This window comes from Callithrix jacchus, chromosome 18, assembly GCF_049354715.1.
Source record: "Callithrix jacchus isolate 240 chromosome 18, calJac240_pri, whole genome shotgun sequence".
Taxonomy (NCBI): domain Eukaryota; kingdom Metazoa; phylum Chordata; class Mammalia; order Primates; family Cebidae; genus Callithrix; species Callithrix jacchus.
In genome coordinates, this window is record NC_133519.1 from 2,293,318 (window position 1) to 2,581,019 (window position 287,702).

The following is a 287,702-nucleotide window of genomic DNA, read 5'->3' on the forward strand; positions in this document are numbered from 1 at the left end:
TTCTATGAAAGTCAATTCCTGGCCAGGCAATTCCAGGAAAAATAACTCCAGACAACTTTATACTAGGCAATTCCAGGCAGTTTCTGAAAAGGCAATTCCAGGCATGGCATTTTAGGCAATTCCAGGTAATAAAATACCAGGCACAGCAATTCCAGGAAAGACAATTAGTCCAGGAAGGAAAAGCCAGGCAATTATTTCAGGCAAGGCAATGCAAAACAACTCCAAGCAAAGCAAGGCAAGGCATGGCAAGACACCGCAATTCCAGGCAAGGGAATTTCAAGCAAAGCAATTCCACGCAATTCCAGGCGAGGCAATTTCTGGCAACGCAATTTCAGACAATTCCAGGCTCGCCAATTCCAGGCAAGAAAATTCCTGGCAATTCTATGCAAAGCAATACCAGGCAAAACAATTCCAGCCAAGGCAATTACTGGCAAAACAATTTCAGGCAATTCCAGGCAAGGCAATTAAAGGCAAGGCAACTCCAGGCAAATTCAGGTCAGACAAATCCAGGCCAGGCAATTCCAGGAAAAAAAAAATTTATGCAAGGCAACTTTAGGCAATTTCAAACATGGAAATTCCAGGCAAGGCAATTCCAGGCACGGGAATTAAAGGCAATTCCAGACAAGGCAATTTCAGGCATGGCAATAATAAAAAGTAATTCCAGAAAAGGCAATTCCTGGCAAGGTAATTCTATGCAAGGAAATTCAAGGCAAAACAGTTCCATGAAATTCCAGTCAAGGTAATTCTCAGCAAGACAATTACAGGCAAATACAGGCATGGCAGTGTCAAGCAAGGCAATTCCAAGAAATTTTAGGCAAGTCAATTCCAGGCAATTTCATGCAAGGCAATTCCAGGAAAGAAAATTCCAGCAATTCCAGACAAGGCAATTCCAGGCAAGGAAAATGCACACATTTCTAGGCAAGGCAATTACTGGCAACGCAATTTCAGGCAATTCCAAAAAAGGCAATTCTTGGAAAGGCAATTTAAGGCAAGACAACACCAGGCAAGGCAAATCCAAAACAGTTTAGGTAAGGCAATTTCAAGAAAGGCAATTTCCATGAAGTCAAGGCAAGGTAATCCAAACAAGGCAATTTTAGGCAATTCCAGGGAAGGCAATTCCTGTCAAGAAAATTAAAAACAGTTTCAGGAAAGGCAATTCCAGGCAAGCAATTTTAATCAAGGGAATTCCAGGCATTTCCAGGCTTGGCAATTACAGGTGAGCTAATTTCTTAAAATTCCAGGCAATTCAATTCCAAGCAATAAAATTCCAGGAAATTCCATAAAAGGCAATACCTGGCCAGGCAATTCCTGACAAGGCCATTCCAGGCAATTTTAGACAAGGCAATTTAAGGCAGTTCCTGGCAAGGCAATCAAAGGCCTGGAAATTTTATGAAATTTCAGGTAAGAAAATTCCAGGCAAGGCAATTCCAGTCATGGCAATTCCAGAAAATTCAGCTTAGAGTAATTCAAGGCAATTCCAGATAATTCCAATCAAGGCAATTCCAGGCAAGCTATTTATTCCAGAAAAGAAAAAGCAAGGCAATTATTCCAGGCAAGGCAATGCAAAACATTTCCAGGCAAAGCACGGCAAGGCATGGCAGGGCACCGCAATTCCAGGAACAAAAATTTTATTCAAGGCAATTCCAGGCAAGGCAATTCCATGCAATTTCAGGCAAGGAAACTCTTGGCAACAAAATTTCAAGCACTTTCAGGCAAGCAAATTCCAGGCAAGTCAATTCCCAGCAATTCCATGCCAACCAATTCCAGGCAAAAAATTCTCCAGGCAATTCCAGGCAAGGCAATTTCAGGCAAGGCAATTTTATGCAATTCCGGGCAAGGCAATTACTGGCAAAGAATTCCAAGCAATTCCGGGCAAGGGCATTCAAGGCAATGCAAATCCAGGCAATTCCAGGCCAGGGAATTCCAGGAATGGCAATTCCAGGCAAGAGAATTCCAGGCAATTACATAGAAGGCAATCTCAGAAAAGGAAATTCCAAGCAATCCCAGGAAAGGTAATTCCTGACAAGGCAATTTTATGCAAGGAATTTCCAGGCAATTCCAGGCAAGGAAATTCCAGGCAATGAAACCACACTATTCCAGGCAAGGCAATTCCAGGCAAGGCAATTCCAGGAAATTCCAGGGAACTCAATTTTAGGAAAGGAAATTTCAGGCAATTCCAGGCAAGGCAATTCCAGGAAAGCCAATTCCAGGCCATTCCACCCAAGGCAATTACAGGCAACGAAACTCTAGGCATGTTTAGGCAATAAAATTCTAGGCATGCAAATTTCACAAAATTCCAGGCAAGGCAATTCCTTGCAGTGCAATTTCAGGCAATTTTAGGCAAGGCAATTTCAGGCAAGGCATTTTCTAGCAATTCCAGGCAACATATTACAGGCAATGAAATTTCAAGCATTTTCAGGAAAGGCAATTCCAGGCAAGAAAATTCTAGGCAATTGCAGGTAAGGCAATTCCTGGCAAGGCAATTCCAGGCAAGGCCATTCCAGGCAAGGAAATTCAAGGCAATTCCAGGCCAGGTAACTCCAGGGAAGGCAATTCTAGGAAATTCTAGTTAAGGCAATATTAGGCAAGGCAACACCAGGCAATTCCAGGCAAGGTAATTTTAGGCAATTCCAGACAATGTAATTTTAGGCAAATTTAGGCAAGGCAAATCCAGGGAAGTCAAGGCAAGGCAATTTCAGGCAAGGCGATTTCAGGCAATTTCAGGCAAGGCGATTTCAGGCAATTCCAGAAAAAACAATTCGATGCATGGCAATACCAGGCATTTCCAGGCAAGGTCATTCCAGGAAATTCTAGACAATGCAATTCCAGGCAAATCCAGGCAAGGCAATACCAGGCAATTTCAGGTAAGGTAATGCCGGCAATTCCAGACAATGCAAATCCAGGCAAATGCAGTCAAAGCAATTCCAGGCAAGTCCAGGCAAGAGAATTCCAGGCAAGTAATTTCAGGCACTTCCAGGCAAGGAAATTCAATGTATGGCAATTCCAGGAAATTCAGAACAATGCAATTTCAGGCAAGGCAATTTCAGTCAATTCCAGCAAGGCACTTCCAGGCAATGCCAGGCAAGGAAATTCCGAGCAATGCAATTCCAGGCGATTCCAGGCAAGGCAATTTCAAAACTCTCCAGGCAGCGAAATTCTAAGCAAGGCAATTCCAGGCAATGCATTTTCAGGCAGTTCCAGGCAACGCAATTTCACACAAGGCCAATCCAGGGAATTCCAGGCAAGGCAATTCCAGGCAATGGCAGGCTATGCAATTACAGGTGGAGCAACTACAAGACAATTCCAGTCAATAAAATTTCAGGCAAAGCAATTCCAGGCAATTCCAATCAAGGCAATTCCAGTCAAGACAATTCCAGGCAAGGCAACTCCAAGCAATCTCTAACAAGGCAATTTAGGCAAGGCAATTCTAGGAAATGCAATTCAAACAAGTCCACACAAGGCAATTACAGGCAAATTTAGGCAAAACAATTCCATGGAAGGAAATTCCTCGCAATGCAATTTCAGGTGATTCCAGGCAAGGCAACACTTGGCAAGTCGATCCAGAAAATTTCAGGCACGGAAATTCCAAGCAAGGCAATTTCAGGCAATTCTAGGCAAGGCAATTCCAAGAAAAAAGCAACTCCAGGCAATTCCAAGCAAGGTAATTATATTTAAGGCAATTCTAAAAAATTGCAGGAAAGGCTTTCCAGGCAAGTCAATTTTTGGAAAGGGAATTTAAGGCAATTCAAGGCAATGCAACTGAAGGCAAAAAATTTTAGACAAGGCAATTTCAGGCTATTCCAGACAAGAAAATTCCAGGCAAGGTAATTCCAAGAAAAGCAAGGCAAAAAGAGGCAATTCCAGGTTATGCAAATCCAGGCCACGCAATTCCACGCAATGCAATTCAAGGCAAGGAATGTCTAGAAAAGGCGATTCAAGTCAAGGCAATCCCAGGCGAGGCAATTCCAAAAGAGGCAACTGCAGGCAAGGCAATTGCAGGCAAGGCAATTTCTGGCATTTCAAGGCAAGGCAATTTTAGGCAAATGAATTACAGTATATTTTAACTAAGGCAATTCCAGGCAAGCCAATACCAGGCAATTCCAGGCAAGCCAGTACCAGGCAATTCCAGGCAAGGTAATACCAGCAATTCCAGACATAGCAAATCCAGGCAAATCCAGTCAAGGCAATTACAAACAAGCAATTTCAGGCAATTACAGGCAAGGCAATTAGATGTATGACAATTCCAGGCAATTCAGGGCAATGCAATTCCAGACAAGGCAATTTCAGTCAATTCCAGGCAAGGTACTTCCAGGCAATTCCAGGCAAGGAAATTTCAAGCACTGCAATTCCAGGCAATTCCAGGCAAAACGATTCCATAAATTTCCAGGCAGAGCAATTCTAAGCAAGGCAATTCCAGGCAATTTTAGGCAATACATTTTCAGGCAATTCCAGGCAAGGCAATTCCAGGCAGAAAAATTCAAGGCACCCAGGGAAGGCAATTCAAGGCAATTCCAGGCAATGCATTTTCAGGCAATTCCAGGAAAGGCAATTTTAGGCAATTCTAGGCAAGGCAATCTCAGACAAGGGTATCCCAGGAAATTCCAGGCAAGGCAATTCCAGGCAAGGAAACTCCAGGCAAAAAAATTACAGGCAAGGAAATTCCAGGCTGTTTCAGGAAAGGCAATTCCAGGCAATGTAATTCCAGGCAAAGCATAACATTAAAAGGCAGTTTCAGGTTATGCAATTCCAGGCCAAGCAATTCCAGGCAATGCAATTCCAGGCAAGGCAAGGCTAGGCAAGGCAATTCCGGGAAACTCCAGTCAAGAAAAATTTAAAGAATTCAAAGCAGGAAAATTCCAGGCAATTCCAACAAGTCAATTCCAGCAAAAACAATTCCTGGCAATTTCAGCTAAGGCAATTCCAGGCAAGGCAATACCGGGGAATCCCAGCAAGGCAATTTCAGGCACGGAATTCCAGGAATTTCCAAACAAGGCAATTCCAGGCAAAACAATTCCATCAAATTTAGGCAAGGCAATCTCAGGCAATTTTAGGAAAGCCATTCAATGCAGGGCAATTCCAGCCAATCCCAGGCAAGGCAATTACAGTCAAGGAAATTTCAGACAAGGAATTCCTCACAATGCAATTCCAGGCAATTCCAGGCAAGGCAATTCCAAAATATTCTAGGCAGGGAAATTTCAGGCAAGGCAACTCCAGGCAATTCCAAGCAAGGCAATTTCAGGCAACTTCAGGTAAGGCAATTTCAGACAATTTCAAGCAAGGCAAATCCAGGCATGGCAATTCCAAGAAATTTCAGGCATGGCAATTCCAGGCAAGGTATTCTCAGGCAATTCCAGGCATAACAATACCAGGCAAGGCAATTCCTGGAATTTCGAGGAACGGCAGTTTCAACCAAGGCAATTCCAGGCAATTCCAAACGAGGCAATTTCAGGCAATTCCAGGCAAGGCAATTCCAGAAAGGCCAATTCCAGGCCATTTTATTCCAGGCGATTTCAGGAAAGAAAACTTTAGGCAATTTCAGGCAAGGCAATTTTAGGCAATCGTATTTCAGGCAATTCCATGCAAGGCAATTACTTGCAGCACAACTCCAGGCCATTCCAGGCAACGCAATTCCACGGAATTTCAGAAATGGGTATTCCAAGCAAGGCATTTCCAGAAAACTTTAGGCAAGGCAATTCCAGGCAACAAAATACCACACAATTCCAGGCAAGGCAATTCCAGGTAAGGCAATTCCAGGAAATTCCAGACAAGGCAATTCCAGGCAATGAAATTCCAGAAAATTTTAAGGAAGACTAATCCAGGCAAGGCAATTTCAAACAATTTCAGCCATGGCAATTTCAGGCAAGGTATTTTCAAAAAATTCCAGGCAAAGCAATTTCAGGCAAGGCAATTCCTGGAATTTCGAGGGGAAACAGTTTCAACCAAGGCAGTTTCAGTCAATTACAGGCAAGACAATTCCAGGAAAGCAATTCCAGGCCATTCCACACCAGACAATTTCAGGAAAGAAAAGTGTAGGCAATTAAAGGCAAGGCAATTCTAGACAATAATATTCCAGACAATTTCAGGCAAGGCAATTACTTGCACAACTCCAGGCGATTCCAGGCAATGCAATTCCATAAACAGCAATTCCATGCACAGCATTTCCAGGAAATTTTATACAAGGCAATTCCAGTCAATAAAATACCACACAATTCCAGGCAAGGCAATTTTAGGCAGAAAAATTCCAGGCAATTCCAGGCAATGCAATTCTAGAAAACGAAATTCCAGGAAATTCCAGCTAAGGCAATTCCAGTTAAGGAAATACCATGCAATTCCATGCAAAATAATTCCAGGCAATTTCAGACATGTCAATTCAAGGCAATTTCAGTTAAGTCCAGGAAAAACAATCTCAGGCAAAACCATTTTAGGCAATTTCAGGCAAGAAAATTTGATGCATGGCAATTCCAGGCAATTTCGAACATGGCAATTCCAGCCAAGGGAATTCAAGGCAATTCTAGGATAGGCAATTCCAGGCAATACCAAGCAAGGCAATTTCAGGTCAGGCAATTTTAGGTAATTCTAAGCAAAACAATTCCAGGCAAAAAATTTCTCGCAATGCAATTCCAGGCGATTCCAGGCGAGGCAATTACTGGCAAGATAATTCCAGAAAATTCTAGGCAGGGAAATTTCAGGCACAGTAATTCCAGGGAATTTCAAAGAAGGCAATTCCAGGCAAGGCACTTCAGGAAAATTCCAGGCGAGGAAATATCAGGCAAGGCAATTCCAGGCAATTTCAGGAAAGGAAATTCTATTGAAGGCAAGTGCAATTAGTTTCAGGCAAGGCTTTTTCAGGCAAGGCTATTTTTGGAAAGAAAATTTCAGGCAATTCCAAGCAGGGCAATTCCTGGCTATTCCAGGCAAGGCAAATCCAGGCAAGGTAATTTCAGGCAAAGCAAGGCAAGAAAAAACAATTCCATTTTCACAATTTTAGGCAAGGCAATTTTAGGCAATGCAATTCCAGGCAAAGCAAGCCCAGGCAAGGCAATTCCACTCAAGTTAATTCCTGGCACGGCAATTCCAGGAGAGGCAACTGCAGGAAAGGCAATAGTAGTCAAGGCAATTCCAGGCAATTAAAAACAAGGCAATTTCAGGCAAGGCCATTCCAGAAAATTCCAGCCAATGCAATTCCATGCAGGGAAATTCCATGCACCCAGGCAAGGCAATTTCAGCAATTCCAGATAAAACAATTTCAAACAATTCCAAGAAAGGCAATTCCAAGCAAGATAATTCCAGCCAATTCCAGGCAAGGCAATTCCATGCAAGACAATTCCAGGCAATTCCAGGCAAGAAATTTCTTTTAATAAAATTCGAGGCGATTCCAGGCAAGGCAATACCAAACAAGGCGATTTTATAAAATTCCAGGCAGGCAAATTTCAGGCAAAACAATTCCAGGAAATTTCATGCATGGCAATTTCAGGCAATGCCAGGGAAGGCAATTTCAGGCAATTCCAAGCAAGGCAGTTTCAGGCAAGGCAATTCCAGAAAATTTCAGGCATGGCAATTCCAGGCAAAGCATTTTCAGGCCATTCCAGGAAAGGCAATTCCTGGAAAGGATATTCTAGGCAATTCCAGAAAAGGAAATTTCAGGCACAGGCAATTTCAGAAAATTCCAGCTAAGGCAATTCTAGGCAGGCAATACCACGCAATTCCAGGCAAGGTAATTCCAGGAAATTTCAGACATGATCATTCCAGGAAAGGCAATTCCAGGCACGTCCAGGCAAGTTAATTTAGGCAATTTTAGGCAAGGCGATTCAATGCATGGCGATTCAATGCATGGCATTTCAAGGCAATTCCAAGCAAGGCAATTCAAGGCAATTCCAGGCAAGGCACTTCGATGCATGGCAATTCCAGGCAAAACAATTCCAGGCAATTCCAGGCAAGGAAATTTCCTGCAATGCAATTTAGGCGATTCTAGGAAAGGCAATACCTGGCAACGCAATTTCAAAAAATTCCAGGCAGGAAAACTTTAAGCAATGCAATTCCAGGCAATTTCAGGCAAGGCCATTTTAGGCAATTCCAGACAAGGCAATTCCACGGAAGGTAACTTCGGAGAATTTTAGGAAACACAATTTCAGGCAAGGTACTCCAAGGCAATTCCAGACAAGGCAATTTCAGGAAAGGCAATTACACACAGGGCAACCTTAAGGCAATTCCAGTCCAAGCAATTCCAGGCAAGGCAATTTTAGGCAAGGCAACTCCAGGCAATTCAAGGCAAGGTAATTTCATGCAAGGAAAATCAATTTAAGAAAATTACAAGCAATTCCAGGCAAGGATTTTCCAGGCAAAACAATTTTGGAAACGGAATTCCAGGCAATTTTAGGCAAGGCAACTCCAGGCAAGAAAATTTCAGGCAAAACAATTTGATTTTATTTCAGGGAAGACAATTTCAGGCAAGGTAATTCCAGGCAAAGTAAGGCAAGGAAAGGCAATTCCAGGTTACACAAATCCAGGCCAGGCAATTCCAGGCAATGCAATTCCTGGCAATGCAATTCCAGTCAAGGCAAGTCTAGGCAAAGCAATTTCAGTAAAGGCAATTCCAGCCACGGAAATTCCAAAAGAGGAAACTGCAGGCAAGGCAACTGCATGCAGGGCAATTCGAGGTAATTTAAGGGAAGGATATTTCAGGCAAAGCAATTTCAGAAAATTTCAGCCAAGGTAATTTTACAAAGGATAATTCCTGGCACCCAGGCAAGGCAATTCCAGGCAATTCCAGGCAAGGCAATTTTAAACAATTCCAGGCAAGGCAATTTTAGGCAAGATAATTCCAGGAATCTCTAGGCAAGCAATTCCAGCAAAAAAAAAAATCTAGGCAAGACAGCACCAGGCAATCCCAGGTAAGGCAATTCAAGGCTAGGCAATTCCAGGCAAGGTAATTCCAGACAAAGCCGGGCAAAGAAATGCAATTACAGGTTATGCAATTCCAGGCCAGGAAATTTCATTCAATGCAAATCCAGGCAAGGCAAGACTAGGCAAGGTAATTTCAGCCAAAGCTATTCCAGGCAAGGCAATTGCAGGCAAGGCAATTCAAGGCAGGGCAATTGCAGGCAAGGAAATTCCAGAAAATTTCAGCCAAAACAACTATAGGCAGGGAAATTCCAGGAAACCAGGCAAGAAAATTTCTGGCAATTCCAGGCAAAAAATTTCAAACGATTATAGGCAAGGCAATTCAAGGCAACAAAATTCCAGGCAATTCCAAGGAAGGCAATTCCATGCAAGGCAATTCCTGGCAATTCCAGCTAAGGCAATTCCAGGGAACGCAATACCAGGCAATTTTCTGCATGGCAATTTTAGGCACTTCCAAGCAAGGCAATTTCAGGCCATACAATTCCAGGCAAGGCAATTTCAGGCAATTCCAGGCAAAGCAATTTGATGCATGGCAATTCCAGCCAGTTCCAGGCAAGACAATTTCAGGCAAGGCAATTCCAGGCAATTCCAGTCAAGGCAATTCCAGGCAAGGAATTCCTCGCAATGCAATTCCAGGAGATTTCAGGCAAAAAAATAAGAGTCAAGGCAATTCCAGAAAATTCCAGGCAGGGAAATTCCAGGAAACGTAATTCCATGGAATTCCAGGCAAGGCAATTCCATGACAGGAATTTTTGGCAAGGCAATTACAGGCAAGAAAATTCAAGGCAAGGTAATTCCAAATAACTTCAGGCATGGCAATTCCAGGCAAGGCATTTTCATTCAATTCCAGGCCATTTCTGGCAAGGCAATTCCAGGAAATTCAAGCCAAGGCAATTCCAGGAAGGGAAATTCCAGGCAACCAGGGAAGTCAATTCCATGCAATTCCAGGCAACGTAATTACAAACAATTCCAGGCAAGAAAATTGCAGGCAATTCCAGGCAAGGCAATTCCAAAATATTTCAGCTAAGGCAATTTCAGGCAAAACAATACAACGTATTTCAGGCAAGGAAATTCCAGGCATTTCAAGACAAGGCAATTTCAATCAATTCCAGACAAGGTGATTCTAGGCAAGGCAATTTCAGGCAATTCCAGGCAAGGCAATTCGATGCATGACAACTAAAAGAAATTCCAGGCAAGGCAATTCCAGGCAAGGCAATTCCAGGCAATTTCTGTCAAAGCAATTTCTTTCAAGAAAATTCCTCGCAATGGAATTTAGGCAATTCATGGCAAGGCAATACCTGGCAAGGCAATTCAAAAAAATTCCAGGCCGGGAAACGCCAAGCAGGGCAATTCCAGGCAATTTCAGGCAAGGCGATTTTAGGCAATTCCAGTCAAAACAATTTTACACATGGCAATTCCAGGGAATTCCAGGCAATGCAGTACCATACAAGGCACTTGAAGGGAACTGCAGGCAAGGCAATTTCAGAAAAGACAATTACACGCAAGGCAACTCCAAGGAAATTTCAGTCAATGCAATTCCCGGCAATGCAATTCCATGCAATTCCAGGCAAGGCAACTCCAGGCAATATCAGGCAAGGCAATTCCATTTAAGGCAATTTCAAGAAATTATAGGCAAGGCTTTTCCAGGCAAGTCAATTTTTGTAAAGGGAATTCCAGGCAATTCCAGGAAAGGCAACTCCAGGCAAGGAAATTCCAGGCAAGGCATTTCGAGGCTATTTCAGGCAAGGCAATTTCAGGCAAGGCAATTTCAGGCAAGGTAATTCCAGGCAAAGCAAGGCAAGAAAATGTAATTCCAGTTTACACAATTCCAGGCAATGAAATTCCAGGCAATGCAATTCCAGGCAAGGCAAAACTAGACAAGGCAATCCAAGTCAAGGATATTTCAGGTAAGGCATTTCCAGGAGAGGCAAATGCAGGCATGGCAATTGCAGACAGAGCAATGGGAGGTAATTCAAGGCCAGGCAATTCCAGGTAAGGCAATTTCAGGAAATTCCAGCCAATGCAATTCCAGGCAGGTAAATTTTAAAAACTTAGTCAAGGCAATTCCAGGCAATTCCAGGCAAGGCAATTTCAAATTCCAGGCAAGATAATTTCAGGAAATTTAATGCAAGGCAATTCCTGGCAATTCCAGCTAAAACAATTCTAGACAAGACAATACTAGGCAATCCCAGGCAAGGCAATTCCAGGCAAGGCAATTCCAACCAAGGCAATTTTAGGCAAAACAGCTCCAGGCAATTCCAGGCAAGGCAATTTCAGGCAATTCCAGGCAAGGCAATTTCAGGCAATTCCAGGCAAGGCAATTCAATGCATGGCAATTCCAGCCAATTTCAGGCAAGGCAAATTCAGGCAATTCCAGTCATAACAATTCAAGGCAAGAAATTTTTTGCAATGCAATTCCAGGCGATTCCAGGCAAGGCAATACCAGGCAAGGCAATTTCAGAAAATTTTAAGAAAGGCAATTCCAGGCAAGGCAATTCCAAGAAATTTCAGGCATGGCAATTCCAGGCAAGGCATTTTCAGGCAACTTTAGGCAGGGCAATTCCAGAAAATGCAATTCCAAAATATTCCAGTTAAGGCAATTTCGGGCACAGGCAATTCCAGGCAAGGCAATACCACGCAATTACAGGCAAGGTAATTACAGGCAATTCCAGACAAGGCAATTTTAGGCAATTGCAAACAATGCAATTCCTGGCATGTCCAGGGAAGGCAATGCCTGGCAAGGCAAATTCAGGCAATTCCAGGCAAGGCATTTCGACGCATGGCGAATCAAGGAAATTCCAGGCAAGGCAATTCAATGCATGGCAATTCCAGGCAAGGCAATGCCAGGCAAGGAAATTCTTCGCAATGCAATCCAGGCGATTCTAGGCAAGGCAATACCTGACAAGGCAATTCCAGAAAATTTCAAGCAGGGAAACTCCAAGCTTGGCAATCCTAGGCAATTCCAGGCAAGGGAATTTCAGGCAAGGCAATTCCATGCAAGGCAATTCCAGGGAATTCCAGGCAATGGTATTCCAGGCAAAGCACTCCAAGGCAATTCCAGGCAAGGCAATTACATGCAAGGACAATCCAAGGAAATTCCAGACAAGGCAATTTCAGGCAATTTTAGGAAAGACAATTTCAGTCAAGGCAACTCCAGGCAATTCCAGACAAGGCAATTCCAAAGAATTCCAGCCAAGGCAATTCCAGGCAAGGTAATACCACGCAATTCCAGGCAATTCCTGACAAGGCAATTCCAGGCAATTTTAGACAAGAAAATTTCACGCACATCCAGAAAAAGCAATTTTTGGCAAGTCCAGGAAAGGCAATTTTAGGCAATTCCAGGCAAGGCAATTTGATGCATGACAATTCAACAAATTTCAGGCAATGTAATTCTATGCATGGCAATTCAAGGCAATTCCAGGTAAGGCAATTCCAGGCAATTACTGGCAAGGAAATTTCTGGCCAGGAAATTCCTCACAATGGAATCCAGGAGATTCTAGGCAAGGCAATACCTTTCAAGACAATTCCAGAAAATTCCAGGCAAAGAAACTTTAAGCAGGGCAACTTCAGGCAAGGCAATTTCAGGCAATTTTAGGCAAGGCAATTACACACAAGGCAATTCCAAGGAATTCCAGGCAAGGCAATTCCAGGCAAGGCATCCAAGGCAATTCCAGGCAAGGCAATTCCAGGCAAGGCCATTCCAGGCAAGACAACTACACGCAAGGCAACTCCAAGGCAGTTCCAGTCAATGCAATTCCAGACAATTTCAGGCATGGCAATTTCAAGCAAGGCAACTCCAGGCAATTCCAGGCAAGGCAATTTTTGGAAAGGAAATTCCAGCCAATTCGAGGCAAGGCAACTTTTGGCCAGGAAATTCCAGGCAAGGCAATTCGAGGCTATTCCAGGGAAGGCAATTTCTGGCAAGGTAATTCCAGGAGGGCTAGGCAAAAAAAAAAAACAACAATTTCAGGTTACACAATTCCAGGCAAGGGAATACTAGGCAATGCAATTCCAGGCAAGGCAAGGCCATGCAAGGCAATTCCAGGAGATGCAAGTGCAGGCAAAACGGTTGCAGGCAGGGCAATTAGAGGTAATTCAAGGTAATGCAATTCCAGGCAATGCAATTTTAGGAAATTCCAGCCAAGGCAATTCCAGGCAGGGAAATTCCAGAAACTCAGTCAAGGCAATACCAGGCAATTCCAGGCAAGTCAATTTCAGGCAAGATAATTCCAGGCAATCCCAGGCACGGCAATTCCAGGCATGGCAATTCCAGGCAATTCCAAGCAAGGCAATTCCAGGCAAAACAGTTTCAGGCAATTCTAGGCAAGGCAATTTCAGGCAATTCCAGGCAAGGCCATTTGATGAATGGCATTTCCAGACAATTCCAGGCAAGACAATCTCAGGCAAGGCAATTCTAGGGAAGTCAATTTCAGAAAATTCCAGAAAGGCAATTCCAGGCACAGGCAATTCCAAAAAAATACCAGCCAAGGCAATTCCAGGCAAGGCAATACCATGCAATTTTAGGCAAGGTAATTCCAAGCAAGTGCATACAAGACAATTTTAGCAATTACAGGCAAGGCAATTCCTGGCCAGTCCAGGCAAAGAAATGCCAGGCAAGGCAATTTCAGGCAATTCCAGGCAAGGCAATTCGATTTTTGGAAATTCAAGGCAATTCAAGCCAATTCCAGGCAAGGCAATTCGATGCATGGCAATTTCAGGCAATTATTTTAGGCAAGGAAATTCCTGGCAAGAAAATTCCTCACAATGCAATCCAAGCTATTTTTGGCAAGGCAGTACCTGGCAAGGCAATTCGAGAAAATCCCAGGCAGGGAAACTCCAAGCAAGGCAATTCCAGGCAAGACAATTTTAGTCAAGGTAACTCCAGGCAATCCCAGGGAAGGGAATTTCATTTAAGGCAATTCCAAGCAATTCCAGGCAAGGTAATTCCATAGAAAGCAAGGCAAAAAAGGGCAATTCCAGGTTATGCAATTCTAGGCCACACAATTCCAGGCAATGCAATTCCATGCAAGGCAAGGCTAGGCAAGGCAACTCCATGCAAGGCAATTCCAGGAGAGGCAACTGCAGGCAAGGCAATAGCAGGCAGGGAAATTCGAGGTAATTCAAGGTAAGGCAATTCCAGGCAAGGCAATTCCAGGAAATTTAAGCCAAGGCAATTTCAGGCAGGGCAATTCCAGGCACCCTAGCAAGGCAATTACAGGCAAGACAATTATAGGCGAGGAAAGGCAAGGCAAGACATGTCAATAGAAGGCAACTCCAGTCAAGGTAAGGCAAGACAAGTCAATTCAGTGCAAGGATATTCCAGAGGAGGCAAGGCAGGGCAATTTCAGACAAGGCAAAACAATACAATGCAAGGCAATTTCAAGCCAGAAAATTTCAGGCAAGCCAAGGCAAGGTAATTTCAGGCAAGGAAGTTCTAGGCTAGGCAAGGCAAGGCAAGGGAATGCAGCATAATTCTAGGCAAGGCAATTCCAGGCAAGGCAGGGAATGGCAATCGCATCCTAAGCAATTCCAGGCAATGCAAGACAATGAAAGGCAAGGCAAGGCAAGGCAATTTCAGGGAAGGCAAGACAAGACAAGGCAAGGCAATACCAGACAAGGAAATTCCAGGCAAGGCAAGGAAAGGCAATTCCAGGCAAGACAAGGTAAGGCAAGTCAATGCAATTCTAGGCAAGGAAGTTTTAGGCAAGCCAAGGCAATGCAAGGCCAGGCAATTTTAGGCAAGACAATTTCTGGCAATGCAAGGCAAGGCAATTGCTGCAAAGGCAACTTTAGTCAAGGCAAGGCAGGGAAATATATTTCCAGGCAACGCAATTCCAGCTAATGCAAGGCAAGACAATTCCAGGCAAGGCAATTCAAGTCAAGTCAAGGCAGGGCAAAGCATGCCAAGGCAATTCTAGGCAAGGAAATTCCAGGCGAGGAAAAGCAAGAGAAGGCAATTTAAAGCAAGAAAATTTCAGTCAAGGCAGTTCCAGGTAAGGAAAGGCAAAACAACTCCAGACAACGCAATTTCAGGCAAGGCAATTCTAGGCAATTCAAGGCAAGACAAGGCATTTCCTGGCAAGAAAATTCCTGGCAAAGCAAGTCAATGCAAGGCAATTCCATGAAAGACAAATGCTGGAAAGGCAATTTCAGGCAAGGCAAGGAAAGACAAGGCAGGGAAAGGTATTTACAGGCAAGGCAATTCAAGGTAAAAAAAAAAGGCAAAATAATCCCAGGCAAGGCAAGGCAAGTCATGGCAACTCCACGCAAGGTTATTTCAGGGAAAACAAAGTAGGGCAATTCTAGGCAAGGAAAAGCAAGGCAATGCAAGGCAATTCGAGGCAAGACAGTTCCAGGTAAGGAAAGGCAAAACAATTCCAGGCCAGGCAATTCTAGGCAATTCAAGGCAAGGCAAGGCAAGGCATTTTCTGGAAAGAAAATTTCTGGCAATGCAAGTCAATTCCAGGCAAGTAAATTTCTGGCAGGCTAGGCAAGGAAATTTCAGGCAAGGCAAATCCAGGCAAGGCAAGGGAAGGCAAGGCAATTGCAGGCAAGGCAGGCAAGGCAGGGCAATTGCATGCAGGAAAATTTTATGCAATGAAAGGCAAGGCAGGGCAATTCCAGTCTGGGCAATTCCAGACAATTCAAGGCCAGGCAAGACAATTTTAGGCAATGCAAATCCAGGTAAGACAAGGAAAGCCAAAGCAAGGCAATTCCAGACACAGCAATTCCGGGCTAGGCAAAAAAGGCATTGCAAGAAAATTCCCAGCAAGGCAAAAAAATTACAGGCAAGAAAATTGAAGGCAAGGCAAAACAAGGCAAGGCAGGCTAATTCCAGGCAAGACAATTCGAGGTTAGGAAAGGCAAGGCTAAGGAGGGCAATTTCAGGCAAGGCAAATCGAGACAAGGTAAGGCAGGGAAATTCCAAGCAAGGAAATTCGAGGCAAGGCAAGGCAAGGCAAAAATGGGCAACTCCAGAAAAGGAGATTTCAGGCAAGACAAGACAGGACAAGGCAAGGCAATTGCAGACAAGGAATTTCCAGGCACGGCAAGGAAACGCAATTCCAGGCAAGAACATTTTAGGAAAGGCAAGAGAAGAAAAGGCAATGCAATTCTAGGAAAAACAATTGCAGGCAAGGCAAGGCAATGCAAGGCAAGGCAATTCCAGGCAAGGTAACTGTCAGAAAGTCAATTCCAGGCAAGGCAAGGCAAGGCAAGGCAAGGCAAGGCAAGGCAATGCAACGCAAGGCAATTCTAGGCAAGGCAATTCGAGGTGAGAATAAGCAAGGCAATGCAATTTGAAGCAAGGCAACTTCAGTCAAGTCAAGGGAAAACAAGAGAATTTCACGCAAGGCTATTCCAGGGAAGGCAAGGAAAAACAAGGCAGCACAAGCCAATTCCAAGCAATGCAATTCCAGGTAGGGCAAGGCAAGAAAATTCCATTTAAGGCAATTCCAGGCAAGGCAAAGCAAGGGAAGTCAATTCTGGGAAAGAAAATTTCTGGAAAGAAAAGCCAATGCAAGTCAATTCCAGGCAAGTAAATTCCGGGCAAGGCTAGGCAAGGAAATTACACGCAAGGCAAATCCAGGCAAGGCAAGGGAAGGCAAGGCAATTCTAGGCAAGGCAAGGCAAGCCAAAGCAAGGCAATTCCAGACAGGGCAATTCCAGGCTAGGCAAGGCAAGTCAAGGCAATGCAAAAAATTTCCAACAAGACAGGGCAATTCCAGACAAGGTATTTCCAGGCAAGGCAGGAAAAGGCAATTCGAGGCAAGGCAACTCCACTCAAGGCAAGGTAAGGCAAGGAAATGCAATTCTCGGCAAAGCAATTCCAGGCAAAGCAAGGCAATATAAGGCAAGGCAATACCAGGTAAGGTAGTTTTTGGCATTGCAAGGCAGGGCAATTCCAGGCAAGGCAATTCCAGCTAAGGCAAAGCAAGGCAACGCAAGGCAAGGCAATTCCAGTCAAGGCAAGGTAAGGCAACCCAAGGCAAGGCAATTCTAGGCAAGGCAATTCCAGGCAAGAAAGAGAAGGCAAGGCAATTCGATGCAAGGCAACTCCAGTCAAGGAAAGGGAAGAAAAAGCAATTCCACGCAAGGCTATTTCAGGGAAGGCAAGGCAGAGTAATTACAGGCAAGGAAAAGCAAGGCAATGCAATTCGTGGCAATTCCAAGCAAAGCAATTCCAGGCAAGGCAAGGCAAGACAAGGCAAGGCAACTCCAGACAAGGTAATTCCAGGCAAAATAAAGAAAAGCAATTCGAGGCAAGGCAATCCCTGGGAAGGCAAGGCAGTGTAAGGCAAGGCAATTCCAGTAAAGGCAAGGTAAGGAAAGGCAAGGCAAGGCTATTTTAGGCAAGGCAATTCCAGGCTAGGAAAGGCAAGGAAAGGCCATTCGAAACAAGGCACCTCCAGTCAGCGCAAGGTAAGACAAAGCAATTCCACAGAAGGCTATTCCAGGGAAGGCAAGGCAGGGAAATTCCAGGCAAGTCTCTTTTAGTCAAGGCAAGGCATGGCAAGGTAATTTCAGAAAAGTCAATTTAAGGCACGGCAAGGCAAAACAAGGCAGGCAAGGAGAGTCAATTTCAGGCAAGGCAAGGCAATTTCAGGCTAGGCAATTCCAGGAAACGCAAGGAAACGCAAGGCAAGGCATTTCCAAGCAAGACAATTCCAGGCAAGGGGATCCCATGCAAGGAAAGGCAAGGAAATGCAAGGAAATTTTAGGAAAGTAAATTCCAAGCAAGGAGAGGCAAGACAATTCTAGGCAATGCAAGGCAAGGCAGTGATATTCGAGGCAGGGAAATTTTAGGCAAGATAATGCAAGGCAGGGCAGTTCTGGGCAAGACAAGGCAAAGCAATTATAGGGAAGGCAACTCCAGGCAAGACAGGGCAGGCAAGGCAAAACAATTCCAGGCAGAGCAATTCCAGGCTGAAAAAAGCAAGGCAATGCAAAAAAATTGCACACAAGGAAAGGCAATGCCAGCCAAGTCAAGGAAATGCAAGGCAAAGAAAGTCAAATCAAGGAAAGGCAAGGAAAAGAAAGTCAAGGCGATTCCAGGCATGGAAATTTCTGGCAAGGCTAGCAAGGAAACTGCAGGCAAGGCAAATCCAGGCAATGCAAGGGCAAATTGAGGCTAGTCAAGACAAGGCAATGAAAGAACACTCCCTGGATGGCAAGAAAATTTTAAACACAGGAATTTTAGGCGAGGCAAGGCTAGGCAATACCAGCAAGGTCATTCCAGGCAAGGCAAAACAAGACGAGGCAGGCCAATTCCAGGCAAGGCAATTCGAGGTAAAAAAAAAAAAAGCAAGACAAGGCAGGGAAACTCCAGAAAAGGCAATTCGAGCCAAAACAAAATTTCAAACAAGGCAACTCAAGGCAAGGCAAGGCAAGGCAAAAACGGGCAATTTCAGTCAAGGCTATTTGAGGCAAGGCAAGCAAGGCAATTCCAGGCAAGGCAAGGAAAGAAAAGACAAGGCAATTCCAGACAAGTTAATTCCAGGCAAGGCAAGCAAAGGCAATTAGAAGCAAGGGAATTTCAGGCAAGGCAAAATAAGGTAAGGCAATGCAACTCTAGGCAAGGCAATTCCAGGCATGTCAAGGCAATATAAGGCAAGGAAATTCCTGGCAATGAAAGACAAGGCAATTCCAGGCAAGGTAATTGCCAGAAAGGCAATTCCAGGAAAAACAATTCCAGGCAAGGCAATTCCAGCTAAGGAAAGGCAAGGCAATTCCAGGCAAGGCAATTCCAGGTAGGGCAAGGCAAGGCCACGCAAGGCAAGGCAATTACAGGCAAGGCAATTTTAGGCGAGGAAAGGCAAACAGGGCAATTCAAAGCAAGGCAATTCCAGCCAAGGCAAGGCAATACAGGGCAATTCCAGGCAAGACTATTTCAAGGAATGCAAGGCAGATCAATTCCAGGCAAGACAAAGCAAGGAAAGGTAAGGCAATGCAATGGAAGGCAATTCAAAGCAAGGAAATTCAAGGCCAGGCAAGGCAAAGATATTTTAGGCAAGGCAATTCTAGACTAGGCAAGGCAAGGGAAGGCAGCGATATTCTAGGCAAGGCATTCCAGGCAAGACAGGGCAAGGCAATGTAGGGCAATTCAAGGCAAGACTCTTTTAGGCAAAACAAGGCAACACAAGGCAATTTCAGGAATGTCAATTTTACACACAGCAAGGTAAGGTAAGGCAAGGCAAGGGGAGACAATTCCAGACAAGGAAATTCCAGGCAAAACAAAGCAACGCAATTTCAAGCTAGGCAATTACAGACAACGCAAGGCAAGGCAATACAATTCTAGGCAAAGCAATTCCTGGCAAGGCAAGGCAAGGCAATTCCAGGCAGGGCAATTGATGGAAAGGTGATTCCAGGCAAGGCAAGAAAAGACAAGGAAAGGAAAGGTTTTTCCAGGCAGGGCAATTCCAGCTAAGGCAAGACAAGACAATTCCAGGCAAGGCAATTCCAGTCAAGGAAAGCAAGGTAATGTAAGGCACAGCAATTCTAGGCAAGGAAATTCCAGGCGAGGAAAGGCAAGTCAAGGTAATTCGACGCAAGGCAATTCCAGTCAAGGAAAGGCAAGACAAGACAATTCCACACAAGGCTATTCCAGAGAAGGCAAGGCAGGGCAATTTCAGGCAAGAAAAAGCAAGACAATGAAAGTAAATTCCAGGCAAGGCAATTCCAGGTAAAGCATGTCAAGATAATCGCAGGAAAGGAAATTCCAGGCAAGGCAACGCAATTCTTGGCAAGGCAAGGCAAGGCAAGGCAAGGCAATTCCTGGCAATGCAAGGCAAAGCAATTCCAGGCAAGGCAATTGTCGGAAAGGAAATTTCAGGCAAAAGAAGGCAAGACAAGGCAGAAAAACGTATTTCCAGGCAAGGCAATTCCAGCTAAGTCAAGGGAAGACAATTCCAGGCAAGGCAATTTCAGTCAAGGCAAGGCAATTTCAGTCAAGGCAAGGCAAGGCAAGGCAAAGCAAGGCAAGGCAATCCCAGGCAAAGTAATTCCAGGAGGAAAGGAAATGCAAGGCAATTCGAAGCAAGGCAATTTCAGTCAAGGCAAGGCAAGACAAGGCAATTCTATGCAAGGCTATTTCAGGAAAGGTAAGACAGGTCAATTCCAGGCAAGGAAAAGCAAGGCAATGCAAGGCAATTTTAGGCAAGGCAATTCCAGGTAAGAGAAGGCAAGACAATTGCAGACGAGGAAATTTCATCCAAGGCAATTCTAGGCAAAGCAAGTCAAGGCAAGGCGAGATAAGGCAATGCCAGGCAAGGCAATTACAGGCAAGGCAATGCAAGGGAAGCAAGGCCAGGCAACACAATTCTAGGCAAGGAAATTGCAGGAAAGGCAATTCCAGGCACAGTAAGGCAAGGCAAGGCAGAGAAAGGCAATTTCAGGCAAGGCAATTTTAGGTAAAGCAAGGCAAAGCAATTCTATGAAAGCCAACTCCAGGCACTGCAATGCAGGGCAATTTCAGGAAGGGCAATTTACGCAAAGGCAATTCCAGAAAAATTAAGGCAAGAGAAGGCAAGGAAAGGCAATCACAGGCAAGGCAATTTTAGGAAAGGCAAAACAAGGTAATTCCAGGGAAAACAACTACAAGCAATGCAAGGCAAGATAATTCCAAGCAACTCAATTGCAGGAAAAAAATTCCAGGCAAGGCAAAGCAAGACAAGGCAATTCCAGGCAAGGATATTCCACGTAAGGCAAGGTAAGGCAATTCCAGGAAAAGCAAATCCAGGCCAGGCAAGGCAATTCAAGTCCAGGCAATTCCAGGCAAGGGAAGGCAAGAGATGGCAATTTCAGAAAAGGCAATTTTAGGCAATGCCAGGAAAGTCAAGGCGATTCCAGACAAAGACAAGGCAAGGCAAGGTAATCCCAGGCAACAAAATTCCTGGCAAGGCAAGTGAATGCAAGGGAACACCAGGCAAGTAAATTCCAGGCAAAGCAAGGCAAAGAAACTGCAGGCAAGGCAAGGCAAGGCAGGACAATTGCAGGCAAGGAAATCTCAGGCAAGGCAATGAAGGCAGTGCAATTGCAGGCAGGGAAATTTCAGTCAATGCAAGGCAAGGCAGGGAAATTTCATAGAATGCAAGGCAAAACAAGACAATTCTAGGCAAGGCAATTCCAGGCAAGGCAAGGCAAGCCAAAGCAAGTCAATTCCAGACAGGGCAATTTCAGGCTAGGCAAGGAAAGGCAATGTAGGAAAATTCCCAGAAAGGCAATAAAACTCCAGCCAAGGGAATTCAAGGTAAGGCAAAACAAGGCAAGGCAGGCCAATTCCAGGCAAGACAATTCAAGGTAAGCAAAGGCAAGGCAAAGCAGGGCAATTCCAGGCAATGAAATTCAAGGCAAGGCAAGATAGGAAAATTGCAGGCAAGGCTATTCAAGACAAGGCAAAAGAAGGCAAAAACGGGCTATTCCAGGCAAGGCGATTTCAGGCAACGCAAAGCAAGGCAATTCCAGGAAGGCAAGGAAATGCAAGGCAAGGCAATTTCAGGTAAGGTAATTTCTGGCAATGCAAGGCAAACCAAATCCAGGTTAGGAAAAGCAAGGTAACGCAAAAAAATTCCAGGAAAGATAAGGCAATTCCAGGCAAGGCAAGAAAAGGCAAGGCAAAGAAAATCAAAGCAAGAAAAAACAAGGCAATTCCAGGCAAAGAAATTCTAGGCTAGGCAAGACAAGGCAACGGAAGGCAAGATAAGACAAGGCAAAACAAGTCAAATCCATGCAAGGCAGTTTCTGGCAAGACAAGGCAAGGCAAGGCAAGGCAAGGCAATTCCAGGCTAGGAAATTGCAGGAAAGGCAATTTCAGGGAAGGCAAGGCACGGCAATTTCAAGCAACGCAACTTCAGAAAAGGCAAGGCAACTCCAGGCAAGGCAAATCAAGGCAATTCCAGGATAGGCAATTTCAGCCAAGGCAAGGGAAGGCAAGGAAATTCCAAAAAAGACAATTCCAGGCTAGGCCAGGAAAGTCAAGGAAATTCCAGACAAGACAAGACAAGGCAAGGCAAAGCATTTCCAGGCAAGAAAATTCCTGGCGAAGCAAGACAATGCAAAAAAATTTCAGGAAAGTAAATTCCAGGCAAGGCTAGGCAAAGAAATTGCAGGGAATGCAAGGCAAACCAGGGCAAATGCAGGCAGGGCAATTACAGACAAAGCAAGGCAAGGAAAGGCAAGACAATTCTAGACAAGGCAATTCCAGGCAAGTCAAGGCAAGGCAAAGCAAAGCAATTCCAGACAGGGCAATTCCAGGCTAGGCAAGAAAGGCAATGCAAAAACATTCCTAGCAAGGCAAAAAAATTCCAGGCAAGGGAATTCGAAGCAAGTCAAAACAAGGCAAGTCAGGCCCATTCCTGGCAAGGAAATTCGAGGTAAGGCAAGGCAAGTCAAAGCAGGGTCATTCCAAGCAAGGAAATTTGAGACAAGTCAAGGCAGGGACATTTCAAGCAAGGCAATTCACAGGAAGGCAAGGCAAGGCATAAAAGAGCAATTTCAGGCTAGGAGATTTCAGGCACGCCAAGGCAAGGGAATTCCAGGCAAGGCAAGACAAGACAAGGCATGGCAATTCCAGACCAGGAAATTCCAGGCAAGGCAAAAAAAAAAAAAAAGCAGGGCCATTCCAGACAGGGCAATTTCAGGCAAGGCAAAGCAATGCAGGGCAATAATAGGCAGGGCATTTTCAGACCATGAAAGGCAAGGCAATACTAGGCAAGGCAATTCCAGGCTAGGCAAGGCAATGCAATGCCAGAAATCTCCCAGCAAGACAAGATAATTTCCGGTGCGGCAATTTCAGGCAAGGCAAGGCATGGCAATTCCAACCAGAAGCATTGCAGGAAGAGCCAAACAAGCCAAGGCAGGCCAATTCCAGGCATGGCAATTCGAGGTAAGGAAAAGTAAGGCAAAGCAAAAACATTCCAGGCAAGGCAAGGCAAGGCAAGGCAAGAAAAGGCAAGGCAAAGAAAGATAAGGCAAGGCAAGGCAAGGCAAATACAGGCCAGGGAGTTTCAGGCAAGGCAAGGCAATTTCAAACTAGGCCATTGCAGAAAAGGCAATTACAGGAACGACAAGGCAAGACAAGGCAATTCCACGTAAGACAACGCAGGGCAATCCTAGGAAAGGTAAATACAGGCAAGGCAATTTGAGGCAAGGCAACTCCAGGCAAGGCAAGGCAATTCCAGGCTAGGCAATTCCAGGCAACAAAAGGTAAGCCAAGGCAGTTCCAGGAAAGGCAATTTCAGACAAGGTCAGGAAAGACAAGGCCGTTCCAGACAAGGGAAGACAAGGCGAGGCAAGGCAAGGCAAGGCAATTTCAGGAAAGAAAATTCGTGGCAAGGGAAGTCAATGCAAGGCAATTCCCAGCAAGTAAATTCCAGGCAAGGCTAGGCAACGAAATTCCAGGCAAGGCAAATCCAGACAAGACAAGTCAAGAAAAAGATATTCCAAGCATGGCAAGGCAAGACAGGGAAATTGCAGGCATGGCAATTTCAGGCAAGATAAGGCAAGGCAGGGCAATTGTAGGCAGAGAAGTTAAAGACAATGCAAGGCAAGGCAAGACAATTCTAGGCAAGGCAATTCCAGGCAAAGAGAGGCAAGCAAAAACAAGGAGATTTCAGACAGGGCAATTCCAGGCTAAGAGAGGCAAGCAAAAGCAAGGAGATTTCAGACAGGGCTATTCCAGGCTAGACAAGGAAAGGCAATGCAAGAAAATTACCAGCGAGGCAAAAAAATTTCAGGCCAGTGAATTCAAGGCAAGGCAAAACAAGGCAAGGCAGGCCAATTCCAGGCAAGGCAATTCGAGGTAAGGAAAGGCACGGCAAAGCAGGGCAATTAGAGGCAAGGCAATTGGAGACAAGTCAAGGCAGGAAAATTCCAAGCAAGGCAATTCTTGGCAAGGGAAGGCAAAACAAAAAAGTATTACTTTAGGTAAGGCCATTTCAGGAAAGTCAAGGCAAGGCAATTCAAGGCAATTCAATGCAAGGCAAGGCAATTACAGGCAAGAAAATTTCAGGCAAGGCAAAAGAGGAAAATCCCAGGCAAAAAAATTTCAGGCAAGGCAATGCAATTCTAGGTAAGGCAATTCCAGGCAAGGCAAGGCAATTTCAGGCAAGGCAATTTCAGTCAAGACAATTTCAGGCATTGCCAGTCAAAGCAATTCCATGTATTGCTATAGCCAGAAAGGAAATTCCATGTAAGGCAAGGCAAGACAGGGCAGGGAAAGGTATTTGCAGGCAAGGCCTTTCCAGCTAATGCAAGGCAAGACAATTCCAGGCAAGGCAATTCCAGTCAAGGCAAGGCAAGGCAATGCAAGTAAAGGCAATCCTATGCAAGTCAATTCCCGGCGAGGAAAGGCAAGGCAAGCAATTCAAAGCAAGGAAATTCCAGTCAAGGCAAGGCAAGACAAAGCAATTCCACTCAGAAATATTTCAGGGAAGGTAAGACAGGGAAATTCCAGTCAAGGAAAACCGAAGCAATGCAAGGAAATTTCAGAGAAGGTAATTCCAGGTAAAGTAATTCCAGGTAAGGCAAGGCAAGACAATTCCAGCAAGGAAATTCCAGGCAAGGCAATTTTAGGCAAGGCAAGGCATGACAAGGCAATTCCAAACAAGGAAATTCCAGGCAAGGCAAGGCAAGGCAAGGGAAAGCAAGGCAAGGCAACGGAATTTTAGGCAAGGAAATTGCAGGAAAGGTAATTCCAGGCAAGGAAAGGCAAGACAAGGCAGAGAAAGGCAAATCCAGGTAGGGCAATTTTAGGTAAAGCAAGACAAGGCAATTACAAGGAAGGCAACCCAGGCACTGCAAGGCAGGTCAATTCCAGGCAGGGAAATTGCCAGAAAGACAATTCCACGAAAATTAAGGCAACAGAAGGCAGGGAAATGCAATCCCAGACAAGGTAATTTTAGGCAAGGCAAGGAAAGCAATTCCAGGAGAGGTAAGGTAAGGTAAGGTAAGGTAAGGTAAGGTAAGGTAAGGTAAGGTAAGTTAAGGTAAGGTAAGGTAAGGCAATGCAATTCTAGGCAAGGCAAAACAAGGCAATTCCACGCTTGGCAAGGCAAGGAAATGCCAGAAAACTCCTGGCAAGGCAAGAAAATTTCAGGCATGACAATTTCAGGCAAGGCAAGTCATGGCAATTGCAGGCAAGGACATTTCAGGCAAGGCAAAACAAGGCAAGGAAATTAGAAGTAAGGAAAGGGAAGGAAAAGCAGGGGAACTCCAGGCAAGGCAAATGGAGGCAAAGCAAAGAAAGGAAATTACAAACAATGCAATACGAGGCAAGGCAAGGCAAAAAAGGGCAATTCCAGGCAAGGCTATTTCAGGCAAGGCATGGCAAGGCAATTCCAGGCAAGGCAAGGAAAGACAAGGCAAGGCAGGGAAATTTCAAGCAAGAAAATTCAAGCCAAGGGAATGCCAGACAGAAAAGGGCAACTTCAGGAAAAGTGATTTCAGGCAAGGCAAAGCAGGGCAATTCCAGTCAAGGCAAGATAAAGCAAGGCAATGAAATTCTAGGCAAAGCAATTCCAGGCAAGGCAAGGCAAGTAAGGCAAGGCAATTCCAGGTAAGTCAATTTTTGGCAATACAAGGCAGGGCAAATCCAGGCAAGGCAATTGCAGAAAAGGCAATTCCAGGCAAGTAAAGACAACACAAGGCAAGGAAAGGCAATTCCAGGTAAGTCAATTTCAGCTAAGGCAAGGCAAGGCAACTCCAGGCAAGGCAATTTCAGTCAAGGAAATCCAAGGCATTGCAAGTGCAAGGCAATTTTAGGCAAGGCAATTCCAGGCGAGGCAAGGCAAGACAAGGCAATACAAAACAAGGTAATTCAAGTAAAGGAAAGGCAAGACAAAGCAATTCCAGGAAAGACTAGTCCAGGTAAGTCAAGGCAGGGCAAATTTAAGCAAGGAAAAGCAAGTCAAGGCAATGCAATACAATGCAAGGCAATTCCTAGCAAGGAAATTCCTGGCAAGGCAAGGCAATTCCAGGCTTGGCAATTTTAGGCTAGGCAACGCATGGCAAGGGAAGGCAGCACAATTCTAGGCAAGGAAATTCCAGGCAAGGATGGGCAAGGCAATGTAGGGAAATTCTAGGCAAGGCTCTTTTAGGCAAGGCAAGGCAATGCCACCAATTTCAGGAAAGTCAATTTTAGGCATGGAGAGGCAATGCAAGGCAAGGTATAAATGGCAATTCCAGGCAAGGAAAGGCAAGCCAAGGCAAAACAATTCCAGGCAGGGCAACTCCAGGCTACGCAAGACAAAACAATGTAAAAAATTCCAGGCAAGGCAAGGCAATTCCAGACAGGGCAAGGAAAGGCAAGGAAAAAAAGGCAAGGCAAGGAACAAAAGGCAATTCCAGGCAAGGCAATTCCAGGCAAGGCAACTCCGGGCAAGGCACTTCTAGGTAAGGCAAGGCAAGGCAAGACAAGGTAAGACAAGGCAAATCCAGGCCAGGCAGTTCCAGGGAAGAAAGGCAAGGCAATTCCAAGCTAGCCAATTGCAGGAAAGGCAATTTCAGGCAAAGAAAGTCCAGACAAGGCAATTCCAGACAAGCTGATTCCTCATAAGGCAAGACAGAGTAATCTAGAAAAGGGAAATTAAGGCAAGGTACAGCAAGGCAATTCCAGGCAAGGCAACTCCAGGTAAGGCAAGACAAGGCAATTCCAGGAAAGGCAATTTCAGGCAAGTCCAGAAAAGTCAAGGCAATTTCTGGAAAGGCAAGGCAAGGCAATTCCAGACAAGAAAATTTCTGGCAAGTCAAGTCAAGGCAAGACAATTCCATGCAAGTAAATTCCAGTCAAGGCTAGGCAAGGAAATTGCAGGCAAGGCAAATCCAGGCAAGGCAAGGCAAGGCAATTCCAGGCAAGGCAATTCCAGGCAGGGCAATTCCAGGCAGGTCAATTTCAGACAATTCTACAGACAAGGCAAGGAAATACAATTTTAGGCAAGGCAATTCCAGGCAAGGCAAGGCAAGACAAGCGAAAGCAAGGCAATTGCAGACAGGGGAATTCCAGGCTAGTCAAGGAAAGGCAATGTAAGAAAATTCCCAGCAAGGCAAAAATATTTCAAGCAAGAGAATTCAAGGCAAGGCAAAACCAGGCAAGGCAGGCCAAAGGCAATTCCAGGCAAGGCAAGGCAATACATGGCAGAGAAAGGCAATTCCAGGCAAGGTAATTTGAGGTAAGGCAAGGCAAGGCAATTCCAGGGAAGGCAACTCCAGGCAATGCAAGGCAGGTTAATTACAGAAAAGGCAATTTCTGGAAAGGCAATTCTAAAAAAATTAAGGCAAGAGAAGGCAAGATACAGCAACCCCAGGCAAGGCAATTCCAGGTAAGGCAAAGCAAGAAAATTCCAGGGAAGGCAACTTCAGACAAGGCAAGGCAAAATAACACAATGCAAGGCAATTGTGTACTAGGCTATGCAAGGCAAGGCAAAGGAAGGCAGCGCAATTCTAGGGAAGGCAATTAGAGGCAAGACAGGGCAAGGTAATGTAGGGAAATTCGAGGCAAGGCTCTTTTAGGCAAGGCAAGGCAAGACAATTCCAGTTAAGGCAAGTCAAGGCAATGTAACGCAAGGCAAGGAAATTCTATGCAAGACAATTCCAGGCGAGTTAAGGCAAGGCAAGCCAATTCCTGTCAATGCAAGGCAAGACAAGGGAATTCCACGCAAAGGCTGTACAGGAAAGGCAAGACAGGGCAATTCCAGGCAAAAAAAACGCAAGGCAATGCAAGGCAATTCCAGGCAAGGCAATTCCAGGTAAGGCAAGCCAAGGCAAAAAAAAGGCAATGTCAGGCAAGGCAAGGCAAAGTAAGGCAAGGCAAGGCAAGGCAAGTCAGAGCAATTCTAAGCAAGGCAATTCCAGGAAAGGCAATTCGACACTAGGCAAGGAAAGGCAATTACAGGCAAGGCAGGGCAATGCAATGTAGAACAATTCTAGGCAAGGCTCTTTTAGGCAAGGCAAGACAACAAAACGCAATTTCAGGAAAGTCAATTTTAGGCACGGCAAGGAAACGCAAGGCAAGACAAGGCAAGGCAAGACAAAAAGAGGCAATTCCAGTCAAGGCAATTCCAGGCACGGCAAGGCAAGACCATTCCAGGATAGGCAATTTCAGGCAAGGTACAGCAAGACAACTCAAGGCTAGGCAAGACAATTCCAAGCAAGACAGTGCCAAGCAAGGCAATTCCATGTAAGAGAATACAAGGAAATGCAAGGCAAATGCAGGAAAGTCAATTCCAGGCAAGACAAGGCAAGGTAAGGCAAGACAATTCCAGGAAAGGCAATTTCAGCAAAGGCAATTCCAGGCAAGGCGATTTCAGACAAGGCAAGGCAAGGCAAGTCAAGGCAATTCCAGGCAAGGCAAGGTCATTCCAGACAAGGTAATTCTAGGCCAGGCAAGGAAAGGCAGTTCGAGGGAAGGCATTTCCAGGGAAGGCAAGGTAAGGCAAGGCAGTGCAATTCTAGACAAGGCAATTCCAGGATAGACAAGGCAATGCAAGGCAAGCTAATTCCAGTCAAGGCAAGGTAAGGCAACGCAAGGCAAGGCAATTCTAGGCAAGGCTGCTATGAACTGAGCACGAGCCCGGGAATTTCATCCAGCAAGAGGGTCCCAAACCTGGAAGAGAGTGTGCACCGGAATAAAGGAGAAAGAAAAAGAGCAAGGTCTGGAGGGCCACATGAGCAATGCCCATGCAGCAATTTTATTTATGCAATAGGTTCCATTATACAGTTTTCTGCTTAATGTTGTTTACATAAGATTAAAATACTTAAGTTACATCACAAGGTAAGCAAGTTAAGCCCACTAAGTAAGTTATGCCCAGTAAGTAAGTTACACCCAGTAAGTAAGTTATGCCCAGTAAGTAGGTTACGCCCAGTAATTCAAGGTAAGTAAGTTACACCCAGTAAGTCAAGGTAAGTAAGTTACACCCAGTAAGTCAAGGTAAGTAAGTTATGCCCAGTATATGTTTAGTTAACATTTTAATGTAACAAGGGTCCAAAATGAACACAATGAAACAATAAACCATAAGGAATCGAAAGTGAACACAATGCCTCCCAAGTCCTCATATCCATAAAGTAATGTCTGTTAATTATTTTGAATAACATAGTCCCTCTCTCGGTTCCTACTTTCCCTCAGCTCGACTCCCTCAACCGGGGATCAGTGTCCAGGCTCAAGCTCACTGTATGGCGAGGCCCATTTCTCAGGGGCTTCACACGGGAGTGATCCCCACAGATCTCTCAATTCTCCCTTTTGTTTTTAAATGCAACTCAAAAAGCTTGAGCCACAATTGTTGAAGGGAGAAGAAAACAAGGCGAAAGAGTACCGGGAGAAGGACTATAAGAAGGAGTAAAACCACCCCAATACTAATTTAAGAGAAAAAAAAACGGGAGCTGAACTTCACGTACCCAGGAATACAAAGTATCCACAATATCACGGGAGATTGTGTCATCCTCAGGCAGGTTTTGACAAGAAAAATCAATGGCAAGAATTAAGTATTTTGATCTGATGTAAACAACATTAAGCAGAAAACTATATAATGGAACCTATTGCAAAAATAAAATTGCTGCATTGGCATAGCTCATGTGGCCCTCCAGACCTCGCTCATCTTTTTCTCCTTTTTTTCTGGCACACGCTGTCTTCCAGGTTTTGGACCCTCTCACTGGACAAGATTCCCGGGCTCGCGTTCAGTTCACAACACAAGGCAATTCCAGGTGAGGAAAGGCAAGGCAAGGCAATTTGAAACAAGGCAACTCCAGTCAAGGCAACGCAGGAAAATGCAATTCCAGGCAAAGTTATTCCAGGAAAGGCAAGGCAGGTCAATTCCAGACAAGGAAAAGCAAGGAAATGCAAGGCAATGCAATGCAAGGCAATTCCAAGCAACGATATTCCAGGCAAGGGAAAGCAAGGCAATTCCAGGCAAAGCAATTCAAGGCTAGGCAAGGCAAGGCAAGGGAAGGCAGCCCAATTCTAGACAAGGTAATCCCAGGCAACGCAGGGCAAAACAATGCAGGGCAATTCTAGTCAAGGCTCCTATAAGCAAGGCAAGGCAATGCAATGCTATTTCAGGAAAGTCAATTTAAGGCACGGCAAGGCAACGGAAGGCAAGGCAAGGCAAAAAGTGGCAATTCTAGGCAAGACAATTTTAGGTGAGGCAAGGAAAGGCAATTCCAGGGAAGGCAACTTTAGTCAATAAAAGGCAGGGCAATTTCAGCCAAGGCAATTGCTGGATAGGCAATTCCAGGAAAATTAAGGCAAGAGAAGGCAGGGAAAGGCAAACCAAGGCAATAGATTTCCAGGTAAGGCAAGGCAAGGCAATTCCAGGGAAGGCAGCTCCAGACATGACAAGGCAAGGCAATTCTAGAAAAGGCAATTCCAGGCAAGGGAAGACAACACAAGGCAAGGCAATTCCAGGCAATGTAAGACAAGGCAGGCCAAAAAATTTCCATGTAAGAAATTTCCAGGCAAGTCAAGGCAAGGCAGAGGCATTCCATGCAAGGCAATTTCAGGCAAGGCAAGGCAATGAAAGGCAATTTCAGGAAAGTCAATTTAAGGTACGGCAAGACAAAATAATGCAAGACAATTCCAGGAAAAGCAAGGCAAAACAGGGCAATCCCAGGCAGGGTAATTTCAGGCCAGGCAAGGTAAGACAGGGCAATTCCAGACAAGGCAAGGAAAGGCAAGGGAATTTTAGGCAAGGCAATTCCAGGCAAGGCAATTCCAAGTAAGGCAAGGAAAGCCAAACAAGGCTATTACAGACAGAGCAATTACAGGCTACTAAAGGCAAGGCAACGCAAGAAAATTTAGAACAAGACATGGAAGTTCCATGCAAGGGACTATCAGGCAAGGCAAGCCAAGGCAATTCCAGACAAGATATTTCCAGGCAAGTCAAGGAAAGGCAATTGGAGGCAAGGCAATTCCAGTCAAGGCAAGGCAAGGCAAGGCAGATAAATTCTAAGCAAGGCAATTTTAAGCAATGCTTTTTATGGCAAGACAAGGCACACAAGGCAATTTCATGAAAGTCAATTTTAGGCACGGCAAGGCAAGGCAAGGCAAAGCTATTCCAAAAAAGGCAAGGCAAGGCAATTCCAGGAAAGGCAAGGCAGGGAAATTCCAGGCAGGGCAGTTTCAGGCAAGGCAAGGCAAAACAGGGCCATTCCAGGCAGGACAATTCGAGACAAGGCAAAGCAAGGCAATTCTAGGCAAGGCAATCCCAGGCAAGGCAAGGCAAGCCAAGCCCAGCAAAAACACTTCAGACAGAACAATTCCTAGTTAGGCAAGGTAAGGCAAGAATATTTCCAACAAGGCATGGAAATTGGAAGCAAGGCAACCTCAGGCAAGGCAATTCCAGAGAAAATATTTCTAGGAAAGGCAAATCAAGGAAGGCAATTCAATTCAAGGCAAGATAAGGCAAGGCAAGGCAATTTTAGGAAAAGGAATTCCAGCAAGGCAATGCAATTCTTGGCAAAGCAATTCCAGGCAAGGCAAGGTAATGTAAGGCAAGGCAATTTCAGGCAAAGCAGTTTTTGGCAATGCAAGGCAGGGCAATTCCAGGCAAGGCAAGGCAAGACAAGGCAGGGAAGGGCAATTCCAGGCAAGGCAATTACAGCTAAGGCAAGGCAAGGCAATTCCAGTCAAGGGAAGCATGGCAATGCAAGGCAAGGCAATTCTAGGCAAGGCAAGTGAGAAAAGGCAAGGCAAGGCAATTCGAAACAAGGCAACTCCAGTCAAGACAAGGCAATTCCAGGCAAGGATATTCCAGGGAAGGCAAGGCATGACAATTGCAATAAGGAAAAGCAAGGCAATGCAATGCAAGGCATGGCAAGGCAATTCCAAGCAAAAAAATTTGAGGCAAGACAAGGGAAGGCAATTCCAGGCAAGGCAATTCTAGGCCAGGCAAGGCAAGGCAAGGCAATTTCAGGCAAGACAGGGTAATGCAATGTAGGGCAATTCTAGGCAAGGCTCTATTAGTCAAGGCAAGGCAATGCAAGTCAGTTTCAGGAAAGTCAATTTTAGGCACAGCAAGGCAACGCATAGCAAGGCAAAACAGGCAAGGAAAAATGAGGCCATTCCAAGCTAGGCAATTCCAGGCTAAGCAAGGCAAGGTAACCCAAGTCAAGGCAAGGCAATTTCAGGCAAGACATTTCCAGGCTAGGCAATCCATGCAAGAAAAGGTAAGGCAATGCAAGGCAATTGCCGGAAAGTCAATTCCAGGAAAGGCAAGGCAAGGTAAGGAAATTCCAGGCAAAGCAACTGCAGGAAAGGCAATTCCAAGCAAGGCGATTTCAGGCAAAGCAAGGCAAGTCAAGGCAATTCCAGGCAAGGCAAGGCAAGACAAGGCAAAGAAATTCCTGGCTAGGCAAGGAAAGGCAACTCGAAAATATGCAATGCAAGGGAAGGCAAGGCAATGCAATTCTAGGCAATGCATTTCTAGGCAAGACAGGGGAATGTAAGGCAAGGCAATTCCAGTCAAGGCAAGGTAAGGCAATGCAAGGCAAGGCTATTCTAGGCAAAACATTTCCAGGTGAGGAAAGGGAAGGTAAGGCAATTTAAAACAAGGCAACTCCAGTCAAGGCAAGGCAAGACAAGGCAATTCAAAGCAAGGCTATTCCAGGGAAGGCAAGGCAGGGCAATTCCAGGCAAGGTAAAGCAATGCAATGCAAGTCAATTCCAAACAAGAAAATTCCAGGCAAGCAAGAAAAGGCAATTTCAGGCAAGGCAATTCTAGGATAGGTAAGGCAAAGGAAGAGAAGGCAGCGCAATTCTAGGCAAGGCCATTCCAGGCAAGACAGGTCAAGGCAATGTCGGGCAATTCAAGGCAAAACCCCTTTAGACAAGGCAAGGCAACCCAAGTCAATTTCAGGAAAGTCAATTTTAGGCACGACAAGGCAAGGCATGGCAAGGCAAGGAGAGTCAATTACAGGCAAGGCAATTTTAGGCAAGTCAAGGCAAGACGATTTCAGGCTAGGCGACTCCAGACAATGCAAAATAATGCAAGGCAAGGCAAGGCAATTCCAAGCAAGACAATTCCAGGTGAGGCAATCCCATGCAAGGAAAGAAAAGGCAATGCAAGGCAATTCTAGAAAAGTCAATTTCAGGGAAGGAAAGGAAAGGTGATCTCAGGAAAGGCAAAGCAAGGCAGTGCAATTTCAAGCATGAAAATTTCAGGCAAAGTAATACAAGGCAGGTCAATTCCTGGCAAGACAAGGCAAGGCAAGGCAATTCTAGGATAGGTAAGGCAAAGGAAGAGAAGGCAGCGCAATTCTAGGCAAGGCAATTCCAGGCAAGACAAGACAAGACAAGTCAAGGCAATTCCAGACAAGGAAATCCCAGTCAAAGCAAGGAAACGTAATTCCAGGCAAGGCAAATTTAGGCAAGGCAACGTATGGCAAGGTAATGCAATTCCAGGCAAGGCAAGACAATGCAAAGCAAGGCAATTTCAAAAAAGGCAATTCCTGTCAATGCAATGCAAGGCAATTTCAGGCAAGGGAATTCGAGTAAGAAAACGCAACGCAAAGCAGGGCAATTTCAGGCAAGGCAATTCGACACAAGGGAAGGCGGGGAAATTCCAAACGATGCAATTCGAGGCAAGGTAAGGCAAGGCATAAAAGGGCGATTCCAGGCAAGGGGATTTCAGGCAAAGCAAGGCAAGGCAATTACAGGCAAGGCAAGGCAAGACAAGACAAGGCAATTCCAGACTAGGTAATTACAGCCAAGGCAAAAAAAGGTAATTTGAGGCAAGGGAATTCGAAGCAAGGCAAAATAAGGCAAGGCAATGCAATTCTGGGCAAAGCAATTTCAGGCAAGGCAATTCCTGGCAATGCAAGGCAGAACAATTACAGGCAAGGCAAGGCAAGGCAAGACAAGGCAGGGAATGGCAATTCGAGACAAGGCAATTCTAGCTAAGGCAAGGCAAGAGAATTCTAAGCAAGGCAATTCCAGGCGAAAAAAGGCAAGGCAAGGCAATTCGACACAAGGCAATTCCAGTCAAGAAATGGCCAGACAAGGAAATTCCATGCAAGGCTATTCCATGGAAGGCAAGGCAGGGAAAATCCATGCAAGGCAATGCCAGGCAATTCCAAGCAAGGAAATTCCAGGCAAGGCTATGCAAGGCAATTCTAGGCAGACAAGGCAAGAACAGGCAGCACAAATCTAGGCGTGGCAATTCCAGGCAAGGCTCTTTTAGGCAAGGCGAGGTAATGAAAGACAATTTCAGGAAAGTCAATTTTAGGCATGGCAAGGCAAGGCAACGCAAGGAGAGGCAATTCAAGGCAAGTCAATTCGAGGCAAGGGAAGGCAAGCCAATTACAGGCTAGGCAATTCCAGGAAATGCAAGGCAAGGCAAGGTAATTGCAGGCAACACAACTCCAAACAAGAAAATCCCATGTAAACAAAGGCAAGGAAATTCAAGAATTCCTGGAAAGTCAATTCCAGGTAAGGAAAGGCAAGAAATTCCAGGCAAGGCAGTGCAATTCCAGGCAGGGTAATTTCAGGGAAGGCAATGCAAAGCAGGTCAGTTCTGATCAAAACAAGGCAAGGCAATTTTAGGCAAGGCAATTTCAGGCGAGGCAAAGCAAGCCAAGGCAAAACAATTTCAGGCAGGACAACTACAGGCTAAGAAAAGCAAGACAATGGAAAATAATTCCAGGCAAGGCAAGGCAATTCCAGGCAAGACTAGGAAAGGCAAGGCAAATAAAACCAAGGCAAGGAAAAACAAAGCAAAGAAATTCAAGACAAGGGAAGGCAAAGCAATTCCAGGCAAGGCAATTTCAAGCAAGGCAATTATAGTCAAGACAAGGAAAGGAAAGGAAAGGAAACACAAGGCAAATCCAGGCGTGGCAGTTCCAAGCAAGGCAAGGCAAGGCAAGGCAAGGCAATTTTAGGCTAGGCAATTTCAGGAAAGGCAATTCCAGGCAAGGCAGGGCTAGCCAAGGCAATTCCAAGCAAGGCAATTTCAAGCAAGGCTAGGCAGGGCAATTGAAGGAAAGACAAATTCAGGAAAGGCAAGGCAAGGCAAATCCAGGCAAGTCAATACAAGGCAATTTCAGTGAAGCCAACTCCAGCTAAGTCAAGGGAAGGAAATTCCAGGCAAGACAATTCCATTCAAGGCAATGCAAAGCAAAGCAAGTGAAGACAATTCAAGGCAACGTGATTCCAGGAGAAAAAAGGCAAGGCATGGCAATTTGAAACAAGGTAATTCCGGTCAAGGCAAAGCAAGACAAGAAAATTCTAAGCAAGACTATTTCAGAAAAGGCAAAGTAGGGCAATTCCAGGCAAGGTAAACAAGGCAAGGCAAGGCAAGGCAAGGCAAGGCAATACCAAGAAAGGAAATTCCAGGCAAGGCAATGCAAGGCAATTCCAGGCAAGGCAATTCTAGGCAAGGCAAGACAAGGGAAGGCAGTGTAATTCTAGGCAAGGCAATTCCAAGCAAGGTAGGGAAGTCAATGTAGGGCAATTTCAGGGAAGAATCTTTCAGGTGAGGCAAGGCAATGCAAGGCAATTTCAGGAAAGTCAGTATTAAGCATGGCAAGGCAAAGCAAGGCAAGGAGAGGCAATTTCAGGCAAGGCAGTTCCAGGCAAGGCAAGGCAATTCCAGGATAAGCAATTCCAGGCAAAGCAAGGCGAGGAAAGGAAAGGCAAGTCCAGGCAACACAACCACAGGCAAGGCAATCCCATCAAGGAAAGGGAAGGCAATGCAAGGCAATTCTGGGAAAGTCAATTCCAGGTAAGGGAACGCAAGACAATTTCAGGCAAGGCAGCATAATTCTAGGGAGGAAAATTTTAGGGAAGGCAATGCAAGGCAGGTTAGTTCCTGTCAAGACCAGGCAAGGCAATTATAGGCCAGGCAATTCCAGGCAAAGCAATTTAATGCAAGGCAATTCTGGGCAAGGCAAGGCGTGGAAATGCAAAGCAAGAGAAGACAAATTCAAGCAAGGCAGTTCCAGGCAAGGTAATGCAAGGCAAAGCAATTTCAGGCTAGGCAACTGCAGAAAAGGCAATTCCAGGCAAGGAAAGGCAAGACAAGGAAATTCCAGGTAAGGCGATTCCACATAAGGCAAAGAAGGGGAATTCCAGGAAAGGCAAATTCAGGCAAGGCAAGGCAAATCCAGGCACGTCAAGACAAGACAATTTTATGCAAGGCAATTTTACATAAGGCAAGGCAGGGAAATTACAGAAAAGGCAAATCCAGGCAAGGCAAAGCAAAGGAATTTCAGGCAAGAAAATTCCAGGCTAAATAATTTCAGGCAAGGCAAGGCAAGGGAACGCAAGGAAATTTCAGGAAAGGCAATTCCAGGCAAAACCAGGAAAGTCAAGGAAATCTCAGGCAAGGCAAGACAAGGCAATTCCAGCCAGGAAAATTTCTGGCGAGGCAAGTCAATGCAAGGCAATTCCAGGCAAGTAATTTCCAGGCAAGGCTAGGCAAGGCAAATCCAGGCAAGGCAGTTCCAGGCAAGGTAAGGCAAGGCAATTCCAGGCTAGGCAATTTCACATAAGACAAGGCAGGGCAATTCCAGGGAAGGTAAATCCAGGCAAGGTAAGGCAAGGCAAGGCAATTACAGGGCAATTCCAGGGAAGGTAAATCCAGGCAAGGTAAGGCAAGGCAAGGCAGTTACAGACAAGACAACTCCAGGAAAGGCAAGGCAAGGCAATTCCAGGCTTGGCAATCCCAGGCAAGGCAAGGAAATTCCAAATAATGCAATTCCAGGCCAGGCCGCGAATGTGGAGGCAACTCGAGGCAAGGCAAGACAAGGAAAAGCAAAGCAAGGAACTCCAGGCAAGAAAATTTCTGGCAAGGCAATTTAATGCCAGGCAATTCCAGGCAAGCAAACTCCAGGAAAGGCTACGCAAGAAAATTGCAGGCAAGGTAAATGCAGGCAAGGCACGACAAGACAATGAAATTCCAGGCAATGCAAAGCAAATCAGAGCAATTCCAGGCAAGGCAATTCGAGGCAAGACAAGGGAAAGCATAAAAGGGCAATTATAGGCAAGGTGATTTCAAACAAGGGAAGGCAAGGCAATTCCAGGCAATACAAGACAAGACAAGAAAAGGCAATTCCAGACAAGGATATTCCAGGCAAGGCAAGGGAAGGCAATCCCACGCGAGGCAAGGTAAGGCAATGCAAGGCAATTCTAGGCAAGGCAATTCCAAGCAAGACAATTTCAGGCAAGGCAATTTCTGGGAAGGCAAGGCAATTCCAGGCCAGACAATTGCCAGAAAGGTAATTCCAGGAAAGGCATGGCAAGAAAAGGCAGGGAAAGATATTTCTAGGCAAGGAAATTTCAGCTAAGGCAAGGCAAGACAATTCCAGGCAAGGCAATTCCAGTCAAGGCAAGGCAAGACAACGTAAGGCAAGACAACGCAAGGCAATGAAATTCTAGGCAAGCCAATTTCATACGAGTAATGGTAAGGCAAGGCAATTCCAGTCAAGACAAGGGAAGACAAGGCAATTCCATGCAAGGCTATTCCAGGGAAGGCAATGCAGACCAATTCCAGGCAAGGAAAACAAGGCAACGCAAGGCAATTCCTGGTAAGGCGATTTCAGGTAAGGCAAGGCAAAACAATTCCAGGCAAGGCAAGGCAAGACAAGGTAAGGCAAGTAAATGCAATTCTAGGCAAGGCTATTGCAGGAAAGGCAATTTCAGGCAAGGAAAGGAAAACAAGGCAGCGAAAGTTATTTCAAAGCAAGGCAATTTCCGCTAAGGCAAGGCAAGACAATTCCAGGCAAAGCAATTCCAGTCAAGGCAAGGCAACGCAACGCAACGTAAGGCAATTCTAGGCAAGGTAATTCCATGTGAGGGAAGGCAAAGAAAGGAAATTCGAAGCAAAGCAATTCTAGGCAAGGCAATTCCAGGCGAGGAAACGCAAAGAAATAAAATTCGAATAAAGGCAATTCCAGTCAAGGCAAGGCAAGACAAGGTAATTTCAGGCAAGGCTATCCCAGGCCAGCAAGACAAGACAATTCCCAGCTAGGGAATTCCAGACAATGCAAAGCAAGGCAATTCCAGGCAAGGCAATTCCAGGTGAGACAAGGTAAAACAATTCCAGGCACGGAAATACTAGGCAAAGCAAGGCAAGTCAAGGCAATTCCAGTCAAGAAAATTCCTGGCAAGACAAGTAATGCAAGGCAATTCCAGGCAAGTTAATTTCAGGAAAATCTAGACAAGGCGAATCCAGGAAAGCAAGAAAAAGGAAGGCAAATCCAGGCAAAGTAGTTTCAGGAAAGGCAAGACAGGGCAATTCCAGGCTAGGCAATTCTCATAAGGCAAGTTAGGGCAATTCCAGGAAAGGCAAATACAGGCAAGGCAAGGCAAGGCAAGGCAATTCCAGCAAGGCAAAGCAAGGCAAGTAAATTCCAGAACAGGCCATTCCAGGGAAGATCAGGAACGTCAAGGCAATTCCAGACAAGATAAGACAAGACAAGGCAAGACAAGGCAAGGCAAGACAATTCCAGGCAAAAAATTTCTAGCAAGGCAAGTCAATGCAATGCAATTCGAGGCAAGTAAATTTCAGGCAAGGCTATGCAAGGAAATTGCTGGCAAGCCAAATCCAGGTAAGGCAAGACAAGGCAAAGAAATTCCAGGCAAGACAAGGGAATTTCAGGTGAGGCAAGTCATGGCAATTTCAGGCAGGGCAATTTCAGACAACACAAGGCAAGGCAAGACAATTCTAGGCAAGGCAATTCCAGGAAAGGAAAGGCAAATCAAAGCAAAGCAATTTCAGACAAAGCAATTCCAGGTAAGGCAAGCAAAGGCAAGGCAAGAAAATTCCCAGGAAGGCAAAAAAAAAAATCCAGGCAAGGGAATTCAAGGCAAGACAAAAAAAGGCAAGGCAGGCCAATTCCAGGCAAGGCAATTCGAGGTGAGGAAAGGCAAGGCAAAGCAGGGCAATTCCAGACAATGCAATTCGAGGCTAGGCTAGGCAGGGAAATTCCAAGCAAGGGAATTAAATTCAAGGCAAGGCAAGAAAAAAAGGGCAATTCCCAGAAAGGCTATTTCAGGCAAGGCAATTCCATGCAAGACAAGACAAGGTAAGGCAATTCCAGACAAGGAAATTTCAGGCAAGGCAAGAAAAGATAATTTCATGCAAGGCAAATCTAGGCAAGGCAAGGTAAGGAAAGGCAATGCAATTCTAGGCAAGGCAATTCTGGGCAAGGCAAGGCAATTTTGGCAAGGCAATAACTGTCAATTCAAGGCAAGGCAATTCCAGGCAAAGCAATTGCCAGAAAGGCAATTCCAGGCAAGACAAGGCAGGTAAAGGTATTTCCAGGCAAGGTACTTCCAGCTAATGCAAAGCAAGACAATTTCAGGCAGAGCAATTCCAGTCAAGGCAAGTCAAGGCAATGCAATGCAAGGCAAATCAATTCTATGCATGGAAAATCCAGGCGAGTAAAGGCAAGGCAAGGAAATTCAAAGCAAGGAAATTCTGGCCAAGACAAGGTAAGGCAAGGCAATTACATGCAAAGCTATTCCAGGGAAGGCAAGTCAGGGCAATTCCAGGCATGAAAAAACAAGGCAATGCAAGGTAATTTCAGGTAAGGCAAGACAAGAGAATTCCAGGCAAGGAAATTTTAGGCAAGGCTATTCTAGGCAAGGCACGGCAAATTAAGGCAAGGCAAGGCAATTTCAGGCAATGCAAGGCAAGGCAATGCAAGGCATGGCAATTCTAAGCAAGGCAATTCCAGGAAAGGCAATTGAATGCTAGGCAAGTCAAGGAAAGGGAAGTCATTGAAATTCTAGGCAAGGCAATTTTAGAAAAGACAGGGCAATGCAATGTAGGGCAATTCTAGACATGGCTCTTTTTGGCAAGTCAAGACAGCAAAAGGCAATTTTCAGAAAGTCAATTTTAGGCATTGAAAGAGGAAACAAGGTAAGTCAAAAAGAGGCAATTCCAGGCAAGGCAGTTCCAGGCAAGGCAAAGCAAAACAATTTCACGCAAAACAATTCCAGGGAAGGCAATCCCATGCAAGAAAAGGCAAGACACACCCAGTCAAGAGAAAGCAAGGCAATTCCAGGCAAGGAAATTGCAGTAAAGGCAATTTCAGGCAAGAAAAGGAAGGCAAATCCAGGCAAGGCAAGGCAAGGCAATTACAGGCAAGGAAATTTCAGCAATGGCAATTCCAGATAAAACGATTTCAGGAAAGGCAAGGCAAGGCAAAGCAAGGCAATTCCAGGAAAGACAAAGCATGGCAAGACAAGACAAGGCAATTCCAGGAAAGGAAAGGCAATACGAGGCAAGGCAATTTCAGGGAAGGCAACCGAAGGCAAGGCATTGCAATTTTAGGCAAGACAATGTAAGGCAAGGCAACTCCAGTCAAGGCATGGTAAGGCAATGCAAGGCAATTTTAGGCGAATAAAGGCAAGGCAAGGTAATTCAAAACAAGGCAACTCTAGTCAAGGCAAGGCAAGACAAGGCAATTCCAGGCAATTCTATTCCAGGAAAGGCAAGGCAGAGCAATTCCAGGCAAGGAAAACAAGGAAAGGCAATGCAATGCAATGCAATGCAAGACAATTCCAAGCAAGAAAATTCCAGCAAGAAAAGGAAAGAAAATTTTATTCAAGGCAATTCTAGGCTAGGCAAGGCAAGGCAAGGGAAGGCATCGCAATTCTAGGCAAGGAAGTTCCAGGCAAGGCAGGGCAAGGCAATGTAGGGCACTTCTAGGTAAGGTTCTTTCAGGCAAGGCAAGGCAACACAATGCAATTTTAGGAAAGTCAATTTTAGGCATGGCATGGCAAGACAAGGCAAGGGACGGAGAGTCAATTCCACACAAAGCCATTGCAGGCAAGGCAAGGCAAAGCAATTTCAGGCTAGGCAATTACAGATAATGCAAGGCAATGCGACGCAAGGCAAGGCAATTCCAGGCAAAACAATTCCAGGCAGGACAATTCCAGGCAAGAAAATCCCATGCAGGGAATGGGAAGGCAATGCAAGGCAATTTCAGGAAAGTCAATTTCAGGGAAGGAAAGGAAAGGCAATTCCGGAAAAGGCAAGGCAAGACAGTGCAATTCCAGCCTAGGAAATTTTGGGCAAGGTAGTGTAAGGCAGGTCAGTTCCGGGATAACAAGGCAAGGCCATTCTAGGAAAGGCAATTCCAGGCGAGGAAAGGTAAGGCAAGGCAATTCGAAGTAAGGCGAGTCCAGTCAAGGCAAGGAAAGACAGACAAGACACTTCCAGGCAAGGCTATTCAAGGGAAGGCGAAGCAGGGCAATTTCAGGGAAGGCAATTGCCAGAAAGGAAATTACAGGAACATTAACACAAGAGAATGCAGAAAAGGGCAATCCCAGGCAAGGCAATTCCAGATAAGGAAAGGCCAGGCAACTAGAGGGAAGGCAACTCCAGATAAGGCAAGACAAGACAATTCAGGCAAGGCAATTCTAGGCAAGGCAAAGAAACGCAGGGCCAGGCAATTCCAGTCAAGTCAGGGCAAGGCAAGGCTATTCCATGCAAGGCAACTCCAGGAAATGCAAGGCAAGGCAAGGCAAAAAAAATTCCAGGTAAGGAAATTCCAGGCAAGGCAAGAAAAGGCTAAGGCAAGGCAAGGACATACCAGCCAAAGCAATTTCAGGCAAGGCAAGGCAATTCAAGGCATGGCAATTCCACGAAAGGAAATTCCAGGCAAGGCAATGTAAGGGAAGGCAAGCCAAGGCAAGGCAAGGCAAGGCAAGGCAGGGCAAATTCTAAGCAAGGTAATTACCGGCAAGTCAGGGCAGGAGTATGTAGGGCAATTCGAGGCAAGGCTGTTTTAGGCCCAGCAAGGCAAGGTAAGGCAAGGCAATTCCAGGAAATGTAAGGCAAGGCAGGAAAATTTCAGGCAAGGCAGTTTCATGCAAGGCAAGGCAATAAAGGGCCATTCCAGGCAGGGCAATTAGAGAAAAGACAAGGCAAAACAACGCAAGGCAAGGGAATTCATGGTAATTCCAGACAAGGTATTTCCACACAAGGCAAGGAAGGCAATTGGAGTCAAGGCAATGCCTGTCAAGGCAAGGCAAGGCAAGGCAAGGCAATGCAATTTTAGGCAAAGCAATTTCAGGCAAGATAAGGTAAGTCAAGGCAATGCAATTTTAGGCAAAGCAATTACAGGAAAGCCAAGGTAATGTAAGGCAAGGAAATTCCAGTCAAGGCAAGGCAAGGCAATTCTAGGAAAACAAAATCCAGGTGAAAAAATGTAAGCCAAGGCAATTCAAAACAAGGCAACACCAGTCAAGGCAAGGCAAGAAAAGGCAATTTCTGGCAAGGCTACTCCAGGGAAGGAAATGCAGGCCAATTCCAGGCAAGAAAAAGCAAGTCAAGGTAAGGCAATGCAATGCAAGGCAATTGTAAGCAAGGCAATTCCAGGCAAGGCAAGGCAAGACAATTCCAGGCAAGGCAATTCTAGGCTAGGCAAGGCAAGGCAAGGGAAGGCAGTGTAATTCTAGGTAAAGCCATTTCAGGTAAGGCCGGGAAATGCAATGTAGGGCAATTCCAGGCAAAGCTCTTTTATACAAGGCAACGCAAAGCAAGGCAATTTAAGGAAAGTTAATTTTAGGCATGACGAGGCAATGCAAGGCAAGGCAATGGAATTCCAGTCTAGGCAATTCGAGGCAAGGCGAGGCAAGGCAATCCCAGGCAAGGCAAGGCAATTCCAGGCAAGAGAAATCCAGGCAGGGTAATCCCGTGAAAAAAGAGGCAAGGCAACCCGAGGCAATTGCAGGAATGTCAATTCCAGGCAAGGAAAAATAAGGCAATTGCAGGAAAGGTAACGATTGACTAGAGAGGCAAGTCAATTTCAGGCAAGGCAAGAAAAGGCAATTCCAGGAAAGGCAAGGCAAGACAAGACAACGCAAGGCAATATCAGACAAGGTAATTCCAGGCAAGGCAAGAAAAGGCAATTCCAGGCAAGGCAATTTGAGGGAAGGCAAGGCAATGAAAGGCAAGGCCATTCTAGTAGAGGGAAACTAAGGCAACAAAAGGCAAAGCAATTCTAGTCAAGGCAATTCCAGGCGAAGAATGGCAAGGCAAGGCAATTCAATACAAGGCATCTTTAGTCAAGGCAAGGCAACACAAGGCAATTCCAGGAACGGCTATTTGAGGGAAGGCAAGGCAGGGCGATTTCAGGTAAGGAAAAGCAAGAAAAGGCAAGGCAATGCAATGCAAAACAATTCTAAGCAGGAAAATTCCAGGCAAGGCAAGGCAAGACAATTCCAGGCAAGACAAATTTGGGCTAGGCAAGGCAAGGCAAGGGAAGGCAGCACAATTCTAGGCAAGGCAATTCCAGGCACAGTAAGGCAAGGCAATGTAGGGCAATTCTAGGCAAGGCACATTTAGGCAAGGCAAATCAATGCAAGACAATTTCAGAAAAGTCAATCTGACACATGGCAAGGCAAGGCAAGGCAAGGAGAATCAATTTCAGGGAAGGCAATTCCAGGCAAGGCAAGGCAAGGCAATTTCAGGATAGGCAATTCCATGCAACACAAGGCAACGCAAGGCAAGGTAAGGCTATTCCAGGCAAGGCAAGGTTATTCCAGGCAAGGCAAGGCAAAGCAGTGCAATTCCAAGCAGGGAAATTTCAGGCAAGGTAATGCAAGGCAGGTAAGTTCCGTGCAAGACAAGGCAAGGCAATCATAGGCAAGGCAATTCCAGGAAAAACAAGGCAAGGCAAGGCAATTTCAGGCTAGGCAAAGCAAAAAATTTTGAGGCAATGCAAGGCAATACCGGGCAAGGCAAAGAAAGGGAAGTGAAGGAAAAGCACAGCAATTCCAAGCAAGGCAATTCTAGGAAAATACAAGGCAAGGCATTGCAAGGCAAGACATGGCAAGACAAGAAAAATTCAGGCAAGGCAAGGCAAGACAAATCAAAACAATTCCAGGCGAGGTAATTGCAGGGAAGGCAATTCCAGGCAAAGCAAGGCAAAACAAGGCAATTCCAGGCAAGGGAATTCCATGTAAGGCCAGAAGGGCAGTTCCACGAAATGCAAATCCAGGCAAGGGAAGGCAAGGAAATTCCAGGTAAGGCAACTCCAGGCAAGAAAAGGCAATGTAAGGCAAGACAAATCCAGGCAAGGCAATTTCTGGTAATGCAAGGCAGAGCAATTCCAGACAAGGTAAGGCAAGACAAGGCAGGAAAAGGCAACTCCAGACAAGGCAATTCCAGCTATGCTATGCCAAGGCAAGGCAATTCCAGCTAAGCCAAGGCAAGGCAATTCCAGGTAAGGTGAGGCAGGGCAATTCCAGGAAAGGAAAAGCAAGGCAATGAAAAACAATTCCAGGAAAGACAATTTCATGTAAGGCAAGACAAGGCAATTCCAGGCAAAACGACTTTGGGAAAGGCAGTTCTAGGCAAGGAAGGCAAGGTAAGTCAAGGCAAGGCAAAACAAGACAATTCTAGGCAAGACATTTTCAGGCCACGCAAGCGAGAAAAGGCAAAGCAAGGCAATGCAATTCTAGGCAAGGCAATTGCAGAAAAGGCAATTCCAGGCAAGGCAAGGCAAGACAAGACAGAGAAAGGTAATTCCAGGCAAGGTAATTTTAGGTAAGGCAAGGCAAGGCAATTCCAGGGAAGTCAACAATTTCAGAAAAAATAAGACAAGAGAAGGCAGGGAAAGGCAATCTCATGCAAGGCAATTCCAGGTAAGGCAAGGCAAAGCAATTCAAGGGAAGGCAACTCCAGACAACGCAAGGCAAGGCAAGACAATTCTATGCAAGGCAATTCCAGGAAAGGCAAGACAACACAGGGCAAGGCAATTCCAGTCAAGGCAAGGCAAGGCAAGGAAAGGCAAAAAAATTCCAGGGAAGGAAATTCCAGGCAAGGCAAGAAAAAACAAGGCAAGGCAGGAACATTCCACGCAAGGCAATTTTAGGCAATGCAAAGCAATGAAATGAAAGGCAATTCCAAGCAAGGCAATTCCAGGCAAGGCAAGGCAATTACAGACGGGGCCATTCAAGGCTAGGCAAGGAATGGCAATGCAAAAAAATTTCCAGCAAGGCAAAAAATTTTCAGGCAAGGTAATTCAAGGCAAGGCAAAACAAGACAAGGCAGGTTAATTCCAGGCAAGGCAATTAGAGGTAAGGAAAAGAAAGGCAAAGCAGAGCAATTTCAGGCAAAATATTCGAAGCAAAGCAAGGAAGGGAAATTCCAAGCAAGGCAATTTAAGGCAAGGCAAGGCAAATCAATTCCAGGCAAGGCAATTCTAGGTAAAGCAATTCTAGGCAAGGCAAGGCAAGTCAAGTCAAGGCAGTTCCAGGCAAGAAAATTTCTGGCAAGGCAAGCCAATGCAAGGCAATTAAAGGCAAGGCAATTCCAGGCAAGGCTAGACAAGAAAAGTGCGGGCAAGGCAAATCCAGGCAAGGCAAGGCAAGATAAGGCAAGAACATTCCAGGCAAAATAAAGGCAAGTCATGGCAATTGCAGGCAGGACAATTTCAGGTAAGGCAAGGCAACGCAGGGCAATTCCAGGCATGGCAATTCCAGACAATGCAAGGCAAGGCAAGACAATTGTAGGCAAGGCAATTCCAGGCAAGGCATGGCAAGCCAAAGCAAGGCAAGCCAAAGCAAGGCAATTCCAGACAGGGCAATTTCAGGCTAGGCAAGGAAAAGCAATGCAAGAAAATTCCAAGCAAGGCTGAAAAACTCCAGGTAAGGCGAATTGCAGAACAGGCGTTTTCAGGCAAGGCAAGGCAAATCTAGGCAAGGCAATTCCAGGAAATTCAAGGCAAGCCTTGGTATCTCAATTCCACACAAGGTCTTTCCAGGCTAGGCAAGGCAAGGCAATCCAAGAAAATTTCCAACAAGGCATGGAAATTCCAAGCAAGGCAATTTTAGGCAAGGCAAGGCAAGGCAAGGGAATTCCAAAGAAGGTATTTCCAGAGAAGGCAAGGAAAGACAATTCGAGGCAAGGCAATTCCAGTCAAGGCAAGACAATTCCAATCAAGGCAATACAAGGCAAGGTAATTCTAGGCAAGGCTAGTCAAGGCAAGACAAGGCAATACCAGGCAAGGCAATTCCAGGAAAGGCAAGGTAAGGCAATTCCAGGTAAGGAAAGGCAAAAAATTCCAGGGAAGGCAATTTCAGGAAAGGCAATTCTAGGCAAAGCGATTCTAGGCAAGGCAAGGCAGTCCCAGGCAAGAAAATTCCTTGCAAGGCAAGTCAATGCAAGGCAATTCCAGGCAAGTAAATTCCAGGCAAAACTAACCAAGAAAATTGCCGGCAAGGCAAATTCAGGCAAGGCAAAGACATTCCAGGCAAAATGAAACAAGTCACGGCAATTGCAGGCAGTGCAATTTCAGGCAAGAAAAGGCAAGGCAGGGTAATTCTAGGCAGGGAAATTCCAGACAATGCAAGGCAAGGCAAGACAATTGTAGGCAAGGCAATTTCAGGGAAAGCAAGGGAAGCCAAAGCAAGGCAATTCCAGACAAGGCAATTTCAGGCAAGGCAGAGCAAGGCAATTCCTGGCTAGGCAAGACAAGACAATGCAAGGCAATTCCAGAAGAGAAAATTCCAGGCAAGGAAAGGCAGTTCCAGACAAGGCACGGTAAGGTAAGGCAAGGCAAGGCAAGGCAAGGCAATGCAATTCTAGGCAAGGTAATTCCAGTCAAGGCAAGGCAATCCCAGGCAAGACAACTCCAGGCAAGGCAATCTCATGCAAGGCAATGCAAGGAAATTCCAAGAAAGTAAATTCCAATGCAAGGAAAGGCAAGGCAATTCCAGGCAAGGTAAGGCAAGGCAGTGCAATTATGGCAGGGAAATTTCAGGCAAGGTAATGCAAGGCAGATTAGTTTTGATCAAGACAAGACAAGGCAATTATAGGCAATGCAATTCCAGGCAAGCCAAGGCAAAACAATTCCAGGCAGGGCAACTCCAGGCTAGGCAAAGCAAGACAACGCAAAAAATTCCAGGCAATGCAAGGCAATTCCAGGCCAGGAAAAGCAAGTCAAGGCAATGCCAGGCAAGGCAATTCTACGAAAGGCAAGGCAAGGAAAAGCAATAAAAGGCAAGACAAGTCAGAGAAAGAAAATACAAATCCAGGCAAGGCAGTTCCAGGCGAGGCGAGGCAAGGCAAGGCAAATTCAGGCAAAGCAACTTTACGTAAGGCACCACAGGGCAATTTCAGGAAAGGCAAATCCAGGCAAGGCAAGGCAAGGCAAGGCAATTCCAGACAAGGCAAAGAAAGGAAAGGAAAGGAAATTCCAGGAAAGGCAATTCCAGGCAAGGCCAGAAAAGACAAGGCAAAACAAGGCAAGGCAAGGCAAGTCCAGGTAAGAAAATTCCTGGCATGGCAAGTCAATTGAAGGCAATTACAGGCAAGTAAATTCTAGGCAAGGCTAGGCAAGGAAATCGCAGGCAAGACAAACGCTGGCAAGACAAGGCAATTTCAGGTAAGGCCACTTCAGGAAATGCAAGGAAAAGCAATTCCAGGTAAGTCAATTGCTGCAACGGCAATTCCAGGAAAATTAAGGCAAGAGAAAACAGGGAAAGGCAATCTCAGGCAAGGCAATTCCAGGTAAGGCAAGCAAGGCAAATCCAGAAAAGGCAACTTCAGACAAGGCAAAGCAAGGCAATTTCAGGTGAGGCAAGGCAAAACAATTCCAGGCAAGGAAATTCAAGGCAAGGCAATTCTAGGCAAGGCAAGGTAAGGAAAGTCAATGCAAGGAAATTTCAGGCAAGTAAATTCCAGGCAAGGTTAGGTAAGGAAATTTCAGTCAAGGCAAATTCAGGCCAGGCAAGGCAAGGCAAATCTAGGCAAGTCAAGACAAGGCAATTCCAGGCAAGGCAATTCGATGTAAGGCAAGGCAGGGAAATTCCAGGAAAGGCAAATCCAGGCAAGGCTAGGCAACTCCAGGCAAACCAAGGCAAGGGAATTTCAGGCTAGGCAATTCCAGGCAAGGCAAGGCAAGAAAATTCCAGGAAAGGCAATTCCAGGCAAAGCCAGGAAAGTCAAGGCAATCTTAGGAGAGGAAAAAAAGGCAATTCCAGAGTAGAAAATTCCTGGCAAGTCAAGTCAATTCAAAGCAATTCCAGGCAAGGAAATTCTAGGCCAGGTTAGGCAAGGCAAATCCAGAAAAGGCAAGGCAAGGGAAGACAAATTCATGCAAGGCAGTCCCAGACAAGGCAAGGCAAAACAAGGCAAGGCAATTCCACGTAAGGCAAGGCAGGGCAATTCCAGGCAAGGCAATTACTGCAAAGGCAATTCCAGAAATATTAAGGGAAGAGAGAACAGGGAAAGGCAATCTCAGGCAAGGCAATTCCAGTTAAGGCAAGCAAGGCAAATCCAGAAAAGGCAATTTCAGACAAGGCAAAGCAAGGCAATTCCAGGTAAGGCAAACCAAACAATTTCAGGCAAGGAAATTCCAGGCAAGGCCATTCTAGGCAAGGCAAGGCCAGAAAAGGTAAGGTAAGGCAAAGCAATTTCAGGCAAGAAAAGTCCTGGAAAGGCAAGGCAATGCAAGGCAATTCCAGGCAAAAAAGAAAATTCCAGGAAACGCTAGGCAAGGAAACTGCAGGCAAGGCAAATTCAGGCAAAAGGCAAGGCAAGGCAAGGCAAGGCAAGGCAAGGCAAGGCAAGGCAAGGCAAGGCAAGGCAAGGCAAGGCAAGGCAAGGCAAGGCAAGGCAAGGCAAGGCAAGGCAAGGCAAGGCAAGGCAAGGCAAGGCAAGGCAAGGCAAGGCAAGGCAAGGCAAGGCAAGGCAAGGCAAGGCAAGGCAAGGCAAGGCAAGGCAAGGCAAGGCAAGGCAAGGCAAGGCAAGGCAAGGCAAGGCAAGGCAAGGCAAGGCAAGGCAAGGCAAGGCAAGGCAAGGCAAGGCAAGGCAAGGCAAGGCAAGGCAAGGCAAGGCAAGGCAAGGCAAGGCAAGGCAAGGCAAGGCAAGGCAAGGCAAGGCAAGGCAAGGCAATTACAGACAAGGTAAATAAAAGCAAGGCAAGGCAATTCCAGGAAAGGAAATTCCAGGCAAGGCCAGGAAAGTCAAGGCAATTTCAGACAAAGCAAGAGAAGGCAAGGCAAGGAAAGTTTAGAGAAAAATTCCTGGCAAAGCTATGCAAGGAAATTGTAGGCAAGACAAATGAAGGCAAGGCAAGGTAAGGCAAGGAAATTCCAGGCAAGGCAAGTCAGAAAATTCCAGGCAGGGAAATTACAGGCAAGGAAAAGCAATGCAGGGCAATTGCAGGCAGGGCAAATCCAGACAATGCAAGGCAATGCAAGACAATTCTATGCAAGTCAATTCCAGGCAAGGCAAGGCAAGACAAAGCAAGGCAATGCCAGACAGGGCAATTCCAGGCAACTCAAAAAAAGGCAATGCAAGAAAATGCCAAGCAAGACAAAAATATTTCAGGCAAAGGAATTCAAGGCAAGGAAAAACAAGGCAAAGTAGGCCAATTCCCGACAAGGCAGTTTGAGTTAAGGAAAGGCAAGGCAAAGCAGGGCAATTCCAGACAAGGCAAGTAAAGGCAAAAAGGGCAATTCCAGGCAAGGCAAGTAAAGGCAAAAAGGGCAATTCCAGGCAAGGCGATTTTAGGCAAGGAAAGGCAATCCAAGACAAGGCAAGGGAATTCAAACAAGGAAATTTTAGGCAAAGTAGGAAAGACAATTTCAGACAAGGGAATTCCAGGCAAGCAAGGTGAGACAAGGCAATGCAATTCTAGGCAAGGCAATTCCAGGCAAGACAATGCATTGAAGGCAAGGCAACTTCAGGCAAGGCAATTTTTGTCAATGAAAGCCAAGGCAATTTTTGTCAATGCAAGCCATAGCAATTTCAAGAAAGGCAATTGCAGGCAAGGTAAAGCAAGACAAGGCAGGGAACGGTATTTCCGTACAAGGCAATTGCAGCTAAGGCAAGGAAAGACAATTCCAGGCGAGGCAATTCCAGTCAAAGCAAGGCAAGGCAACACAAGTGAAGGCAATTCTAGGCAAGGCAATTCCAGGAGAGGAAAGGAAAAGAAAGGAAAGGAAAGGAAAGGAAAGGAAAGGAAAGGAAAGGAAAGGAAAGGAAAGGAAAGGAAAGGAAAGGAAAGGAAAGGAAAGGCAATTCGAAGCAAGGCAATTCCAGTCAAGTCAAGGCAAAACAAGGCAATTCCACACTAGGCTATACCAGAGAAGGAAACGCAGGGCAAGTCCAAGCAAGGAAATGCAAGGCAATGCAACGCAATTCCAAGCAAGGCAATACCAGGTAAGACAAGGCAAGAAAATTGCAAGCAAGGTAATTCCAGGCAAGACAAGACATGGCAATGCCAGGAAAGGCAATTCCAGACAAGGCAAGGCAAGGGAAAGCAAGGCATGGCAAGGCAATGCAATTCTAGGCAAGGCAATTGCAGAAAAGGCAATTCTAGGCAAGATAAAACAAAACAAGGCAGAGAAAGGCAATTCCAGGCAATGCAATTTTAGGTGAGAAAAGGCAAGGCAATTCCAGTTAAGGCAACTCCAGGAAATGCAAGGCATGGAAATTCCAGGCAAGGCAATTGTTGGAAAGGCAATTCCAGGAAAATTAAGGCAAGAGAAGGCAGGGAAAGGCAATCCCAGGCAAGACAATTCCAGTCGAGGCAAGGCAAGGCAACGCAAGCTAAGGCAATTCCAGGTGAGGAAAGGAAAAGAAAGGCAATTCGTAGCAAGGCAATTCCAGTCAAGTCAAGGCAAGACAAGTCAATTCCAGGTAAGTCTATACCAGGGAAGGCAATGCAGGGCAATTCCAGGAAAGGAAAAACAAAGCAATGCCACGCAAATCCAGGCAAGGCAATTCCAGGTAAGGCAAGGCAAGACAATTGCAGAAAAGGCAAATCCAGGCAAGGCAAGGCTAAGCCAGTAAAATCCAAGCAAGGCAAGGTAAATCAGGGCATTTGCAGGAAGGGCAATTTCAGGCAAGGCAATGCAATTCTAACCAAGGCAAGACAATGCAATACAAGGCAATTTCAGGCAGGGCAATTCCTGTCAATACAAGGCAATGCAATGGCAGGCAAAACAAGGCAAGCCAGGGCAAGGCAATTCCAGACAGGGCAATTCCACGCTAGGCAAGACAGGGCAAGGCAAGGCAAGACGATGCAAGAGAGTATTCAGGAAAAAATGGAAATTCTAAGCAAGGCAAATTCATGGCAAAAGAAGGCTAGGCAATTCCAAAAGGGGAAATTCCAGGCAAGGCAAAGCCAGGGAAAGAAGAGCAATTCTAGGCAAGGCAACTCCAAGCAAGGCAAAGCCTGGCAATTCCAGGCAAGGCAACTCCAGGCAAGGCAAAACAAGACAATGCAGGCCAATTTCAGGCAAGGTAATTCGAGGTAAGGAAAGGCAAGGCAAAGGGCAATTCCAGGCAAAGCAATTCGAGGCGAGGCAAGGCAGGGAAATTCTAAGCAAGGGAATTCGAGGCAAGGCAAAAAAGGCAAAGAAAAACCCCAATTACAGGAAAGGCGATTTCAGGTAAAGCAAGTCAAGGCAATTAAAGGCAAGATAACTCCAGAAAAGGTAATTCCAGGCAAGACAAGGAAAGAATTCCAGCAAGGCAATTCCAGTCTATACAATTCCAGGCAACGCAAGGCAAGCCAAGGCAAGGAAAGGCAATTCCAGGCAAGACAACTCCAGGCAAGGCAATCCCATGCAAGGAAAGGCAAGGCAATGCAAGGCAATTACGGGAAAGTCAATTCCAGGCAAGGAAAGCAAAGAATTCCAGCAAGGCAGTCCAATTCCAGGCGGGAAAATTTTAGGCAAAATAATGCAAGGCAGGTCAGTTCTGATCAAGACAAGGCAAGGCAATTATAGGCAACGAAATTCCTGGCAAGGCAAGGTAAGCCAAGGCAAAACAATTCCACGCAGGGCAACTCCAGGTTAGGCAAAGCAAGGCAACGCAAAAAATTCCAGTCAAGACAAGGCAATTCCAGCCAAGGCAAAGAAAGTCAAGGCAATTCCAGGCAAGGCAATTCTATTCAAGGCAAGGAAAGACAAGACAAGACAAGACAAGGCAAGGCAAGGCAAGGCAAGGCAAGGCAAGGCAAGGCAAGGCAAGGCAAGGCAAGGCAAGGCAAGGCAAGGCAAGGCAAGGCAAGGCAAGGCAAGGCAAGGCAAGGCAAGGCAAGGCAAGGCAAGGCAAGGCAAGGCAAGGCAAGGCAAGGCAAGGCAAGGCAAGGCAAGGCAAGGCAAGGCAAGGCAAGACGACAAGACAAGACAAGGCAAGACAAGACAAGACAAAAAATCCAGACAAGGAAGTTCCAGCCGAGGGAAGGCAAAGCAATGCAATTCCAGGCGAGGCAACGCAGGAAAATACCAGGAAAGGCAGATCCAGACAAGGCAAGGCCAGGCAATTCCAGGCAAGGCAAAGCAAGGCAAGGCAAAGCAAGGCAAGGCAAAACAATTCCAGAAAAGGCAGTCCCAAGCAAGCCCAGGAACGTCAAGGCAATTTCAGATGAGGAAAGAAGGTAAGACAAGGCAAGGCAAGTCCAGGCAAGAAAATTCCTGGCAAGTCAAGTCAAATCAATGCAAGGCAATTCCAGGCAAGTAAATTCTAGGCAAGGCTAGGCAAGAAAATTGCTGGCAAGACAAATGCAGGAAAGGCAAGGCAAAGCAAGGAAATTCCAGGCAAGGCAAGGTAAGTCAGAGCAATTTCAGGCAGGGAAATTTAAGGCAAGGCAAGGAAGAGCAAATGCAGGCAGGGCAAATCCAGACCAAACAAGGAAAGGCAAGACAATTCTAGGCAAGGCAAGGTAAGTCAGAGCAATTGCAGGCAGGGAAACTTAAGGCAAGGCAAGGCAAGGCAAGGAAGAGCAAATGCAGGCAGGGCAAATCCAGACCAAACAAGGCAAGGCAAGACAATTCTAGGCAAGGCATTTCCAGGCAAGGAATGGCAAGCCAAATCAAGGCAATGCCAGACAGGGCAATCCCAGGCTAGGCAAAATAAAGGCAATGTAAGAGAATGCCCAGCATGGCAAAAAAATTCCAGGCAAATGAATTCAAGGCAAGGCAAAACCAGAAAAGGCAGGCCAATTCCAGGCAAGGCAATTCGATGTAAGAAAAGGCAAGTCAAAGCAGGGCAATTCCAGGCAAGGAAATCCGAGGCAAGGCAAGGCAAAGCAAAACAGGGCAATTCCAAGCAAGGCGATTTCACGCAAGGCAAGGCAAGGCAATTCAAAGCAAGACAAGACAAGGCAAGGCAAGGCGATGTAAACAAGAAAATTCCAGGCAAGGCAAGGAAAGACAATTTTAGGCAAGGCAATTCTGGGCAAGGCAAAGTGAGGCAAGGCAATGCAATGCAATTCTAGGCAAGGCAATTCCAGGCAAAGCAAGTCAACGCAAAGCAAGGCAATTTAAGGGAAGTCAATTCCTGACAATGCAAGCCAAGGCAATTCCAGGCAAAACAATGGCCAGAAAGGCAATTCCAGGCAAGGCAAGGCAAGATAAGTCTTGGAAAGGTGTTTCCAGGCAAGGCAATTCCACCTAAGGCAAGGAAAGACAATTCCAGGCAAGGGAATTTCTGTCAAGGCAAGGCAAGGCAATGCAAGGCAAGGCAATTCTAGGCAAGGCAATTCCAGGCAAGTAAAGGAAAGGCAAGCTAATTCGAAGCAAGGCAAATCCAGTTAAGTCAAGGCAAGACAAGGCAATTCCACGCAAGGCTATACCAGGGAAGGCAATGCAGGGCAATTTCAGGCAAGGAAAAGCAAGGAAATGCAACGCAATTCCAGGCAAGGCAATTCCAGGTAAGGCAAGGCAAGACAATGGCAGGCAAGATAATTCCAGGCAAGGCAATCCTATGCAAGGCAAGGGAAGGCAATGCAATTCTAGGCAAGGCAATTGCAGGAAAGGCAATTCCAAGCAAGATAAAAAAAAACAAGTCCAAGAAGGCAATTCCAGTCAAGGCAATTTCAGGTAAGGCAAGGCAAGGCAATTCTAGTTATGGGAATTCCAGGAAATGCAAGAAAGGGCAATTCCAGGGAAGACAATTGCTGGAAATGCAATTCCAGGAAAATTAAGGCAAGAGAAATCAGGTAAAGGCAATCCCAGGTAAGGCAAGGCAAGGCAAATCCAGGGAAGGCACATTCAAACAAGGCAAGGCAAGGAAATTCCAGGCAAGGAAATTCCAGGTAAGGCAAGGCAACACAGTTCCAGGCAAGGAAATTCCACGCAAGACAATTCTAGGCAAGGAAATGCAAGGCAAGGCAATTCCAGGCAAGAAAAGTCCTGGCGTGTCACGTCAATGCAAGGCAATTTCAGGCAAGTAAATTCCAGGCAGGGCTAGGCAAGGAAATTGCAGGCAAGGCAAATCCAGGCAAGGAAAGGCTAGGCAAGGAAATTCCGGGAAAGGCAAGGCAAGTCAGGGAAATTGCAGGCAGGGCAATTGCAGAAACGGCAATGCAATTCTAGGCAAGGCAAGGCAATGCAAGGCAAGGCAAAACAATTTCAGGCAGAACAATTTCTGGCAATGAAAGACAAGGCAATTGCAGGCAAGTCAATTGCTGGAAAGGCAATTCCAGGCAAAGGAAGTCAAGCCAAGGCAAGGCAATACCAGACAGGGACATTCCAGGCTAGGCACGGCAAGGCAATTCAAGAAAATTTCCAACAAGTCATGGAAATTCTAAGCAAGAAAATTTTAGGCAAAACAAGGCCAGGAAATTACAGTCAAGGCAATTCCAGGAAAGGCAAAGCCAGGCAAGGAAAGGCAATTCTAGGCAAGGCAATTTCAGGTAAGGCAAGGCATGGCAATTCCAGGCAAAGCAATTCCAGGGAAGGCAGGTTAATTCTAGGCAAGGTAATTCTAAGTAAGGAAACGCAAGGCAAAGCAGGGCAATTCCAGGCAAAGCAATTTGAGGAAAGGCAAGGCAGGGAAATTCCAAGCAAGGCAATTCAACGCAAGGCAAGCAAAGGCAAAAAAGGGCAATTCCAGGCAAGGCGACTTCCTGCAAGGCAAGTCAAGGCAATTAAAGGCAATACAACTCCAGACCAGGTAATTCTAGGCAAGGCAAGGAAAAGCAATTCAAGGCAACGCAAGATAAGGTAAGGTAACGCAATTCTAGGCAAGGAAATTCCAGACAAAGCAAGGGAAGGCAAGGCAAAACAAGGCAATTCCAGGCAACACAAGGCAAGACAGGGCAATTCCATTCAGGGCAATTTCAGGCATGGCAAGTGAAGGCAAGGCAATTCCAGAGAGTGTAATTCCAGGCTAAGCAATGCAATGCAATGCAAGAAAACTCCCAAAAAGGCAAGAAAATTACAGGCACGGCAATTTTATTCAAGAAAAGGTAAGGCAATGTCATTGAAGGGCATTCCAGTCAAAGCAAAACACGGCAAGTCAGGCCAATTCCGGGCAAGGCAATTTGAGGTAAGGAAAGGCAAGGCAAAGCAGGGAAACTCCAGACACGGCCATTTGAGGCAAGGAGAGGCAGGAAAATTCCACACAAAGTAATTCGAGGCAATGCAAGGCAAGGCAAGGCAAAAGGGGGCAATTCTAGGCAATGCTATTTCAGGCAAGGCAAGTCAAGGCAATTCCAGTCAAGGCAAGGCAAGATATAACAAGACAATTCTAGATAAGGTAATTCCAGGCAAAACAAGGAAAGGCACTTCGAAGCAATGAAATTCCAGGGAAGCAATTTCTGGCAATGCAAAGCAGGGCAACTTCAGACAAGTGAAAACAAAATAAGGCAGTGAAAAACAATTCCAGACAAGGCAATTTCAGCTAAGGCAAGGCAAGATAATTTCAGGCAAGAGAATTTCCCTAAAGGCAAGGCAAGGCAATGCAATTCAAGGCAATTCTATGCAAGATAATTCCAGGCAAGAAAAGGCAATTCAAAACAAGGCAACTCTAGTCAAGGCAAGGCAAGAGAAGGCAATTACAGGCAAGGATATTCGACAGAAGGCAAGCCAGGGCAATTCTATGCAAAGAAGAGCAAGGCAAGGCCAGGAAGTTCAATGCAAGGCAATTCCATGAAAGGAAATTCCAGGCAAGGCAATGCAAGGCAATTCCAGGCAAGGCAATTATAGGCAAGGCATTTCCAGACAAGGCAGTGCAAGGCAATGTAGGGCAGTTCGAGGCAACGCTCTTTTATGCAAGGCAAGGCAATGCAAGGCAATTTCAGGAAAGTCAATTTTAGGCATGGAAAGGAAAGGCAAGGCAAGGAGACGCAGTTCCAATCAAGGCAATTACAGGCAAGGCAAGGCAAGACAATTCCAGGCAACGCAAAGCAAGGAAAGGCAATTCCAGGAAAGACAACTCCAGGCAAGGAAATCCTATGCAAGGAAAGGCAAGGCAAGGCAATTGAAGGCAATTCCGGGAAAGTCCATTTCAGGCAAGGAAAGGCAAGGCAATTCCAGCAAGGCAAGGCAAGGCAGTGCAATTCTGGGAAGGGAAATTTCAGGCAAGGTAATGCAAGGCAGGTCAGTTCCCAACAAGACAAAACTAGGCAATTATGGGTAAGGCAATTCCAGGAAGGCAAGGCAAGCCTAGGCAAAACAACTCCAGGCAGGGCAATTCCAGGCTAGGCAAAGCAAGACAATGCAAAAAATTCCAGGCAAGTAAGGCAATTCCAGGCAAGGTAAGGAAAGGCAAGGCAAAGAAATTCAAGGTAATTCCAGGCAAGGCAATTCTAGGCAAGGCAAGGAAAGGTAAGGCAAGACAAGACAAAACAAGGCAAATCCAGGCAAGGCAGTTCCAGGCAAGTCAAGTCAAGGAAATTCCTGGAAAGGCAACTCCAGGCAAGGCAAGGCAAGGCAGTTCCAGGTTAGGAAATTTTAGGCAAGGCAAGGTAAGGCATTTCCAGGAAAGGCAATTCCAAGCAAGGCCAGGAATGTCAACGCAATTCCAGACAATGCAAGACAAGCAAGGCAAGGCAACGCAATTCCAGGAAAGAAAATTTCTGACAAGGGAAGTCAATGCAAGGCAATTCCAGGCAAGTAAATTCCAGGGAAGGCTAGGCAAGGAAATTGCAGGCAAGACAAATGCAGGCAAGGCAAGGCGAGGAAATTTCAGGTAAGACAAAGCAAGTTAGGGCAATTACAGGCAGGAAAATTTAAGGCAAGTCATGACAAGGAAGGGCAATCAGAGTCAGGGCAAATCCAGACAATGCACGGCAAAAAAACGATAATTCTAGGCAAGGCAGTTCCATGCAAGGGAAAACAAACCAAAGCAAGGCAATTCCAGAAAGGGCAATTGCAGGCTTGGCAAAAAAAGGCAATGCATGAAAATGCCCAGCCAAAAAAATTCCAGGCAAAGGATTTCAAGGCAAGGCAAAACAAGACAAGGCGATTCGAGGTAAGGAAAGGCAAGGAAAAGCAGGGCAATTTTAGGCAAGGTAATTTGAGGCAAGAAAAGGCAGGGAAATTTCAAGCAAGGCAATTCGAGGCAAGGCAGGGCAGGGCAAAAAAGGGCAACTTCAAGCAATGCGATTTCAGGCAAGGCAATGCAAGACAAGACAAGGCAAGGCAAGGCAATTCCAGACAAGCAAAAACCAAGCAAGTCAATGAAAGGCAATTCCAGGAACGGCAATTCCATGCAAGACAAGGAAAGGAAAGGCAATACAATTCTAGGTAATTCAATTCCTGGCAAAGCAATGAAATGCAAGGCATGGCAATTTCAGGCAAGACAATTTCTGACAATTCCAGGCAAGGAAATTTCTGTAAAGGCAACTCCAGGCAAGACAAGGCATGACAAGGCAGAGAAAGGTGTTTCCAAGTAAGGCAATGCCAGCTAAGGCAAGGCAAGACACTTCCAGGCAATTCCAGTCAAGGCAAGGCAACAGAAGGCAAGCCAATACTAGCCAGGGCAATTTCAGGCGAGGAAAGGCAAGGAAATTTGAAGCAAGGCAATTCCAGTCAAGGCAAGGCAAGACAAGGAAATTCCATGCAAGGCTATTCCAGGGAAGGCGATGCAGGGCAATTTCAGGCAAGGGAAAGCAAGGCAATGCAACACAATTCCACGGAAGAAATTCCAGGCAAGGCAAGGCAAGACAAGGCAATGCCAGGAAAGGCAATTCCAGGCAAGGTAAGGCAAGGGAAAGCAAGGGAAGACAAGGCAATTCTAGGAAGGCAATTGCAGGAAAGGCAATTCCAGGCGAGGCAAGGCTAGAGAAAGTAGAGAAAGGCAATTTCAGGCAAGGCAATTTTAGATAAGGCAAGGCAAAACAATTCCAGGAAAGACAACTCCAGGTAATGCAAGGCAGGGCAATTGCAGGAAAAACAATTGCCAAAAGGACATTTTCAGGAAAATTTAGACAAGAGGAGACAGGGAAAGGCAATCCCAGGCAATGCAATTTCTGGTAAAGCAAGGCAAGGCAATTCCAGGGAAGGCAAATAAGGACAAGGCAAAGAAAGGCAATTCCAGGCAAAACAATTTCAGGTAGGCAATCCAAAACAATCCCAGGCAATGCAATTCCAGGCAAGGCAATTTTAGACAAGGCAATTTTAGGCAAGGCAAGGCAATACAAGGCAAGGCAAGACAATTCCAGGCAAGAAAATTTCTGGCAAGGCAAGTCAATGCAAGGAAATTCCAGGCAAATAAATTCCAGCCAAGGTATTCGAGGAAATTGCAGAAAAGGCAAATCCAGACAAGGCAAGGCAATTCCAGGCAAGGCAAGGCAAGGCAGAGCAATTGCAGGCAGGCTTTTCAGGCAAAGCAAGGCAAGGCAGGGCAATTCCAGCCAGGGCAATTCCAGACAACGCAAGGAAATGCAGCACAACTCTAGGCAAGGCAATCCCACGCAAGGCAAGGCAAGCCAAAGCAAGGCAATTCCAGACAGGGCAATTCCAGGCTAGGCAAGGAAAGGCAATGCAAGAGAATTCATGGCAAGGAAAAAAATCCAGGGAATGGAATTCAAGGCAAGGCAAGGCAAAACAAGGCAAGGCAAGCCAATTCCAGGCAATGCAATTCGTGGTAAGGAAAGGCAAGGACAAGCAGGTAAATTCCAGGCAAGGAAATTCAAGGCAAGGCAAGGCAGGAAAATTCCAAGTAAGGCAATTTGAGACAAGGCAATGCAAGGTAAAAAAGGGCAACTGACGCCAAGGCTATTTCAAATCCAGGTTAGGCAAAGCAAGGCAAGACAAGACAAGGCAACACCAGGAAAGGCAATTCCAGCGAAGGCAAGGCAAGGGAAGGCAAGGCAACGCAATGCCATTCTAGGCAAGGCAATTGCAAGAAAGGCAATTCCAGGCAAGGTTAGGCAAGACAAGGCAGAGAAAGGCAATTCCAGGCAAGGCAATTTTCGGTAAGGCAAGGCAAGGCAATACCAGGGAAGGCAACTCTAGGAAATAAAAGGCAGGGCCATTTCAGGCAAGGCAATTGCCAGAAAGGCAATTTCAGGAAAATTAAAACAAGAGAAGGCAGGGAAAGACTATCCCAGGCAAGGCAATTCCAGGAAAGGCAACCCCAGACAAGGCAAGGCAAGGCAATTCCAGGTAAGACAAGGCAAAACAATTTCACCAAGGCAATTCTAGGCAAGGCAAGGCAAGACAATGCAAGGCAAGGCAATTCCAGGCACGAAAATTCCCAGCAATGCAGTCAATGCAAAACAATTCCAGGCAAGTAAATATCAGGAAAAGCTAGGCAAGGAAATTGCAGGCAAGGCAAATCCACGAAAAGTCAAGTCAAGGCAAGGAAATTCCAGGCAAGGCAAGGCAGGGCAATTGCAGGTAGGGCAATACCAGGCAAGGCAAAACAAGACAGGGCAATTGCAGGCATGGCAATTACAGACAACACAGGGCAAGGCAATTCCAGGCAAGGCAAGGCAAGGCAAGCAAAAGCAAGGCTATTCCGGACAGGGCAATTCCAGGCTAGGCAAGAAAAGACAATGCAAAAAAAATCAAGGCAAGGTGAAACAAGGCAAAGCAGACCAATTTCAGGCAAGGCAACTCGAGGTAAGGAAAGGCAAGGGAAAGCAGGGCAATTTCAGGCAATGCAATTCAAGGCAAGGCAAATCAGGGAAATTCCAAGCAAAACAATTCGAGGCAAGGCAAAGCAGGGAAATTCCAAGCAAAACAATTCGAGGCGAGGCAAGGTAAGGCAAAAAACGGCAATTCCAGGCAAGATGATTTCAGGCAAGGCAAGACAAGACAAGGAAAGCAAGTCCAGACAAGAAAATTCCAGGCAAAGCAAGGTAAGGCAAGGCAATGAAATTCTAGGCAAGGCAATTCCAATCTAGGCAATTATGGGCAAGGGAAGGCAGGAAAATTTCAAGCAAGGCAATTCTAGGTAAGGCAAGGCAAGGCAAAAAAGGGCAATTCCAAGCAAGGCGATTTTAGGCTAGGCAAGGCAAGGCAAGGCAATTCCAAGCAATGCAAGACAAGACAAGGCAAGGCAATTTCAGGCAAGGCAAATGCTCACAACGCAAGTCAAGGCAATTCCAGGCAAGGCAATTAATGGAATGTCAATTCCAGGCAAGACAAGGAAAGTAAAGGCTGAGGAAGTTATTTCCAGGCAAGACAATTCCTGCTAAGGTAAGGCAAGGCAATTCCAGTCAAGGCAAGGCAAGGCAAGGCAACGCAAGGCAAGGCAATTCTAGCAAGGCAATTCCAGGCGAGGAATGGCAAGGCAATTCCAGTCAAGGCAAGGCAAGGCAAGGCAACGCAAGGCAAGGCAATTCGAAGCAAGGCAATTCCAGTCAAGGCAAGGCAAGAAAAGGCAATTTCAAGCAAGGCTATTCCAGGGAAGGCAATGCAGGGCAATTCTAGGCAAGTAAAAGCAAGGCAATGCAAAACAATTCCAGGCAAGACAAATCCAGGTAAGGCAAGGCAAGGCAAGACAATTGCAGGCAAGGCAATTCTTGGCAAGGCAAGGCAAGTCAAGGCAAGACAAGGCAAGGTAATTCCAGGCAAATCAAGGTAAGGGAAAGCAAGGCAAGACAATGCAATTCTACACAAGGCAATTGCAGGGAAGGCAATTCCAGGCAAGGCTAGGCAAGAAAAGGCAGAGAAAGGCAATTCCAGGCAAGGCAATTTTAGGTAAGGCAAGGCAAGGCAACTTCAGGGAAGGCAACTCCAAGAAATGCAAGGCAGGGCCATTTCAGGAAAGGCAATTGCCAGAAAGGCAATTCCAGGAAAAGTAAAACAAGAGAAGACAGGGAAAGGCAATCCCCGGCATGGCAGTTCCAGGTAAGGCAAGGCAAGGCAGTTCCAGGGAAGGCAACCAAAGACGAGGCAAGGCAAGCAATTCCAGATAAGGCAGTTCCATGTAAGCAATGGCAAAGGATTTCAAGCAAGGCAATTCTAGGCAAAGCAAGGCAAGGCAATGCAAAGCAAGGCAAGGCAATTCCAGGCAAAAAAATTTCTGGCAAGACAAGTCAATGAAAGTAAATTCCAGGCAAATAAATTCCAGGCAAGACAGGACAAAAAAATTGCTGGCAAGGCAAATTCAGGCAATGCAAGGCAAGGAAAGGCAAGGCCAGAAAATTCTAGGCAAGGCAAGGCAAGGCATGTTAGGGAAAGTCCAGGCAGGAAAATTTAAGGCAAAGCAAGGCAAGGCAGGGCAATTCCAGGCAGGGCAATACCAGAAAACGCAAAGCAAGCAAGACGATTCTAGGCAAGGCAAGCCAACGCAAGGGAATTTCAGACAGTTCAATTCCAGGCTAGGCAAGGAAAGGCAATGCAAGAAAATTTCCAACAAGGCAAAAATCTTCCAGAAAAGGGAATTCAAGGAAGGCAAAACAAGCCAAGACAGGCCAATTCCAGGTAAGGCAATTCGAGGTAATAAAAGGCAAAAAAAAAGCAGGGCAATTTCAGGCAAGGCAATTTGAGGCAAGGTGAGGCAAGGTTAGGCAGGAAATTCCAAGCAAAACAATTCAAGTTAAAACAAGGCAAGACAAAAAAGGGCAACTCCAGGCAAAACGATTTCAGAAAAAACAAGGCAAGGCAATTCCAGGCAAGGCAAGACAAGACAAGGCAAGGCAATTCCAGACAAGGCAATTCCAGGCAATGAAGGGAAAGTCAATTCCAGGCAAGACAAGGTAAGGTAAGGCAATGCAATTCTAGGCAAGACCATTCCTGACAAGGAAATTCCAGGCAAGGCAAGGAAAGGCAATTCCAGGCAAGGCAATGCAATTCCAGGCAAGGCAATTTCAGGCAAGGCAATTTCTGGCAATGCATGGCAAAACAATTCCAGGCAAGGCCAGGCCAGGCAAAGCAAGGCAATACCTAACAGGGCAATTCCAGGCTAGGCAAGGCAAGGCAATGCAAGAGAAATTTCAGCAAGGCATTGAAATTCTAAGCAAGATAATTTCAGGAAAGGCAAACCCAGGAAAGACATGGAAATTCAGGGAAAGGCAATTTCAGACAAGGCAAATAATTGAAATTCCACACAAGGCAAAACAAGGCAAGGCAGGCTAATTCCAGGCAAGGTAATTCGAGGTAAGGAAAGGCAAGGCAAAGCAGGGCAATTTCAGGCAAAGCAATTTGAGGCAAGGCAAGGCAGGGAAATTCCAAGCAAGGAAATTTGAGGCAAGGCAAGGAAAGGAAAGGAAAGGCCAAAAAGGGCAATTCCAGGCAAGGCGACTTCAGACAAGCAAGTCAAGGCAATTAAAGGAAAGACAACTCCAGACAAGGTAAATCCAGGCAAGTCAAGAAAAGGCAATTACAGGCAAGACAAGCTAAGGTAAGGCAATCCAATTCTAGGCATGGCAATTCCAGGCAAGGCAAGTCAAGGCAAAACAAGGCAAATCCAGGGAAGGCATGGCAATGCAGGGCAATTCCAGGCAGGGCAATTTCAGGCAAGGCAATGCAAAACAGGGCAATTCCAGACAAGGCAATTCGAGGTAAGGAAAAGCAAGGCAAAGCAGGGCAACTCAAGAAAAGGCAATTCAAGGCAAGGCAAGGCAGGGAAATTTCAAACAAGGCAATTCAAGGCAAGGGAAGGCAAGACAAAAAAGGGCAATTTCAGCGAAGGCGATTTCAGGCATGGCAAGGCAAGGCAAGGCAAGGCAAGGCAAGGAAATTCCAGGCAAGGCAAGGCAAGGCAAGGAAATTCCAGGCAAGGCAAGGCAATTCCAGACAAGGCGATTCCAGACAAAGTAATTTCAGCCAAGGCACGGAAAAGCAATTCGTGGCAAGGGAATTCTAAGGAAGGCAAGGTAAGGCAAGGCAAGGCAATTCTAGGCAAGGCAACTCCAGGCAAGGCAAGGGAATTACAGGCAAGGCAATTACTGGCAATGCAAGGGAGGGCAATTCCAGGCAAGGTAGGGCAAGACAATACAGGGAAAGGGAATTGAATATGAGGCAATTACAGCTAAGGCAAGGCAAGGCAAGTAAAGGTAGGAAAAACAATTCTAGACAAGACAATTCCAGGTAAGGTAAGACAAGGCAACGCAAAGCAAGGCAATTTTTGGCAAGGCAATTCCAGGCAAGGCAGGGCAAGGCAATATAGGGCAATTCCAGGCAAGGCTCTTTTAGGCAAGGCAAGACAACGCAAGCAACTTCAGGAAAGTCAATTTTAAGAACGGCAAGGAAAGGCAAGTTACGTAGATGCAGTTCCAGGCAAGGCAAGGCAAGGCAATTCCAGGCAAGGCGATTCCAGACAACGCAAGGCAAGGCAAGGCAAGGCAAGGCTAGCCAAGCCAAGGCAAAACAATTCCAGGCCAGACAAAGCAAGGCAACACAAAATGAAATCCAGTCAATGTAAGGCAATTTCAGGCAAGGCAAGGAAAGGCAAGCCAAGACAAGACAAAACAATTCCAGGCTAGGAAAAGCAAAATAACACAAAAAGAAATACAGGCAAAACAAAGCAATTCCAGGCAAAGCAAGGAAAGGCAAAACTAAAAAAATTAAGTTAAGGCAATTCCAGGCAAGGCAAATCCAGGAAAGGCAATTCTAGGCAAGGCAAGGCAAGGTAAGGCAAGGCAAGGCAAGGCAATTCCAGGCTAGGCAATTGCAGAAAAGGCAAATCCAGGCAAGGCAAGGCAAGGCAATTCCAGGCAAGGCAACTCCAAGGAGCCAAGGCAAGGCAATTCCAGGCAAAGCAGGGCAAGGCATGAAAATTCCAGGCAAGGCAACTCCAGGCAAGGCCAGGAAAGTCAAGGCAATTCCAGGCAAGGCAAGAAAAAGCAAGGCAAGGCAATGCAATTCCAGGCAAGAAAATTCCTGGCAAAACAAGTCAATGCAAGGCAATTCCAGGCAAGTAAATTCAGGCAAGGCTAGGCAAGAAAATTGCAGGCAAGACAAATGCAGCAAGGCAAGGCAAGACAAGGCAGGGAAAGGTATTTTCAGGCAAGGTAATTCCAGCTAAGACAACGAAAAAAATTCCAGGCAAGGCAATTCCAGTAAAGGCAGGGCAAGGCAATGCAAGGCAGGGAAATTCTAGGCAAGCTAATGCCAGGCGAGGAAAGGCAAGGCAAGGCAATTCGAAGCAAGGCAATTCCAGTCAAGGAAATGTAAGGCAAGGCAATTCCATGCAAGGCTATTCCAGGGAAGGCAAGGCAGGGAAATTCCAGGCAAGGAAAAGCAAAACAATGCAAGGCCATTCCAGGCAAGGCAATTCTAAGTAAGGAAAAGCAAAACAATTCCAGACAAGGAAATTACAGTCAAGGAAATTCTATGCGAGGCAAGGCAAAGCAAGGCAAAGCAAATCCTGACAAGAAAATTCCTGACAAGGCAAGTCAATGCAAGGAAATTCCAGGTAAGTAAACCCCAGGCAAGACTAGACAAGAAAATTACAGGCAAGGCATGTTTAGCCAAGGCAAGGGAAGGCAAGGCAATTCCAGGCAAGGCAAGGCAAGGCAGGGAAATTTCAGGCAGGGCAATTTCAGGCAAGGCAATGCAAGGGAGGGCAATTTCAGGCAGGGCAATTACAGACAATGCAAGGAAAGGCAAGACAATTCTAGGCGAGGCAATTCCAGGCAAGGCAAGGGAAATGAAATCAAGGCAATTCCAGACAGTGCAATTCCAGGCTAGGCAATGAAAGTGCAAGAAAATTCCCAGCAAGGCAAAGAAATTCCAGGCAAGGGAATTCAAGGCAAGTCAGGCCAATTCTAGGCAAGGCAAATCGAGGTAAGGAAAGGCAAAACAAAGCAGGAGAGTTCCAGGCAAGGCAATTAGAGGCAAGGCAAGGCAAGGCAAGGCAATAATATTCCAAGCAAGGCAATTCATGGCAAGCCAAGGCAAGGCAATAAAGGGCAATTCCAGGCAAGGCGATTTCAGGCATGGCAAGGCAAGGCAATTCCAGTCAAGGCAAAGCAAGACAATGCAATTCCATGCAAGGCTATTCAAGGAAAGGCAATGAAGGGAAATTACAGGAAAGGAAAAGCAAGGCAATGCAAGGAAATTTCAGGCAAGACCATTCCAGGTAAGGTCAGGCAAGGCAATTCTAGGCACGCAAGGCAAGTCATGGCAAGGCAAGACAAGGCAATGAGAAGCAAGGTAATTCCAGGCAAGGCAATTTTAGGTAAGGCAAGGCAAGGCAATTCCAGGGAAGACAACTCCAGAAATGCACGGCAGTGACATTTTAGGCAAGGCAATTGCCAGAAAGCCAATTCCAGGAAAATTAAAACAAGAGAAGGCAGGTAAAGGCACTCCCAGGCAAGGCAATTTCATGTAAGGCAAGGCAAGGCAATTCCAGGGAATGCAGCCCCAGCCAAGGCAAGGCAAGGCAATTCCTGGGAAGGCAATTCCAGGTAAGGCAAGGCAATTCTAGGCAAGGCAAGGCAAATCAATGCAAGGCAATGCAAAGCAGGACACTTTCAGGCAAGAAAATTCCTGGCAATGCAAGACGATACAAGGCAATTCCAGGGAAAGATATTCCAGGCAAGGCTAGGCAAGGAAATTGCAGGCAAGGCAAATCCATGCAAGGCAAGGCAATTCCAGGCAAGGAAAGGCAAGGCAGGACAATTGAAGGCCGGGCAATTTCAGGCAAGGCAAGGCAAGGCAAAGCAATTCCAGGCAGGGCAATTCCAGACAATGCAAGGCAAGGCAAGACAATTCTAGGCCAGGCAATTTCAGGCAAGGCAAGGCAAAGCAAGCCAAAGCAAGGCAACTCCACACAGGGCAATTTCATGCTAGGCAAGGAAAGGTAATAAAAAAAATTCCCATGAAGGCAAAAAAATTTCAGGCAAGGGAATTCAAGGCAAGGTAGGCCAATTCCAGGCAAGGCAATTTAAGGTAAAAAAGGCAAGGAAATGTAAAAGAAAAGGCAAGCAAAGCAGGGCAATTACAGGCAATGCAAATTCAGGCAAGATAAGGCAAGACAAGACAAGACAAGACAAGACAAGACGAGGCATGGAAATTCCAGACAAGGAAATATCAGGCAAGGCAAGGCAAGGCAATTCCAGGCAAGGCAATTCCAGGCAAGGGAAGGTATGTCAAGGCAATGCAATTGTAGGCAAGGCAAGGCAAGGCAAGGCAAGGCAAGGCAAGGCCAGGCAAGACCAGGCCAGGCCAGGCCAGGCCAGGCCAGGCCAGGCCAGGCCAGGCCAGGCAAGGCAAGGCAAGGCAAGGCAAGGCAAGGCAAGGCAAGGCAAGGCAAGGCAAGGCAAGACAAGACAAGACAAGACAGGGTAAGGTATTTTTAGTCAACACAATTCCAGCTAAGTCAATAAAAGACAATTCCAGGCAAGGCAATTCCAGTCAAGGCAAGCCAAAGTAATGCAAGTCAAGACAATTCTAGGAAACGCAGTTCCAGGTGAGGAAAGGAAAAGCAAGGCAATTCGAAGCAAGACAATTCCAGTCAAGGTAAGACAAGACAAGGCAATTCCACACAAAGCTATTCCAAAGAAGGGCAATTCCAAAGAAGGAAAAACAAGGCAAGGCAAAGCAAGGCAATGCAAGGCAATTCCAGGCAAGGCAATTCCAGCTAAGAAAAGTAAAGAAAATTCCTGGCAAGGCACTTCGAGGCAATAGAAAGCAAGGCAAGTAGAGGCAATGCAAGACAACACAATGTCAGGCAAGGGAATTGCAGGCAAGGCAAGGCAAAAAAAAGGCAAAGCAAGGCAATTAAATTCTAGGCAAGGACATTGCAGAAAAGGCAATTCCAGGCAAGGCAAGGCAAGACAAGGCAGAAAAATGGTATTCCAGGCAAGGCTATTTTAGGAAAGGCAAGGCAAAGCAATTCTAGAAATGGCAACTCCAGAAAATGCAGGGCAAGGAAATTCCAGGCTAGGCAATTGCCAGGAAGGCATGTCAAGGAAAATTAAGGTAAGAGAAGGCAAGGAAAGGCAACCCCAGGCAAGGCAATTTCAGGTAAGGCAAGGCAAAGCAATTCCAGGGAAGGAAACTCCAGACAAAGCAAGGCAAGGCAATTTCTGGCAAGGCAGTTCCAGGTAAGGCAAGACAATGCAGGGCAAGGCAATTCCAATCAAGGCAAGGCAAGGCAAGGCAATTCCAGGCAATGCAAGGCAAGGCGAGGTAAGGTGAGGCAAAAAAATTTCAGGTAAGGAAATTCCAGGCAAGGCAAGGAAAGGAAAAAGAGGAAAGGTAGGCCAATTCTAAGCAAGGCAACTCTAGGCAAGTCAGGGCAAGGGCGTGTAGGGCAATTCCAGGCAATGCTCCTTTATTCAAGGCAAGGCAATGCAAGGTAATATCAGGAAAGCCAATTTTAGGCACGACAGGGCAAGGCAAGGCAATTCGAGGAAAGTAAAGAGAAGGCAGGGCAATTCTAGGGAGGGCAATTTCAGGCACAGCAAGGCAAGGTAGGGAAATCCCAGGCAGCGTATTTGATACAAGGCAAGGCAAGGCAATTCTAGCAAAAGCAATTGCAGGCAAGTCAAGGCAATCCAAGGCAAGGCAATTCCAGACAGGGCCATTCCAGGCTAGGCAAGGCAAAACAATGCAAAAAATTTTCAACAGGTAATGGGAATTCCAAGCAATGCAATTCCAGGCAAGGCAGAACAAGGCAATTCCAGAAAAGGTATTTCCAGGTAAAACAAGAAAAATCAATTGGAGGCAAGGCAATTCCAGTCACGCCAAAACTCGGCAATTCAATGTAATTCTGAGCAAAGCAATTCCAGGCAAGGCAAGGCAATGTAAGTCAAGGCAATGTAAGGCAAGGCATTTTTTCACAATGCAAAGCAGGGAAATTCCAGGCAAGGCAATTGCTGGAAAGGCAATTCCAGCTAAGACAAGGCAAGACAAGGCGAAAAAGGCAATTCCAGGCAAGGCAATTCCAGTCGAGGCAATTCCAGTAGAGGAAAGGCAAGACAAGGCAATTCGAAACAAGGCAACCACAGTAAAGGCAAGGCAAGAGAAGGCAATTTAAGGCAAGGCTATTTTAGGGAAGGCAAGGCAGGGAAATTCCAGGCAAGAATAATCAAGGCAAGGCAAGGCAATGCAATGCAAGACAATTTCAAGAGAGGGAATTCCAGAAGAGGCAAGGCACGGCAATTACAGGTAAGGCAATTGTAGGAAAGGCAATTCCAGGCAAGGCGATTTTAGGCAATGCAAGGCAAGGCAATTTCAGACAAGGTAACTCCACCTGAGGCAAGCAAAGACAATTCGAGGCAAGGCAGTTCCATGGAGGGAAGGTAAAACAATTCAACGCAATTCTATAAAAGACAGTTCCAGGCAAGTCAAGGCAGTGCAAGACAAGGCAATTCCAGTCAAAGCAACGTAAGGGAAAACAAGGCAAAGTTATTCTAGGCAAGGTAATTCCAGGAGAGGGAAGGCAAAGCACTGCAATTCGAAACAAGACTACTCAAGTCAAAGCAAGGCAAAACAAGGCAATTCCAGACAAGAGTATTCCAGGGAAGGCAACGTAGGGCATTTCCAGCAAGGAAAATCAAGGCAAGGCAAGGAAATTTCAAGCAAAGAAATTTCAGGCAAGGCAAGGCATGGCAAGGCAATTCCAGGCAATGCAAATCTAGGCTAGGCAAGGTAAGGCAAAGCAGCGCAATTCTATGCAAGTCAATTTCAGGCAAGGCAGGCCAAGGCAGTGTAGGGCAATTAAATGCAAGGCTCGATTCCGACTCAAGATGGCGCGGTGAGAAAAACCCAGGATTGAAGCTCTTGGTGAACGTGTGGAGAGTCAGGGCCACATTTCCAGACGGATCTTTGTTACCCACAGAACGGGGAAAATCCCAGGTCTAAAAACGAGGCAGGACAACGCTGCAGTGGTTTTGGCTGGTGCAGCCGGCGGTCAGTGCAGCCAGCCGCCGGCGCTACAGCACAGTGGCCCTCCACAGTGCTCCGCACAACGCGCACGTGTCAGGGCGCCCTGTTGAACCGGCAATCTGAGACTTGAGAGGGCAGATTGGCATGTCCATCTGATTGAACGGGACTTGGACAGCGAGCCAGGCCAGGATATTTCAGGGAGATTGCGTTTGGGCCAGGGCAGTGAGAGAAACAAAACGGCAATTCCAAACGCTGTGGTTGGAGAGTTTCACTGCTGGCACAGCTGAACCCAGGACAGTGCAGCTCAGTGGAAGAGGGGCGTCTGCCATTACTGAGACAATCCGCCCATACTGAGGTTACTCTCCCATTGCTGATGCAGCCTGCCATTGCCAAGGCAACCCGCCACAACACAGAGACTCCACCACAGGGCATAGCCCATGGCAGCAGGGTGGAGACTGCAGCAGCAGGGCACAGCCTGTAGCAACAGGGCGGACCTCACACCAGCAGGGCGGAGCCTCAGCAGGCAAATAGAGACTAGACTACCTCCTAGCTGGGCAGGACAGCGCAATGGACACTCATAAATCCCCAACCCCCCGAGACAGAGCATCTGAGAAAAAAAGGGTTTTTTTTAATGAGTTCTGCTGCAGCAGAATTAAACATAGCACCCTAACAGTCCTGAATGAACAACAGAGCTCAAAGCTCAGCACTTGAGCTCCTATAAGGTACAGACTGTCTCCTCAAGCAGCTCCCTGACCCCTCTATATCCAGAAGACTGACATTAGGCAGGCATCATTCTGGGACAAAAATAGCAGAAAAAGAAACTGGTAGCATCCCTCACTGTTCCGCAGCTGCTATAGGTGCACCCCAGACAAGCAGGGCCTGGAGTGGACCTCAGCAGTTGTACAGTGCAGGGGCTAGACTGGTAGAAGGAAAACCAAGCAACAGAAATACTTCATCATCAACAATCTGGGCGCCCACTCAGAGACCCAATCTAAAAGTCAGCAACTACTCAGATGACAGGTGGATAAATCCACAAAGGTGAAAAGAAACCAAAGCAAAAAGGAGAAAAACACCCGAAACCAGAACACCTCGCCTCCTGAAAAGGACAAAATCTCCTCACCAGTAACGGAACAAAGCTGGACGGAGAATGACTGTGACGAAATGACGGAATTAGACTTCAGAAGGTGGATAATGAGAAACTTTTGTAGCTAAAAGAACATGATTTAAATCAATGCAAAGAAACTAAGAACCTTGACAAAAGATTTGAAAAAAGATTCGAGGGAATGATAACAAGAATGAATAACTTAGAGAGGAGTATGAATGAATAGAAAGAGCTGAAAAACACAATACGAGAACATCCCGAAGCATGCACAAGTTTCAATAGACGAATTGACCAAGCAGAAGAAAGAATATCAGAAGTCGAACATCAACTCAATGAAATAAAACGAGAAACCAAGATTAGAAAAAAAGCACAAAAAGGAATGAACAAAGTCTCCAAGAAATGTGGGACTATGTGAAGAGACCTAACCTACGTTTGATAGGTGTACCAGAATGTGACGAAGAGAATGAATCCAAGCTGTAAAATACTCTTCAGGATATTATCCAGGAAAATTTCCCCCACCTAGCAATGCAGGCCAACACTCAAATGCAGGAAATACAGAGAACACCACAAAGATATTCCGCAAGAAGAGCAACCACAAGGCACATGATTGTTGGATTCACCAGGGTTGAAATTAAGAAGAAAATACTAAGGGCAGCCAGAGAGAAAGGTCGGGTCACCCACAAACGGAAGCCCATCAGACTCACAGCAGATCTCTTGACAGAAGCTCTACAAGCCAGAATAGAGTGGGGGCCAATATTCAACATTCTTAAAGAAAAGAACTTTCAACCCAGAATTTCATATCCAGCCAAACTGAGCTTCAGAAGTGAAAAAAAATAAAATCCTTTGCGAACAAGCAAGTACTCAGAGATTTTGTCACCACCAGGCCTGCTTTACAAGAGCTCCTGAAAGAGGCACTACACATAGAAAGGAACAACCAGTACCAGCCATTCCAAAATCACACTAAATGCTAAACAGCATCAACATAATGAAGAATCTACAACAACTAACGGGCAAAACTGACAGCTAGCATCAAAATGGCAGTATGAAATTCACACATAACAATATTAACCCTAAATGTAAATGGACTAAATGCACCAATCAAAAGACACAGACTGGCAAATTGGATAAAAAACCAAAACCCATCAGTGTGCTGTATCCAGGAAACCCACCTCACATGTAAGAATCCAAAAAGGCTCAAAATAAAGGAATGGACGAAGATTTACCAAGAAAATGGAGAGCAAAAAAAGCAGGAGTTGCAATTTTCATCTCTGATAAAATAGACTTTAAAGCAACAAAGTTCGAAAGAGACAAAGAAGGCCATTACATAATGGTAAAAGGATTGATACAACAAGAAAAGCTAACGATCCTAAACATATATGGACCCAATACAAGAGCACCCAGATATATAAGGCAAGTTCTTATTGACTTACAAAGAGACTTAGACTCCCACACAATAATAGTGGGAGACTTTAACACTCCACTGTCAATATTAGACAGATCAACCAGACAGAAAATCAACAAGGGTATCCAGGGCTTGAACTCAGACCTGGAACAAGCAAAATCCTGATAGACATTTAAAGAACTCTCCACCCCAAACCCACAGAATATACATTCTTCTCAGCACCACATCACAACTACTCTAAAATTGATCACATAATTGGAAGTAAAGCACTCCTCAGCAAATGCAAAACAACTGAAATCATAACAAACAGTCTCTCAGACCATAGTGCAATCAAGTTAGAACTAAGAATTCAGAAGCCAACCCAGAACCGCACAGCTTCATGGAAACTGAACAACTGGCTCTTTAATGTTGACTGGATAAACAATGAAATGAAGGCAGAAATAAAAAAGTTCTTCGAAACCAATGAGAACGAAGACACAACATGCCAGAATCTCTGGGAAACATTTAAAGCAGTCTCTAGAGGAAAATATATAGCAATAAGTGCCCATATGAGGAGAATGGAGAGATCAAAAATTGACACCCTATCGTCACAATTGAAAGAGCTAGAGGTGCAAGATCAAAAAAACTTAAAACCTAGCAGAAGACAAGAAATAACTAAGATCAGAGCTGAACTGAAGGAGATTGAGACACAAAAAACCCTTCAAAAAATCAATAAATCCAAGAGCTGGTTTTTCGAAAAGATCAACAAAATAGACACACCACTAGGCAGATTGATAAAAAAAAAAGACAGAACAACGAAGTAGATGCAATAAAAAATGACAAAGGGAAATCACCACAGATTCCACAGAAATTGAAACCATCATCAGAGAATATTACAAACAACTCTATGCACATAAACTAGTAAACATGGAAGAAATGGATAAATTCCTGGACTCCTGTGTCCTCCCAAGCCTAAACCAAGAGGAAGCTGAAAGTATAAATAGACCAATAACAAGGTCAGAAGTCGGGGCAGCAATTAAGAGTCTACCACACAAAAGAAGCCCAGGTCCAGATGGGTTCATAGCCGAATTCTACCAGACACACGAAGAGGAGCTGGTACCATTCCTTCTGAAATTATTCCAAACAATCCAAAATCAGGGAATCCTTCCCTAACCATTTTATGAGACCAACATCATCCTGATACCAAATCCCGGCAGAGACCCAACAAGAAAAGAAAACTTCAGGCCAATATCCATGATGAACATAGATGCAAAAATCTTCAATAAAATATTGGCAAGCTGATTGCAACAGCAAATCAAAAAACTTATTCATCATGATCAAGTAGGATTCATACCGGGGATGCAAACCTGGTTCAACATACGCAAGTCTATAAACGTAATTCACCACATAAACAGAACCAAAAACAAAAACCACATAATTATCTCAATTGACGCAGAGAAGGCATCTGAGAAAATTCAACAGCCCCTTATGCTAAAAACCCTCAATAAACTCGGAATCGATGGAACGTATCTCAAAGTAATAAAAGCTATTTATGACAAACCAACAGCCAATATCATACTGATTGGGCAAAAACTGGAAGCATTCCCTTTGAAATCCGGCACTAGACAAGGATGCCCTCTTTCACCACTCCTGTTCAATATAGTACTGGAAGTTCTAGCCAGAGCAATCAGGCAAGAAGAAGAAATAAAGGGTATTCAAATAGGAAAGGTGGAAGCCAAATTGTCTCTATTTGTAGACGACATGATAGTATACCTAGAAGACCCCATTGTCTCAGCCCCAAAACTCCTGAAACTGATAAGCAACTTCAGCAAAGTCTCAGGATATAAAATCAATATGCAAAAATCACAAGCATTCCTCTACACCAATAACAGACTAATAAAAAGCCAAATCAAGAACGAACTGCCATTCACAATTGCTACAAAAAGAATAAAATACCTAGGAATACAACTCACACAAAACATAAGGGACCTCTTCAAGGAAAACTACAAACCACTGCTCAACGAAATCAGAGAGGACACAAACAGATGGAGAAACATTCCATGTTCATGGTTAGGAAGAATCAAGATCGTGAAAATGGCTATACTGCCCAAAGTAATTTACAGAATCAGCGCTATCCCCATCAAGCTATCATTGACTTTCTTCACAGAACTGGAAAAAAACACCATGAACTTCATATGGAACCAAAAGAGAGCCCGCATAGCCACGTCAATTCTCAGCAAAAAGTACACAGCGGGGGGCATCACACTACCGGATTTCAAACTATACTACAAGGCTACAGTAATCAAAACAGCATGGAACTGGTACCAAAACAGAAATATAGACCAATGGAACAGAACAGAGGCATCGGAGTCAACACAACATATTTCCAACAATACAATCTTTGATAAACCTGACATGAACAAGCAATGGGGAAAGGATTCCCTGTTTACTAAATGGTGTTGGGAAATCTGGCTAGCCATGTGCAGAAAGCAGAAACTGGACCCCTTCCTGACACCTTACACTAAAATTAACTCCAGATGGATTAAAGACTTAAACATAAGACTTGGCACCATAAAAAGCCTAGAAGAAAGTCTAGGCAAAACCATCCAGGACATAGGAGTAGGCAAGGACTTCATGAACAAAACACCAAAAGCACTAGCAACAAAAGCCAAAATAGACAAATGCGACCTAATCAAACTCCACAGCTTCTGTCCAGCAAAAGAAACTGTCACTAGAATGAATCGACAACCAAAAGAATGGGAAAATATTTTTGCAGTTTACCCATCTGACAAAGGGCTGATATCCAGAATTTACAAAGAAGTCAAACAGATTTACAGGAAAAAAAACAAAACCTCATTCACAAATGGGCAAAGGATATGAACAGACGCTTTACAGAAGAAGACATATATGAGGCCAACAATCATATGAAAAAATGCTCATCGTCACTGGTCATCAGAGAGATGCAAATGAAAACCACAGTGAGATACCATCTCACGCGAGTTAGAATGGCGATCATTAAAAAATCTGGAGACAACAGATGCTGGAGAGGATGTGGAGAAAAAGGAACACTTTTACACTGTTGGTGGGAGTGTAAATAAGTTCAACCATTGTGGAAGACAGTGTGGTGATTCCTCTAGGACTTAGAAATAGAAATTCCATTTGACCCAGCAATCCCATTACTGGGTATATATCCAAAGGACTATAAATCGTTCTACTATAAGGACACATGCACACGAATGTTCATTGCAGCACTGTTTACAATAGCGAAGACCTGGAATCAACCCTAATGCCCATCGATGATATACTGCACTGGGAAAATGTGGCACATATACACCATGGAATATTATGCAGCAATCAGAAATGATGAGTTCGTGTTGTTTGTAGGGACATGGATGAATCTGGAGAACATCATTCTCAGCAAACTGACACAAGAACAGAAAATGAAATACCGCATATTCTCACTCATAGGCGGGTGATGAAAAATGAGAACACATGGACACAGGGAAGGGAGTAGTAATCACTGGGGTCTATTGGGGGGAACAGGGGAGGGCCAGCAGCGGGATCTGTGGAGGGATAGCCTGGGGAGAAATACCAAATGTGGGTGAAGGGGAGAAAGGAAGCAAAACGCACTGCCATGTCAGTACCTATGCAACTGTCTTGCATGTTCTGCACATGTACCCCAAAACCTAAAATGCAATAAAAAATTTAAAAAGAAACACACACTATTAAAAAAATAAATAAATAAAAAATAAAAGCAAGGCGGTTTTAGGGAAGGCAAGGGAAAGTAATGTAATTTCAGGAAAGTCAATTTTAGGCATGACAAAGCAAGGTAAGGCAAGCAGAGTCAATTCCAGGTAAAGCAATTCCAGACAAGGCAAGGCAAGGCAATTTCAGGCTAGGAAATTCCAGGCAATGTAAGGCAACGAAAGGCAAGGGAAGGCAAGACAATTCCATGTGAGACAATTCCTGGCAATACAATTCCAGGAAAGTCAATCCCATGCAAGGAAAGGCAAGGCAATGCAAGGCAATTCTGGGAACGTCAATTCCAGGCAAGGAAAGGCAAGGCAATTCCAGGCAAGGAAAGGCAAGATAGTGCAATTCCAGGCAGGGAAATTTCAGGCAAGGTAATGCAAGGCAGGTCACCTCCGGGCCAGACAAGACAAGGCTATTATAGGCAAGGCAATTCCAGGCAAGGCAAGTCAAGCCAAGGCAAGACAATTCCAGACAGGGCAATTACAGGCTAGCCAAAGCAAGGCAACGCAAAAATATTCCAGGCAAGCCAAGGCAATACCATGCAAGGCAAGGGAAGGCAAGGTAAAAAAAAGTCAAGAAAAGAAAAGGCAAAGCAATTTCCGGCCAGGCAATTTCAGGGAAGGCAAGGAAAGGCAAGGCAAAAACAGGCAAGGCAAGGCAAGGCAAGGCAGTTCCAATCCAGGCCAGGCAAGGCAAATACAGACAAGGCAGTTACAGGCGAGACAAGGTAAAACAAGGCAAGGCATCTCGAGGCTTGGCAATTGCAGCAAAGCCAATTCCAGGCAAGGCAAGGCAAGACAAGGCAATTCCAAGCAAGAAAATTTTAGGTATCATAAGGCAGGGCAATTCCAGGAAAGTCAAATTCTGGCGAGGCAAGGCAAGGCAATTCCAGGCAAGGCAACTCTAGGCAAGGCAAGGCAAGGCAAGGCAATTCCAAACTAAGCAATTACAGGGACGGCAAGGCAAGGCAATTCCAGGAAACTCAGTTCCAGGCAAAACCAGGATATTTAAGGCAATTACAGGCAAGGCAAGGCAAAACAAGACAAGACAAGGGAAGACAATTCCAGGCAAGAAAATTTCTGGCAAGGCAAGTCAATACAAGGCAATTCCAGGCAAGGCTAGGAAAGAAAATGCAGGCAAGGAAAATCCAGGGTAGGCAAGGGAAGGCAAGACAATTCCAGGCAAGGCAAGGGAAGGCAAGGCAATTGCAGTCAGAGCAATTTCAGGCAAGGCAAGGCAAGGCATTTCCAGGCAGGGAAATTCAAGACAACGCAAAGCAAGGCAAGACAAATCTATGCAAGACAATTCCAGGCAAGGCAAGGCAAAAGAAAGCAAGGCAATTTCAGTCAGGGCAATTGCAGACTAGGCAAAAATAGGCAACGCAAGAAAATTTCCATCAAGACAATAAAATTCCAGGCAACGGGACTCAAGGCAAGGCAGGACAATTCCAGGCAAGGCAATTCGATGCAAGCAAGGCAGGGAAATTCCAAGCAAGGCAATTCGAGGCAAGGCAAGGCAAGGCAAAAAAGGGCAATTAAAGGCAAGGCGACTTCAGTCAAGGCAAGGCAAGGAAAGGAAAGGAAAGGCAATGTAATTCTAAGCAAGGCAATTCCAGGCAAGGCTCTTTTAGGAAAGGAAAGGCAATGCAAGGCAATATCAGGAAAATTAATGTAAGGCACCCCAAGGCAAGGCAAGGCAAGGAAAGGCAATTTCAGGCAAGGAAAGGCAAGGCAAGGCAGTGCAATTCCAGGGAGGGCAATTTTAGACAAGGAAAGAAAAGGCAAGGAAATTGCAGGCAGGGCAATTACAGGCTAGGCAAGGCAATGCAAAGCAATGCAAACAAAATTTCAACAAAACATGAAATTTTTAAGCAAGGCAATTTTAGATAAAGCAGGAAAAGGCAATTCCAGGAAAGTCAATTCCAGGCAAGGCAAAGCCAGGCAAGGCAGGGCAATTCTAGACAAGGCAATTTCAGGAAAGGGAAGGCATGGAAATTCCAGGCAAGGCAAAACAAGGAAAGGCAGGCCAATTCCAGGCAAGGTAGTTCGAGGTAAGGAAAGGCAAGGCAAAGCAATTTGAGGCAAGGCAAGGCAGAAAAATTAGAAGCGAATCAATTGGAGGCAAGGTTTGGAAAGGCAAAAAGGGCAATTGCTGGTAAGGCTATTTCAGGCAAGTTAAGTCAAGGCAATTAAAGACAAGATAACTCCAGACAACGTAATTACAGGTAAGGCAAGGAATGGCAATTCCAGGCAAGGCAAGGTAAGGTAAGGCTATGCAATTCTAGGCAAGGCAATTCCAGGCAAGGCAAAGCAAGTCGAGGCGAGGCGAGGCGAGGTGAAGCGAGTCTAGGGGAGGCAAGGCAAGGCAAAACAAGGCAATTTCAGGCAAGGCAAGGCAAGGCAGGGCAATTTCAGGCAGGGCTATGTCAGGGAAGGCAAGGCAAAGCAAGGAAATTCCAGGCAGGGCAATTTTAGACATGGAACAGCAAGGGAATTCCAGGCAAGGCAAGGCAAGCCAAGGCAAGGCAATTCCAGTCTAGGCAAGACGAGGCATGCCAGAAAAATCCCAGAAAGGCATGAAAATTTCAGGCATGGCAATTTCAGCGAAGGCAAAACGTGGCACTTCCAGGCAAGCGCATTCCAGGAAAGGCAAAATAATGAAAGGCAGGACAATTCCAGGCAAGGTAATTCGAGGTAAGGAAAGGCAAGGAAAAGCAGGGCAATTCCAGACAATGCAATTCGAGGCTAGGCTAGGCAGGAAAATTTAAAACAAGGCAATTCGAGGCAAGGCAAGACAAGGCAGAAATGGGCAATTCCAGGCAAGACTATTTCAGGCAAGGCAAGGTAAGGCAATTCCAGGCAAGGAAAGGCAAGCCAAGGCAATTTCATACAAGGTACTTCCAGGCAAAGCCAAAAAAGGCAATTCGAGGCAAGGGAATTCAAGGCAAGGCAAATAAGGCAAGGCAATGCAATTCTAGGCAATGCAATTCCAGGCAAAATTAGGCAATGCAAGGCAACGCAGTTTCAGGCAAGAAATTCCTGGCAATGCAAGGCAAGGCAATTGATGGTAATGCAATTTTGGACAAGGCAAGGAAAGACAAGGTAGGTAAAACATTTCCAGGCAAGGCAATTTCAGCTACAGCAAGGCAAAACAATTCCAGGAGAGGCAATTCCACGCAAGAAAATTTCAGTCAAGGCCAGGCATGGCAACTCAAGGCAAGGAAATTCTAGTGAAGGCAATTCCAGGTGAGGAAAGGCAAGGCAAGGCAATTCAAGGCAAGGCAACTTCAGTCAAGGCAAGGCAAGACAAGGAAATTCCATGCAAGGCTATACCAGGTAAGGCAAGGCAGGGAAATTCTAGGCAAGGCAGGGAAATTCTAGGCAAGGAAAAGTAAGGCAATGCCAGGCAATTCTAGGCAAGGCAATGCAAGGTAAGGGAAGGCAAGACAATTCTAGGCAAGGCAAGGGAAGGCAAGGCAAGGGAAGGCAAGGCAAGGAAAGGCAAGATAAGGCAATGCCAGACAAGGCTATTCCAGGAAAATCAAGGCAAGGCAAGGGAAGGCAAGGCAAGGCAATGTAATGCAATTCTAGGCAAGAAAATTGCAGGAAAGAAATTTTAAGGCAAGGCAAATCAAGACAAGGAAGAACAAGGCAATACCAGTGAAGGCAATATCAAGTAAAACAAGGCGAGGCAATTCCAGAGAAGGCAACTCCAGGAAATGATGCAAGTCTGGGTAATTCCAGGCACAAAAAATGGCAGAAAGGAAATTCCAGAAAAATTAAGGTAAGAGAAGGCAGGGAAATGCTATCCCAGGCAAGGCAATTCCAGGTAAGGCAAGGCAAGGCAATTCCAGGGAAGGCAAATCCAGACAAGGAAAAACGAGGCAATTCCATGAAAGTCAATTCCAGGCAAGGCAAGACAATCCAGGGCAATTTCAGGGAAATCCATTTTTGGCACAGTAAGGCAAGGCAAGGCAATTTTAGGAAGGCAAGGCAAGGCAGGGCAATTCCAGGCAGGGCTATTTCAGGCAAGGCAAGACAAGGCAGGGCAATTCCTGACAGGGCAATTCCAGACAAGGCAAGGCAAGGCAATTCTAGGCAAGACAATTCCAGGCAAGGCAAGGCAAGGCAACCCCAGGCAAGGAAATTCCAGACATGGCAGTTCCAGGCTATTCCAGGCAAGGCAATGCAAAAAAAAATTCCAGCAATGCATGAAAATTCCAAGCAAGGCAATTTCAGGCAAAAGAAGGCAAGGGAATTTCAGGGAAGGCAATTTTAGGTAAGGCAAGGCAAGACAATTCCAGGAAAGGCAATTCTAGGCAAAAAAAGGCAAGGCAAGTCAAGGCAAGGAAAGACAAGGCAATGCCAGGAAAGGCAATGCCATGCAAGAAAAAAATAAAAGAAGGCGAGGCAAGGCAAGGCAATTCCAGGCAAGGAAATTGGAGGAAAGGCAATTCCAGGCAAGACAAAACAAGACAAGGCAGAGAAAGGCAATTGTAGTTAAGGCAAGGCAAGGCAATTCCAGATAAGACAACTTCAGGCAATGCAACGTAGTGCAATTCCAGGCAAAGCAATTTCTGAAAAGGCAATTTCAGAAATATTAAGTCAAAAGAAGGCAGGGAAAGGACAGGTAAGGCAAGGCAAAGCAATTCCAGGGAAGGAAATTCCAGACAAAGGAAGGCTAGGCAATTTCTGGCAAGGCAATTCCAGGCAAGGCAATTCCAGGGAAGGCAAGTCAACGCCAGGCAAGGCAATTCCAATCAAGGCAAGGCAAGGCAAGGCTATTCCAAGCAAGGCAATTCCAGGCAATGCAATGCAAGGCACGACAAAAAAATTCCAGGTAAGAAAATTTCAGGCAATGCAAAGAAAGGCAAGGCAAGTCAAGTCAAGTCCATTCCAGGCAAGGCAAGGCAATGCAATGCAAGGCAAATCCAAGCAAGGAAATTCCTGGCAAAACAAGGCAAGGCAAGGCAAGGGAAGGCAAGGCAAGTCAAGGGTATGGAGGGAAATTTCAGGCAAGGCTCTTTTAGGCAACGCAAGGCAATGCAATGCAATTTTGGGAAACTCAATTTTAGGCACATCAAGTAAGGCAAGGAAGGGAAACTTCAGGCAAGACAAGGCAAGGAAGAACAATTCCAGGCAGGGCAATTCCAGAAAATGCATGGCAAGGCAAGGCAAGAAAATTTCCAGCAAGGCATGAAAATTCCAAGCAAGGCAATTTCAGGCAAGGCAAGGCAAGGCAATTTCAGGATAGGCAATTTCAGGCAAGGTATAGCCAGGCAAGGCAGAGGAATTGTAGGCAAGAAAATTTCAGGCAAGGCAAGTCACAGCAATTCCAGGCAAGGCAAAGCAAGGCAAGGCAGGCCAATTCCAGCCAAGTCGATTGAGGTAAAGAAAGGCAAGGCAAAGCAGGGCAATTCCAGATAAAGCAATTTGAGGCAAGGCAAGGCAGGAAAATATCAAGCGAGGCAATTAGAGGCAAGGTAGGGAAAGGCAAAAAAGGGCAATTCCAGGCAAGGCTATTTCAGGCAAGGCAAGGCAAGGCAAGGCAATTTCAGCCAAGGAAATGCAAGACAAGGCAAGAGAATTTTAGACAAGGTAAGTACAGGCAAAGCAAAAAAAGGCAATTTGGGGCAAGGCAATTCCAGGCAAAACAAGGCAAGACAAGACACGGCAATTTCAGGTAAGGAATTCCTGGCAATGCAAGTCAAGGCAATTTCAGGCAAGGCAATGGCCAGAAATGCAATTCCAGGCAAGGCAAGGCAAGACAAGGCAAAGCAATTCTAGGCAAGGCAATTCCAGGCGAGGGAAGGCAATTCGAAGCATGGCAATTCCAGTCAACGAAAGGCAAGACAAAGCAATTCCATGCAAGGCTATGCCAGGGAAGGCAATGGAAGGCTATTCCAGGAAAGAAAAAAAAAGGCAATGCAAGGCAATTACAGGCAAGGCAACTACAGGTAAGGCAAGACAATTCCAAGCAAGGCAATTCCAGGCAAGGCAAATTCCAGACAAGGCAAAACAAGGCAAGGCAAGGAAATTTCATGAAAGGCAAAGCAAGCCAAGACAAGGCAATTTCAGACAGGGCTATTCAAGGCTAGAGAAGTCACGGTAATGCAAGAAAATTCCCAGCAAGGCATGGAAATTTCAAGCAAAACAATTTCAGTCAAGGCAAAACAGGGCAATTCCAGGCAAGGCAAAGCCAGGAAAGGGAAGGCACTTCTAGACAAAGCAATTTCAGACAAGGCAATGCCTGGCAATTCCAGGCAAGGCATTTCCAGGCAAGACAAAATAAGGCAAGACAGGCCAATTCCAGGTAAGGTAATTAAAGGTAAAGAAAGGCAAGGCCTAGCAGGGCAGTTTTATGTAAAGAAATTTGAGAAAAGCCAAGGCAGGAAAATTCCAAGCCAGGCAATATGAGGAAAGGCAAAAAAAAAAAAAAAGGCAATTCCACGCAAGGCGATTTCAGGCAAGGCAAGTCAAGGCAATTAAAGGAAAGACAACTCCAGAAAAGGTAATTCCAGGCAAGGCAAGGAAAGGCAATTCCAGGCAAGGCTATTCCAGGCAAGGCAAGGTAAGGTAAGGCAATGCAATTCTAGGCAAGGCAATTTCAGGCAAGGCAAGGCAAGGCAAAACAAGGCAATTCCAGGAAAGGCAAGTCAAGGCAATTCCAGGCAGGGCAATTTCAGACAAGGAAAGGCAAGGCAATTCTAGGCAAGGCAATTCCAGGCAAGGCAAGGCAAGCCAAGCCAAGGCAAGGTAATTCCAAACAGGGCAATTCCAGGCTAGGCAAGGCAAGGCAATGAAAGAAAACTCCCAGGAAGGCAAGAAAATTATAGGCATGGCAATTTCAGGCAAGGAATTGCATGGCAATTCCAGGCAAGTGCATTCCAGGCAAGGCAAAACGAGGCAAGGCAGGCCAATTCCAGGCAAGCTAAGTCTAGGTAAGAAAAGGCAAGGCAAAGCAGGGCAAATCCAGGCAAGGCAACTCTAGGCAAGGCAAAAAAGGACAATGCCAGGCAAAGGGATTTCAGGCAAGGCAAGGCAAGACAAGACAAGACAAGACAAGACAAGACAAGACAAGACAAGGCAATTTTATTAGAGGTAATTCCAGGCAAGGCAAGTAAAGGCAATTCCAGGCAAGGCAATTATAGGCACAGCAAATTATGGCAAGCCAATGCAATTCTAGGCAAGGCAATGGGAGGCAAGGCAATGCAAGGCAAGGCAGGTTCTGGCAATGCAATGCAAGGCAATTCCAGGCAAGGCAATTGCTGGAAAAACAATTCCAGGCAAGGAAAGGCAAGTCAAGGCAGGGAAAGGTATTTTCAGGAAAGGCAATTCCAGCTAAGGCAAGCCAAGAATATTTCAGGCAATGCAATTCCAGTCAAGGCAAGGCAAGACAACGCAAGGCAATTCAATTCCAGGCAAGGGAAGGCAAGACACGGCAATACAAAGCAAGGCTTTTCCAGTAAAGGCAAGGTAAGACAAGGCAATTTCATGCAAGGCTATATCAGAGAAGGTAAAACAGCGCAATTTCAGGCAGGGAATAGAAGGCAATTCAAGGAAATTTCAGGCAAGGCAATTCCACGTAAGGCAAGGTAAGGCAATTCCAGGTAAGGCAAGGTAAGGCAATTCCAGGCAAGGCAATCCGCGGAAAGGCAATTGTAGGCTAGGCAAGGCAAGGTACGGTAAGACAAGGCAAGGCAAAGCAAGACAAGGCAAGGCAAAGCAAGGCAAGGCAAGGCCAGGTTAGAAAAGGCAATGACAGAAAAAGCAATTTCAGGCAATGCCAGGCAAGGCAAGACAAAAAACGTAGGGCAATTTTAAGAAAGGAAATTCCAGGCAAGACAGGGCAAGTGTATATATGGCACTTCCAGGGAAGGCTCTCTTAAGCAATGCAAGGCAATGCAAGGAAATTTCAAAAATTTAAATTTTAGGCACTGCAAGGCAAGGCAAGGCAAAGAGAGTCAATTCCAGGCAAGGCAATTCCACGCAATACAAGGGACATCAATTTCAAACTAGGCAATATCAGGCAAAGAAATGCAACACAAAGCAAAGCAAGGCAATTTCAGGCAAGACAATTCCAGGCAAGGAAATCTCATGCAAGAAAAAGCAAGGCAATGCAAGGCAATTCTGAGGAAGTCAATTCTAGGCAAGGAAAGGCAAGGCAATTCGAGGAAAGGCAAGACAAAGATCAAAAGGAAATTCCAGGCAAGGCGATTTCAGGCAAGGCATCTCCAGGCAAGGCAAGACAAAACAAGGCAAAACAATTCCAGAGAAGGAAATTCCAGGCAAATCAATTTTAGGCAAGGCAACGCAATTCTAGGCAAGTCAATTCTAGGCAAGACAAGGCAATGCAAGGCAAGGCAATTTCAGGCAAGCCAATTGCCAAAAAGGCAATTCCCAGCAAGGCAGGGAAAGCTATTTCCCAGCAATGCAATTCCAGCTAAGGTAAGGCAATTTCAAGGCAATTTCCGAAAAGTCAATCTGAAGTAGACTCTTGATTATTTCCCAGGGGAGTATTATTCACTGAGGTCCTGAACGAGTGACCATATGAAATAAACTCACTGAATGATACACACCTGAGGAATAGTCAGAGTCCATGCCATATGGCCACTCAATCAGAGCATTACTGAATGATGCACACTTGGGAAATTGTCAGGATTATATTTCATATGACCACTGATTAAGAGCCTCATTGAATAATGCACACCCGGACATTAATCAGGAGGCCATCTCATATGAACACTCCTTCAGAGCCTCAGTGAATAATACACACCTAGGGAATAATCAGGAGTCTATTACATAGGCCCTCTCATTCAAAGCCTCACTGAACAATGCACACATGTTGGGTACTCAGGAGTCTATTTCATATGGCCACACTTTCAGCACCTCACTGAATGATACACACGCGGGGAATAGTCAGGATTCTATTTAATGTGAACACACATTATGATCCTCGCTGAATTATGTATGCCTTGGAATCCTGAGGACTCTATTTCCTATCGACCGCCTTTCTCAGTCTAACAGAAAAATTATCACATGCGGAATTGTAAGGAGTAAATTTCGTATGACCCCCCCTTCAGAGCCTCAATGAATAATGTATACCTGTGGAAAAATTTGGAGTCTCTTTCATATGGCCATTCATTCAGATCATCAGTGAAAAATGCACACTTGTGGAGTGGCCAGGTGTCTATTTGCTTTGGCCACACATTCAGAACATCAGTAAATAATACACACTTGTGGTATAGTCAGGAGTCTATTTCATAAGGCCCTGCATTCAGAGGCTCAGTGAATAATACACACCTGGGGAATAGTCAATGGGCTATTTCATATGGCCACTCATTCAGAGCCTCAGTGAATGACACACACTTGGGGAATAATCAGGATTCTATTGCATATGACCAGTATTGAGAGCCAAACTGAATAATGCACACTTTGGGAATAGAGGGGATTCTGATAGAAACACTATTTCAGTGCCTTAGTGAATTATACACACCAGGAGAATACTGAGGAGTCTTTTAAATATTGCCCCTCATTCACAGCATCTCGAAGTAGTGCAAGTTTGGGGAATTCTCAGGAGTTTATGTAGAATGGCCTCTCATTCAGAGACTCAGTGAAAAATACATACCTAAGGAATAGTGAGGATTCTATTTCTAATGGCCACACATTCAGAGCTTCCGTGAATAATGCCCACCTGAGGAATAGTCAGGAGTTTATTTCATATGCCCACTCTTTCAGAGTCTCACTGAGTAACTCACCCCTGTGGTGTACTGAGAGGTCTATTTCATATGGCCACTCATTTTGAGCCTCACTGAATAATACACACCTGGGTAATAGGAGTTAATTTCTTCAGGCCAATCATTGAGAGGCTCAGTGAATTATACACACCTGGGACATAGTCAGGAGTCTATTTCATATTGCTTCTCATTCAAAGCTTAAGTGAACAATGAACAGTTGTTGAGTCCTCAGGAATATATGTTATATCCCATTCATTCAGCACCTCACTGAATGACACACATGTGGGGAAAAGTCGGGATTCTATTTAATATGGACACCCATTTTGAGACTCACTGAATAAACTATACCTGTAGAATAGTGAGGAGTCTATTTTATAACGCCCCTCCTTCCGAGTCTCACTGAGTAATACACACCTGGCGAATTGTCAGGAGTCTATTTCGTATAACCTGCATTCAGAGCCTCATTGAATAATGCATAACCGGAGAGAAATTTGGAGTCTCTTTCATATGGCCATTCATTCAGATCGTTGGTGAATAATGTACACATGTGGAGTAGCCAGGTGTCTATTTCCTTTGGCCACACATTGAAAACCTCAGCGAATCATACACACCTGTGGAATAGACTGGAGTCTATTTCACACAGCCCCTCATTCTGTGCCCATGTGAATAAAACTCACCTGGAAATTAATCAGGAGTCAATTTCACATTGCCTTCGATTCACAGCCTCAGTGAATAATACACACCTGGGGAATAATCAGCAATCCATTTCTTAGGGATAATTTTTCAGAACCTCCCTTAATAATGCACACATGGAAGATATTCAGGAGTCTATTTGACATGACCACTGATTCACAGCCTCCGTGAATAATGGATACCTGGGGAGTACTCAGCAATCTATTTCATATGACCACTCATTCAGCACCTCAGGGAGTAATGCACACCTGGGGGATAGTAAGGATTCTATTTGTTATAGTCACTTATTTAGACCTTCACTGAATAATGCACACATTTGGGATGGTCAGGATTCTTTTTCATATGGCCACTCATTCAGAGCCTCACTGAATGGTACACACCTGTGGAATAGTCAGGAGTCTATTTCATATTTCCACTCATTCAGAGCCACAGTGAGTAATTCATGCCTGGGGAGTACTGAGGATTCTATTTCAAATGACCCCTCATTCAGAGCCTCAGTGAATAATACACACATAGGGAATATTCAAGGCTCTATGTCATATGGTCACTTATTCAAAGCCTCAGTGAATGATACATGCCTGCACAATAATCAGTATCTTATTCCATATGACCTGTGATTCAAAGCCAAACTGAATAATGCACACCTTGGTAATAGACAGGTTTCTCTTTCATATGGACACTCTTTTAGAGCCTCAGTGAACAATACACACCAGGGGAATATTGATTAAGTTATTTCATATTGCCACTCATTTAGAGCCCTCTAAAAAGTGCATGTTTGGGGAATTGTCAGAAATTTATTTACAGTGTACTCTCATTAAGAGCCTCATTGATTAATGCATACCTGAAAAAATCTTTGAGTCACTTTCACATGGCCATTCACTCAGAGCATCAGTGAAGAATGCACACTTGTGGAGGAGCCATGTGTCTATTTTCTTTGGCGACGCATTCAGAACATCAGTGAATAATCCATACCTGTGGAATAGTCAGGAGTCTATTTCATAGGGCCCCTCATGCAGAGCCCATGTGAATAAAACACACCTGGAGAATAGTCAGGAGTGTATTTTATATTGAAACTCATTCAGAGCCTCAGTGAATAATGCACACCTGGGGAATAGACAGCAGTGTATTTCATATGGACACTCTTTCAGATCCTCTCTGAATAATACACACATGGGGTAGAGTCAGGAGTCTACTTCATATGACCATTCAGTGAGAGCCTCAGGGAGTAGTGCACACCTGGGGAATTGTCAGGAGTCTATTTCATATGGCAACTCATACATAACCTCAGTGAATAACACATACCTGGGGAATAGTCAAGAGTGTATTTCAATTGGCCACACATTCAGAAGCTCAGTGAATAATACACAGCAGGGGAATTGTTAGGATACAATTTCTTCTGGCCTCTCATGAAGAGCTTCACTAAATAATGCACTCCTGTGGAGTAGACAGCAACCTAATTGACATAGCCATTCATTCAGAGCCTCTGTGAAAAACGTTCTTTTGAAAATTCAGGAATATATTTAATATGGCCACTCATAGCCTCACTGAATGGTACACACCTTTGGAATATTCATATGGCCACTAATTCAGAATCTCATGGAATAATGCACACCGGTGGACAAGTAAGGATTCTGTTTCATATGGTACCTCATTCAGAGCCTCATTGAATAATACACACCTGTGGAATTGTCAAGTCTATTTCATATTGCCACTCATTCAGAGTCTCAGTGAATAATGCACACCTGGGAATTACTGAGGATTCTATTTTAAATAATAGAAACTCGGGGTATAGTCAGTGGTCTATTTTATATGGTCACTCATTCAGAGCCCCACTGAATGATACACACCTTTGGAATAGTCAAGATTGTATTTCATATGACCAGTCATTGAGAGCCAAGCTAAATAATGCACATCTTGGGATTGTCAGGTGTCTCTTTCATAGGGACACTGTTTCAGAGCCTTAGTGAATAATGCACACCTGGGGAGTAACCAGGAATCTGTTTAACATGACCACTCATTACGAGCCTCAGTTAATAATGCAAATCTGTGGAGTACTGAGGAGACTAATTCAAATCACCCCAGATTCTGAGACTCCCCGAATAATGCACACATGGGGAACAATCAGAAGTCTAGTTCATATGGTCACTCAGTAGGACCCCCCTGGAATAATTCACAACTGCGGAATAGTCAGGAGTCTGTTTTATATGGCCACTCAGAGAATCAGTGAATCATGCAGACTTGGGGAATACTCAGGAGTCTATTTCACATGGCCAATAATTCAGAGCCACAGTGAATAAGGCACACCAGGGTAATAGTCAGGAGCCTCTTTCATATGGCCATTCATTCAGTGCCTCACTGAATGATACACACCTGGGGAATCGTCAGGATTCTATTCCATACTACCACTCATTCAGAGCCTTATTGAATAATTCAAAACGGGGCAATAGTCAGGAGTCTATTTTCTATGGCCTGTCGTTTAGAGTTTCAGTGAATAATGAACCAATATGCAGTAGTCAGGACTCTGTTTAAGATAGCCACGAATTAAGTGCCTCCCTGAATGATACACATGAGGGTGATAGTCAGGAGCCTCTTTCATATGGCCACTCATTCAGTGCCTCACTGAATGATACACACCTGGGGAATCGTCAGGATTCTATTCCATACTACCACTCATTCAGAGCCTTATTGAATAATTCACACCTCTTTGAATAATGTACACATGGAGAATAATTAGGAGACTATGTCATATGGCTACTAATTCAGACAATCAGTGAATAACGCACAGATGTGGAGTAATGAGGAGTCTGTTTCATGTGACCACTCTTTACCAGCCTCACTGAATATTACACGCTTGTGATATAGTCTAGAGTCTATTTCTTATGGCCACTCATTCAGAGCCTCACTGAATAATGCACACCAAGTGAAAGGAGACTATTTCATATGGAATCTCATTCAGAACCTCACTGAATATTACATACCTGGGGAATTTTCAGGAGTCTCTTCCATATGGCCACTTTTCCACAGCCTCATGGAATAATGCGCACCTGCGGAATAGTCAGAACTCTTTCATATGGCCACTCATTGAGAGCCTTACTAAATGTACACACCTGACGAAATAGTCAGGATTCTGTTTTATCCCCTCATTCAGAGTCTCACTGAATAATGCACATCTGTGGAATAGTCAGGAGTCTTTTACATGTGGCCACTCATTCGGAGTGTCACTGAATAATGTGGAGTTTTCAGGAGTCTATTTCATGTAGCCACATATTCAGAGCCTCAGTGAATAATACACACCTGTGGGATAGTAAGAAATCTAATTAATATAGACAATTTTTCTGAGCCTCTCTGAATAATACACACCTGGAGAATAATTTGGAGTCTATTTCCGATGGACATACATTCAGAGCCTCAGTGAATAATACGCACCTCTGGAGTAGCCAGGAGTTTATTTCATTTGGACACTCATTTATAGCCTCAGTGGATAATATGCACCTGTGGAATAGTCAGGAGTCTAGTTCATATGGCCACTCATTCAGAGCCTCAGTGAATAATACACACTTGGGGAATAGTCAAGTGTCTATTTTATGTGGCCACTCTTTCAGTGCCTCACTGTGTGATACACACCTGGGAAATAGTCTGGATAGTTTCATATGAACACTCATTGAGAGCCCCACTGAATAATGCACACCTGTGGAATAGTCAGAAATCTATCTCATTTGGTCACTCTTTCAGAGCCTCAGTGAATAACACACACCTTGGGAACAGTGAGGAGTCTATTTCATGTGGCCATTCATTCAGAGCCTCAAGGAATAGTGCACACCTGAAGAATTCTCAAGAGTCTATTTGAAATGCCACTGCATTCAGAGACTGTGAATAACACACACCTAGGGAATAGTGAGGAATCTATTCCAGATGGTCACATATTCAGAGACTCAATCAATAATGCACACCTGGGGAATAATGAGGAGTCTATTGCATATACCCACGTATTCAGTCCCTCAGTCAAGTACTGAGGGGCCTGTTTCAAATGGCCACTCATTTCGAGCCTCACTGAATAGTACACACCTGGGAAAACGTCAGGAGTGTATTTCACATGGCCACTCATTCAGAGGCTCAGTGAATAATTCGCACCTGTTGAGTACTCAGGAGTCTTTTTCATATGGCAAATCATTCAGAGACTCACTGAATGATACACACCTTGGGAATAGTCGAGATTCTGTTTAATATGGCCACTCATTATAAGCCTCTGGGAATAACGCATGTCTGTTGAATACTGAGGAGACTAATTCACATTGCCCCCCATTGTGAGATTCCCTGAATAATACACATCTGTGGAATAATCAGAAGTCTATTTCATATGGCCACTCATTAGGACCCCCTAAAAATAATACACAACTGGGGAATAGTCAGGAGTATTTCATATTTCATATGGCCACTCAGAGAATCAGTGAATAATACACACCACGGTAATAGTCAGGAGCCTCTTTCATATTACCACTGATTCAGTATTTCACTGAATGATACACACCTGGGGAATCATCAGGATTCTATTCCATATGACCACTCATTCAGAGACTTACTGAATAATGCACAATGGGGCAATAGTCAGGTGTCTGTTTCACATGGCCTCTTGTTCAGAGCTCAGTGAATAATGAACACCTGTGGAGTAGTCAGGACCCTATTTAAGATAGACACAAATTAAGCACCGCCTTGAATGATACACACCTGGGTGATAGAAGTCTAGTTGATATGGACACTCATACAGATTCTCTTTGAATAATGCACATGTGAAGAATAATCACTAGTCTACTTCATATGGTGATTCATATAGGGAATCAACGAATAATGCACACCTGTGGAGTAAAATGAAGTATATTTCATACGGCCACTCTTTCGGTGTTTCAGTGAATAATATATATATCTTGAATAGTAAAGAATCTCTTTCATATGGCCACTCGTCCAGGGTCTCAGTGAATAATACACCCCTGGGAAATAGTCAAGAGTTTACTTCAAATGGCTACATATTCAGAATCTCTGTCAATAATACACAACTGGTTAATAGTCAGAAGTCTCTTTCTTATTCCCACTTATTCATAGTCTTACTCAATAATACACATCTGGGGAAGAGTTAAGAGTCTACTTCATATAGCCACTCATTTACAGCCTCAGTAAATAATGCACACCTGGGGAGTAGACACTAGTCTATTTTTCATGGCCACAAAATCAAAGCCTGAGTGAGTAATGCACAGCTTTGGAATAGTGAGGAGTCTATTCCATATGCCCACTTAATCAGAGTCTCTGTCAATAATATACACCTGAGGAATAGTCAGGAATCTATTTCATATGGTCACTAACTCAAAGCCTCATTAAATAATACACACCTGTGGAACAGTCAGGAGGCTATTTCATATGGCCAAACATTCAGAGCCTCAGTGAATAATGCATACCTGGGAATACTCAGGACACTATTACATATGGCCTCTCATTCAGAGCTTCACTGAATAATGAACATCTGTAGAGTAGTCAGAAATCTATTTTATGTAGCTACACACTCAGAGCCTCACTGAATAATACACAACTGTGGGAAAGTCAAAATTCTGTTTCATAAGGCCACTCTTCCACAGCCCAACCTTAAAATGCACTCATGGAAATATTCAGGAGTCGCTTTCCTATGGCCACTCATTCAGAGCCTCATTGAATAATACACATCTATGGAAAAGTCAGGAGTGTATTTCACATGGCCACTCATTCAGAGCCTCAGTGAATCATACATACCTGGGGAATACTCAGGAGTCTATTTCGTATAGCCACTCATTCAGAGACTCATGGAATAATGCACACCTGCGAAATAGTCTTGCGTCTATTTGATATGATGGTTCATTCAGTGCCTCAGTGGAAAATGCACACGTGAGGAATAGTCAAAAGGCTATGTTATGCAGCCACTCATCCATACCCATAGCAAGTAATAAACAACTGTGGAATAGTCAGGAGTCTATTTCATGTGCCCACTTATTTAGAAACTCACTGAATGATACACTCCTATGGAATAGTCAGAGTCTATGTCATATGGCCACTCAAACAGAGCATTACTAAATGATGCACACCTGGGAAATAGTCAGGATTATATTTCAGATGACCATTGATTAAGAGCCTCATTGAATAATGCACACTTGGACAAAAAACAGAAGGCTATGTCATGTGAACACTCATTCAGAGCCTCAGTGAATACTGCACACCTCCGGAGTAGCCAGGAGTGTATTTCATACAGCCACTCATTCAGAGCCTCAGTGAATAATACACACCTGTGGAATAGTCAGGATTCCATTTCACATGGCTACTCACTCATAGCCTAAGTGAATAATGCACGAATGTACAGTACGCAGCTGTCTATTTCATATAGCCACTCATTCACAGATTCACTAATACAAACATGGGGGATAGGCAGCATCCTATTTCATATGGCCACTCATGCAGAGCCTCACTGAGCAATACACTCCTGGGGAAGAGTTAGGAGTCTTCATAGCCACTCATTTACAGCCTCAGTGAATAATGCTCAACTGGGGAATAGACACTAGTTTATTTTATATGGCCACAAAATCAAAGCCTGAGTGAGTAATGCACAACTTTGCAATAGTCAGTAGTCTATTCCATATGCCCACTGATTCAGAGTCAGAGTCACAGTCAGTAGTACACACCTGGGGAATATTCAGGAGACTATTTCATATGGTCACTAAGTAAAAGCATCATTAAATAATACGCACCAGTGGACTGCTCAGGAGACTATTACATATGGCCAAACTTTCAGAGCCTCAGTGAATAATGCATAACTGGGGAATACTCCAGACACTATTACATATGGTTTCTCATTCAGAGCTTCACCTATAGAATAGTCAGAAGTCCATTTCGTATAGCCACACATTCAGTCTCACTGAATAATATACACCTGGGGGAAAGTCAGGATTCTATTTCGTATGGCCACTCATTTAGAGCCAAACCAAAAACGCATTCCGGGGGAGTATTCAGGAGTCTCTTTCCTATGGCCACTCATTCAGAGCCTCACTGAGCAATACACACCTATGGAAAAGTCAGGAGTGTATTTCACATGGCCACTTATTCCGGGCCTCAGTGAAGAATCATATATACCTGGGGAATACTCAGGAGGCTATTTCATATAGCCACTTATTCAGAGATTCCCTGAATAATGCACACCTGGGGAATAGTCTGGAGTATATTTGATATGGCCATTAACCCAGTGCACCAGGGGAAAATGCACACCTAAGGAACTGTCAAGAGGCTATAGTCCGGAGTCTATTTCATATGGTCACTCATTCAGAAACTCACTGAATGATACACACCTGGGGAATAGTCAGAGTCCATGCCATATGGCCAATCAATCAGAGCATTACTGAATGATGCACACCTGGGAAATTGTCAGGATTATATTTCATATGACCACTGATTGAGAGCCTCATTGAATAATGCACACCCGAATATTAATCAGGAGGCTATGTGGTATGAATACTCCTTCAGAGCCCCAGTGAATAATACACACCTGGGGAATACTCAGGAGTCCATTACATAGGCCCTCTCATTGAAAGCCTCACTGAACAATGGATATCTTTAGGGTACTCAGGAGTCTATGTCATATGGCCACTCATTCAGCACCTCACTGAATGATACACACGTGGGGAATAGTCAGGATTCTATTTAATATGAACACCCATTATGAGCCTCGCTGAATTATGTATCCCTTGGAATGTGAGGAGTCTGTTTCTTATCAAGCCCCATTCCGAGACTAACTGAAAAATTAACACATGCGGAATTGTAAGGAGTAAATTTCATATGGCTCCTCCTTCAAAGCCTCATTGAGTAATGTATACTTGGAGAGAAATTTGGAGTCTGTTTCATTTGGCCATTCATTCAGAGTATCAGTAAAGAATGCACACCTGTGGAGTGGCCAGGTGTCTGTTTGCTTTGGACACAAATTCAGAACATCAGTGAATAATACACACTTGTGGTATAGTCAGCAATCAATTTCATAAGGCCCCTCATACAGAGGCTGAATGAATAATACACAGTTGAGGAGTAGTCAGGAATCTATTATCTATTGCCACTTATTCAAAGCCTCAGTGAATAATGCACACCTGGGCAATAGTTAGGAGTCTATTTCATATGGACACTCCAGAGCCTCCCTGAATAATACACACATTGGGGAGAGTCAGGAATGTGTTTCTTATGACCAGTCACTGAGACTCCCAGGGAATAGTTCACACTTGGGGAATCTTCAGGAGTCTATTTTATATGATAACTCATACAGAACCTCAGTGAATAAGACACACCTGGGAAATAGGCAGGAGTGTTTTTCAATTAAGCACACACTAAGATGCTCAGTGAATTATAGACAACTGGGGAAGAATCAGGAGTCAATTTCATCTGGACTCTCACTCAGAGCTTCATTGAATAATGCAATCCTGTGGAACAGTCAGGAGCCTAATTGATATAGCTACTCATTCATAGCCTCTCTGAATAATGTTCATCTCGGGGATATTTAGGTGTCTATTTCATATTACCACTGATTCAACGTTCAACGCCTTAGTAAATAATGCATAGCATACCTGAGAGTATTCAGCAATCTATTTCATATGGCCGGTCATTCCTAACCTCAGCGAATAATGCACACCAGGGAATAGTCAGGATTCTATTTCTTGTGGACACTCATTCAGACCTTGACTGAATAATGCACACATTTGGAATACTAAGGATTCTATTTCATATGACCACTCATTCAGAGCCTCACTGAATGGTACACACCTGGGGAATAGTCAATGGGCTATTTCATATGGCCTCTCATTCAGAGCCTCAGTAAATAATACACACCTGGGGAATAGTCAATGGGCTATTTCATATGGCTTCTCATTCAGAGCCTCAGTAAATGACACACACTTGGGGAGTAATCAGGATTCTATTTCATACTACCAGTATTGAGATACAAGCTGAATAATGCACACCTTGGGAATAGTGAGGAGTCCGATGGGAACACTCTTTCAGTGCCTCAGTGAATAATACACACCAGTGGAATACTCAGGAGTCTTTTTAATATTGCCCCTCATTCACAGCCTCTCGAAGTAGTGTAAGTTTGTGGAATTGTCAGGAGTTTATTCAGACTGGCCACTCATTCAGAGACTCAGTGAAAAATACACACTTAGGGAATAGTGAGGATTCTATTTTCAATGGCCACACATTCAGAGGCTCAGTGAATAATGCACACCTGAGGAATAGTCAGGAGTCTATTTCATATGCCCATTCTTTCAGAGTCCCAGTGAATTATACAGTCATTCAGCACCTCACTGAATGATACCCATGTGGGGAGTATTCGGGATTCTATTTAATATGGGCACCCATTTTTAGACTCTGAATAACCCAAACCTGTAGAATAGTGGGGAGTCTATTTTATATCACCCCTCCTTCTGAGTCTCACTGAGTAATACACACCTGGGGAATTGTCAGGAGTCTATTTCGTATGACCTGCATTCAGAGCCTCATTGAATAATGCATACCTGGAAAGAAATTTGGAGTCTCTTTCACATGGCCATTCATTCACAGCGTCAGTGAATAATATACACATGTGGAGTAGCCAGGTGTCTATTTCCTTTGGCCACACAGTGAGAACCTCAGCAAATCATGGACACCTGGGGAATAGATAGAAATCTATTTCTCATGGTCCCTTATTCAGTGCTCATGTGAATAAAACCCACCTGGAAAATAATCAGGAGTCTCTTTCACATTGCCTTCCGTTCAAAGCCTCAGTGAATAATCCACACCTGAGAAATAGTCAGCAATCTATTTCATACAGATACTTTCTCAGAACCTCCCTTAATAATGCACACATGGAAGATATTCAGAAGTCTATTTGACATGGTCACTGATTCACAGCCTCCGTGAATAATGGATACCTGGGGAGTACTCAGCAATCTATTTCATATGGCCATTCATTCAGCACCTCAGTGAATAATGAACACCTGGGGAATAGTCAGGATTCTATTTCTTAAGGTCACTCATTTAGACCTTTACCGAATAATGTACATGGTTGGAATAGTTCGGATTCTCTTTTATATGGCCACTCATTCAGAGCCTCACTGAATGGTACACACCTGTGGAATAGTCAGGAGTCTATTTCATATTTCCACTCATTCAGAGCCACAGTGAGTAATTCATGCCTGGGGAGTACTGAGGATTCTATTTCAAATGACCCCTCATTTAGAGCCTCAGTGGATAATACACACGTGTGGAATATTCAAAGCTCTATATCATATGGCCACTCATTCAAAGCCTCAGTGAATGATACATGCTTGCAGAATAATCAGTATCTTATTCCATATGACCTGTGATTCAGAGCGAAACTTCATAATGCACACCTTGGTAATAGACAGGTTTCTTTTCATATGGACAGTCTTTTAATGGTTCAGTGAATAATACACACCAGGGGAATATTGACTAGGTTATTTCATATTGCTGATCATTCAGAGACCTTTGAATAGTGCAAGTTTGGGGAATTATCAGGAGTTTACTTACAGTGTTTTCTCATTCAGAGCCTCATTGAATAATGCATACGTGGAAAAATCTTTGAGTCTCTTTCACATGGCCATTCATTCAGAGCATCAGTGAAGAATGCACACTTGTGGAGTAGCCATGGGTCTATTTTCTTTGGCGACACATTCAGAACATTAGAGAATAATACATACCTGTGGAATAGTCAGGAGTCTATTTCATAGGGCCCCTCATTCAGAGCCTCAGTGATTAATGCACACCTGGGGAATAGACAGCAGCGTATTTCATATGGACACTCCTTCAGAGCCTCTCTGAATAATACACACATGGGGTAGAGTCAGGAGTCTACTTCATATGGCCACTCAGTGAGAACCTCGGGGAGTAGTGCACACCTGGGGAACTGTCAGGAGTCTATTTCATATGGCAACTCATACATAACCTCAGTGAATAACACACACCTGGGGAATAGTCAAGAGTGTATTTCAATTGGCCACACATTCAGAAGCTCAGTGAATAATACACACCAGGAGAATTGTTAGGAGACAATTTCTTCTGGCCTCTTATGCAGAGCTTCACTGAATTATGCACTGCTGTGGAGTAGACAGCAACCTAATTGACATAGCCATTCATTCAGAGCCTCTCTCTGTAATAAGCTCTTTCAGATATTCAGGAATATCTTTAATATGGCCACTCATAGCCTCACTGAATGGTACACATCTTTGGAATATTCATATGGCCACTAATTTAGAATCTCATGGAATAATGCACACCGGTGGATTGGTGAGGATTCTCTTTCATATGGTTACTTATTCAGAGCCTCACTGAATGATACAGGCAAGACAACGCAAGGAAATTCCAGGCTAGGCAATACCAGGCAAGGCAAGGCAGTCAACCCAAGGCTAGGCAAGGCAATTCCAGGCTAGACAGTTCCAGGCAAGGCAATTACATTCACGAAAAGGCCAGACAATGCAGGCAATTGCAGGAAAGTCAATTCCAGGCAAGGCAAGGGAAGGCAAATCCAGGCAAGGCAAGCCAAGGCAATTGCAGGAAAGGCAATTCCAGGCAAGGCGATTTCAGGCAATGCGATTTCAGGCAAGGCAAGGCAAGGCAATTCCAAGCAAGACAAGGCAAGACAAAGCAAGGCAATTCCAGACAAGGCAATGAAAGGCATTTTGAGGCAAGGCAATTTCAGGTAAGGCAAGGCAAGGCAATTCCACTCAAAGCAAGGTAAGGCAACACAAAGCCAGCCAATTCCAGGCAAGAGAAATCCAGGCGAGGAAAATCAAGGCAAGGCAATTCAAAACAAGGCAAGGCAAGACAAGGCCATTCCAGGCGAGGCTATTTCACGGAAAGCAATGCAGGGCAATTCCAGGCAAGAAAAAGCAAGACAAGGCAATGCAATGCAATGCAAGGCAATTCCAAGCAATAAATTCAAGGCAAGGTAAGGCAAGGCAATTCTAGGCGAGGGAAGACAAGGCAAGGAAAGGCTGTGCAATTCTAGGCAAGGCAATTTCAGGCAAGGCAGGGCATGGCAATGTAGGGCAATTCCAGGCAAGGCTCTTTTAGGCAAGGCAGGGCAACGCAAGTCAATTCTAGGCACGGCAATTCCAGGCAAGGCAAGGCAAGAAAAGACAAAAGGTATTTCCATGCAAGTCAATTCCAGCTAAGGCAACGCAAGAACATTTCAGGCATGGAAATTCCAGTAAATGCAAGGGAAGGCAATTCTAGGCAAGAGAATTCCAGGCGAGGAAAGACACGGCACCGCAAATTGAAGTAAGGAAATTCCAGTCAAAGCAAGGAAATAGAAGGCAATTCCATGCAAGGCTATTCCAGGGAAGGCAAGGTAGGGCAATTCCAGGCAAGGGAAAGCAAGGCAATGCAAGGCAATTCCAGGTAAGGCAAGGCAAGACAATTTCAGGCAAGGCAATTCCAGGCAATGTAATTTTAGGCAAGGCAAGGAAAGGAAAAGCAAGACAATGCCAGGCAAGTAAATTCGAGGCAGGGCAAGGGAAGGCAAGGCAAGGCAAATCAAGGCAATGCAATTCTAAGCACCCCAATTGCAGGAAAGGCAATTCCAGGCAAGGCAATTTTAGGTATGGCAAGGCAAGGCAATTTTAGGGAAGGCAACTTCAGGCAATGCAAGGCAGCGCAGGCTAAGGCAAATCAATTCCAGACAAGAAAATTTCAGGCAAGGCAATTACAGGCAAGGCAATGCAAGGCACTCCAATTCCAGGCAGGGAAATTTCAGGCAAGGTAATGCAAGGCACGTCAGTTCCAGGCAAGACAAGGCAAGACAATTATACGCCAGGCAATTCCTGGCAAGGCAAGGGAAGCCAAGGCAAAACAATTCGAGGCAGGGCAATTCCAGGCTAGGCAAAGAAAGGCAATGGAAAAAAAATTCCAGGAAATGCAAGGATATTCTAGTCAAGGCAAGGAAAGGCAAGGAAATTCTAGGCAAGGCAAGGGAAGGCAAGGCAAGGCAAGCCCAGCCAGACAAGGCAAATTCAGGCACATCAGTTCCAGACAAGGAAAGGCAAGGCAAGGCAATTCAAGGCTACACAATTGCAGGAAAGGTAATTCCAGGCAAGGCAAGGCAAAATAAGGCTATTCCAAGCAAGGCAATTCCACGTAAGGGAAGGCAGGACAATTCCAGGAAAGGCATACCGAGGCAAGGCAAGGCAAAGGAATTCAAGGCTAGGCAATTCCAGGTCAGGAAATTCAAGGCAATTCCAGGCAAGGAAAGATAAGACAAGGCAAGTCATGGAAATTTCAGAAGAGGCAAATTCTAGCAAGGCAAGGCAGGGAAATTTTAGGCAAGGCAAGGCAAGGTAGGCCAATTACAGGCAGGGCAATTTCAGACAATGCAAGACAAGACAAGAAAATTTGATGCAAGACAGTTCCAGGCAATGCAAGGCAAGTCAAAGCAAAACAATTCAAGACAGGGCAATTCCAGGCTAGGCAAGAAAATGCAATACAAAAAATTTTCCAGCAAGGCAAAAATATACCAGGAAAGGGAATTTAAGGCAAGGCAAAACAAGGTAAGTCAGGTCAATTCCAGGCAAGGCAATTAAAGGTAAGAAAAGGCAAGGCAAAGCCGGGCAATTCTCGGCAATGCAATTCGAGGCAAGGCAAGGCAGAGAAATTCCAAGCAAGGCAATTTGAAGCAAGGCAAGAGAAATAAGGTCAATTTCAGGAAAGGCAAGGCAAGACAATTCCAGGTAAGGCAAGACAAGACAGGTCATGACAATTCCAGACAAGAACATTCCAGGCAAAGCAAGGAAAGACAATTTCAGGCAGGGAAATTCCAGAAAAGCCAAGGAAAGGTAAGGCAATGCAATTCTAGACAAGGCAATTCCAGGCAAGGCAAGGCAATGCAAGACTAGGCAATTTCAGGCAAGGCAATTAATGTCAATGCAAGGCAAGGCAATAGCTGGAAAGGCAATTCCAGGCAAGGCAAGAAAAAACAAGGCAGGGAAAGATATTTCCAGCAACGCAATTCCAGCTAAGGCAAGGCCAGACAATTCTAAGCAAAGCAATTTCAGTCAAGACAGGGCAAGGCAACGCAAGGCAAGGCAATTCTAGCCAAGGCAATTCCAAGCGAGGAGAGGCAAAACAAGGCAGTTTGAAACAAGGCAATTGCAGTCAAGGCAAGGAAAGACAAGGCAATTCCACACAAGCGTATTCCAGAGAAGGTAAGGCATGGCAATTCCAGGCAAGGAAGAGCAAGGCAATTTCAGGCAAGGCAATTCTAGTCAAGGCAAGGAAAGGCAATGCAAGTCAAGGCAATTCCAGGCAAGGCAATTCCAGGCGAGGAAAGGCAAGGCAAGGCAATTCGAAGCAAGGCAATTCCAGGCAAGGCAAGGCAATTCTAGGCAAGACAATTGCAGGAAAGGCAATTCCAGGCAAGAGAACGCAAGACAAGGCAAAAAAAGGCAATTCTTGGCAAGGCAATTTTAGGTAAGGCAAAGCGAGGCTATTCCTCGGGAGGAAACTACAGGAAATGAAAGGCAGAGCAATTGCAGGCCATGCAATTGCCAAAAGGCAATTTCAGTAAAATTAAGGCAAGAGAAGGCAGGGAAAGGCAATCCCAGGGAAGGCAACTCCAGACAAGGAAAGGGAAGGCAATTCCAGGCAAGGCAAATGCAGGCAAGGGAAGAAAACGCAGGGCAAGGCAATTCCAATCAAGGAAAGGCAAAACAATGCTATTTCAGGCAAGACAATTCCAGTCAAAGCAAGGCAAGGCACAATAATTCCGGGTAAAAAAATCTTAGGCAAGTCAAAGAAAGGCAAGGCAAGGTAAGCCGAAACATTCCCGGCCAAACAATTTCATGCAAGACAAGGATATGCAATGCAAAGCAATTACAGCCATGAAAATTCCAGGCAATGCAAGGCAAAGCAAGACAAGGAAAAGCAATTCTAAGCAAGGGAATCCCAGACAAGTCAGGGCAAGGTTATTTAGGGTAATTCCAGGCAAGTCCCTTTTAAACAAGGAAAGCCAATGCAAGGCAATTTCAGGAAAGTCAATTTTAGGCACGGTAAGCCATGGCAATTTTGGGAAAGGCAAGGCAATTCAGGGCAATTCCAGGCAGGACAATTCCAGGTAGGGCAATTTTTAGTAAGGCAAGGCAAGGCAGGGAAATTCCAGAAAAAGCAAGGTACAACAGGGCAAAGGAATTCTAGGCAAGCAATTCCAGGCAAGGCAAGGCAAGGCTAGTCAAGGCAATTCCAGACAGGGCAAATCCAGGCTAGGCCAGACAAGTCAATACAAAAAAATTTCCAGCAAGGCATGTAAATTCCAAGAAAGGCAGTTTTAGGCAAGGAAAGGCAAGGCAATTCCAGGCAAGACAATTTTAGGTAAGACAAGGGGAGGCAAATCCAGGGAAAGCAAGTCTATGAAATGCAAGGCAGGGAAATTCCAGGCAAGGCAATTCGAGGCAAGGGAAGGCAGAAAAATTCCAAGCAAGACAATTCTATACAAGGCAATGCAAGGTAAAAAAGGGCAATTCTAGGCAAAGCGATTGCAAGCCAGGCAATGCAAGGCAAGACAAGGCAATGCAAGGCAAGACAAGACAATGCAAGGAAATTCCAGACAAGGAAATTCCAGGCAAGGCAAGGCAAGGCAAAGTAAGGCAAGGCAATGCAATTCTAGGCAAGGTAATTTCAGGCAAGGGAATTCCTGGCAATACAAGGCAGGCAATTCTAGGCAAGGCAATTGGCAGAAAGGCAATTCCAGGCAAGGCAAGGCAAGACAAGGCAGGGAAAGGTATTTCCAGGCAATGCAATTATGGCAAAGGCAAGGCAAGACAATTCCAGACAAGGAAATTCTAGTCAAGGCGTAGAAAGGCAATGCAAGTCAAGACAATTTTAGGCAAGACAATTCCAGACGAGGAAAGGCAAGGCAAGGCAATTCCAGTCAAGGCAAGGCAAGACAAGACAATTCTATGCAAGGCTATTCCAGGGAACTTAAGGCAGGGCATTCCTGGCAAGGAAAAGCAAGGCAATGCAAGGCAATTCCAGGCAAGGCAATTTTAGGTAAGGCAAGGCAATTCCAGGGAAGGCAATTCCATGCAATGCAAGGCAGCACAATTTCAGGCAAGGAAATTGCCCGAACAGCAATACCAGAAAAATTATAGCAAGAGAAGGCAGGGATACGCAATCACAGGCAAGGCAAGTCCAGGAAAAGCAAGGCAAGGCACATCCAGGGAAGAAAAATCCAGATAAGGGAAGGGAAGAAAATTCCAGGCAAGGCGATTTCAGGCAAGGCAAGAAAACGCCGGATAAGGCAATTCCAATCAAGGCAAGGTAAGAAAAGGCTCTTTCAGGCAAGGTAATTCCAGGCAATGCAAGGCAAGACAAAGCAAAAAAAATTTAGGTAAGGAAATTCCAGGCAAGGCAAGGAAAGGTAAGGGAAGTCAAGGACATTCCAGGCAAGGCAACTTCAGGCAAGTCAAGGCAATGCAATGCAAGGCAATTCCAAGCAAGGAAATTCCAGGCAAAAAAGGCAAGGCAAGGCAAGGCAAGGCTGGGCAATTCTAAGCAAGGCAGGGCAAAACTATGTAGGGCAATTCCAGGCAAGGCTCTTTTACGCAAGGCAAGGGAATGCAAGGCAATTTTGGGAAAGTCAATTTTGGGCACATCAAGCAAGAAAAGGCAAGGCAATTCCAGGAAAGGCAAGGCAAGGCAGGGCAATTTCAGGCAGAACAATTCCAAACAAGGCAACGCAAGGCAAGGAAATTCTAGGCAACACAATTACAGACAAGGCAAGACAAGTCAAGGCAAGGCAAGGCAATTCCAGACAGGGCAATTCCAGGCTAGGCAAGGCAAGCCAATTCCGGGCAAGACCATTCCGGGCAAGACCGTTCCAGGCAAGACATAGCCAGGGAAGGCAGAGAAATTGTAGGCAAGGCAATTCCAGGCAAGGCAAAACAAGGCAAGGCAGGCCAATTCCAGACAAGGTAATTGGATGTAAAGAAAGGAAAGGCAAAGCAGGGCAATTCCAGGTAAGGCAAATTCCAGATAAGAAAAGGCATGGCAAGGCAAGGCAAGGCAATTCTAGGCAAGGGAATTCTATGCAAAGCAAGGCCAGGCAAGGCAATCCCAGACAGGGCAATTCCAGGCTAGGAAAGGCAAGGCAATGCAAGAAAATTTTCAGCAAGGCATGGAAAGTCCAAGCAAGGAAATGTCAGGCAAAGCAAGGCAAGGCAAGGCAATTCCAGGCAAGGCAATGCAAGTCAAGACAAAGCCAGGCAAGGCAGGGCAATTCTAGGCAAGGCAATTCCAGGCAAGGCAACGCAGGGCAATTCCAGGCATGGAAATTCCAGGCAAGGGAAAATAAGGCAAGGGAGGCCAATTCCAGGAAAGGGAATTTTAGGTAAGGAAAGCAAGGCCTAGCAGGGAAATTCCAGGTGAAGAAATTCGAGGTAAGGAAAGGCAGGGAAATTCCAAGCCAGGCAATTTGAAGCAAAGCCAAAAAAGGTAAAAAAATGGCAATCTTAGGCAAGGCGATTTTAGGCAAGGCAAGGCAAGGCAATGAAAGGCTAGACAACTCCAGACAAAATTATTTCAGGTGAGGCAAGAAAAGGCAATTCCAGGCAAGGCAAGGTAAGGGAAAGCAATGCAATTAGGCAATTCCACATAAGTCTATTCCAGGGAAGGCCATGCAGAGAAATTCCAGGCAAGGCAATTCGAGGCAATTCCAGGCAAGGCAATTCCAGACAAGGCAAGGTAGAGTAAAACAATGCAATTCTAGGCAAGGGAATTTCAGGCAAGGCAAGGCAAGGCAATTCCAGGCAGGGCAATTTCAGACAATTAAAAATAAGGCAATTCTTAGCAAGACAATTCCAGGCAAGTCAAGGCAAGCAAAGGTAAGGTAATTCCAAACACGGAAATTCCAGGATAGGCAAGTCAAGGCAATGAAAAAAAACTCCTGGCAAGGCAAGAAAATTTTAGGCACGGCAATTTCAGGTAAGGCAAGGCATGGAAATTCCAGGCAAGGGCATTCCAGGGAAGAAAAAACGAGGCAAGACAGGCCAATTCCAAGCAAGGTAATTTGAGGTGAGAAAAGGCAAGGCAAAGCAGGGCAATTCCAGGCAAGGCAATTCGAGGCAAATCAAGGCTGGAAAATTTTAAACAAGACAATTTGAGGCAAGGCAAGTCAGAAAAGGGCAATTCCAGGCAAGGTGATTTCAGGCAAGGCAAGGCAAGGCAATTCCAGGCAAGGCAAGACAAGACAAGGTAAGGCAATTATGGACAAGGTAATTCCAGGCAAGGCAAGGCAAGACAAGGCAGGTAAAGTTGTTTTCAGGCAACGCAATTCAAGCTAAGGCAATACAAGACAATTCCAGGCAATGCAATTCCAGTCAAGAAAAAGCAAGTCAACGCAAGGCAAGGCAATTTTAGGCAAAACAATTCCAGGCGAGGAAAGCAAGGCAAGGCAATTCCTGTCAAGGCAAAGCAAGACCAGGCAATTCCATGCAAGGCTATTCCAAAGAAGGCAAGGCAGGGCAATTCCAGGCAAGGAAAAGCAAGACAATGCAAGGAAATTCCAGGCAAGGCAATTCCAGGTAAGGCAAGGCAAGACAATTCCAGTCGAGGCAATTCCAGGCAAGGCAATTGTAGGCAAGCCAAGCCAAGGTAAGACAAGGCAATGACAGGCAAGGCAATTCAAGGCAAGGCAAGGCAAGGCAAGGCAAAGAAAGGCAAGGAAAGGCAAGACAAGGCAATGACAGGCTAGACGATTCCAGGCAAGGCAGGGTAAGTGTATATAGGGCAATTCCAGGCAAGGCTCTTCTGGGAAAGGCAATGCAACGCAAGGTAATTTTAGCAATTTCAATTTTAGGCAAGGCAAAGCAAGGAGAGTCAATTCAAGGCATGGCAAGACAAGGAAATTTCAGGCTAGGCAATTTCAGGCAGAGCAAGGCAACACAATGCAAAGCAAGACAATTCCAGGCTAGAAAATTTCAGGCTAGACAATTCCAGGCAAGACCATTCCAGGCAAGACACTCTTATGCAAGGAAAGGCAAGGCAATACAAGGCAATGCTGGTAAAGTCAATTCCAGTCAAAGAAAGGCAAGGTGTTGGAATTCCACGCAGGGAAATCTCAGGGAAGATAATGCAAGGCAGGTCAGCTTTGGGCAAGACAAGTCAAGGCAATTATAAGAAAGGAAATTCCAAGCAAGGCAAAGCAAGCCAAAACAAAACAATTCCAGGCAGGGCAATTCCAGACTATGCAAACAAAGGAAACAATTTTCAGGCAAGAAAAGGCAATTCCAGGAAAGGAAAAAAAAAAGGAAAGGAAAGGAAAGGCAAAAAGTCAAGACAAGGAAAGGAAAGGCAATTCCAGGAAAGGCAACTCTATGCAAGGCAATTCTAGGAAAGGCAAGGCTAGGAAAGACAAGGCAAGGCAAGAAAAGGCAAGACAAGGCAGTTATTGGGAAGGCAAGAAAATTCCAGACTTGGCAATTGCTGGACAGGCAATTCCATGCAACACAAGGCAAGACAGGACAATTCCAGGCAAGGCAATTCCACCTAAGGCAAGGAAGGGCTATTCCAGGAAAGGGAAATCCAAGGAAGGCAATGTAAGGCAATTCCAGGCAAGGCAACTCCAGGCAAGGCAAGACAAGGCAATTACAGGCTAGGCAATTACAGGCAAGGAAAGGTAAAACAAGGAAATTCCAGGAAAGGCAATTCCAGGCAAGGCAAGGAAAGGAAAGAAAAAGAAAGTCAAGACAAGTCAATACAAGGAAAATCCATGCAAGGCAGTTCCAGGCAAGGCAAGGCAATTTAAGGCTAGAAAATTGCAGGAAAGGCAATCCCAGGCAAGACAAGTCAAGAAAAGGCAGAGAAAGGCAATTCCAAGAAAGGTAATTATAGCTTAGGTAAGATAAGGCAATTCCAGAAAGACAACTCCAAGAAAGGCAAGGCAGGGCAAATCCAGGCAAGGCAATTGCTGGAAAGGCAACTTCAGGAAGATTAAGGCAGGAGAAGGTAGGGAAAGGCAATCCCAGACAAGGCCATTCCAGATAAGCCAAGGCCATGCAATTCCAGGCAAGGGAAGAAAACTCAGGGCCAGGCAATTCCAATCAAGGCAAGGCAATATAATTCTATTTTAGGCAAGGCAATGTTAGGCAATGCAAGGCAAGGCAAGGCAAAAAAATTTCAGGTAAGGAAATTCCAGGCAAGGCAAGCAAAGGAAAGGCAAGGGAAGGATATTCCAGGCAAGGTCGTTTCAGGCAGGGAAAAGGAATGAAATGCAAGGCAATTCCAAGCAAGGCAAGGCAAGGCAGGGCAATTCTAAGCAAGGTAATTCCAGACAAGGCAGGGCAAATGTATGTAGGGAAATTCCAGGCATGGCTCTTTTAGGCAAGGCAAGGCAAAGCAAGGCAATTTCAGGAAAGTCAACTTTAGGCACAGCAAGGCAAGGCAAGGCAATGTAAGTTCAGGCTAGGCAATTCTAGTCAAGACAATTCCAGGCAAGGCAATCCCATGCAAGGAAATGCAAGGCAATGCAAAGCAATTCTGGGAAAGTCAATTCCAGTCAAGGAAAGGCAAGGCTATTCCAGGCAAGGAAAGGCAAGGCAGGGCAATTCCAGGCACGGAAATTTCAGACAAGGTAATACAAGGCAGGTCAGTTCTGGGCAAGACAAGGCAAAGCATTTATAGGCAAGGCAATTCCAGGCAACGCAAGGCAAGCCAAGGCAAAACCATTCCAGGCAGGGCAATTCCAGGCTAGGCAAAGAAAGGCAAAGCAAAAAGAATTTCTAGCAAGTCAAGGCAACACCAGGCAAAACAAGAAAACGCAAGGCAAAGAAAGTCAAGTCAAAGAAAGACAAGGTAATTCCAGGCAAGGCAATTCTAGGCAAAGCAATGCAAGGAAAGGCAAGAGAAGGCAAGACAAGGAAAGAAAAGGCAAATGAAGACAAGGCAGTTCCAGACAAGGCAATTCTAGGCAAAGCAATGCAAGGAAAGGCAAGAGAAGGCAAGACAAGGAAAGAAAAGGCAAACGAAGACAAGGCAGTTCCAGGCAAGGCAAGTCAAGGCAAAAACAGGCAAGAAAATTCCAGGCTAGGCAATTGCAGGAAAGGCAATTTCAGGCAAAGTAAAGCAAGACAAGGCAATTACAGGCAAGGCAATTGAAAGTAAGGCAAGGCAGGTCAATTCCAGCAAAGGCAAATCCAGAAAAGACAAGGCAAGGCAAGGCAAGGAAATTCCAGGAAATGCAATTCTAGGCAATGCAAGGAAAGGCAAGGCAAGTGAAGACAAGGTAAGGCAAGGAAAGGCAATTCCAGTCAAGAAAATTTATGGCAAGGCAAGTCGATGAAAGGCAATTCCAGTCAAGAAAATTTATGGCAAGGCAAGTCAATGCAAGGCAATACCAGGCAAGTAAATTCCAGGCAATGCTAGGCAACGAAATTGCAGGCAAGGCAAATCCACGCAAGGAAAAGCAAGACAAGGAAATTGCAGGCAAGGTAGGGCAATTCCAGGCAAGGAAAGCAAGGCAAGGCAAGGCAATGCAATGCAATGCAAGGCAATTCCAAGCAACTTAATTTCAGGCAAGGCAAAGCAAGGCAAACCAGGCAAAGCAATTCTAGGCTAGGCAAGGCAAGGCATGGGAATGCAGCGCAATTCTAGGCAAGGTAATCCCAGGCAAGGCAGGGCAAGGCAATGTAGGGCAATTCTAGGCAAGGCTTTCTTAGGAAAGGCAAGGCAACGCAAGGCAATTTCAGGACAGTCAATTTTAGGCACGGCAAAACAACGCAAGGCAAGGCAAGGCAAAAAGATACAATTCCAGGCAAGGCAATTCTAATCAAGGCAAGGCAAGGCAATTCCAGGCTAGGCAATGCCAGGTAAGGCAAGGCAAACCAACCCAAGGCAAGGCAAGGCAATTCCAAGCAAAATAAGACAAGGCAATGGAAGGCAATGGTGGGAAAGTCAATTCCAGACAACAAAAGGTAAGGCAAACCCAGGCAAGGCAAGGCAAAGATATTCCAGGCAAGGAAATTGCAGGATAGGCAATTCCAGGCAAGGCGATTAATGGCAATGAAAGGCAAGGCTATACCAGGCAAGGCAAGGGAAGACAAGGCAAGGCAATTCCAGACACGGGAATTACAGGCAAGGCAAGGAAAGGCAATTCGAGGCAAAGCAATTCTAGGGAAGGCAAGTTAAAACAAGGGAATGCCATCTAGGCAAGGAAATTTCAGACAAGGCAAGGCAATGTAAAGCAAGAAAATTCCAGTCAAGGCAATTCCAGGCAAGGCAAATCTAGGCGAGGCAAGGCAAGGCAAGGCAAGACAAGGCAAGGCAAGGCAAGGCAAGATAAGGCAAGGCAAGGCAAGGCAACTCCAATCAATGCAAGGCAAGACAAGGCAATTCCAGGCAAGGCTATCCCAGGGAAGCCAAGGCAGGGCGATTTCAGGCAAGGAAAAGCAATGCAAGGCAAAACAATGCTATGCAAGGCAATTCCAAGCAAGGAAATTTCAGGAAAAGCAAGGCAAGACAATTCCAGGAAAGGCAATTTTAGGCTAGGAAAGGCAAGGCAATGTAGAACAAATTCAGGTAAGGCTCTTTTAGGCAAGGCAAGGCAACCCAAGGCAATTTCAGAAAAGTCATTTCTAGTCACTGCAAGGCAAGGCAAGGAGAGTCAATACCAGGCAAGGCAAGGAAAGGCCAGGCAATTTCAGACTAGGCAATTCCAGGCAATGCAAGTAAGGCAAGGCAATTCTAGACAAGGCAATTCCAGGCAAGACAACTCTAGGCATAACAGGGCAAGGTAAGGTAAGGCAAGGCAAGGCAAGGCAATGACAGGCAAGGCAATTTCAGGGAAGGCAACGTAAGGGGAAGAAAGGCAAGGCAATGCAATTCTAGAAAATGCAATTACAGGAAAGGGAATTTCAGGCAAAGCAAGGCAAGACAAGGCAAAGAAAGGCAATTCCAGGAAGGGCAATTTTAGGTTAGGAAAGACAAGGCAATTCCAGGGAAGGAAACTCCAGGCAATGCAAAGCAGGGCAATTCCAGGCAAGGTAATTGCCGGAAAGGCAATTCTAGGAAAATTAAGGCAAGAGAAGGCAGGGAAAGGGAATTCCAGTCAAAATTTCCCGGTAAGCCAAGGGAAGGCATTTTCAGGGAAGGCAACGGCAGGCAAGGCAAGGCAAGGCAATTCCAGACAAGGCAATACAATGCAGGGCAAGGCAATTCCCATCAAGGCAAGGAAAGGCAAGTCTATTCCAGGCAAGGCAATTCCAGGCAATGCAAGGCAAGGCAAAACAAAAAAATTTTAGGTAAGGAAATCCCAGGCAAGGCAAAGAAAGGTAAGGCAAGGGAAAGACATTCCAGGCAAGACAATTTAAGGCAAAGCAAGACAAGGAAAGGCAAGTCAAGGCAGGGCAATGCTAAGCAAGGCAATTCCAGGCAAGGCAGGTGAAGTGTATGTAGAGAAATTCCAGGCAAGACTCTTTTAGTCAAGGCAAGGCAAAGCAAGGCAATTTCAGGGAAGTCAGTTTTAGGCACAGCACGGCAAGGCAAGGCAACGAAATTCCAGGAAAGGCAAGGCAAGGCAGGGAAATTCCAGGCAGAGCAATTTCAGGCAAGGAAAGGCAAAACAGAACCATTCCAGGCAAAGCATTTTCTGACAAGGCAAGGCAAGGTAATTCGAGGCAAGACAAGGCAAAGCAATTCCAGACAAGGCAGTTCCAGGCTGGGAAAGGCAAGGCAATTCCAGACAAGGTATTTCCAGGCAAGGCAATGAATGGCAATTCGAGGCAATGAAATTCAAATCAAGGCAAGGTAATGCAATTCGAGGCAAGGCAAGGCAAGGTAAGACAAGGCAGGGGAAAACAATTCCAGGCAAGGCAATACCAGCTAAGGCAAGGCAAGGCAATTCCAGCCAAGGCAATTCCAGTTGAGGCAAGTTAAGGAAACGCAAGTCAAGGCAATTCTAGGCCAGGTAAATCCAGTCGAGGAAATGCAAGGCAAGGCAATTCGAAACAAGGCAACTCCATTATAGGCAAGGCAAGACAAGGCAAGTACAGGCAAGGCTATTTTGGGGAAGACAAGGCAGGGCAATTCCAGGCAAGGAAAAGCAAGGCAAGGCAAGGCAATGCAATGCAAGGCAATTCCAAGCATAAAAATTTCAGGCAAGGCAAGGCACAACAAACCAGGCAAGGCAATTACAGAGAAGGCAAGGCAAGGCAAAGCAAGTTCAGCCTAGGCAACTCCAGGCAACGCAAAGCAACGCAAGGCAAGGCAAGGCAAGGCAATTCAAGGCAAGGCAATACCAAGCAAGAAAAAAAGGCAATGCCAGGAAATTCCAAGCAAGACAATTCCAGGCAAGGCAATAACATCCAAAAAAAGAAAAGCAAATGCCAGGCAGTTGTGGAAAAGTCCATTCCAGGCAAGAAAAGGCAAGGCAATTCCAACTAAGGAAAGGCGAGGCAAGGCAATTCCAGTCAAGAAAATTTTTGGCAAGGCAAGTCAATGCAAGGCAATACCAGGCAAGTAAATTCCAGGCTATGCTAGGCAAGGAAATAGTAGGCAAGGCAAATCCAGGCAAGGCAAGGCAAAGTAACGCAGGGCAATTCCAGGCAAAGAAAAGCAAGGCAAGGCAAGGCAATGCAATGCAATGCAATTCCAAGCAACCAAATTCCAGGCAAGGCAAGGCACAACAAACCAGGCACAGCAATTCTAGACTAGGCAAGGTAAGGCAAGAGAATGTAGTGCAATTCTAGGCAAAGCAATTCCAGGCAAGGCAGGGCAAGGCAATGAAGGGCAATGCTAGGCAAAAGTTTTTTAGGCAAGGTAAGGCAACCCAAGACAATTTCAGAAAAGTTAACTTTAGGCACAGCAAGGCAATGCAAGGCAAGACACGGTAAGGCAAAGCAAAAAGATGCAATTCCAGGCAAGGCAAGGCAAGGCAATTCCAGGCTAGGCAGTACCAAGCAAGGCAACCCAAGGCAAGTCAAGGCAAGTCCAGGTAAGACAATTCCAGGCAAGGCAATACCATGCAAAAAAGGCAAGGCAATGCAAGGCAATTGCGGGAGTCAATTCCAGGCAAGGAAAGGCAAGGTAAATCCAGGAAAGACTAGAAAAGGCAAGGCAAGGCAATTCCAGACAAGGTAATTCCAGGCAAGGCAAGAAAAGGAAACTCGAGGCAAGGCAATTCCAGGGAAGGCAAGGTAAGGCAAAGCAATGCAATTCTAGGCAAGGCAATTCCAGGCAAGGCAAGACAATGTAAGGCAAGGCAATCCAGTCAAGGCAATTTTTGGCAATTCCAGGCAGGGCAATTCCAGACAATGCAATTATAGGCTAGGCAAGGAAAGGCAAGAAAAGGCAACTCCAGCCAACGCACGGCAAGACAAGAAAACTCCAGGCAAGGCTATTCCAGGGAAGGCAAGGCAGGGCAATTCCATGCAAGGAAAGGCAAGGCAAGGCAACGCAATGCAATGCAAGGCAATTCCAAGCAGGAAAATTCCAGGCAAAGCAAGGCAAGGCTATTCCAGGCAAGACAATTCTAGGCTAGGCAAAGCAAGACAGTGTAAAGCAAACCCAGGCAAGACTCTTTTAGGCAAGGTAAGGCAAAGCAAGGCAATTTCAGGAAAGTCAATTTTAGTCACGACATGGCAAGGCATGGCAAAGTAAGGAGAGTCAATTCCAGGCAAGTTAATTCCAGGCAAGACAAGGCAAGGGAAGGCAATTTCAGGCAAGGCAATTCCAGGCAATGCAAGGCAATTCTAGGCAAGGCAAGGCAAGGCGGTGCCATTTCAGACAGGGAAATTTCAGGCAAGGTAATGCAAGGCAGGTCAGATTTGGGCAAGACGAGGCAAAACAATTATAGCAAAGGCAATTCCAGGCAAGGCAAGCCAAGGTAAAACACTCCCAGGCAGGGCAACTCCAGGCTTGGCAAATAAAGGCAATGCAAAAAAATTAGGCAAGGCGAGGCAATACCAGGCAAGTCAAGGAAGGGCAAGGCAAAGAAAGGCAAAACAAGGAAAGGCAAGGCTAATTTTGGCAAGGCAATTCCAGGCAAGGAATTCTAGGGAAGGCAAGGACAGGCAAGGAAAGGCAAGGCAAGACAAGGGAGGACAAAGCAAATCCACACAAGGCAGTTCCTGGCAAGGCAAGGCAAGCCAAGGCAAGGAAATTTCAGACAGGGCAATTCCAGGGTAGGCAAGGCAATGAAATCCAAGAAAATTTCCAGCAAGGCATGAACATTTCAAACAAGGCAATTTCAGGAAAAGCAATGCAAAGCAATTTCCGGCAAGGCAAAGCCAGGCAAGGTAGGGCAATTTTAGGCAAGACAATTCCAGGCAAAGCAAGGCATGGCAATTACAGGCAAGGCAAAACAAAACAAGGCAGGCCAATTACAGTCAAGGTAATTCGAGGTAACAAAAGGCAAGGCAAAGCAAGACAATTCCAGGCAAAGCAATTCGAGGCAAGGCAAGGCAGAGAAATTGCAAGCAAGGCAATTCGAAGCAAGGCAAGGAAAGGAAAAAAACAATTCCTGACAAGGTGATTTCAGACAAGGCAAGTCAAGGCATTTAAAGGCGAGACAACTCAAGACAAGGCAAGGAAAGTCAATTTCAGGGAAGGCAAGGTAAGGTAAAGCAATGCAATTCTAGGCAAGGCAATTCCAGGCAAGGAAAGGCATGGCAAGGCAAAACAAGGCAATCCAAGGCAAGACAGGGCAATTTCAGGCAGGGCAATTTTAGGCAAGAAAAGGCAATGCCAGGCAATTCCAGGCAGGGCATTTTTCAAATGAGAAAAGAAAAGGCAGTTCTAGGCAAGGCAATTCCAGGCAAGACAATTGCCAGAAAGGCATTTCCAGCAAAGGCAAGGAAAGACAAGGCAGAAAAAGATTTATCCAGGCAAGTCAATTCCAGGCGAGGAAAGGCAATGTAAGCCAACTTGAAGAAAGGCAATTCCAGTCAAGGTAAGACAAGATGAGGTATTCCATGCAGGGCTATTCCTGGCAAGGCAAGGCAGTGCAATTCCAGGCATGGAAAAGCAAGGCAATGCAAGGCAATTTCAGGCAAAGCAATTCCAGGTAAGACAAGGCAAGACAATTCCAGGCAAGGCAATTCCAGGCCAGGCAATTCTAGGCAAAGCAAGGCAAGGCAAGGCGAGTCAATGCAAGGCAAAACAAGGCAAGACAAGGCAATGTCAGGCAAGGTAATTCCAGGCAAGGCAAGGCAAGGGAAGGCAAGGCAAGGCAATGCAATGCAATTCTTGGCAAGGCAATTGCAGGACAGTAAATTCCAGGCAACGCAAGGCACAACAAGGCAGAGAAAGGCAGTTCCAGGAAAGTCAATTTTAGGTAAGGCAAGGCAAGGCAATTCCAGGGAAGGCAACTCCAGGAAATGTAAGGAAGGGCAATTCCAGACAAGCCATTTGCCATAAAAGGAATTCTAGAAAAATAAAGGCAACAGAAGTCTGCGAAAGGCAATCCCAGGCAACGCAATTTCAGTTATGTCAAGCCAAGGCAAATACAGAAAAGGCAACTCCAGACAAGGTAAGGCAAGTCAGTTTCAGGCAATGCAATTCCAGGTAATGCAAGACCATGCAAGGCAAGGCAATTCCAACCAATGAAAGGCTATTCCAGGAAAGGCAATTCCAGGCAATGTAAGGGAAGGCAAGGCAAGGCAAAACAATTTCAGGTACGGAAATTCCAGGCAAGGGATGGCAAGTCAAGGATCGGCAATTCTAAGCAACACAATTCCAGGCAAGGCACGGCAAGGGCATATAGGGCAATTCCAGGCACAGCTCATTTAGGCAAGGCAAGGCAGTGCAAAGCAATTTCAGGAAAGTCAATTTTTGGCACTGGAAGGCAAGGCAAGGCAAGTCAATTCCAGGAAAGGCAAAACAAGGCATGGCAAGTTCAGGCAGGGAAACTTCAGGTAAAGCAAGGCAGGGCAGGGCAATTCCAGGCAGGGTAATTCCAGACAAGGCAAGGAAAGCCAAGGCATTTATATGCACGGCAATTTCAGGCAAGGCAAGGCAAGCCAAGGCAAGCCAATTCCAAATAGGACAATTCCAGGCTAGCCAAGACAAGGCAATGCAAGAAAATTTCAAACAAGGCGTGGAAATACAAAGCAAGGAAATTTCAGGCAAGGCAAGGCAATTTCAGGCAAGGCAAGGTTAGGCAATTGAGGTAAGGTAATTCAAGTCAAGGCAAGGTAAGGCAAGGCAATGCAATTCTAGGCGAAGCAATTCCAGGCAAGGCAATTTTTGGCAATGCAAGGTAGGGCAATTGCAGGCAAGAAAATTGCCAGAAAGAAAATTCCAGGCAAGGAAAGGGAAAACAAGGCAAGAAAAGTCAATTTGAGACAACGCAATTCTAGCTAAGGCAAGGCAAAGCAACTCCAGGCAAGGCAATTCCAGTCAAGGCAAACTAAGGCAACACAAAGCAAGACAATTCAAGGCAAGGCAATTCCAGACGAGGAAAGGCAAAGCAAAAAAATTCGAAACAAGAAAACTACAGTCAAGGCAAAGCAAGACAAGGCAATTCCACGCAAGACTATTCCAGCAAAGACAAGGCAGGGCAATTACAGGCAAGAAAAAGCAAGGCAAGGCAAGGCAGTGCAACGCAAGGCAATTTAAAGCAAGGAAATTTCAGGCAAGGCAAGGCAAACCAGGCAAGGCAATTCTAGGCTAGGAAAAACAAGGCAAGAGAAGGCAGCGCAATTCTAGGCAAGGCTGGGAAGGGCAATGTAGGGCAATTATAGGCAAGGCTCTATTAGGCAAAAGAAGGCAATACAAGGCAATTTCAGGAAAGACAATATTAGGCATGGCAAGGCAAAGAAAGGCAAGGCAAGGCAAGGCAAAAAGTGACAATTCCAGGAAAGGCAATTCCAGGGTAGGCAATACCAGGCAAGGCCAAAAAAGACAGCCCAAGGCTAGGCAAAACAATTCCAGGCAAGACAATTTCAGGCAAGGCAATCCCATGCAAGAAAAGTCAAGGCAATGCAAGGCAATTGCGGGAAAGCCATTCCCAGGCAAGAAAAGAAAAGGCAAATCTAGGCAAGGCAGAGAAAGGCAATTTCAAGCAAGGTAATTGCAGGAAAGGCAATTCCAGGCAAGGCGACTTCAGGCAAGGCAATACAAGGCAATTCCAGGCAAGATAAGGCACGGCAATTCCTGACAAGGTAATTCCAGGCCAGGCAAAGAGAGGCAATTCGAGGCAAGGCAATTCCAGGGAAGGCAAGCTAAGGCAAGGCAATGTATTTCTAGGCAAGGCAACTTTAGGCAAGGCAATTCCAGTCAAGGCAATTCCAGGCGAGGAAAGCCAACGCAAGGCCATTCGAAACAAGGCAACTCCATTCAAGGCAAAGCAAACAAGGCAAGTACAGGCAAGACTATGACGTGGAAGGCAAGGCAGTGCAATTACAGGCAAGGAAAAGCAAGGCAAGGAAAGGAAATGCAATGCAAGGCAATTCCAGGCAAGTAGATGAAAGGCAATTCCAAGCAAGGAAATTCCAGGCACGTAAATGAAAGGCAATTCCAGGTAGGGCAATTCTAGTCTATGCACGGCAAGACATGGGAAGGCAGTGCAATTCTAGGCAAGGCAATTCCAGGCAAGACAGGGCAAGGCAATTTAGGGCAATTCCAGGCAAGGCTCTTTTAGGCAGGGCAAGGCAAGGCAATTTCAGAAAAGTCAATTTTAGGCACTGCAAGGCAAGGCAAGGTAAGGAGAGTCAATTTCAGGCTAGGCAACTTTGGGAAAGGCAATGCAAGTCAATTTAAGGCGAGGCAATTGCAGGCAACACAAGGCAATGCAAGGCAAGCTAAGGCAATTCTAGGCAAGACAATTCCAGGCAAGGCAATCCCATGAAAGGAAAGGAAAGGCAACGCAAGGCAATTCAGGGAAAGTCAATTCCAGGCAAGGCAAGAAAAGATAATCCTAGGCTAGGCAAGGGAAGGCAGTGCAATTCCAGGCAGGGAAATTTCAGGCAAGGTAATGCAGGGCAGGTCAGTTCCAAGCAAATCAAGGCAAGGCAATTATAGGCAAGGCAATCCCAGGAAAGGAAAGGCAAGCCAAGGCAAAACAAATCCAGGCAGAGTAATTACAGGCTAGGAACAGCAAGGCAATCTAACAAAATTTCAGGCAAGGCAAGGCAATACCAGGCAAGGCATTGAAAGTCAAGGCCAGGAAAGGCAAGGCAATTCCAGGCAAGACAATTCCAGGCAAGGCAGTTCTAGGCAAGGGAAGGCAAATAAAGGCAAGGAAAGGCAAGACAAGGCAAGACGAGGCATATTTCGCCAAGGCAGTTCCAGACAAGGCATGGCAAGGCAAGGCAAGGGAATTCCAGGCTAGGCAATTGCAGAAAATGCAATTCCAGGCAATGCAAGGCAAGGCAAGACAAGGCAATTCCATGTAAGGCAAGGCACGACAATTCAAGGAAGGGCAAATCCATTCAAGGCAAGTCAAGGAAAGGCAATTCCAGGCAAGGCAAGTCAAGGCAATTCCAGGCAAGGCAAGGCAAAGCAATTCCAAAAAGGCAATTCCAGGCAAGGCCGGGAATGTCAAGGCAATTCCAGGTGAGGCAAGACAAAGCAAGGCAAAGAAAGGCAAGGCAATTCCAGGCAAGAAAATTCCTGGCAAGGCAAGACAATGCAAGGCAACTTCAGGCAATTAAATTCCAGGCACGGCTAGGCAAGGAAATTGCAGGCAAGAAAAACGCAAGCAAGGAAAGGGAAGGTATGGCAATTCCATGCATGGCAAGGCAGCGCAGAGCAATTGCAGGCAGGGCAATTTCAGGCAAGGCAAGGCAAAGCAGGGTAATTACAGGCAGGGCAATTAAGGACAATGCAAAAGAAGGCAAGACAATTTTAGGCAAGGCAATTGCAGGCCAGGCAAGGCAAGCCAAAGCAAGGCAATTTCAGACAGGGCAATTTCAGGCTATGCAAGGAAAGACGATGCAAGAAAATTTCCAGCCAGGCAAAAAAATTTCATGCAAGGGAATTCAAGGCAAGGCAAAACAAAGCAAGGCAGGATAATTTCAGGAAAGGCAATTCGAGGTAAGAAAAGTCCAGGCAAAGCAGGGTAATTCCAGGCAAGGCAATTCTAGACAAGGCAAGGCAGGAAAATTCCAAGTAAGGCAATTCGAGACAAGGCAAGGACAGGAAAAAAAAAGCAATTCCAGGCAAGGCGATTTCAGGAAAGGCAAGACAAGGTAATTTCAGGCAAGAAAAGACAAGTCAAGGCAAGGCAATTCCAGATAAGGAAATTCCAGGCAAGGCAAGAAAAAGCAATTTGAAGAAAGGCAAATGCAGGCAAGGCAAGGTAAGGCAAGGCAAAGCAATTCTAGGCAAGGATATTCAAGGCTACACAAGGCAATTTCAGGCAAAGTAGTTCCTGGCAATGCAAGGCAAGGCAATTCCAGGCAAGGCAATTGCCGGAAAGGCAATTCCAGGCAATGCAAGGCAATACAAGGCAGGGAAAAGTATTTCCAGGCAAGGCAATACCAGCTAAGATCAGGCAATTTCAGGAAAATCGATTTGAAGTTGACTCTTGATTATTTCCCAGGAGTGTATTATTCACTGAGGCCCTGAACGAGTGACCATATGAAATAAACTCACTGAATGATACACACCTGGGGAATAGTCAGAGTCTATGTCATATGGCCACTCAATCAGAGAATTACTGAATTATGCACACCTGGGAAATAGTAAGGATTCTATTTCATATGACCACTGATTGAGAGCCTCATTGAATAATGCACACCCGGACATTAATCAGGAGGCTTTGCTATGAATACTCCTTCACAGCCTCCATGATTAATCCACACCTAGGGAATAATCAGGAGTCTATTACATAGGCCCTCTCATTCAAATCCTCACTGAACAATGCACATCTGTTGGGTACTCAGGAGTCTATTTCTTATGGCCACCCATTCAGCACATCACTGAATGATACACACGTGGGGAATAGGATTCTCTTTAATATGAACACCCATTATGAGCCTCGCTGAATTATGTATGCCTTGAAATCCTGAAGAGTCTATTTCCCATCAAGCCCCTTTCCGATTCTAACAGAAAACTTAACACATGCGGAATTGTAAAGAGTAAATTTCGTAAAGTCCCTTCTTCAGAGCCTCATTCAATAATGTATACCTGGAGAAAAATTTGGATTCTCTTTCATATGACCATTCATTCAGAGCATCAATAAAGAATGCACACCAGTGGAGTGGCCAGGTGTCTGCTTGCTTTGGACACAAATTCAGAACATCAGTGAATAATACACACCTCTGGTATAGTCAGGAGTCTATTTCATAAGGCCTCTCATTCAGAGGCTGAGTGAATAATACACACCTGGGGAATAGTCAGGAATCTGTTATATATTGCCACTTATCGAAAATGCATTTCCAGAGCCAAATCCAAGAATTTAAGAAATAGCGGTAAATCTCCGCCTGAAACACAAAAGAAACGTATCTGGCAAACTGCACCGTTGTGTGTTCGTTCAACTAAGAGAGTTGAATCTGTGTTTAGATTAGAGTTTGAAGGACGCTCCTTCTATTAGCAGCGTTTTGATATTCCCGAGTGAATTGGAACAAACGCGGTATTGAGAAATATCTGCTTCTAAAACCAAAACGGAGCTACCTAACAGAACAGTCTTCAATGTGTGCATTCAACATACAGAGATAAACTGATGTGTGCTCGCAGAAGTTCGTAAACCCTTTCTGTGAAGAAGCCGAAAACGCATTTCCAGAGCCAAATCCAATCATTTAAGAAATAGCGGTAAATCTCCGTCTGAAACACATAACTAACGTATCTCTCAAAATGCTCCGTTGTGTGTTCGTTCAACTAACAGAGTTGAATCTGTGTTTAGATTCAGAAAGGTTGAAGCACGTTCCTTCTAGGAGCTGCGTTTTGATATTCCCGAGTGAATGGCAGTAAACCCTGCATTGGGAAATATCTGCTTCTAAAACCAAAACGGAGCTACCTAACAGAACGGTCTTCAATGTGTGCATTCAACTTACAGAATTAAACTGATGTGTGTTTGCAGAAGTTTGTAAACCCTTTCTGTGAAGAAGCCGAAAACACGTTTCCAGAGCAAAATCCAAGCATTTAAGCAATAGCGGTAAATCTCCGCCTGAAACACAAAACAAACGAATATAAAAACAGCTCCGTTTTCTGTTCGTTCAGCTAAGAGAGCTGAATCTGCGTTTAGATTCAGAGAGTTTGAAGCACGTTCCTTCTAGGAGCTAAATTTTGATATTCCCAAGTGAATGGCAGTAAACGCTGTATTGAGAAATATCTGCATCTAGAATGAAAATGGAGCTACCTAACAGAGCGGTCTTCAATGTGTGCATTCAACTTACAGAGTAAAACTGATATGTCTTTGCAGAAGTTTGTAAACCCTTTCTGTGAAGAAGCAGAAAACGCAATTCTAGAGCCAAATCCAAGCATTTAAGAAATACCGGTAAATCTCCTTCTGAAACACAAAGGAAATGTATCTGGCAAACTGCTCCATTGTGTGTTCGTTCAACTAAGAGAGTTGAATCTGTGTTTAGATTCAGAGAGTTTGAAGCACGTTCCTTATAGGAGCTGCGTTTTGATATTCCCGAGTGAATGGCAGTAAACTCTGTATTGAGATATATCTGCTTCTAAAACCAAAACCGAGCTACCTAACAGAAAGGACTTCTATGTGCGCATTCAACCTACAGAGTTAAACTGATGTGTGTTTTCAGAAGTTTGTAAACCCTTTCTGTGAAGAAGCCAAATACGCATTTCCCGAGCAAAATCCAAGCATTTAAGAAATAGCGGTAAATCTCCATCTAAAACAGAAAAGAAACGGATCTGGCAAACTGCTCCGTTGTGTGATCGTTCATCTAAGAGGGTTCAATCTGTGTTTAGATTCAGAAAGTTTGAAGCACGTTCCTTCTATTAGCTGCGTTTTGATATTCCTGAGTGAATGGGAGTAAACGCTATATTGAGAAATATCTGCTTCTAAAACCAAAACGGAGCTACCTAACAGAACGGTCTTCAATGTGTGCATTCAACTTACAGAGATAAACTGATGTCTGTTTGCAGAAGTTTGTAAACCCTTTCTGCGGAGAAGCCAAAAACGCATTTCCAGAGCCAAATCCAATCATTAAAGAAATAGCGGTAAATCTCCGTCTGAAACAAAATACTGACGTGTCTCTCAAACTGCTCCGTTGCGTGGTCGTTCAACTAAGAGAGTTGAATCTGTGTTTAGATTCACAGAGATTGAAGCGTGTTCCTACTAGGAGCTGCGTTTTGATATTCTTGAGTGAATGGCAGTAAACGCAGCATTGAGAAATATCTGCTTCTAAAACCGATATGGAGCTACATAACAGAACGGTCCTCAATGTGTTCATTCAATTTACAGAGTTAAACTGATGTGTGTTTGCAGAAGTTTGTAAACTTTTTCTGTGAAGAAGCCGAAAACGCATTTCCAGAGCCAAATCCAAGCATTTAATGAATAGCGGTATATGTCCGTCTTAAATACATAACTAACGAATCTCTCAAACTGCTCCGTTGTGTGTTCGTTCAACTAAGAGAGTTGAATATGTGTTTAGATTCAGAGAGTTTAAAGCAGCTTCCATCTAGGAGCTGCGTTTTGATATTCCTGAGTGAAAGGCAGTAAACGCTGCATTGAGAAATATCTGCTTCTAAAACCAAAACGGAGCTACCAAACAGAACTGTCTTCTATGTGTGCATTCAACTTACAAAGCTAAACTGATGTGTGTTTGCAGAAGTTTGTAAACCTTTTCTGGAAAGAAGCCGAAAACGCATATCCAGAGCCAAATCCAAGAGTATAACACATAGCGGTAAATCTCAGTCTGAAATGCAAAACAAACGTATCTGGCAAACTGGTTTGTTCTGTGTTGGTTCAACTAAGAGAGTTGAATCTGTGTTTAGATTCAGAGTTTGAAGCACGTTCCTTCTAGGAGCTGCGTTTTGATATTGCCAAGTGAATGGCAGGAAACGCTGCATTGAGAAGTATCTGCTTCTAAAACCAAAATGGAGCAACTTAACAGAACGGTCTTCTATGTGTGTGTTCAACTTACAGAGTTAAACGGATGTGTGTTTGCAGGAGTTTGTAAACCCTTTCTGTGAAAAAGCATTTTTCCGGCCAAATCCAAGCATTTCAGAAATAGCTGTAAATCTCCGTCTAAAACACAAAACGAATGTATCCTTCATACTGCTCTGCTGTGTGTTCGCTAATCTAAGGGAGTTGAATCTGCCTTGAGATTCAGAGAGTGGGAAACGCGTTTCTTCTAGGAGCTGCGTTTTGATATTCCAGAGTGAATGCGGGTAAACGCTGTACTGAGAAATATCTGCTTCTGAAACCAACACGGAGCAACCTAACAGAACGGCTTTCAATGCATGTGTTCAACTTACAGAGTTAAACTGATGTGTGTTGGCAGGAGTTTATAAACCCTCTCTGTGAAGAAGCGGAAAACGCATTTTTCCAGGCAAATGCAAGCATTTCAGAAATTGCTGTAAATCTCTGTCCAAAACACAAAACGAACGTATCCTTCAGACTGCTCTGCTGTGTGTTCGCTTACCTAAGGGAGTTGAATCTGCCTTGAGATTCAGAGATGAGAAGCGCGTTTCTTCTAGGAGATGCGTTTGGATATTACAGAGTGAGTGAATGGGAGTAAAAGCTGTATTGAGAAATATCTGCTTCTAAAAACAAAAAAGTGCAATCTAACAGAACGGCCTTCAATGTGTGCGTACAAAATACAGAGATAAACTGATGTGTGTTTGCAGGAGTTTGTAAACCCTTTCTGTGAAGAAGCAAAAAAAACATTTTTCCAGCAAAATCCAAGCATTTCAGAAATAGCTGTAAATCTCCGTCTAAAACACAAAACGAAGGTATCCTTCAGACTGCTCTGCTGTGTGTTTGCTTACCTAAGGGGGTTGAATCTGCCCTGAGATTCAGAGAGTCAGAATCGCGTTTGTTCTAGGAGCTGCGTTTTGATATTCCAGAGTGAATGGGAGTAAACTCTCTATTGAGCAATATCCGCTCCTAAAACCAAAACAAAGTAACCTAACACAACAGCCTTCAATGTGTGCCTTCAACTTACAGAGTAGAACTGATGTGTGTTTGCAGGGGTTTTTAAACCCTCTCTGTGAAGAAGCGGAAAACGCATTTTTCCAGCCAAATCCAAGCATTTCAGAATTAGCTGTAAATCTCCGTCTAAAGCAAAAAACGAACGTATCCTTCAAATTGCTCTACTATGTGTTCGCTTACCTGAGGGAGTTGAATCAGCATTTAGATTCAGAGAGTGAGAAGCTCGTTTCTTCAAGGAGCTGCGTTTTGAGATTCCAGAGAGAATGGAAGTAAACGCTGTATTGAGAAATATCTACTTCTAAAACCAAAATGAAGCAACATAACAGAACGGACTTAAGTGTGTGCGTTCAACGTACAGAGTTAAAGTGATGTGTGTTTGCAAAGGTTTGTAAACCCTTTCTGTGAAGAAGTGGAAAACTCATTTTTCCAGACAAATCCAAGCATTTCAGAAGGAGATGTAAATCTCCGTCCAAAACACAAAACGAACGTATCCTTCAGACTGCTATGCTGCGTGTTCACTTACCTGAGGGAGTTGAAACTGCATTGAGATTCAGAGAGTGAGAAGAGCGTTTCTTCTAGGAGCTGCGTTTGGATATTCCAGAGTGAAAGGGAGTAAATGCTGTATTGAGAAATATCTGCTTTAAAACCAAAACGGAGCAACCTAACAGAACGGCGTTCAATGTGAGCGTTACACTTACAGAGTTAAAGTGATGTGTGTTTGCAGGAGTTTGTAAACACTTTCTCTGAAGAAGTGGAAAACGCATTTTTCCAGCCAAATCCAAGCATTTCAGAAATAGCTGTAAATCTCCATCTAAAACACAAAACGAACGTATCTTTCAGACTGCTCTGCTGTGTGTTCGCTTACCTAAGGGAGTTGAATCTGCCTTGAGATTCAGAGAGTGAGAAGCGCATTTCTTCTAGGTGCTGCGTTTCGTTATTCCAGAGTGAATGGCAGTAAACGCTGTATTGAGAAATATCTGCTTCTAAAACAAAAACGGAGCAACCTAACAGAACGGCCTTCAGTGTGTGCGTTCAACTTACACAGTTAAACAGATGTGTGTTTGCAGGGGTTTGTAAACCCTTTCTGTGAAGAAGTGGAAAACGCATTTTTCCAGCCAAATCCAAGCATTTCAGAAATAGCTGTAAATCTCCGGCTGAAACGCAAAACGAACGTATCCTTAAGACTGCTCTGCTGTGTGTTCGCTTACCTAAGGGAGTTGAATCTGCATTGAAATTCGGAGAGTGAGAAGCGTGTTTCTTCTAGGAGCTGCGTTTTGATATTCCAGAGTGAATGGGAGTAAACGCTGTATTGAGAAATATCTGCTTCTAAAACCAACACGGAGCAACCTAACAGAATGGTCTTCAGTGTTTGCGTTCAACGTACAGATCTAAAGAGATGTGTGTTTGCAGGAGTTTGTAAACCCTTTCTGTGAAGAAGTGGAAAACGCATTTTTCCAGCCACATCCAAGCATTTCAGAAACAGCTTTAAATCTCCGTCCCAAACACAAAACGAATGTATCCTTCAGACTGCTCTGTTGTGTGTTCGCTTACGTAAGGGAGTTGAATCTGCATTGAGATTCAGAGAGTGAGAAGCGCGTTTATTCTAGGAGCTGCGTTTTGATATTCCAGAGTGAATGGGAGTAAACGCTTTATTGAGAGATATCTGCTACTAAAACCAAAATGGAGCAACCTACCAGAACGGCCTTCAATGTGTGCGTTCAACTTACAGAGTTACACTGATGTGTGTTTCCAGGGCTTTGTAAACCGTTTCTGTGAAGAAGCAGAAAACATATTTTTCCAGACAAATCCAAGCATTTCAGAAATAGCTGTAAATCTCCGTCCAAAACACAAAACGAACGTATCCTTCAGACTGCTCTGCTGCGGGTTCACTTACCTAAGGGGGTTGAATCTGCATTGAGATTCAGAGAGTGAGAAGCACGTGTCTTCTAGGACTGCGTTTTGATATTCCAGAGTGAATGGGAGTAAACACTGTATTGAGAAATATCTGCTTCTAAAACCCAAACGGAGCAACCTATCAGAACGGCCTTCAGAGAAGCAGCTTCTCTGCTCCTTCTGGAATCTCTCCCTAGTTCAGCCTGCCTGCCTCCACTCCTGCCTCCACCATGTCCACCAGGGTGACCCATACGTCCTACATGGTGTCCACCTCTGGCCTTGGGGCCTTCAGCAGCTGCTCCTTAATGAGTGGGCCCAGAGCCCGCTTGAGCTTCTCCCGAGTGAGCAGTAGTGGCTTCTGGTGTGGCCTGGGTGCAGGCTATTTTGGGGCCAGCGGCATAGGCATGGGAGACATCACCGCCGTCACCATCAACCAGAGCCTGCTGAACCCCATTTAGGTGGATGTGGACCCCAACATCCAGGCCGTGCGTACCCAGGAGAAGGAACAGATCAAGACCCTCAACAACAAGTTTGCTTCCTTCATCGACAAGGTGCGGTTCTTGGAGCAGCAGAAAAAGATGCTGGAGACCAAGTGGAGCCTCCTGCAGCAGCAGAAAACGGCTAGGAGCAACATGGACAACATGTTTGAGAACTACATCAACAACCTGAGGTGGCAGCTGGATACTCTGGGCCAGGAGAAGCTGAAGCTGGAGGCGGAGCTTGGCAACATGTGGGGGCTGGTGGAGGACTTCAAGAACAAGTATGAGGAAGAGATCAATAAGCGTACAGAGATGGAGAATGAATTTGTCCTCATCAAGAAGGATGTGGATGAAGCTTACATGTACAAGGTAGAGCTGGAGTCTCGCCTGGAAGGACTGACTGACGAGATCAACTTCCTCAGGCAGCTGTATGAAGAGGAGATCCGGGAGCTGCAGTCCCAGATCTCTGACACGTCTGTGGTGCTGTCCATGGACAACAGCCGCTCTCTGGACATGGATGGCATCATTGCCGAGGTCAAGGCACAGTAAGAGGAGATCGCCAACCGCAGCCAGGCTGAGGCGGAGAGCATATACCAGATCAAGTATGAGGAGTTGCAGATGCTGGCTGGGAAGCACGGGGATGACCTGCGGCGTACGAAGACTGAGATCTCCGAGATGAACTGGAACATCAGCCGGCTCCAGGCTGAGATCGAGGGCCTCAAAGGCCAGAGGGCTTCCCTGGAGGCTGCCATTAGAGATGCTGAGGATTGCGGGAAGCGGGCACTCAAGGATGCTCATGACAAGCAGAAGGAGCTGGAGGCTGCCCTGCAGCGGGCCAAGCAGGACATGGCAAAGCAGCTGCGTGAGTACCAGGAGCTGATGAATGTCAAACTGGCCCTGGACATCGAGGTCGCCACCTACTGCAAGCTACTGGAGGGCGAGGAGAGCCGGCTGGAGTCCGGGATGCAGAACATGAGTATCCACACGAAGACCACCAGGGGCTATGCAGGTGGTCTGAGCTCTGCCTATGGGGGCCTCACAAGCCCCGGCCTCAGCTATGGCCTGGGCTCCAGCTTTGGCTCTGTCGCGGGCACCAGCTCCATCAGCCACACCAGCTCCACCAAGGCTGTGGTTGTGAAGAAGATTGAGACCCGCGATGGGAGGCTGGTGTCTGAGTCCTCTGACAACCTGCCCAAGTGAACAGCCACAACAGCCCCAACCAGCCTGCACCTCCCAGCCTGCCCCTACTGAGGCTGCCCCAGAGCCAACAAGGGAGGTTGCTGTGCAGGGGAGCACAGGGAACAGGAGACCCACCTGATGCTCAGCCCTAGCCATCAGCCCACCGGCGCTCAGCCCTAGCCCTCAGCCCACTGGCAGGGAGTTTACTGCCTGTGGGCCCCCCTTGCCCATGCATCCAGTTGCAAATAAATTAAATTGATTTTTTTTTTGGTCCAAAATGAAATCTCAGCTAGCTCGGAAAAAAAAAAAAGAACGGCCTTCAATGTGTGCGTTAAACTTAAAGAGTTAAACTGATGTGTGTTTGCCGGGGTTTGTAAACCCTTTCTGTGAAGAAGGGGAAAACGCATTTTTCCAGCCAAATCCAAGCATTTCAGAAATAGCTGTAAATCTCCCTCTAAAACACAAAACGAACGTATCCCTCAGACTGCTGTGCTGCGTGTTCACTTACCTAAGGGAGTTGAATCTGCATTGAGATTCAGAGAGTGAGAAGCACGTGTCTTCTAGGAGTTGCGTTTGGATATTCCAGAGTGAATGGGAGTAAACGCTGTATTGAGAAGTATCTGCTTCTAAAACCAAAACGGAGCAACCTAACAGAACGGCCTTCAATGTGTGCGTTCAACTTACAGAGTTACACTGATGTGTGTTTGCAGCAGTTTGTAAACCCTTTCTGTGAAGAAGGGGAAAACGCATTTTTCCAGCCGAATCCAAGCATTTCAGAAATAGCTGTAAATTTCCGTCTAAAACTCAAAACGAACGTATCCTTCAGACTTCTCTGCTGTGTGTTCGCTTACCTAAGGGAGTTGAATCTGCCTTGAGATTCAGAGAGTGAGAAGCGCATTTCTTCTAGGAGCTGCGTTTTGATATTCCAGAGTGAATGGGAATAAACGCTATATTGAGAAATATCTGCTTCGAAAACGAAAACGGAGCAACCTAACAGAACGGCTTTCAATGTTTGCGTTTAAGTTACAGAGATAAACTGATGTCTGTTTGCAGGAGTTTGTAAACCCTTACTGTGAAGAAGTGGAAAACGCATTTGTTCCAGCCAAATCCAAGCATTTCAGAAATAGCTGTAAATCTCGGACAAAAACACAAAACGAAAGTATATTTCAGACTGCCTGCTGTGTGTTCGCTTACCTAAGGGAGTTGAATCTGCCTTGAGATTCAGGGAGTGAGAAGGGCGTTTCTTCTAGGAGCTGCGTTTTGATATTCCACAGTGAATGGTAGTAAACGCTCTATTGAGAAATATCTACTTCTATAACCAAAACTGAGCAAATTAACAGAATGGCCTTCAATGTGTGCGTTAAACGTACAAAGTTATATTGATGTCTGTTTGCAGGGGTTTGTAAACCATTTCTGTGAAGAAGCGGAAAACGCAATTTTCCAGCCAAATCCAAGCATTTCAGGAATAGCTGTAAATCTCCGTCTAAAACACAAAACGAACGTATCTGGCAGACTGCTCTGCTGGGTGTTCGCTAAACTAAGGGAGTTGAATCCGCCTTCAGTATCAGAGAGTGAGAAGCACGTTTATTCCAGGAGCTGCCTTTCAATATACCCGGGTAAATCAGAGCAAACGCCTTATTGAGAAATATCTGCTTCTAAAACCAAAACGGAGCTAACTAACACAACGGTCTTGAATGTGTGCATTGAACATACAGAGTTAAACAGATGTGTGTTTGCAGGAGTTTCTAAACCCTTTCTGTGAAGAAGTGGAAAACGCATTTTCCCAGCCAAATCCAGGCATTCAAGAAATAGCTGGAAATCTCCGTCTAAAACACAAAACGAACGAATCGGGCAAAATGCTCCGCTGGGTGTTCGCTCACCTAAGGGAGTTGAATCCGCCTTCAGAATCAGAGAGTGAGAAGCACGTTTCTTCCAGGATCTGCGTTTCGATATACGCGGCTGAATGAAAGCAAACGCTGTATTGAGAAATATCTGCTTCTAAAACCAAAACGGAATTACCTAACAGAACAATCTTCAATGTGTGCATTCGACGTACAGAGTTAAGCGGATGTGTGTTTGCAGGAGTTTCTAAACCCTTTCTGTGAAGAAGTGGAAAACGCATTTTATTAGCCAAATTCAGGCATTCAAGAAATAGCTGGAAATCTCCGTCTATAACACAAAACGAATGTATCTGGAAAACTGCTCTGCTGGGTGTTCGCTCAACTCAGGGAGTTGAAACCGCCTTCAGAATCAGAGAGTGAGAAGCACGTTTCTTCCAGGAGCTGCGTTTTGATATACCCGGGTGAATGAGAGCAAACGCGGTATTGAGAAATATCTGCTTCTAAAACCAAAACGGAGCTACCTAACACAACGGTCTTCAATGTGTGCATTAAACTTACAGAGTTCAACAAATGTGTGTTTGCAGGAGTTTCTAAACATTATCTGTGAAGAAGTGGAAAACGCATTTTCCCAGCCAAATACAGGCATTCAAGAAATAGAGGGAAATCTCCGTCTAAAACACAAAACGAACGTATCTGACAAACTGCTCTGCTGGGTGTTCGCTCAGCTAAGGGAGTTGAATCCGACTTCAGAATCAGAGAGTGAGAAGCACGTTTCTTCAAGGAGCTGCGTTTCGATATACCCTTGTGAATGGGAGCAAACGCGGTATTGAGAAATATCTGCTTCTAAACAAAAACCGAGCACCTAACAGAAAGGTCTTCAATGTGTGCATTCAACTTACAGAGTTAAACGGATGTCTGTTTTCAGAAGTCTCTAAACCCGTTCTGTGAAGAAGTGGAAAACGCATTTTCCCAGCCAAATCCAGGCATTCAAGAAATAGCTGGAAATCTCCGTCTAAAACACAAAACGAACGTATCTTGCAAACTGCTCTGCTGGGTGTTCGCTCAACTCAGGAAGTTGAATCCGCTTTCAAAATCAGAGAGTGAAAAGCACGTTTCTTCCAGGAGCTGCGTTTCGATATACCAGGGTAAATGGGAGCAACCGCGGTATTGAGAAATATGTGCTTCGAAAACCAAAACGGAGCTACCTAACAGAACGGTCTTCAATGTGTGCATTCAACTTACAGACTTAAACGGATGTGTGTTTGCAGGAGTTTCTAAACCCTTTCTGTTAAGAAGTGGAAAACGCATTTTCCCAGCCAAATCCAGGCATTCGAGAAATAGCTGGAAATCACCGTCTAAAACACAAAAAGAACGTATCTGGCAACCTACTCTGCTGGGTGTTCACTCAGCTAAGGAAGTTGAATCCGCCTTCAGAATCAGAGAGTGAGACGCAGGGTTCTTCCAGGAGCTGCGTTTCGTTATACCCGGGTAAATGGGAGCAAACGCGGTATTGAGAAATATTTGCTTCTAAAACCAAAACGGAGCAACCTAACAAAACAATCTTCAATGTGTACATTCAACTTATGGAGTTAAACTGATGTGCGTTTGCAGGAGTTTCTAAACCGTTTCTGTGAAGAAGTGGAAAACGCATTTTCCAAGCCAAATCCAGGCATTCGAGAAATAGCTGGAAATCACCGTCTAAAACACAAAAAGAACGTATCTGGCAACCTACTCTGCTGGGTGTTCACTCAGCTAAGGAAGTTGAATCCGCCTTCAGAATCAGAGAGTGAGAAGCACGGTTCTTCCATGAGCTGCGTTTCGTTATACCCGGGAGAATGGGAGCAAACGCGGTATTGAGAAATATCTGCTTCTAAAACCAAAACGGAGATCCCTAACAGAACGGTCTTCAATGTGTGCATTCAACTTACGCAGTTAAACTGATGTGTGTTTGCAGGAGTTTCTAAACCCTTTCTTTGAAGAAGTGGAAAACGCATTTTCCCAGCCAAATCCAGGCATTCAAGAAATAGCTGGAAATCTCCGTCTAAAACACAAAAAGACGTATCTTGCAAACTGCTCTGCTGGGTGTTCCCTCAGCTAAGACAGTTGAATCCGCCTTCAAAATCAGAGAGTGAGAAGCACGGTTCTTCCAGGAGCTGCGTTTTGTTATACCCGGGTGAATGGGAGTAAACGCGCTATTGAGAAATATCTGCTTCTAAAACCAAAACGGAGCTACCTAACAGAACGGTCTTCAATATGTGCATTCAACCTACGGAGTTAAACTGATGTGTGTTTGCAGGAGTTTCTAAACACTTTCTGTTAAGAAGTGGAAAACGCATTTTCCCAGCCAAATCCAGGCATTCAAGAAACAGCTGGATATCTTTGTCTAAAACACAAAAAGAACGCATCTTCAAACTGCTCTTCTGTGTGTTCGCTCAGCTAAGGGTGTTGAATCCGCCTTCAGAATCAGAAAGTAAGTAGCATGGTTCTTCCAGGACCTGTGTTTCGTTTTACCCGGGTGAATGGGAGAAAACGCGGTATTGAGAAATATCTGCTTCTAAAACCAAAACGGAGCTATCTAACAGAACGGTTGGTCTTCAATGTGTGCATTCAAAGTACGGAGTTAAACTGATGTGTGTTTGCAGGAGTTTCTAAAACCTTTCTGTGAACAAGTGGAAAACGCATTTCCCCAGCCAAATCCAAGCCTTCAAGAAATAGCTGGAAATGTTCGTCTAAAACAGAAAAAGAACATATCTTGCAAACTGCTCTTCTGCGTGTTCGCTCAGCTAAGAAAGTTGAATCCGCCTTCAGAATCAGAGAGTGAGAAGCACGGTTCTTCCAGGAGCTGCGTTTCCTTATTCCAGGCTGAATGGGAGCAAACGCGGTATTGAGAAATATCTGTTCTAAAACCAAAACAGAGCTAACTAAAAGAACGGTCTGCAAGGTGTGCATTCAACTTACAATGTTAAACTGATGTGTGTTTGCAGGAGTTTCTAAACCCTTCCTGTGAAGAAGTGGAAAACGCATTTTCCCAGCCAAATCCAGGCATTCAAGAAATAGCTGGAAATCTCCGTCTAAAACACAAAAAGAACGTATCTTGCAAACTGCTCTGCTGGGTCTTCACTCAGCTAAGCAAGTTGAATTTGCCTTCAGAATCAGAGAGTGAGAACCACGGTTCTTCCAGGAGCTGCGTTTCGTTATACCCGGGTGAATGAGAGCAAACGCGGTATTGAGAAATATCTGCTTCTAAAACCAAAACGGAGCTCCCTAACAGAACGGTCTGCAATGTATGCATTCAACTTACGGAGTTAAACTGTTGTGTGTTTGCAGGAGTTTCTAAACACTTTCTGTGAAGAAGTGGAAAACGCATTTTCCCAGCCAAATCCAGGCATTCAAGAAATAGCAGGAAATCTCCGTCTAAAACATAAAAAAAACTATCTTGCAAACTGCTCTGCTGGGTGTTCGCTCAGCTAAGGGAGTTGAATCCGCCTTCAGAATCAGAGAGTGAGAAGCACCTTTCTATCAGGAGCTGCGTTCCGTTATACCTGGGTGAATTGGAACAAACGCTTTACTGAAAAATAACTGCTTCTAAAACCAAAACGGAGCTACCTAACAGAACGGTGTGCAATGTGTGCATTCAACATACGGAGTTAAACTGATGTGTGTTTACAGGAGTTTCTAAACCCTTTCTGTTAAGAAGTGGAAACCGCATTTTCCCAGCCAAATCCAGGCATTCAAGAAACAGCTGGATATCTTTGTCTAAAACACAAAAAGAACGTATTTTGGAAACTGCTCTGCTGGGTGTTCGCTCAGCTAAGGGAGTTGAATACGCCTTCAGAATCAAAGAGTGAGAAGCACGGTTCTTCCAGGAGCTGCGTTTCGTTATATCCGGGTGAATGGGAGCAAACGCTGTATTGAGAAATATCTGCTTCTAAAAGCAAAACGGAGCTCCCTAACAGAACGGTCTTCAATGTGTGCATTCATCTTACGGAGTTAAACTGATGTGTGTTTCCAGGAGTTTCTAAACCCTTTCTGTGAAGAAGTGGAAAACGCATTTTTTCAGCCAAATCCAGGCATTCAAGAAATAGCTGGAAATCTCCGTCTAAAACACAAAAAGAATGTATCTTGCAAACTGCTCTGCTGGGTGTTCGCTCAGCTAAGGGAGTTGAATCCGCCTTGAGAATCAGAGAGTGAGAAGCACGGTTCTTCCAGGAGCTGCGTTTCGTTATACCCGGGTGAATGGGAGCTAACGCGATATTGAGAAATATCTGCTTTTAAAACCAAAAGGGAGCTACCTAACACAACGGTCTTCAATGTGTGCATTCAACTTACGCAGTAAAACTGATGCGTGTTTGCAGGAGTTTCTAAACCCTTTCTGTGAAGAAGTGGAAAACGCATTTTCCCAGCCAAATCCTGGCATTCAAGAGATAGCTGGAAATCTCCGTCTAAAACACAAAAAGAACGTATCTTGCAAACTGCACTGCTGGGTGTTCGCTCAGCAAAGGGAGTTGAATCCGCCTTCAGAATCAGACAGTGAGAAGCACATTTCTTCCAGGAGCTGCGTTTCGCTATACCCGGGTGAATTGGAACAAACACGGTATTGAGAAATATCTGCTTCTAAAACCAAAACGGAGCTACCTAACAGGACGGCCTTCAATGTGTGCATTCAACTTACGGAGTTAAACTGATGTGTGTTTGCAGGAGTCTCTAAACCCTTTCTGTGAAGAAGTGGAAAACGCATTTTCCCAGCCAAATCCATGCATAATAGAAATAGCTGGAAATCTCCGTCTAAAACACAAAAAAAACGTATCTTGCAAACTGCTCTGCTGGGTTCTGGCTCAGCTAAGGAGTTGAATTAGCGTTCAGAATCAGAGCGTGAGAAGCACGTTTCTTCCAGGAGCTGCGTTTCATTATAACCGGGTGAATGGGAGCAAACGCGGTATTGAGAAATATCTGCTTCTAAAACCAAAACAAAGATACATAAGAAAACGGTCTTCAATTTGTGCATTCAACTTACTGAGTTAAACTGACATGTGTTTGCAGGAGTTTCTAAACTCTTTAAGGGAGTCGAATCCGCCTTCAGAATAAGAGAGTGAGAAACAACTTGCTTCCAGGAGCTGCGTTTCATTATACCCGGGTGAATGGGAGCAAACGCGGTATTGAGAAATATCTGCTTCTAAAACCAAAACAAAGCTACCTAAAAGAACGGTCTTCAATGTGTGCATTCAACTTACGGAGTTAAACTGATGTGTGTTTGCAGGAGTTTCTAAACCCTTTCTGTGAAGAAGTGGAAAACGCATTTTCCCAGCCAAATCCAGGCATTCAAGAAATCGCAGGAAATCTCCGACTAAAACACAAAAAGAACGTATCTTGCAAACTGTTCTGCTGGGTGTTCGCTCAGCTAAGGGAGTTGAATCCGCATTCAGAATCAGAGAGTGAGAAGTACGGTTCTGCCAGGAGCTGGGTTTCGTTATACCCGGGTGAATTGGAACAAACGCGGTATTGAGAAATATTTGCTTCTTAAACCAAAACGGAGCTACCTAACACAACGGTCTTCAATGTGTGCATTCAAATTACGTAGTTAAACTGATGTGTGTTTGCAGGAGTTTCCAAACCCTTTCTGTGAAGAAGTGGAAAACGCATTTTCTAGCCAAATCAAGTCATTCAAGAAATAGCGGGAAATCTCCGTCTAAAACACAAAAAGAACGTATATTGAAAACTGCTCTTCTCGGTGTTCGCTCAGCTAAGTGAGTTGGATCCGCCTTCAGAATCAGAGAGTGAGAAGCACGGTTTTTCCATGAGCTGTGTTTGGTTATACCCGGGTGAATGGTACAAACGCGATATTGAGAAATATCTGCTTATAAAACCAAAACGGAGCTACCTAACAGAACGGTCTTCAATGTGTTCATTCAACGTACGGAGTTAAACTGACGTGCGTTTGCAGGAGTTTCTAAACCCTTTCTGTGAAGGAGTGGAAAACCCATTTTCCCAGCCAAATCAAATCATTCAAGAAATAGCTGGAAATCTCCGTCTAAAACACAAAAAGAACGTATCTTGCAAACTGCTCTGCTGGGTGTTCGCTCAGCTAAGGGAGGTAGATCCGCCTTCAGAATCAGAGAGTGAGAAGCACGGTTCTTCCAGGAGCTGGGTTTCGTTATACCCGGGTGAATTGGAAAAAACGCGGTATTGAGAAATATCTGCTTCTAAAACCGAAACGGAGCTACCAACAGAACGGTCTTCAATATGTGCATTCAACTTACGGAGTTAAACTGATGTGTGTTTGCAGGAGTTTCTAAACCCTTTCTGTGAAGAAGTGCAAAACGCATTTTCCCAGCCAAATCAAGTCATTCAAGAAATAGCAGGAAATCTCCGTCGAAAACACAAAAAGAACGTATCTTGCAAACCGCTCGCTGGGTGTTCGCTCAGCTAAGGGAGTTGAATCCGCCTTCAGAATCAGAGAGTGAGAAGCACGGTTCTTCCAGGAGCTGCGTTTAGTTATACCCGGGTTAATTGGAACAAACATGGTATTGAGAAATATCTGCTTCTAAAACCAAAACGGAGCTACCTCACAGAACGGTCTTCAATGTTTGCATTCAATTTACGGAGTTAAAATGATGTGTTTTTGCAGGAGTTTTTAAACCCTTTCTGTGAAGAAGTGGAAAACGCATTTTCCCAGCCAAATCAAGTCATTGAAGAAATAGCTGGAAATCTCCGTCTAAAACACAAAAAGAACGTATGTTGCAAACTGCTCTGCTGGGTGTTTGCTCAGCTAATGTAGTTGAATCCGCCTTCAGAATCAGAGAGTGAGAAGCATGTTTCTTCCAAAAGCTGCGTTTCATTATAACAAGGTGAATGGGAGCAAATGGGGTATTGAGAAATATCTGCTTCTAACACCAAAACGGAGCTACCTAACCGAACGCTCTTCAATGTTTGCATTCAATTTACGGAGTTAAACTGATGTGTGTTTGCAGAAGTTTCTAAACCCTTTCTGTGAATAAGTGGAAAACGCTTTTTCCCAGCCAAATCAAGTCATTCAAGAAATAGCTAAAATCTCCGCATAAAACACAAAAAGAACGTATCTTGCAAACTGCTCTGCTGGGTGTTCGCTCAGCTAAGTGAGTTGAATCCGCCTTCAGAATCAGAGAGTGAGAAGCACCGTTCTTCCATGAGCTGTGTTTGGTTATACCCGGGTGAATAGGACAAACACGATATTGAGAAATATCTGCTTCTAAAACCAATACAGAGCTACCTAACAGAACTGTCTTCAATGTGTGCATTCAACTTACGGAGTTAAACTGATGTGTGTTTGCAGGAGTTTCTAAACCCTTTCTGTGAAGAAGTGGAAAACGCATTTTCCCAGCCAAATTTAGGCATTCAAGAAATAGCTGGAAATCTCCGTCTAAAACACAAAAAGAACGTATCTTGCAAACTGCTCTGCTGGGTGTTCGCTCAGCTAAGGGAGTTGAATCCGCCTTCAGAATCAGAGAGTTAGAAGCACTTTACTTAAAGGAGCTGGGTTTCGTTATACCCGGGTGAATTGAAACAAACGCGGTATTGAGAAATATCTGCTTCTAAAACCAAAACGGAGCTACCTAACAGAACGGTCTTCAATGTGTGCATTCAACTTACGGAGTTAAACTGATGTGTGTTTGCAGGAGCTTCTAAACCCTTTCTGTGAAGAAGTGGAAAACGCAATTTCCCAGCCAAATCCAGGCATTCAAGAAATAGCTGGAAATCTCCGTCTAAAACACAAACAGAACGTATCTTGCAAACTGCTCTGCTGGGTTTTGGCTCAGCTAAGGGAGTTGAATCCGCCTTCAGAATCAGAGATTGAGAAGCACGATTTTTCCAGGAGCTGCGTTTCGTTATAACCGGGTGAATGGGAGCAAACGCGGTATTGAGAAATATCTGCTTCTAAAACCAAAACTGAGCTACCTAACAGAACGGTCTTCAATGTGTGCATTTAACTTACAGAGTTAAACTGATGTGTGTTTGCAGGAGTTTCTAAACCCTTTCTGTGAAGACGTGGAAAACGCATTTTCCCAACCAAATCCAGGCATTCATGAAATAGCTGGAAACCTCCGTCTAAAATACAAAAAGAACGTATCTTGAAAACTGCTCTACTGGGTGTTCGCTCAGCTAAGAAAGTTGAATCCGCCTTCAGAATCAGAGTGAAAAGCACTTGTCTTCCAGGAGCTGCGTTTCGCTATACCCGGGTGAATGGGAGCAAACGCGGTATTGAGAAATATCTGCTTCTAAAACCAAAACGGAGCTACGTAACAAAACGGTCTTCAATGTGTGCAATCAACTTACCGAGTTAAACTGATGTGTGTTTGCAGGAGTTTCTAAACCCTTTCTGTGAAGAAGTGGAAAACGCATTTTCCCAGCCAAATCCAGGCATTCAAGAAATAGCTTCGAATCTCCGTCTTAAACACAAAATGAACGTGTCTTGCAAACTGCTCTGTTGGGTGTTCGCTCCGCTAATGGAGTTGAATCCGCCTTCAGAATCAGAGAATGAGAAGCACGTTTCTTCCAGGAGCTGCGTTTTGATATACCCGGGTGAATTGGAACAAACGAGGTATTGAGAAATATCTGTTTCTATAACCAAAACGGAGCTACCTAACAGAACGGTCTTCAATCTGTGCATTCAACTTATGGAGTTAAACTGATGTGTGTTTGCAGGAGTTTCTAAACCCTTTCTGTGAAGAAGTGGAAATCGCAATTTCCCAGCCAAATCCAGGCATTCAAGAAATAGCACGAAATCTCCGTCTATAAAACAAAAAAAACGTATCTTGCAAACTGCTCTGCTGGGTGTTCGCTCAGCTAATGGAGTTGAATCCGCATTCAGAATCAGAGAGTCAGAAGCAGGTTTCTTCCAGGAGCTGCGTTTACTTATACCCGGGTGAATGGGAGCAAACGCTGTATTGAGAATTATCTGCTTCAAAACCAAAACGGACCTACCTAACAGAACGGACTTCAATGTGTGCATTAAACTTACGGAGTAAAACTGATGTGTTTTTGCAGGAGTTTCTAAACCCTTTCTGTGAAGAAGTTGAAAACGCATTTTCCCAGCCAAATCAAGTCATTCAAGAAATAGCTGGAAATCTCCGTCTAAAACACAAAAAGAACGTATCTTGCAAACTGCTCTGCTGGGTGTTCGCTCAGCTAAAAGAGTTGAATCCGCCTTCAGAATCAGAGAGTGAGAAGCATGGTTCTTCCAGGAGCTGGGTTTGATTATACCCGGGTGAATGGAACAAACGCGATATTGAAAAAATCTGCTTATAAAACCAAAACGGAGCTACCTAACAGAACGGTCTTCAACGTGTGCATTCAACTTACGGAGTAAAACTGATGTGTGTTTGCAGGAGTTTCTAAACCCTTTCAGTGAAAAAGTGGAAAACGCATTTCCCAGCGAAATCCAGGCATTCAAGAAATAGCTGGAAATCTCCGTCTTAAACACAAAAGAAACGTATCTTGCAAACTGATCTGCTGGGTGTTCGCTCAGCTAAGGCAGTTGAACCCGCCTTCAGAATCAGAGAGTGAGATGCACGGTTCGTCCACGAGCTGGGTTTCGTTATACTCGGGTGAATTGGAACAAACTCAGTATTGAGAAATATCTGCTTCTAAAACTAAAACGGAGCTACCAAACACAACGGTCTTCAATGTGTGCATTCAGCTTACGGATTTAAACTGATGTGTGTTTGCAGGAGTTTCTAAACCCTTTCTGTGAAGAAGTGAATAACGCATTTTCCCAGCCAAATCCAGGCATTCAAGAAATAGCTGGAAATCTCCGTCTAAAACACAAAAAGAACGTATCTTGCAAACTGCTCTGCTGGGTGTTCGCTCAGCTAATGGAGTTGAATCCGCCTTCAGAATCAGAGAGTGAGAAGCACGGTTCTTCCAGGAGCTGGGTTTCGTTACACCCGGGTGAATTGGAACAGACGCGGTATTGAGAAATATATGCTTCTAAAACCAAAGCGGAGCTACCTAACAGAACGGTCTTCAATGTGTGCATTCAACTTACGGAGATAAACTGATGTGTGTTTCCAGGAGTTTCTAAACCCTTCCTGTGAAGTAGTGGAAAACGCATTTTCCTAGCCAAATCCAGGCATTCAAGAAATAGCTGGAAATCTCCGTCTAAAACACAGAAAGAACGTATCTTGCAAACTGCTCTGCTGGGTGTTCGCTCACCTAAGGGAGTTGAATCCGACTTCAGAATCAGAGAGTGAGAAGCACGGTTCTTCCAGGAGCTGGGTTTAATTATACCCGGGAGAATGGGACAAACGCGGTATTGAGAAATATCTGCTTGTAAAACAAAAACGGAGCTACCTAACAGAACAGTCTTCAATGTGTCAATTCAAGGTACAAAGTTAAAATGATGTGTGTTTGCAGGAGTTTCTAAACCCTTTCTGTGAAGAACTGAAAAACGCATTTTCCCAGCCAAATCAAGTCATTCAAGAAATAGCTGGAAATCTCCGTCTAAAACACAAAAAGAACGTATCTTGCAAACTGCTCTGCTGGGTGTTCGCTCAGCTAAGGGAGTCGAATCCGCCTTCAGAATCAGAGAGTGAGAAGCACGGTTCTTCCATGAGCTGTGTTTGATTATACCCGGATGAATGGAACAAACGCGATATTGAGAAAATCTGCTTATAAAACCAAAACGGAGCTACCTAACAGAACGGTCTTAAACGTGTGCATTCAACTTACGGGGTTAAACTGATGTGTGTTTGCAGGGGTTTCTAAACCCTTTCTGTGAAGAAGTGGAAAACGCATTTTCCCAGCCAAATCAAGTCATTCAAGAAATAGCTGGAAATCTCCCTCTAAAACACAAAAATTACGTATCTAGCAAACTGCTCTGCTGGGTGTTCGCTCAGCTAAGGGTGTTGAATCCGCCTTCAGAATCAGAGAGTGAGAAGCACGCTTCTTCCAGGAGCTGGGTTTCGTTATACTCGGGTGAATTGGAACAAACGCAGTATTGAGAAATATCTGCTTCTAAAACTAAAACGGAGCTACCTAACAGAACGGTTTTCAATGTGTGCATTCAGCTTACGGATTTAAACTGATGTGTGTTTGCAGGAGTTTCTAAACCCTTTCTGTGAAGAAGTGGAAGACGCATTTTTCCAGCCAAATCCAGGCATTCAAGAAATAGCTGGAAATCTCCGTCTAAAACACAAAAAGAACGTATCTTGCAAACTGCTCTGCTGGGTTTTCGCTCAGCTAATGGAGTTGAATCCGCCTTCAGAATCAGAGAGTGAGAAGCACGGTTCTTCCAGGAGCTGGGTTTCGTTATACCCGGGTGAATTGGAACAGACGCGGTATTGAGAAATATCTGCTTCTAAAACCAAAACGGAGCTACCTAACAGAACGGTCTTCAATGTGTGCATTCAACTTACGGAGTTAAACAGATGTGTGTTTCCAGGAGTTTCTAAACCCTTTCTGTGAAGAAGTGGAAAACGCATTTTCCCAGCCAAATCCAGGCATTCAAGAAAAAGCTGGAAATCTCCGTCTAGAACACAAAAAGAACGTATCTTGCAAACTGCTCTGCTGGGTGTTCGCTCTCCTAAGGGAGTTGAATCCGCCTTCAGAATCAGAGAGTGAGAACACGGTTCTTCCAGGAGCTGGGTTTAATTATACCCGGGAGAATGGGACAAACGCGGTATTGAGAAATATCTGCTTCTAAAACCAAAACGGAGCTACCTAACAGAACAGTCTTCAATGTGTGCATTCAAGGTACAAAGTTAAAATGATGTGTGTTTGCAGGAGTTTCTAAACCCTTTCTGTGAAGAAGTGGAAAACGCATTTTCCCAGCCAAATCAAGTCATTTAAGAAATAGCTGAAAATCTCCGTCTAAAACACAAAAAGAACGTATCTTGCAAACTGCTCTGCTGGGTGTTCGCTCAGCTAAGGGAGTTGAATCCCTCTTCAGAATCAGAGAGTGAGAAGCACGGTACTTCCATGAGCTGTGTTTGGTTATACCCGGGTGAATGGAACAAACGCGGTATTGAGAAATATCTGCTTCTAAAACCAAAACGGAGCTACCTAACAGACCGGTATTCAACGTGTGCATTCAACTTAGGGAGTTAAACTGATGTGTGTTTGCAGGGGTTTCTAAACCCTTTCTGTGAAGCAGTGGAAAACGCATTTTACCAGCCAAATCAAGTCATTCAAGAAATAGCTGGAAATCTCCGTCTAAAACACAGAAATAACGTATCTTGCAAACTGCTCTGCTGGGTGTTCGCTCAGCTAAGGGTGTTGAATCCGCCTTCAGAATCAGAGAGTGAGAAGCACGGTTCTTCCAGGAGCTGGGTTTCGTTATACTCGGGTGAATTGGAACAAACGCAGAATTGAGAAATATCTGCTTCAAAAACTAAAACGGAGCTACCTAACAGAACGGTTATCAATGTGTGCATTCAGCTTACGGATTTAAACTGATGTGTGTTTGCAGGAGTTTCTAAACCCTTTCTGTGAAGAAATGGAAAACGCATATTCCCAGCCAAATCAAGTCATTCAAGAAATAGCTGGAAATCTCCGTCTAAAACACTAAAAGAACGTATCTTGCAAACTGCTCTGCTGGGTGTTCGCTCAGCTAAGGGAGTTGAATCTGCCATCAGAATCAGAGAGTGAGAAGCACGGTTCTTCCAGGAGCAGGGTTTCGTTATACACGGGTGAATTGGAACAAACGCGGTATTGAGAAATATCTGCTTCTAAAACCAAAACGGAGCTACCTAACAGAACGGTCTTCAATGTGTGCATTCAACTTACGTAGTTAACTAATGTGTGTTTGCAGGAGTTATTAAACCCTTTCTGTGAAGAAGTGGAAAACGCATTTTCCCAGCCAAATCAAGTCATTCAAGAAATAGCTGGAAATTTCCGTCTAAAACACAAAAAGAACGTGTCTTGCAAACTGCTCTGCTGGGTGTTCGTTCAGCGAAGGGAATTGAATCCGCCTTCAGAATCAGAGAGTGAGAAGCACGGTTCTTCCAGAACCTGGGTTTCGTTATACCCGGGTGAATTGGAACAAACGCGGTATTGAGAAATATCTGCTTCTAAAATCAAAACGGAGCTACCTAACAGAACGGTCTTCAATGTGTGCATTCAACTTACGGAGTTAAACTGATGTCTGTTTGCAGGAGTTTCTAAACCCTTTCTGTGAAGAAGTGGAAAACGCATTTTCCCAGCCAAATATAGGCATTCAAGAAATAGCTGGAAATCTCCGTCTAGAACACAAAAAGAACGTATCTTGCAAACTGCTCTGCTGGGTGTTCGCTTAGCTAAGGGAGTTGAATCCGCCTTCATAATCAGAGTGTGAGAAGCACGGTACTTCCAGGAGCTGGGTTTCTTTATACCCGGGTGAATTGGAACAAACGCGGTATTGAGAAATATCTGCTTCTAAAACCAAAACGGAGCTACCTAACAGAACGGTCTTCAAAGTGTGCATTCAACTTACGGAGTTAAACTGATGTGTGTTTGCAGGAGTTTCTAAACCATTTCTGTGAAGAAGTGGAAAACGCATTAACCCAGCCAAATAATGGCCTTCAAGAAATAGCTGGAAATCTCCGTCTTAAACACAAAAAGAAAGTTTCTTGCAAACTTCTCTGCTGGGCATTCGCTCAGCTAAGGCAGTTGAATCCGCCTTCAGAATTAGAGAGTGAGAAACACAGTTATTCCATGAGCTGGGTTTGGTTATACCCGGGAGAATGGGAGAAACGCGATATCGAGAAATATCTGCTTATAAAACTAAAACGGAGCTACCTAACAGAACGGTTATCAATGTGTGCATTCAGCTTAGGGATTTAAACTGATGTGTGTTTGCAGGAGTTTCTAAAACCTTTCTGTGAAGAAATGGAAAACGCATTTTCCCAGCCAAATCAAGTCATTCAAGAAATAGCTGGAAATCTCCGTCTAAAACACTAAAAGAACGTATATTGCCAACTGCTCTGCTGGGTGTTCGCTCAGCTAAGGGAGTTGAATCTGCCATCAGAATCAGAGAGTGAGAAGCACGGTTCTTCCAGGAGCTGGGTTTCCTTATACTCGGGTGAATTGGAACAAACGCGGTATTGAGAAATATATGCTTCTAAAACCAAAACGGAGCTACCTAACAGAACGGTCTTAAATGTGTGCATTCAACTTACGTAGTTAAACTGATGTGTGTTTGCAGGAGTTATTAAACCCTTTCTGTGAAGAAGTGGAAAACGCATTTTCCCAGCCAAATCAAGTCATTCAAGAAATAGCTGGAAATTTCCGTCTAAAACACAAAAAGAACGTGTCTTGCAAACTGCTCTGCTGGGTGTTCGTTCAGCGAAGGGAGTTGAATCCGCCTTCAGAATCAGAGAGTGAGAAGCACGGTTCTTCCAGAACCTGGGTTTCGTTATACCCGGGTGAATTGGAACAAACGCGGTATTGAGAAATATTCGCTTCTAAAATCAAAACGGAGCTACCTAACAGAACGGCCTTCAATGTGTGCATTCAACTTACGGAGTTAAACTGATATCTGTTTGCAGGAGTTTCTAAACCCTTTCTGTGAAGAAGTGGAAAACACATTTTCCCAGCCAAATATAGGCATTCAAGAAATAGCTGGAAATCTCCGTCTAGAACACAAAAAGAACGTATCTTGCAAACTGCTCTGCTGGGTGTTCGCTCAGCTAAGGGAGTTGAATCCGCCTTCATAATCAGAGTGTGAGAAGCACGGTACTTCCAGGAGCTGGGTTTCGTTATACCCGGGTGAATTGGAACAAACGCTGTATTGAGAAATATCTGCTTCTAAAACCAAAACGGAGCTACCTAACAGAACGGTCTTCAATGTGTGCATTCAACTTACGGAGTTAAACTGATGTGTGTTTGCAGGAGTTTCTAAACCATTTCTGTGAAGAAGTGGAAAACGCATTAACCCAGCCAAATCATGGCCTTCAACAAGTAGCTGGAAATCTCCGTCTTAAACACAAAAAGAACGTATCTTGCAAACTTCTCTGCTGGGCGTTCGCTCAGCTAAGGCAGTTGAATCCGCCTTCAGAATTAGAGAGTGAGAAACACAGTTATTCCATGAGCCGGGTTTGGTTATACCCGGGAGAATGGGAGAAACGCGATATCGAGAAATATCTGCTTATAAAACTAAAACGGAGCTACCTAACAGAACGGTTATCAATGTGTGCATTCAGCTTACGGATTTAAACTGATGTGTGTTTGCAGGAGTGTCTAAACCCTTTCTGTACAGAAATGGAAAACGCATTTTCCCAGCCAAATCAAGTCATTCAAGAAATAGCTGGAAATCTCCGTCTAAAACACTAAAAGAACGTATCTTGCAAACTGCTCTGCTGGGTGTTCGCTCAGCTAAGGGAGTTGAATCTGCCATCAGAATCAGAGAGTGAGAAGCACGGTTCTTCCAGGAGCTGGGTTTCGTTATACCCGGGTGAATTGGAACAAACGCGGTATTGAGAAATATATGCTTCTAAAACCAAAACGGAGCTACCTAACAGAACGGTCTTCAATGTGTGCATTCAACTTACGGAGTTAAACTGATGTGTGTTTGCAGGAGTTATTAAACCCTTTCTGTGAAGAAGTGGAAAACGCATTTTCCCAGCCAAATCAAATCATTCAAGAAATAGCTGGAAATTTCCGTCTAAAACACAAAAAGAACGTGTCTTGCAAACTGCTCTGCTGGGTGTTCGTTCAGCGAAGGGAGTTGAATCCGCCTTCAGAATCAGAGAGTGAGAAGCACGGTTCTTCCAGAACCTGGGTTTCGTTATACCCGGGAGAATTGGAACAAACGCGGTATTGAGAAATATCTGCTTCTAAAATCAAAACGGAGCTACCTAACAGAACGGTCTTCAATGTGTGCATTCAACTTATGGAGTTAAACTGATGTCTGTTTGCAGGAGTTTCTAAACTTTTTCTGTGAAGAAGTGGAAAACGTATTTTCCCAGCCAAATATAGGCATTCAAGAAATAGCTGGAAATCTCCGTCTAGAACACAAAAAGAACGTATCTTGCAAACTGCTCTGCTGGGTGTTCGCTCAGCTAAGGGAGTTGAATCCGCCTTCATAATCAGAGTGTGAGAAGCACGGTACTTCCAGGAGCTGGGTTTCGTTATACCCGGGTGAATTGGAACAATCGCGGTATTGAGAAATATCTGCTTCTAAAACCAAAACGGAGCTACCTAACAGAACGGTCTTCAAAGTGTGCATTCAACTTACGGAGTTAAACTGATGTGTGTTTGCAGGAGATTCTAAACCATTTCTGTGAAGAAGTAGAAAACGCATTAACCCAGCCAAATCATGGCCTTCAAGAAATAGCTGGAAATCTCCGTCTTAAACACAAAAAGAACGTATCTTGCAAACTTCTCTGCTGGGCGTTCGCTCAGCTAAGGCAGTTGAATCCGACTTCAGAATTAGAGAGTGAGAAACACAGTTATTCCATGAGCTGGGTTTGGTTATACCCGGGAGAATGGGAGAAACGCGATATCGAGAAATATCTGCTTATAAAACCAAAACGGAGCTACCTAACAGAACGGTCTTCAACGTGTGCATTCAATGTACGGAGTTAAACTGATGTGTGTTTGCAGGAGTTTCTAAACCCTTTCTCTGAATAAGTGGAAAACGCATTTTCCCAGCCAAATCAATTCATTCAAGAAATAGCTGGAAATCTCCGTCTAAAACACAAAACGAACGTATCTTGCAAACTGCTCTGCTGGGTGTTCGCTCAGCTAAGGGAGTTGAATCCGCCTTCAGAATCAGAGAGTGAGAATCACGGTTGTTCCAGGAGCTGTGTTTGCTTATACCCGGGTTAATGGGACAAATGCGATATTTAGAATTATCTGCTTATAAAACCAAAACGGAGCTACCTAACAGAACGGTCTTCAACGTGTGCATTCAATGTACGGAGTTAAACTGATGTGTGTTTGCAGGAGTTTCTAAACCCTTTCCGTGAAGAAGTGGAAAACGCATTTTCCCAGCCAAATCAAGTCATTCAAATAAAGCTGGAAATCTCCGTCTAAAACACAAAAAAACGTATCTTGCAAACTGCTCTGCTGGGTGTTCGCTCAGCTAAGGGAGTTGAATCCGCCTTCAGAATCAGAGAGTGAGAAGCACGGTTCTTCCAGGAGTTGGGTTTCGTTATACACGGGTTAATTGGAACAAACACGGTATTGAGAAATATCTGCTTCTAAAACCAAAACGGAGCTACCTAACAGAACGGTCTTCAATGTGTGCATTCAACTTACGAAGTTAAACTGATTTGTGTTTGCAGGAGTTTCTAAACCCTTTCTGTGAATAAGTGGAAAACGCATTTTCCCAGCCAAATCCAGGCATTCAAGAAATAGCTGGAAATCTCCGTCTAAAACACAAAAAGAACGTATCTTGCAAACTGCTCTGCTGGGTGTTCGCTCAGCTAAGAAAGTTGAATCCGCCTTCAGAATCTGAGAGTGAAAAGCAAGGTTCTTCCAGGAGCTGGGTTTCCTTATACCCGGGTGAATTTGAGCAAACGCGGTATTTATAAATATCTGCTTCTAAAACCAAAACGGAGCTACCTAACAGAACAGTCTTCAATGTGTGCATTCAACTTACGGAGTTAAACTGATGTGTGTTTGCAGGAGTTCCGAAACCCTTTCTGTGAAGAAGTGGAAAACGCATTTTCCCAGCCAAATCCAGGCATTCATGAAATAGCTGAAAATCTCCGTCTAAAACACAAAAAGAACGTTTCTTGCAAACTGCTCTGCTGGGTGTTCGCTCAGCTAAGGGAGATGAATCCGCTTTCAGAATCAGAGAGTGAGAAGCACGGTTCTTCCAGGAGCTGGGTTTTGTTATACCCGGGTGAATTGGAACAAACGCGGTATTGAGAAATATCTGCTTCTAAAACCAAAACGGAGCTACCTAACAGAACGGTCTTCAATGTGTGCATTCAACTTACGGAGTTAAACTGATGTGTGTTTGCAGGAGTTTCTAAACCATTTCTGTGAAGAAGTGGAAAACGCATTTTCCCAGGCAAATCAAGTAATTCAAGAAATAGCTGGAAATCTCCGTCTAAAACACAAAAAGAACGTATCTTGCAAACTGCTCTGCTGGGTGTTCGCTCAGCTAAGGGAGTTGAATCCGCCTTCAGAATCAGAGAGTGAGAAGCACGGTTCTTCCAGGAGCTGGGTTTCATTATACCCGGGTGAATTGGAACAAACGCGGTATTGAGAAATATCTGCTTCTAAAACCAAAACGGAGCTACCTAACAGAACGGTCTTCAATGTGTGCATTCAACTTTCGGAGTTAAACTGATGTGTGTTTGCAGGAGTTTCTAAACCCTTTCTGTGAAGAAGTGGAAAACGCATTTTCCCAGCCAAATCCAGGCATTCAAGAAATAGCTGGAAATCTCCGTCTAAAACACAAAAAGAACGTATCTTGCAAACTGATCTGCTGGGTGTTCGCTCAGCTAACTGAGTTGAATCCGCCTTCAGAATCAGAGAGTGAGAAGCACGGTTCTTCCAGGAGCTGGGTTTCGTTATACACTGGTGAATTCGAAAAAACTGGGTATTGAGAAATATCTGCTTCTAAACCCAAAACGGAGCTACCTAACAGAACGGTCTTCAATGTGACCATTCAACATACGGAGTTAAACTGATGTGTGTTTGCAGGAGTTTCTAAACCCTTTCTGTGAAGAAGTGGAAAACGCATTTTCCCAGCCAAATCAAGTCATTCAAGAAATAGCTGGAAATCTCCGTCTAGAACACAAAAAGAACGTATCTTGCAAACTGCTCTGCTGGGTGTTCGCTCAGCTAAGGGAGTTGAATCCGCCTTCAGAGTCAGAGAATGAGAAGCACGGTTCTTCCAGGAGCTGGGTTTCGTTATACCCGGGTGAATTGGAACAAATGCGGTATTGAGAAATATCTGCTTCTAAAACCAAAACGGAGCTACCTAACAGAACGGTCTTCAATGTGTGCATTCAACTTACGGAGTTAAACTGATGTGTGTTTGCAGGAGTTTCTAAACCATTTCTGTGAAGAAGTGGAAAACGCATTTTCCCAGGCAAATCAATTCATTCAAGAAATAGCTGGAAATCTCCGTCTAAAACACAAAAAGAACGTATTTTGCAAACTGGTCTGCTGGGTGTTCGCTCAGCTAAGGGAGTTGAATCCGCCTTCAGAATCAGAGAGTGAGAAGCACGGTTCTTCCAGGAGCTGGGTTTCATTATACCCGGGTGAATTGGAACAAACGCGGTATTGAGAAATATCTGCTTCTAAAACCAAAACGGAGCTACCTAACAGAACGGTCTTCAATGTGTGCATTCAACTTTCGGAGTTAAACTGATGTGTGTTTGCAGGAGATTCTAAATTCTTTCTGTGAAGAAGTGGAAAACGCATTTTCCCAGCCAAATCCAGGCATTCAAGAAAGAGCTGGAAATCTCCGTCTAAAACACAAAAAAGACGTATCTTGCAAACTGCTCTGCTGGGTGTTCGCTCAGCTAAGGGAGTTGAATCCGCCTTCAGAATCAGAGACTGAGAAGCACGGTTCTTCCAGGAGCTGGGTTTCGTTATACCCGGGTGAAATGGATCAAACGCGGTATTGAGAAATATCTGATTCTAAAACCAAAACGGAGCTACCTAACAGAACGGTCTTCAATGTGACCATTCAACATACAAAGTTAAACTGATGTGTGTTTGCAGGAGTTTCTAAACACTTTCTGTAAAGAAGTGGAAAACACATTTTCCCAGCCAAATCAAGTCATTCAAGAAATAGCTGGAAATCTCCATCTAAAACACACAAAAAAACGTATCTTGCAAACTGCTCTGCTGGGTGATCGCTCAGCTATGGGAGTTGAATGTGCCTTCAGAATCAGAGAGTGAGAAGCACGGTTCTTCCATGAGCTGGGTTTCGTCATACACGGGTGAATTGGAACAAACGCGGTATTGAGAAATATCATCTTCTAAAACCAAAACGGAGCTACCTAACAGAACGGTCTTCAATGTGTGCATTCAACTTTCGGAGTTAAACTGATGTGTGTTTGCAGGAGTTTCTAAACCCTTTCTGTGAAGAAGTGGAAAACGCATTTTCCCAGCCAAATCCAGGCATTCAAGAAATAGCTGGAAATCTCCGTCTAAAACACAAAAAGAACGTATCTTGCAAACTGCTCTGCTGGGTGTTCGCTCAGCTATGGGAGTTGAATCCGCCTTCAGAATCAGAGAGTGAGAAGCACGGTACTTCCAGGAGCTGGGTTTCGTCATACCCGGGTGAATTGGAACAAACGCGGTATTGAGAAATATAATTTTCTAAAACCAAAACGGAGCTACCTAACAGAACGGTCTTCAATGTGTGCATTCAACTTTCGGAGTGAAACTGATGTGTGCTTGCAGGAGTTTCTAACCCCTTTCTGTGAAGAAGTGGAAAACGCATTTTCCCAGCCAAATCCAGGCGTTAAAGAAATAGCTGGAAATCTCCGTCTAAAACACAAAAAGAACGTATCTTGCAAACTGCTCTGCTGGGTGTTCGCTCAGCTAAGGGAGTTGAATCCTCCTTCAGAATCAGAGAGTGAGAAGCACGGTTCTTCCAGGAGCTGGGTTTCGTTATACCCGGGTGAATTGGAACAAACGCGGTATTGAGAAATATCTGCTTCTAAAACCAAAACGGAGCTACCTAACAGAACGGTCTTAAATGTGTGCATTCAACTTATGGAGTTAAACTGATGTGTGTTTGCAGGAGTTTCTAAACCCTTTCTGTGAAGAAGTGGAAAACGCATTTTCCCAGCCAAAACAAGTCATTCAAGAAATAGCTGGGAATCTCCATCTAAAACAGAAAAAGAACGTATCTTGCAAACTGCTCTGCTGGGTGTTCGCTCAGCTAAGTGAATTGAATCCGCCTTCAGAATCAGAGAGTGAGAAGCACGGTTCTTCCAGGAGCTGGGTTTCGTTGAACCCGGGTGTATTGGAACAAACGCAATATTGAGAAATATCTGCTTCTAAAACCAAAACGTAGCTACATAACAGAACGGTTTCAATGTGTGCATTCAACTTACGGAGTTAAACTGATGTGTGTTTGCAGGAGTTTCGAAACCCTTTCTGTGAAGAAGTGGAAAACGCATTTTCCCAGCCAAATCAAGTCATTCAAGAAATAGCTGGAAATCTCCGTCTAAAACACAAAAAGAACGTATCTTGCAAACTGCTCTGCTGGGTGTTCGCTCAGCTAAGGGAGTTGAATCCGCCTTCAGAATCAGAGAGTGAGAAGCACGGTTCTTCCAGGAGCTGGGTTTCGTTATACCCGGGTGAATTGGAACAAACGCGGTATTGAGAAATATCTGCTTCTAAAACCAAAACGGAGCTACCTAACAGAACGGTCTTCAATGTGTGCATTCAACTTATGGAGTTAAACTGATGTGTGTTTGCAGGAGTTTCTAAACCCTTTCTGTGAAGAAGTGGAAAACGCATTTTCCCAGCCAAACCAAGTCATTCAAGAAATAGCTGAAAATCTGAATCTAAAAAAGAAAAAGAACGTATCTTGCAAACTGCTCTGCTGGAATCACAGAGTGAGAAGCACGGTTCTTCCAGGAGCTGGGTTTCGTTATACCCGGGTGAATTGGAACAAACGCGGTTTTGAGAAATATTCGCTTCTGAAACCGAAACGGAGCTACCTAACAGAACTGTCTTCAATGTGTGCATTCAACTTACGGAGTTAGCCTGATGTGTGTTTGCAGGAGTTTCTAAACCCTTTCTGTGAATAAGTGGAAAACGCATTTTCCCATCCAAATCCATGCATTCAAGAAATAGCTGGAAATCTCCGTCTAAAACACAAAAAGAACGTATCTTGCAAACTGCTCTGCTGGGTGTTCGCTCAGCTAAGGGAGTTGAATCCGCCTTCAGAATCAGAGAGTTAGAAGCACGGTTCTTCCAGGAGCTGGGTTTCGTTATACCCGGGTTAATTGGAACAAACGCGGTTTTGAGAAATATCTGCTTCTGAAACCGAAACGGAGCTACCTAACAGAGCGGTCTTCAATATGTGCATTCAACTTACGGAGTTAACCTGACGTGTGTTTGCAGGAGTTTCTAAACCCTTTCTGTGAATAAGTGGAAAACGCATTTTCCAATCCAAATCCATGCATTCAAGAAATAGCTGGAAATCTCCGTCTAAAACACAAAAAGAACGTATCTTGCAAACTGCTCTGCTGGGTGTTCGCTCAGCTAAGGGAGTTGAATCCGCCTTCAGAATCAGAGAGTGAGAAGCACGGTTCTTCCAGGAGCTGGGTTTCTTTATAACCGGGTGAATTGGAACAAACGCGGTATTGAGAAATATCTGCTTCTAAAACCAAAACGGAGCTACCTACCAGAACGGTCTTCAACGTGTGCATTCCACGTACAAAGTTAAACTGATGTGTGTTTGCAGGGGTTTCTAAACCCTTTCTGTAAATAAGTGGAAAACGCATTTTCCCAGCCAAATCAAGTCATTCAAGAAATAGCTGGAAATCTCCGTCTAAAACACAAAAAGAACGTATCTTGCAAACTGCTCTGCTGGGTGTTCGCTCAGCTACGTGAGTTGAATCCGCCTTCAGAATCAGAGAGTGAGAAGCACGGTTCTTCCAGGAGCTGGGTTTTTTTATACCCGGGTGAATTGTAACGAACGAGGTATTGAGAAATATCTGCTTCTAAAATTAAAACGGAGCTACCTAACAGAACGGTCTTCAATGTGTGCATTCAGCTTACGGATTTAAACAGATGTGTGTTTGAAGGAGTTCCAAAACCCTTTCTGTGAAGAAGTGGAAAACGCATTTTCCAAGCCAAATCCAGGCATTCAAGAAATACCTGGAAATCTCCGTCTAAAACACAAAAACAACGTATCTTGCAAACTGCTCTGCTGGGTGTTTGCTCAGCTAAGGGAGTTGAATCCGCCTTCAGAATTAGAAAGTGAGAAGCACGGTTCTTCCAGGAGCTGGGTTTGGTTATACCCGGGTGAATTGGAACAAACGCGGTATTGAGAAATATCTGCTTCTAAAACCAAAACGGAGCTACCTAACAGAACGGTCTTCAATGTGTGCATTCAACTTACGGAGTTAAACTGATGTGTGTTTGCAGGAGTTTCTAAACCGTTTCTGTTAAAAAGTGGAAAACGCATTTTCCCAGCCGAATCAAGTCATTCAAGAAATAGCTGGAAATCTCCGTCTAAAACACAAAAAGAACGTATCTTGCAAACTGCTCTGCTGGGTGTTCGCTCAGCTAAGGGAGTTGAATCCGCCTTCAGAATCAGAGAGTGAGTATCACGGTTCTTCCATGAGCTGTGTTTGGTTATACCCGGGTGAATAGGAAAAACGCTATATTGAGAAATAACTGCTTATGAAACCAAAACGGAGCTACCTAACAGAACGGTCTTCAACGTGTGCATTCAACGTACAAAGTTAAACTGATGTGTGTTTGCAGGAGTTTCTACACTTATTCTGTGAAGAAGTGGAAAACGCATTCTCCCAGCCAAATCCAGGCATTCACGAAATAGCTGGAAATCTCCGTCTAAAACACAAAAAGAACGTATCTTGCAAACTGCTCTGCTGGGTGTTCGCTCAGCTAAGGGAGTTGAATATGCCTTCAGAATCAGTGAGTGAGAAGCACGGTTCTCCAGGAGCTGGGTTTCGTTATCCCCGGGTGAATTGGAACAAACGCGGTATTGAGAAATATCTGCTTCTAAAACCAAAACGGAGCTACCTAACAGAACGGTCTTCAACGTGTGCATTCAACGTACGGAGTTAAACTGATGTGTGTTTGCACGAGTTTCTAAAACCTTTCTGTGAAGAAGTGGAAAACGCATTTTCCAAGCCAAATCAAGTCATTCAAGAAGTAGCTGGAAATCTCCGTCTAAAACACAAAAAGAACGTATCTTGCAAACTGCTCTGCTGGGTGTTCGCTCAGCTATGGGAGTTCAATCCGCCTTCAGAATCAGAGAGTGAGAAGCACGGTTCTTGCAGGAGCTGGGTTTCGTTATATCCGGGTGAATTGGAACTAACGCGGTATTGAGAAATATCTGCTTCTATAACCAAAACAGAGCTACCTAACAAAACGGTCTTCAACGTGTGCATTCAACTTACGGAGTTAAACTGATGTGTGATTGCGGGAGTTTCTAAACCTTATCTGTGAAGAAGTGGAAAACGCATTTTCCCAGCCAAATCCAGGCATTCAAGAAATAGCTTGAAATCTCCGTCTAAAACACAAAAAGAACGTATCTTGCAAACTGCTCTGCTGGGTGTTCGCTCAGCTAAGGGAGTTGAATCCGCCTTCAGAATCAGAGAGTGAGAAGCACGGTTCTTCCAGGAGCTTGGTTTCTTTATACCCGGATGAATTGGAACAAACGCGGTATTGAGAAATATCTGCATTTAAAACCATAACGGAGCTACCTAACAGAACGGTCTTCAATGTGTGCATTCAACTTACGGAGTTAAACTGATGTGTGTTTGCAAGAGTTTCTAAACCCTTTCTGTAAAGAAGTGGAAAACGCATTTTCCCAGCCAAATCCAAGCATTAAAGAAATAGCTGGAATTCTCCGTCTTAAACACAAAAAGAACGTACCTTGCAAACTGCTCTGCTGGGTGTTCGCTCAGCTAAGGGAGTTGACTTTGTTTTCAGAATCAGAGAGTGAGAAGCACCGTTCTTCCATCAGCTGTGTTTGTTTATACCCGGGAGAATCGGACAAACGCGATATTGAGAAATATCTGCTTATAAAACCAAAACGGAGCTTCCTAACAAAACGGTCTTCACTGTGTGCATTCAACTTACGGCCTTAAACTGATGTCTGTTTGCAGGAGTTTCTAAACCCTTTCTGTGAAGAAGTGGAAAACGCATTTTCCCAGCCAAATCAAGTCATTCAAGAAATAGCTTGAAATCTCCGTCTAAAACACAAAAAGAACGTATCTTGCAAAGTGCTCTGCTCGGTGTTTGCTCAGCTAAACGAGTTGAATCCGCCTTCAGAATCAGAGAGTGAGAAGCACGGTTCTTCCATAGCTGGGTTTGGTTATAACCGGGAGAATGGGACAAACGCGATATTGAGTAATATCTGCTTATAAAACCAAAACGGAGCTACCTAACAGAACGGTCTTCAACGTGTGCATTCAACGTACGGAGTTAAACTGATGTGTGTTTGCAGGAGTTTCTAAACCCTTTCCGTGAATAAGTGGAAAACGCATTTTCCCAGCCAAATCAAGTCATTCAAGAAATAGCTGGAAATCTCCGTCTAAAACACAAAAAGAACGTATCCTGCAAACTTCTCTGCTGGGTGTTTGCTCAGCTAAGGGCGTTGAATCCGCCTTCAGAATCAGAGAGTGAGAAGCACGGTTCTTCCAGGTGCTTGGTTTCGTTATACCCGGGTGAATTGGAACAAACTCGGTATTGAGAAATATCTGCTTCTAAAACCAAAACGGAGCTACCTAACAGAACGGTCTTCAATGTGTGCATTCAACTTACGAAGTTCAACTGATGTGTGTTTGCAGGAGTTTCTAGACCCTTTCTGTGAAGAAGTGGAAAACGCATTTTCCCAGCCAAATCAAGTCATTCAAGAAATTGCTGGAAATCTCCGTCTATAACACAAAAAGAACGTATCTTGCTAACTGCTCTGCTGGATGTTCGCTCAGCTAAGGGCGTTGAATCCGCCTTCAGAATCAGAGAGTGAGAAGCACGGTTCTTCCAGGAGCTGGGTTTCGTTATACCCGGGTGAATTGGAACAAACGCGGTATTGAGAAATATCTGCTTCTAAAACAAAAACGGAGCTACCTAACAGAACGGTCTTCAATGTGTGCATTCAACTTACGAAGTTAAACTGATGTGTGTTTGCAGGAGTTTCTAAACCCTTTCTGTGAAGAAGTGGAAAACGCATTTTCCCAGCCAAATCAAGTCATTCAAGAAATAGCTGGAAATCTCCGTCTGAAACAGAAAAAGAACGTATCTTGCAAACTGCTCTGCTGGGTGTTCGCTCAGCTAAGGGAGTTGAATCCGCCTTCAGAATCAGAGAGTGAGAAGCACGGTTCTTCCAGGAGCTGGGTTTCGTTATACCCGGGTGAATTGGAACGAACGCGGTATTGAGAAATATCTGCTTCTAAAACCAAAACGGAGCTACCTAACAGAACCGTCTTCAATGTGTGCATTCAACTTACGGAGTGAAACTGATGTGTGTTTGCAGGAGTTTCTAAACCTTTTCTGTGAAGAAGTGGTAAACGCATTTTCCCAGCCAAATCCAGGCATTCAAGAAATAGCTGGAAATCTCCGTCTATAACACAAGAAGAACGTATCTTGCAAACTGCTCTGCTGGGTGTTCGCTCAGCTAAGGGAGTTGAATCCGCCTTCAGAATGAGAGAGTGAGAAGCACGGTTCTTCCAGGAGCTGGGTTTCGTTATACCCGGGTGAATTGGAACAAACGCGGTATTGAGAAATATCTGCTTCTAAAACCAAAACAGAGCTACCTAACCGAACGGTCTTCAACCTGTGCATTCAACTTACGGAGTTAAACTGATGTGTGTTTGCGGGAGTTTCTAAACCCTCTCTGTGAAGAAGTGGAAAACGCATTTTCCCTGCCAAATCGAGGCATTCAAGAAATACCTGGAAATCTCCGTCTAAAACACAAAAAGAACGTATCTTGCAAACTGCTCTGCTGGATGTTCGCTCAGCTAAGGGAGTTGAATACGCCTTCAGAATCACAGAGTGAGAAGCACCGTTCTTCCATCAGCTGTGTTTGTTTATACCGGGGAGAATGGGACAAACGCGATATTGAGAAATATGTGCTTCTAAAACCAAAACGGAGCTACCTAACAGAACGGTCTTTAATGTGTGCATTGAACTTACGGCCTTAAACTGATGTCTGTTTGCAGGAGTTTCTAAACCCTTTGTGTGAAGAAGTGGAAAACGCATTTTCCCAGCCAAATCCAGGCATTCAAGAAATAGATGGAATTCTCCATCATAAACACAAAAAGAACGTATCTTGCAAACTGCTCTGCTCGGTGTTCACTCAGCTAAGGGAGTTGAATCCGCCTTCAGAATCAGAGAGTGAGAAGCACGGTTCTTCCAGGAGCTGTGTTTGGTTATACCCGGGTGAATGGGACAAACGCGATATTGAGAAATATCGGCTTATAAAACCAAAACGGAGCTAACTAACAGAACGGTCTTCAATGTGTGCATTCAACTTACGGAGTTAAACTGATGTGTGTTTGCAGGAGTTTCTAAACCCTTTCTGTGAAAAGTGGAAAACGCATTTTCCCAGCCAAATCAAGTCATTCAAGAAATAGCTGGAAATCTCCGTCTAAAACACAAAAAGAACGTATCGTGCAAACTGCTCTGCTGGGTGTTCGCTCAGCTAAGGGAGTTGAATCCGCCTTCAGAATCAGAGAGTGAGGAGCACGGTTTTTCCAGGAGCTTGGTTTCGTTATATTCGGGTGAATTGGAACAAACGCGGTATTGAGAAATATCTGCTTCTAAAATTAAAACGGAGCTACCTAACAGAACGGTCTTTAACGTGTGCATTCAACTTACGGAGTTAAACTGATGTGTGTTTGCAGGAGTTTCTAAACCCTTTCTGTGAAGAAGTGGAAAACGCATTTTCCCAGACAAATCAAGTAATTCAAGAAATAGCTGGAAATCGCCGTCTAAAACACAAAAAGAACGTATCTTGCAAACTGCTCTGCTGGGTGTTCGCTCAGCTAAGGGCATTGAATCCGCCTTCAGAATCAGAGAGTGAGAAGCACGGTTCTTCCAGGAGCTGGGTTTCGTTATACCCAAGTGAATTGGAACAAACGCGGTATTGAGAAATATCTGCTTCTAAAACCAAAACGGAGCTACCTAACAGAACGGTCTTCAATGTGTGCATTCAACTTACGGAGTTAAACTGATGTCTGTTTGCAGGAGTTCCTAAACCCTTTCTGTGAAGAAGTGGAAAACGCATTTTCCCAGCCAAATCAAGTCATTCAAGAAATAGCTGGAAATCTCCGTCTAAAACACAAAAAGAACGTATCTTGCAAACTGCTCTGCTGGGTGTTCGCTCAGCTTAGGGAGTTGAATCCGCCTTCAGAATCAGAGAGTGAGACGCACGGTTCTTTCAAGAGCTGGGTTTAATTATACCCGGGTGAATTGAAACAAACGCGGTATTGAGAAGTATCTGCTTCTAAAACCAAAACGGAGCTACCTAACAGAACGGTCTTCAATGTGTGCATTCAACTTACGCAGTTAAACGGATGTGTGTTTGCAGGAGTTTCTAAACACTTTCTGTGAAGAAGTGGAAAACGCATTTTCCCAGCCAAATCCAGGCATTCAAGAAATAGCTGGAAATCTCCGTCTAAAACACAAAAAGAATTTATCTTGCAAACTGCTCTGCTGGGTGTTCGCTCAGCTAAGGGAGTTGAATCCGCCTTCAGCATCAGAGACTGAGAAGCACGGTTCTTTTAGGAGCTGGGTTTCGTTATACCCGGGTGAATTGGAACAAACGCGGTATTGAGAAATATCTGCTTCTAAAACCAAAACGGAGTTACCTAACAGAACGGTCTTCAATGTGTGCATTCAACTTACAGAGTTAAACTGATGTATGTTTGCAGGAGTTTCTAAACCCTTTCTGTGAAGAAGTGGAAAACGCATTTTCCCAGCCAAATCCAGGCATTCAAGAAATAGCTGGAAATCTCTGTCTAAAACACAAAAAGAACGGATCTAGCAAACTGCTCTGCTGGGTGTTCGCTCAGCTAAGGGAGTTGAATCCGCCTTCAGAATCAGAGACTGAGAAGCACGGTTCTTCCAGGAGCTGGGTTTCGATATACCAGGGTGAATTGGAACAAACGCGGTATTGAGAAATATCTGCTTCTATAACCAAAACGGAGCTACCTAAAAGAACGGTCTTCAACGTGTGCATTCAACGTACAGAGTTAAACTGATGTGTGTTTGCAGGAGTTTCTAAACCCTTTCTGTGAAGAAGTGGAAAACGCATTTTCCCAGCCAAATCAAGTCATTCAAGAAATAGCTGGAAATCTCCGTCTAAAACACAAAAGGAACGTATCTTGCAAACTGCTCTGCTGGGTGTTTGCTCAGCTAAGGGCATTGAATCCGCCATCAGAATCAGAGAGTGAGAAGCACGGTTCTTCCAGGAGCTGGGTTTCGTTATACCCGGGTGAATTGGAACAAACGCGGTATTGAGAAATATCTGATTCTAAAACCAAAACGGAGCTACCTAACAGAACGGTCTTCAATGTGTGCATTCAACTTACGGAGTTAAACTGATGTGTGTTTTCAGGAGTTCCTAAACCCTTTCTGTGAATAAGTGGAAGACGCATTTTCCCAGCCAAATCAAGTCATTCAAGAAATAGCTGGAAATCTCCGTCTAAAACACAAAAAGAACGTATCTTGCAAACTGCTCTGCTGGGTGTTCGCTCAGCTAAGGGAGTTGAATCCGCCTTCAGAATCAGAGAGTGAGACGCACGGTTTTTTCAGGAGCTGGGTTTAATTATACCCGGGTGAATTGGAACAAACGCGGTATTGAGAAGTATCTGCTTCTAAAACCAAAACGGAGCTACCTAACAGAACGGTCTTCAATGTGTGCATTCAACTTACGGAGTTAAACGGATGTGTATTTGCAGGAGTTTCTAAACCCTTTCTGTGAAGAAGTGGAAAACGCGATTTCCCAGCCAAATCAAGGCATTCAAGAAATAGCTGGAAATCTCCGTCTAAAACACAAAAAGAATCTATCTTGCAAACTGCTCTGCTGGGTGTTCGCTCAGCTAAGGGAGTTGAATCCGCCTTAAGAATCAGAGACTGAGAAGCACGGTTCTTCCAGGAGCTGGGTTTCGTTATACCCGGGTGAATTGGAACAAAGGCGGTATTGAGAAATATCTGCTTCTAAAACCAAAACAGAGCTACCTAACAGAACGGTCTTCAATGTGTGCATTCAACTGACGGAGTTAAACTGATGTGTGTTTGCAGGAGTTTCTAAACCCTTTCTGTGAAGAAGTTGAAAACGCATTTTCCCAGCCAAATAAAGTCATTCAAGATAAAGCTGGAAATCTTCGTCAAAAACACATAAAGAACGTATCTTGCAAACTGCTCTGCTGGGTGTTCGCTCAGGTAAGGGCGTTGAATCTGCCTTCAGAATCAGAGGGTGAGAAGCACGGTTCTTCCAGGAGCTGGGTTTCGTTATACCCGGGTGAATTGGAACAAACGCGATATTGAGAAATATCTGCTTCTAAAACCAAAACGGAACTACCTAACAGAACGGTCTTCAATGTGTGCATTCAACTTACGGAGTTAAACTGATGTGTGTTTGCAGGAGTTTCTAAACCCTTTCTGTGAAGAAGTGGAAAACGCATTTTCCCCGCCAAATCCAGTCATTCAAGAAATAGCTGGAAATCTCCGTCTAAAACACAAAAAGGACGTATCTTGCAAACTGCTCTGCTGGGTGTTCTCTCAACTAAGGGAGTTGAATCCGCCTGCAGAATCAGAGAGTGAGAAGCACGGTTCTTCCAGGAGCTGGGTTTCGTAATACCCGGGTGAATTGGAACAAACGCGGTATTGAGAAATATCTGCTTCTAAAACCAAAACTGAGCTACCTAACAGAACGGTATACAACGTGTGCATTCAACGTACGGAGTTAAACTGATGTGTGTTTCTAGGAGTTTCTTAACCCTTTCCGTGAAGGAGTGGAAAACGCATTTTATCAGCCAAATCAAGTCATTCAAGAAATTGCTGGAAATCTCCGTCTAAAACACAAAAAGAACGTATCTTGCAAACTGCTTTGCTGGGGGTTCGCTCAGCTAAGGGAGTTGAATCCGCCTTCAGATTCAGAGACTGAGAAGCACGGTTCTTCCAGGAGCTGGGTTTCTTTATACCCGGGTGAATTGGAACAAACGCGGTATTGAGAAATATCTGCTTCTAAAACCAAAAGGGAGCTACCTAACAGAACGGTCTTCAACGTGTACATTCGACGTATGGAGTTAAACTGATGTGTGTTTGCAGGAGTTTCTAAACCCTTTCCGTGAAGAAGTGGAAAACGCATTTTCCCAGCCAAATCCAGGCATTCAATAAATAGCTGGAAATCTCCGTCTAAAACACAAAAAGAACGTATCTTGCAAACTGCTCTTCTGGGTGTTCGCTCAGCTAAGGCAGTTGAATCCGCCTTCAGAATCAGAGAGTGAGAAGCACGGTTCTTCCAGGAGCTGGGTTTCGTTATACCCGGGTGAATTGGAACAAACGGGCTATTGAGAAATATCTCCTTCTAAAACCAGAACGGAGCTACCTAACAGAACGGTCTTCAATGTGTGCATTCAACTTACGGAGTTAAACTGATGTGTGTTTGCAGGAGTTTCTAAACCCTTTCTGTGAAGAAGTGGAAAACGCATTCTCCCAGCCAAATCCAGGCATTCAAGAAATACCTGGAAATCTCCGTCTAAAACACAAAAAGAACGTATCTTGCAAATTGCTTTGCTGGGTGTTCGCTCAGCTAAGGGAGTTGAATCCGCCTACAGAATCAGAGAATGAGAAGCACGGTTCTTCCAGAAGCTGGGTTTCGTTATACCCGGGTGAATTGGAACAAACGCGGTATTGAGAAATATCTGCTTCTAAAACCAAAACGGAGCTACCTAACAGAATGGTCTTCAACGTGTGCATTCAACGTACGGAGTTAAACAGATTTGTGTTTGCAGGAGTATCTAAACCCTTTCTGTGAAGAAGTTGAAGACGCATTTTCCCAGCCGAATCAAGTCATTCAAGAAATAGCTGGATATCTCCGTCTAAAACACAAAAAGAACGTATCTTACAACCTGCTCTGCTGGGTGTTCGCTCAGCTAAGGGCGTTGAATCCGCCTTCAGAATCAGAGAGTGAGAAGCACGGTTCTTCCAGGAGCTGGGTTTCGTTATACCCGGGTGAATTGGAACAAACGCGGTATTGAGAAATTTCTGCTTCTAAAACCAAAACAGAGCTACCTAACAGAACGGTCTTCAATGTGTGCATTCAACTTACGGAGTTAAACTGATGTGTGTTTGCAGGAGTTTCTAAACCCTTTCTGTGAAGAAGTGGAAAACGCATTTTCCCAGCCAAATCCAGGCATTCAAGAAATAGCTGGAAATCTCCGTCTAAAACACAAAGAGAATCTATCTTGCAAACTGCTCTGCTGGGTGTTCGCTCAGCTAAGGGAGTTGAATCCGCCTTCAGAATCAGAGACTGAGAAGCACGGTTCTTCCAGGAGCTTGGTTTCGTTATACCCGGTTGAATTGGAACAAACGCGGTATTGAGAAATATCTGCTTCTAAAACCAAAACGGAGCTACCTAACAGAACGGTCTTCAACGTGTGCATTCAACGTACGGAGTTAAACTGATGTGTGTTTGCAGGAGTTTCTAAACACTTTCCGTGAAGAAGTGAAAAACACATTTTCCCAGCCAAATCAAGTCATTCAAGAAATAGCTACAAATCTCCGTTTAAAACAAATAAGAACGTATCTTGAAAACTGCTCTGCTTGGTGTTCGCTTAGCTAAGGGCGTTGAATCCGCCTTCAGAATCAGAGAGTGAGAAGCACGGTTCTTCCAGGAGCTGGGTTTCGTTATACCCGGGTGAATTGGAACAAACGCGGTATTGAGAAATATCTGCTTCTAAAACCAAAACGGAGCTACCTAACAGAACGGTCTTCAATGTGTGCATTCAACTTACGGAGTTAAACTGATGTGTGTTTGCAGGAGTTTCTAAACCCTTTCTGTGAAGAAGTGGAAAACGCATTCTCCCAGCCAAATCCAGGCATTCAAGAAATACCTGGAAATCTCCGTCTAAAACACAAAAAGAACGTATCTTGCAAATTGCTTTGCTGGGTGTTCGCTCAGCTAAGGGAGTTGAATCCGCCTACAGAATCAGAGAATGAGAAGCACGGTTCTTCCAGAAGCTGGGTTTCGTTATACCCGGGTGAATTGGAACAAACGCGGTATTGAGAAATATCTGCTTCTAAAACCAAAACGGAGCTACCTAACAGAATGGTCTTCAACGTGTGCATTCAACGTACGGAGTTAAACAGATTTGTGTTTGCAGGAGTATCTAAACCCTTTCTGTGAAGAAGTTGAAGACGCATTTTCCCAGCCGAATCAAGTCATTCAAGAAATAGCTGGATATCTCCGTCTAAAACACAAAAAGAACGTATCTTACAACCTGCTCTGCTGGGTGTTCGCTCAGCTAAGGGCGTTGAATCCGCCTTCAGAATCAGAGAGTGAGAAGCACGGTTCTTCCAGGAGCTGGGTTTCGTTATACCCGGGTGAATTGGAACAAACGCGGTATTGAGAAAGTTCTGCTTCTAAAACCAAAACAGAGCTACCTAACAGAACGGTCTTCAATGTGTGCATTCAACTTACGGAGTTAAACTGATGTGTGTTTGCAGGAGTTTCTAAACCCTTTCTGTGAAGAAGTGGAAAACGCATTTTCCCAGCCAAATCCAGGCATTCAAGAAATAGCTGGAAATCTCCGTCTAAAACACAAAGAGAATCTATCTTGCAAACTGCTCTGCTGGGTGTTCGCTCAGCTAAGGGAGTTGAATCCGCCTTCAGAATCAGAGACTGAGAAGCACGGTTCTTCCAGGAGCTTGGTTTCGTTATACCCGGTTGAATTGGAACAAACGCGGTATTGAGAAATATCTGCTTCTAAAACCAAAACGGAGCTACCTAACAGAACGGTCTTCAACGTGTGCATTCAACGTACGGAGTTAAACTGATGTGTGTTTGCAGGAGTTTCTAAACACTTTCCGTGAAGAAGTGAAAAACACATTTTCCCAGCCAAATCAAGTCATTCAAGAAATAGCTACAAATCTCCGTTTAAAACAAATAAGAACGTATCTTGAAAACTGCTCTGCTTGGTGTTCGCTTAGCTAAGGGCGTTGAATCCGCCTTCAGAATCAGAGAGTGAGAAGCACGGTTCTTCCAGGAGCTGGGTTTCGTTATACCCGGGTGAATTGGAACAAACGCGGTATTGAGAAATATCTGCTTCTAAAACCAAAACGGAGCTACCTAACAGAACGGTCTTCAATGTGTGCATTCAACTTATGGAGTTAAACTGATGTGTGTTTGCAGGAGTTTCTAAACCCTTTATGTGAAGAAGTGGAAAACGCATATTCCCAGCCAAATTAAGTCATTCAAAAAATAGCTGGATATCTCCGTCTAAAACACAAAAAGAACGTATCTTGCAAACTGCTCTGCTGGGTGTTCGCTCAGCTAAGGGAGTTGAATCCGCCTTCAGAATCAGAGAGTGAGAAGCACGGTTCTTCCAGGAGCTGGGTTTCGTTATACCCGGGTGAATTGGAACAAACGCGGTATTGAGAAATATCTGCTTCTAAAACCAAAACGGAGTTACCTAACAGAACGGTCTTCAACGTGTGCATTCAACGTACGGAGTTAAAATGATGTGTGTTTGCAGGAGTTCCTAAACACTTTCTGTGAAGAAGTGGAAAACGCATTTACCCAGCCAAATCCAGGCATTCAAGAAATAGCTGGAAATCTTCGTCTTAAACACAAAAAGAACGTATCTTGCAAACTGCTCTGCTGAATGTTCGCTCAGCTAAGGCAGTTCAATCCGCCTTCAGAATCAGAGAGTGAGAAGCACGGTTCTTCCAGGAGCTGGGTTTGGTTGTACCCGGGATAATTGGACAAACGCGATATTGAGAAATATCTGCTTATAAAACCAAAACGGAGCTACCAAACAGAACGGTCTTCAACGTGTGCATTCAACGTACGGAGTTAAACTGATGTGTGTTTGCAGGAGTTTCTAAACCCTTTCTGTGAAGAAGTGGAAAACGCATTTTGCCAGCCAAATCAAGTCATTCAAGAAATAGCTGGAAATCTCCGTCTAAAAGACAAAAAGAAGGTATCTTGCAAACTGCTCTGCTGGGTGTTCGCTCAGCTAAGGGCGTTGAATCCGCCTTCAGAATCAGAGAGTGAGAAGCACGGTTCTTCCAGGAGCTGTTTTTCGTTATACCCGGGTGAATTGGAACAAACGAGGTATTGAGAAATATCTGCTTCTAAAACCAAAACAGAGCTACCTAACAGAACGGTCTTCAATGTGTGCATTCAACTTACGGAGTTGAACTGATGTGTGTTTGCAGGAGTTTCTAAACTCTTTCTGTGAAGAAGTGGAAAAGGCATTTTCCCAGCCAAATCAAGTCATTCAAGATATAGCTGGAAATCTCCGTCTAAAACACAAAAAGAACGTATCTTGCAAACTGCTCTGCTGGGTGTTCGCTCAGGTAAGGGCGTTGAATCCGCCTTCAGAATCAGAGGGTTAGAAGCACGGTTCTTCCAGGAGCTGGGTTTCGTTATACCCGGGTGAATTGGAACAAACGCGGTATTGAGAAATATCTTCTTCTAAAACCAAAACGGAGCTACCTAACAGAACGGTCTTCAATGTGTGCATTCAACTTACGGAGTTAAACTGATGTTTGTTTGCAGGAGTTTCTAAACCCTTTCTGTGAAGAAGTGGAAAACGCATTTTCCCAGCCAAATCAAGTCATTCAAGAAATATCTGGAAATCTCCGTCTAAAACACAAAGAGAACGTATCTTGCAAACTGCTCTGCTGGGTGTTCGCTCAGCTAAAGGAGCTGAATCCGCCTTCAGAATGAGAGTGAGAATCACGGTTCTTCCAGGAGCTGGGTTTCATTATACCCAAGTAAATTGGAACAAACACGGTATTGAGAAATATCTGCTTCTAAAACCAAAACGGAGCTACCTAACAGAACTGTCTTCAATGTGTGCATTCAACTTACGGAGTTAAACTGATGTGTGTTTGCAGGAGTTTCTAAACCCTTTCCGTGAAGAAGTGGAAAACGCATTTTCCCAGCCAAATCCAGGCATTCAAGAAATAGCTGGAAATCTTCGTCTTAAACACAAAAAGAACGTATCTTGCAAACTGCTCTGCTGGTTGTTCGCTCAGTTAAGGGAGTTGAATCCGCCTTCAGAATCAGAAAGTGAGAAGCACGGTTCTTCCAGGAGCTGGGTTTCGTTATACCCGGGTGAATTGGAACAAACGCGGTATTGAGAAATATCTGCTTCTAAAACCAAAACGGAGCTACCTAACAGAACAGTCTTCAACGTGTGCATTCAAAGTACGGAGTTAAACAGATGTGTGTTTGCAGGAGTATCTAAACCCTTTCTGTAAAGAAGTGGAAAACGCATTTTCCAACCAAATCAAGTCATTCAAGAAATAGCTGGAAATCTTCGTCTAAAACACAAAAAGAACGTATCTTGCAAACTGTTCTGCTGGGTGTTCGCTCAGCTACGGGAGTTGAATCCGCCTTCAGAATCAGAGAGTGAGAAGCACGGTTCTTCCAGGAGCTGGGTTTCGTTATACCCGGGTGAATTGGAACAAACGCGGTATTGAGAAATATCTGCTTCTAAAACCAAAACGGAGCTGCCTAACAGAACGGTCTTGAATGTGTGCATTCAACTTACGGAGTTAAACTGATGTGTGTTTGCAGGAGTTTCTAAACCCTTTCTGTGAAGAAGTGGAAAGCACATTTTCCCACCCAAATCAAGTCATTCAAAAAATAGCTGGAAATCTCCGTCTAAAACTCAAAAATAACGTATCTTGCAAACTGCTCTGCTGGCTGTTCGCTCAACTAAGGGAGTTGAATCCGCCTTCAGAATCAGAGAGTGAGAAGCACGGTTCTTCCAGAAGCTGGGTTTCGTTATATCCGGGTGAATTGGAACAAACGCGGTATTGAGAAATATGTGCTTCTAAAACTAAAACGGAGCTACCTAACAGAACGGTCTTCAATGTGTGCATTCAACTTACGGAGTTAAACTGATGTGTGTTTGCAGGAGTTTCTAAACCCTTTCTGTGAGGAAGTGGAAAACGCATTTTCCCAGCCAAATCAAGTCATTCAAGAAATAGCTGGAAATCTCCGTCTAAAACACAAAAAGAACGTATCTTGCAAACTGCTCTGCTGGGTGTTCGCTCAGCTAAGGGAGTTGAATCCGCCTTCAGAATCAGATAGTGAGAAGCACGGTTCTTCAAGGAGCTCTGTTTCGTTATACGCGGGTGAATTGGAACAAACGCGGTATTGAGAAATATCTGCTTCTAAAACCAAAACGGAGCTACCTAACGGAACAGTCTTAAATGTGTGCATTCAACTTACGGAGTTAAACTGATGTGTGTTTGCAGGAGTTTCTAAACCGTTTCTGTGAAGAAGTGGAAAACGCATTTTCCCAGCCGAATCAAGTCATTCAAGAAATAGCTGGAAATCTCCGTCTAAAACACAAACAGAACGTATCTTGCAAACTGCTCTGCTGGGTGTTCGCTCAGATAAGGCAGTTGAATCCGCCTTCAGAATCAGAGAGTGAGAAGCACGGTTCTTCCAGGAGCTGGGTTTCGTTATACCCGGGTGAATTGCAACAAACGCGGTTTTGAAAAATACCTGCTTCTGAAAAAAAAACGGAGCTACCTAACAGAACGGTCTTCAATGTGTGCATTCAACTTACGGAGTTAACCTGATGTGTGTTTGCAGGAGTTTCTGAACCCTTTTTGTGAAGAAGTGGAAAACGCATTTTTCCATCCAAATCCAGGCATTCAAGAAATAGCTGGAAATCTCCATCTGAAACACAAAAAGAACGTATCTTGCAAACTGCTCTGCTGGGTGTTCGCTCAGCTATGGGAGTTGAATCCGGCTTCAGAATAAGAGAGTGAGAAGCACGGTATTTCAGGAGCTGGGTTTCGTCATACCCGGGTGAATTGGAACAAACGCGGTATTGAGAAATATCTGCTTCTAAAACCAAAACGGAGCTACCTAACAGAACGGTCTTCAATGTGTGCATTCAACTTTCGGAGGTAAACTGATGTGTACTTGCAGGAGTTTCTAAACCCTTTCTGTGAAGAAGTGGAAAACGCATTTTCCCAGCCAAATCCAGGCATTCAAGAAATAGCTGGAAATCTCCGTCTAAAACACAAAAAGAACGTATCTTGCAAACTGCTCTGCTGGGTGTTCGCTCACCTAAGGGAGTTGAATCCTCCTTCAGAATCAGAGAGTGAGAAGCACGGTTCTTCCAGGAGCTGGGTTTCGTTATACACGGGTGAATTGGAACAAACGCGGTATTGAGAAATATCTGCTTCTAAAACCAAAACGGAGCTACCTAACAGAACGGTCTTCAATGTGTGCATTCAACTTACGGAGTTAAACTGATGTGTGTTTGCAGGAGTTTCTAAACCCTTTCTGTGAAGAAGTGGAAAACGCATTTTCCCAGCCAAACCAAGTCATTCAAGATATAGCTGGAAATCTCCATCTAAAACAGAAAAAGAACGTATCTTGCAAACTGCTCTGCTGGGTGTTCGCTCAGCTAAGTGAGTTGAATCCGCCTTCAGAATCAGAGAGTGAGAAGCACGGTTCTTCCAGGAGCTGGGTTTCGTTATACCCGGGTGTATTGGATCAAACGCGGTATTGAGAAATATCTGCTTCTATAACCAAAACGGAGCTACCTAATAGAACGGTTTCAATGTGTGCATTCAACTTACGGAGTTAAACTGATGTGTGTTTGCAGGAGTTTCTAAACCCTTTCTGTGAATAAGTGGAAAACGCATTCTCCCAGCCAAATCCAGGCATTCAAGAAATTGCTGGAAATCTCCGTCTAAAACACAAAAAGAACGTATCTTGCAAACTACTCTGCTGGGTGTTCGCTCAGCTAAGGGAGTTGAATCCGCCGTCAGAATCAGAGAATGAGAAGCACTGTTCTTCCAGGAGCTGGGTTTCGTTATACCCGGGTGAATTGGAACAAACGCGGTATTGAGAAATATCTGCTTCTAAAACCAAAACTGAGCTACCTAACAGAACGGTCTTCAACGTGTGCATTCAACGTACAAAGTTAAACTGATGTGTGTTTGCAGGAGTTTCTAAACCCTTTCCGTGAAGAAGTGGAAAACGCATATTCCCAGCCAAATCAAGTCATTCAAGAAATAGCTGGAAATCTCCGTCTAAAACACAAAAAGAACGTATCTTGCAAACTGCTCTGCTGGGTGTTCGCTCAGCTAAGGGCGTTGAATCTGCCTTCAGAATCAGAGAGTGAGAAGCTCGGTTCTTCCAGGCGCTGGGTTTCGTTATACCAGGGTGAATTGGAACAAACGCGGTATTGAGAAATATCTGCTTCTAAAACCAAAACGGAGCTACCTAACAGAACGGTCTTCAACGTTTGCATTCAACGTACGGAGTTAAACTGATGTGCGTTCGCAGGAGTTTCTAAACACTTTCCGTGAAGAAGTGAAAAACACATTTTCCCAGCCAAATCAAGTCATTCAAGAAATAGCTGGAAATCTCCGTTTAAAACAAAAAAGAACGTATCTTGAAAACTGCTCTGCTTGGTGTTCGCTTAGCTAAGGGCGTTGAATCCGCCTTCAGAATCAGAGAGTGAGAAGCACGGTTCTTCCAGGAGCTGGGTTTCGTTATACATGGTTGAATTGGAACAAACGCGGTATTGGGAAATATCTGCTTCTAAAACCATAACGGAGCTACCTAACAGAACGGTCTTCAATGTGTGCATTCAACTTATGGAGTTAAACTGATGTGTGTTTGCAGGAGTTTCTAAACCCTTTATGTGAAGAAGTTTAAAACGCATTTTCCCAGCCAAATCAAGTCATTCAAGAAATAGCTGGAAATCTCCGTCTAAAACACAAAAAGAACGTATCTTACAAACTGCTCTGCTGGGTGTTCGCTCGACTAAGGAAGTTGAATCCGCCTTCAGAATCAGAGAGTGAGAAGCACGGTTCTTCCAGGAGCTGGGTTTCGTTATACCCGGGTGAATTGGAACAAACGCGGTATTGAGAAATATCTGCTTCTAAAACCAAAACGGAGCTACCTAACAGAACGGTCTTCAATGTGTGCATTCAACTTACAGAGTTAAACTGATGTGTGTTTGCAGGAGTTTCTAAACCCTTTCTGTGAAGAAGTGGAAAACGCAATTTCCCAGCCAAATCAAGTCATTCGAGAAATAGCTGGAAATCTCCGTCTAAAACACAAAAAGAACGTATCTTGCAAACTGCTCGGCTGGGTGTTCGCTCAGCTAAGGGCATTGAATCCGCCTTCAGAATCAGAGAGTGAGAAGCACGGTTCTTCCAGGAGCTGGGTTTCGTTATACCCGGGTGAATTGGAACAAACGCGGTATTGAGAAATATCTGCTTCTAAAACCAAAACGGAGCTACCTAACAGAACGGTCTTCAATGTGTTCATTCAACTTACGGAGTTAAACTGATGTGTGTTTGCAGGAGTTCCTAAACCCTTTCTGTGAAGAAGTGGAAAGCGCATTTTCCCAGCCAAATCAAGTCATTCAAGAAATAGATGGAAATCTCCGTCTAAAACACAAAAAGAACGTATCTTGCAAACTGCTCTGCTGGGTGTTCGCTCAGCTAAGGGAGATTAATCCGCCTTCAGAATCCGAGAGTGAGACGCACGGTTCCTTCAGGAGCTGGGTTTAATTATACCCGGCTGAATTGGAACAAACGCGGTATTGAGAAATATCTGCTTCTAAAACCAAAACGGAGCTACCTAACAGAACGGTCTTCAATGTATGCATTCAACTTACGGAGTTAAACGGATGTGTGTTTGCTGGAGTTTCTAAACCCTTTCTGTGAAGAAGTGGAAAACGCATTTTTCCAGCCAAATCCAGGCATTAAAGAAATAGCTGGAAATCTCCGTCTAAAACACAAAAAGAACGTATCTTGCAAACTGATCTGCTGGGTGTTCCCTCAGCTAAAGGAGCTGAATCCGCCTTCAGAATCAGAGAGTGAGAAGCACGGTTCTTCCAGGAGCTGGGTTTCATTATACCCGGGTAAATTAAAACAAACACGGTATTGAGAAATATCTGCTTCTAAAACCAAAACGGAGCTACCTAACAGAACGGTCTTCAATGTGTGCATTCAACTTACGGAGTTAAACTGATGTGTGTTTGCAGGAGTTTCTAAACCCTTTCTGTGAAGAAGTGGAAAACGCATTCTCCCAGCCAAATCCAGGCATTCAAGAAATAGCTGGAAATCTCCGTCTAAAACACAAAAAGAACGTATCTTGCAAACTGCTCTGCTGGGTGTTCGCTCAGCTAAGGGAGTTGAATCCGCCTTCAGAATCAGAAAGTGAGAAGCACGGTTCTTCCAGGAGCTGGGTTTCGTTATACCCGGGTGAATTGGAACAAACGCGGTATTGAGAAATATCTGCTTCTAAAACCAAAACGGAGCTACCTAACAGAACGGTCTTCAACGTTTGCATTCAACGTACGGAGTTAAACAGATGTGTGTTTGCAGGAGTATCTAAACCCTTTCTGTGAAGAAGTGGAAAACGCATTTTCCCAGCCAAATGAAGTTATTCAGAAATAGCTGGAAATCTCCGTCTAAAACACAAAAAGAACGTATCTTCCAAACTGCTCTGCTGGGTGTTCGCTCAGCTAAGGGCGTTGAATCCGCCTTCAGAATCAGAGAGTGAGAAGCACGGTTCTTCCAGGAGCTGGGTTTCGTTATACCCGGGTGAATTGGAACAAACGCGGTATTGAGAAATTTCTGCTTCTAAAACCAAAACGGAGCTACCTAACAGAACGGTCTTCAATGTGTGCATTCAACTTACAGAGTTGAAATGATGTGTGTTTGCAGGAGTTTCTAAACCCTTTCTGTGAAGAAGTGGAAAACGCATTTTCTCAGCCAAATCCAGGCATTCAAGAAATAGTTGGAAATCTCCGTCTAAAACACAAAAAGAACGTATCTTGCAAACTGCTCTGCTGGGTGTTCGCTCAGCTAAGGGAGTTCAATCCGCCTTCAGAATCAGAGAGTGAGAATCACGGTTCTTCCAGGAGCTTGGTTCCGTTATACTTGGGTGAATTGGATCAAACGCGGTATTGAGAAATATCTGCTTCTAAAACCAAAACAGAGGTACCTAACAGAACGGTCTTCAACGTGTGTAGTCAACTTACGGAGTTACACTGACGTGTGTTTGCGGGAGTTGCTAATCCCTTTCTGTGAAGAAGTGGAAAACGCATTTACCCAGCCAAATCCAGGCATTCGAGAAATAGCTGGAAATCTCCGTCTTAAACAAAAAAGAACGTATCTTGCAAATTCTCTGCTGGGTGTTCGCTCAGCTAAGGCAGTTGAATCCGCCTTCAGAATCAGAGAGTGAGAAGCACGGTTCTTCCAGGAGCTGGGTTTGGTTATACCCGGGAGAATGAGACAAACGCGATATTGAGAAATATCTGCTTATAAAACCAAAACGGAGCTTCCAAACAGACCGGTCTTCAACGTGTGCATTCAACGTACGGAGTTAAACTGATGTGTGTTTGCAGGAGTTTCTAAACCCTTTCTGTGAAGAAGTGGAAAACGCATTCTCCCAGCCAAATCCAGGCATTCAAGAAATAGCTGGAAATCTCCGTCTAAAACACAAAAAGAACGTATCTTGCAAACTGCTCTGCTGGGTGTTCGCTCAGCTAAGGGCATTGAATTCGCCTTCAGAATCAGAGAGTGAGAAGCACGGTTTTTCCAGGAGCTGGGTTTCGTTATACCCGGGTGAATTGGAACAAACGCGGTATTGAGAAATATCTGCTTCTAAAACCAAAACAGAGCTACCTAACAGAACGGTCTTCAATGTGTCCATTCAACTTACGGAGTTAAACTGATGTGTGTTTGCAGGACTTCCTAAACCCTTTCTGTGAAGAAGTGGAAAACGCATTTTTCCAGCCAAATCAATTCATTCAAGAAATAGCTGGAAATCTTCGTCTAAAACACAAAAAGAACGTATCTTGCAAACTGCTCTGCTGGGTGTTCGCTCAGCTAAGGGAGTTGAATCCGCCTTCAGAATCAGAGAGTTAGACGCACGGTTCTATCAGGAGCTGGGTTTAATTATACCCGGGTGAATTGGAACAAACACGGTATTGAGAAGTATCTGCTTCTAAAACCAAAACGGAGCTACATAACAGAACGGTCTTCAATGTGTGCATTCAACTTACGGAGTTAAACGGATGTGTGTTTGCAGGAGTTTCTAAACCCTTTCTGTGAAGAAGTGGAAAACGCATTTTCCCAGTCAAATCCAGGCATTCAAGAAATAGCTGGAAATCTCCGTCTAAAACACAAAAAGAATCTATCTTGCAAACTGCTCTGCTGGGTGTTCGCTCAGCTAAGGGAGTTGAATCCGCCTCCAGAATCAGAGACTGAGAAGCACGGTTCTTCCAGGAGCTTGGTTTCGTTATACCCGGGTGAATTGGAACAAACGCGGTATTGAGAAATATCTGCTTCTAAAACCAAAACGGAGCTACCTAACATGACGGTCTTCAACGTTTGCATTCAACGTACGGAGTTAAACTGATGTGTGTTCGCAGGAGTTTCTAAACACTTTCCGTGAAGAAGTGAAAAACACATTTTCCCAGCCAAATCAAGTCATTCAAGAAATAGCTGGAAATCTCCGTTTAAAACAAAAAAGAACGTATCTTGAAAACTGCTCTGCTTGGTGTTCGCTTAGCTAAGGGAGTTGAATCCGCCTTCAGAATCAGAGAGTGAGAAGCACGGTTCTTTCAGGAGCTGGGTTTCGTTATACCCGGGTGAATTGGAACAAACACGGTATTGAGAAATATCTGCTTCTAAAAAAAAAAACGGAGCTACCTAACAGAACGGTCTTCAATGTGTGCATTCAACTTACGGAGTTAAACTGATGTGTGTTTGCAGGAGTTTCTAAACCCTTTCTGTGAAGAAGTGGAAAACACATTTTCCCAGCCTAATCCAGGCATTCAAGAAATAGCTGGAAATCTCCGTCTAAAACACAAAAAGAACGTATCTTGCAAACTGCTCTGCTGGCTGTTCGCTCAGGTAAGGGAGTTGAATCCGACTTCAGAATCAGAGAGTGAGAAGCACGGTTCTTCCAGGAGCTGGGTTTCGTTATACCCGGGTGCATTGGAACAAACGAGGTACTGAGAAATATCTGCTTCTAAAACCAAAACGGAGCTACCTAACAGAACGGTCTTCAATGTGTGCATTCAACTTACGGAGTTAAACTGATGTGTGTATGCAGGAGTTTCTAAACCCTTTCTGTGAAGAAGTGGAAAACGCATTTTCTCAGCCAAATCCAGGCATTCAAGAAATAGCTGGAAATCTCCGTCTAAAACACAAAAAGAACCTATCTTGCAAACTGATCTGCTGGGTGTTCGCTCAGCTAAGGGAGTTGAATCCGCCTTCAGAATCAGAGAGTGAGAAGCACGGTACTTCCAGGAGCTTGGTTTCGTTATACCCGGGTGAATAGGAACAAACGCGGTATTGAGAAATATCTGCTTCTAAAACCAAAACGGAGCTACCTAACAGAACGGTCTTCAATGTGTGCATTCAACTTACAAAGGTAAACTGATGTGTGTTTGCAGGAGTTTCTAAACCCTTTCTGTGAAGAAGTGGAAAACGCATTTTCCCAGCCAAATCAAGTCATTCAAGAAATAGCTGGAAATCTCCGTCTAAAACACAAAAAGAACCTATCTTGCAAACTGATCTGCTGGGTGTTCGCTCAGCTAAGGGAGTTGAATCCGCCTTCAGAATCAGAGAGTGAGAAGCACGGTACTTCCAGGAGCTTGGTTTCGTTATACCCGGGTGAATTGGAACAAACGCGGTATTGAGAAATATCTGCTTCTAAAACCAAAACGGAGCTACCTAACAGAACGGTCTTCAATGTGTGCATTCAACTTACGAAGTTAAACTGATGTGTGTTTGCAGGAGTTTCTAAACACTTTTTGTGAAAAAGTGGAAAACGCATTTTCCCAGCCAAATGCAGGCATTCAAGAAATAGCTGGAAATCTCCGTCTAAAACACAAAAAGAACGTATCTTGCAAACTGCTCTGCTGGGTGTTCCCTCAGCTAAGGGAGTTGAATCCGCCTTCAGAATCAGAGAGTGAGAAGCACGGTTCTTTCAGGAGCTGGGTTTCGTTATACCCGGGTGAATTGGAACAAACGCGGTATTGAGAAATATCTGCTTCTAAAACCAAAACGGAGCTACCTAACAGAACGGTCTTCAATGTGTGCATTCAACTTACGGAGATAAACTGATGTGTGTTTGCAGGAGTTTCTAAACCCTTTCTGTGAAGAAGTGGAAAACGCATTTTCCCAGCCAAATCCAGGCATTCAAGAAATAGCTGGAAATCTCCGTCTAAAACACAAAAAGAACGTATCTTGCAAACTGCTCTGCTGGCTGTTCGCTCAGCTAAGGGAGTTGAATCCGCCTTCAGAATCAGAGAGTGAGAAGCACGGTTCTTCCAGGAGCTGGGTTTCGTTATACCCGGGTGCATTGGAACAAACGCGGTATTGAGAAATATCTGCTTCTAAAACCAAAACGGAGCTACCTAACAGAACGGTCTTCAATGTGTGCATTCAACTTATGGAGTTAAACTGATGTGTCTTTGCAGGAGTTTCTAAACCCTTTCTGTGAAGAAGTGGAAACCGCATTTTCCCAGCCAAATGCAGGCATTCAAGAAATAGCAGGAAATCTCCGTCTAAAACACAAAAAGAACGTATCTTGCAAACTGCTCTGCTGCGTGTTCGCTCAGCTAAGGGAGTTGAATCCGCCTTCAGAATCAGAGAGTGAGAAGCACGGTTCTTCCAGGAGCTGTGTTTCGTTATATTCGGGTGAATTGGTGCAAACCCAATATTGAGAAATATCTGCTTCTAGAACCAAAACGGAGCTACCTAACAGAACAATCTTCAATGTATGCATTCAACTTACGGAGTTAAACTGATGTGTGTTTGCAGGAGTTTCTAAACCCTTTCTGTGAAGAAGTGGAAAATGCATTTTCCCAGCCAAATGCAGGCATTCAAGAAATAGCTGGAAATCTCCATCTAATATACAATAAGAACGTATTTTGTAAAATGCTCTGCTGGGTGTTCGCTCAGCTAATGGAGTTGAATCCGCCTTCAGAATCAGACAGTGAGAAGCACGGTTCTTCCAGGAGCTGTGTTTCGTTATACCCGGGTGAATTGGTGCAAACGCAATATTGAGAAATATCTGCTTCTAAAACCAAAACGGAGCTTCCTAACAGAACGGTCTTCAACGTATGCATTCAACATACGGAGGTAAACTGATGTGTGTTTGCAGGAGTTGCTAAACCCTTTCTGTGAAGAAGTGGAAAACGCATTTTCCCAACCAAATGCAGGCATTCAAGAAATAGCTGGATATCTCCGTCTAAAATAGAAAAAGAACGTATCTTGTAAACTGCTCTGCTGGGTGTTCGCTCAGCTAAGGGAGTTGAATCCGCCTTCAGAATCAGAGAGTGAGAAGCACGGTTCTTTCAGGAGCTGGGTTTCGTTATACCCGGGTGCATTGGAACAAACGCCGTATTGAGAAATATCTGCTTCTAAAAACAAAACGGAGCTACCTAACAGAACGGTCTTCAATGTGTGCATTCAACTTACGGAGTTAAACTGATGTGTGTTTGCAGGAGTTTCTAAACCCTTTCTGTGAAGAAGTGGAAAACGCATTTTCCCAGCCAAATCCAGGCATTCAAGAAATAGCTGGAAATCTCCATCTAAAACACAAAAAGAACATAACTTGCAAACTGCTCTGCTGGGTGTTCGCTCAGCTAAGGGACTTGAATCCGCCTTCAGAATCAGAGAGTGAGAAGCACGGTTCTTCCAGGAGCTGGGTTTCGTTATACGCGGGTGAATTGGAACGAACGCGGTATTGAGAAATATCTGCTTCTAAAACCAAAATGGAGTTACCTAACAGAACGGTCTTCAATGTGTGCATTCAACTTATGAAGTTAAACTGATGTGTGTTTGCAGGAGTTTCTAAACCCTTTCTGTGAAGAAGTGGAAAACGCATTTTCCCAGCCAAATCCAGGCATTCAAGAAATAGCTGGAAATCTCCGTCTAAAACACAAAAAGAACGTATCTTGCAAACTGCTCTGCTGGGTGTTCGCTCAGCTAAGGGAGTTGAATCCGCCTTCAGAATCAGAGAGTGAGAAGCACGGTTCTTCCAGGAGCTGGGTTTCGTTATACCCGGGTGAATTGGAACAAACGCGGTATTGAGAAATATCTGCTTCTAAAACCAAAACGGAGCTACCTAACAGAACGGTCTTCAATGTGTGCATTCAACTTACGGAGTTAAACTGATGTGTGTTTGCAGGAGTTTCTAAACCCTTTCTCTGAAGAAGTGGAAAACGCATATTCCCAGCCAAATCCAGGCATTCAAGATATAGCTGGAAATCTCCGTCTAAAATACAAAAAGAACGTATCTTGTAAACTGCCCTGCTGGGTGTTTGCTCAGCTAAGGGAGTTGAATCCGCCTTCAGCATCAGAGAGTGAGAAGCACGGTTCTTCCAGGAGCTGTGTTTCGTTATACCCGGGTGAATGGGTACAAACCCAATATTGAGAAATATCTGCTTCTAAAACAAAAACGGAGTTACCTAACAGAACGGTCTTCAATGTGTGCATTCAACTTACGTAGTTAAACTGATGTGTTTTTGCAGGAGTTTCTAAACCCTTATGTGAAGAAGTGGAAAACGCATTTTCCCAGCCAAATGCAGGCATTCAAGAAATAGCAGGAAATCTCCGTCTAAAACACAAAAAGAACATATCTTGCAAACTGTTCGCTCAGCTAAGGGAGTTGAATCCGCCTTCAGAATCAGAGAGTGAGAAGCACGGTTCTTCCAGGAGCTGGGTTTCGTTATTCCCGGGTGAATTGGAACAAACCCAGTATTGAGAAATATCTGCTTCTAAAACCAAAACGGAGCTACCTAACAGGACGGTCTTCAATGTGTGCATTCAAATTACGGAGTTAAACTGATGTGTTTTTGCAGGAGTTTCTAAACCCTTTCTGTGAAGAAGTGGAAAACGCATTTTCCCAGCCAAATCAAGTCATTCAAGAAATAGCTGGAAATCTCCGTCTAAAACACAAAAAGAACGTATCTTGCAAACTGCTCTGCTGGGTGTTTGCTCAGCTAAGGGAGTTGAATCCGCCTTCAGAATCAGAGAGTGAGAAGCACCGTTCTTCCAGGAGCTGGGTTTCGTTATAACCGGGTGCATTGGAACAAACGCCGTATTGAGAAATATCTGCTTCTAAAAACAAAACGGAGCTACCTAACAGAACGGTCTTCAATGTGTGCATTCAACTTACGCAGTTAAACTGATGTGTGTTTGCAGGAGTTTCTAAACCCTTTCTGTGAAGAAGTGGAAAACGCATTTTCCCAGCCAAATCCAGGCATTCAAGAAATAGCTGGAAATCTCCGTCTAAAACACAAAAAGAACGTATCTTGCAAACTGCTCTGCTGGGTGTTCGCTCAGCTAAGGGAGTTGAATCCGCCTTGAGAATCAGAGAGTGAGGAGCACGGTTCTTCCAGGAGCTGGGTTTCGTTATACCCGGGTGAATTGGAACAAACGCGGTATTGAGAAATATCTGCTTCTAAAACCAAAACGGAGCTACCTAACAGAACGGTCTTCAATGTGTGCATTCAACTTACGAAGTTAAACTGATGTGTGTTTGCAGGAGTTTCTAAACACTTTCTGTGAAAAAGGGGAAAACGCATTTTCCCAGCCAAATCAAGGCATTCATGAAATAGCTGGAAATCTCCGTCTAAAACACAAAAAGAACGTATCTTGCAAACTGCTCTGCTGGGTGTTCCCTCAGCTAAGGGAGTTGAATCCGCCTTCAGAATCAGAGAGTGAGAAGCACGGTTCTTTCAGGAGCTGGGTTTCGTTATACCCGGGTGAATTGGAACAAACGCGGTATTGAGAAATATCTGCTTCTAAAATCAAAACGGAGCTACCTAACAGAACGGTCTTCAATGTGTGCATTCAACTTACGGAGTTAAACTGATGTGTGTTTGCAGGAGTTTCTAAACCCTTTCTGTGAAGAAGTGGAAAACGCATTTTCCCAGCCAAATCCAGGCATTCAAGAAATAGCTGGAAATCTCCGTCTAAAACACAAAAAGAACGTATCTTGCAAACTGCTCTGCTGGGTGTTCGCTCAGCTAAGGGAGTTGAATCCGCCTTCAGAATCAGAGAGTGAGAAGCACGGTTCTTCCAGGAGCTGTGTTTCGTTATACCCGGGTGAATTGGTGCAAACGCAATATTGAGAAATATCTGCTTCTAAAACCAAAACGGAGCTACCTAACAGAACGGTATTCAACGTATGCATTGAACTTACGAAGTTAAACTGATGTGTGTTTGCAGGAGTTTCTAAACCCTTTCTGTGAAGAAGTGGAAAACGCATTTTCCCAACCAAATGCAGGCATTCAAGAAATAGCTGGAAATCTCCGTCTAAAATACAAAAAGAACGTATCTTGTAAACTGCTCTGCTGGGTGTTCGCTCAGCTAAGGGAGTTGAATCCGCCTTCAGAATCAGAGAGTGAGAAGCACAATTCTTCCAGGAGCTCTGTTTCGTTATACCCGGGTGAATGGGTACAAACCCAATATTGAGAAATATCTGCTTCTAAAACCAAAACGGAGCTACCTAACAGAACGGTCTTCAATGTGTGCATTCAACTTACGGAGATAAACTGATGTGTGTTTGCAGGAGTTTCTAAACACTTTCTGTGAAGAAGTGGAAAACGCATTTTCCCAGCCAAATCCAGGCATTCAAGAAATAGCTGGAAATCTCCGTCTAAAACACAAAAAGAACGTATCTTGCAAACTGCTCTGCTGGGTGTTCGCTCAGGTAAGGGAGTTGAATCCGCCTTCAGAATTAGAGAGTGAGAAGCACGGTTCTTCCAGGAGCTGGGTTTCGTTATACCCGGGTGCATTGGAACAAACGCGGTATTGAGAAATATCTGCTTCTAAAACCAAAACGGAGCTACCTAACAGAACGGTCTTCAATGTGTGCATTCAACTTACGGAGTTAAACTGATGTGTGTTTGCAGGAATTTCTAAACCCTTTCTGTGAAGAAGTGGAAAACGCATTTTCCCAGCCAAATCCAGGCATTCAAGAAATAGCTGGAAATCTCCGTCTAAAACACAAAAAGAACCTATCTTGAAAACTGATCTGCTGGGTGTTCGCTCAGCTAAGGGAGTTGAATCCGCCTTCAGAATCAGAGAGTGAGAAGCACGGTTCTCCCAAAAGCTGGGTTTCGTAATACCCGGGTGAATTGGAACAAACGCGGTATTGAGAAATATCTGCTTCTAAAACCAATACGGAGCTACCTAACAGAACGGTCTTCAATGTGTGCATTCAACTTACGGAGGTAAACTGATGTGTGTTTGCAGGAGTTTCTAAACCCTTTCTGTGAAGAAGTGGAAAACGCATTTTCCCAGCCAAATCCAGGCATTCAAGAAATAGCTGGAAATCTCCGTCTAAAACACAAAAAGAACGTATCTTGCAAACTGCTCTGCTGGGTGTTCGCTCAGCTAAGGGAGTTGAATCCGCCTTCAGAATCAGAGAGTGAGAAGCACGGTTCTTCCAGGAGCTGGGTTTCGTTATACCCGGGTGAATTGGGACAAACGCGGTATTGAGAGATATCTGCTTCTAAAACCAAAACGGAGTTACCTAACAGAACGGTCTTCAATGTGTGCATTCAACTTACGGAGTTAAACTGATGTGTGTTGCAGGAGTTTCTAAACCCTCTTTGTGAAGAAGTGGAAAACGCATTTTCCCAGCCAAATCCAGGCATTCAAGAAATAGCTGGAAATCTTTGTCTAAAACACAAAAAGAACGTATCTTGCAAACTGCTCTGCTGGGTGTTCGCTCAGCTAAGGGAGTTGAATCCGCCTTCAGAATTAGAGAGTGAGAAGCACATTTCTTCCAGGAGCTGGGTTTCGTTATACCCGGGTGAATTGGAACAAACGCGGTATTGAGAAATATCTGCTTCTAAAACCAAAACGGAGCTACCTAACAGAACGGTCTTCAATGTGTGCATTCAACTTACGGAGTTAAACTGATGTGTGTTTGCAGGAGTTTCTAAACCCTTTCTGTGAAGAAGTGGAAAACGCATTTTCCCAGCCAAATGCAGGCATTCAAGAAATAGCTGGAAATCTCCATCTAATATACAAAAAGAACGTATTTTGTAAATTGCTCTGCTGTGTGTTCGCTCAGCTAATGGAGTTGAATCCGCCTTCAGAATCAGAGAGTGAGAAGCACGGTTCTTCCAGGACCTGTGTTTCGTTATACCCGGGTGAATTGGTGCAAACGCAATATTGAGAAATATCTGCTTCTAAAACCAAAACGGAGCTACCTAACAGAACGGTATTCAACGTATGCATTGAACTTACGGAGCTAAACTGATGTGTGTTTGCAGGAGTTTCTAAACCCTTTCTGTGAAGAAGTGGAAAACGCATTTTCCCAACCAAATGCAGGCATTCAAGAAATAGCTGGAAATCTCCGTCTAAAATACAAAAAGAACGTATCTTGTAAACTGCTCTGCTGGGTGTTCGCTCAGCTAAGGGAGTTGAATCCGCCTTCAGAATCAGAGAGTGAGAAGCACAATTCTTCCAGGAGCTCTGTTTCGTTATACCCGGGTGAATGGGTACAAACCCAATATTGAGAAATATCTGCTTCTAAAACGAAAACGGAGCTACCTAACAGAACGGTATTCAACGTATGCATTGAACTTACGGAGCTAAACTGATGTGTGTTTGCAGGAGTTTCTAAACCCTTTCTGTGAAGAAGTGGAAAACGCATTTTCCCAACCAAAAGCAGGCATTCAAGAAATAGCTGGAAATCTCCGTCTAAAATACAAAAAGAACGTATCTTGCAAACTGCTCTGCTGGGTGTTCGCTCAGCTAAGGGAATTGAATCCGCCTTCAGAATCAGAGAGTGAGAAGCACGGTTCTTCCAGGAGATGGGTTTCGTTTTACCCGGGTGAATTGGAACAAACGCGGTATTGAGAAATATCTGCTTCTAAAACCAAAACGGAGCTACCTAACAGAACGGTCTTCAATGTGTGCATTCAACTTATGGAGTTAAACTGATGTGTGTTTGCAGGAGTTTCTAAACCCTTTCTGTGAAGAAGTGGAAAACGCATTTTCCCAGCCAAATCCAGGCATTCAAGAAATAGCTGGAAATCTCCGTCTAAAACACAAAAAGAACGTATATTGCAAACTGCTCTGCTGGGTGTTCGCTCAGCTAAGGGAGTTGAATCCGCCTTCAGAATCAGAGAGTGAGAAGCACGGTTCTTCCAGGAGCTGGGTTTCGTTATACCCGGGTGCATTGGAACAAACGCGGTATTGAGAAATATCTGCTTCTAAAACCAAAACGGAGCTACCTAACAGAACGGTCTTCAATGTGTGCATTCAACTTATGGAGTTAAACTGATGTGTGTTTGCAGGAGTTTCTAAACCCTTTCTGTGAAGAAGTGGAAACCGCAATTTCCCAGCCAAATGCAGGCATTCAAGAAATAGCAGGAAATCTCCGTCTAAAACACAAAAAGAACGTATCTTGCAAACTGCTCTGCTGAGTGTTCGCTCAGCTAAGGGAGTTGAATCCGCCTTCAGAATCAGAGAGTGAGAAGCACGGTTCTTCCAGGAGCTGTGTTTCGTTATACCCGGGTGAATTGGTGCAAACACAATATTGAGAAATATCTGCTTCTAGAACCAAAACGGAGCTACCTAACAGAACAATCTTCAATGTATGCATTCAACTTACGGAGTTAAACTGATGTGTGTTTGCAGGAGTTTCTAAACCCTTTCTGTGAAGAAGTGGAAAATGCATTTTCCCAGCCAAATGCAGGCATTCAAGAAATAGCTGGAAATCTCCATCTAATATACAAAAAGAACGTATTTTGTAAATTGCTCTGCTGGGTGTTCGCTCAGCTAATGGAGTTGAATCCGCCTTCAGAATCAGACAGTGAGAAGCACGGTTCTTCCAGGAGCTGTGTTTCGTTATACCCGGGTGAATTGGTGCAAACGCAATATTGAGAAATATCTGCTTCTAAAACCAAAACGGAGCTACCTAACAAAACGGTCTTCAATGTGTGCATTCAACTTATGGAGTTAAACTGATGTGTGTTTGCAGGAGTTTCTAAACCCTTTCTGTGAAGAAGTGGAAAACGCATTTTCCCAGCCAAATCCAGGCATTCAAGAAATAGCTGGAAATCTCCGTTTAAAACACAAAAAGAACGTATCTTGCAAACTGCTCTGCTGGGTGTTCGCTCAGCTAAGGGAGTTGAATCCGCCTTCAGAATCAGAGAGTGAGAAGCACGGTTCTTCCAGGAGCTGGGTTTTCTTATACCCGGGTGAATTGGAACAAACGCAATATTGAGAAATATCTGCTTCTAAAACCAAATCGGAGCTACCTAACAAAACGGTCTTCAATGCGTGCATTCAACTTACGGAGTTAAACTGATGTGTGTTTGCAGGAGTTTCTAAACCCTTTCTGTGAAGAAGTGGAAAACGCATATTCCCAGCCAAATCCAGGCATTAAAGATATAGCTGGAAATCTCCGTCTAAAATACAAAAAGGACGTATCTTGTAAACTGCTCTGCTGGGTGTTCGCTCAGCTAAGGGAGTTGAATCCGCCTTCAGAATCAGAGAGTGAGAAGCACGGTTCTTCCAGGAGCTGGGTTTCGTTATACCCGGGTGAATTGGTGCAAACGCAATATTGAGAAATATCTGCTTCTAAAACCAAAACCGAGCTACCTAACAGAACGGTCTTCAACGTATGCATTCAACTTATGGAGTTAAACTGATGTGTGTTTGCAGGAGTTTCTAAACCCTTTCTGTGAAGAAGTGGAAAACCCATTTTCCAAGCCAAATGCAGGCATTCAAGAAATAGCTGGAAATCTCCGTCTAAAATATAAAAAGAACGTATCTTGTAAACTGCCCTGCTGGGTGTTCGCTCAGCTAAGGGAGTTGAATCCGCCTTCAGAATCAGAGAGTGAGAAGCACGGTTCTTCCAGGAGCTGTGTTTCGTTATAGCCGGGTGAATGGGTACAAACCCAATATTGAGAAATATCTGCTTCTAAAACCAAAACGGAGCTACCTAACAGAACGGTCTTCAATGTGTGCATTCAACTTACGTAGTTAAACTGATGTGTGTTTTCAGGAGTTTCTAAACCCTTTCTGTGAAGAAGTGGAAAACGCATTTTCCCAGCCAAATGCAGGCATTCAAGAAATAGCAGGAAATCTCCGTCTAAAACACAAAAAGAACGTATCTTGCAAACTGCTCTGCTGGGTGTTCGCTCAGCTAAGGGAGTTGAATCCGCCTTCAGAATCAGAGAGTGAGAAGCACGGTTCTTCCAGGAGCTGGGTTTCGTTATACCCGGGTGAATTGGGACAAACTCGGTATTGAGAAATATCTGCTTCTAAAACCAAAACGGAGCTACCTAACAGAACGGTCTTCAATGTGTGCATTCAACGTACGGAGTTAAACTGATGTGTGTTTGCAGGAGTTTCTAAACCCTTTATGTGAAGAAGTGGAAAACGCATTTGCCCAGCCAAATCCAGGCATTCAAGAAATAGCTGGAAATCTCCGTCTAAAACACAAAAAGAACGTATCCTGCAAACTGCTCTGCTGGGTGTTCGCTCAGCTAAGGGAGTTGAATCCGCCTTCAGAATCAGAGAGTGAGAAGCACGGTTCTTCCAGGAGCTGGGTTTCGTTATACCCGGGTGAATTGGAACAAACGCGGTATTGAGAAATATCTGCTTCTAAAACCAAAACGGAGCTACCTAACAGAACGGTCTTCATTGTGTGCATTCAACTTACGGAGATAAACTGATGTGTGTTTGCAGGAGTTTCTAAACCCTTTCTGTGAAGAAGTGGAAACCGCATTTTCCCAGCCAAATCCAGGCATTCAAGAAATAGCTGGAAATCTCCGTCTAAAACACAAAAAGAACGTATCTTGCAAACTGCTCTGCTGGGTGTTCGCTCAGCTAAGGGAGTTGAATCCGCCTTCAGAATCAGAGAGTGAGAAGCACGGTTCTTCCAGGAGCTGGGTTTCGTTATACCCGGGTGCATTGGAACAAACGCGGTATTGAGAAATATCTGCTTCTAAAACCAAAACGGAGCTACCTAACAGAACGGTCTTCAATGTGTGCATTCAACTTACGGAGTTAAACTGATGTGTGTTTGCAGGAGTTTCTAAACCCTTTCTGTGAAGAAGTGGAAACCGCATTTTCCCAGCCAAATGCAGGCATTCAAGAAATAGCAGGAAATCTCCGTCTAAAACACAAAAAGAACGTATCTTGCAAACTGCTCTGCTGGGTGTTCGCTCAGCTAAGGGAGTTGAATCCGCCTTCAGAATCAGAGAGTGAGAAGCACGGTTCTTCCAGGAGCTGTGTTTCGTTATACCCGGGTGAATTGGTGCAAACCCAATATTGAGAAATATCTGCTTCTAGAACCAAAACGGAGCTACCTAACAGAACAATCTTCAATGTATGCATTCAACTTACGGAGTTAAACTGATGTGTGTTTGCAGGAGTTTCTAAACCCTTTCTGTGAAGAAGTGGAAAATGCATTTTCCCAGCCAAATGCAGGCATTCAAGAAATAGCTGGAAATCTCCATCTAGTATACAAAAAGAACGTATTTTGTAAAATGCTCTGCTGGGTGTTCGCTCAGCTAATGGAGTTGAATCCGCCTTCAGAATCAGACAGTGAGAAGCACGGTTCTTCCAGGAGCTGTGTTTCGTTATACCCGGGTGAATTGGTGCAAACGCAATATTGAGAAATATCTGCTTCTAAAACCAAAACGGAGCTTCCTAACAGAACGGTCTTCAACGTATGCATTCAACGTACGGAGGTAAACTGATGTGTGTTTGCAGGAGTTGCTAAACCCTTTCTGTGAAGAAGTGGAAAACGCATTTTCCCAACCAAATGCAGGCATTCAAGAAATAGCTGGAAATCTCCGTCTAAAATACAAAAAGAACGTATCTTGTAAACTACTCTGCTGGGTGTTCGCTCAGCTAAGGGAGTTGAATCCGCCTTCAGAATCAGAGAGTGAGAAGCACGGTTCTTTCAGGAGCTGGGTTTCGTTATACCCGGGTGCATTGGAACAAACGCCGTATTGAGAAATATCTGCTTCTAAAAACAAAACGGAGCTACCTAACAGAACGGTCTTCAATGTGTGCATTCAACTTACGGAGTTAAACTGATGTGTGTTTGCAGGAGTTTCTAAACCCTTTCTGTGAAGAAGTGGAAAACGCATTTTCCCAGCCAAATCCAGGCATTCAAGAAATAGCTGGAAATCTCCGTTTAAAACACAAAAAGAACGTATCTTGCAAACTGCTCTGCTGGGTGTTCGCTCAGCTAAGGGAGTTGAATCCGCCTTCAGAATCAGAGAGTGAGAAGCACGGTTCTTCCAGGAGCTGGGTTTTCTTATACCCGGGTGAATTGGAACAAACGCAATATTGAGAAATATCTGCTTCTAAAACCAAATCGGAGCTACCTAACAAAACGGTCTTCAATGCATGCATTCAACTTACGAAGTTAAACTGATGTGTGTTTGCAGGAGTTTCTAAACCCTTTCTGTGAAGAAGTGGAAAACGCATATTCCCAGCCAAATCCAGGCATTCAAGATATAGCTGGAAATCTCCGCCTAAAATACAAAAAGGACGTATCTTGTAAACTACTCTGCTGGGTGTTCGCTCAGCTAAGGGAGTTGAATCCGCCTTCAGAATCAGAGAGTGAGAAGCACGGTTCTTCCAGGAGCTGGGTTTCGTTATACCCGGGTGAATGGGTACAAACCCAATATTGAGAAATATCTGCTTCTAAAACCAAAACGGAGCTACCTAACAGAACGGTCTTCAATGTGTGCATTCAACTTACGTAGTTAAACTGATGTGTGTTTTCAGGAGTTTCTAAACCCTTTCTGTGAAGAAGTGGAAAACGCATTTTCCCAGCCAAATGCAGGCATTCAAGAAATAGCAGGAAATCTCCGTCTAAAACACAAAAATAACGTATCTTGCAAACTGCTCTGCTGGGTGTTCGCTCAGCTAAGGGAGTTGAATCCGCCTTCAGAATCAGAGAGTGAGAAGCACGGTTCTTCCAGGAGCTGGGTTTCGTTATACCCGGGTGAATTGGGACAAACTCGGTATTGAGAAATATCTGCTTCTAAAAGCAAAACGGAGCTACCTAACAGAACGGTCTTCAATGTGTGCATTCAACGTACGGAGGTAAACTGATGTGTGTTTGCAGGAGTTTCTAAACCCTTTCTGTGAAGAAGTGGAAAACGCATTTTCCCAGCCAAATCCAGGCATTCAAGAAATAGCTGGAAATCTCCGTCTAAAACACAAAAAGAACGTATCTTGCAAACTGCTCTGCTGGGTGTTCGCTCAGCTAAGGGAGTTGAATCCGCCTTCAGAATCAGAGAGTGAGAAGCACGGTTCTCCCAAAAGCTGGGTTTCGTAATACCCGGGTGAATTGGAACAAACGCGGTATTGAGAAATATCTGCTTATAAAACCAAAACGGAGCTACCTAACAGAACGGTCTTCGATGTGTGCATTCAACTTACGGAGTTAAACTGATGTGTGTTTGCAGGAGTTTCTAAACCCTTTCTGTGAAGAAGTAGAAAACGCATTTTCCCAGCCAAATCCAGGCATTCAAGAAATAGCTGGAAATCTCCGTCTAAAACACAAAAAGAACGTATCTTGCAAACTGCTCTGCTGGGTCTTCGCTCAGCTAAGAAAGTTGAATCCGCCTTCAGCATCAGAGAGTGAGAAGCACGGTTCTTCCAGGAGCTGTGTTTCGTTATACCCGGGTGAATGGGTACAAACCCAATATTGAGAAATATCTGCTTCTAAAACCAAAACGGAGTTACCTAACAGGACGGTCTTCAATGTGTGCATTCAACTTACGTAGTTAAACTGATGTGTGTTTGCAGGAGTTTCTAAACCCTTATGTGAAGAAGTGGAAAACGCATTTTCCCAGCCAAATGCAGGCATTCAAGAAATAGCAGGAAATCTCCGTATAAAACACAAAAAGAACGTATCTTGCAAACTGTTCGCTCAGCTAACGGAGTTGAATCCGCCTTCAGAATCAGAGAGTGAGAAGCACGGTTCTTCCAGGAGCTGGGTTTCGTTATACCCGGGTGCATTGGAACAAACGCGGTATTGAGAAATATCTGCTTCTAAAACCAAAACGGAGCTACCTAACAGAACGGTCTTCAATGTGTGCATTCAACTTACGGAGTTAAACTGATGTGTGTTTTCAGGAGTTTCTAAACCCTTTCTGTTAAGAAGTGGAAAACGCATTTTCCCAGCCAAATCCAGGCATTCAAGAAATAGTTGGTAATCTCCGTCTAAAACACTAAAAGAACCTATCTTGCAAACTGATCTGCTGACTGTTCGCTCAGCTAAGGGAGTTAAACCCGCCTTCAGAATCAGAGAGTGAGAAGCACGGTACTTCCAGGAGCTTGGTTTCGTTATACCCGGGTGAATTGGAACAAACGCGGTATTGAGAAATATCTGCTTCTAAAACCAAAACGGAGCTACCTAACAGAACGGTCTTCAATGTGTGCATTCAACTTACGGAGGTAAACTGATGTGTGTTTGCAGGAGTTTCTAAACCCTTTCTGTGAAGAAGTGGAAAACGCATTTTCCCAGCCAAATCCAGGCATTCAAGAAATAGCTGGAAATCTCCGTCTAAAACACAAAAAGAACGTATCTTGCAAACTGCTCTGCTGGGTGTTCGCTCAGCTAAGGGAGTTGAATCCGTCTTTAGAATCAGAGAGTGAGAAGCACGGTTCTTTTAGGAGCTGGGTTTCGTTATACCCGGGTGAATTGGAACAAACGCGGTATTGAGAGATATCTGCTTCTAAAACCAAAACGGAGCTACCTAACAGAACGGTCTTCAATGTGTGCATTCAACTTACGGAGCTAAACTGATGTGTGTTTGCAGGAGTTTCTAAACCCTTTCTGTGAAGAAGTGGAAAACGCATTTTCCCAGCCAAATCCAGGCATCAAGAAATAGCTGGAAATCTACATCTAATATACAAAAAGAACGGATTTTGTAAATTGCTCTGCTGTGTGTTCGCTCAGTTATAGAGTTGAATCCGCCTTCAGAATCAGAGAGTGAGAAGCACGGTTCTTCCAGGAGCTGTGTTTCGTTATACCCGGGTGAATTGGTGCAAACGCAATATTGAGAAATATCTGCTTCTAAAACCAAAACCCAGCTACCTAACAGAACGGTATTTAACGTATGCATTCAACTTACGGAGTTAAACTGATGTGTGTTTGCAGGAGTTTCTAAACCCTTTCTGTGAAGAAGTGGAAAACGCATTTTCCCAACCAAATGCAGGCATTCAAGAAATAGCTGGAAATCTCCGTCTAAAATACAAAATGAACGTATCTTGTAAACTGCTCTGCTGGGTGTTCGCTCAGCTAAGGGAGTTGAATCCGCCTTCAGAATCAGAGAGTGAGAAGCACGGTTCTTCCAGGATCTGTGTTTCGTTATACCCGGGTGAATGGGCACAACCCCAATATTGAGAAATATCTGCTTCTAAAACCAAAACGGAGCTACCTAACAGAACGGTCTGTAATGTGTGCATTCAACTTACGGAGTTAAACTGATGTGTGTTTGCAGTAGTTTCTAAACCCTTTCTGTGAAGAAGTGGAAAACGCATATTCCCAGCCAAATCCAGGCATTCAGGAAATAGCTGGAAATCTCCGTCTAAAACACAAAAAGAACGTATCTTGCAAACTGCTCTGCTGGGTGTTTGCTCAGCTAAGGGAGTTGAATCCGCCTTCAGAATCAGAGAGTGAGAAGCACGGTTCTTCCAGGAGCTGGGTTTCGTTATAACCGGGTGCATTGGAACAAACGCCGTATTGAGAAATATCTGCTTCTAAAAACAAAACGGAGCTACCTAACAGAACGGTCTTCAATGTGTGCATTCAACTTACGCAGTTAAACTGATGTGTGTTTGCAGGAGTTTCTAAACCCTTTCTGTGAAGAAGTGGAAAACGCATTTTCCCAGCCAAATCCAGGCATTCAAGAAATAGCTGGAAATCTCCGTCTAAAACACAAAAAGAACGTATCTTGCAAACTGCTCTGCTGGGTGTTCGCTCAGCTAAGGGAGTTGAATCCGCCTTGAGAATCAGAGAGTGAGAAGCACGGTTCTTCCAGGAGCTGGGTTTCGTTATACCCGGGTGAATTGGAACAAACGCGGTATTGAGAAATATCTGCTTCTAAAACCAAAACGGAGCTACCTAACAGAACGTTCTTCAATGTGTGCTTCAACTTACGGAGTTAAACTGATGTGTGTTTGCAGGAGTTTCTAAACCCTTTCTGTGAAGAAGTGGAAAACGCAATTTCCCAGCCAAATCCAGGCATTCAAGAAATAGCTGGAAATCTCCGTCTAAAACATAAGAAGAACGTATCTTGCAAACTGCTCTGCTGGGTGTTCGCTCAGCTAAGGGAGTTGAATCCGCCTTCAGAATGAGAGAGTGAGAAGCACGTTTCTTCCAGGAGCTGAATTTCGTTATACCCGGGTGCATTGGAACAAACGCGGTATTGAGAAATATCTGCTTCTAAAACCAAAACGGAGCTACCTAACAGAACGGTCTTCAATATATGCATTCAACTTACGGAGTTAAACTGATGTGTGTTTGCAGGAGTTTCTAAACCCTTTCTTTGAAGAAGTCGAAAACGCATTTTCAAAGCCAAATCCAGGCATTCAAGAAATAGCTGGAAATCTCCATCTAAAATACAAAAAGAACGTAACTTGTAAACTGCTCTGCTGGGTGTTCGCTCAGCCAAGGGAGTTGAATCCGCCTTCAGAATCAGAGAGTGAGAAGCACGGTTCTTCCAGGAGCTGTGTTTCATTATACCCGGGTGCATTGGTGCAAACGCAATATTGAGAAATATCTGCTTCTAACACCAAAACGGAGCTACCTAACAGAATGGTCTTCAACGTATGCATTCAACTTACGGAGTTAAACTGATGTGTGTTTGCAGGCGTTTCTAAACCCTTTCTGTGAAGAAGTGGAAAACGCATTTTCCCAACCAAATGCAACCATTCAAGAAATAGCTGGAAATCTCCGTCTAAAATACAAAAAGAACGTATCTTGTAAACTGCTCTGCTGGGTGTTCGCTCAGCTAAGGGAGTTGAATCCGCCTTCAGAATCAGAGAGTGAGAAGCACGGTTCTTCCATGAGTTGTGTTTCGTTATACCCGGGTGAATGGGTACAAACCCAATATTGAGAAATATCTGCTTCTAAAACCAAAACGGAGCTACCTAACAGAACGGTCTTCAATGTGTGCATTCAACTTACGTAGTAAAACTGATGTGTGTTTGCAGGAGTTTCTAAACCCTTTCTGTGAAGGAGTGGAAAACGCATTTTCCCAGCCAAATGCAGGCATTCAAGAAATAGCAGGAAATCTCCGTCTAAAACACAAAAAGAACGTATCTTGCAAACTGCTCTGCTGGGTGTTCGCTCAGCTAAGGGAGTTGAATCCGCCTTCAGAATCATAGAGTGAGAAGCACGGTTCTTCCAGGAGCTGGGTTTCGTTATACCCGGGTGAATTGGAACAAACGCAGTATTGAGAAATATCTGCTTCTAAAACCAAAACGGAGCTACCTAACAGAACGGTCTTCAATGTGTGCATTCAACTTACAAAGATAAACTGATGTGTGTTTGCAGGAGTTTCTAAACCCTTTCTGTGAAGAAGTGGAAAACGCATTTTCCCAGCCAAATCCAGGCATTCAAGAAATAGCTGGAAATCTCCGTCTAAAACACAAAAAGAACGTATCTTGCAAACTGCTCTGCTGGGTGTTCGCTCAGCTAAGGGAATTGAATCCGCCTTCAGAATCAGAGAGTGAGAAGCACGGTTCTTCCAGGAGATGGGTTTCGTTTTACCCGGGTGAATTGGAACAAACGCGGTATTGAGAAATATCTGCTTCTAAAACCAAAACGGAGCTACCTAACAGAACGGTCTTCAATGTGTGCATTCAACTTACGGAGTTAAACTGATGTGTGTTTGCAGGAGTTTCTAAACCCTTTCTGTGAAGAAGTGGAAAACGCATTTTCCCAGCCAAATCCAGGCATTCAAGAAATAGCTGGAAATCTCCGTCTAAAACACAAAAAGAACGTATCTTGCAAACTGCTCTGCTGGGTGTTCGCTCAGCTAAGGGAGTTGAATCCGCCTTCAGAATCAGAGAGTGAGAAGCACGGTTCTTCCAGGAGCTGGGTTTCGTTATACCCGGGTGCATTGGAACAAACGCAGTATTGAGAAATATCTGCTTCTAAAACCAAAACGGAGCTACCTAACAGAACGGTCTTCAATGTGTGCATTCAACTTATGGAGTTAAACTGATGTGTGTTTGCAGGAGTTTCTAAACCCTTTTTGTGATTAAGTGGAAACCGCATTTTCCCAGCCAAATGCAGGCATTCAAGAAATAGCAGGAAATCTCCGTCTAAAACACAAAAAGAACGTATCTTGCAAACTGCTCTGCTGAGTGTTCGCTCAGCTAAGGGAGTTGAATCCGCCTTCAGAATCAGAGAGTGAGAAGCACGGTTCTTCCAGGAGCTGTGTTTCGTTATACCCGGGTGAATTGGTGCAAACCCAATATTGAGAAATATCTGCTTCTAGAACCAAAACGGAGCTACCTAACAGAACAATCTTCAATGTATGCATTCAACTTACGGAGTTAAACTGATGTCTGTTTGCAGGAGTTTCTAAACCCTTTCTGTGAAGAAGTGGAAAATGCATTTTCCCAGCCAAATGCAGGCATTCAAGAAATAGCTGGAAATCTCCATCTAATATACAAAAAGAACGTATTTTGTAAATTGCTCTGCTGGGTGTTCGCTCAGCTAATGGAGTTGAATCCGCCTTCAGAAACAGACAGTGAGAAGCACGGTTCTTCCAGGAGCTGTGTTTCGTTATACCCGGGTGAATTGGTGCAAACGCAATATTGAGAAATATCTGCTTCTAAAACCAAAACGGAGCTTCCTAACAGAACGGTCTTCAACGTATGCATTCAACTTACAGAGGTAAACTGATGTGTGTTTGCAGGAGTTGCTAAACCCTTTCTGTGAAAAAGTGGAAAACGCATATTCCCAGCCAAATCCAGGCATTCAAGATATAGCTGAAAATCTCCGTCTAAAATACAAAAAGGACGTATCTTGTAAACTACTCTGCTGGGTGTTCGCTCAGCTAAGGGAGTTGAATCCGCCTTCAGAATCAGAGAGTGAGAAGCACGGTTCTTCCAGGAGCTGGGTTTCGTTATACCCGGGTGAATTGGTGCAAAGGCAATATTGAGAAATATCTGCTTCTAAAACCAAAACGGAGCTACCTAACAGAACGGTCTTCAATGTATGCATTCAACTTACGGAGTTAAACTGATGTGTGTTTGCAGGAGTTTCTAAACCCTTTCTGTGAAGAAGTGGAAAACCCATTTTCCAAGCCAAATGCAGGCATTCAAGAAATAGCTGGAAATCTCCGTCTAAAATATAAAAAGAACGTATCTTGTAAACTGCCCTGCTGGGTGTACGCTCAGCTAAGGGAGTTTAATCCGCCTTCAGAATCAGAGAGTGAGAAGCACGGTTCTTCCTGGAGCTGTGTTTCCTTATAGCCGGGTGAATGGGTACAAACCCAATATTGAGAAATATCTGCTTCTAAAACCAAAACGGAGCTACCTAACAGAACGGTCTTCAATGTGTGCATTCAACTTACGTAGTTAAACTGATGTGTGTTTTCAGGAGTTTCTAAACCCTTTCTGTGAAGAAGTGGAAAACGCATTTTCCCAGCCAAATGCAGGCATTCAAGAAATAGCAGGAAATCTCCGTCTAAAACACAAAAAGAACGTATCTTGCAAACTGCTCTGCTGGGTGTTCGCTCAGCTAAGGGAGTTGAATCCGCCTTCAGAATCAGAGAGTGAGAAGCACGGTTCTTCCAGGAGCTGGGTTTCGTTATACCCGGGTGAATTGGGACAAACTCGGTATTGAGAAATATCTGCTTCTAAAACCAAAACGGAGCTACCTAACAGAACGGTCTTCAATGTGTGCATTCAACGTACGGAGTTAAACTGATGTGTGTTTGCAGGAGTTTCTAAACCCTTTCTGTGAAGAAGTGGAAAACGCATTTTCCCAGCCAAATCCAGGCATTCAAGAAATAGCTGGAAATCTCCGTCTAAAACACAAAAAGAACGTATCTTGCAAACTGCTCTGCTGGGTGTTCGCTCAGCTAAGGGAGTTGAATCCGCCTTCAGCATCAGAGAGTGAGAAGCACGGTTCTTCCAGGAGCTGTGTTTCGTTATACCCGGGTGAATGGGTACAAACCCAATATTGAGAAATATCTGCTTCTAAAACCAAAACGGAGTTACCTAACAGGACGGTCTTCAATGTGTGCATTCAACTTACGTAATTAAACTGATGTGTGTTTGCAGGAGTTTCTAAACCCTTATGTGAAGAAGTGGAAAACGCATTTTCCCAGCCAAATGCAGGCATTCAAGAAATAGCAGGAAATCTCCGTATAAAACACAAAAAGAACGTATCTTGCAAACTGTTCGCTCAGCTAAGGGAGTTGAATCCGCCTTCAGAATCAGAGAGTGAGAAGCACGGTTCTTCCAGGAGCTGGGTTTCGTTATAACCGGGTGAATGGGTACAACCCCAATATTGAAAAATATCTGCTTCTAAAACTAAAACGGAGCTACCTAAGAGAACGGTCTGTAATGTGTGCATTCAACTTACGGAGTTAAACTGATGTGTGTTTGCAGTAGTTTCTAAACCCTTTCTGTGAAGAAGTGGAAAACGCATTTTCCCAGCCAAATCCAGGCATTCAGGAAATAGCTGGAAATCTCCGTCTAAAACACAAAAAGAACGTATCTTGCAAACTGCTCTGCTGGGTGTTCGCTCAGGTAAGGGAGTTGAATCCGCCTTCAGAATCAGAGAGTGAGAAGCACGGTTCTTCCAGGAGCTGGGTTTCGTTATACCCGGGTGCATTGGAACAAACGCGGTATTGAGAAATATCTGCTTCTAAAACCAAAACGGAGCTACCTAACAGAACGGTCTTCAATGTGTGCATACAACTTACGGAGTTAAACTGATGTGTGTTTTCAGGAGTTTCTAAACCCTTTCTGTGAAGAAGTGGAAAACGCATTTTCCCAGCCAAATCCAGGCATTCAAGAAATAGCTGGAAATCTCCGTCTAAAACACAAAAAGAACGTATCTTGCAAACTGCTTTGCTGGGTGTTCGCTCAGCTAAGGGAGTTGAATCCGCCTTCAGAATCAGAGAGTGAGAAGCACGGTTCTTCCAGGAGCTGGGTTTCGTTATACCCGGGTGCATTGGAACAAACGCGGTATTGAGAAATATCTGCTTCTAAAACCAGAACGGAGCTACCTAAAAGAACGGTCTTCAATGTGTGCATTCAACTTACGGAGGTAAACTGATGTGTCTTTGCAGGAGTTTCTAAACCCTTTCTGTGAAGAAGTGGAAAACGCATTTTTTCAGCCAAATCCAGGCATTCAAGAAATAGTTGGAAATCTCCGTCTAAAACACTAAAAGAACCTATCTTGCAAACTGATCTGCTGGGTGTTCGCTCAGCTAAGGGAGTTGAATCCGCCTTCAGAATCAGAGAGTGAGAAGCACGGTACTTCCAGGAGCTTGGTTTCGTTATACCCGGGTGAATTGGAACAAACGCGGTATTGAGAAATATCTGCTTCTAAAACCAAAACGGAGCTACCTAACAGAACGGTCTTCAATGTGTGCATTCAACTTACGGAGGTAAACTGATGTGTGTTTGCAGGAGTTTCTAAACCCTTTCTGTGAAGAAGTGGAAAACGCATTTTCCCAGCCAAATCCAGGCATTCAAGAAATAGCTGGAAATCTCCGTCTAAAACACAAAAAGAACGTATCTTGCAAACTGCTCTGCTGGGTGTTCGCTCAGCTAAGGGAGTTGAATCCGCCTTCAGAATCAGAGACTGAGAAGCACGGTTCTTCCAGGAGCTGGGTTTCGTTATACCCGGGTGAATTGGAACAAACGCGGTATTGAGAGATATCTGCTTCTAAAACCAAAACGGAGCTACCTAACAGAACGGTCTTCAATGTGTGCATTCAACTTACGGAGCTAAACTGATGTGTGTTTGCAGGAGTTTCTAAACCCTTTCTGTGAAGAAGTGGAAAACGCATTTTCCCAGCCAAATCCAGGCATTAAAGAAATAGCTGGAAATCTCCGTCTAAAACACAAAAAGAACGTATCTTGCAAACTGCTCTGCTGGGTGTTCGCTCAGCTAAGGGAGTTGAATCCGCCTTCAGAATCAGAGAGTGAGAAACACGTTTCTTCCAGGAGCTGTGTTTCGTTATACCCGGGTGAATGGGTGCAAACCCAATATTGAGAAATATCTGCTTCTAAAACCAAAACGGAGCTACCTAACAGAACAATCTTCAATGTATGCATTCAATTTACGGAGTTAAACTGATGTGTGTTTGCAGGAGTTTCTAAACACTTTCTGTGAAGAAGTGGAAAACGTATTTTCCCAGCCAAATGCAGGCATTCAAGAAATAGCTGGAAATCTTCATCTAATATACAAGAAGAACGTATTTTGTAAATTGCTCTGCTGGGTGTTCCCTCAGCTAATGGAGTTGAATCCGCCTTCAGAATCAGAGAGTGAGAAGCAGGGTTCTTCCAGGAGCTGTGTTTCGTTATTCCCGGGTGAATTGGTGCAAACGCAATATTGAGAAATATCTGCTTCTAAAACCAAAACGGAGCTACCTAACAGAACGGTCTTCAACGTATGCATTCAACTTACGGAATTAAACTGATGTGTGTTTGCAGGAGTTTCTAAACCCTTTCTGTGAAGAAGTGGAAAACGCATTTTCCCAACCAAATGCAGGCATTCAAGAAATAGCTGGAAATCTCCGTCTAAAATACAAAAAGAACGTATCTTGTAAACTGCTCTGCTTGGTGTTCGCTCAGCTAAGGGAGTTGAATCCGCCTTCAGAATCAGAGAGTGAGAAGCACGGTTCTTCCAGGAGCTGGGTTTCGTTATACACGGGTGCATTGGAACAAACGCCGTATTGAGAAATATCTGCTTCTAAAAACAAAACGGAGCTACCTAACAGAACGGTCTTCAATGTGTGCATTCAACTTACGGAGTTAAACTGATGTGTGTTTGCAGGAGTTTCTAAACCCTTTCTGTGAAGAAGTGGAAAACGCATTTTCCCAGCCAAATCCAGGCATTCAAGAAATAGCTGGAAACCTCCGTCTAAAACACAAAAAGAACGTATCTTGCAAACTGCTCTGCTGGGTGTTCGCTCAGCTAAGGGAGTTGAATCCGCCTTCAGAATCAGAGAGTGAGAAGCACGGTTCTTCGAGGAGCTGGGTTTTCTTATACCCGGGTGAATTGGAACAAACGCGGTAGTGAGAAATATCTGCTTCTAAAACCAAATCGGAGCTACCTAACAAAACGGTCTTCAATGCGTGCATTCAACTTACGGAGTTAAACTGATGTGTGTTTGCAGGGGTTTCTAAACCCTTTCTCTGAAGAAGTGGAAAACGCATATTCCCAGCCAAATCCAGGCATTCAAGATATAGCTGGAAATATCCGTCTAAAATACAAAAAGGACGTATCTTGTAAACTGCTCTGCTGGGTGTTCGCTCAGCTAAGGGAGTTGAATCCGCCTTCAGAATCAGAGAGTGAGAAGCACGGTTCTTCCAGGAGCTGTGTTTCGTTATACCCGGGTGAATTGGTGCAAACGCAATATTGAGAAATATCTGCTTCTAAAACCAAAACCGAGCTACCTAACAGAACGGTCTTCAACGTATGCATTCAACTTATGGAGTTAAACTGATGTGTGTTTGCAGGAGTTTCTAAACCCTTTCTGTGAAGAAGTGGAAAACGCATTTTCCCAGCCAAATCCAGGCATTCAAGAAATAGCTGGAAATCTCCGTCTAAAACACAAAAGAACGTATCTTGCAAACTGCTCTGCTGGGTGTTCGCTCAGCTAAGGGAGTTGAATCCGCCTTCAGAATCATAGTGTAAGAAGCACGGTTCTTCCAGGAGCTGGGTTTCGTTATACCCGGGTGAATTGGAACAAACGCGGTATTGAGAAATATCTGCTTCTAAAACCAATACGGAGCTATTTAACAGAACGGTCTTCAATGTGTGCATTCAACTTACGGAGTTAAACTGATGTGTGTTTGCAGGAGTTTCTAAACCCTTTCTGTGAAGAAGTGGAAACCGCGTTTTCCCAGCCAAATGCAGGCATTCAAGAAATAGCAAGAAATCTCCGTCTAAAACACAAAAAGAACGTATCTTGCAAACTGCTCTGCTGGGTGTTCGCTCAGCTAAGGGAGTTGAATCCGCCTTCAGAACCAGAGAGTGAGAAACACGTTTCTTCCAGGAGCTGTGTTTCCTTATACCCGGGTGAATGGGTGCAAACCCAATATTGAGAAATATCTGCTTCTAAAACCAAAACGGAGCTACCTAACAGAACAATCTTCAATGTATGCATTCAACTTACGGAGTTAAACTGATGTGTGTTTGCAGGAGTTTCTAAACCCTTTCTGTGAAGAAGTGGAAAACGCATTTTCCCAGCCAAATGCAGGCATTCAAGAAATAGCTGGAAATCTCCATCTAATATACAAAAAGAACGTATTTTGTAAATTGCTCTGCTGGGTGTTCGCTCAGCTAATGGAGTTGAATCCGCCTTCAGAATCAGAGAGTGAGAAGCACGGTTCTTCCAGGAGCTGTGTTTCGTTATTCCCGGGTGAATTGGTGCAAACGCAATATTGAGAAATATCTGCTTCTAAAACCAAAACGGAGCTACCTAACAGAACGGTCTTCAATGTGTGCATTCAACTTACGGAGTTAAACTGATTTGTGTTTGCAGGAGTTTCTAAACCCTTTCTGTGAAGAAGTGGAAAACGCATTTTCCCAGCCAAATCCAGGCATTCAAGAAATAGCTGGAAACCTGTGTCTAAAACACAAAAAGAACGTATCTTGCAAACTGCTCTGCTGGGTGTTCGCTCAGCTAAGGGAGTTGAATCCGCCTTCAGAATCAGAGAGTGAGAAGCACGGTTCTTCCAGGAGCTGGGTTTTCTTATACCCGGGTGAATTGGAACAAACGCGGTATTGAGAAATATCTGCTTCTAAAACCAAATCGGAGCTACCTAACAAAACGGTCTTCCATGCGTGCATTCAACTTACGGAGTTAAACTGATGTGTGTTTGCAGGAGTTTCTAAACCCTTTCTCTGAAGAAGTGGAAAACGCATATTCCCAGCCAAATCCAGGCATTCAAGATATAGCTGGAAATATCCGTCTAAAATACAAAAAGGACGTATCTTGTAAACTGCTCTGCTGGGTGTTCGCTCAGCTAAGGGAGTTGAATCCGCCTTCAGAATCAGAGAGTGAGAAGCACGGTTCTTCCAGGAGCTGTGTTTCGTTATACCCGGGTGAATTGGTGCAAACGCAATATTGAGAAATATTTGCTTCTAAAACCAAAACCGAGCTACCTAACAGAACGGTCTTCAACGTATGCATTCAACTTATGGAGTTAAACTGATGTGTGTTTGCAGGAGTTTCTAAACCCTTTCTGTGAAGAAGTGGAAAACCCATTTTCCAAGCCAAGTGCAGGCATTCAAGAAATAGCTGGAAATCTCCGTCTAAAATACAAAAAGAACGTATCTTGTAAACTGACCTGCTGGGTGTTCGCTCAGCTAAGGGAGTTGAATCCGCCTTCAGAATCAGAGAGTGAGAAGCACGGTTCTTCCAGGAGCTGTGTTTCGTTATAGCCGGGTGAATGGGTACAAACCCAATATTGAGAAATATCTGCTTCTAAAACCAAAACGGAGCTACCTAACAGAACGGTCTTCAATGTGTGCATTCAACTTACGTAGTTAAACTGATGTGTGTTTTCAGGAGTTTCTAAACCCTTTCTGTGAAGAAGTGGAAAACGCATTTTCCCAGCCAAATGCAGGCATTCAAGAAATAGCAGGAAATCTCCGTCTAAAACACAAAAAGAACGTATCTTGCAAACTGCTCTGCTGGGTGTTCGCTCAGCTAAGGGAGTTGAATCCGCCTTCAGAATCAGAGAGTGAGAAGCACGGTTCTTCCAGGAGCTGTGTTTCGTTATAGCCGGGTGAATGGGTACAAACCCAATATTGAGAAATATCTGCTTCTAAAACCAAAACGGAGCTACCTAACAGAACGGTCTTCAATGTGTGCATTCAACTTACGTAGTTAAACTGATGTGTGTTTTCAGGAGTTTCTAAACCCTTTCTGTGAAGAAGTGGAAAACGCATTTTCCCAGCCAAATGCAGGCATTCAAGAAATAGCAGGAAATCTCCGTCTAAAACACAAAAAGAACGTATCTTGCAAACTGCTCTGCTGGGTGTTCGCTCAGCTAAGGGAGTTGAATCCGCCTTCAGAATCAGAGAGTGAGAAGCACGGTTCTTCCAGGAGCTGGGTTTCGTTATAACCGGGTGCATTGGAACAAACGGGGTATTGAGAAATATCTGCTTCTAAAACCAAAACAAAGCTACCTAACAGAACGGTCTTCAATGTGTGCATTCAACTTACGGAGTTAAACTGATGTGTGTTTGCAGGAGTTTCTAAACCCTTTCTGTGAAGAAGTGGAAAACGCATTTTCCCAGCCAAATTTAGGCATTCAAGAAATAGCTGAAAATCTCCGTCTAAAACACAAAAAGAACGTATCTTGCAAACTGCTCTGCTGGGTGTTCGCTCAGCTAAGGAAGTTGAATCCGCCTTCAGAATCAGAGAGTGAGAAGCACGGTTCTTCCAGGAGCTGGGTTTCGTTATACCCGGGTGAATTGGAACAAACGCGGTATTGAGAAATATGTGCTTCTAAAACCAAAACGGAGCTACCTAACAGAACGGTCTTCAATGTGTGCATTCACCTTACGGAGTTAAACTGATGTGTGTTTGCAGGAGTTTCTAAACCCTTTCTCTGAAGAAGTGAAAAACGCATTTTCCCAGCCAAATCCAGGCATTCAAGAAATAGCTGGAAATCTCCGTCTAAAACACAAAAAGAACGTATCTTGCAAACTGCTCTGCTGGGTGTTCGCTCAGCTAAGGGAGTTGAATCCGCCTTCAGAATCAGAGAGTGAGAAGCACGGTTCTTCCAGGAGCTGGGTTTCGTTATAGCCGGGTGAATTGGAACAAACGCGGTATTGAGAAATATCTGCTTATAAAACCAAAACGGAGCTACCTAACAGAACGGTCTTCAATGTGTGCATTCAAATTACGGAGTTAAAGTGATGTGTGTTTGCAGGAGTTTCTAAACCCTTTCTGTGAAGAAGTGGAAAACGCATTTTCCCAGCCAAATCCAGGCATTCAAGAAATAGCTGGAAATCTCCGTCTAAAACACAAAAAGAACGTATCTTGCAAACTGCTCTGCTGGGTGTTCGCTCAGCTAAGGGAGTTGAATCCGCCTTCAGAATCAGAGAGTGAGAAGCACGGTTCTTCCAGGAGCTGGGTTTCATTATACCCGGGTGAATTGGAACAAACGCGGTATTGAGAAATATCTGCTTCTAAAACCAAAACGGAGCTACCTAACAGAACGGTCTTCAATGTGTGCATTCAACTTACGGAGTTAAACTGATGTGTATTTGCAGGAGTTTCTAAACCCTTTCTGTGAAGAAGTGGAAAACGCATTTTCCCAGCCGAATCCAGGCATTCAAGAAATAGCTGGAAATCTCCGTCTAAAACACAAAAAGAACGTATCTTGCAAACTGCTCTGCTGGGTGTTTGCTCAGCTAAAAGAGTTGAATCCGCCTTCAGAATCAGAGAGTGAGAAGCACGGTTCTTCCAGGAGCTGGGTTTCGTAATACCCGGGTGAATTGGAACAAACGCGGTATTGAGAAATATCTGCTTCTAAAACCAAAACGGAGGTACCTAACAGAACGGTCTTCAATGTGTGCATTCCACTTACGGAGTTAAACTGATGTGTGTTTGCAGGAGTTTCTGAACCCTCTCTGTGAAGAAGTGGAAAACGCATTTTCCCAGCCAAATCCAGGCATTCAAGAAATAGCTGGAAATCTCCGTCTAAAACACAAAAAGAACGTATCTTGCAAACTGCTCTGCTGGCTGTTCGCTCAGCTAAGGGAGTTGAATCCGCCTTCAGAATCAGAGAGTGAGAAGCACGGTTCTTCCAGGAGCTGGGTTTCGTTATACCCGGGTGAATTGGAACAAACGCGGTATTGAGAAATATGTGCTTCTAAAACCAAAACGGAGCTACCTAACAGAACGGTCTTCAATGTGTGCATTCAACTTACGGAGTTAAACTGATGTGTGTTTGCAGGAGTTTCTAAACCCTTTCTGTGAAGAAGTGGAAAACGCATTTTCCCAGCCAAATCCAGGCATTCAAGAAATAGCTGGAAATCTCCGTCTAAAACACAAAAAGAACGTATCTTGAAAACTGCTCTGCTGGGTGTTCGCTCAGCTTAGGGAGTTGAATCCGCCTTCAGAATCAGAGAATGAGAAGCACGGTTCTTCCAGGAGCTTGGTTTCGTTATACCCGGGTGAATTGGAACAAACGCGGTATTGAGAAATATCTGCTTCTAAAACAAAAACGGAGCTACCTACCAGAACGGTCTTCAATGTGTGCATTCAACTTACGGAGTTAAACTGATGTGTGTTTGCAGGAGTTTCTAAACCATTTCTGTGAAGAAGTGGAAAACGCATTTTCAAAGCCAAATCCAGGCATTCAAGAAATAGCTGGAAATCTCCGTCTAAAACACAAAAAGAACGTATCTTGCAAACTGCTCTGCTGGGTGTTCGCTCAGCTAAAAGAGTTGAATCCGCCTTCAGAATCAGAGAGTGAGAAGCACGGTTCTTCCAGGAGCTGGTTTTCGTTATACCCGGGTGCATTGGAACAAACGCCGTATTGAGAAATATCTGCTTCTAAAAACAAAACGGAGCTACCTAACAGAACGGTCTTCAATGTGTGCATTAAACTTACGGAGTTAAACTGATGTGTGTTTGCAGGAGTTTCTAAACACTTTTTGTGAAGAAGTTGAAAACGCATTTTCCCAGCCAAATCCAGGCATTCAAGAAATAGCTGGAAACCTCCGTCTAAAACACAAAAAGAACGTATCTTGCAAACTGCTCTGCTGGGTGTTCGCTCAGCTAAGGGAGTTGAATCCGCCTTCAGAATCAGAGAGTGAGAAGCACGGTTCTTCCAGGAGCTGGGTTTTCTTATACCCGGGTGAATTGGAACAAACGCGGTATTGAGAAATATCTGCTTCTAAAACCAAATCGGAGCTACCTAACAAAACGGTCTTCCATGCGTGCATTCAACTTACGGAGTTAAACTGATGTGTGTTTGCAGGAGTTTCTAAACCCTTTCTCTGAATAAGTGGAAAACGCATATTCCCAGCCAAATCCAGGCATTCAAGATATAGCTGGAAATATCCGTCTAAAATACAAAAAGGACGTATCTTGTAAACTGCTCTGCTGGGTGTTCGCTCAGCTAAGGGAGTTGAATCCGCCTTCAGAATCAGAGAGTGAGAAGCACGGTTCTTCCAGGAGCTGTGTTTCGTTATACCCGGGTGAATTGGTGCAAACGCAATATTGAGAAATATCTGCTTCTAAAACCAAAACCGAGCTACCTAACAGAACGGTCTTCAACGTATGCATTCAACTTATGGAGTTAAACTGATGTGTGTTTGCAGGAGTTTCTAAACCCTTTCTGTGAAGAAGTGGAAAACCCATTTTCCAAGCCAAGTGCAGGCATTCATGAAATAGCTGGAAATCTCCGTCTAAAATACAAAAAGAACGTATCTTGTAAACTGCCCTGCTGGGTGTTCGCTCAGCTAAGGGAGTTGAATCCGCCTTCAGAATCAGAGAGTGAGAAGCACGGTTCTTCCAGGAGCTGTGTTTCGTTATAGCCGGGTGAATGGGTACAAACCCAATATTGAGAAATATCTGCTTCTAAAACCAAAACGGAGCTACCTAACAGAACGGTCTTCAATGTGTGCATTCAACTTACGTAGTTAAACTGATGTGTGTTTTCAGGAGTTTCTAAACCCTTTCTGTGAAGAAGTGGAAAACGCATTTTCCCAGCCAAATGCAGGCATTCAAGAAATAGCAGGAAATCTCCGTCTAAAACACAAAAAGAACGTATCTTGCAAACTCTTCGCTCAGCTAACAGAGTTGAATCCGCCTTCGGAATCAGAGAGTGAGAAGCACGGTTCTTCCAGGAGCTGGGTTTCGTTATACCCGGGTGAATGGGAACAAACGCGGTATTGAGAAATATCTGCTTCTAAAACCAAAACGGAGCTACCTAACAGAACAATCTTCAATGTGTGCATTCAACTTACAAAGTTAAACTGATGTGTGTTTCCAGGAGTTTCTAAACCCTTTCTGTGAAGAAGTGGAAAACGCATTTTGTCAGCCAAATCCAGGCATTCAAGAAATAGCTGGAAATCTCCGTCTAAAACACAAAAAGAACGTATCTTGCAAACTGCTCTGCTGGGTGTTCGCTCAGCTAAGGGAGTTGAATCCGCCTTCAGAATCAGAGAGTGAGAAGCACGGTTCTTCCAGGAGCTGGGTTTCGTTATACCCGGGTGAATTGGAACAAACGCGGTATTGAGAAATATCTGCTTCTAAAACCAAAACGGAGCTACCTAACAGAACGGTCTTCAATGTGTGCATTCAACGTACGGAGTTAAACTGATGTGTGTTTGCAGGAGTTTCTAAACCCTTTCTGTGAAGAAGTGGAAAACGCATTTTCCCAGCCAAATCCAGGCATTCAAGAAATAGCTGGAAATCTCCGTCTAAAACACAAAAAGAACGTATCTTGCAAACTGCTCTGCTGGGTGTTCGCTCAGCTAAGGGAGTTGAATCCGCCTTCAGAATCAGAGAGTGAGAAGCACGGTTCTTCCAGGAGCTGGGTTTCGTAATACCCGGGTGAATTGGAACAAACGCGGTATTGAGAAATATCTGCTTCTAAAACCAAAACGGAGCTACCTAACAGAACGGTCTTCAATGTGTGCATTCAACTTACGGAGTTAAACTGAGGTGTGTTTGCAGGAGTTTCTAAACCCTCTCTGTGAAGAAGTGGAAAACGCATTTTCCCAGCCAAATCCAGGCATTCAAGAAATAGCTGGAAATCTCCGTCTAAAACACAAAAAGAACGTATCTTGCAAACTGCTCTGCTGGCTGTTCGCTCAGCTAAGGGAGTTGAATCCGCCTTCAGAATCAGAGAGTGAGAAGCACGGTTCTTCCAGGAGCTGGGTTTCGTTATACCCGGGTGAATTGGAAATAACGCGGTATTGAGAAATATCTGCTTCTAAAACCAAAACGGAGCTCCTAACAGAACGGTCTTCAATGTGTGCATTCAACTTACGGAGTTAAACTGATGTGTGTTTGCACTAGTTTCTAAACCCTTTCTGTGAAAAAGTGGAAAACGCATTTTCCCAGCCAAATCCAGGCATTCAAGAAATAGCTGGAAATCTCCGTCTAAAACACAAAAAGAACGTATCTTGCAAACTGCTCTGCTGGGTGTTCGCTCAGCTAAGGGAGGTGAGTCCGCCTTCAGAATCAGAGAGTGAGAAGCACGGTTCTTCGAGGAGCTGGGTTTCGTAATACCCGGGTGAAGTGGAACAAACGCGGTATTGAGAAATATCTGCTTCTAAAACCAAAACGGAGCTACCTAACAGAACGGTCTTCAATGTGTGCATTCAACTTACGGAGATAAACTGATGTGTGTTTGCAGAAGTTACTAAACCCTCTCTGTGAAGAAGTGGAAAACGCATTTTCCAAGCCAAATCCAGGCATTCAAGAAATAGCTGGAAATCTCCGTCTAAAACACAAAAAGAACGTATCTTGCAAACTGCTCTGCTGGGTGTTCGCTCAGCTAAGGGAGTTGAATCCGCCTTCAGAATCAGAGAGTGAGAAGCACGGTTCTTCCAGGAGCTGGGTTTCGTTATAACCGGGTGCATTGGAACAAACGGGGTATTGAGAAATATCTGCTTCTAAAACCAAAACAAAGCTACCTAACAGAACGGTCTTCAATGTGTGCATTCAACTTACGGAGTTAAACTGATGTGTGTTTGCAGGAGTTTCTAAACCCTTTCTGTGAAGAAGTGGAAAACGCATTTTCCCAGCCAAATCCAGGCATTCAAGAAATAGATGGAAATCTCCGTCTAAAACACAAAAAGAACGTATCTTGCAAACTGCTCTGCTGGGTGTTCGCTCAGCTAAGGAAGTTGAATTCGCCTTCAGAATCAGAGAGTGAGAAGCACGGTTCTTCCAGGAGCTGGGTTTCGTTATACCCGGGTGAATTGGAACAAACGCGGTATTGAGAAATATGTGCTTCTAAAACCAAAACGGAGCTACCTAACAGAACGGTCTTCAATGTGTGCATTCAACTTACGGAGTTAAACTGATGTGTGTTTGCAGGAGTTTCTAAACCCTTTCTGTGAAGAAGTGAAAAACGCATTTTCCCAGCCAAATCCAGGCATTCAAGAAATAGCTGGAAATCTCCGTCTAAAACACAAAAAGAACGTATCTTGCAAACTGCTCTGCTGGGTGTTCGCTCAGCTAAGGGAATTGAATCCGCCTTCAGAATCAGAGAGTGAGAAGCACGGTTCTTCCAGGAGCTGGGTTTCGTAATACCCGGGTGAATTGGAACAAACGCGGTATTGAGAAATATCTGCTTCTAAAACCAAAACGGAGCTACCTAACAGAACGGTCTTCAATGTGTGCATTGAACTTACGGAGTTAAACTGATGTGTGTTTGCAGGAGTTTCTAAACCCTTTCTGTGAAGAAGTGGAAAACGCATTTTCCCAGCCAAATCCAGGCATTCAAGAAATAGCTGGAAATCTCCGTCTAAAACACAAAAAGAACGTATCTAGCAAACTGCTCTGCTGGGTGTTCGCTCAGCTAAGGGAGTTGAATCCGCCTTCAGAATCAGAGAGTGAGAAGCACCGTTCTTCCAGGAGCTGGGTTTCGTTATAGCCGGGTGAATTGGAACAAACGCGGTATTGAGAAATATCTGCTTATAAAACCAAAACGGAGCTACCTAACAGAACGGTCTTCAATGTGTGCATTCAACTTACGGAGTTAAACTGATGTGTGTTTGCAGGAGTTTCTAAACCCTTTCTGTGAAGAAGTGGAAAACGCATTTTCCCAGCCAAATCCAGGCATTCAAGAAATAGCTGGAAATCTCCGTCTAAAACACAAAAAGAACGTATCTTGCAAACTGCTCTGCTGGGTGTTCGCTCAGCTAAGGGAGTTGAATCCGCCTTCAGAATCAGAGAGTGAGAAGCACGGTTCTTCCAGGAGCTGGGTTTCATTATACCCGGGTGAATTGGAAAAAACGCGGTATTGAGAAATATCTGCTTCTAAAACCAAAACGGAGCTACCTAACAGAACGGTCTTCAATGTGTGCATTCAACTTACGGAGTTAAACTGATGTGTATTTGCAGGAGTTTCTAAACCCTTTCTGTGAAGAAGTGGAAAACGCATTTTCCCAGCCAAATCCAGGCATTCAAGAAATAGCTGGAAATCTCCGTCTAAAACACAAAAAGAACGTATCTTGCAAACTGCTCTGCTGGGTGTTTGCTCAGCTAAAAGAGTTGAATCCGCCTTCAGAATCAGAGAGTGAGAAGCACGGTTCTTCCAGGAGCTGGGTTTCGTAATACCCGAGTGAATTGGAACAAACGCGGTATTGAGAAATATCTGCTTCTAAAACCAAAACGGAGCTACCTAACAGAACGGTCTTCAATGTGTGCATTCCACTTACGGAGTTAAACTGATGTGTGTTTGCAGGAGTTTCTGAACCCTCTCTGTGAAGAAGTGGAAAACGCATTTTCCCAGCCAAATCCAGGCATTCAAGAAATAGCAGGAAATCTCCGTCTAAAACACAAAAAGAACGTATCTTGCAAACTGCTCTGCTGGGTGTTCGCTCAGCTAAGGGAGTTGAATCCGCCTTCAGAATCAGAGAGTGAGAAGCACGGTTCTTCCAGGAGCTGGGTTTCGTAATACCCGGGTGAATTGGAACAAACGCGGTATTGAGAAATATCTGCTTCTAAAACCAAAACGTTGCTACCTAACAGAACGGTCTTCAATGTGTGCATTCAACTTACGGAGTTAAACTGATGTGTGTTTGCAGGAGTTTCTGAACCCTTTCTGTGAAGAAGTGGAAAACGCATTTTCCCAGCCAAATCCAGGCATTCAAGAAATAGCTGGATATCTCCGTCTAAAACACAAAAAGAACGTATCTTGCAAACTGCTCTGCTGGCTGTTCGCTCAGCTAAGGGAGTTGAATCCGCCTTCAGAATCAGAGAGTGAGAAGCACGGTTCTTCCAGGAGCTGGGTTTCGTTATACCCGGGTGAATTGGAACAAACGCGGTATTGAGAAATATGTGCTTCTAAAACCAAAACGGAGCTACCTAACAGAACGGTCTTCAATGTGTGCATTCAACTTACGGAGTTAAACTGATGTGTGTTTGCAGGAGTTTCTAAACCCTTTCTGTGAAGAAGTGGAAAACGCATTTTCCCAGCCAAATCCAGGCATTCAAGAAATAGCTGGAAATCTCCGTCTAAAACACAAAAAGAACGTATCTTGCAAACTGCTCTGCTGGGTGTTCGCTCAGCTAAGGGAATTGAATCCGCCTTCAGAATCAGAGAGTGAGAAGCACGGTTCTTCCAGGAGCTGGGTTTCGTTATACCCGGGTGAATTGGAACAAACGCGGTATTGAGAAATATCTGCTTCTAAAACCAAAACGGAGCTACCTAACAGAACGGTCTTCAATGTGTGCATTCAACTTACGGAGTTAAACTGATGTGTGTTTGCAGGAGTTTCTAAACCCTTTCAGTGAAGAAGTGGAAAACGCATTTTCCCAGCCAAATCCAGGCCTTCAAGAAATAGCTGGAAATCTCCGTCTAAAACAGAAAAGAACGTATCTTGCAAACTGCTCTGCTGGGTGTTCGCTCAGCTAAGGGAGTTGAATCCGCCTTCAGAATCAGAGAGTGAGAAGCACGGTTCTTCCAGGAGCTGGGTTTCGTTATACCCGGGTGAATTGGAACAAACGCGGTATTGAGAAATATCTGCTTCTAAAACCAAAACGGAGCTACCTAACAGAACGGACTTCAATGTGTGCATTCAACTTACGGAGTTAAACTGATGTGTTTTTGCAGGAGTTTCTAAACCCTTTCTGTGAAGAAGTGGAAAACTCAATTTCCCAGCCAAATCCAGGCCTTCAAGAAATAGCTGGAAATCTCCGTCTAAAACACAAAAGAACGTATCTTGCAAACTGCTCTGCTGGGTGTTCGCTCAGCTAAGGGAGTTGAATCCGCCTTCAGAATCAGAGAGTGAGAAGCACGGTTCTTCCAGGAGCTGGGTTTCGTTATACCCGGGTGAATTGGAACAAACGCGGTATTAAGAAATATCTGCTTTTAAAACCAAAACGGAGCTACCTAACAGAACGGTCTTCAATGTGTGCATTCAACTTACGGAGTTAAACTGATGTGTGTTTGCAGGAGTTTCTAAACCCTTTCTGTGAAGAAGTGGAAAACGCATTTTCCCAGCCAAATCCAGGCATTCAAGAAATAGCTGGAAATCTCCGTCTAAAACACAAAAAGAACGTATCTTGAAAACTGCTCTGCTGGGTGTTCGCTCAGCTTAGGGAGTTGAATCCGCCTTCAGAATCAGAGAGTGAGAAGCACGGTTCTTCCAGGAGCTGGGTTTCGTTATACCCGGGTGAATCGGAACAAACGCGGTATTGAGAAATATGTGCTTCTAAAACCAAAACGGAGCTACCTAACAGAACGGTCTTCAATGTGTGCATTCAACTTACGGAGTTAAACTGATGTGTGTTTGCAGGAGTTTCTAAACCCTTTCTGTGAAGAAGTGGAAAACGCATTTTCAAAGCCAAATCCAGGCATTCAAGAAATAGCTGGAAATCTCCGTCTAAAACACAAAAAGAACGTATCTTGCAAACTGCTCTGCTGGGTATTCGCTCAGCTAAGGGAGTTGAATCCGCGTTCAGAATCAGAGAGTGAGAAGCACGGTTCTTCCAGGAGCTGGGTTTCGTTATACCCGGGTGAATGGGAGCAAATGCGGTATTGACAAATATCTGCTTCTAAAACCAAAACGGAGCTACCTAACAGAACGGTCTTCAATGTGTGCATTCAACTTACGGAGTTAAACTGATGTGTGTTTGCAGGAGTTTCTGAACCCTCTCTGTGAAGAAGTGGAAAACGCATTTTCCCAGCCAAATCCAGGCATTCAAGAAATAGCTGGAAATCTCCGTCTAAAACACAAAAAGAACGTATCTTGCAAACTGCTCTGCTGGGTGTTCGCTCAGCTAAGGGAGTTGAATCCGCCTTCAGAATCAGAGAGTGAGAAGCACGGTTCTTCCAGGAGCTGGGTTTCGTTATACCCGGGTGCATTGGAACAAACGGGGTATTGAGAAATATCTGCTTCTAAAACCAAAACAAAGCTACCTAACAGAACGGTCTTCAATGTGTGCATTCAACTTACAAAGTTAAATTGATGTGTGTTTGCAGGAGTTTCTAAACCCTTTCTGTGAAGAAGTGGAAAACGCATTTTCCCAGCCAAATCCAGGCATTCAAGAAATAGCTGGAAATCTCCGTCTAAAACAAAAAAAGAACGTATCTTGCAAACTGCTCTGCTGGCTGTTCGCTCAGCTAAGGGAGTTGAATCCGCCTTCAGAATCAGAGAGTGAGAAGCACGGTTCTTCCAGGAGCTGGGTTTCGTTATACCGGGGTGAATTGGAACAAAAGCGGTATTGAGAAATATCTGCTTCTAAAACCAAAACAGAGCTACCTAACAGAACGGTCTTCAATGTGTGCATTCAACTTACGGAGTTAAACTGATGTGTGTTTGCAGGAGTTTCTAAACCCTTTATGTGAAGAAGTGGAAAACGCATTTTCCCAGCCAAATCCAGGCATTCAAGAAATAGCTGGAAATCTCCGTCTAAAACACAAAAAGAACGTATCTTGCAAACTGCTCTGCTGGGTGTTCGCTCAGCTAAGGGAGTTGAATCCGCCTTCAGAATCACAGAGTGAGAAGCACGGTTCTTCCAGGAGCTGGGTTTCGTTATACCTGGGTGAATTGGAACAAACGCGGTATTGAGAAATATCTGCTTCTAAAACCAAAACGGAGCTACCTAACAGAACGGTCTTCAATGTGTGCATTCAACTTACGGAGTTAAACTAATGTGTGTTTGCAGGAGTTTCTAAACCCTTTCTGTGAAGAAGTGGAAAACGCATTTTCCCAGCCAAATCCAGGCATTCAAGAAATAGCTGGAAATCTCCGTCTAAAACACAAAAATAACGTATCTTGCAAACTGCTCTGCTGGGTGTTCGCTCAGCTAAGGGAGTTGAATCCGCCTTCAGAATCAGAGAGTGAGAAGCACGGTTCTTCCAGGAGCTGGGTTTCCTTATACCCGGGTGCATTGGAACAAACGCGGTATTGAGAAATATCTGCTTCTAAAACCAAAACGGAGCTACCTAACCGAACGGTCTTCAATGTGTGCATTCAACTTACGGAGTAAAACTGATGTGTGTTTGCAGGAGTTTCTAAACCCTTTCTGTGAAGAAGTGGAAAACGCATTTTCCCAGCCAAATCCAGGCATTCAAGAAATAGCTGGAAATCTCCGTCTAAAACACAAAAAGAACGTATCTTCCAAACTGCTCTGCTGGCTGTTCGCTCAGCTAAGGGAGTTGCATCCGCCTTCAGAATCAGAGAGTGAGAAGCACGGTTCTTCCAGGAGCTGGGTTTCGTAATACCCGGGTGAATTGGAACAAACGCGGTATTGAGAAATATCTGCTTCTAAAACCAAAACGGAGCTACCTAACAGAACGGTCTTCAATGTGTGCATTGAACTTACGGAGTTAAACTGATGTGTGTTTGCAGGAGTTTCTAAACCCTTTCTGTGAAGAAGTGGAAAACGCATTTTCCCAGCCAAATCCAGGCATTCAAGAAATAGCTGGAAATCTCCGTCTAAAACACAAAAAGAACGTATCTAGCAAACTGCTCTGCTGGGTGTTTGCTCAGCTAAGGGAGTTGAATCCGCCTTCAGAATCAGAGAGTGAGAAGCACCGTTCTTCCAGGAGCTGGGTTTCGTTATAGCCGGGTGAATTGGAACAAACGCGGTATTGAGAAATATCTGCTTATAAAACCAAAACGGAGCTACCTAACAGAACGGTCTTCAATGTGTGCATTCAACTTACGGAGTTAAACTGATGTGTGTTTGCAGGAGTTTCTAAACCCTTTCTGTGAAGAAGTGGAAAACGCATTTTCCCAGCCAAATCCAGGCATTCAAGAAATAGCTGGAAATCTCCGTCTAAAACACAAAAAGAACGTATCTTGCAAACTGCTCTGCTGCGTGTTCGCTCAGCTAAAAGAGTTGAATCCGCCTTCAGAATCAGAGAGTGAGAAGCACGGTTCTTCCAGGAGCTGGGTTTCGTAATACCCGGGTGAATTGGAACAAACGCGGTATTGAGAAATATCTGCTTCTAAAACCAAAACGGAGCTACCTAACAGAACGGTCTTCAATGTGTGCATTCCACTTACGGAGTTAATCTGATGTGTGTTTGCAGGAGTTTCTGAACCCTCTCTGTGAAGAAGTGGAAAACGCATTTTCCCAGCCAAATCCAGGCATTCAAGAAATAGCTGGAAATCTCCGTCTAAAACACAAAAAGAACGTATCTTGCAAACTGCTCTGCTGGCTGTTCGCTCAGCTAAGGGAGTTGAATCCGCCTTCAGAATCAGAGAGTGAGAAGCACGGTTTTTCCAGGAGCTGGGTTTTGTTATACCCGGGTGAATTGGAACAAACGCGGTATTGAGAAATATCTGCTTCTAAAACCAAAACGGAGCTACCTAACAGAACGGTCTTCAATGTGTGCATTCAACTTACGGAGTTAAACTGATGTGTGTTTGCAGGAGTTTCTAAACCCTTTCTGTGAAGAAGTGGAAAACGCATTTTCCCAGCCAAATCCAGGCCTTCAAGAAATAGCTGGAAATCTCCGCTTAAACAGAAAAGAACGTATCTTGCAAACTGCTCTGCTGGGTGTTCGCTCAGCTAAGGGAGTTGAATCCGCCTTCAGAATCAGAGAGTGAGAAGCACGGTTCTTCCAGGAGCTGGGTTTCGTTATACCCGGGTGAATTGGAACAAACGCGGTATTGAGAAATATCTGCTTCTAAAACCAAAACGGAGCTACCTAACAGAACGGTCTTCAATGTGTGCATTCAACTTACGGAGTTAAACTGATGTGTGTTTGCAGGAGTTTCTAAACCCTTTCTGTGAAGAAGTGGAAAACGCATTTTCCCAGCCAAATCCAGGCCTTCAATAAATAGCTGGAAATCTCCGTCTAAAACACAAAAGAACGTATCTTGCAAACTGCTCTGCTGGGTGTTCGCTCAGCTAAGGGAGTTGAATCCGCCTTCAGAATCAGAGAGTGAGAAGCACGGTTCTTCCAGGAGCTGGGTTTCGTTATACCCGGGTGAATTGGAACAAACGCGGTATTGAGAAATATCTGCTTTTAAAACCAAAACGGAGCTACCTAACAGAACGGTCTTCAATGTGTGCATTCAACTTACGGAGTTAAACTGATGTGTGTTTGCAGGAGTTTCTAAACCCTTTCTGTGAAGAAGTGGAAAACGCATTTTCCCAGCCAAATCCAGGCATTCAAGAAATAGCTGGAAATCTCCGTCTAAAACACAAAAAGAACGTATCTTGAAAACTGCTCTGCTGGGTGTTCGCTCAGCTTAGGGAGTTGAATCCGCCTTCAGAATCAGAGAATGAGAAGCACGGTTCTTCCAGGAGCTTGGTTTCGTTATACCCGGGTGAATTGGAACAAACGCGGTATTGAGAAATATCTGCTTCTAAAACCAAAACGGAGCTACCTAACAGAACGGTCTTCAATGTGTGCATTCAACTTACGGAGTTAAACTGATGTGTGTTTGCAGGAGTTTCTAAACCCTTTCTGTGAAGAAGTGGAAAACGCATTTTCAAAGCCAAATCCAGGCATTCAAGAAATAGCTGGAAATCTCCGTCTAAAACACAAAAAGAACGTATCTTGCAAACTGCTCTGCTGGGTATTCGCTCAGCTAAGGGAGTTGAATCCGCGTTCAGAATCAGAGAGTGAGAAGCACGGTTCTTCCAGGAGCTGGGTTTCGTTATACCCGGGTGAAAGGGAGCAAATGCGGTATTGACAAATATCTGCTTCTAAAACCAAAACGGAGCTACCTAACAGAACGGTCTTCAATGTGTGCATTCAACTTACGGAGTTAAACTGATGTGTGTTTGCAGGAGTTTCTGAACCCTCTCTGTGAAGAAGTGGAAAACGCATTTTCCCAGCCAAATCCAGGCATTCAAGAAATAGCTGGAAATTTCCGTCTAAAACACAAAAAGAACGTATCTTGCAAACTGCTCTGCTGCGTGTTCGCTCAGCTAAGGGAGTTGAATCCGCCTTCAGAATCAGAGAGTGAGAAGCACGGTTCTTCCAGGAGCTGGGTTTCGTTATACCCGGGTGCATTGGAACAAACGGGGTATTGAGAAATATCTGCTTCTAAAACCAAAACAAAGCTACCTAACAGAACGGTCTTCAATGTGTGCATTCAACTTACAAAGTTAAATTGATGTGTGTTTGAAGGAGTTTCTAAACACTTTCTGTGAAGAAGTGGAAAACGCATTTTCCCAGCCAAATCCAGGCATTCAAGAAATAGCTGGAAATCTCCGTCTAAAACACAAAAAGAACGTATCTTGCAAACTGCTCTGCTGGCTGTTCGCTCAGCTAAGGGAGTTGAATCCGCCTTCAGAATCAGAGAGTGAGAAGCACGGTTCTTCCAGGAGCTGGGTTTCGTTATACCCGGGTGAATTGGAACAAACGCGGTATTGAGAAATATCTGCTTCTAAAACCAAAACGGAGCTACCTAACAAAACGGTCTTCAATGTGTGCATTCAACTTACGGAGTTAAACTGATGTGTGTTTGCAGGAGTTTCTAAACCCTTTCTGTGAAGAAGTGGAAAACGCATTTTCCCAGCCAAATCCAGGCATTCAAAAAATAGCTGGAAATCTCCGCCTAAAACACAAAAAGAACGTATCTTGCAAACTGCTCTGCTGGGTGTTCGCTCAGCTAAGGGAGTTGAATCCGCCTTCAGAATCAGAGAGTGAGAAGCACGGTTCTTCCAGGAGCTGGGTTTCGTTATACCCGGGTGCATTGGAACAAACGGGGTATTGAGAAATATCTGCTTCTAAAACGAAAACGGAGCTACCTAACAGAACGGTCTTCAATGTGTGCATTCAACTTACGGAGTTAAACTGATGTGTGTTTGCAGGAGTTTCTAAACCCTTTCTGTGAAGAAGTGGAAAACGCATTTTCCCAGCCAAATCCAGGCATTCAAGAAATGGCTGGAAATCTCCGTCTAAAACACAAAAAGAACGTATCTTGCAAACTGCTCTGCTGGGTGTTCGCTCAGCTAAGGGAATTGAATCCGCCTTCAGAATCAGAGAGTGAGAAGCACGGTTCTTCCAGGAGCTGGGTTTCGTAATACCCGGGTGAATTGGAACAAACGCGGTATTGAGAAATATCTGCTTCTAAAACCAAAACGGAGCTACCTAACAGAACGGTCTTCAATGTGTGCATTCAACTTACGGAGTTAAACTGATGTGTGTTTGCAGGAGTTTCTAAACCCTTTCTGTGAAAAAGTGGAAAACGCATTTTCCCAGCCAAATCCAGGCATTCAAGAAATAGCTGGAAATCTCCGTCTAAAACACAAAAAGAACGTATCTAGCAAACTGCTCTGCTGGGTGTTCGCTCAGCTAAGGGAGTTGAATCCGCCTTCAGAATCAGAGAGTGAGAAGCACCGTTCTTCCAGGAGCTGGGTTTCGTTATAGCCGGGTGAATTGGAACAAACGCGGTATTGAGAAATATCTGCTTATAAAACCAAAACGGAGCTACCTAACAGAACGGTCTTCAATGTGTGCATTCAACTTACGGAGTTAAACTGATGTGTGTTTGCAGGAGTTTCTAAACCCTTTCTGTGAAGAAGTGGAAAACGCATTTTCCCAGCCAAATCCAGGCATTCAAGAAATAGCTGGAAATCTCCGTCTAAAACACAAAAAGAACGTATCTTGCAAACTGCTCTGCTGGGTGTTCGCTCAGCTAAAAGAGTTGAATCCGCCTTCAGAATCAGAGAGTGAGAAGCACGGTTCTTCCAGGAGCTGGGTTTCGTAATACCCGGGTGAATTGGAACAAACGCAATATTGAGAAATATCTGCTTCTAAAACCAAAACGGAGCTACCTAACAGAACGGTCTTCAATGTGTGCATTCCACTTACGGAGTTAAACTGATGTGTGTTTGCAGGAGTTTCTGAACCCTCTCTGTGAAGAAGTGGAAAACGCATTTTCCCAGCCAAATCCAGGCATTCAAAAAATAGCTGGAAATCTCCGTCTAAAACACAAAAAGAACGTATCTTGCAAACTGCTCTGCTGGCTGTTCGCTCAGCTAAGGGAGTTGAATCCGCCTTCAGAATCAGAGAGTGAGAAGCACGGTTCTTCCAGGAGCTGGGTTTCGTTATACCCGGGTGAATTGGAACAAACGCGGTATTGAGAAATATCTGCTTCTAAAACCAAAACGGAGCTACCTAACAGAACGGTCTTCAATGTGTGCATTCAACTTACGGAGTTAAACTGATGTGTGTTTGCAGGAGTTTCTAAACCCTTTCTGTGAAGAAGTGGAAAACGCCTTTTCCCAGCCAAATCCAGGCCATCAAGAAATAGCTGGAAATCTCCGTCTAAAACAGAAAAGAACGTATCTTGCAAACTGCTCTGCTGGGTGTTCGCTCAGCTAAGGGAGTTGAATCCGCCTTCAGAATCAGAGAGTGAGAAGCAAGGTTCTTCCAGGAGCTGGGTTTCGTAATACCCGGGTGAATTGGAACAAACGCGGTATTGAGAAATATCTGCTTCTAAAACCAAAACGGAGCTACCTAACAGAACGGTCTTCAATGTGTGCATTCAACTTACGGAGTTAAACTGATGTGTGTTTGCAGGAGTTTCTAAACCCTTTCTGTGAAGAAGTGGAAAACGCATTTTCCCAGCCAAATCCAGGCCTTCAATAAATAGCTGGAAATCTCCGTCTAAAACACAAAAGAACGTATCTTGCAAACTGCTCTGCTGGGTGTTCGCTCAGCTAAGAAAGTTGAATCCGCCTTCAGAATCAGAGAGTGAGAAGCACGGTTCTTCCAGGAGCTGGGTTTCGTTATACCCGGGTGAATTGGAACAAACGCGGTATTGAGAAATATCTGCTTTTAAAACCAAAACGGAGCTACCTAACAGAACGGTCTTCAATGTGTGCATTCAACTTACGGAGTTAAACTGATGTGTGTTTGCAGGAGTTTCTAAACCCTTTCTGTGAAGAAGTGGAAAACGCATTTTCCCAGCCAAATCCAGGCATTCAAGAAATAGCTGGAAATCTCCGTCTAAAACACAAAAAGAACGTATCTTGAAAACTGCTCTGCTGGGTGTTCGCTCAGCTTAGGGAGTTGAATCCGCCTTCAGAATCAGAGAATGAGAAGCACGGTTCTTCCAGGAGCTTGGTTTCGTTATACCCGGGTGAATTGGAACAAACGCGGTATTGAGAAATATCTGCTTCTAAAACCAAAACGGAGCTACCTAACAGAACGGTCTTCAATGTGTGCATTCAACTTACGGAGTTAAATTGATGTGTGTTTGCAGGAGTTTCTAAACCCTTTCTGTGAAGAAGTGGAAAACGCATTTTCAAAGCCAAATCCAGGCATTCAAGAAATAGCTGGAAATCTCCGTCTAAAACACAAAAAGAACGTATCTTGCAAACTGCTCTGCTGGGTATTCGCTCAGCTAAGGGAGTTGAATCCGCGTTCAGAATCAGAGAGTGAGAAGCACGGTTCTTCCAGGAGCTGGGTTTCGTTATACCCGGGTGAATGGGAGCAAATGCGGTATTGACAAATATCTGCTTCTAAAACCAAAACGGAGCTACCTAACAGAACGGTCTTCAATGTGTGCATTCAACTTACGGAGTTAAACTGATGTGTGTTTGCAGGAGTTTCTGAACCCTCTCTGTGAAGAAGTGGAAAACGCATTTTCCCAGCCAAATCCAGGCATTCAACAAATAGCTGGAAATTTCCGTCTAAAACACAAAAAGAACGTATCTTGCAAACTGCTCTGCTGCGTGTTCGCTCAGCTAAGGGAGTTGAATCCGCCTTCAGAATCAGAGAGTGAGAAGCACGGTTCTTCCAGGAGCTGGGTTTCGTTATACCCGGGTGCATTGGAACAAACGGGGTATTGAGAAATATCTGCTTCTAAAACCAAAACAAAGCTACCTAACAGAACGGTCTTCAATGTGTGCATTCAACTTACAAAGTTAAATTGATGTGTGTTTGCAGGAGTTTCTAAACCCTTTCTGTGAAGAAGTGGAAAACGCATTTTCCCAGCCAAATCCAGGCATTCAAGAAATAGCTGGAAATCTCCGTCTAAAACACAAAAAGAACGTATCTTGCAAACTGCTCTGCTGGCTGTTCGCTCAGCTAAGGGAGTTGAATCCGCCTTCAGAATCAGAGAGTGAGAAGCACGGTTTTTCTAGGAGCTGGGTTTCGTTATACTCGGGTGAATTGGAACAAACGCGGTATTGAGAAATATCTGCTTCTAAAACCAAAACGGAGCTACCTAACAGAACGGTCTTCAATGTGTGCATTGAACTTACGGAGTTAAACTGATGTGTGTTAGCAGGAGTTTCTAAACCCTTTCTGTGAAGAAGTGGAAAACGCATTTTCCCAGCCAAATCCAGGCATTCAAAAAATAGCTGGAAATCTCCGTCTAAAACACAAAAAGAACGTATCTTGCAAACTGCTCTGCTTGGTGTTCGCTCAGCTAAGGGAGTTGAATCCGCCTTCAGAATCAGAGAGTGAGAAGCACGGTTCTTCCAGGAGCTGGGTTTCGTTATACCCGGGTGCATTGGAACAAACGGGGTATTGAGAAATATCTGCTTCTAAAACGGAAACGGAGCTACCTAACAGAACGGTCTTCAATGTGTGCATTCAACTTATGAAGTTAAACTGACGTGTGTTTGCAGGAGTTTCTAAACCCTTTCTGTGAAGAAGTGGAAAACGCATTTTCCCAGCAAAATCCAGGCATTCAAGAAATAGCTGGAAATCTCCGTCTAAAACACAAAAAGAACGTATCTTGCAAACTGATCTGCTGGGTGTTCGCTCAGCTAAGGGAGTTGAATGCGCCTTCAGAATCAGAGAGTGAGAAGCACGGTTCTTCCAGGAGCTGGGTTTCGTTATACCCGGGTGCATTGGAACAAACGCGGTATTGAGAAATATCTGCTTCTAAAACCAAAACGGAGCTACCTAACAGAACGGTCTTCAATGTGTGCATTCAACTTACGTAGTTGAACTGATGTGTGTTTGCAGGAGTTTCTAAACCCTTTCTGTGAAGAAGTGGAAAACGCATTTTACCAGCCAAATCCAGGCATTCAAGAAATAGCTGGAAATCTCCGTCTAAAACACAAATAGAACGTATCTTGCAAACTGCTCTGCTGGGTGTTCGCTCAGCTAAGGGAGTTGAATCCGCCTTCAGAATCAGAGAGTGAGAAGCACGGTTCTTCCAGGAGCTGGGTTTCGTAATACCCGGGTGAATTGGAACAAACGCGGTATTGAGAAATATCTGCTTCTAAAACCAAAACGTTGCTACCTAACAGAACGGTCTTCAATGTGTGCATTCAACTTACGGAGTTAAACTGATGTGTGTTTGCAGGAGTTTCTTAACCCTTTCTGTGAAGAAGTGGAAAACGCATTTTCCCAGCCAAATCCAGGCATTCAAGAAATAGCTGGAAATCTCCGTCTAAAACACAAAAAGAACGTATCTTGCAAACTGCTCTGCTGGCTGTTCGCTCAGCTAAGGGAGTTGAATCCGCCTTCAGAATCAGAGAGTGAGAAGCACGGTTCTTCCAGGAGCTGGGTTTCGTTATACCCGGGTGAATTGGAACAAACGCGGTATTGAGAAATATCTGCTTCTAAAACCAAAACAGAGCTACCTAACAGAACGGTCTTCAATGTGTGCATTCAACTTACGGAGTTAAACTGATGTGTGTTTGCAGGAGTTTCTAAACCCTTTCTGTGAAGAAGTGGAAAACGCATTTTCCCAGCCAAATCCAGGCATTCAAGAAATAGCTGGAAATCTCCGTCTAAAACACAAAAATAACGTATCTTGCAAACTGCTCTGCTGGGTGTTCGCTCAGCTAAGGGAGTTGAATCCGCCTTCAGAATCACAGAGTGAGAAGCACGGTTCTTCCAGGAGCTGGGTTTCGTTATACCTGGGTGAATTGGAACAAACGCGGTATTGAGAAATATCTGCTTCTAAAACCAAAACGGAGCTACCTAACAGAACGGTCTTCAATGTGTGCATTCAACTTACGGAGTTAAACTGATGTGTGTTTGCAGGAGTTTCTAAACCCTTTCTGTGAAGAAGTGGAAAACGCATTTTCCCAGCCAAATCCAGGCATTCAAGAAATAGCTGGAAATCTCCGTCTAAAACACAAAAATAACGTATCTTGCAAACTGCTCTGCTGGGTGTTCGCTCAGCTAAGGGAGTTGAATCCGCCTTCAGAATCAGAGAGTGAGAAGCACGGTTCTTCCAGGAGCTGGGTTTCTTTATACCCGGGTGCATTGGAACAAACGCGGTATTGAGAAATATCTGCTTCTAAAACCAAAACGGAGCTACCTAACAGAACGGTCTTCAATGTGTGCATTCAACTTACGGAGTAAAACTGATGTGTGTTTTCAGGAGTTTCTAAACCCTTTCTGTGAAGAAGTGGAAAACGCATTTTCCCAGCCAAATCCAGGCATTCAAGAAATAGCTGGAAATCTCCGTCTAAAACACAAAAAGAACGTATCTTCCAAACTGCTCTGCTGGCTTTTCGCTCAGCTAAGGGAGTTGAATCCGCCTTCAGAATCATAGAGTGAGAAGCACGGTTCTTCCAGGAGCTGGGTTTCGTTATACCCGGGTGAATTGGAACAAACGCGGTATTGAGAAATATCTGCTTCTAAAACCAAAACGGAGCTACCTAACAGAACGGTCTTCAATGTGTGCATTACACTTACGGAGTTAAACTGATGTGTGTTTGCAGGAGTTTCTAAACCCTTTCTGTGAAGAAGTGGAAAACGCATTTTCCCAGCCAAATCCAGGCATTCAAGAAATAGCTGGAAATCTCCGTCTAAAACACAAAAAGAACGTATCTTCAGAACTGCTCTGTTGGGTGTTCGCTCAGCTAAGGGAGTTGAATCCGCCTTCAGAATCAGAGAGTGAGAAGCACGGTTCTTCCAGGAGCTGGGTTTCGTTATACCCGGGTGCATTGCAACAAACGCGGTATTGAGAAATATCTGCTTCTAAAACCAAAACGGAGCTACCTAACAGAACGGTCTTCAATGTGTGCATTCAACTTACGGAGTAAAACTGATGTGTGTTTGCAGGAGTTTCTAAACCCTTTCTGTGAAGAAGTGGAAAACGCATTTTCCCAGCCAAATCCAGGCATTCAAGAAATAGCTGGAAATCTCCGTCTAAAACACAAAAAGAACGTATCTTGCAAACTGTTCTGCTGGGTGTTCGCTCAGCTAAGGGAGTTGAATCCGCCTTCAGAATCAGAGAGTGAGAAGCACGGTTCTTCCAGGAGCTTGGTGTCGTTATACCCGGGTGAATTGGAACAATCGCGGTATTGAGAAATATCTGCTTCTAAAACCAAAACGGAGCTACCTAACAGAACGGTCTTCAATGTGTGCATTCAACTTACGGAGTTAAACTGATGTGTGTTTGCAGGAGTTTCTAAACCCTTTCTGTGAAGAAGTGGAAAACGCATTTTACCAGCCAAATCCAGGCATTCAAGAAATAGCTGGAAATCTCCGTCTAAAACACAAATAGAACGTATCTTGCAAACTGCTCTGCTGGGTGTTCGCTCAGCTAAGGGAGTTGAATCCTCCTTCAGAATCAGAGAGTGAGAAGCACGGTTCTTCCAGGAGCTGTGTTTCGTAATACCCGGGTGAATTGGAACAAACGCGGTATTGAGAAATATCTGCTTCTAAAACCAAAACGGAGCTACCTAACAGAACGGTCTTCAATGTGTGCATTCAACTTACGGAGTAGAACTGATGTGTGTTTGCAGGAGTTTCTAAACCCTTTCTGTGAAGAAGTGGAAAACGCATTTTCCCAGCCAAATCCAGGCATTCAAGAAATAGCTGGAAATCTCCGTCTAAAACACAAAAAGAACGTATCTTGCAAACTGTTCTGCTGGGTGTTCGCTCAGCTAAGGGAGTTGAATTTGCCTTCAGAATCAGAGAGTGAGAAGCACGGTTCTTCCAGGAGCTTGGTTTCGTTATACCCGGGTGAACTGGAACAATCGCGGTATTGAGAAATATCTGCTTCTAAAACCAAAACGGAGCTACCTAACAGAACGGTCTTCAATGTGTGCATTCAACGTACGGAGTTAAACTGATGTGTGTTTGCAGGAGTTTCTAAACCCTTTCTGTGAAGAAGTGGAAAACGCATTTTACCAGCCAAATCCAGGCATTCAAGAAATAGCTGGAAATCTCCGTCTAAAACACAAAAAGAACGTATCTTCCAAACTGCTCTGCTGGCTGTTCGCTCATCTAAGGGAGTTGAATCCGCCTTCAGAATCATAGAGTGAGAAGCACGGTTCTTCCAGGAGCTGGGTTTCGTTATACCCGGGTGAATTGGAACAAACGCGGTATTGAGAAATATCTGCTTCTAAAACCAAAACGGAGCTACCTAACAGAACGGTCTTCAATGTGTGCATTCAACTTACGGAGTTAAACTGATGTGTGTTTGCAGGAGTTTCTAAACCCTTTCTGTGAAGAAGTGGAAAACGCATTTTCCCAGCCAAATCCAGGCATTCAAGAAATAGCTGGAAATCTCCGTCTAAAACACAAATAGAACGTATCTTGCAAACTGCTCTGCTGGGTGTTCGCTCAGCTAAGGGAGTTGAATCCTCCTTCAGAATCAGAGAGTGAGAAGCACGGTTCTTCCAGGAGCTGGGTTTCGTAATACCCGGGTGAATTGGAACAAACGCGGTATTGAGAAATATCTGCTTCTAAAACCAAAACGGAGCTACCTAACAGAACGGTCTTCAATGTGTGCATTCAACTTACGGAGTAGAACTGATGTGTGTTTGCAGGAGTTTCTAAACCCTTTCTGTGAAGAAGTGGAAAACGCATTTTCCCAGCCAAATCCAGGCATTCAAGAAATAGCTGGAAATCTCCGTCTAAAACACAAAAAGAACGTATCTTGCAAACTGTTCTGCTGGGTGTTCGCTCAGCTAAGGGAGTTGAATTTGCCTTCAGAATCAGAGAGTGAGAAGCACGGTTCTTCCAGGAGCTTGGTTTCGTTATACCCGGGTGAATTGGAACAATCGCGGTATTGAGAAATATCTGCTTCTAAAACCAAAACGGAGCTACCTAACAGAACGGTCTTCAATGTGTGCATTCAACGTATGGAGTTAAACTGATGTGTGTTTGCAGGAGTTTCTAAACCCTTTCTGTGAAGAAGTGGAAAACGCATTTTACCAGCCAAATCCAGGCATTCAAGAAATAGCTGGAAATCTCCGTCTAAAACATAAATAGAACGTATCTTGCAAACTGCTCTGCTGGGTGTTCGCTCAGCTAAGGGAGTTGAATCCGCCTTCAGAATCAGAGAGTGAGAAGCACTGTTCTTCCAGGAGCTGGGTTTCGTAATACCCGGGTGAATTGGAACAAACGCGGTATTGAGAAATATCTGCTTCTAAAACCAAAACGGAGCTACCTAACAGAACGGTCTTCAATGTGTGCATTCAACTTACGGAGTTAAACTGATGTGTGTTTGCAGGAGTTTCTAAACCCTTTCTGTGAAAAAGTGGAAAACGCATTTTCCCAGCCAAATCCAGGCATTCAAGAAATAGCTGGAAACCTCCGTCTAAAACACAAAGAGAACATATCTTGCAAACTGCTCTGCTGGGTGTTCGCTCAGCTAAGGGAGTTGAATCCGCCTTCAGAATCAGAGAGTGAGAAGCACGGTTCTTCCAGGAGCTGGGTTTCGTAATACTCGGGTGAATTGGAACAAACGCGGTATTGAGTAATATCTGCTTCTAAAACCAAAACGGAGCTACCTAACAGAACGGTCTTCAATGTGTGCATTCAACTTACGGAGTTAAACTGATGTGTGTTTGCAGGAGTTTCTAAACCCTTTCTGTGAAGAAGTGGAAAACGCATTTTCCCAGCCAAATCCAGGCATTCAAGAAATAGCTGGAAATCTCCGTCTAAAACACAAAAAGAACGTATCTTGCAAACTGCTCTGCTGGGTGTTCGCTTAGCTAAGGGAGTTGAATCCGCCTTCAGAATCAGAGAGTGAGAAGCACGGTTCTTCCAGGAGCTGGGTTTCGTTATACCCGGGTGAATTGGAACAAACACGGTATTGAGAAATATCTGCTTCTAAAACCAAAACGGAGCTACCTAACAGAACGGTCTTCAATGTGTGCATTCAACTTACGGAGTTAAACTGATGTGTGTTTGCAGGAGTTTCTAAACCCTTTCTGTGAAGAAGTGGAAAACGCATTTTCCCAGCCAAATCCAGGCATTCAAGAAATAGCTGGAAATCTCCGTCTAAAACACAAAAAGAACGTATCTTGCAAACTGCTCTGCTGGGTGTTCGCTCAGCTAAGGGAGTTGAATCCGCCTTCAGAATCAGAGAGTGAGAAGCACGGTTCTTCCAAAAGCTGGGTTTCGTTATACCCGGGTGAATTGGAACAAATGCGGTATTGAGAAATATCTGCTTCTAAAACCAGAACCGAGCTACCTAACAGAACGGTCTTCAATGTGTGCATTCAACTTATGGAGTTAAACTCATGTGTGTTTGCAGGAGTTTCTAAACCCTTTCTGTGAAGAAGTAGAAAACGCATTTTCCCAGCCAAATCCAGGCATTCAAGAAATAGCTGGAAATCTCCGTCTAAAACACAAAAAGAAAGTATCTTGCAAACTGCTCTGCTGGGTGTTCGCTCAGCTAAGGGAGTTGAATCCGCCTTCAGAATCAGAGAGTGAAACGCACGGTTCTTCCAGGAGCTGGGTTTCGTTATACCCGGGTGAATTGCAACAAACGCGGTATTGAGAAATATCTGCTTCTAAAACCAAAACGGAGCTACCTAACAGAACGGTCTTCAATGTGTGCATTCAACTTACGGAGTTAAACTGATGTGTGTTTGCAGGAGTTTCTAAACCCTTTCTCTGAAGAAGTGGAAAACGCATTTTCCCAGCCAAATCCAGGCATTCAAGAAATAGCTGGAAATCTCCGTCTGAAACACAAAAAGAACGTATCTTGCAAACTGCTCTGCTGGGTGTTCGCTCAGCTAAGGGAGTTGAATCCGCCTTCAGAATCAGAGAGTGAGAAGCACGGTTCTTCCAGGAGCTGGGTTTCGTAATACCCGGGTGAATTGGAACAAACGCGGTATTGAGAAATATCTGCTTCTAAAACCAAAACGGAGGTACCTAACAGAACGGTCTTCAATGTGTGCATTCAACATACGGAGTTAAACTGATGTGTGTTTGCAGGAGTTTCTAAACCCTTTCTGTGAAGAAGTGGAAAACGCATTTTCCCAGCCAAATCCAGGCATTCAAGAAATAGCTGGAAATCTCCGTCTAAAACACAAAAAGAACGTATCTTGCAAACTGCTCTGCTGGGTGTTCGCTCAGCTAAGGGAGTTGAATCCGCCTTCAGAATCAGAGAGTGAGAAGCACGGTTCTTCCAGGAGCTGGGTTTCGTAATACTCGGGTGAATTGGAACAAACGCAGTATTGAGAAATATCTGCTTCTAAAACCAAGACGGAGCTACCTAACAGAACGGTCTTCAATGTGTGCATTCAACATACGGAGTTAAACTGATGTGTGGTTGCAGGAGTTTCTAAACCTATTCTGTGAAGAAGTGGAAAACGCATTTTCCCAGCCAAATCCAGGCATTCAAGAAATAGCTGGAAATCTCCGTCTAAAACACAAAAAGAACGTATCTTGCAAACTGCTCTGCTGGGTGTTCGCTCAGCTAAAGGAGTTGAATCCGCCTTCAGAATCAGAGAGTGAGAAGCACGGTTCTTCCAGGAGCTGGGTTTTGTTATACCCGGGTGCATTGGAACATACGCGGTATTGAGAAATATCTGCTTCTAAAACCAAAACGGAGCTACCTAACAGAACGGTCTTCAATGTGTGCATTCAACTTACGGAGTTAAACTGATGTGTGTTTGCAGGAGTTTCTAAACCCTTTCTGTGAAGAAGTGGAAAACGCATTTTCCCAGCCAAATCCAGGCATTCAAGAAATAGCTGGAAATCTCCGTCTAAAACACAAAAAGAACGTATCTTGCAAACTGCTCTGCTGGGTGTTCGCTCAGCTAAGGGAGTTGAATCCGCCTTCAGAATCAGAGAGTGAGAAGCACGGTTCTTCCAGGAGCTGGGTTTCGTTATACCCGGGTGAATTGGAACAAACGCGGTATTGAGAAATATCTGCTTCTAAAACCAAAACGGAGCTACCTAACAGAACGGTCTTCAATGTGTGCATTCAACTTACGGAGTTAAACTGATGTGTGTTTGCAGGAGTTTCTAAACAGTTTCTATGAAGAAGTGGAAAACGCATTTTCCCAGCCAAATCCAGGCATTCAAGAAATAGCTGGAAATCTCCGTCTAAAACACAAAAAGAACGTATCTTGCTAACTGCTCTGCTGGGTGTTCGCTCAGCTAAGGGAGTTGAATCCGCCTTCAGAATCAGAGAGTGAGAAGCACGGTTCTTCCAGGAGCTGGGTTTCGTTATACCCGGGTGCATTGGAACAAACGCGGTATTGAGAAATATCTGCTTCTAAAACAAGAAAGGAGCTACCTAACAAAACGGTCTTCAACGTGTGCATTCAACTTACGGAGTTAACCTGATGTGTGTTTGCAGGAGTTTCTAAACCCTTTCTGTGAAGAAGTGGAAAACGCATTTTCCCAGCCAAATCCAGGCATTCAAGAAATAGCTGGAAATCTCCGTCTAAAACACAAAAAGAACGTATCTTGCAAACTGCTCTGCTGGGTGTTCGCTCAGCTAAGGGAGTTGAATCCGCCTTCAGAATCAGAGAGTGAGAAGCACGGTTCTTCCAGGAGCTGGGTTTCGTTATACCCGGGTGAATTGGAACAAACGCGGTATTGAGAAATATCTGCTTCTAAAACCAAAACGGAGCTACCTAACAGAACGGTATTCAATGTGTGCATTCAACTTACGGAGTTAAACTGATTTGTGTTTGCAGGAGTTTCTACACAGTTTCTTTGAAGAAGTGGAAAACGCATTTTCCCAGCCAAATCCAGGCATTCAAGAAATAGCTGGAAATCTCCGTCTAAAACACAAAAAGAACGTATCTTGCAAACTGCTCTGCTGGGTGTTCGCTCAGCTAAGGGAGTTGAATCCGCCTTCAGAATCAGAGAGTGAGAAGCACGGTTCTTCCAGGAGCTTGGTTTCGTTATACCCGGGTGAATTGGAACAATCGCGGTATTGAGAAATATCTGCTTCTAAAACCAAAACGGAGCTACCTAACAGAACGGTCTTCAATGTGTGCATTCAACGTACGGAGTTAAACTGATGTGTGTTTGCAGGAGTTTCTAAACCCTTTCTGTGAAGAAGTGGAAAACGCATTTTACCAGCCAAATCCAGGCATTCAAGAAATAGCTGGAAATCTCCGTCTAAAACATAAATAGAACGTATCTTGCAAACTGCTCTGCTGGGTGTTCGCTCAGCTAAGGGAGTTGAATCCGCCTTCAGAATCAGAGAGTGAGAAGCACTGTTCTTCCAGGAGCTGGGTTTCGTAATACCCGGGTGAATTGGAACAAACGCGGTATTGAGAAATATCTGCTTCTAAAACCAAAACGGAGCTACCTAACAGAACGGTCTTCAATGTGTGCATTCAACTTACGGAGTTAAACTGATGTGTGTTTGCAGGAGTTTCTAAACCCTTTCTGTGAAAAAGTGGAAAACGCATTTTCCCAGCCAAATCCAGGCATTCAAGAAATAGCTGGAAACCTCCGTCTAAAACACAAAGAGAACATATCTTGCAAACTGCTCTGCTGGGTGTTCGCTCAGCTAAGGGAGTTGAATCCGCCTTCAGAATCAGAGAGTGAGAAGCACGGTTCTTCCAGGAGCTGGGTTTCGTAATACTCGGGTGAATTGGAACAAACGCGGTATTGAGTAATATCTGCTTCTAAAACCAAAACGGAGCTACCTAACAGAACGGTCTTCAATGTGTGCATTCAACTTACGGAGTTAAACTGATGTGTGTTTGCAGGAGTTTCTAAACCCTTTCTGTGAAGAAGTGGAAAACGCATTTTCCCAGCCAAATCCAGGCATTCAAGAAATAGCTGGAAATCTCCGTCTAAAACACAAAAAGAACGTATCTTGCAAACTGCTCTGCTGGGTGTTCGCTCAGCTAAGGGAGTTGAATCCGCCTTCAGAATCAGAGAGTGAGAAGCACGGTTCTTCCAGGAGCTGGGTTTCGTTATACCCGGGTGAATTGGAACAAACACGGTATTGAGAAATATCTGCTTCTAAAACCAAAACGGAGCTACCTAACAGAACGGTCTTCAATGTGTGCATTCAACTTACGGAGTTAAACTGATGTGTGTTTGCAGGAGTTTCTAAACCCTTTCTGTGAAGAAGTGGAAAACGCATTTTCCCAGCCAAATCCAGGCATTCAAGAAATAGCTGGAAATCTCCGTCTAAAACACAAAAAGAACGTATCTTGCAAACTGCTCTGCTGGGTGTTCGCTCAGCTAAGGGAGTTGAATCCGCCTTCAGAATCAGAGAGTGAGAAGCACGGTTCTTCCAAAAGCTGGGTTTCGTTATACCCGGGTGAATTGGAACAAATGCGGTATTGAGAAATATCTGCTTCTAAAACCAGAACCGAGCTACCTAACAGAACGGTCTTCAATGTGTGCATTCAACTTATGGAGTTAAACTCATGTGTGTTTGCAGGAGTTTCTAAACCCTTTCTGTGAAGAAGTAGAAAACGCATTTTCCCAGCCAAATCCAGGCATTCAAGAAATAGCTGGAAATCTCCGTCTAAAACACAAAAAGAAAGTATCTTGCAAACTGCTCTGCTGGGTGTTCGCTCAGCTAAGGGAGTTGAATCCGCCTTCAGAATCAGAGAGTGAAACGCACGGTTCTTCCAGGAGCTGGGTTTCGTTATACCCGGGTGAATTGCAACAAACGCGGTATTGAGAAATATCTGCTTCTAAAACCAAAACGGAGCTACCTAACAGAACGGTCTTCAATGTGTGCATTCAACTTACGGAGTTAAACTGATGTGTGTTTGCAGGAGTTTCTAAACCCTTTCTCTGAAGAAGTGGAAAACGCATTTTCCCAGCCAAATCCAGGCATTCAAGAAATAGCTGGAAATCTCCGTCTGAAACACAAAAAGAACGTATCTTGCAAACTGCTCTGCTGGGTGTTCGCTCAGCTAAGGGAGTTGAATCCGCCTTCAGAATCAGAGAGTGAGAAGCACGGTTCTTCCAGGAGCTGGGTTTCGTTATACCCGGGTGAATTGGAACAAACGCGGTATTGAGAAATATCTGCTTCTAAAACCAAAACGGAGCTACCTAACAGAACGGTCTTCAATGTGTGCATTCAACTTACGGAGTTAAACTGATGTGTGTTTGCAGGAGTTTCTAAACAGTTTCTATGAAGAAGTGGAAAACGCATTTTCCCAGCCAAATCCAGGCATTCAAGAAATAGCTGGAAATCTCCGTCTAAAACACAAAAAGAACGTATCTTGCTAACTGCTCTGCTGGGTGTTCGCTCAGCTAAGGGAGTTGAATCCGCCTTCAGAATCAGAGAGTGAGAAGCACGGTTCTTCCAGGAGCTGGGTTTCGTTATACCCGGGTGCATTGGAACAAACGCGGTATTGAGAAATATCTGCTTCTAAAACAAGAAAGGAGCTACCTAACAAAACGGTCTTCAACGTGTGCATTCAACTTACGGAGTTAACCTGATGTGTGTTTGCAGGAGTTTCTAAACCCTTTCTGTGAAGAAGTGGAAAACGCATTTTCCCAGCCAAATCCAGGCATTCAAGAAATAGCTGGAAATCTCCGTCTAAAACACAAAAAGAACGTATCTTGCAAACTGCTCTGCTGGGTGTTCGCTCAGCTAAGGGAGTTGAATCCGCCTTCAGAATCAGAGAGTGAGAAGCACGGTTCTTCCAGGAGCTGGGTTTCGTTATACCCGGGTGAATTGGAACAAACGCGGTATTGAGAAATATCTGCTTCTAAAACCAAAACGGAGCTACCTAACAGAACGGTATTCAATGTGTGCATTCAACTTACGGAGTTAAACTGATTTGTGTTTGCAGGAGTTTCTACACAGTTTCTTTGAAGAAGTGGAAAACGCATTTTCCCAGCCAAATCCAGGCATTCAAGAAATAGCTGGAAATCTCCGTCTAAAACACAAAAAGAACGTATCTTGCAAACTGCTCTGCTGGGTGTTCGCTCAGCTAAGGGAGTTGAATCCGCCTTCAGAATCAGAGAGTGAGAAGCACGGTTCTTCCAGGAGCTTGGTTTCGTTATACCCGGGTGAATTGGAACAATCGCGGTATTGAGAAATATCTGCTTCTAAAACCAAAACGGAGCTACCTAACAGAACGGTCTTCAATGTGTGCATTCAACGTACGGAGTTAAACTGATGTGTGTTTGCAGGAGTTTCTAAACCCTTTCTGTGAAGAAGTGGAAAACGCATTTTACCAGCCAAATCCAGGCATTCAAGAAATAGCTGGAAATCTCCGTCTAAAACATAAATAGAACGTATCTTGCAAACTGCTCTGCTGGGTGTTCGCTCAGCTAAGGGAGTTGAATCCGCCTTCAGAATCAGAGAGTGAGAAGCACTGTTCTTCCAGGAGCTGGGTTTCGTAATACCCGGGTGAATTGGAACAAACGCGGTATTGAGAAATATCTGCTTCTAAAACCAAAACGGAGCTACCTAACAGAACGGTCTTCAATGTGTGCATTCAACTTACGGAGTTAAACTGATGTGTGTTTGCAGGAGTTTCTAAACCCTTTCTGTGAAAAAGTGGAAAACGCATTTTCCCAGCCAAATCCAGGCATTCAAGAAATAGCTGGAAACCTCCGTCTAAAACACAAAGAGAACATATCTTGCAAACTGCTCTGCTGGGTGTTCGCTCAGCTAAGGGAGTTGAATCCGCCTTCAGAATCAGAGAGTGAGAAGCACGGTTCTTCCAGGAGCTGGGTTTCGTAATACTCGGGTGAATTGGAACAAACGCGGTATTGAGTAATATCTGCTTCTAAAACCAAAACGGAGCTACCTAACAGAACGGTCTTCAATGTGTGCATTCAACTTACGGAGTTAAACTGATGTGTGTTTGCAGGAGTTTCTAAACCCTTTCTGTGAAGAAGTGGAAAACGCATTTTCCCAGCCAAATCCAGGCATTCAAGAAATAGCTGGAAATCTCCGTCTAAAACACAAAAAGAACGTATCTTGCAAACTGCTCTGCTGGGTGTTCGCTCAGCTAAGGGAGTTGAATCCGCCTTCAGAATCAGAGAGTGAGAAGCACGGTTCTTCCAGGAGCTGGGTTTCGTTATACCCGGGTGAATTGGAACAAACACGGTATTGAGAAATATCTGCTTCTAAAACCAAAACGGAGCTACCTAACAGAACGGTCTTCAATGTGTGCATTCAACTTACGGAGTTAAACTGATGTGTGTTTGCAGGAGTTTCTAAACCCTTTCTGTGAAGAAGTGGAAAACGCATTTTCCCAGCCAAATCCAGGCATTCAAGAAATAGCTGGAAATCTCCGTCTAAAACACAAAAAGAACGTATCTTGCAAACTGCTCTGCTGGGTGTTCGCTCAGCTAAGGGAGTTGAATCCGCCTTCAGAATCAGAGAGTGAGAAGCACGGTTCTTCCAAAAGCTGGGTTTCGTTATACCCGGGTGAATTGGAACAAATGCGGTATTGAGAAATATCTGCTTCTAAAACCAGAACCGAGCTACCTAACAGAACGGTCTTCAATGTGTGCATTCAACTTATGGAGTTAAACTCATGTGTGTTTGCAGGAGTTTCTAAACCCTTTCTGTGAAGAAGTAGAAAACGCATTTTCCCAGCCAAATCCAGGCATTCAAGAAATAGCTGGAAATCTCCGTCTAAAACACAAAAAGAAAGTATCTTGCAAACTGCTCTGCTGGGTGTTCGCTCAGCTAAGGGAGTTGAATCCGCCTTCAGAATCAGAGAGTGAAACGCACGGTTCTTCCAGGAGCTGGGTTTCGTTATACCCGGGTGAATTGCAACAAACGCGGTATTGAGAAATATCTGCTTCTAAAACCAAAACGGAGCTACCTAACAGAACGGTCTTCAATGTGTGCATTCAACTTACGGAGTTAAACTGATGTGTGTTTGCAGGAGTTTCTAAACCCTTTCTCTGAAGAAGTGGAAAACGCATTTTCCCAGCCAAATCCAGGCATTCAAGAAATAGCTGGAAATCTCCGTCTGAAACACAAAAAGAACGTATCTTGCAAACTGCTCTGCTGGGTGTTCGCTCAGCTAAGGGAGTTGAATCCGCCTTCAGAATCAGAGAGTGAGAAGCACGATTCTTCCAGGAGCTGGGTTTCGTAATACCCGGGTGAATTGGAACAAACGCGGTATTGAGAAATATCTGCTTCTAAAACCAAAACGGAGGTACCTAACAGAACGGTCTTCAATGTGTGCATTCAACATACGGAGTTAAACTGATGTGTGTTTGCAGGAGTTTCTAAACCCTTTCTGTGAAGAAGTGGAAAACGCATTTTCCCAGCCAAATCCAGGCATTCAACAAATAGCTGGAAATCTCCGTCTAAAACACAAAAAGAACGTATCTTGCAAACTGCTCTGCTGGGTGTTCGCTCAGCTAAGGGAGTTGAATCCGCCTTCAGAATCAGAGAGTGAGAAGCACGGTTCTTCCAGGAGCTGGGTTTCGTAATACTCGGGTGAATTGGAACAAACGCAGTATTGAGAAATATCTGCTTCTAAAACCAAGACGGAGCTACCTAACAGAACGGTCTTCAATGTGTGCATTCAACATACGGAGTTAAACTGATGTGTGGTTGCAGGAGTTTCTAAACCCTTTCTGTGAAGAAGTGGAAAACGCATTTTCCCAGCCAAATCCAGGCATTCAAGAAATAGCTGGAAATCTCCGTCTAAAACACAAAAAGAACGTATCTTGCAAACTGCTCTGCTGGGTGTTCGCTCAGCTAAAGGAGTTGAATCCGCCTTCAGAATCAGAGAGTGAGAAGCACGGTTCTTCCAGGAGCTGGGTTTTGTTATACCCGGGTGCATTGGAACATACGCGGTATTGAGAAATATCTGCTTCTAAAACCAAAACGGAGCTACCTAACAGAACGGTCTTCAATGTGTGCATTCAACTTACGGAGTTAAACTGATGTGTGTTTGCAGGAGTTTCTAAACCCTTTCTGTGAAGAAGTGGAAAACGCATTTTCCCAGCCAAATCCAGGCATTCAAGAAATAGCTGGAAATCTCCGTCTAAAACACAAAAAGAACGTATCTTGCAAACTGCTCTGCTGGGTGTTCGCTCAGCTAAGGGAGTTGAATCCGCCTTCAGAATCAGAGAGTGAGAAGCACGGTTCTTCCAGGAGCTGGGTTTCGTTATACCCGGGTGAATTGGAACAAACGCGGTATTGAGAAATATCTGCTTCTAAAACCAAAACGGAGCTACCTAACAGAACGGTCTTCAATGTGTGCATTCAACTTACGGAGTTAAACTGATGTGTGTTTGCAGGAGTTTCTAAACAGTTTCTATGAAGAAGTGGAAAACGCATTTTCCCAGCCAAATCCAGGCATTCAAGAAATAGCTGGAAATCTCCGTCTAAAACACAAAAAGAACGTATCTTGCAAACTGCTCTGCTGGGTGTTCGCTCAGCTAAGGGAGTTGAATCCGCCTTCAGAATCAGAGAGTGAGAAGCACGGTTCTTCCAGGAGCTGGGTTTCGTTATACCCGGGTGCATTGGAACAAACGCGGTATTGAGAAATATCTGCTTCTAAAACAAGAAAGGAGCTACCTAACAAAACGGTCTTCAACGTGTGCATTCAACTTACGGAGTTAACCTGATGTGTGTTTGCAGGAGTTTCTAAACCCTTTCTGTGAAGAAGTGGAAAACGCATTTTCCCAGCCAAATCCAGGCATTCAAGAAATAGCTGGAAATCTCCGTCTAAAACACAAAAAGAACGTATCTTGCAAACTGCTCTGCTGGGTGTTCGCTCAGCTAAGGGAGTTGAATCCGCCTTCAGAATCAGAGAGTGAGAAGCACGGTTCTTCCAGGAGCTGGGTTTCGTTATACCCGGGTGAATTGGAACAAACGCGGTATTGAGAAATATCTGCTTCTAAAACCAAAACGGAGCTACCTAACAGAACGGTATTCAATGTGTGCATTCAACTTACGGAGTTAAACTGATTTGTGTTTGCAGGAGTTTCTAAACAGTTTCTTTGAAGAAGTGGAAAACGCATTTTCCCAGCCAAATCCAGGCATTCAAGAAATAGCTGGAAATCTCCGTCTAAAACACAAAAAGAACGTATCTTGCAAACTGCTCTGCTGGGTGTTCGCTCAGCTAAGGGAGTTGAATCCGCCTTCAGAATCAGAGAGTGAGAAGCACGGTTCTTCCAGGAGCTGGGTTTTGTTATACCCGGGTGCATTGGAACAAACGCGGTATTGAGAAATATCTGCTTCTAAAACCAAAACGGAGCTACCTAACAGAACGGTCTTCAACGTGTGCATTCAACTTACGGAGTTAACCTAATGTGTGTTTGCAGGAGTTTCTAAACCCTTTCTGTGAAGAAGTGGAAAACGCATTTTCCTAGCAAAATCCAGGCATTCAAGAAATAGCTGGAAATCTCCGTCTAAAACACAAAAAGAACGTATCTTGCAACCTGCTCTGCTGGGTGTTCGCTCAGCTAAGGGAGTTGAATCCGCCTTCAGAATCAGAGAGTGAGAAGCACGGTTTTTCCAGGAGCTGGGTTTCGTTATACCCGGGTGCATTGGAACATACGCGGTATTGAGAAATATCTGCTTCTAAAACCGAAACGGAGCTACCTAACAGAACGGTCTTCAATGTGTGCATTCAACTTACGGAGTTAAACTGATGTGTGTTTGCAGGAGTTTCTAAACCCTTTCTGTGAAGAAGTGGAAAACGCATTTTCCCAGCCAAATCCAGGCATTCAAGAAATAGCTGGAAATCACCGTCTAAAACACAAAAAGAACGTATCTTGCAAACTGTTCTGCTGGGTGTTCGCTCAGCTAAGGGAGTTGAATCCGCCTTCAGAATCAGAGAGTGAGAAGCACGGTTCTTCCAGGAGCTTGGTTTCGTTATACCCGGGTGAATTGGAACAAACGCGGTATTGAGAAATATCTGCTTCTAAAACCAAAACGGAGCTACCTAACAGAACGGTTTTCAATGTGTGCATTAAACTTACGGAGCTAAACTGATGTGTGTTTGCAGGAGTTTCTAAACCCTTTCTGTGAAAAAGTGGAAAACGCATTTTCCCAGCCAAATCCAGGCATTCAAGAAATAGCTGGAAATCTCCGTCTAAAACACAAAAAGAACGTATCTTGCAAACTGCTCTGCTGGGTGTTCGCTCAGCTAAGGGAGTTGAATCCGCCTTCAGAATCAGAGAGTGAGAAGCACGTTTCTTTCAGGAGCTGGGTTTCGTAATACCCGGGTGAATTGGAACAAACGCGGTATTGAGAAATATCTGCTTCTAAAACCAAAACGGAGCTACCTAACAGAACGGTCTTCAATGTGTGCATTAAACTTATGGAGTCAAACTGATGTGTGTTTGCAGGAGTTTCTAAACCCTTTCTGTGAAGAAGTGGAAAACGCATTTTCCCACCCAAATCCAGGCATTCAAGAAATAGCTGGAAATCTCCGTCTAAAACACAAAAAGAACGTATCTTGCAAACTGCTCTGCTGGGTGTTCGCTCAGCTAAGGGAGTTGAATCCGCCTTCAGAATCAGAGAGTGAGAAGCACGGTTCTTCCAGGAGCAGGGTTTCGTTATACCCGGGTGCACTGGAACAAACGCGGTATTGAGAAATATCTGCTTCTAAAACCAAAACGGAGCTACCTAACAGAACGGTCTTCAATGTGTGCATTCAACTTACGGAGTTAAACTGATGTGTGTTTGCAGGAGTTTCTAAACCCTTTCTGTGAAGAAGTGGAAAACGCATTTTCCCAGCCAAATCCAGGCATTCAAGAAATAGCTGGAAATCTCCGTCTAAAACACAAAAAGAACGTATCTTGCAAACTGTTCTGCTGGCTGTTCGCTCAGCTAAGGGAGTTGAATCCGCCTTCAGAATCAGAGAGTGAGAAGCACGGTTCTTCCAGGAGCTGGGTTTCGTTATACCCGGGTGAATTGGAACAAACGCGGTATTGAGAAATATCTGCTTCTAAAACTAAAACGGAGCTACCTAACAGAACGGTCTTAAATGTGTGCATTCAACTTACGGAGCTAAACTGATGTGTGTTTGCAGGAGTTTCTAAACCCTTTCTGTGAAGAAGTGGAAGACGCATTTTCCCAGCCAAATCCAGGCATTCAAGAAATAGCTGGAAATCTCCGTCTAAAACACAAAAAGAACGTATCTTGCAAGCTGCTTTGCTGGGTGTTCGCTCAGCTAAGGGAGTTGAATCCGCCTTCACAATCAGAGAGTGAGAAGCACGGTTCTTTTAGGAGCTGGGTTTCCTAATACCCGGGTGAATTGGAACAAACGCGGTATTGAGAAATATCTGCTTCTAAAACCAAAACGGAGCTACCTAACAGAACGGTCTTCAATGTGTGCATTCAACTTACGGAGTTAAACTGATGTGTGTTTGCAGGAGTTTCTAAACCCTTTCTGTGCAGAAGTGGAAAACGCATTTTCCCAGCCAAATCCAGGCATTCAAGAAATAGCTGGAAATCTCCGTCTAAAACACAAAAAGAACGTATCTTGCAAACTGCTCTGCTGGGTGTTCGCTCAGCTAAGGGAGTTGAATCCGCATTCAGAATCAGAGAGTGAGAAGCACGGTTCTTCCAGGAGCTGGGTTTCGTTATACCCGGGTGAATTGGAACAAACGCGGTATTGAGAAATATCTGCTTCTAAAACCAAAACGGAGCTACCTAACAGAACGGTCTTCAATGTGTGCATTCAACTTACGGAGTTAAACTGATGTGTGTTTGCAGGAGTTTCTAAACAGTTTCTGTGAAGAAGTGGAAAACGCATTTTCCCAGCCAAATCCAGGCATTCAAGAAATAGCTGGAAATCTCCGTCTAAAACACAAAAAGAACGTATCTTGCAAACTGCTCTGCTGGGTGTTCGCTCAGCTAAAGGAGTTGAATCCGCCTTCAGAATCAGAGAGTGAGAAGCACGGTTCTTCCAGGAGCTGGGTTTTGTTATACCCGGGTGCATTGGAACATACGCGGTATTGAGAAATATCTGCTTCTAAAACCAAAACGGAGCTACCTAACAGAACGGTCTTCAATGTGTGCATTCAACTTACGGAGTTAAACTGATGTGTTTTTGCAGGAGTTTCTAAACCCTTTCTGTGAAGAAGTGGAAAACGCATTTTCCCAGCCAAATCCAGGCATTCAAGAAATAGCTGGAAATCTCCGTCTAAAACACAAAAAGAACGTATCTTGCAAACTGCTCTGCTGGGTGTTCGCTCAGCTAAAGGAGTTGAATCCGCCTTCAGAATCAGAGAGTGAGAAGCACGGTTCTTCCAGGAGCTGGGTTTTGTTATACCCGGGTGCATTGGAACATACGCGGTATTGAGAAATATCTGCTTCTAAAACCAAAACGGAGCTACCTAACAGAACGGTCTTCAATGTGTGCATTCAACTTACGGAGTTAAACTGATGTGTGTTTGCAGGAGTTTCTAAACCCTTTCTGTGAAGAAGTGGAAAACGCATTTTCCCAGCCAAATCCAGGCATTCAAGAAATAGCTGGAAATCTCCGTCTAAAACACAAAAAGAACGTATCTTGCAAACTGCTCTGCTGGGTGTTCGCTCAGCTAAGGGAGTTGAATCCGCCTTCAGAATCAGAGAGTGAGAAGCACGGTTCTTCCAGGAGCTGGGTTTCGTTATACCCGGGTGAATTGGAACAAACGCGGTATTGAGAAATATCTGCTTCTAAAACCAAAACGGAGCTACCTAACAGAACGGTCTTCAATGTGTGCATTCAACTTACGGAGTTAAACTGATGTGTGTTTGCAGGAGTTTCTAAACAGTTTCTATGAAGAAGTGGAAAACGCATTTTCCCAGCCAAATCCAGGCATTCAAGAAATAGCTGGAAATCTCCGTCTAAAACACAAAAAGAACGTATCTTGCAAACTGCTCTGCTGGGTGTTCGCTCAGCTAAGGGAGTTGAATCCGCCTTCAGAATCAGAGAGTGAGAAGCACGGTTCTTCCAGGAGCTGGGTTTCGTTATACCCGGGTGCATTGGAACAAACGCGGTATTGAGAAATATCTGCTTCTAAAACAAGAAAGGAGCTACCTAACAAAACGGTCTTCAACGTGTGCATTCAACTTACGGAGTTAACCTGATGTGTGTTTGCAGGAGTTTCTAAACCCTTTCTGTGAAGAAGTGGAAAACGCATTTTCCCAGCCAAATCCAGGCATTCAAGAAATAGCTGGAAATCTCCGTCTAAAACACAAAAAGAACGTATCTTGCAAACTGCTCTGCTGGGTGTTCGCTCAGCTAAGGGAGTTGAATCCGCCTTCAGAATCAGAGAGTGAGAAGCACGGTTCTTCCAGGAGCTGGGTTTCGTTATACCCGGGTGAATTGGAACAAACGCGGTATTGAGAAATATCTGCTTCTAAAACCAAAACGGAGCTACCTAACAGAACGGTATTCAATGTGTGCATTCAACTTACGGAGTTAAACTGATTTGTGTTTGCAGGAGTTTCTAAACAGTTTCTTTGAAGAAGTGGAAAACGCATTTTCCCAGCCAAATCCAGGCATTCAAGAAATAGCTGGAAATCTCCGTCTAAAACACAAAAAGAACGTATCTTGCAAACTGCTCTGCTGGGTGTTCGCTCAGCTAAGGGAGTTGAATCCGCCTTCAGAATCAGAGAGTGAGAAGCACGGTTCTTCCAGGAGCTGGGTTTTGTTATACCCGGGTGCATTGGAACAAACGCGGTATTGAGAAATATCTGCTTCTAAAACCAAAACGGAGCTACCTAACAGAACGGTCTTCAACGTGTGCATTCAACTTACGGAGTTAACCTAATGTGTGTTTGCAGGAGTTTCTAAACCCTTTCTGTGAAGAAGTGGAAAACGCATTTTCCTAGCAAAATCCAGGCATTCAAGAAATAGCTGGAAATCTCCGTCTAAAACACAAAAAGAACGTATCTTGCAACCTGCTCTGCTGGGTGTTCGCTCAGCTAAGGGAGTTGAATCCGCCTTCAGAATCAGAGAGTGAGAAGCACGGTTCTTCCAGGAGCTGGGTTTCGTTATACCCGGGTGCATTGGAACATACGCGGTATTGAGAAATATCTGCTTCTAAAACCGAAACGGAGCTACCTAACAGAACGGTCTTCAATGTGTGCATTCAACTTACGGAGTTAAACTGATGTGTGTTTGCAGGAGTTTCTAAACCCTTTCTGTGAAGAAGTGGAAAACGCATTTTCCCAGCCAAATCCAGGCATTCAAGAAATAGCTGGAAATCACCGTCTAAAACACAGAAAGAACGTATCTTGCAAACTGTTCTGCTGGGTGTTCGCTCAGCTAAGGGAGTTGAATCCGCCTTCAGAATCAGAGAGTGAGAAGCACGGTTCTTCCAGGAGCTGGGTTTCGTTATACCCGGGTGAATTGGAACAAACGCGGTATTGAGAAATATCTGCTTCTAAAACTAAAACGGAGCTACCTAACAGAACGGTCTTAAATGTGTGCATTCAACTTACGGAGCTAAACTGATGTGTGTTTGCAGGAGTTTCTAAACCCTTTCTGTGAAGAAGTGGAAGACGCATTTTCCCAGCCAAATCCAGGCATTCAAGAAATAGCTGGAAATCTCCGTCTAAAACACAAAAAGAACGTATCTTGCAAACTGCTTTGCTGGGTGTTCGCTCAGCTAAGGGAGTTGAATCCGCCTTCACAATCAGAGAGTGAGAAGCACGGTTCTTCCAGGAGCTGGGTTTCCTAATACCCGGGTGAATTGGAACAAACGCGGTATTGAGAAATATCTGCTTCTAAAACCAAAACGGAGCTACCTAACAGAACGGTCTTCAATGTGTGCATTCAACTTACGGAGTTAAACTGATGTGTGTTTGCAGGAGTTTCTAAACCCTTTCTGTGCAGAATTGGAAAACGCATTTTCCCAGCCAAATCCAGGCATTCAAGAAATAGCTGGAAATCTCCGTCTAAAACACAAAAAGAACGTATCTTGCAAACTGCTCTGCTGGGTGTTCGCTCAGCTAAGGGAGTTGAATCCGCATTCAGAATCAGAGAGTGAGAAGCACGGTTCTTCCAGGAGCTGGGTTTCGTTATACCCGGGTGAAATGGAACAAACGCGGTATTGAGAAATATCTGCTTCTAAAACCAAAACGGAGCTACCTAACAGAACGGTCTTCAATGTGTGCATTCAACTTACGGAGTTAAACTGATGTGTGTTTGCAGGAGTTTCTAAACAGTTTCTGTGAAGAAGTGGAAAACGCATTTTCCCAGCCAAATCCAGGCATTCAAGAAATAGCTGGAAATCTCCGTCTAAAACACAAAAATAACGTATCTTGCAAACTGCTCTGCTGGGTGTTCGCTCAGCTAAGGGAGTTGAATCCGCCTTCAGAATCAGAGAGTGAGAACCACGGTTCTTCCAGGAGCTGGGTTTCGTTATACCCGGGTGCATTGGAACAAACGCGGTATTGAGAAATATCTGCTTCTAAAACCAAAACGGAGCTACATAACAGAACGGTCTTCAACGTGTGCATTCAACTTACGGAGTTACCCTGATGTGTGTTTGCAGGAGTTTCTAACCCTTTCTGTGAAGAAGTGGAAAACGCATATTCCCAGCCAAATCCAGGCATTCAAGAAATAGCTGGAAATCTCCGTCTAAAACACAAAAAGAACGTATCTTGCAATCTGTTCTGCTGGCTGTTCGCTCAGCTAAGGGAGTTGAATCCGCCTTCAGAATCAGAGAGTGAGAAGCACGGTTCTTCCAGGAGCTGGGTTTTGTTATACCCGGGTGCATTGGAACAAACGCGGTATTGAGAAATATCTGCTTCTAAAACCAAAACGGAGCTACCTAACAGAACGGTCTTCAACGTGTGCATTCAACTTACGGAGTTAACCTAATGTGTGTTTGCAGGAGTTTCTAAACCCTTTCTGTGAAGAAGTGGAAAACGCATTTTCCCAGCAAAATCCAGGCATTCAAGAAATAGCTGGAAATCTCCGTCTAAAACACAAAAAGAACGTATCTTGCAACCTGCTCTGCTGGGTGTTCGCTCAGCTAAGGGAGTTGAATCCGCCTTCAGAATCAGAGAGTGAGAAGCACGGTTCTTCCAGGAGCTGGGTTTCGTTATACCCGGGTGCATTGGAACATACGCGGTATTGAGAAATATCTGCTTCTAAAACCGAAACGGAGCTACCTAACAGAACGGACTTCAATGTGTGCATTCAACTTACGGAGTTAAACTGATGTGTGTTTGCAGGAGTTTCTAAACCCTTTCTGTGAAGAAGTGGAAAACGCATTTTCCCAGCCAAATCCAGGCATTCAAGTAATAGCTGGAAATCTCCGTCTAAAACACAAAAAGAATGTATCTTGCAAACTGCTCTGCTGGGTGTTCGCTCAGCTAAGGGAGTTGAATCCGCCTTCAGAATCAGAGAGTGAGAAGCACGGTTCTTCCAGGAGCTGGGTTTCGTAATACTCGGGTGAATTGGAACAAACGCGGTATTGAGAAATATCTGCTTCTAAAACCAAAACGGAGCTACCTAACACAACGGTCTTCAACGTGTGCATTCAACTTACGGAGTTAAACTGATGTGTGTTTGCAGGAGTTTCTAAACCCTTTCTGTGAAGAAGTGGAAAACGCATTTTCCCAGCCAAATCCAGGCATTCAAGAAATAGCTGGAAATCTCCGTCTAAAACACAAAAAGAACGTATCTTGCAAACTGCTCTGCTGGCTGTTCGCTCAGCTAAGGGAGTTGAATCCGCATTCAGAATCAGAGAGTGAGAAGCACGGTTCTTCCAGGAGCTGGGTTTCGTTATACCCGGGTGAATTGGAACAAACCCGGTATTGAGATATATCTGCTTCTAAAACCAAAACGGAGCTACCTAACAGAACTGTCTTCAATGTGTGCATTCAACTTACGGAGATAAACTGATGTGTGTTTGCAGGAGTTTCTAAACCCTTTCTGTGAAGAAGTGGAAAACGCATTTTCCCAGCCAAATCCAGGCATTCAAGAAATAGCTGGAAATCTCCGTCTAAAACACAAAAAGAACGTATCTTGCAAACTGCTCTGCTGGGTGTTCGCTCAGCTAAGGGAGTTGAATCCGCCTTCAGAATCAGAGAGTGAGAAGCACGGTTCTTCCAGGAGCTGGGTTTCGTTATACCCGGGTGCATTGGAACAAACGCGGTGTTGAGAAATATCTGCTTCTAAAACCAAAACATAGCTACCTAACAGAACGGTCTTCAATGTGTGCATTCAACTTACGGAGTTAAACTGATGTGTGTTTGCAGGAGTTTCTAAACCCTTTCTGTGAAGAAGTGGAAAACGCATTTTCCCAGCCAAATCCAGGCATTCAAGAAATAGCTGGAAATCTCCGTCTAAAACACAAAAATAACGTATCTTGCAAACTGCTCTGCTGGGTGTATGCTCAGCTAAGGGAGTTGAATCCGCCTTCAGAATCAGAGAGTGAGAAGCACGGTTCTTCCAGGAGCTGGGTTTCGTTATACCCGGGTGCATTGGAACAAACGCGGTATTGAGAAATATCTGCTTCTAAAACAAGAAAGGAGCTACCTAACAAAACGGTCTTCAACGTGTGCATTCAACTTACGGAGTTAACCTGATGTGTGTTTGCAGGAGTTTCTAAACCCTTTCTGTGAAGAAGTGGAAAACGCATTTTCCCAGCCAAATCCAGGCATTCAAGAAATAGCTGGAAATCTCCGTCTAAAACACAAAAAGAACGTATCTTGCAAACTGCTCTGCTGGGTGTTCGCTCAGCTAAGGGAGTTGAATCCGCCTTCAGAATCAGAGAGTGAGAAGCACGGTTCTTCCAGGAGCTGGGTTTCGTTATACCCGGGTGAATTGGAACAAACGCGGTATTGAGAAATATCTGCTTCTAAAACCAAAACGGAGCTACCTAACAGAACGGTATTCAATGTGTGCATTCAACTTACGGAGTTAAACTGATTTGTGTTTGCAGGAGTTTCTAAACAGTTTCTTTGAAGAAGTGGAAAACGCATTTTCCCAGCCAAATCCAGGCATTCAAGAAATAGCTGGAAATCTCCGTCTAAAACACAAAAAGAACGTATCTTGCAAACTGCTCTGCTGGGTGTTCGCTCAGCTAAGGGAGTTGAATCCGCCTTCAGAATCAGAGAGTGAGAAGCACGGTTCTTCCAGGAGCTGGGTTTTGTTATACCCGGGTGCATTGGAACAAACGCGGTATTGAGAAATATCTGCTTCTAAAACCAAAACGGAGCTACCTAACAGAACGGTCTTCAACGTGTGCATTCAACTTACGGAGTTAACCTAATGTGTGTTTGCAGGAGTTTCTAAACCCTTTCTGTGAAGAAGTGGAAAACGCATTTTCCTAGCAAAATCCAGGCATTCAAGAAATAGCTGGAAATCTCCGTCTAAAACACAAAAAGAACGTATCTTGCAACCTGCTCTGCTGGGTGTTCGCTCAGCTAAGGGAGTTGAATCCGCCTTCAGAATCAGAGAGTGAGAAGCACGGTTCTTCCAGGAGCTGGGTTTCGTTATACCCGGGTGCATTGGAACATACGCGGTATTGAGAAATATCTGCTTCTAAAACCGAAACGGAGCTACATAACAGAACGGTCTTCAATGTGTGCATTCAACTTACGGAGTTAAACTGATGTGTGTTTGCAGGAGTTTCTAAACCCTTTCTGTGAAGAAGTGGAAAACGCATTTTCCCAGCCAAATCCAGGCATTCAAGAAATAGCTGGAAATCACCGTCTAAAACACAGAAAGAACGTATCTTGCAAACTGTTCTGCTGGGTGTTCGCTCAGCTAAGGGAGTTGAATCCGCCTTCAGAATCAGAGAGTGAGAAGCACGGTTCTTCCAGGAGCTGGGTTTCGTTATACCCGGGTGAATTGGAACAAACGCGGTATTGAGAAATATCTGCTTCTAAAACTAAAACGGAGCTACCTAACAGAACGGTCTTAAATGTGTGCATTCAACTTACGGAGCTAAACTGATGTGTGTTTGCAGGAGTTTCTAAACCCTTTCTGTGAAGAAGTGGAAGACGCATTTTCCCAGCCAAATCCAGGCATTCAAGAAATAGCTGGAAATCTCCGTCTAAAACACAAAAAGAACGTATCTTGCAAACTGCTTTGCTGGGTGTTCGCTCAGCTAAGGGAGTTGAATCCGCCTTCACAATCAGAGAGTGAGAAGCACGGTTCTTCCAGGAGCTGGGTTTCCTAATACCCGGGTGAATTGGAACAAACGCGGTATTGAGAAATATCTGCTTCTAAAACCAAAACGGAGCTACCTAACAGAACGGTCTTCAATGTGTGCATTCAACTTACGGAGTTAAACTGATGTGTGTTTGCAGGAGTTTCTAAACCCTTTCTGTGCAGAATTGGAAAACGCATTTTCCCAGCCAAATCCAGGCATTCAAGAAATAGCTGGAAATCTCCGTCTAAAACACAAAAAGAACGTATCTTGCAAACTGCTCTGCTGGGTGTTCGCTCAGCTAAGGGAGTTGAATCCGCATTCAGAATCAGAGAGTGAGAAGCACGGTTCTTCCAGGAGCTGGGTTTCGTTATACCCGGGTGAAATGGAACAAACGCGGTATTGAGAAATATCTGCTTCTAAAACCAAAACGGAGCTACCTAACAGAACGGTCTTCAATGTGTGCATTCAACTTACGGAGTTAAACTGATGTGTGTTTGCAGGAGTTTCTAAACAGTTTCTGTGAAGAAGTGGAAAACGCATTTTCCCAGCCAAATCCAGGCATTCAAGAAATAGCTGGAAATCTCCGTCTAAAACACAAAAATAACGTATCTTGCAAACTGCTCTGCTGGGTGTTCGCTCAGCTAAGGGAGTTGAATCCGCCTTCAGAATCAGAGAGTGAGAACCACGGTTCTTCCAGGAGCTGGGTTTCGTTATACCCGGGTGCATTGGAACAAACGCGGTATTGAGAAATATCTGCTTCTAAAACCAAAACGGAGCTACATAACAGAACGGTCTTCAACGTGTGCATTCAACTTACGGAGTTACCCTGATGTGTGTTTGCAGGAGTTTCTAACCCTTTCTGTGAAGAAGTGGAAAACGCATATTCCCAGCCAAATCCAGGCATTCAAGAAATAGCTGGAAATCTCCGTCTAAAACACAAAAAGAACGTATCTTGCAATCTGTTCTGCTGGCTGTTCGCTCAGCTAAGGGAGTTGAATCCGCCTTCAGAATCAGAGAGTGAGAAGCACGGTTCTTCCAGGAGCTGGGTTTCGTAATACCCGGGTGAATTGGAACAAACGCGGTATTGAGAAATATCTGCTTCTAAAACCAAAACGGAGCTACCTAACAGAACGGTCTTCAATGTGTGCATTCAACTTACGGAGTTAAACTGATGTGTGTTTGCAGGAGTTTCTAAACCCTTTCTGTGAAGAAGTGGAAAACGCATTTTCCCAGCCAAATCCAGGCATTCAAGAAATAGCTGGAAATTTCCGTCTAAAACACAAAAACAACGTATCTTGCAAACTGCTCTGCTGGGTGTTCGCTCAGCTAAGGGAGTTGAATCCGCCTTCAGAATCAGAGAGTGAGAAGCACGGTTCTTCCAGGAGCTGGGTTTTGTTATACCCGGGTGCATTGGAACAAACGCGGTATTGAGAAATATCTGCTTCTAAAACCAAAACGGAGCTACCTAACAGAACGGTCTTCAACGTGTGCATTCAACTTACGGAGTTAACCTAATGTGTGTTTGCAGGAGTTTCTAAACCCTTTCTGTGAAGAAGTGGAAAACGCATTTTCCCAGCAAAATCCAGGCATTCAAGAAATAGCTGGAAATCTCCGTCTAAAACACAAAAAGAACGTATCTTGCAACCTGCTCTGCTGGGTGTTCGCTCAGCTAAGGGAGTTGAATCCGCCTTCAGAATCAGAGAGTGAGAAGCACGGTTCTTCCAGGAGCTGGGTTTCGTTATACCCGGGTGCATTGGAACATACGCGGTATTGAGAAATATCTGCTTCTAAAACCGAAACGGAGCTACCTAACAGAACGGACTTCAATGTGTGCATTCAACTTACGGAGTTAAACTGATGTGTGTTTGCAGGAGTTTCTAAACCCTTTCTGTGAAGAAGTGGAAAACGCATTTTCCCAGCCAAATCCAGGCATTCAAGTAATAGCTGGAAATCTCCGTCTAAAACACAAAAAGAATGTATCTTGCAAACTGCTCTGCTGGGTGTTCGCTCAGCTAAGGGAGTTGAATCCGCCTTCAGAATCAGAGAGTGAGAAGCACGGTTCTTCCAGGAGCTGGGTTTCGTAATACTCGGGTGAATTGGAACAAACGCGGTATTGAGAAATATCTGCTTCTAAAACCAAAACGGAGCTACCTAACACAACGGTCTTCAACGTGTGCATTCAACTTACGGAGTTAAACTGATGTGTGTTTGCAGGAGTTTCTAAACCCTTTCTGTGAAGAAGTGGAAAACGCATTTTCCCAGCCAAATCCAGGCATTCAAGAAATAGCTGGAAATCTCCGTCTAAAACACAAAAAGAACGTATCTTGCAAACTGCTCTGCTGGCTGTTCGCTCAGCTAAGGGAGTTGAATCCGCATTCAGAATCAGAGAGTGAGAAGCACGGTTCTTCCAGGAGCTGGGTTTCGTTATACCCGGGTGAATTGGAACAAACCCGGTATTGAGATATATCTGCTTCTAAAACCAAAACGGAGCTACCTAACAGAACTGTCTTCAATGTGTGCATTCAACTTACGGAGATAAACTGATGTGTGTTTGCAGGAGTTTCTAAACCCTTTCTGTGAAGAAGTGGAAAACGCATTTTCCCAGCCAAATCCAGGCATTCAAGAAATAGCTGGAAATCTCCGTCTAAAACACAAAAAGAACGTATCTTGCAAACTGCTCTGCTGGGTGTTCGCTCAGCTAAGGGAGTTGAATCCGCCTTCAGAATCAGAGAGTGAGAAGCACGGTTCTTCCAGGAGCTGGGTTTCGTTATACCCGGGTGCATTGGAACAAACGCGGTGTTGAGAAATATCTGCTTCTAAAACCAAAACATAGCTACCTAACAGAACGGTCTTCAATGTGTGCATTCAACTTACGGAGTTAAACTGATGTGTGTTTGCAGGAGTTTCTAAACCCTTTCTGTGAAGAAGTGGAAAACGCATTTTCCCAGCCAAATCCAGGCATTCAAGAAATAGCTGGAAATCTCCGTCTAAAACACAAAAATAACGTATCTTGCAAACTGCTCTGCTGGGTGTATGCTCAGCTAAGGGAGTTGAATCCGCCTTCAGAATCAGAGATTGAGAAGCACGGTTCTTCCAGGAGCTGGGTTTCGTTATACCCGGGTGCATTGGAACAAACGCGGTATTGAGAAATATCTGCTTCTAAAACCAAAACGGAGCTACATAACAGAACGGTCTTCAACGTGTGCATTCAACTTACGGAGTTACCCTGATGTGTGTTTGCAGGAGTTTCTAACCCTTTCTGTGAAGAAGTGGAAAACGCATTTTCCCAGCCAAATCCAGGCATTCAAGAAATAGCTGGAAATCTCCGTCTAAAACACAAAAAGAACGTATCTTGCAATCTGTTCTGCTGGCTGCTCGCTCAGCTAAGGGAGTTGAATCCGCCTTCAGAATCAGAGAGTGAGAAGCACGGTTCTTCCAGGAGCTGGGTTTCGTAATACCCGGGTGAATTGGAACAAACGCGGTATTGAGAAATATCTGCTTCTAAAACCAAAACGGAGCTACCTAACAGAACGGTCTTCAATGTGTGCATTCAACTTACGGAGTTAAACTGATGTGTGTTTGCAGGAGTTTCTAAACCCTTTCTGTGAAGAAGTGGAAAACACATTTTCCCAGCCAAATCCAGGCATTCAAGAAATAGCTGGAAATCTCCGTCTAAAACACAAAAAGAACGTATCTTGCAAACTGCTCTGCTGGGTGTTCGCTCAGCTAAGGGAGTTGAATCCGCCTTCAGAATCAGAGAGTGAGAAGCACGGTTCTTCCAGGAGCTGGGTTTTGTTATACCCGGGTGCATTGGAACAAACGCGGTATTGAGAAATATCTGCTTCTAAAACCAAAACGGAGCTACCTAACAGAACGGTCTTCAACGTGTGCATTCAACTTACGGAGTTAACCTAATGTGTGTTTGCAGGAGTTTCTAAACCCTTTCTGTGAAGAAGTGGAAAACGCATTTTCCTAGCAAAATCCAGGCATTCAAGAAATAGCTGGAAATCTCCGTCTAAAACACAAAAAGAACGTATCTTGCAACCTACTCTGCTGGGTGTTCGCTCAGCTAAGGGAGTTGAATCCGCCTTCAGAATCAGAGAGTGAGAAGCACGGTTCTTCCAGGAGCTGGGTTTCGTTATACCCGGGTGCATTGGAACATACGCGGTATTGAGAAATATCTGCTACTAAAACCGAAACGGAGCTACCTAACAGAACGGTCTTCAATGTGTGCATTCAACTTACGGAGTTAAACTGATGTGTGTTTGCAGGAGTTTCTAAACCCTTTCTGTGAAGAAGTGGAAAACGCATTTTCCCAGCCAAATCCAGGCATTCAAGTAATAGCTGGAAATCTCCGTCTAAAACACAAAAAGAACGTATCTTGCAAACTGCTCTGCTGGGTGTTCGCTCAGCTAAGGGAGTTGAATCCGCCTTCAGAATCAGAGAGTGAGAAGCACGGTTCTTCCAGGAGCTGGGTTTCGTAATACTCGGGTGAATTGGAACAAACGCAGTATTGAGAAATATCTGCTTCTAAAACCAAAACGGAGCTACCTAACAGAACGGTCTTCAACGTGTGCATTCAACTTACGGAGTTAAACTGATGTGTGTTTGCAGGAGTTTCTAAACCCTTTCTGTGAAGAAGTGGAAAACGCATTTTCCCAGCCAAATCCAGGCATTCAAGAAATAGCTGGAAATCTCCGTCTAAAACACAAAAAGAACGTATCTTGCAAACTGCTCTGCTGGCTGTTCGCTCAGCTAAGGGAGTTGAATCCGCATTCAGAATCAGAGAGTGAGAAGCACGGTTCTTCCAGGAGCTGGGTTTCGTTATACCCGGGTGAATTGGAACAAACCCGGTATTGAGATATATCTGCTTCTAAAACCAAAACGGAGCTACCTAACAGAACTGTCTTCAATGTGTGCATTCAACTTACGGAGATAAACTGATGTGTGTTTGCAGGAGTTTCTAAACCCTTTCTGTGAAGAAGTGGAAAACGCATTTTCCCAGCCAAATCCAGGCATTCAAGAAATAGCTGGAAATCTCCGTCTAAAACACAAAAAGAACGTATCTGGCAAACTGCTCTGCTGGGTGTTCGCTCAGCTAAGGGAGTTGAATCCGCCTTCAGAATCAGAGAGTGAGAAGCACGGTTCTTCCAGGAGCTGGGTTTCGTTATACCCGGGTGCATTGGAACAAACGCTGTATTGAGAAATATCTGCTTCTAAAACAAAAACGGAGCTACCTAACAAAACGGTCTTCAACGTGTGCATTCAACTTACGGAGTTAACCTGATGTGTGTTTGCAGGAGTTTCTAAACCCTTTCTGTGAAGAAGTGGAAAACGCATTTTCCCAGCCAAATCCAGGCATTCAAGAAATAGCTGGAAATCTCCGTCTAAAACACAAAAAGAACGTATCTTGCAAACTGCTCTGCTGGGTGTTCGCTCAGCTAAGGGAGTTGAATCCGCCTTCAGAATCAGAGAGTGAGAAGCACGGTTCTTCCAGGAGCTGGGTTTCGTTATACCCGGGTGAATTGGAACAAACGCGGTATTGAGAAATATCTGCTTCTAAAACCAAAACGGAGCTACCTAACAGAACGGTCTTCAATGTGTGCATTCAACTTACGGAGTTAATCTGATGTGTGTTTGCAGGAGTTTCTAAACAGTTTCTTTGAAGAAGTGGAAAACGCATTTTCCCAGCCAAATCCAGGCATTCAAGAAATAGCTGGAAATCTCCGTCTAAAACACAAAAAGAACGTATCTTGCAAACTGCTCTGCTGGGTGTTCGCTCAGCTAAGGGAGTTGAATCCGCCTTCAGAATCAGAGAGTGAGAAGCACGGTTCTTCCAGGAGCTGGGTTTCGTTATACCCGGGTGAATTGGAACAAACGCGGTATTGAGAAATATCTGCTTCTAAAACCAAAACGGAGCTACCTAACAGAACGGTCTTCAATGTGTGCATTCAACTTACGGAGTTAATCTGATGTGTGTTTGCAGGACTTTCTAAACCCTTTCTGTGAAGAAGTGGAAAACGCATTTTCCCAGCCAAATCCAGGCATTCAAGAAATAGCTGGAAATCTCCGTCTAAAACACAAAAAGAACGTATCTTGCAAACTGCTCTGCTGGGTGTTCGCTCAGCTAAGGGAGTTGAATCCGCCTTCAGAATCAGAGAGTGAGAAGCACGGTTTTTCCAGGAGCTGGGTTTCGTTATACCCGGGTGCATTGGAACAAACGCGGTATTGAGAAATATCTGCTTCTAAAACCAAAACGGAGCTACCTAACAGAACGGTCTTCAATGTGTGCATTCAACTTATAAAGTTAAACTGATGTGTGTTTGCAGGAGTTTCTAAACCCTTTCTGTGAAGAAGTGGAAAACGCATTTTCCCAGCCAAATCCAGGCATTCAAGAAATAGCTGGAAATCTCCGTCTAAAACACAAAAAGAACGTATCTTGCAAACTGCTCTGCTGGGTGTTCGCTCAGCTAAGGGAGTTAAATCCGCCTTCAGAATCAGAGAGTGAGAAGCACGGTTCTTCCAGGAGCTGGGTTTCGTTATACCCGGGTGCATTGGAACATACGCGGTATTGAGAAATATCTGCTTCTAAAACCAAAACGGAGCTACCTAACAGAACGGTCTTCAATGTGTGCATTCAACTTACGGAGTTAAACTGATGTGTGTTTGCAGGAGTTTCTAAACCCTTTCTGTGAAGAAGTGGAAAATGCATTTTCCCAGCCAAATCCAGACATTCAAGAAATAGCTGGAAATCTCCGTCTAAAACACAAAAGAACATATCTTGCAAACTGCTCTGCTGGGTGTTCGCTCAGCTAAGGGAGTTGAATCCGCCTTCAGAATCAGAGAGTGAGAAGCACGGTTCTTCCAGGAGCTGGGTTTCGTAATACCCGGGTGAATTGGAACAAACGCGGTATTGAGAAATATCTGCTTCTAAAACCAAAACGGAGCTACCTAACAGAACGGTCTTCAATGTGTGCATTCAACTTACGGAGTTAAACTGATGTGTGTTTGCAGGAGTTTCTAAACCCTTTCTGTGAAGAAGTGGAAAACGCATTTTCCCAGCCAAATCCAGGCATTCAAGAAATAGCTGGAAATCTCCGTCTAAAACACAACAAGAACGTATCTTGCAAACTGCTCTGCTGGGTGTTCGCTCAGCTAAGGGAGTTGAATCCGCCTTCAGAATCAGAGAGTGAAAAGCACGGTTCTTCCAGGAGCTGGGTTTCGTAATACTCGGGTGAAATGGAACAAACGCAGTATTGAGAAATATCTGCTTCTAAAACCAAAACGGAGCTACCTAACAGAACGGTCTTCAATGTGTGCATTCAACTTAAGGAGTTAAACTGATGTGTGTTTGCAGGAGTTTCTAAACCCTTTCTGTGAAGAAGTGGAAAACGCATTTTCCCAGCCAAATCCAGGCATTCAAGAAATAGCTGGAAATCTCCGTCTAAAACACAAAAAGAACGTATCTTGCAATCTGCTCTGCTGGGTTTTCGCTCAGCTAAGGGAGTTGAATCCGCCTTCAGAATCAGAGAGTGAGAAGCACGGTTCTTCCAGGAGCTGGGTTTCGTAATACTCGGGTGAATTGGAACAAACGCAGTATTGAGAAATATCTGCTTCTAAAACCAAAACGGAGCTACCTAACAGAACGGTCTTCAATGTGTGCATTCAACTTACGGAGTTAAACTGATGTGTGTTTGCAGGAGTTTCTAAACCCTTTCTGTGAAGAAGTGGAAAACGCATTTTCCCAGCCAAATCCAGGCATTCAAGAAATAGCTGGAAATCTCCGTCTAAAACACAAAAAGAACGTATCTTGCAAACTGCTCTGCTGGCTGTTCGCTCAGCTAAGGGAGTTGAATCCGCATTCAGAATCAGAGAGTGAGAAGCACGGTTCTTCCAGGAGCTGGGTTTCGTTATACCCGGGTGAATTGGAACAAACCCGGTATTGAGATATATCTGCTTCTAAAACCAAAACGGAGCTACCTAACAGAACTGTCTTCAATGTGTTCATTCAACTTTCGGAGATAAACTGATGTGTGTTTGCAGGAGTTTCTAAACCCTTTCTGTGAAGAAGTGGAAAACGCATTTTCCCAGCCAAATCCAGGCATTCAAGAAATAGCTGGAAATCTCCGTCTAAAACACAAAAAGAACGTATCTTGCAAACTGCTCTGCTGGGTGTTCGCTCAGCTAAGGGAGTTGAATCCGCCTTCAGAATCAGAGAGTGAGAAGCACGGTTCTTCCAGGAGCAGGGTTTCGTTATACCCGGGTGCACTGGAACAAACGCGGTATTGAGAAATATCTGCTTCTAAAACCAAAACGGAGCTACCTAACAGAACGGTCTTCAATGTGTGCATTCAACTTACGGAGTTAAACTGATGTGTGTTTGCAGGAGTTTCTAAACCCTTTCTGTGAAGAAGTGGAAAACGCATTTTCCCAGCCAAATCCAGGCATTCAAGAAATAGCTGGAAATCTCCGTCTAAAACACAAAAAGAACGTATCTTGCAAACTGTTCTGCTGGCTGTTCGCTCAGCTAAGGGAGTTGAATCCGCCTTCAGAATCAGAGAGTGAGAAGCACGGTTCTTCCAGGAGCTGGGTTTCGTTATACCCGGGTGAATTGGAACAAACGCGGTATTGAGAAATATCTGCTTCTAAAACCAAAACGGAGCTACCTAACAGAACGGTCTTAAATGTGTGCATTCAACTTACGGAGCTAAACTGATGTGTGTTTGCAGGAGTTTCTAAACCCTTTCTGTGAAGAAGTGGAAGACGCATTTTCCCAGCCAAATCCAGGCATTCAAGAAATAGCTGGAAATCTCCGTCTAAAACACAAAAAGAACGTATCTTGCAAACTGCTTTGCTGGGTGTTCGCTCAGCTAAGGGAGTTGAATCCGCCTTCACAATCAGAGAGTGAGAAGCACGGTTCTTCCAGGAGCTGGGTTTCCTAATACCCGGGTGAATTGGAACAAACGCGGTATTGAGAAATATCTGCTTCTAAAACCAAAACGGAGCTACCTAACAGAACGGTCTTCAATGTGTGCATTCAACTTACGGAGTTAAACTGATGTGTGTTTGCAGGAGTTTCTAAACCCTTTCTGTGCAGAAGTGGAAAACGCATTTTCCCAGCCAAATCCAGGCATTCAAGAAATAGCTGGAAATCTCCGTCTAAAACACAAAAAGAACGTATCTTGCAAACTGCTCTGCTGGGTGTTCGCTCAGCTAAGGGAGTTGAATCCGCATTCAGAATCAGAGAGTGAGAAGCACGGTTCTTCCAGGAGCTGGGTTTCGTTATACCCGGGTGAATTGGAACAAACGCGGTATTGAGAAATATCTGCTTCTAAAACCAAAACGGAGCTAGCTAACAGAACGGTCTTCAATGTGTGCATTCAACTTACGGAGTTAAACTGATGTGTGTTTGCAGGAGTTTCTAAACAGTTTCTGTGAAGAAGTGGAAAACGCATTTTCCCAGCCAAATCCAGGCATTCAAGAAATAGCTGGAAATCTCCGTCTAAAACACAAAAAGAACGTATCTTGCAAACTGCTCTGCTGGGTGTTCGCTCAGCTAAGGGAGTTGAATCCGCCTTCAGAATCAGAGAGTGAGAAGCACGGTTCTTCCAGGAGCTGGGTTTCGTTATACCCGGGTGCATTGGAACAAACGCGGTATTGAGAAATATCTGCTTCTAAAACCAAAACGGAGCTACATAACAGAACGGTCTTCAACGTGTGCATTCAACTTACGGAGTTACCCTGATGTGTGTTTGCAGGAGTTTCTAACCCTTTCTGTGAAGAAGTGGAAAACGCATTTTCCCAGCCAAATCCAGGCATTCAAGAAATAGCTGGAAATCTCCGTCTAAAACACAAAAAGAACGTATCTTGCAAACTGTTCTGCTGGCTGTTCGCTCAGCTAAGGGAGTTGAATCCGCCTTCAGAATCAGAGAGTGAGAAGCACGGTTCTTCCAGGAGCTGGGTTTCGTAATACCCGGGTGAATTGGAACAAACGCGGTATTGAGAAATATCTGCTTCTAAAACCAAAACGGAGCTACCTAACAGAACGGTCTTCAATGTGTGCATTCAACTTACGGAGTTAAACTGATGTGTGTTTGCAGGAGTTTCTAAACCCTTTCTGTGAAGAAGTGGAAAACGCATTTTCCCACCCAAATCCAGGCATTCAAGAAATAGCTGGAAATCTCCGTCTAAAACACAAAAAGAACGTATCTTGCAAACTGCTCTGCTGGGTGTTCGCTCAGCTAAGGGAGTTGAATCCGCCTTCAGAATCAGAGAGTGAGAAGCACGGTTCTTCCAGGAGCTGGGTTTCGTTATACCCGGGTGAATTGGAACAAACGCGGTATTGAGAAATATCTGCTTCTAAAACCAAAACGGAGCTACCTAACAGAACGGTCTTCAATGTGTGCATTCAACTTACGGAGTTAAACTGATGTGTGTTTGCAGGAGTTTTTAAACAGTTTCTGTGAAGAAGTGGAAAACTCATTTTCCCAGCCAAATCCAGGCATTCAAGAAATAGCTGGAAATCTCCGTCTAAAACACAAAAATAACGTATCTTGCAAACTGTTCTGCTGGGTGTTCGCTCAGCTAAGGGAGTTGAATCCGCCTTCACAATCAGAGAGTGAGAAGCACGGTTATTCCAGGAGCTGGGTTTCGTTATACCCGGGTGCATTGGAACAAACGCGGTATTGAGAAATATCTGCTTCTAAAACCAAAACGGAGCTACCTAACAGAACGGTCTTCAACGTGTGCATTCAACTTACGGAGTTAACCTGATGTGTGTTTGCAGGAGTTTCTAAACCCTTTCTGTGAAGAAGTGGAAAACGCATTTTCCCAGCCAAATCCAGGCATTCAAGAAATAGCTGGAAATCTCCGTCTAAAACACAAAAAGAACGTATCTTGCAAACTGCTCTGCTGGGTGATCGCTCAGCTAAGGGAGTTGAATCCGCCTTCAGAATCAGAGAGTGAGAAGCACGGTTCTTCCAGGAGCTGGGTTTCGTTATACCCGGGTGAATTGGAACAAACGCGGTATTGAGAAATATCTGCTTCTAAAACCAAAACGGAGCTACCTAACAAAACGGTCTTCAATGTGTGCATTCAACTTACGGAGTTAAACGGATGTGTGTTTGCAGGAGTTTCTAAACACTTTCTTTGACAAAGTGGAAAACGCATTTTCCCAGCCAAATCCAGGCATTCAAGAAATAGCTGGAAATCTCCGTCTAAAACACAAAAAGAACGTATCTTGCAAACTGCTCTGCTGGGTGTTCGCTCAGCTAAGGGAGTTGAATCCGCCTTCAGAATCAGAGAGTGAGAAGCACGGTTCTTCCAGGAGCTGGGTTTCGTTATACCCGGGTGCATTGGAACAAACGCGTTATTGAGAAATATCTGCTTCTAAAACCAAAACGGAGCTACCTAACAGAACGGTCTTCAATGTGTGCATTCAACTTACGGAGTTAAACTGATGTGTGTTTGCAGGAGTTTCTAAACCCTTTCTGTGAAGAAGTGGAAAACGCATTTTCCCAGCCAAATCCAGGCATTCAAGAAATAGCTGGAAATCTCCGTCTAAAACACAAAAAGAACGTATCTTGCAAACTGCTCTGCTGGGTGTTCCCTCAGCTAAGGGAGTTGAATCCGCCTTCAGAATCAGAGAGTGAGAAGCACGGTTCTTCCAGGAGCTGGGTTTCGTAATACCCGGGTGAATTGGAACAAACGCGGTATTGAGAAATATCTGCTTCTAAAACCAAAACGGAGCTACCTAACAGAACAGCCTTCAATGTGTGCATTCAACTTACGGAGTTAAACTGATGTGTGTTTGCAGGAGTTTCTAAACCCTTTCTGTGAAGAAGTGGAAAACGCATTTTCCCAGCCAAATCCAGGCATTCAAGAAATAGCTGGAAATCTCCGTCTAAAACACAAAAAGAACGTATCTTGCAAACTGCTCTGCTGGGTGTTCGCTCAGCTAAGGGAGTTGAATCCGCCTTCAGAATCAGAGAGTGAGAAGCACGGTTCTTCCAGGAGCTGGGTTTCATTATACCCGGGTGCATTGGAACAAACGCGGTATTGAGAAATATCTGCTTCTAAAACCAAAACGGAGCTACCTAACAGAACGGTCTTCAACGTGTGCATTCAACTTACGGAGTTAAACTGATGTGTGTTTGCAGGAGTTTCTAAACCCTTTCTGTGAAGAAGTGGAAAACGCATTTTCCCAGCCAAATCCAGGCATTCAAGAAATAGCTGGAAATCTCCATCTAAAACACAAAAAGAACGTATCTTGCAACCTGCTCTGCTGGCTGTTCGCTCAGCTAAGGGAGTTGAATCCGCCTTCAGAATCAGAGAGTGAGAAGCACGGTTCTTCCAGGAGCTGGGTTTCGTAATACCCGGGTGCATTGGAACAAACGCGGTATTGAGAAATATCTGCTTCTAAAACCAAAACGGAGCTACCTAACAGAACGGTCTTCAATGTGTGCATTCAACTTACGGAGCTAAACTGATGTGTGTTTGCAGGAGTTTCTAAACCCTTTCTGTGAAGAAGTGGAAAACGCATTTTCCCAGCCAAATCCAGGCATTCAAGAAATAGCTGGAAATCTCCGTCTAAAACACAAAAGAACATATCTTGCAAACTGCTCTGCTGGGTGTTCGCTCAGCTAAGGGAGTTGAATCCGCCTTCAGAATCAGAGAGTGAGAAGCACGGTTCTTCCAGGAGCTGGGTTTCGTAATACCCGGGTGAATTGGAACAAACGCGGTATTGAGAAATATCTGCTTCTAAAACCAAAACGGAGCTACCTAACAGAACGGTCTTCAATGTGTGCATTCAACTTACGGAGTTAAACTGATGTGTGTTTGCAGGAGTTTCTAAACCCTTTCTGTGAAGAAGTGGAAAACGCATTTTCCCAGCCAAATCCAGGCATTCAAGAAATAGCTGGAAATCTCCGTCTAAAACACAAAAAGAACGTATCTTGCAATCTGCTCTGCTGGGTTTTCGCTCAGCTAAGGGAGTTGAATCCGCCTTCAGAATCAGAGAGTGAGAAGCACGGTTCTTCCAGGAGCTGGGTTTCGTAATACTCGGGTGAATTGGAACAAACGCAGTATTGAGAAATATCTGCTTCTAAAACCAAAACGGAGCTACCTAACAGAACGGTCTTCAATGTGTGCATTCAACTTACGGAGTTAAACTGATGTGTGTTTGCAGGAGTTTCTAAACCCTTTCTGTGAAGAAGTGGAAAATGCATTTTCCCAGCCAAATCCAGGCATTCAAGAAATAGCTGGAAATCTCCGTCTAAAACACAAAAAGAACGTATCTTGCAAACTGCTCTGCTGGGTGTTCGCTCAGCTAAGGGAGTTGAATCCGCCTTCAGAATCAGAGAGTGAGAAGCACGGTTCTTCCAGGAGCTGGGTTTCATTATACCCGGGTGCATTGGAACAAACGCGGTATTGAGAAATATCTGCTTCTAAAACCAAAACGGAGCTACCTAACAGAACGGTCTTCAACGTGTGCATTCAACTTACGGAGTTAAACTGATGTGTGTTTGCAGGAGTTTCTAAACCCTTTCTGTGAAGAAGTGGAAAACGCATTTTCCCAGCCAAATCCAGGCATTCAAGAAATAGCTGGAAATCTCCATCTAAAACACAAAAAGAACGTATCTTGCAACCTGCTCTGCTGGCTGTTCGCTCAGCTAAGGGAGTTGAATCCGCCTTCAGAATTAGAGAGTGAGAAGCACGGTTCTTCCAGGAGCTGGGTTTCGTAATACCCGGGTGCATTGGAACAAACGCGGTATTGAGAAATATCTGCTTCTAAAACCAAAACGGAGCTACCTAACAGAACGGTCTTCAATGTGTGCATTCAACTTACGGAGCTAAACTGATGTGTGTTTGCAGGAGTTTCTAAACCCTTTCTGTGAAGAAGTGGAAAACGCATTTTCCCAGCCAAATCCAGGCATTCAAGAAATAGCTGGAAATCTCCGTCTAAAACACAAAAGAACATATCTTGCAAACTGCTCTGCTGGGTGTTCGCTCAGCTAAGGGAGTTGAATCCGCCTTCAGAATCAGAGAGTGAGAAGCACGGTTCTTCCAGGAGCTGGGTTTCGTAATACCCGGGTGAATTGGAACAAACGCGGTATTGAGAAATATCTGCTTCTAAAACCAAAACGGAGCTACCTAACAGAACGGTCTTCAATGTGTGCATTCAACTTACGGAGTTAAACTGATGTGTGTTTGCAGGAGTTTCTAAACCCTTTCTGTGAAGAAGTGGAAAACGCATTTTCCCAGCCAAATCCAGGCATTCAAGAAATAGCTGGAAATCTCCGTCTAAAACACAAAAAGAACGTATCTTGCAATCTGCTCTGCTGGGTTTTCGCTCAGCTAAGGGAGTTGAATCCGCCTTCAGAATCAGAGAGTGAGAAGCACGGTTCTTCCAGGAGCTGGGTTTCGTAATACTCGGGTGAATTGGAACAAACGCAGTATTGAGAAATATCTGCTTCTAAAACCAAAACGGAGCTACCTAACAGAACGGTCTTCAATGTGTGCATTCAACTTACGGAGTTAAACTGATGTGTGTTTGCAGGAGTTTCTAAACCCTTTCTGTGAAGAAGTGGAAAATGCATTTTCCCAGCCAAATCCAGGCATTCAAGAAATAGCTGGAAATCTCCGTCTAAAACACAAAAAGAACGTATCTTGCAAACTGCTCTGCTGGCTGTTCGCTCAGCTAAGGGAGTTGAATCCGCATTCAGAATCAGAGAGTGAGAAGCACGGTTCTTCCAGGAGCTGGGTTTCGTTATACCCGGGTGAATTGGAACAAACCCGGTATTGAGATATATCTGCTTCTAAAACCAAAACGGAGCTACCTAACAGAACTGTCTTCAATGTGTGCATTCAACTTTCGGAGATAAACTGATGTGTGTTTGCAGGAGTTTCTAAACCCTTTCTGTGAAGAAGTGGAAAACGCATTTTCCCAGCCAAATCCAGGCATTCAAGAAATAGCTGGAAATCTCCGTCTAAAACACAAAAAGAACGTATCTTGCAAACTGCTCTGCTGGGTGTTCGCTCAGCTAAGGGAGTTGAATCCGCCTTCAGAATCAGAGAGTGAGAAGCACGGTTCTTCCAGGAGCAGGGTTTCGTTATACCCGGGTGCACTGGAACAAACGCGGTATTGAGAAATATCTGCTTCTAAAACCAAAACGGAGCTACCTAACAGAACGGTCTTCAATGTGTGCATTCAACTTACGGAGTTAAACTGATGTGTGTTTGCAGGAGTTTCTAAACCCTTTCTGTGAAGAAGTGGAAAACGCATTTTCCCAGCCAAATCCAGGCATTCAAGAAATAGCTGGAAATCTCCGTCTAAAACACAAAAAGAACGTATCTTGCAAACTGTTCTGCTGGCTGTTCGCTCAGCTAAGGGAGTTGAATCCGCCTTCAGAATCAGAGAGTGAGAAGCACGGTTCTTCCAGGAGCTGGGTTTCGTTATACCCGGGTGAATTGGAACAAACGCGGTATTGAGAAATATCTGCTTCTAAAACCAAAACGGAGCTACCTAACAGAACGGTCTTAAATGTGTGCATTCAACTTACGGAGCTAAACTGATGTGTGTTTGCAGGAGTTTCTAAACCCTTTCTGTGAAGAAGTGGAAGACGCATTTTCCCAGCCAAATCCAGGCATTCAAGAAATAGCTGGAAATCTCCGTCTAAAACACAAAAAGAACGTATCTTGCAAACTGCTTTGCTGGGTGTTCGCTCAGCTAAGGGAGTTGAATCCGCCTTCACAATCAGAGAGTGAGAAGCACGGTTCTTCCAGGAGCTGGGTTTCCTAATACCCGGGTGAATTGGAACAAACGCGGTATTGAGAAATATCTGCTTCTAAAACCAAAACGGAGCTACCTAACAGAACGGTCTTCAATGTGTGCATTCAACTTACGGAGTTAAACTGATGTGTGTTTGCAGGAGTTTCTAAACCCTTTCTGTGCAGAAGTGGAAAACGCATTTTCCCAGCCAAATCCAGGCATTCAAGAAATAGCTGGAAATCTCCGTCTAAAACACAAAAAGAACGTATCTTGCAAACTGCTCTGCTGGGTGTTCGCTCAGCTAAGGGAGTTGAATCCGCATTCAGAATCAGAGAGTGAGAAGCACGGTTCTTCCAGGAGCTGGGTTTCGTTATACCCGGGTGAATTGGAACAAACGCGGTATTGAGAAATATCTGCTTCTAAAACCAAAACGGAGCTAGCTAACAGAACGGTCTTCAATGTGTGCATTCAACTTACGGAGTTAAACTGATGTGTGTTTGCAGGAGTTTCTAAACAGTTTCTGTGAAGAAGTGGAAAACGCATTTTCCCAGCCAAATCCAGGCATTCAAGAAATAGCTGGAAATCTCCGTCTAAAACACAAAAATAACGTATCTTGCAAACTGCTCTGCTGGGTGTTCGCTCAGCTAAGGGAGTTGAATCCGCCTTCAGAATCAGAGAGTGAGAAGCACGGTTCTTCCAGGAGCTGGGTTTCGTTATACCCGGGTGCATTGGAACAAACGCGGTATTGAGAAATATCTGCTTCTAAAACCAAAACGGAGCTACATAACAGAACGGTCTTCAACGTGTGCATTCAACTTACGGAGTTACCCTGATGTGTGTTTGCAGGAGTTTCTAACCCTTTCTGTGAAGAAGTGGAAAACGCATTTTCCCAGCCAAATCCAGGCATTCAAGAAATAGCTGGAAATCTCCGTCTAAAACACAAAAAGAACGTATCTTGCAAACTGTTCTGCTGGCTGTTCGCTCAGCTAAGGGAGTTGAATCCGCCTTCAGAATCAGAGAGTGAGAAGCACGGTTCTTCCAGGAGCTGGGTTTCGTAATACCCGGGTGAATTGGAACAAACGCGGTATTGAGAAATATCTGCTTCTAAAACCAAAACGGAGCTACCTAACAGAACGGTCTTCAATGTGTGCATTCAACTTACGGAGTTAAACTGATGTGTGTTTGCAGGAGTTTCTAAACCCTTTCTGTGAAGAAGTGGAAAACGCATTTTCCCAGCCAAATCCAGGCATTCAAGAAATAGCTGGAAATCTCCGTCTAAAACACAAAAAGAACGTATCTTGCAAACTGCTCTGCTGGGTGTTCGCTCAGCTAAGGGAGTTGAATCCGCCTTCAGAATCAGAGAGTGAGAAGCACGGTTCTTCCAGGAGCTGGGTTTCGTTATACCCGGGTGAATTGGAACAAACGCGGTATTGAGAAATATCTGCTTCTAAAACCAAAACGGAGCTACCTAACAGAACGGTCTTCAATGTGTGCATTCAACTTACGGAGTTAAACTGATGTGTGTTTGCAGGAGTTTTTAAACAGTTTCTGTGAAGAAGTGGAAAACTCATTTTCCCAGCCAAATCCAGGCATTCAAGAAATAGCTGGAAATCTCCGTCTAAAACACAAAAATAACGTATCTTGCAAACTGTTCTGCTGGGTGTTCGCTCAGCTAAGGGAGTTGAATCCGCCTTCACAATCAGAGAGTGAGAAGCACGGTTATTCCAGGAGCTGGGTTTCGTTATACCCGGGTGCATTGGAACAAACGCGGTATTGAGAAATATCTGCTTCTAAAACCAAAACGGAGCTACCTAACAGAACGGTCTTGAACGTGTGCATTCAACTTACGGAGTTAACCTGATGTGTGTTTGCAGGAGTTTCTAAACCCTTTCTGTGAAGAAGTGGAAAACGCATTTTCCCAGCCAAATCCAGGCATTCAAGAAATAGCTGGAAATCTCCGTCTAAAACACAAAAAGAACGTATCTTGCAAACTGCTCTGCTGGGTGATCGCTCAGCTAAGGGAGTTGAATCCGCCTTCAGAATCAGAGAGTGAGAAGCACGGTTCTTCCAGGAGCTGGGTTTCGTTATACCCGGGTGAATTGGAACAAACGCGGTATTGAGAAATATCTGCTTCTAAAACCAAAACGGAGCTACCTAACAAAACGGTCTTCAATGTGTGCATTCAACTTACGGAGTTAAACGGATGTGTGTTTGCAGGAGTTTCTAAACACTTTCTTTGACAAAGTGGAAAACGCATTTTCCCAGCCAAATCCAGGCATTCAAGAAATAGCTGGAAATCTCCGTCTAAAACACAAAAAGAACGTATCTTGCAAACTGCTCTGCTGGGTGTTCGCTCAGCTAAGGGAGTTGAATCCGCCTTCAGAATCAGAGAGTGAGAAGCACGGTTCTTCCAGGAGCTGGGTTTCGTTATACCCGGGTGCATTGGAACAAACGCGTTATTGAGAAATATCTGCTTCTAAAACCAAAACGGAGCTACCTAACAGAACGGTCTTCAATGTGTGCATTCAACTTACGGAGTTAAACTGATGTGTGTTTGCAGGAGTTTCTAAACCCTTTCTGTGAAGAAGTGGAAAACGCATTTTCCCAGCCAAATCCAGGCATTCAAGAAATAGCTGGAAATCTCCGTCTAAAACACAAAAAGAACGTATCTTGCAAACTGCTCTGCTGGGTGTTCCCTCAGCTAAGGGAGTTGAATCCGCCTTCAGAATCAGAGAGTGAGAAGCACGGTTCTTCCAGGAGCTGGGTTTCGTAATACCCGGGTGAATTGGAACAAACGCGGTATTGAGAAATATCTGCTTCTAAAACCAAAACGGAGCTACCTAACAGAACAGCCTTCAATGTGTGCATTCAACTTACGGAGTTAAACTGATGTGTGTTTGCAGGAGTTTCTAAACCCTTTCTGTGAAGAAGTGGAAAACGCATTTTCCCAGCCAAATCCAGGCATTCAAGAAATAGCTGGAAATCTCCGTCTAAAACACAAAAAGAACGTATCTTGCAAACTGCTCTGCTGGGTGTTCGCTCAGCTAAGGGAGTTGAATCCGCCTTCAGAATCAGAGAGTGAGAAGCACGGTTCTTCCAGGAGCTGGGTTTCATTATACCCGGGTGCATTGGAACAAACGCGGTATTGAGAAATATCTGCTTCTAAAACCAAAACGGAGCTACCTAACAGAACGGTCTTCAACGTGTGCATTCAACTTACGGAGTTAAACTGATGTGTGTTTGCAGGAGTTTCTAAACCCTTTCTGTGAAGAAGTGGAAAACGCATTTTCCCAGCCAAATCCAGGCATTCAAGAAATAGCTGGAAATCTCCATCTAAAACACAAAAAGAACGTATCTTGCAACCTGCTCTGCTGGCTGTTCGCTCAGCTAAGGGAGTTGAATCCGCCTTCAGAATCAGAGAGTGAGAAGCACGGTTCTTCCAGGAGCTGGGTTTCGTAATACCCGGGTGCATTGGAACAAACGCGGTATTGAGAAATATCTGCTTCTAAAACCAAAACGGAGCTACCTAACAGAACGGTCTTCAATGTGTGCATTCAACTTACGGAGCTAAACTGATGTGTGTTTGCAGGAGTTTCTAAACCCTTTCTGTGAAGAAGTGGAAAACGCATTTTCCCAGCCAAATCCAGGCATTCAAGAAATAGCTGGAAATCTCCGTCTAAAACACAAAAAGAACGTATCTTGCAAACTGCTCTGCTGGCTGTTCGCTCAGCTAAGGGAGTTGAATCCGCCTTCAGAATCAGAGAGTGAGAAGCACGGTTCTTCCAGGAGCTGGGTTTCGTTATACCCGGGTGAATTGGAACAAACGCGGTATTGAGAAATATCTGCTTCTAAAACCAAAACGGAGCTACCTAACAGAACGGTCTTCAATGTGTGCATTCAACTTACGGAGTTAAATTGATGTGTGTTTGCAGGAGTTTCTAAACCCTTTCTGTGAAGAAGTGGAAAACGCATTTTACCAGCCAAATCCAGGCATTCAAGAAATAGCTGGAAATCTCCGTCTAAAACACAAAAAGAACGTATCTTGCAAACTGCTTTGCTGGGTGTTCGCTCAGCTAAGGGAGTTGAATCCGCCTTCAGAATCAGAGAGTGAGAAGCACGGTTCTCCCAGGAGCTGGGTTTCGTAATACCCCGGTGAATTGGAACAAACGCGGTATTGAGAAATATCTGCTTCTAAAACCAAAACGGAGCTACCTAACAGAACGGTCTTCAATGTGTGCATTCAACTTACGGAGTTAAACTGATGTGTGTTTGCAGGAGTTTCTAAACAGCTTCTGTGAAGAAGTGGAAAACTCATTTTCCCAGCCAAATCCAGGCATTCAAGAAATAGCTGGAAATCTCCGTCTAAAACACAAAAAGAACGTATCTTGCAAACTGTTCTGCTGGGTGTTCGCTCAGCTAAGGGAGTTGAATCCGCCTTCAGAATCAGAGAGTGAGAAGCACGGTTATTCCAGGAGCTGGGTTTCGTTATACCCGGGTGCATTGGAACAAACGCGGTATTGAGAAATATCTGCTTCTAAAACCAAAACGGAGCTACCTAACAGAACGGTCTTCAATGTGTGCATTCAACTTACGGAGTTAAACTGATGTGTGTTTGCAGGAGTTTCTAAACCCTTTCTGTGAAGAAGTGGAAAACGCATTTTCCCAGCCAAATCCAGGCATTCAAGAAATAGCTGGAAATCTCCGTCTAAAACACAAAAAGAACGTATCTTGCAAACTGCTCTGCTGGGTGTTCCCTCAGCTAAGGGAGTTGAATCCGCCTTCAGAATCAGAGAGTGAGAAGCACGGTTCTTCCAGGAGCTGGGTTTCGTAATACCCGGGTGAATTGGAACAAACGCGGTATTGAGAAATATCTGCTTCTAAAACCAAAACGGAGCTACCTAACAGAACAGCCTTCAATGTGTGCATTCAACTTACGGAGTTAAACTGATGTGTGTTTGCAGGAGTTTCTAAACCCTTTCTGTTAAGAAGTGGAAAACGCATTTTCCCAGCCAAATCCAGGCATTCAAGAAATAGCTGGAAATCTCCGTCTAAAACACAAAAAGAACGTATCTTGCAAACTGCTCTGCTGGGTGTTCGCTCAGCTAAGGGAGTTGAATCCGCCTTCAGAATCAGAGAGTGAGAAGCACGGTTCTTCCAGGAGCTGGGTTTCATTATACCCGGGTGCATTGGAACAAACGCGGTATTGAGAAATATCTGCTTCTAAAACCAAAACGGAGCTACCTAACAGAACGGTCTTCAACGTGTGCATTCAACTTACGGAGTTAAACTGATGTGTGTTTGCAGGAGTTTCTAAACCCTTTCTGTGAAGAAGTGGAAAACGCATTTTCCCAGCCAAATCCAGGCATTCAAGAAATAGCTGGAAATCTCCATCTAAAACAAAAAAAGAACGTATCGTGCAACCTGCTCTGCTGGCTGTTCGCTCAGCTAAGGGAGTTGAATCCGCCTTCAGAATCAGAGAGTGAGAAGCACGGTTCTTCCAGGAGCTGGGTTTCGTAATACCCGGGTGCATTGGAACAAACGCGGTATTGAGAAATATCTGCTTCTAAAACCAAAACGGAGCTACCTAACAGAACGGTCTTCAATGTGTGCATTCAACTTACGGAGCTAAACTGATGTGTGTTTGCAGGAGTTTCTAAACCCTTTCTGTGAAGAAGTGGAAAACGCATTTTCCCAGCCAAATCCAGGCATTCAAGAAATAGCTGGAAATCTCCGTCTAAAACACAAAAAGAACGTATATTGCAAACTGCTCTGCTGGCTGTTCGCTCAGCTAAGGGAGTTGAATCCGCCTTCAGAATCAGAGAGTGAGAAGCACGGTTCTTCCAGGAGCTGGGTTTCGTTATACCCGGGTGAATTGGAACAAACGCGGTATTGAGAAATATCTGCTTCTAAAACCAAAACGGAGCTACCTAACAGAACGGTCTTCAATGTGTGCATTCAACTTACGGAGTTAAATTGATGTGTGTTTGCAGGAGTTTCTAAACCCTTTCTGTGAAGAAGTGGAAAACGCATTTTACCAGCCAAATCCAGGCATTCAAGAAATAGCTGGAAATCTCCGTCTAAAACACAAAAAGAACGTATCTTGCAAACTGCTTTGCTGGGTGTTCGCTCAGCTAAGGGAGTTGAATCCGCCTTCAGAATCAGAGAGTGAGAAGCACGGTTCTTCCAGGAGCTGGGTTTCGTAATACCCCGGTGAATTGGAACAAACGCGGTATTGAGAAATATCTGCTTCTAAAACCAAAACGGAGCTACCTAACAGAACGGTCTTCAATGTGTGCATTCAACTTACGGAGTTAAACTGATGTGTGTTTGCAGCAGTTTCTAAACAGCTTCTGTGAACAAGTGGAAAACTCATTTTCCCAGCCAAATCCAGGCATTCAAGAAATAGCTGGAAATCTCCGTCTAAAACACAAAAAGAACGTATCTTGCAAACTGTTCTGCTGGGTGTTCGCTCAGCTAAGGGAGTTGAATCCGCCTTCAGAATCAGAGAGTGAGAAGCACGGTTATTCCAGGAGCTGGGTTTCGTTATACCCGGGTGCATTGGAACAAACGCGGTATTGAGAAATATCTGCTTCTAAAACCAAAACGGAGCTACCTAACAGAACGGTCTTCAACGTGTGCATTCAACTTACGGAGTTAACCTGATGTGTGTTTGCAGGAGTTTCTAAACCCTTTCTGTGAAGAAGTGGAAAACGCATTTTCCCAGCCAAATCCAGGCATTCAAGAAATAGCTGGAAATCTCCGTCTAAAACACAAAAAGAACGTATCTTGCAACCTGCTCTGCTGGGTGTTCGCTCAGCTAAGGGAGTTGAATCCGCCTTCAGAATCAGAGAGTGAGAAGCACGGTTCTTCCAGGAGCTGGGTTTCGTAATACCCGGGTGAATTGGAACAAACGCGGTATTGAGAAATATCTGCTTCTAAAACCAAAACGGAGCTACCTAACAGAACGGTCTTCAATGTGTGCATTCAACTTACGGAGTTAAACTGATGTGTGTTTGCAGGAGTTTCTAAACCCTTTCTGTGAACAAGTGGAAAACGCATTTTACCAGCCAAATCCAGGCATTCAAGAAATAGCTGGAAATCTCCGTCTAAAACACAAAAAGAACGTATCTTGCAAACTGCTCTGCTGGGTGTTCGCTCAGCTAAGGGAGTTGAATCCGCCTTCAGAATCAGAGAGTGAGAAGCACGGTTCTTCCAGGAGCTGGGTTTCGTTATACCCGGGTGCATTGGAACAAACGCGGTATTAAGAAATATCTGCTTCTAAAACCAAAACGGAGCTACCTAACAGAACGGTCTTCAATGTGTGCATTCAACTTACGGAGTTAAACTGATGTGTGTTTGCAGGAGTTTCTAAACCCTTTCTGTGAAGAAGTGGAAAACGCATTTTCCCAGCCAAATCCAGGCATTCAAGAAATAGCTGGAAATCTCCGTCTAAAACACAGAAAGAACGTATCTTGCAAACTGCTCTGCTGGGTGTTCGCTCAGCTAAGGGAGTTGAATCCGCCTTCAGAATCAGAGAGTGAGAAGCACGGTTCTTCCAGGAGCTGGGTTTCGTTATACCCGGGTGCATTGGAAAAAACGCGGTATTGAGAAATATCTGCTTCTAAAACCAAAACGGAGCTACCTAACAGAACGGTCTTCAATGTGTGCATTCAACTTACGGAGTTAAACTGATGTGTGTTTGCAGGAGTTTCTAAACAGCTTCTGTGAAGAAGTGGAAAACTCATTTTCCCAGCCAAATCCAGGCATTCAAGAAATAGCTGGAAATCTCCGTCTAAAACACAAAAAGAACGTATCTTGCAAACTGTTCTGCTGGGTGTTCGCTCAGCTAAGGGAGTTGAATCCGCCTTCAGAATCAGAGAGTGAGAAGCACGGTTATTCCAGGAGCTGGGTTTCGTTATACCCGGGTGCATTGGAACAAACGCGGTATTGAGAAATATCTGCTTCTAAAACCAAAACGGAGCTACCTAACAGAACGGTCTTCAATGTGTGCATTCAACTTACGGAGTTAAACTGATGTGTGTTTGCAGGAGTTTCTAAACCCTTTCTGTGAAGAAGTGGAAAACGCATTTTCCCAGCCAAATCCAGGCATTCAAGAAATAGCTGGAAATCTCCGTCTAAAACACAAAAAGAACGTATCTTGCAAACTGCTCTGCTGGGTGTTCCCTCAGCTAAGGGAGTTGAATCCGCCTTCAGAATCAGAGAGTGAGAAGCACGGTTCTTCCAGGAGCTGGGTTTCGTAATACCCGGGTGAATTGGAACAAACGCGGTATTGAGAAATATCTGCTTCTAAAACCAAAACGGAGCTACCTAACAGAACAGCCTTCAATGTGTGCATTCAACTTACGGAGTTAAACTGATGTGTGTTTGCAGGAGTTTCTAAACCCTTTCTGTTAAGAAGTGGAAAACGCATTTTCCCAGCCAAATCCAGGCATTCAAGAAATAGCTGGAAATCTCCGTCTAAAACACAAAAAGAACGTATCTTGCAAACTGCTCTGCTGGGTGTTCGCTCAGCTAAGGGAGTTGAATCCGCCTTCAGAATCAGAGAGTGAGAAGCACGGTTCTTCCAGGAGCTGGGTTTCATTATACCCGGGTGCATTGGAACAAACGCGGTATTGAGAAATATCTGCTTCTAAAACCAAAACGGAGCTACCTAACAGAACGGTCTTCAACGTGTGCATTCAACTTACGGAGTTAAACTGATGTGTGTTTGCAGGAGTTTCTAAACCCTTTCTGTGAAGAAGTGGAAAACGCATTTTCCCAGCCAAATCCAGGCATTCAAGAAATAGCTGGAAATCTCCATCTAAAACAAAAAAAGAACGTATCGTGCAACCTGCTCTGCTGGCTGTTCGCTCAGCTAAGGGAGTTGAATCCGCCTTCAGAATCAGAGAGTGAGAAGCACGGTTCTTCCAGGAGCTGGGTTTCGTAATACCCGGGTGCATTGGAACAAACGCGGTATTGAGAAATATCTGCTTCTAAAACCAAAACGGAGCTACCTAACAGAACGGTCTTCAATGTGTGCATTCAACTTACGGAGCTAAACTGATGTGTGTTTGCAGGAGTTTCTAAACCCTTTCTGTGAAGAAGTGGAAAACGCATTTTCCCAGCCAAATCCAGGCATTCAAGAAATAGCTGGAAATCTCCGTCTAAAACACAAAAAGAACGTATATTGCAAACTGCTCTGCTGGCTGTTCGCTCAGCTAAGGGAGTTGAATCCGCCTTCAGAATCAGAGAGTGAGAAGCACGGTTCTTCCAGGAGCTGGGTTTCGTTATACCCGGGTGAATTGGAACAAACGCGGTATTGAGAAATATCTGCTTCTAAAACCAAAACGGAGCTACCTAACAGAACGGTCTTCAATGTGTGCATTCAACTTACGGAGTTAAATTGATGTGTGTTTGCAGGAGTTTCTAAACCCTTTCTGTGAAGAAGTGGAAAACGCATTTTACCAGCCAAATCCAGGCATTCAAGAAATAGCTGGAAATCTCCGTCTAAAACACAAAAAGAACGTATCTTGCAAACTGCTTTGCTGGGTGTTCGCTCAGCTAAGGGAGTTGAATCCGCCTTCAGAATCAGAGAGTGAGAAGCACGGTTCTTCCAGGAGCTGGGTTTCGTAATACCCCGGTGAATTGGAACAAACGCGGTATTGAGAAATATCTGCTTCTAAAACCAAAACGGAGCTACCTAACAGAACGGTCTTCAATGTGTGCATTCAACTTACGGAGTTAAACTGATGTGTGTTTGCAGCAGTTTCTAAACAGCTTCTGTGAAGAAGTGGAAAACTCATTTTCCCAGCCAAATCCAGGCATTCAAGAAATAGCTGGAAATCTCCGTCTAAAACACAAAAAGAACGTATCTTGCAAACTGTTCTGCTGGGTGTTCGCTCAGCTAAGGGAGTTGAATCCGCCTTCAGAATCAGAGAGTGAGAAGCACGGTTATTCCAGGAGCTGGGTTTCGTTATACCCGGGTGCATTGGAACAAACGCGGTATTGAGAAATATCTGCTTCTAAAACCAAAACGGAGCTACCTAACAGAACGGTCTTCAACGTGTGCATTCAACTTACGGAGTTAACCTGATGTGTGTTTGCAGGAGTTTCTAAACCCTTTCTGTGAAGAAGTGGAAAACGCATTTTCCCAGCCAAATCCAGGCATTCAAGAAATAGCTGGAAATCTCCGTCTAAAACACAAAAAGAACGTATCTTGCAACCTGCTCTGCTGGGTGTTCGCTCAGCTAAGGGAGTTGAATCCGCCTTCAGAATCAGAGAGTGAGAAGCACGGTTCTTCCAGGAGCTGGGTTTCGTAATACCCGGGTGAATTGGAACAAACGCGGTATTGAGAAATATCTGCTTCTAAAACCAAAACGGAGCTACCTAACAGAACGGTCTTCAATGTGTGCATTCAACTTACGGAGTTAAACTGATGTGTGTTTGCAGGAGTTTCTAAACCCTTTCTGTGAACAAGTGGAAAACGCATTTTACCAGCCAAATCCAGGCATTCAAGAAATAGCTGGAAATCTCCGTCTAAAACACAAAAAGAACGTATCTTGCAAACTGCTCTGCTGGGTGTTCGCTCAGCTAAGGGAGTTGAATCCGCCTTCAGAATCAGAGAGTGAGAAGCACGGTTCTTCCAGGAGCTGGGTTTCGTTATACCCGGGTGCATTGGAACAAACGCGGTATTAAGAAATATCTGCTTCTAAAACCAAAACGGAGCTACCTAACAGAACGGTCTTCAATGTGTGCATTCAACTTACGGAGTTAAACTGATGTGTGTTTGCAGGAGTTTCTAAACCCTTTCTGTGAAGAAGTGGAAAACGCATTTTCCCAGCCAAATCCAGGCATTCAAGAAATAGCTGGAAATCTCCGTCTAAAACACAGAAAGAACGTATCTTGCAAACTGCTCTGCTGGGTGTTCGCTCAGCTAAGGGAGTTGAATCCGCCTTCAGAATCAGAGAGTGAGAAGCACGGTTCTTCCAGGAGCTGGGTTTCGTTATACCCGGGTGCATTGGAAAAAACGCGGTATTGAGAAATATCTGCTTCTAAAACCAAAACGGAGCTACCTAACAGAATGGTCTTCAATGTGTGCATTCAACTTACGGAGTTAAACGGATGTGTGTTTGCAGGAGTTTCTAAACACTTTCTTTGACAAAGTGGAAAACGCATTTTCCCAGCCAAATACAGGCATTCAAGAAATAGCTGGAAATCTCCGTCTAAAACACAAAAAGAACGTATCTTGCAAACTGCTCTGCTGGGTGTTCGCTCAGCTAAGGGAGTTGAATCCGCCTTCAGAATCAGAGAGTGAGAAGCACGGTTCTTCCAGGAGCTGGGTTTCGTTATACCCGGGTGCAATGGAACAAACGCGGTATTGAGAAATATCTGCTTCTAAAACCAAAACGGAGCTACCTAACAGAACGGTCTTCAATGTGTGCATTCAACTTACGGAGTTAAACTGATGTGTGTTTGCAGGAGTTTCTAAACCCTTTCTGTGAAGAAGTGGAAAACGCATTTTCCCAGCCAAATCCAGGCATTCAAGAAATAGCTGGAAATCTCCGTCTAAAACACAAAAAGAACGTATCTTGCAAACTGCTCTGCTGGGTGTTCCCTCAGCTAAGGGAGTTGAATCCGCCTTCAGAATCAGAGAGTGAGAAGCACGGTTCTTCCAGGAGCTGGGTTTCGTAATACCCGGGTGAATTGGAACAAACGCGGTATTGAGAAATATCTGCTTCTAAAACCAAAACGGAGCTACCTAACAGAACGGCCTTCAATGTGTGCATTCAACTTACGGAGTTAAACTGATATGTGTTTGCAGGAGTTTCTAAACCCTTTCTGTGAAGAAGTGGAAAACGCATTTTCCCAGCCAAATCCAGGCATTCAAGAAATAGCTGGAAATCTCCGTCTAAAACACAAAAAGAACGTATCTTGCCAACTGCTCTGCTGGGTGTTCGCTCAGCTAAGGCAGTTGAATCCGCCTTCAGAATCAGAGAGTGAGAAGCACGGTTCTTCCAGGAGCTGGGTTTCATTATACCCGGGTGCATTGGAACAAACGCGGTATTGAGAAATATCTGCTTCTAAAACCAAAACGGAGCTACCTAACAGAACGGTCTTCAACGTGTGCATTCAACTTACGGAGTTAACCTGATGTGTGTTTGCAGGAGTTTCTAAACCCTTTCTGTGAAGAAGTGGAAAACGCATTTTCCCAGCCAAATCCAGGCATTCAAGAAATAGCTGGAAATCTCCGTCTAAAACACAAAAAGAACGTATCTTGCAACCTGCTCTGCTGGCTGTTCGCTCAGCTGAGGGAGTTGAATCCGCCTTCAGAATCAGAGAGTGAGAAGCACGGTTCTTCCAGGAGCTGGGTTTCGTAATACCCGGGTGCATTGGAACAAACGCGGTATTGAGAAATATCTGCTTCTAAAACCAAAACGGAGCTACCTAACAGAACGGTCTTCAATGTGTGCATTCAACTTACGGAGCTAAACTGATGTGTGTTTGCAGGAGTTTCTAAACCCTTTCTGTGAAGAAGTGGAAAACGCATTTTCCCAGCCAAATCCAGGCATTCAAGAAATAGCTGGAAATCTCCGTCTAAAACACAAAAAGAACGTATCTTGCAAACTGCTCTGCTGGCTGTTCGCTCAGCTAAGGGAGTTGAATCCGCCTTCAGAATCAGAGAGTGAGAAGCACGGTTCTTCCAGGAGCTGGGTTTCGTTATACCCGGGTGAATTGGAACAAACGCGATATTGAGAAATATCTGCTTCTAAAACCAAAACGGAGCTACCTAACAGAACGGTCTTCAATGTGTGCATTCAGCTTACGGAGTTAAACTGATGTGTGTTTGCAGGAGTTTCTAAACCCTTTCTGTGAAGAAGTGGAAAACGCATTTTCCCAGCCAAATCCAGGCATTCAAGATATAGCTGGAAATCTCCGTCTAAAACAAAAAAGAACGTATCTTGCAAACTGCTCTGCTGGGTGTTCGCTCAGCTAAGGGAGTTGAATCCGCCTTCAGAATCAGAGAGTGAGAAGCACGGTCCTTCCAGGAGCTGGGTTTCATAATAATCGGGTGAATTGGAACAAACGCGGTATTGAGAAATATCTGCTTCTAAAACCAAAACGGAGCTACCTAACAGAACGGTCTTCAATGTGTGCATTCAACTTACGGAGTTAAACTGATGTGTGTTTGCAGGAGTTTCTAAACCCTTTCTGTGAAGAAGTGGAAAACGCATTTTCCCAGCCAAATCCAGGCATTCAAGAAATAGCTGGAAATCTCCGTCTAAAACACAAAAAGAACGTATCTTGCAAACTGCTCTGCTGGCTGTTCGCTCAGCTAAGGGAGTTGAATCCGCCTTCAGAATCAGAGAGTGAGAAGCACGGTTCTTCCAGGAGCTGGGTTTCGTTATACCCGGGTGAATTGGAACGAACGCGGTATTGAGAAATATCTGCTTCTAAAACCAAAACGGAGCTACCTAACAGAACGGTCTTCAATGTGTGCATTCAACTTACGGAGTTAAACTGATGTGTGATTGCAGGAGTTTCTAAACCCTTTCTGTGAAGAAGTGGAAAACGCATTTTCCCAGCCAAATCCAGGCATTCAACAAATAGCTGGAAACCTTCGTCTAAAACACAAAAAGAACGTATCTTGCAAACTGCTCTGCTGGGTGTTCACTCAGCTAAGGGAGTTGAATCCGCCTTCAGAATCAGAGAGTGAGAAGCACGGTTCTTCCAGGAGCTGGGTTTCGTTATACCCGGGTGAATTGGAACAAACGCGGTATTGAGAAATATCTGCTTCTAAAACCAAAACGGAGCTACCTAACAGAACGGTCTTCAATGTGTGCATTCAACTTACGGAGTTAAACTGATGTGTGTTTGCAGGAGTTTCTAAACCCTTTCTGTGAAGAAGTGGAAAACGCATTTTCCCAGCCAAATCCAGGCATTCAAGAAATAGCTGGAAATCTCCGTCTAAAACACAAAAAGAACGTATCTTGCAAACTGCTCTGCTGGCTGTTCGCTCACCTAAGGGAGTTGAATCCGCCTTCAGAATCAGAGAGTGAGAAGCACGGTTCTTCCAGGAGCTGGGTTTCGTTATACCCGGGTGCATTGGAACAAACGCGGTATTGAGAAATATCTGCTTCTAAAACCAAAACGGAGCTACCTAACAGAACGGTCTTCAATGTGTGCATTCAACGTACGGAGTTAAACTGATGTGTGTTTGCAGGAGTTTCTAAACCCTTTCTGTAAAGAAGTGGAAAACGCATTTTCCCAGCCAAATCCAGGCATTCAAGAAATAGCTGGAAATCTCCGTCTAAAACACAAAAAGAACGTATCTTGCAAACTGCTCTGCTGGCTGTTCGCTCAGCTAAGGGAGTTGAATCCGCCTTCAGAATCAGAGAGTGAGAAGCACGGTTCTTCCAGGAGCTGGGTTTCGTTATACCCGGGTGCATTGGAACAAACGCGGTATTGAGAAATATCTGCTTCTAAAACCAAAACGGAGCTACCTAACAGAACGGTCTTCAACGTGTGCATTCAACTTACGGAGTTAACCTGATGTGTGTTTGCAGGAGTTTCTAAACCCTTTCTCTGAAGAAGTGGAAAACGCATTTTCCCAGCCAAATCCAGGCATTCAAGAAATAGCTGGAAATCTCCGTCTAAAACACAAAAAGAACGTATCTTGCAACCTGCTCTGCTGGGTGTTCGCTCAGCTAAGGGAGTTGAATCCGCCTTCAGAATCAGAGAGTGAGAAGCACGGTTCTTCCAGGAGCTGGGTTTCGTAATACCCGGGTGAATTGGAACAAACGCGGTATTGAGAAATATCTGCTTCTAAAACCAAAACGGAGCTACCTAACAGAACGGTCTTCAATGTGTGCATTCAACTTACGGAGTTAAACTGATGTGTGTTTGCAGGAGTTTCTAAACCCTTTCTGTGAAGAAGTGGAAAACGCATTTTCCCAGCCAAATCCAGGCATTCAAGAAATAGCTGGAAATCTCCGTCTAAAACACAAAAAGAACGTATCTTGCAAACTGCTCTGCTGGGTGTTGGCTCCGCTAAGGGAGTTGAATCCGCCTTCAGAATCAGAGAGTGAGAAGCACGGTTCTTCCAGGAGCTGGGTTTCGTTATACCCGGGTGCATTGGAACAAACGCGGTATTGAGAAATATCTGCTTCTAAAACCAAAACGGAGCTACCTAACAGAACGGTCTTCAATGTGTGCATTCAACTTACGGAGTTAAACTGATGTGTGTTTGCAGGAGTTTCTAAACCCTTTCTGTGAAGAAGTGGAAAACGCATTTTCCCAGCCAAATCCAGGCATTCAAGAAATAGCTGAAAATCTCCGTCTAAAACACAAAAAGAACGTATCTTGCAAACTGCTCTGCTGGCTGTTCGCTCAGCTAAGGGAGTTGAATCCGCCTTCAGAATCAGAGAGTGAGAAGCACGGTTCTTCCAGGAGCTGGGTTTCGTTATACACGAGTGAATTGGAACAAACGCGGTATTGAGAAATATCTGCTTCTAAAACCAAAACGGAGCTACCTAACAGAACGGTCTTCAATGTGTGCATTCAACTTACGGAGTTAAACTGATGTGTGTTTGCAGGAGTTTCTAAACACTTTCTGTGAAGAAGTGGAAAACGCATTTTCCCAGCCAAATCCAGGCATTCAAGAAATAGCTGGAAATCTCCGTCTAAAACACAAAAAGAACGTATCTTGCAAACTGCTCTGCTGGGTGTTCGCTCAGCTAAGGGAGTTGAATCCGCCTTCAGAATCAGAGAGTGAGAAGCACGGTTCTTCCAGGAGCTGGGTTTCGTAATACCCGGGTGAATTGGAACAAACGCGGTATTGAGAAATATCTGCTTCTAAAACCAAAACGGAGCTACCTAACAGAACGGTCTTCAATGTGTGCATTCAACTTACGGAGTTAAACTGATGTGTGTTTGCAGGAGTTTCTAAACCCTTTCTGTGAAGAAGTGGAAAACGCATTTTCCCAGCCAAATCCAGGCATTCAAGAAATAGCTGGAAATCTCCGTCTAAAACACAAAAAGAACGTATCTTGCAAACTGCTCTGCTGGGTGTTGGCTCCGCTACGGGAGTTGAATCCGCCTTCAGAATCAGAGAGTGAGAAGCACGGTTCTTCCAGGAGCTGGGTTTCGTTATACCCGGGTGCATTGGAACAAACGCGGTATTGAGAAATATCTGCTTCTAAAACCAAAACGGAGCTACCTAACAGAACGGTCTTCAATGTGTGCATTCAACTTACGGAGTTAAACTGATGTGTGTTTGCAGGAGTTTCTAAACCCTTTCTGTGAAGAAGTGGAAAACGCATTTTCCCAGCCAAATCCAGGCATTCAAGAAATAGCTGAAAATCTCCGTCTAAAACACAAAAAGAACGTATCTTGCAAACTGCTCTGCTGGCTGTTCGCTCAGCTAAGGGAGTTGAATCCGCCTTCAGAATCAGAGAGTGAGAAGCACGGTTCTTCCAGGAGCTGGGTTTCGTTATACACGAGTGAATTGGAACAAACGCGGTATTGAGAAATATCTGCTTCTAAAACCAAAACGGAGCTACCTAACAGAACGGTCTTCAATGTGTGCATTCAACTTACGGAGTTAAACTGATGTGTGTTTGCAGGAGTTTCTAAACACTTTCTGTGAAGAAGTGGAAAACGCATTTTCCCAGCCAAATCCAGGCATTCAAGAAATAGCTGGAAATCTCCGTCTAAAACACAAAAAGAACGTATCTTGCAAACTGCTCTGCTGGGTGTTCGCTCAGCTAAGGGAGTTGAATCCGCCTTCAGAATCAGAGAGTGAGAAGCACGGTTCTTCCAGGAGCTGGGTTTCGTAATACCCGGGTGAATTGGAACAAACGCGGTATTGAGAAATATCTGCTTCTAAAACCAAAACGGAGCTACCTAACAGAACAGTCTTCAATGTGTGAATTCAACTTACGGAGTTTAACTGATGTGTGTTTGCAGGAGTTTCTAAACCCTTTCTGTGAAGAAGTGGAAAACGCATTTTCCCAGCCAAATCCAGGCATTCAAGAAATAGCTGGAAATCTCCGTCTAAAACACAAAAAGAACGTATCTTGCAAACTGCTCTGCTGGGTGTTCGCTCAGCTAAGGGAGTTGAATCCGCCTTCAGAATCAAAGAGTGAGAAGCACGGTTCTTCCAGGAGCTGGGTTTCGTTATACCCGGGTGAATTGGAACAAACGCGGTATTGAGAAATATCTGCTTCTAAAACCAAAACGGAGCTACCTAACAGAACGGTCTTCAACGTGTGCATTCAACTTACGGAGTTAACCTGATGTGTGTTTGCAGGAGTTACTAAACCCTTTCTGTGAAGAAGTGGAAAACGCATTTTCCCAGCCAAATCCAGGCATTCAAGAAATAGCTGGAAATCTCCGTCTAAAACACAAAAAGAACGTATCTTGCAACCTGCTCTTCTGGCTGTTCGCTCAGCTAAGGGAGTTGAATCCGCCTTCAGAATCAGAGAGTGAGAAGCACGGTTCTTCCAGGAGCTGGGTTTCGTAATACCCGGGTGAATTGGAACAAACGCGGTATTGAGAAATATCTGCTTCTAAAACCAAAACGGAGCTACCTAACAGAACGGTCTTCAATGTGTGCATTCAACTTACGGAGTTAAACTGATGTGTGTTTGCAGGAGTTTCTAAACCCTTTCTGTGAAGAAGTGGAAAACGCATTTTCCCAGCCAAATTCAGGCATTCAAGAAATAGCTGGAAATCTCCGTCTAAAACACAAAAAGAACGTATCTTGCAAACTGTTTTGCTGGGTGTTCGCTCAGCTAAGGGAGTTGAATCCGCCTTCAGAATCAGAGAGTGAGAAGCACGGTTCTTCCAGGAGCTGGGTTTCGTTATACCCGGGTGTATTGGAAAAAACGCGGTATTGAGAAATATCTGCTTCTAAAACCAAAACGGAGCTACCTAACAGAACGGTCTTCAATGTGTGCATTCAACTTACGGAGTTAAACTGATGTGTGTTTGCAGGAGTTTCTACACCCTTTCTGTGAAGAAGTGGAAGACGCATTTTCCCAGCCAAATCCAGGCATTCAAGAAATAGCTGGAAATCTCCGTCTAAAACACAAAAAGAACGTATCTTGCAAACTGCTTTGCTGGGTGTTCGCTCAGCTAAGGGAGTTGAAACCGCCTTCAGAATCAGAGAGTGAGGAGCACGGTTCTTCCAGGAGCTGGGTTTCTTTATACCCGGGTGCATTGGAACAAACGCGGTATTGAGAAATATCTGCTTCTAAAACCAAAACGGAGCTACCTAACAGAACGGTCTTCAACGTGTGCATTCAACTTACGGAGTTAAACTGATGTGTGTTTGCAGGAGTTTCTAAACCCTTTCTGTGAAGAAGTGGAAAACGCATTTTCCCAGCCAAATCCAGGCATTCAAGAAATAGCTGGAAATCTCCGTCTAAAACACAAATAGAACGTATCTTGCAAACTGCTCTGCTGGGTGTTCGCTCAGCTAAGGGAGTTGAATCCGCCTTCAGAATCAGAGAGTGAGAAGCACGGTTCTTCCAGGAGCTGGGTTTCGTTATACCGGGGTGCATTGGAACAAACGCGGTATTGAGAAATATCTGCTTCTAAAACCAAAACGGAGCTACCTAACAGAACGGTCTTCAACGTGTGCATTCAACTTACGGAGTTAACCTGATGTGTGTTTGCAGGAGTTTCTAAACCCTTTCTGTGAAGAAGTGGAAAACGCATTTTCCCAGCCAAATCCAGGCATTCAAGAAATAGCTGGAAATCTCCGTCTAAAACACAAAAAGAACGTATCTTGCAAACTGCTTTGCTGGGTGTTCGCTCAGCTAAGGGAGTTGAAACCGCCTTCAGAATCAGAGAGTGAGAAGCACGGTTCTTCCAGGAGCTGGGTTTCTTTATACCCGGGTGCATTGGAACAAACGCGGTATTGAGAAATATCTGCTTCTAAAACCAAAACGGAGCTACCTAACAGAACGGTCTTCAACGTGTGCATTCAACTTACGGAGTTAAACTGATGTGTGTTTGCAGGAGTTTCTAAACCCTTTCTGTGAAGAAGTGGAAAACGCATTTTCCCAGCCAAATCCAGGCATTCAAGAAATAGCTGGAAATCTCCGTCTAAAACACAAATAGAACGTATCTTGCAAACTGCTCTGCTGGGTGTTCGCTCAGCTAAGGGAGTTGAATCCGCCTTCAGAATCAGAGAGTGAGAAGCACGGTTCTTCCAGGAGCTGGGTTTCGTTATACCCGGGTGCATTGGAACAAACGCGGTATTGAGAAATATCTGCTTCTAAAACCAAAACGGAGCTACCTAACAGAACGGTCTTCAACGTGTGCATTCAACTTACGGAGTTAACCTGATGTGTGTTTGCAGGAGTTTCTAAACCCTTTCTGTGAAGAAGTGGAAAACGCATTTTCCCAGCCAAATCCAGGCATTCAAGAAATAGCTGGAAATCTCCGTCTAAAACACAAAAAGAACGTATCTTGCAACCTGCTCTGCTGGCTGTTCGCTCAGCTAAGGGAGTTGAATCCGCCTTCAGAATCAGAGAGTGAGAAGCACGGTTCTTCCAGGAGCTGGGTTTTTTTATACCCGGGTGCATTGGAACAAACGCGGTATTGAGAAATATCTGCTTCTAAAACCAAAACGGAGCTACCTAACAGAACGGTCTTCAACGTGTGCATTCAACTTACGGAGTTAAACTGATGTGTGTTTGCAGGAGTTTCTAAACCCTTTCTGTGAAGAAGTGGAAAACGCATTTTCCCAGCCAAATCCAGGCATTCAAGAAATAGCTGGAAACCTCCGTCTAAAACACAAAAAGAACGTATCTTGCAAACTGCTCTGCTGGGTGTACGCTCAGCTAAGGGAGTTGAATCCGCCTTCAGAATCAGAGAGTGAGAAGCACGGTTCTTCCAGGAGCTGGGTTTCGTTATACCCGGGTGCATTGGAACAAACGCGGTATTGAGAAATATCTGCTTCTAAAACCAAAACGGAGCTACCTAACAGAACGGTCTTTAATGTGTGCATTCAACGTACGGAGTTAAACTGATGTGTGTTAGCAGGAGTTTCTAAACCCTTTCTGTAAAGAAGTGGAAAACGCATTTTCCCAGCCAAATCCAGGCATTCAAGAAATAGCTGGAAATCTCTGTCTAAAACACAAAAAGAACGTATCTTGCAAACTGTTCTGCTGGGTGTTCGCTCAGCTAAGGGAGTTGAATCCGCCTTCAGAATCAGAGAGTGAGAAGCACGGTACTTCCAGTAGCTTGGTTTCGTTATACCCGGGTGAATTGGAACAAACGCGGTATTGAGAAATATCTGCTTCTAAAACCAAAACGGAGCTACCTAACAGAACGGTCTTCAATGTGTGCATTCAACTTACGGAGTTAAACTGATGTGTGTTTGCAGGAGTTTCTAAACCCTTTCTGTGAAGAAGTGGAAAACCCATTTTCCCAGCCAAATTCAGGCATTCAAGAAATAGCTGGAAATCTCCGTGTAAAACACAAAAAGAACGTATCTTGCAAACTGCTCTGCTGGGTGTTCGCTCAGCTAAGGGAGTTGAATCCGCCTTCAGAATCAGAGAGTGAGAAGCACGGTTCTTCCAGGAGCTGGGTTTCGTAATACCCGGGTGAATTGGAACAAACGCGGTATTGAGAAATATCTGCTTCTAAAACCAAAACGGAGCTACCTAACAGAACGGTCTTCAATGTGTGCATTCAACTTATGGAGTTAAACTGATGTGTGTTTGCAGGAGTTTCTAAACCCTTTCTGTGAAGAAGTGGAAAACGCATTTTCCCAGCCAAATCCAGGCATTCAAGAAATAGCTGGAAATCTCCGTCTAAAACACAAAAAGAACGTATCTTGCAAACTGCTCTGCTGGGCGTTCGCTCAGCTAAGGGAGTTGAATCCGCCTTCAGAATCAGAGAGTGAGAAGCACGGTTCTTCCAGGAGCTGGGTTTCGTTATACCCGGGTGCATTGGAACAAACGAGGTATTGAGAAATATCTGCTTCTAAAACCAAAACGGAGCTACCTAACAGAACGGTCTTCAACGTGTGCATTCAACTTACGGAGTTAACCTGATGTGTGTTTGCAGGAGTTACTAAACCCTTTCTGTGAAGAAGTGGAAAACGCATTTTTCCAGCCAAATCCAGGCATTCAAGAAATAGCTGGAAATCTCCGTCTAAAACACAAAAAGAACGTATCTTGCAACCTGCTCTGCTGGCTGTTCGCTCAGCTAAGGGAGTTGAATCCGCCTTCAGAATCAGAGAGTGAGAAGCACGGTTCTTCCAGGAGCTGGGTTTCGTAATACCCGGGTGAATTGGAACAAACGCGGTATTGAGAAATATCTGCTTCTAAAACCAAAACGGAGCTACCTAACAGAACGGTCTTCAATGTGTGCATTCAACTTATGGAGTTAAACTGATGTGTGTTTGCAGGAGTTTCTAAACACTTTCTGTGAAGAAGTGGAAAACGCATTTTCCCAGCCAAATCCAGGCATTCAAGAAATAGCTGGAAATCTCCGTCTAAAACACAAAAAGAACGTATCTTGCAAACTGCTCTGCTGGGTGTTCGCTCAGCTAAGGGAGTTGAATCCGCCTTCAGAATCAGAGAGTGAGAAGCACGGTTCTTCCAGGAGCTGGGTTTCGTTATACCCGGGTGCATTGGAACAAACGCGGTATTGAGAAATATCTGCTTCTAAAACCAAAACGGAGCTACCTAACAGAACGGTCTTCAACGTGTGCATTCAACTTACGGAGTTAACCTGATGTGTGTTTGCAGGAGTTACTAAACCCTTTCTGTGAAGAAGTGGAAAACGCATTTTTCCAGCCAAATCCAGGCATTCAAGAAATAGCTGGAAATCTCCGTCTAAAACACAAAAAGAACGTATCTTGCAACCTGCTCTTCTGGCTGTTCGCTCAGCTAAGGGAGTTGAATCCGCCTTCAGAATCAGAGAGTGAGAAGCACGGTTCTTCCAGGAGCTGGGTTTCGTAATACCCGGGTGAATTGGAACAAACGCGGTATTGAGAAATATCTGCTTCTAAAACCAAAACGGAGCTACCTAACAGAACGGTCTTCAATGTGTGCATTCAACTTACGGAGTTAAACTGATGTGTGTTTGCAGGAGTTTCTAAACCCTTTCTGTGAAGAAGTGGAAAACGCATTTTCCCAGCCAAATCCAGGCATTCAAGAAATAGCTGGAAATCTCCGTCTAAAACACAAAAAGAACGTATCTTGCAAACTGCTCTGCTGGGTGTACGCTCAGCTAAGGGAGTTGAATCCGCCTTCAGAATCAGAGAGTGAGAAGCACGGTTCTTCCAGGAGCTGGGTTTCGTTATACCCGGGTGAATTGGAACAAACGCGGTATTGAGAAATATCTGCTTCAAAAACCAAAACGGAGCTACCTAACAGAACGGTCTTCAATGTGTGCATTCAACTTACGGAGTTAAACTGATGTGTGTTAGCAGGAGTTTCTAAACCCTTTCTGTAAAGAAGTGGAAAACGCATTTTCCCAGCCAAATCCAGGCATTCAAGAAATAGCTGGAAATCTCTGTCTAAAACACAAAAAGAACGTATCTTGCAAACTGTTCTGCTGGGTGTTCGCTCAGCTAAGGGAGTTGAATCCGCCTTCAGAATCAGAGAGTGAGAAGCACGGTACTTCCAGTAGCTTGGTTTCGTTATACCCGGGTGAATTGGAACAAACGCGGTATTGAGAAATATCTGCTTCTAAAACCAAAACGGAGCTACCTAACAGAACGGTCTTCAATGTGTGCATTCAACTTACGGAGTTAAACTGATGTGTGTTTGCAGGAGTTTCTAAACCCTTTCTGTGAAGAAGTGGAAAACCCATTTTCCCAGCCAAATTCAGGCATTCAAGAAATAGCTGGAAATCTCCGTGTAAAACACAAAAAGAACGTATCTTGCAAACTGCTCTGCTGGGTGTTCGCTCAGCTAAGGGAGTTGAATCCGCCTTCAGAATCAGAGAGTGAGAAGCACGGTTCTTCCAGGAGCTGGGTTTCGTAATACCCGGGTGAATTGGAACAAACGCGGTATTGAGAAATATCTGCTTCTAAAACCAAAACGGAGCTACCTAACAGAACGGTCTTCAATGTGTGCATTCAACTTATGGAGTTAAACTGATGTGTGTTTGCAGGAGTTTCTAAACCCTTTCTGTGAAGAAGTGGAAAACGCATTTTCCCAGCCAAATCCAGGCATTCAAGAAATAGATGGAAATCTCCGTCTAAAACACAAAAAGAACGTATCTTGCAAACTGCTCTGCTGGGCGTTCGCTCAGCTAAGGGAGTTGAATCCGCCTTCAGAATCAGAGAGTGAGAAGCACGGTTCTTCCAGGAGCTGGGTTTCGTTATACCCGGGTGCATTGGAACAAACGAGGTATTGAGAAATATCTGCTTCTAAAACCAAAACGGAGCTACCTAACAGAACGGTCTTCAACGTGTGCATTCAACTTACGGAGTTAACCTGATGTGTGTTTGCAGGAGTTACTAAACCCTTTCTGTGAAGAAGTGGAAAACGCATTTTTCCAGCCAAATCCAGGCATTCAAGAAATAGCTGGAAATCTCCGTCTAAAACACAAAAAGAACGTATCTTGCAACCTGCTCTGCTGGCTGTTCGCTCAGCTAAGGGAGTTGAATCCGCCTTCAGAATCAGAGAGTGAGAAGCACGGTTCTTCCAGGAGCTGGGTTTCGTAATACCCGGGTGAATTGGAACAAACGCGGTATTGAGAAATATCTGCTTCTAAAACCAAAACGGAGCTACCTAACAGAACGGTCTTCATTGTGTGCATTCAACTTATGGAGTTAAACTGATGTGTGTTTGCAGGAGTTTCTAAACCCTTTCTGTGAAGAAGTGGAAAACGCATTTTCCCAGCCAAATCCAGGCATTCAAGAAATAGCTGGAAATCTCCGTCTAAAACACAAAAAGAACGTATCTTGCAACCTGCTCTGCTGGCTGTTCGCTCAGCTAAGGGAGTTGAATCCGCCTTCAGAATCAGAGTGAGAAGCACGGTTCTTCCAGGAGCTGGGTTTCGTTATACCCGGGTGCATTGGAACAAACGCGGTATTGAGAAATATCTGCTTCTAAAACCAAAACGGAGCTACCTAACAGAACGGTCTTCAACGTGTGCATTGAACTTACGGAGTTAAACTGATGTGTGTTTGCAGGAGTTTCTAAACCCTTTCTGTGAAGAAGTGGAAAACGCATTTTCCCAGCCAAATCCAGGCATTCAAGAAATAGCTGGAAATCTCCGTCTAAAACACAAAAAGAACGTATCTTGCAAACTGCTCTGCTGGGTGTTCGCTCAGCTAAGGGACTTGAATCCGCCTTCAGAATCAGAGAGTGAGAAGCACGGTTCTTACAGGAGCTGGGTTTCGTAATACCCGGGTGAATTGGAACAAACGCGGTATTGAGAAATATCTGCTTCTAAAACCAAAACGGAGCTACCTAACAGAACGGTCTTCAATGTGTGCATTCAACTTACGGAGTTAAACTGATGTGTGTTTGCAGGAGTTTCTATACCCTTTCTGTGAAGAAGTGGAAAACGCATTTTCCCAGCCAAATCCAGGCATTCAAGAAATAGCTGGAAATCTCCGTCTAAAACACAAAAATAACGTATCTTGCAAACTGCTCTGCTGGGTGTTCGCTCAGCTAAGGGAGTTGAATCCGCCTTCAGAATCAGAGAGTGAGAAGCACGGTTCTTCCAGGAGCTGGGTTTCGTTATACCCGGGTGCATTGGAACAAACGCGGTATTGAGAAATATCTGCTTCTAAAACCAAAACGGAGCTACCTAACAGAACGGTCTTCAACGTGTGCATTCAACTTACGGAATTAAACTGATGTGTGTTTGCAGGAGTTTCTAAACCCTTTCTGTGAAGAAGTGGAAAACGCATTTTCCCAGCCAAATCCAGGCATTCAAGAAATAGCTGGAAATCTCCGTCTAAAACACAAAAAGAACGTATCTTGCAAACTGCTCTTCTGGGTGTTCGCTCAGCTAAGGGAGTTGAATCCGCCTTCAGAATCAGAGAGTGAGAAGCACGGTTCTTCCAGGAGCTGGGTTTCGTTATACCCGGGTGCATTGGAACAAACGCGGTATTGAGAAATATCTGCTTCTAAAACCAAAACGGAGCTATCTAACAGAACGGTCTTCAACGTGTGCATTCAACGTACGGAGTTAACCTGATGTGTGTTTGCAGGAGTTTCTAAACCCTTTCTGTGAACAAGTGGAAAACGCATTTTCCCAGCCAAATCCAGGCATTCAAGAAATAGCTGGAAATCTTTGTCTAAAACACAAAGAGAACGTATCTTGCAACCTGCTCTGCTGGCTGTTCGCTCAGCTAAAGGAGTTGAATCCGCCTTCAGAATCAGAGAGTGAGAAGCACGGTTCTTCCTGGAGCTGGGTTTCGTTATACCCGGGTGCATTGGAACAAACGCGGTATTGAGAAATATCTGCTTCTAAAACCAAAACGGAGCTACCTAACAGAACGGTCTTCAATGTGTGCATTCAACTTACGGAGTTAAATTGATGTGTGTTCGCAGGAGTTTCTAATTTCTTTCTGTGACGAAGTGGAAAACGCATTTTCCCAGCCAAATCCAGGCATTCAAGAAATAGCTGGAAATCTCCGTCTAAAACACAAAAAGAACGTATCTTGCAAACTGCTCTGCTGGCTGTTCGCTCAGCTAAGGGAGTGGAATCCGCATTCAGAATCAGAGAGTGAGAAGCACGGTTCTTCCAGGAGCTGGGTTTCGTTATACCCGGGTGAATTGGAACAAACGCGGTATTGAGAAATATCTGCTTCTAAAACCAAAACGGAGCTACCTAACAGAACGGTCTTCAATGTGTGCATTCAACTTACGGAGTTAAACTGATGTGTGTTTGCAGGAGTTTCTAAACACTTTCTGTGAAGAAGTGGAATACGCATTTTCCCAGCCAAATCCAGGCATTCAAGAAATAGCTGGAAATCTCCGTCTAAAACACAAAAAGAACGTATCTTGCAAACTGCTCTGCTGGGTGTTCGCTCAGCTAAGGGAGTTGAATCCGCCTTCAGAATCAGAGAGTGAGAAGCACGGTTCTTCCAGGAGCTGGGTTTCGTAATACCCGGGTGAATTGGAACAAACGCGGTATTGAGAAATATCTACTTCTAAAACCAAAACGGAGCTACCTAACAGAACGGTCTTCAATGTGTGCATTCAACTTACGGAGTTAAACTGATGTGTGTTTGCAAGAGTTTCTAAACCCTTTCTGTGAAGAAGTGGAAAACGCATTTTCCCAGCCAAATCCAGGCATTCAAGAAATAGCTGGAAATCTCCGTCTAAAACACAACAAGAACGTATCTTGCAAACTGCTCTGCTGGCTGTTCGCTCAGCTAAGGGAGTTGAATCCGCCTTCAGAATCAGAGAGTGAGAAGCACGGTTCTTCCAGGAGCTGGGTTTCGTTATACCCGGGTGCATTGGAACAAACGCGGTATTGAGAAATATCTGCTTCTAAAACCAAAACGGAGCTACCTATCAGAACGGTCTTCAATGTGTGCATTCAACTTACGGAGTTAAACTGATGTGTGTTTGCAGGAGTTTCTAAACCCTTTCTGTGAAGAAGTGGAAAACGCATTTTCCCAGCCAAATCCAGGCATTCAAGAAATAGCTGGAAATCTCCGTCTAAAACACAAAAAGAACGTATCTTGCAAACTGCTCTGCTGGGTGTTCGCTCAGCTAAGGGAGTGGAATCCGCATTCAGAATCAGAGAGTGAGAAGCACGGTTCTTCCAGGAGCTGGGTTACGTTATACCCGGGTGCATTGGAACAAACGCGGTATTGAGAAATATCTGCTTCTAAAACCAAAACGGAGCTACCTAACAGAACGGTCTTCAATGTGTGCATTCAACGTACGGAGTTAAACTGATGTGTGTTTGCAGGAGTTTCTAAACCCTTTCTGTGAAGAAGTGGAAAACGCATTTTCCCAGCCAAATCCAGGCATTCAAGAAATAGCTGGAAATCTCCGTCTAAAACACAAAAAGAACGTATCTTGCAAACTGCTCTGCTGGCTGTTCGCTCAGCTAAGGGAGTTGAATCCGCCTTCAGAATCAGAGAGTGAGAAGCACGGTTCTTCCAGGAGCTGGGTTTCGTTATACCCGGGTGAATTAAAACAAACGCGGTATTGAGAAGTATCTTCTTTTAAAACCAAAACGGAGTTACCTAACAGAACGTTCTTCAATGTGTGCATTCAACTTACGGAGTTAAACTGATGTGTGTTTGCAGGAGTTTCTAAACCCTTTCTGTGAAGAAGTGGAAAACGCATTTTCCCAGCCAAATCCAGGCATTCAAGAAATAGCTGGAAATCTCCGTCTAAAACACAAAAAGAACGTATCTTGCAAACTGCTCTGCTGGGTGTTCGCTCAGCTAAGGGAGTTGAATCCGCCTTCAGAATCAGAGAGTGAGAAGCACGGTTCTTTCAGGAGCTGGGTTTCGTTATACCCGGGTGAATTGGAACAAACGCGGTATTGAGAAATATCTGCTTCTAAAGCCAAAACGGAGCTACCTAACAGAACGGTCTTCAATGTGTGCATTCAACTTACGGAGTTAAACTGATGTGTGTTTGCAAGAGTTTCTAAACCCTTTGTGTGAAGAAGTGGAAAACGCATTTTCCCAGCCAAATCCAGGCATTCAAGAAATAGCGGGAAATCTCCGTCTAAAACACAAAAAGAACGTATCTTGCAAACTGCTCTGCTGGGTGTTCGCTCAGCTAAGGGAGTTGAATCCGCCTTCAGAATCACAGAGTGAGAAGCACGGTTTTTCCAGGAGCTGGGTTTCGTTATACCCGGGTGCATTGGAACAAACGCGGTATTGAGAAATATCTGCTTCTAAAACCAAAACGGAGCTACCTAACAGAACGGTCTTCAATGTGTGCATTCAACTTACGGAGTTAAACTGATGTGTGTTTGGAGGAGTTTCTAAACCCTTTCTGTGAAGAAGTGGAAAACGCATTTTCCCAGCCAAATCCAGGCATTCAAGAAATAGATGGAAATCTCCGTCTAAAACAAAAAAGAACGTATCTTGCAAACTGCTCTGCTGGGTGTTCGCTCAGCTAAGGGAGTTAAATCCGCCTTCAGAATCAGAGAGTGAGAAGCACGGTTCTTCCAGGAGCTGGGTTTCGTAATACTCGGGTGAATTGGAACAAACGCGGTATTGAGAAATATCTGCTTCTAAAACCAAAACGGAGCTACCTAACAGAACGGTCTTCAATGTGTGCATTCAACTTACGGAGTTAAACTGATGTGTGTTTGCAGGAGTTTCTAAACCCTTTCTGTGAAGAAGTGGAAAACGCATTTTCCCAGCCAAATCCAGGCATTCAAGAAATAGCTGGAAATCTCCGTCTGAAACACAAAAAGAACGTATCTTGCAAACTGCTCTGCTGGCTGTTCGCTCAGCTAAGGGAGTTGAATCCGCCTTCAGAATCAGAGAGTGAGAAGCACGGTTCCTCCAGGAGCTGGGTTTCGTTATACCCGGGTGAATTGGAACAAACGCGGTATTGAGAAATATCTGCTTCTAAAACCAAAACGGAGCTACCTAACAGAACGGTCTTCAATGTGTGCATTCAACTTACGGAGTTGAACTGATGTGTGTTTGCAGGAGTTTCTAAACCCTTTCTGTGAAGAAGTGGAAAACGCATTTTCCCAGCCAAATCCAGGCATTCAAGAAATAGCTGGAAATCCCCGTCTAAAACACAAAAAGAACGTATCTTGCAACCTGCTCTGCTGGCTGTTCGCTCAGCTAAGGGAGTTGAATCCGCCTTCAGAATCAGAGTGAGAAGCACGGTTCTTCCAGGAGCTGGGTTTCGTTATACCCGGGTGCATTGGAACAAACGCGGTATTGAGAAATATCTGCTTCTAAAACCAAAACGGAGCTACCTAACAGAACGGTGTTCAACGTGTGCATTGAACTTACGGAGTTAAACTGATGTGTGTTTGCAGGAGTTTCTAAACCCTTTCTGTGAAGAAGTGGAAAACGCATTTTCCCAGCCAAATCCAGGCATTCAAGAAATAGCTGGAAATCTCCGTCTAAAACACAAAAAGAACGTATCTTGCAAACTGCTCTGCTGGGTGTTCGCTCAGCTAAGGGACTTGAATCCGCCTTCAGAATCAGAGAGTGAGAAGCACGGTTCTTCCAGGAGCTGGGTTTCGTAATACCCGGGTGAATTGGAACAAACGCGGTATTGAGAAATATCTACTTCTAAAACCAAAACGGAGCTACCTAACAGAACGGTCTTCAATGTGTGCATTCAACTTACGGAGTTAAACTGATGTGTGTTTGCAAGAGTTTCTAAACCCTTTCTGTGAAGAAGTGGAAAACGCATTTTCCCAGCCAAATCCAGGCATTCAAGAAATAGCTGGAAATCTCCGTCTAAAACACAACAAGAACGTATCTTGCAAACTGCTCTGCTGGCTGTTCGCTCAGCTAAGGGAGTTGAATCCGCCTTCAGAATCAGAGAGTGAGAAGCACGGTTCTTCCAGGAGCTGGGTTTCGTTATACCCGGGTGCATTGGAACAAACGCGGTATTGAGAAATATCTGCTTCTAAAACCAAAACGGAGCTACCTATCAGAACGGTCTTCAATGTGTGCATTCAACTTACGGAGTTAAACTGATGTGTGTTTGCAGGAGTTTCTAAACCCTTTCTGTGAAGAAGTGGAAAACGCATTTTCCCAGCCAAATCCAGGCATTCAAGAAATAGCTGGAAATCTCCGTCTAAAACACAAAAAGAACGTATCTTGCAAACTGCTCTGCTGGGTGTTCGCTCAGCTAAGGGAGTGGAATCCGCATTCAGAATCAGAGAGTGAGAAGCACGGTTCTTCCAGGAGCTGGGTTACGTTATACCCGGGTGCATTGGAACAAACGCGGTATTGAGAAATATCTGCTTCTAAAACCAAAACGGAGCTACCTAACAGAACGGTCTTCAATGTGTGCATTCAACGTACGGAGTTAAACTGATGTGTGTTTGCAGGAGTTTCTAAACCCTTTCTGTGAAGAAGTGGAAAACGCATTTTCCCAGCCAAATCCAGGCATTCAAGAAATAGCTGGAAATCTCCGTCTAAAACACAAAAAGAACGTATCTTGCAAACTGCTCTGCTGGCTGTTCGCTCAGCTAAGGGAGTTGAATCCGCCTTCAGAATCAGAGAGTGAGAAGCACGGTTCTTCCAGGAGCTGGGTTTCGTTATACCCGGGTGAATTAAAACAAACGCGGTATTGAGAAGTATCTTCTTTTAAAACCAAAACGGAGTTACCTAACAGAACGTTCTTCAATGTGTGCATTCAACTTACGGAGTTAAACTGATGTGTGTTTGCAGGAGTTTCTAAACCCTTTCTGTGAAGAAGTGGAAAACGCATTTTCCCAGCCAAATCCAGGCATTCAAGAAATAGCTGGAAATCTCCGTCTAAAACACAGAAAGAACGTATCTTGCAAACTGCTCTGCTGGGTGTTCGCTCAGCTAAGGGAGTTGAATCCGCCTTCAGAATCAGAGAGTGAGAAGCACGGTTCTTTCAGGAGCTGGGTTTCGTTATACCCGGGTGAATTGGAACAAACGCGGTATTGAGAAATATCTGCTTCTAAAGCCAAA